Here is a 288,358-nt window from a genome sequence, read left to right on the forward strand (position 1 = left end):
ATATTGGTAAAAGCTATACATGATACCACCAGCTTAGAATGCGAGCGATATGCATTTATTTGCAAGCTAGAACATCGCTCAGGCTGAGATATAGATCTGCCGTATTCCTGGTTTAGATTAAGGGATAAGCATGGACATTATTGGTCTAATACAGATGCTGTTTTTAACCTAATGTTTCATTTGTTTATATTTTCCAATTTCAAAATATACTTTCCTTCTAAATATTCCATTAGCCAGTTAGACCTTTGTTCCGTTGTTAGCCTGTGCATACATTGTTCTCACTATGCTAAAACGTAATAGAGATTGAGAAGAAAGTAGGTATCACGTACAATGGTTGTTCTCTTCCTACGTCTTCTCACAGAGCGGTGCCTCCTTTTTCCTGAGCCGCGGCCAGGGGAGGTGAGGTCTTATCCTTGTAACAGATGGGTAAGCACACATTATACTCAATGAAGTAATGGCACAATTAATTGATTTGATTGGCCATGACATTTAATATAATTTTTGTTGTGGATCCTTGAGTCCTTTAAAGAAGTCGTACCAATCTTTACATTTCAGATCGTTGTATTTTACTCTCTTGCAGAAACTATCAACAGTCTGTCATTTACAGAGGAATTATTTTTGCACTCCTGAATACCGGTGAAGAGGTTGTATTTGTTCCAACCTTTTATACACTATATTTTATTTTATACATACTTTACTTTCTTGCAGTAGCAACAATCCTGTGGTCCTGAAGAAGGTATAGGATAATATGTCCGATCTTGCTGAAACATGTTGACCCTTCACACCCAGACAGTCATTAGTTGCAAACTGTCGTTTGCACTAGTTTTTTTTCTCTCATTGGTCAATTTTAACTCACATTTTGCACTGCACTTAGTATTCCCACATTAATCTATTACGAACATCTGTAGGTCTATAAATAGCGTGTAGTATCGCTATAAACAGTATAGCTATATATATATATATATTAAAAAAACATCCGCGAGTTCCCCCTTTCCTTTTGAAAGGGTCGCAGCCCTTAGTGCCATTAGTGTGACTCAAGGAAGAGACCCAGATGATGAAGCATGTCACCATTGGTGAGTGATGGGAATCCATCCTAATATAGGATATTTCCTTCTATAATCTGCAAGGGTTGTATAGGTTATTGGTTATAGTTTTAAGGCCTAAATGTGGTTCCATTTGCTTGTAAAGACCCGTGGATATTTTATTTGTGTATTGAGATCGTGATTGGGGAGAATATCCATGCTAGGTCTCTAAATATTCCCTAGGACCCTTCATACATGTGAATGTTTTCTCTTCCGATTTTCCCTACTACCAGATGACATGCCAGGAAGGGGCTACCAGCTAGGAAATTACCCAGCAGCCAGTTGTGGAAAAGAAAGCTTAACTTTATCAAGGAAAAGAAAGAATTTATGATTTCTGAGGTAGCACTTCAACATTTCCACTAGCTCTGCAAGTTGCTTTGCGGAGAGCAACTGTTGACAAAATGAATGCAGCGGCACCACACATAGATCTGTGAAGGAATATATGAAAAGATGGCCTGATTACAATCACAGGACAAAGAGGAAGCTGGCAAAGACCCTAGAGCTGTAATGGCTACTGGCTGGGGTTCAGACATCTATGAACTTGATACCCATGAAGGAGCAGGTAGTAGCAGTCATAGAACATGAGATGGTTTGACCGCATTGAGGACACCTACTGCCAACCTTGAGGACATCTAATATAGCAGGGTAAGTCATGTCAATTATTAAACTTTGCATATTTTATATGTCTTTTTCCAGATTTCATTGTTAACTAAATGTATTATTTACATTTTTATTTACACTATTTTATTGCATATTTTGTTAGGATTGGTATGCTAGGATTATTGTTTCTCTATGTTGTGATGATAATGTCCAAAGATTGGTTTAAATTTGTGTCCCCCGCCCGAGTGTCTAACTGCAAGTATCCAGAATCTTGATTTTTAATGTATGCCCCACTGTCATGCTAATTTATTGTGTGTGTGAAGGACTAGGCCTGTTTCTTGACACGTGTGAAGTTCAGTACCTGTTCTAGGTCAGGTGGGGCATACAAAATGTGTTCTCATTTAGGACAGTGGGCCACCATCCTTGTCAGGTATTAGTTTGTGGAGTGACGTTGGCAGTATACTGTATTTTTCTGAATCATTAATTTTGTCCAGACAATTTGACCTATGTTATGGAAGGAAGAGCCTACTGGCTCACTCATAAAATGTTATGGTGCTATGTCCTAGTGCTTACATCCTATGCATGTGTGTTTGGGTGTATTGGTGCGATCTGCACAATAAAAACATTGAAGTTACATGAGTTAACAAAAGTGAAGAAGGCCTGTGGGTTCCGTTTTGAAAGCCTTTGGCCCGTTCATGTGCATAAGATAGAAGCCAGACAGTGGAAGTTTTTTGCACGTATTTGAGAGACTGGAGAATGGAAACGTAGACCCTAAATTGGGAGAAGAGGAGACAGTGCAGCCCTTATGATCTTGATTAGGTCCTGTAGCTGTAGAGGGCTGCTAATTAGTCTTAACCGCATGCGTGCGGGCGGAATTCCGCTCGTACGCTGAGTTTTTTAAAACCGCATGTTACGTGACGAGCTGGGCTCGTCATCAGCGTGCGAGCGGGCTACGCCATGACGAGCCCAGCTCGTCATCAGCGTAGAAGGGGTTAATGAGAAATGCCGTTCGGTAGATGGTGATGATGAATTGTGTGACTCAGCTCCGTAGCACAGTGTTAAATGTAAATGTAAATGTGTGTGTCTTGTAAAGTGCACTGCTACTCGGAGGCGTCCTGGCGCTATAGACCGCTGGGGAACCCGTCCTGGCTTTCCTGTGAGATGTTCCCTCCTGGGTATCTCCAAGGTGAAACCAGGCATCCCCGGCGTTTGTGGGGGGCCGTTGTGGAGATGAGGCAAGCTAATGCCTCATCTGGACCGCTAATCTTGACGCTACGTGCCCCTACCCTGTGTTGGATCCATTAATTGCAGATGCGAACCTGGAAAATTCGCTGACCAGCTCCCTGGATGCCTTTCTCCCTAAAAAGAGAATGCTGAAGAGAGAGAAGAGAGTGGGTTCAGCCCCTTGGTACACCCAGGTATTAAGAACTCTTAGGAAAGGCTGCAAGAGGCTGGAGCGGATTTGGAGAAAGGATTGGGGAGAGGTAACCCGGAAAGAGTATCGTGCGGCAATTAGAGGATATAAAGCCGCTCTCCGGGACGCCAAAGCTAAGTTCTTCGAGGAGAGAATTGGCAATTCGGCTAACTCCTCTAGAGAGTCCTTTAAAGTTTTCAGAGATCTCCTAAAAAACCCCAAACCGCCAGTGAACCATGAGAGTCCTCGAGAGTAATGTATGGAACTGGCCAACTATTTCCACATGAAAGTAGAAAACATCGTAAGTTCCCTACCCTGACCGGCCCAGGAATTAGACACAGGTAACCAGCGGGGTGCAGTGGAAATCTAGCTTGAAGCCTTTGGACCAGTGACCACTGCGAATTTCTTAAGGTGCTAGGGGCCATAAAGAGTGGCTCGCTTAGTGATCCTGTCCTGATGAGATATCTCAAACAGATAGCAACTACCATCGCCGCCCCAGTAACTGATCTTATCAACTCATCTTTTACGCAGGGGGTGGTGCCACCCAGTTGGAAAAAAGCAGTAGTAAAGGCCCTTCTGAAAAAGCCTGGTCTGGATCCATCTGACCTGGTAAATTTCAGACGGATTTCTTTGCTGCCCGGGCTCGGTAAGATCGCGGAGAGACTGGTGAACAGGCGACTGTCACATTTCCTGGAGTCCAATGGCTTGTTGCGGAACTCCCAAACGGGATTCAGGCCGGGCCAGGGCACTGACACTGCCCTTCTGGCAGTCGTGGAAGGAGCCAGGAGCATTTTGGATTCAGGAGGATTGGTGGCAGTGATCCTCCTGGACCTCAGTGCGGCTTTTGACACCGTGAACCATCAGGTGCTGCTCCAGCGACTGTCAGATGTAGGCCTTACAGGGATGGCCCTGAAGTGGGTCACGTCTTTCCTGAACCATCAAACTTACCAAGTTTGGGAAGGTAGTGCACAGTCAGCCTCGATCCCCCTCCAGTGTGGTGTGCCTCAGGGCTCCTCCCTGAGCCCCACATTGTTTAACGTCTATATGGCCCCGCTGGAGGATGTGGTGGCACCATTCGGTATTAAAACTATCAGCTATGCTGATGATACCCAGTTGCTGGTGGCCCTTTCCCAGCTGGTGAATCAACCTGACCTACTTCACTCCTGCTTGTCCAAGGTGCACACATGGATGTGCAACTCAGCATTAAAACTGAATGGCTCCAAAACAGAGATGATGCTGCTCGGACATTCGGGGTTTTCCCTGCCGCCAGGCAGCTGGCCTAGTTGTCTTGGCGATCCCCCAAGCCCCAAAAAGGAGATCAAAAGCCTGGGGGTTTGGCTGGAACAAGACTTATCTTTCAAGACCCACGCCAAAAAAACCGCTGGAGTCTGTTTTGGTCTGCTCCGGTCAGCCCGTAAGATCTTGCCTCTTCTTCCACTGGTCTCCAGGAAACTTCTTATCCAAGGATTAATTGTATCGAGGCTGGACTATAGTAATGCGATTTTTTTGGGCGCTCCGGAAGCAACGCTCAATAAACTCCAACAAGTGCAGAACGCAGCAGCAAGGCTGCTGATGAACATTCCTAGGAGACAGTCAGCAAAACCGGCACTAAGAGCGCTGCACTGGCTTCCGGTACGGGAGAGGATACAATTTAAATCCCTCTGTACGGCTCATAAAATCCTTCCGGGGAAGGGACCTCCCATTTTGGGCAATATGGTGCTCCCCTACAAGGCTACCAGAGCCCTGCGCTCGGATCACAAATATTTGCTACAAACGGTCAGAGTGAAAAGAGCCCGGACGGGCGGTAGAAGATTCTCAGTGAACGCAGACAATTTGTGGAATGCGCTGCCTTTGAATCTACGTGCAGAGACTTGTACTATGCGGTTCCGGAAGCTACTCAAGACCCACCTGTTCCCCGCTTAATGCTTCCTTTCTATTCCTATCCCCTGGAGTCTTGAACAAGCGCTGGGTAACCGCGCACTATACAAAATTCCAAATAATAATGCCCAGAGTTGCCGAGTTTGATCTCTGGTTAGAGTAGGCACCGAGGCGAGAATTATCGAGTCTGCTGACCCTGGTTCACGATCCTGCTGCGTCGGGAATTGAACCCTGGTCCCGGGCCATCCTCTGCTTCCGAGTCTGCCGCCTCTAACCAATGAGCCACATCACTCCAGTGGTACCAGTCACAAACAAAGGGTGGTGGGGCGGTGGGGGAGCGCTGGGTAGGACGGGTTAATAATAATAATTTTTAAAACTTACCTGACACCGCCAGCAGTCTCCCGCACTGTGTCGCTCGTGCTGGCCTCTTCCTGGGTCCCAGCAGCCCCTGTGACAGACTCCCAGCCAATACCCGTGCTGCAGAGCCAAACACAGATGAGCACTTAGGAAGTGCACAAGCACTCCTCCTCCACCCTCCCATGCCCCAACCCTCCATGCACAAGCTTGCTCTGCACCAGGCGGTCGGGCAATGCTTCCTCCGCCATTGAGGAGCAGCAGCCACTGAGTGTTAAGGGTGCTCTAGAAGTCTTCATCTTTTTGTCTCTTTTCCTGATCACTGTCAATTGGGCTATGGATAGCTCATGAATGTTAAAATAATATTTATTTTATATTTTATAATTCAACCCATTAATTACATTTCATCTGAATATGTTTATGCAAGTGACAATATTAAATGCATTTAAACTTTTTGTCTGTCTAGTTGTCTAGTATAAAATATTAGCCACTATTTACATAGTTAATGAATCATAACAATTTGTATAAAAATACGAATGTCCGCTCAGAAAGGCCGGTTCCTATCATTTTAAATTCAAACTGTGCTGAATACACGCTGCCTTTAATACCCTTTACTCAATGTGAGGAGAAGGTTCTAGAAAGATCGCCCCCTTTATTCTGTTATGAAAAACCGAGCTGACCATACTGATCTGTGTCAAGACAGAAACTGGCCAGGCCCCTGCATTTGACTCTGAGACAAAGCTTAACATTCCACTAATTCCGCTGGCAACAACAATCTTTGCCCCGAAAAGTACTAAGCACGCATCCCACACAAAATGTTCCAGTTCACTCTGATCGGTGAGGAGCGAAAACAAGTGAAGAGCGAAAACATCCCCTCCCCACTTTGCAGCTACGTACTATCACAGAAAATGGAGTCTGTTACACAAGATTGAGTCAGCACAGAAAATTGAGTCAATTATGTCAAATGGAGGCACTGGTCAATATATCAATCTTAATATCACTACATGTCCAAAACCAGACATTCGTAAGTTAATTTTCCTCAGCTTTCACCATAATCCTGTGTTTGTAATCACGTCATCTCTTCCTCAAAAACAGTTCTGTTATGTTTCATAATCTCTTGAATTTGCCAATTTATTTCTCACATGAAACAGCTCTCTTGTCTGTTGTTTAAAAAAATATATATTTTCTTTTCTTGCAAATAAATACCACTATATTATTTTGCTATTTAAAAAAATGTGTACAATCATGTTTTTACACAATATTTTGGTTACTTAGTTAAGTATAGAAAAGTTTAGTTAAAAAATGTATTATGGGAATATCTCTGATTTAAATATATGTCTTAAATCGTTCAATTGAATGGAGTGCTCTGTCCTTTTTTGAGCTTCCTATGCACTATATGCCGAAGGAATTATTTAAAAAAAATTCAAATTGAAACACAAAGCCCATTTGCAAAATTGTGCAGGCTGCTTAGTATCTGGATACGTGTTTAGAAAATGAATTGGTGTCAGTTATGAATATTTAGAATTAATATTTGTGCAAGAGCAATCTGCAGGAATTATAATTGAGCTCTTCACAGTAAATACATTGAGACTGAATACATTACCAGGGATGCTGTTCAACAACATGTCCAGCTTGCTGCAGTAAAGATACATTTACCTAGAATTTCCACCATGATCAGCAGCCACCTTTTCTACAGGACTGTGATTTATTGAAAACTGTATTTCTTAGAGTTCTATACATATTTCATAGTTTTGCAGATACATGATCAATGAATGGTCAATTTTTAAACTCCTCCGCGCGATTCTGAATGATTACATTGCTTGATGAAGATTTCTAATTAGAATGCAGCATATGATGTACACTGAAAAAAATACCTCTGTTAATGAACGTTGACGAGTTAGGTGTTACTTAAAACTTTATGAGTACTATTTCCATGATCTGCATAGTGTCAAACATGTCACCCCATGTGACCTTGTACTGCAGTGGTCTGTCTTACAATGAGGCAACAGAGTGGCATCATACTCCCTCTCAAAATTAATTGAATGCTAAAATGATGCATAAAACAATTCTTCACAGAACACGTGATGCACAAATAGATGGGATTAGTGGTTGTTAAAAACAAATGCAGTATTATTATTTTGTTGAACAACTCCAGGACAAACTGCTGGTGTAAATATATAATGAGGCTGAAAAGTGAGCATTCAAACTGTGCTCTGCATGGTACCTGCAAAGAATCCAGATTGGAATACACTACCACTGTCTCAGAGCTACACAGATTGTAATTGTTAATGGACATCACAAATGCCATTGCCCTACTTTTCTAATTACTTGAAAATGAGTTGTCTTCGGAGGTAACTCCCAGAAAAGAGAAATCTGTTTCAGATTCTGATCCATTATCTAAATCCTAAAATGCAGACTATGTATCTGATCCAGCCGCAAAGCTCACCCATTCACCACAATTATGCGAATTAAGGTCAGGGCAACAGTCAGCCAATAAGATGGAACTTCAATTAATGTTTAAAATTGTATTTTCTCATAACCTCTCTGTTTGATACAATTCTCAGGTCCTCATATAAATGAGTACTATGAATGCTGATAATATTGATATATGATAATTGATTAAATTATATTTGAATGCCTGGCTGTGCAACTAAGAAGATAGAGTACAAGAATTAGGCAGACAGAAAGCAAATGTCCCTCGTTTAATATACAAAAGACTGTTAAAATATATGCAATCACCAATCAATTACCAAAATAACACACTAAAGCAAACAAAAATGTAATGAAATCAATATCTTATAATTTAAAAATGTATTATTTGAAGGGGACCATGACCCAGTTACCCCCCATTGGAATTTAATTAACAAAACATACGTATATGCTTCTTCGGGTCATCGTAACATGACCAGTTGTGGCCAATACCATTGTGAATTCCACTTGACTGTATTCTTATAGGTAATCTTTTTTCATTTTTGAGAGCCACTGATGGAAAGAGAACACTCATCCATTTCCATCGAAACTCACATGTTTATACCCTCCTGGGTGTAGGGATAAAAACAGACTAACATTACCTATTGCTTCAACATGCTTTGCCTGGTGGGTGATTAATGACATTGCGTCATATAGCATGCTGACTTCATTGATCAATGTTACAGGAAAAGATGTGAAGCAGATCATCATGGTCAACCAAAATTAATTTTCTGAGTTGAAGGAAGCCAACAGTTCAAGAACTAAGCTTTGCTTGGGGACCCTAAGAATGGTCATGTATTGATATACTCCTCGAGATAGACGCAAGGGTACACAGACAAAATATCGAGTTTTAAATATCGATATACAATAATATCAAAGTTTAAATATCGATGGGACAAAATATCGAAGGTAAGTAATATCGACAGTCTTAATATCGATATTAGTATGATATCAGTAATATCGAAGTTTTAAATATCGATGTCAATAATATCGAAATAAATAACTTCGATGTTACTAATATCAATTTCTAAATAAATTTTGTGTATATTATATTGTATTTATTATGTTTTATTATTTATTTTTAATGTAATTTAATTAAATATTGTCTTTTACTACTGTAGAGGGTTGTGGGTTTATAGGGGAATAGGGTGGGAAGTAATTTAATTATGTTAAATTAATTATTAATTAGTAGGAATTATTAATTATTAATTGAGAATACATTTTTAATTAATTTTAATTAATTGATTAATTGATAAATATGTTCTGTAGCGGGTTATGGGTTTATAGGGGAATAGGGTGGGAAGTAATTTAATAATAATTAATTAATTAATATATGTTTGTACATATTTTAATTAATAATTAAATGGTAATTAATTTATATTAATTAGTTAATTAATTAATATATTTTGTACATATTTTTAATTATTATTAGTTGGTAATTAATTAATATTAATTAGTTAATTACATTAATTATAGTAATTTTTTTATATATATTTTTTTGTTATTCTTAATTAATTAATTGGGAAAAATAATATTAATTATTAAATTAAATCAATTACAGCTAATGTGCTAATATATTTACTTTATTGTTATTGTTAATTAATAATTAATTGGTAATTAAATAATATTAATTAATTTTGGGTAAAGGAGTATTTTTAGGGTTCAGGGTCAGTTTTCAGTTTTTGGGTTAAAGGGGTATTTTTAGGGTTCAGGGTCAGTTTTCAGTTCTTGGGTAAAGGGGTATTTTTAGGGTTCCGGGTCAGTTTTCAGTTTTTGGGTAAAGGGGTATTTTTAGGGTTCAGGGTCAGTTTTCAGTTTTTGGGTAAAGGGGTATGTTTAGGGTTCAGGGTCAGTTTTCAGTTCTTGGGTAAAGGGGTATTTTTAGGGTTCAGGGTCAATTTTCAGTTTTTGGGTAAAGGGTTATTTTTAGGGTTCAGGGTCAGTTTTCAGTTTTTGGGTAAAGGGGTATTTTTAGAGATAAGGGTCAGTTTTCAGTTCTTGGGTAAAGGGGTATTTTTAGGGTTCAGGGTCAGTTTTCAGTTTTTGGGTAAAGGGGTATTTTTAGGGTTCAGGGTCAGTTTTCAGTTTTTGGGTAAAGGGGTATTTTTAGGGTTCAGGGTCAGTTTTGGGTTTTTGGGGTACAGGGATATTTTTAGGGTTCAGGGTCAGTTTTGGGTTTTTGGGGTACAGGCGTACAGGGTAAAAACAAAAAAAAATTACATTAAATCAATTTAATAACATTAAAAAAAATAAATTACAATAAATTATTAAGTGTTTTATTTATTTTAAATGTATATGTATTAGTTTTAATTTTGTTTTAATATTTTTATTTAATATTTTTAAAATTATATGTATTTTAAAATTATTTTTACATTATTATTAATACATTTAAAAAAACGATATTTTTAATTCCGATATGTTTGTACTACGATATTATTTTTTCGATATTTTTGTACTTACCTTTATGAAGATAGGATTCCGATATTTTTTATGTCGATATTTTTGTGCCGATATTTTGGTATTTCGATATTCTGTCTGTCGATATTATGTCAGACATTCAGACGCAAGATGGTGTTGTTACGATTTCTCCACAACAGAGTTGCATGTATGTAGGCTAACAACTATTATGTTATCTACTCTTTAAAAAGCAAGAAAGAAATATTTATAATGTATGAGACATGATGTTATAGTTATTCAATTAAACAATGTCCACTAATGCGAATCCACTTAAAAATAATAAAATATTTTATTATGCATGTTAATATTTTACCTAATTTAAATGAGGATCTGCATTTCAGCCTCATACATTTTTCAAAATAAAAAAAGTTTACATTCTTGCTCCATAGTATTTGAAAGAAATTGGAATGTTTTTATTTTTGCAGAAATTTATTTTCAGACTTTATTTTTTTACATATTTGTTTTTATGTGATTTAAATAGATTTTTATAAAATGTAATTATTAAATGTTTTATTACAAATCTTTAAAATAAATGTAAGTTTAAAATCATTTAGGACCCTTAGCACATTTTGAAATGTTAACAATTTTAATGCATTATTTTCTAGGCTATTTGTGTTAAGAAGCAAATTATTTGTGTCACAAATTAACACATCAGTGATTTGCATACAACAGCTTGGAAAAATTAAGCAGTACATTGCAACACACCATTACTCCACCAAAAAACACACAAATGGATGGGTCACCATTTTCTTTGGTGCATTTAGTATTACATGCGAGTGGAGGTTTGTTGGCTTTGGCTGTTGATTTTGGTGTGTTATCAGGTGTTTGTGTATTGTGCTTGTAATTGTGTTTGTACTGTTTGCTATTGTTCCTAGTTTTTTAACTGTTGTTGAAATTGTTAGTTTGTCTAGTTTTGCGAAGTGTTAGTTTGTATTAGTTTAACTTGTTCATAGTTTTTTGTGGGTGTTTGTGTTGATTGTTAGGATATAGGATGGGGTTAGGATGGCCAGAAGAAGAAGGGAAGTGTTGTGTCATGCATACTTTGATGAGATAAAAGTAGGAGCTTCATGTGGGTTATGCTTACATTATCTTCCAAAGACGTTAGGTTCAGGCGGAAGAGTAGAGCAGTGCTACTCCTTGGAAGAGCAACAGCATAAATGGGAGAGGGCCACCTGATATCTTAGTGAGGTTAGTAATTTAGAGAGGTCAGTCCAATAAATGCAACATTGTTAAGCTGACGTGGTCCCTCAGACGGGTGATCTACACTATCACAGCACTGAAATAGCTGGGTAAGTTGATGAGTATATTTTAAAATATATAAAAACAATTAAGTTTATTTTAAGCTGTCAAAAATATTTTGTAAATAAAAAATATAAACATTTAAATGTGTACCATGTTTCTTCTTTTAATTAATATATTTTACACACATTTTAAAGAATGTATTAATAATATAAAGTTATTTCTCTCATATTTAGGCTTAAGATCAATTCTTTTCTTTTAACAAGGTAGAGTTCATCCTTCCAACAAGCAAGACATAGATTTATTCAAAGAGCCAGCCTGCACCTGTAAGATTAAAAAGATCATTAATGTACATTACATATTAGCTGTACGTATCAGAGCTCATTGATGGGCCTACTGGGACACAGACATGGCAGCTGGGATTGAGTGCTTTTAATGTTGTGGGCTATATCTCAATATGGCTGTGCAAAGCAGGCCATGTAAAACCCCTTCCTTAATTGACTGTCATTGCTATAACAGCTGCATGCTTCTCAGGGAAGTAATATGTTGGACAATGAATCTCAGCACTCAATGGTCAACCAGCAGCCTATTCAAATAAATGTATGAGCCAGTACTCTTTAAACATTATTCATTTAATGAATAACATAGGAAGTATTAATAAAGTTTACAGGCACAATTCCATTGGTATAGGGCCACTGTGATTAAGATTTAGGCCCCCCTTACAAGAAGATAGTTTAACCTAATGATATGTGTGGGTAGTATGACAGGTTTGAGGCACAGCGGCAAGCTACTTCACTTGCATTCTGAGATTTTAGAGAATTTTATATTCCTAAAGACAATGTTGACAATGCTAATGCTGTCTTCGCCGGATGTCAAGGTCTAATTCCTCAGGAACAGTTCTGCCAAAATGCCCACCTTCTGGCAGCACAGATTCTGTATATATATATATATATATATATATATATATATATATATATATATATATTCACTTAAAAACCATAGGTTTCAGGCCTTATATAGTTAGGAATTAGCATTTAAAAAACCATTGAAATTGCTCCTATATAGTTATTTGTACTAACTATATTTCGCGCACCCGCAATCCACTGCTGATGATGTCACATATTACATCATTCATGACATGGTCAGTGACATCACTGATGACATCACTGATGAGAAGGGCTAGAGGGTTGGGGGGTCTCTACCCTGCCCCCTTTTCGTTTTTTCCACTCTTGTTTTGGGCTCTCTTGTGCCTCAGTTTTCCTGAAAAACAAGATGGTGGCCAACACTTCCTGGTTTGGACAGTTTGGAATGTTGACAGTCGACTGCCAGCCAATCAGAAACTTGCTCGCGCACGTAAGGGTACGCGCACGTACGCATACGGTACGCGTACCGTACGCGTACGGTGAGCGCATATAGATATATAATTTGCTCAAATTCAATTTTCTCAATAACTACTGGATGGATTTTCACCAAACATAGCAAAGGCACATCTGCATACCAGGCCCTACCATTTTGCCAAGTTTGGTGTAATTCTATTCAGCCATTCGGGCTGTAGCCGTGTCTAAAGGTCCCTATAGAAATTAACATGGGGAAAACACGTTTTGGGACCCCCCTTTCGGCCCCCGCTTGACAAATCCCCCCGAAACTTTCAGGGAAGGAGCGGAGCGAAGCAATTTTAAGGAAATTTACACGCAGATTCCTCAATCAGCGCCAAAGTTATTCCCAATAGAATGTTGGGGATTTCCTATGGTAACTAGTTCCTAACTATATATACCTACTGGCGGCCGCCCGGTAATATAGAGGCTCCGTCTCTACAAGCGGCAGGAGGGATGCTGGCACCAGCTGTCAAGGCTTTCGTCTGTTTCTCCGGCATACCGGAACTTCTCCTGCCCGCCCCTGATGCAAGGTCAGTCTCGGTGTCTACTGCCAGCGGCAGCTCGTGACATGACGAGGAGTTAAGATCACTGTATGTTTGGCTCAGGACCCGATTGCGCTGCACAGGGGTTTGGACTGTAAAGGGGACCTGAGGGAGTTTGTTGGACTCATTTCAAGCGTGAAAACCCCACTTTCATTTCTACGCTTTTGGACCCTGCACATTGTTCCTTCCCCGAGTTTGACTTCCCAGGTGTAATGGTTTCTGGGAGTTGAAGTCTCATCTAAGCCACCATGGTCGAATTTGCATGTGACTTTGGGGCGGGACTACTCACCTTCCAATGAGGGTGATCCAGGACACTTCAAAACGTGGGTGGTGTCATCACGTGGTAACAGCGGCAACCGAAGAAGGCTACAATGCCGAAATGCATCTTGCCTCGCTGTCCCTTAATAAACGGCTCCTGAAGTTCCCCTGTGTGGCCTCTTCTCCTTTCCTACAAGAAGGGCGTCTGTTTTTCTTCATTCAATTCACGCACTAGCCAGTGGTGCGTTGGAGGCTCCGTCTCTACAAGCGGCAGGAGGGATGCTGGCACCAGCTGTCAAGGCTTTCGTCTGTTTCTCCGGCATACCGGAACTTCTCCTGCCCGCCCCTGATGCAAGGTCAGTCTAGGTGTCTACTGCCAGCGGCAGCTCGTGACATGACGAGGAGTCAAGATCACTGTATGTTTGGCTCAGGACCCGATTGCGCTGCACAGGGGTTTGGACTGTAAAGGGGACCTGAGGGAGTTTGTTGGACTCATTTCAAGCGTGAAAACTCCACCTTCATTTCTACGCTTTTGGACCCTGCACATTGTTCCTTCCCCGAGTGTGACTTCCCAGGTGTAATGGTTTCTGGGAGTTGAAGTCTCATCTAAGCCACCATGGTCGAATTTACATGTGACTTTGGGGCGGGACTACTCACCTTCCAATGAGGGTGATCCAGGACACTTCAAAACGTGGGTGGTGTCATCACGTGGTAACAGCGGCAACCGAAGAAGGCTACAATGCCGAAATGCATCTTGCCTCGCTGTCCCTTAATAAACGGCTCCTGAAGTTCCCCTGTGTGGCCTCTTCTCCTTTCCTACAAGAAGGGCGTCTGTTTTTCTTCATTCAATTCACACACTAGCCAGTGGTGCGTTCGAGGCTCTGTCTCTACAAGCGGCAGGAGGGATGCTGGCACCAGCTGTCAAGGCTTTCGTCTGTTTCTCCGGCATACCAGAACTTCTCCTGCCCGCCCCTGATGCAAGGTCAGTCTAGGTGTCTACTGCCAGCGGCAGCTCGTGACATGACGAGGAGTCAAGATCACTGTATGTTTGGCTCAGGACCCGATTGCGCTGCACAGGGGTTTGGACTGTAAAGGGGACCTGAGGGAGTTTGTTGGACTCATTTCAAGCATGAAAACTCCACTTTCATTTCTACGCTTTTGGACCCTGCACATTGTTCCTTCCCCGAGTTTGACTTCCCAGGTGTAATGGTTTCTGGGAGTTGAAGTCTCATCTAAGCCACCATGGTCGAATTTGCATGTGACTTTGGGGCGGGACTACTCACCTTCCAACGAGGGTGATCCAGGACACTTCAAAACGTGGGTGGTGTCATCACGTGGTAACAGCGGCAACCGAAGAAGGCTACAATGCCGAAATGCATCTTGCCTCGCTGTCCCTTAATAAACGGCTCCTGAAGTTCCCCTGTGTGGCCTCTTCTCCTTTCCTACATGAAGGGCGTCTGTTTTTCTTCATTCAATTCACGCACTAGCCAGTGGTGCGTTGGAGGCTCCGTCTCTACAAGCGGCAGGAGGGATGCTGGCACCAGCTGTCAAGGCTTTTGTCTGTTTCTCCGGCATACCGGAACTTCTCCTGCCCGCCCCTGATGCAAGGTCAGTCTAGGTGTCTACTGCCAGCGGCAGCTCGTGACATGACGAGGAGTCAAGATCACTGTATGTTTGGCTCAGGACCCGATTGCGCTGCACAGGGGTTTGGACTGTAAAGGGGACCTGAGGGAGTTTGTTGGACTCATTTCAAGCGTGAAAACTCCACTTTCATTTCTACGCTTTTGGACCCTGCACATTGTTCCTTCCCCGAGTTTGACTTCCCAGGTGTAATGGTCTCTGGGAGTTGTAGTCTCATCTAAGCCACCATGGTGGAATTTGCATGTGACTTTGGGGCGGGACTACTCACCTTCCAACGAGGGTGATCCAGGACACTTCAAAACGTGGGTGGTGTCATCACGTGGTAACAGCGGCAACCGAAGAAGGCTACAATGCCGAAATGCATCTTGCCTCGCTGTCCCTTAATAAACGGCTCCTGAAGTTTGCCTGTGTGGCCTCTTCTCCTTTCCTACAAGAAGGGTGTCTGTTTTTCTTCATTCAATTCACGCACTAGCCAGTGGTGCGTTGGAGGCTCCGTCTCTACAAGCGGCAGGAGGGATGCTGGCACCAGCTGTCAAGGCTTTCGTCTGTTTCTCCGGCATACCAGAACTTCTCCTGCCCGCCCCTGATGCAAGGTCAGTCTAGGTGTCTACTGCCTGCGGCAGCTCGTGACATGACGAGGAGTCAAGATCACTGTATGTTTGGCTCAGGACCCGATTGCGCTGCACAGGGGTTTGGACTGTAAAGGGGACCTGAGGGAGTTTGTTGGACTCATTTCAAGCATGAAAACTCCACTTTCATTTCTACGCTTTTGGACCCTGCACATTGTTCCTTCCCCGAGTTTGACTTCCCAGGTGTAATGGTTTCTGAGGAGTTGAAGTCTCATCTAAGCCATCATGGTCGAATTTGCATGTGACTTTGGGGCGGGACTACTCACCTTCCAATGAGGGTGATTCAGGACACTTCAAAACGTGGGAGGTGTCATCACGTGGTAACAGCGGCAACCGAAGAAGGCTACAATGCCGAAATGCATCTTGCCTCGCTGTCCCTTAATAAACGGCTCCTGAAGTTCCCCTGTGTGGCCTCTTCTCCTTTCCTAGAAGAAGGGCGTCTGTTTTTCTTCATTCAATTCACGCACTAGCCAGTGGTGCGTTGGAGGCTCCGTCTCTACAAGCGGCAGGAGGGATGCTGGCACCAGCTGTCAAGGCTTTCGTCTGTTTCTCCGGCATACCGGAACCTCTCCTGCCCGCCCCTGATGCAAGGTCAGTCTAGGTGTCTACTGCCAGCGGCAGCTCGTGACATGACGAGGAGTCAAGATCACTGTATGTTTGGCTCAGGACCCGATTGCGCTGCACAGGGGTTTGGACTGTAAAGGGGACCTGAGGGAGTTTGTTGGACTCATTTCAAGCGTGAAAACTCCACTTTCATTTCTACGCTTTTGGACCCTGCACATTGTTCCTTCCCCGAGTTTGACTTCCCAGGTGTAATGGTCTCTGGGAGTTGTAGTCTCATCTAAGCCACCATGGTGGAATTTGCATGTGACTTTGGGGCGGGACTACTCACCTTCCAAGGAGGGTGATCCAGGACACTTCAAAACGTGGTGGTGTCATCACGTGGTAACAGCAGCAACCGAAGAAGGCTACAATGCAGAAATGCATCTTGCCTCGCTGTCCCTTAATAAACGGCTCCTGAAGTTTGCCTGTGTGGCCTCTTCTCCTTTCCTACAAGAAGGGCGTCTGTTTTTCTTCATTCAATTCACGCACTAGCCAGTGGTGCGTTGGAGGCTCCGTCTCTACAAGCGGCAGGAGGGATGCTGGCACCAGCTGTCAAGGCTTTCGTCTGTTTCTCCGGCATACCGGAACTTCTTCTGCCCGCCCCTGATGCAAGGTCAGTCTAGGTGTCTACTGCCAGCGGCAGCTCGTGACATGACGAGGAGTCAAGATCACTGTATGTTTGGCTCAGGACCCGATTGCGCTGCACAGGGGTTTGGACTGTAAAGGGGACCTGAGGGAGTTTGTTGGACTCATTTCAAGCGTGAAAACTCCACTTTCATTTCTACGCTTTTGGACCCTGCACATTGTTCCTTCCCCGAGTTTGACTTCCCAGGTGTAATGGTTTCTGGGAGTTGAAGTCTCATCTAAGCCACCATGGTCGAATTTGCATGTGACTTTGGGGCGGGACTACTCACCTTCCAATGAGGGTGATCCAGGACACTTCAAAACGTGGGTGGTGTCATCACGTGGTGACAGCGGCAACCGAAGAAGGCTACAATGCCGAAATGCATCTTGCCTCGCTGTCCCTTAATAAACGTCTCCTGAAGTTCCCCTGTGTGGCCTCTTCTCCTTTCCTACAAGAAGGGCGTCTGTTTTTCTTTATTCAATTCACGCACTAGCCAGTGGTGCGTTGGAGGCTCCATCTCTACAAGCGGCAGGAGGGATGCTGGCACCAGCTGTCAAGGCTTTCGTCTGTTTCTCCGGCACACCAGAACTTCTCCTGCCCGCCCCTGATGCAAGGTCAGCCTAGGTGTCTACTGCCAGCGGCAGCTCGTGACATGACGAGGAGTCAAGATCACTTTATGTTTGGCTCAGGACCCGATTGCGCTGCACAGGGGTTTGGACTGTAAAGGGGACCTGAGGGAGTTTGTTGGACTCATTTCAAGCGTGAAAACTCCACTTTCATTTCTACGCTTTTGGACCCTGCACATTGTTCCTTCCCCGAGTTTGACTTCCCAGGTGTAATGGTTTCTGGGAGTTGAAGTCTCATCTAAGCCACCATGGTCGAATTTGCATGTGACTTTGGGGCGGGACTACTCACCTTCCAATGAGGGTGATCCAGGACACTTCAAAACGTGGGTGGTGTCATCACGTGGTAACAGCGGCAACAGAAGAAGGCTACAATGCCGAAATGCATCTTGCCTCGCTGTCCCTTAATAAACGGCTCCTGAAGTTCCCCTGTGTGGCCTCTTCTCCTTTCCTACAAGAAGGGCGTCTGTTTTTCTTCATATATATATATATATATATATATATATATATATATATATATATATATATATATATATATATATATATATTACCTGGCCGCCGCCAGTAGGTATATATAGTTAGGAACTAGTTACCATAGGAAATCCCCAACATTCTATTGGGAATAACTTTGGCGCTGATTGAGGAATCTGCGTGTAATTTTCCTTATGTATATATATATATATATATGTATATATATATATATATATATATCAGGTCCGACAACACCAAAGTGGTGCACACCCAGGCGGGTGCTTCAGATGCGGGGGTACTCCCGCATATCAATTGCCGCACCGCTCTCCTTTACCAGGACTTGCATCCAAAGAAGAAAAAGCACTCACAGGGGCTGTTTGTGTCTTTATTGACAGCAAACTCACACAACAGCTATAACAGACGCGTTTCGGTAAAAACCTTTTTCCATGTTTACCGAAGCGCCGCATGGACACGTTTTTAAACACCCATTTCCTTGGTGCCAAAATAAACAAAGGACTAAAGCACATCGTAACATCCCTGTTCAAACTATCGTAAACAAGCGCCATCTTTGAATGTCCATATATATAAACAAGCAAGTGTTCGTTCAGCCACAATTAATGCTGTCAAAATTCCAAATTAGATACAATTAATCAACACATCGATCGGCTGAACCAGTTCAGCGCTGCAAACGATAAATACACTCAATCAAGCCCATGATGGGCCATAAGTACAGTGGGTGAAGTAATCTAATCCATAATGAATATTTTCATGTCTATATCCGTACCTCTAACATTTCCTACTATATACATATTTACATATTCGTCCTTGCCCTTGAGCCGATGCTCTGTAGGCTCCGCCACATGGCCCCCCGGTTTGGCATTCTGCGTCATGGGACGGCACATATAGTGTCCGCTTATGCGGATGATATTATCTTATATTTCCGGGACTTGAGGGGCGACTTGAGCCCTGTTGCCCAGGTATTTGAGGACTTTAGGTCGATCTCAGGCCTGGCCATAAGCGAATCCAAATCATATGGATTCACATTTGCAGCAACTGGTCTGACTACTCCGCTACCCTTCGCCCCCCACGAGTTCCGGAAAGCTGAAACCACCTTCAGATATCTGGGGATGCAGATTTACAGGGAAGCAGACCAGATGATCGACGGTAACCTTGGGAGGGCCATCAGAGCACTGAAGTCCCAGATACAATTTTGGCTCACACTACCACTCTCTATACCCGGCAGAGTGGCGATATCCAAGATGGTGATGCTCCCCCGCCTTCTCTACCACTTCACTAACTTGCCACACCTGATCCCGGCAGCAACCTTTAAGACCCTAGACACTCTACTCACCGAACTTGTGTGGGGGCACGGCCGCAGGCGTATAGGTCTGTCCAAGCTGCAGCTCCCCTCTGAAGCCGGTGGCATGGGTTTGCCTGATTTTAGGGCCTACAACTATGCGTGTCAACTGCAATGGCTGGCCTTCTGGGTAGCGGGTCGCAATCTTCAGGAGATCAACATGACGGATAGGGATCATGCATTGGGGAGAATACACACGTTACTTTTGCCCAACTCGGTTATACCGAGGGATGTCCCGCCTCTCCTCAAACTGGCGATAACTTACTGGCGAAAGGCGTTAAAGTACACGTCCCCTGGGTCGTCCTATGCCCCCACGATCCCGCTCTTGGGTATCCCGCTGGCCACGGGGACTCTGTCGGCAGACTCGCTGGAACAATGGCATGACGCGGGAGTGTCGCACGTAGGTGACCTGTTCGCGGAAGAGCACCTACTGTCCTTTGCAGACTTTAGAACTACCCATGGAGTCCCTGGAGGCACCTTCCTGCTACACTCTGGCCTTCGCCACTATATCACACATAAGTGGTCCCCTAGGGGCATAGAGCCAGCTACAAATCCTCTCATCACCATAGACTACCTGATGGGCACGGGCGCCCACCTTACAAGGTGGCTCACTGCTAGTATTAAGAAGGGGAGGGCTTTCGATCTGTCACCACTCCGGGCAGCATGGGAGGGGGACATTGGTAGGCCCCTGAGAGATAAGGAGTGGGAACGTATCCTTCAGTTTCCCAAAAAAGTAGCTAGGAGCCCCAAGTTTAAGTTCATTCAATGGATGCTCCTACACAGAGCCTACCTGACCCCACGCCGCATACACATGATGTTTCCTGATGCGAAAAGTAATTGCCCCCGATGTGACACCGAGGACGCAACACTAATACACATGCTTTGGCAATGCCCCAAACTAGGATACTACTGGACCACGGTCCATGAATCGCTCCAGAAAGCGGGTGCTTTGACCCGATCTCCTACACTGGAAGGCACGTTACTGGGGTTGGGGCCCTCACAGCGCACTAGAACCGTGGCGGCACGTTTCGCGGACCTGGCCCTGTTGCTGGCGAAGCGTGCCATCACGATGAGGTGGAAGTCACCCAGACCTCCCAACCCGGAATTGTGGAGGGCGGAGGTGGTGCGATGGGGTAAGGCAGAGGGAGTTGCACTGCAGAGGGAGGAATACAGAGGCCTGAGGAAAACGCCAATTTCACTGGACTGGTATACCATATTAGGTATGTTTGAAACTGGGGGAGACGGGGAAGACGAGGGTACAGGTGCCTCTTCGAATGCACGATAAATGTGTCCTTGGCCGGACTGACATGCACTGCCACTAACCGTGGTGCGTTACGGGGAGGTGCGAGGGGTCCCCAATTTACAATCTCTGTACTGGTCTCGTTCCACCTATGTGTACAGTCGAATGGAGCCATATGTTGTGATTCTGTATGTGCCCCAGTCTAATGATTGCTCAATCATATGTTTTTGTGAGAGTGTCGGGTGGGTTTGTTGAGGGTGGGGGGAGGGATAGTTTTGACCAGGGTTTGTATGAACTGTGACGGTTACTGTCACCAACAAAATGAAAAATCGAGACAACTATGCAATTATATGTTCTAAGCAACCTTATGTATGTATTACTCTGTTTCCCTCGGGACTGGAAATTTCTGTGACTGCTTTACCTACTATGCTAATAAACAGATTTTCAAAAAAAAAAATACATATTTACATAAAATCATAATTCTACTGCAATTAATCATATGAAATAAACTATCTAGAAATTTCCAAATTCACCTGAAAAAATGCAAATGAAAAGAAGAAGCAAAAGAGAGGAAAAGAAAGGAAAAGAATAATCTTAACTCACAAAAGAGATTATAAGAAGAGGAAGAGAGAGAAGTTGGAAAATAGAAGGGAATAATACAGTGGAGATCAACTGATAGTTCAATATCACTATACATACTATACATGATTCAGCTATGGGGGCGTGGCCAAGCAGCATGGCCGACAGGACGTGAGCTCTGCCAGCTCCCGTCCTGCGGACCTGTAAATCCTGTTTTATATCCTGCCCAGGCTCCGGTGAACAGCCCCGATCGACCGGAGATATCGCTGAAACTGCGGGGACCATCCTTGCAGAATTTCTGCTGGCGGGAGTAGCGGAGTGGCCGCGGAGCAGCCCCGGTGATCCGGGAGCGGCTGCCACACCTATGTGAGCCCGTGGTCTGGGCCTGGTCGGCCGGAGGAGACCATATCCTGGAGTGCCACGGTGGGCCAGCGGGGAGATCGAAGAGCTTGTCCCGGGTCTGGACCCTGACCCGGGGGACGGCGCCGTGAGCGGAGGCGAGGTAGGCGGCGCTGGACCGAGGGACGCCCCGGGAGGAGTCTCGCCCCGGTGAAACAGGCCGCGGGCACCGATTGACGGTCAGGGGGCTCCGGATCCGTGAGGGCGCCCTGGCGTGCGCTTGCCCGGCTGTGCCGCTGCCTACCTGGGGGAAGGTCTGCCGTCCTGGAGCGGGGGAGCGGCGGGAGAGCCGAGGACCAGAGCGTGCCCCTCCCCCACCGGGCCGCCATCTTGAAGTCGGCCGTCGGGCCGTGGGGACTATGAGTGACCGGCGGCGCCTGCAGGTCTGGGTCCCGGCGGAGACTGCGTGGCAGTGAGGTGAGAGCGGGCTGGGGGCCCAGAGGAGCGCAGACGAGCGGCGCGGACGGCGCAGGCACAAACACTGAGCCCCTGTCGGACTACGCGGGGCCGGCCCAGTTCTCCCGGGCCTACCTGCCTCCTGGAGCACAGGGGGGGAGGGGGCGAGATCCCCCCATTGACTCTCGGGGGGGCCCTGGGCCTCTGAAGGTAATATTGGTCGAGGGGCACAGATTGGACTCCTGATTGCGATGCCGGGGTGGAGCGCCTTGAGGGCCCCCCCCTTCCTGACTGCTGGCTGGGAGATTGGGGCATACGAACTACTCCGCCCATACAAGCCGGGTGCGGAGAATAGAGCGGCCTGCTTCCTGTGGGGCCCGGCTGGACAAAGGGACACAGCGCCGCACCCACTGGGGGCCACAGGGACCCTCGACGAGATCGCGCCGCCCGGCTGTCGAGGTGTGGTTGCCGGATTTCCCCTTGCAGGTGCACGACGCTTCCTGACGGTGCCTGCGGTGCCTGGGACTTGCCTGCGACGGGAGTGTTGGAGGAGTGGGGAAGCCCAACTGACTGTGCAAGGGTGAGAGCTCGAGCGTGACTCCACACAGAACTTTCCACCGACTGGGTGGAGGCGGAAATTGGGCTTGCTGCTCCTCTACAGGCAGGCCATCCCCGCATTGGGATCACTCCGAAGATGCGTAAAGACAGGGCGTCCCGCTCGTCGCAGGCCAATACGATCACCCAGTACACCACGCAAAGACTGCCGCCCCAACGGATTACACGCCAATCGGGCCAGGATGAGGAGCCGGGGGACCCCGGTGAACCCTCCCGTGCGGAACTCCTAAAGGCTATTCAGGGCTCCCACTCAGCGTTGGAGAAGCAAATTGAAACAGTCTCCATCGACGTCAACCTCCTGCGGACAGACCTCCGTAAGGTGGCAGACAAAGTCACAGATGCGGAGGCCAATATCGTGCAGCTGCAGGGGGAGGTGGCCTCTCTCCGGAAGACGGTCACACACCTTACAGCGATGACTGGTGCCTTGGAACGGAGAGCTGAGGACGCAGAAGGGAGGGCGCGTCGCAGCAACATTAGAGTCCTAGGGGTCCCGGAGAGACTGGAGGCTGGAGACCCTGAACGCTTTCTGGAAACATGGATTAGAGCGAAGCTGTGCCCGCAGGGTCTCTCAGAAGTGTTTGTCATCGAGAGAGCTCACCGAGCCCTGGTTCCCCCGCCACAACCGGGGGCCCCGCCGCGAGCTCTGATTGCCAAGATATTGAATTATCGGGATAGAGACTGCATCCTGCGAGCGGCGAGGGAAAAGCCGGACCTGGCCATTGAAAATAGCCGGATTTCAATATACCCAGACTATACCCATCAGGTTCAGGAGATGAGGAAATCCTTTCTGGGGATTAAGCAGAAGCTCCGGGCGATGCAGTTACAATATATGTTGCTGTATCCCGCCAAACTCAAGGTGCTGGCTCAGGGCAAGGCACACTTCTTTGAATCCCCGGAGGAAGTATGGGAATGGCTGGTAGTTAGGGGAGATGGGGTTCCACCGGAAGCCCGTGGTGGGTCCAAGGAGACATGGGGAGCCGTCCCCAGCGGCAGCGGAGGCCCCGGGGCGGACGGAGACGACGCTCCACGTCGGAGCACACAGAGGAACCTAGAATCACGGTTGGGGCTGATGGCGGAATGCTCCTGGAACCCTTGCTGCAGGGGGCCGGGGCGGAGTCTCAAAATCCACTGGAACCTGCGGAAATCCTGGTCCCGGACACGATACCAGCTGCGGTGAGAGACATGGCACCGTCGGACCTGGTGATTCAGGAGACTGGGGGAGCTGGGGCCCTGGAGGTGAATGGCCCACCCTGAGGTGATGTAGGAGCCCTATGTACTTTGTCTTTGGATGGCTGCTGTGGCTCCCGGGGTGGAGAGGGGTATAGGTGGACACTGGAGTGACATTGTACCCGGAGCCACCAGACTTTGCATAGTGGGGGGAGACGGGGGCCGGTAGATTTGCAATGTGGGAGTTGATTGATATTTGGGAGGAGGGGGTGCTACTGTCGGACCTGGTCCTGTATGGTCGACTATAGCTGGACCGGAGCCGGGCGTACTCAATGTGAGCATTGGGTCCTGTGGGGAGCTGGGGGGGGGGGGTGTATGCAGTTCATTGTTGTGTGGGTGTGTGATGTGTTGTGAGGGGTGTGTGGGGAGGCTGTGCACGTCCTGGCACCAGCGGGGGAAGGGTGGGTTGACAGGTTGGGTTGTTGTCGTTATCCTGCTCGTGGGTGGGGGGAGGGGGGAGTGTTCTGCAAATGTTGCAATGTTGGGGGGGGAGGATGGGGGGGTACTGTTTAAGAATGTTGGTATAGGCATCATGTGTATCACTGTTCAGGCCCCTAGGAGGCGGTATTTTGGCAGCAGACTGCATGGCCCGGCGGGGCACTTACAGGAAACATGGGATACAAATTCTTAATGTGGAATGTGCGTGGGTTGGGCACTTGTACCAAACGATATAGGGTCCTGTCCTTCCTTCGGAGGCATGGCATTTCGATTGCATGTTTGCAAGAAACGCATCTGAATGAGGAGGGGGTGCAAAAGCTAGCTAAAAAATGGTGGGGTCAGGTCTTTCACTCTTCCTTTTCGACGTATGCGCGTGGGGTCTTGATCTGGGTAGCACCCGGGGTCCCCCTCGCGGTACAGTATGCGGAAGCGGACATTGAGGGCAGGTACCTGCTGCTGAGGGTGAAATGACTACATATGCACCTAACGTAGACGACGCGGCCTTCTACCCACAAATGCAAGACGTCTTAGTGTCGGACGTGGACAGCCCTCTCCTGTGGTTCGGAGACTTTAACTGTGTCTTGGACCCGGTCCTAGATAGGCATCCTCCCCGAGCGGGGACGAAACCTCGCATGACGGCGAGACTGCGCGAGGTCATGGCGAACTTGGGAGCAGTAGATGTGTGGCGTCAGAGCCACCCGTCACAGAAACTGTACACCTGTTACACTCCTACACACGACACCTATAGCAGACTAGATAGGGTCCTCGCCGCGAATATGGACGCGTTGTATTCCCTAAAGGTCACCCATCTGGCCCGCTTCCTGTCTGACCACTCCCCGGTGTTGTGCGCTACGCAGGACATCGACCAGCCTTGCCGCCCCGTACATGGCGGATGCCTGCGGACCTACTGCAGGACCCATTGGGTAGAGATCATGTGCAGACTACACTCACTAATTACGTCGACCTGAACTGGGAGGGGGACGACGTGCCCCTGTCGATGAAATGGGACGCTCTGAAGGCAGTGGTGCGGGGTGAATGCATGGCTCTTACTTATGGGGTCCGCCGACAGCTGACCCACGAACTGCGGGAGGCTGAAGACACCCTGCGGACTCGCCAGGCCTCACCAAATCCTGGGGAACCGGAACTGGCCCTGGAGCGGGAAGCCCAGGAGCAAGTACACGATATACTTACGCGCCTCGACAGATACACGCTGGGTCAATTTAGACAGCGTCTCCACAGGGAGGGGGACAAATCCGGCCGATTATTGGCCTGGATTTTGAAGAAAGAATCGGCCCCGGCTCGGATACTTGCCCTGAGGGGCCCTGATGGGGTCATGGTGCATTCGGAGTCCGGTATATTGCGGGTTCTCAAAACCCACCTGCAGCAGGTGTATACGGCAGACCCGCTGGTCACGGAAGCATCCTATCAGCCTTACCTCCGAGGAGTGACTTTTCCGGCCCTTCCGAGAGAAGCAGCGGAAGAATTAGATGGGGCTTTGACCCTCCACGAAGTGCGGGTGGCTATGGCCGGCCTACCGCCGGCGAAATCCCCAGGAGGAGACGGGTTTCCTTCCGAGTTCTACCACGCATTCGGAGACGTCCTCGGGCCCCCTCCTCCTCCAGGTCTTCCTTACAGCGCTGGAGGATGGAGCTCTTCCGCCCACAATGTACCAGGGTGAGATCTGTATGCTTCTAAAGCCGGGTGGTGATGGTTATGACCCCGCGGCATACCGCCCTATTACAATGATTAACACGGATGTCAAGATCCTGACCAAACTCTTAGCCGCTCGGTTGGCGCTGCACATGGCCCAGTTGGTTCACCAGGACCAGTGTGGGTTCATCCCCGGACGCAACACCGCGATGAATCTGCGGCAATTAACCCATGTTATGCATGAGGTGCGCGGTAGAGAGGATCCCCAGGTCCTGGTTTCGATAGACTTGGCCAAGGCATTTGATACGGTTAGCTGGGGGTACCTATCAGAGGTGCTTCAACAGGTGGGATTGGGGCCCGTGTTTCGCAAGTGGATCAAGATACTGTATCGGGCGCCTCGAGCCAGAGTCAAACTTGGGGTTGCACGCTCGGAGGACTGGGCGTTGGAGAGAGGCACCCGTCAGGGATGCCCCCTCTCGCCGCTCCTGTTCGCCCTGGCAATTGAGCCTTTGGCGGTGGAGGTTCGTGCCACAATGGCCCAATGGGGAATCAAAGTGGGGAGTAATGTCCACACGGTGTCCTTGTATGCAGACGATGCTCTGTTTTACTTAACATCTCCGCAGGACGCGCTACCGGTTTTGCTACGGTTACTGGATCGTTTTGGCGCAGCTTCGGGCCTGCGTATCAATGCAGGGAAGTCCCTGATCTTCCCCCTAGCGGGATGTAATGTGAACGCGCGCGGGGACTTGCCACACCTGGGTTTGCGGTGGGAACTGGAAGCCTTCCGCTATCTGGGGATACAAGTGGCGTCGTCGGACGAACAATTGCTGGCCCGCAATGCGGATAGGGTAGTGCACTCCCTACAACAATCAGTGCCATTCTGGAATACATTGCCTCTCTCCCCGATGGGACGGCTGGCAGTGGCGAAAATGGTGATGCTGCCGCGGGTGCTGTATGTGTTGCAGAATTCTTTGTGCCCACTTCCCCCGCGGATGTTCCGCACTCTTAATACTCTCCTTACGTCCTTACTCTGGGCGGGCAGGCGTAGTAGAGTTGCCTTACACACGGTTGTCCGGAGCTGGGAGGAAGGGGGGTTGGAGGCGCCGAGATTCGACCTTTACTACTATGCAGCTCAGCTGTTGCCAGCTGCCAGGTGGTTCGTGGATGCGGACACCTAGGAACTACGGCTCCTTGCGGGGAGTGCGGATGAAAGAGCAGTACAGATGGCCCTGATGCGCGGCAGGGGCGCGGATGCGGCGCTGCCGTACATAGTGCGCCACACCGCAGCTATTTGGCAGCGCGTTGGGGAAAAAATCCTACGGAGGGCCCCCTTTCACAGGGAGCTGCCGATATGGATCATGGCCCCAGTGGTGGACATGGAGGTACACATGCCTTTCCATGACTGGAGAGCGGGAGGGTGTGAGCTGTTGGCAGATCTCTACCCGGACGACACGTTTGTATCTATCGAACGGGCGACGGAGACGTTCGGACTCGGTGAGGGACAGTTCCTACACTACAGGGGCCTCCATGCAATGGCACGGGATACTTGGCCGCAATTCCCTGATGCGCCCCCTGTGTCCCATACCCTCAATATTATCCTTTCCTGTGGTAGGGGCAGGAGGCTGATAACCCTATTGTACTCAGCCATGCGGCAGGACTCCACCCCACCGGTTCCACCGGCGTGGGCGGCCTGGGAGGCTGACCTGGGGGTTGCTTTGGGCCCGACACAGCGCAAACGCATTGGTACCCTCACCTGGAAGGTGTCGTGCAATGCACGGTTCAAACTGATACACTTTAACTTTTTACACCGAACATATGTGACTCCGGTTGCTTTGAAGCGTATTGCCCCGGACAAGCGCGATGACTGCCCTAGGTGTGGCGCGCCGGGTGCCTCCTTCCTTCATCTGGCGTGGAACTGCCCGTTGGTTTACGCCTTATGGCAGTCGGTGGTGGCGCACATTTGTAAAGTTACTGAACTCCGGATGGAACTGACCCCCCTTCACTGCTTGTTAGCCTTAGTCCCCAAGCCCAGGAAGTGTAATTTGCCCTACAAAATGTTACAACTACTTTTAGTACTGGCGAGGAGGAGGGTGGCCATCACATGGATGGGACAGAGGGCCCCAGAGATGTCACAGTGGCTTAGGGATGTGGGGGAATGGTCCCTGGCGGAGGAAACCTTCATGCAAACCGTGCGTAGAGATGTGAAGCTGCAGGACGACCTGCTTGCGTGGAGAATGATGCGAGTGGTGGGAGAGGCAGCCGAAGACTCGGATGGTACAAGTGCGGAGTTGTTCACCCCTGGGGATACAGGGTCTGAGGATGAGGGCGGTGGGGAGGGTGGGGGAGGGCAGTGAGTTGGGGGAGTGCCTGACCGCACACGCACATGTAGGTTACAACTGAGAGGTATTGTGTTTTGGTATCTCAAGGTTTCATTCCTAATTTACGTAATGATCGCTGCTCTATCTGCCGATAGGAGTGCCATAATGAGGTGAACGACCTGTATACACATGTTTTAGTCATGAATGCCGAAGTTTTTTGGGGGGGGGTCCTTTGGGGAGTTGGGGGGTACCTGTATTAAAGAAAAAGAAAAGCAGATCAGAATATCCTGCCGCGCAGTTACATGGCTAGGTTCAGGACCTGGCTTACATGCTACCTTCTACCGCCGCCCGGCCTTCGGGTTGTGGGCTGATGGGCCGTGTACACAGAAGTATGTTCTTTGCCATAACGTCGTTACTTTCTTGTAGCTGTCGGCGCAACTGTTATATGCTATCATTGTCTGCGACAAAAATAAAGTTTTTAACAAAAAAATACATGATTCAGCTATATACACCAAGGAGTACCAATGCCACTACTCTCCCAAATGTAATTACTCTCCCAAATGTATTGCTAACTCCTCACTACAGCTCAATCCTAGTGGAGTCTTAGGGGATCATTATGATCGCGGGCGGACTTGAGTCCGTCCGAGAGCATAGAGGAGGAGGGAACCTCCGCATGGCCTGCGAGTTCCCTTCTGTCCAATTAGGATGTGACCGCCACCCTGGCGGTCACTTCCTCTATTTTTACCATTGCTGCGGGTGCGGCTTCAAGCTGCACCCACCGCAATGATATAAATGCATTCATTGCATTTTTATGCAGAAAGCGGGAGGCACCGTGCAGTGCCTGCCTATTTCTGCATAGAAATGCAGGGGTGGGCACCCCTCACCCCCCCTTCACCCAGGGGGCCTGCAACGGGCCCCCGCAGTGAAGTTCCACATGCTTTTCCACGGCCGAAAAAGCCGGCGTGGAAAAGCATTTCTTTTGCATCATCCTAATATGGCTGGCGGTGTCTGATAGACACCGCCAGCCATGTTACAGCTTTTCCGCCGCGGTTGTAAGTCAACTGCGGCGGAAAAGTGGCGGACTGAAACTAGGACCCACCAGCCATCCTAATGTGGCGGTGGGTCTTTGGTGGGTCCGCAGAAGATTTTCCGCATCCACCGGGCCGGCGGTGGCTTCCGCCGGCCTGGAGGATGCGGAAAATCCTCCATCATAATCAGCCCCTTAGTCTGTAAATCGATTATATATCTTGACTCCAGCCTACGAAGCCTCAAGACTCTGTCACCACCTCTAGGGTTATTAGGTACATGATCCAGGCCAAAATAACTAAGCAAATCTCTATTGCGCTGATGTTCCTTATCAAAATGTCGAACAACAGGGTAAGCTTCATCTCCCTTTGCTATGGCCTGCATGTGTTCCAATATCCTAATTTTCATAGGGTGGATTGTGCTTCCCACATAACGTAGGCCACATGGACATGTGAGACAATACACCGTGTATGGAGTGATGCATGTTAAAAACCTACTGAAAACTATACATAAGACATTTTCTTATTCTTATATGCGCCACTGGATGCTTTCAATTCTACCCGCAGCGTTCGTTTTTTTCAATCCTGGTTGTTTCTTTACTTCAACCTGAAAAGCATAAATCGGCCTCCCTGCTCCCCTCTCGGTCGTCTCTGCCTCTGGATGTCATACGCTTGGCTGTTCGTGTTGACATCCAGAGGCAGAGACGACCGAGAGGGGAGCAGGGAGGCCGATTTACGCTTTTCAGGTTGAAGTAAAGAAACAACCAGGATTGAAAAAAACGAACGCTGCAGGTAGAATTGAAAGCATCCAGTGGCGCATATAAGAATAAGAAAATGTCTTATGTATAGTTTTTATCTATATACAATACGGTGGCCCCCCTCCGGTTTCTTATCAACACAGAACTTCTGACAGATTGAGGACTTTATACTGGAACCCATTGATACCAGATGTTCGTCCAAGTCAAATTGAATCCGACTAATATATTCCTCAAAATTGAAATAATGAGGAGTTTGATATAATATCACACAGAATTGTTTGTCCTGAAGAAGGTGTTATCTCTGATTCACCGAAACGCTGCGTCGACTACAACAACAACTGTGATACCTATGGAAATTGTTTTAATAATTTGTGATTTTTATTGTTTTTAATAAGCCACTGTGTCTTTGGGCACATTTATTGTATAAATTGTTTGATTTTATCTTCACATTGGAATAAATTGTATATTTTTATAATACACACATTTCTTATGGTTCATGATTTACTGAATATCTGTTTATGAAAATATGGTACAAATCCTTTTATAAATCTGGCATTCTACGTAATATATGATTTACACTTGGGGTCGTACAAGTCAATTGGCTTTCTGGGACCTTTCTTGTTCCTTACACTTTGACTCCTTGTCCCCTATTTTACAATAGAGGAGGCCTCCCTTTTGTCTTTTACGTCCCAGACAACTGTCTGTACAGCTGTGTCTGAAAAAGAAAAATGTTATAAGACAAACAGAATTCTGTCTTTTTCAGACACAGCTACGCAAACTTGTTCGTGGGCTAGTGGGAGGAGCAGGTGGCCTGGGGCACGACAAACAAAGAATGGACGAGAGAGTCATTGGATGGTATCTTTGAAAAACATGGAAAAAGGTTTTTACCGAAACGTGTCTGTTATCCTTGTTGTGTGAGTTTGCTGTCAATAAAGACACAAATAGCCCCCGTGAGTGCTTTTTCTTCTTTGGATGTAAGTCCTGGTAAAGGAGAGCGGAGTGGCAATATATATATATATATATATATATATATATACAGAAGATTGGAGTAGCCAAATGGGGTAAGGGTAATTAGGGAGGGTACTGCGGGGAGGGAGACCAGGAACGAGACAGCAGGCAAATGAAATCCTTCTACGATATTGATGGTAATGATTTGTGCTCTTATTTGTATTCACTCTTGTCTTTACCTGAAAATAAAATGTTAGCCTTGAATACTCTCAATGTAGCTATTAATCCACTGTAGCTTTCAGTATTGAGGGTTAAAGTCTCAAAGTCTGTAAACTGTCTTTTCTTAATCAAAAGGCTTGTTTGCTTAGATAAATGTCTTTGGATATTATATCTCTTTTCATCAACTTGCAAAAATACTTATTTGCTCGGTTGCTGTAAACAGATCATTCTTTGTTAAACCTTCAAAGACTGAAAATTATCACCTTCAGAATGTGCTTAAAACATTGTATCTCTCGAAATATCCTTAACCTTAACTAAGAACTGTTGCACTATTGCTGAGAAAATATGTGGAAAACAAGCTGCTGAATTACTTTCACAATCTTCCATGAACCACAACTTGCTGCTCATTATTTACGAGTGAGCCGTGTCTTTTCCTTAAATAAACAAATGCTGGAAAAATACATTGAAGGCAAATCCCCTACCTGATTCCTGGAGCTTTGATAAATCAAACCTGCAGTTTTCAGAGACACCGCAATTAACTCTTCTCTTCAGGAAGCCAGCATGAAGGAAAGAATAAGCGCGTAGGGAAAACAGCTGCTGTCCCAATTCAATGCACCAGCCTCGGGGAAGTGCCTCTATAACAAACACATTTTCACTACTGCAGTCTTCACTAAGACCACACCCAACAGGGTGGGGATTCTTCAGGACTCCACTGGAACTTTCCAGAATACTCTTCTGGAACTTTCCAGAATATACACAAGAAAACAAAGAGATTAAGAAGACAAAAAATAATACACTATAATACAAAATGAATTGCATGTACAAGATTACTTTTCCTGTTATATACCAGAAAATAATTTGCAAAGCATAATGTGTTTGAATAAATAATCATACAATCTTTAACATTTCAGTTATATGTAATGCATGCCAAGGAATCCATGCACAGAGTATAAAGCACGGAGGTGATGAACCATGACACCAAAGGAAACAACCTTCGCTTCAGTCACACCATGCAACCTCTATGGACGGACCACCACTGCGTCCACTTTTCCTTCTTGAAACCCACAGCACACAAGCCTATGCCACACCTTCCATGAAGAAACTGGAGCAAGATCACCAAAAAGCACCTCACCTGCTCCCTCAGCGGCTCTCCTTTCTCCACCATGACAGACGCCAACACTGCAGCCAATGACCTCGACCAATGGATCGCCGACTGCACCAACACAATTGCCCCACTCCAGAACTCCGACACATGATACAACATGAAAGCCACCTGGTTCACCACCGACCTCCGAGAATCCAAGCGCTCGAACTGACAACTGGAGAAAGAATGGGGAGACAGCAAAACCACACAAACATGCAGAGAACCGCCACTATGGCACACCTCCAACTTATCAGAGCGACGAAGCAACAAACTCAGCTTCTTCTTCAACCAAAAGATCAGGACAGTATACGACAACTTCAGTGACCAAGACCAAGGCACCGACACTACATCTTCCACCAGCAATGTCACCTAGGCCACCTTCCTCACTTGGACCCCTGTTAACACAGAAGACACCGAAAAGACTATGAAGAGCATCCACTCCAGAGCATCCACGGAACCCTGCCCACGGCATATCTTCCACAGGGCCACCTCTGCCATTGCACCTGAACTATGACAGACAATCAACTACACCCTTGAAACAGGCACGTTCCCCGATGAATGAAAATGCGCCGAAGTCAAACCCTTCCTCAAGAAGCCCTGAAGACCCATTTGACCTCAAGAACTACATGCCCATCTCTTTCCTCCCTTTCACCACCAAAGTCACAGAGAAAATCATCAACACCCAACTAACGCGCTTCATAGAAACCAACAACATCCTCGACTCATTGCAATCCGGATTCTGCAGCAACTACAGCACTGAGACCACCCCTCTAGCCGCCACTGATTACATTCGCACCCTCCTCGACCAAGGCCGCACTTCAGCCCTCATCCTACTAGACCTCTCAGCAGACTTCGACACTGTCTTCCACAGCAAACTAGCCACCTAACTCCAAGAAGAAGGCATACAGGGAATTGCCTTAGACTAGATATGCGCTTTCCTCTTCAGCAGAACGCAAAGAATAAGACTCCTGCCTTTCCTTTCCAAACCCAGATCGATCAGATGCGGAGTACCCCAAGGATCCTCCCTTAGCCCCACGCCCTTCAATAGCTACATGATTTCCTTTGCAACCATTGTCATAAATCATGGACTCAGCAAAGTATCCTACACTGACGACAACCAGCTCATCCTTTCCCTCACAAGGGAACCCAATACCACCAGGCTCAGTTTCCAGGAAGGAATGAAGGACGTAGCATCCTGGATGAGCTGGCTGAAGCTCATCTCTGAGAAAACGGAAGTCCTCATCCTCGGACCCACCTCTGCCACATGGGACGACACTTGGTGGCCACCCACCCTCGGAAGCCCTCCTACTGCCACGGATCAACCCGGCAACCTCAGCATCATACTCAACTCCACACACACCATAAACCGACACATCTACGCCATATCCTCCACATGCTTCAACACCCTCTGCATAGTCCACAAGACCTTCAAATGGATCTCCCCAAGTCCAGAAAGACCATCACCCATGCTCTCATAGCCAGCAGGCTAGACCATGGAAGTGCTCTCTACGCCAGAATCAACAAATCTCTCCTTCACAAACTCCAGACCGGCCAGGACGCTGTAGCAAGACTCGTTCTCAGCATGCCAAGACACAACCACATCACCACGCTCCTCCGAGACCCCCACTAGCTCCCTGTCAAAAAGAAAGTTACTTCAAGCTGTTCACACCTGCCTATAAAGCTGTCCATAAAGCCAGACCTAAATACCTCAATGAAAGAATCGCCTTTCACGCCCCCAAGAGAATCATCTGCTCCGCCAACCTACCCTTGTCAAAATGCCCCGCCTCCACAGAGCCAGAAGGGAGGCAGATTCTTCTGGTCCGTTGCGGCCAAGACCTGGAACGAACTCCCCCTCATCATCAGACGAGAACGAACTCCCCCTCATCATCAGACGAAGCCCTACACTGCAAGCCTTCAGAAACAACCTCAAGACCTGGCTCTTCAGATGACCTTGGAGCTTCCCGAACCCTTCCCCCGCGCCTTGAGACCCTTACGGGTGAGTAGTGCACTCTATAAATACCCTGATTGATTGATTGATTGATATTTATTCTCAAGCTCCCATATTTCCAGCATTATACACCTAGTCTCTCCTCCCTCTCATCATTGATGGCCCTTGACTTAACAGACCTCTTCCTGCCAAAGAAGGCTGGGTGGCTCAAACACCACTCTCTACAGTAACACTCTGTAATAGTCCACTTGGCTATACAATGTTTACAATCACAGTGGCAAATTCTGTTTGGTCACGATTCTGGATATTTTCACAGCACAGCCACCTGCATGAAAGAGACAAAACACTGCACAAGGACATAATCTGCCCTTTAATCTAGAGTCCATTCTGGGCAAATTGCCCACAGTTCCATGGGCCCCTGCGTCTCACTCTGGTAGTCAACACCTCCCAGAAGGTATACACACTCCTGAATACTACTTCTCAGGTAGTTCAGTTTCCAAACACTTCATAACCAGGATACAAGTCCTCATTTAGGATCACACTCCAGTCGATAGTCCATTACCATTGGGAATCAGGCAGACACCAGCACTGGTTAGCCAGCAGGGACCCTGGGTAGTTTGGAAAGCACCCCTTTCTTGGACAAGATGCACTGATTATCTAAACGTGATGCAAATCTGCACAAAGCGTTCATGTGGGATCCAATTTCAAGCATAAAGCCTGAATTGCGCTGGTAAATAGCCCAAAAGTAGCACAAAAAAAGCACTGTGTGCCACCTTGCATCAAGGGGCCTTGCAATGAATGCCAGAGTTAATGACATGGGAGCTAATACATGATAAAAATCTAGGGCCAGATGATGAGTACGGCGGTCCATAGGACCGCTGAACCCTTGGTGGTGGCCCGACTGCCACCACACTGCGGACCCAGCGGCAGTATTTTGAGTGTGGCGGTCAGATCTCCACAGGACCACTGCAACCACCGGGGATCAAGGATCTTGCGGCTGTCTCGCAGTGGTTAGAGGCAGTAAGATGCTGGCGGTGCTGCAGCGGCACTGCCAAGCATATTACGAGTTGCCTCAATGCCACTCTTTTCATGGTGGTGAGACCACCATGAAAAGGGTGGCAGTGAGTCAACAAAGCACTCTTGTATCTCTGGGCATGGGGTGCTTGCAGGGGGACGCATGTTGTCCCCCCCTGGATTTGAACAATTCCCTTCCTGCACAGTATGACACGTATGCCTGGAGAAAGGGGCAGTTGGCGTACCTCAATGGGAACGTCACAGGCAGTACCTGCACAGCATGGACTGGTGCAGGTACTGGGGTGCATGTACACAGGGGGGCACAACATGTGCCTCCTTGCATGCACCTCATGGCAACCCGCTCAGTCCACAGGCACGCCATCGACCTCTGGAATCTACTAGACACCATTTCTCCCGACGTCGCCTTCCTAACAGAAACATGGATGAACGCCTCATCAGCCCCAGACATCACCATTGCCATCCCGGAAGGCTACAAGATCATCCGTAAGGACCGTACCGACCAAACAGGAGGAGGCATTGCCATAGTCCATAAGAAATCCATCCGCATCTCTACCAGCTCAGACATCAATCTCGCCAACACTGAACACCTCCACTTCCAGATCCACATCGACCCCAAAACCACACTCAGAGGCACCCTCCTTTACAGGCCACCAGGACCCCGTGCACAATTCAGTGAGGACATCACGGACTTCATCACCCCACACGCCCTCCCCTCCGAGGATTACATTCTCTTGGGAGACCTCAACTTTCACCTTGAAAATAACGACCGCAACGCCACCACCCTTCTGGACAATCTCGCCAACCTCGGACTCAAACAACTTGTCACTACCCCCACCCACATCGCAGGTCACACACTCAACCCTATCTTCACCTCCAGCAAACATGTCTCCTTCAGCCACACCACAACTCTCCATTGGACGGACCACAGCTGCGTTCACTTTACCTACAACAAGACCCCTACCAACAACCATCCTCAACCCACTCTGCGTAGAAACTGGAACAAAATCACCATCGACCAGATCTCCTCATCGCTTCTTCAAAACCCCCCTGCCCACTCCTCAAACCCCGACCAAGCAGCCATCAACCTCACCCAATGGCTATCCAACAGCGTCAACATCCTAGCACCGTTGAAAAAACGTCAAATCAAACTAGGCAGCAAGAAGGCCTCCTGGTTCAATGATGATCTTAAGAAATCTAAGAAACTCTGTCGATCCCTTGAGAAGGCCTGGAAAAAAGACCCAAACACCAGCACCAAAGACGCCTTCAAAAACGCCACCCGCATACACCACCAACTGATCAGGAATTCCAAGAAAGCCGCCTTCAAGTACCGACTAGATAGCAACGCCCACAACAGCAAGGAATTATTCAACATCGTCAAGGAATTTACCAACCCCTCAGCCAACTCCAACGACATCACCCCCTCTCAAGCCCTCTGCGACTCCCTAGCCTCATTCTTCCACAACAAGATTGCAGACATCCACAACAGCTTCGACAACCGACCCGAAGACCTTCCCACCCAACCCTCTGCAGGACCTCCACCCCCCTTGAACATCCCCAATCTCCACTGAGGACACCATCCGCCTGATGAATTCTATCCACTCAGGATCCCCCACAGACCCATGCCCTCACCACATATTTAACAAAGCAGACTCCATTATAGCACCGCACCTCCGAGACGTCATCAACTGCTCCCTCAACTCCGCCACCTTCCCGGAAAGTTGGAAACATGCCGAACTCAGCGCCCTGCTGAAGAAACCCACAGCCGACCCCACCGAACTCAAAAACTACCGCCCCATCTCGCTCCTTCCATTCCCGGCCAAAGTCATCGAGAAAGCTGTCAACAACCAGCTCACCGCCTTCCTCGAAACCAACAAATCCCTTGACTCTTCACAGTCCGGCTTCCGAGCCAAACACAGCACTGAGACCGCACTCATCGCAGCAACAGACGACATTCGAACTCTGCTAGACAACGGAGACACAGTCGCCCTCATCCTCCTCGACCTCTCCGCAGCCTTTGACACAGTTTGTCATAGCACCTTAATACAACGCCTCAGAAACATCGGAATCCAAGGAAAAGCACTGGAATGGATCACCTCGTTCCTTGCCGGAAGAACTCAGAGAGTTCGCCTTCCACCATTCAAATCAGAAGCTACCGAAGTCATCTGCGGCGTGCCACAATGATCGTCACTCAGTCCCACCCTCTTCAACGTATACATGAGCCCCCTCGCGGCTATCGCACGCCAACACAACCTCAACATCATCTCCTACGCCGATGACACTCAACTGATACTTTCACTCACCAAAGACCCCAACTCCGCCAAAACCAACCTACATGAAGGAATGAAAGAAGTAGCCGAATGGATGAAGCACAGCCGTCTAAAATTGAACTCTGACAAAACTGAAGTCCTGATCCTTGGTACCTCCCCCTCTGCCTGGGATGACTCTTGGTGGCCAGAGGCCCTTGGAAAAGCACCCGTCCCGACAGACCACGCACGGAACTTAGGTGTCATCCTGGACTCCTCACTCTCTATGAACAGACAAGTCAACGCCGTCTCATCTTCTTGCTTCAACATTCTTCGCATGCTCAAAAAAACATTTCGCTGGATCCCCACCGAAACTAGAAAAACGGTCACCCACGCACTGGTCACGAGCCGCCTGGACTACGGAAACACCCTATACGCCGGTACCACCGCAAAACTTCAGAAAAAACTCCAACGCATCCAGAACGCCTCAGCCAGACTCATACTAGACATCCCGCGTAAAGACCACATCTCCGGACACCTGAAAGACCTCCACTGGCTCCCCATTAGCAAGAGGATTACTTTCCGCCTCCTGACCCACGCACACAAAGCACTCTACGAACTTGGACCCGACTGCCTCAACTCACGACTTTCCTTCTACTCCCCCTCCCGCCACCTACGATCCTCCAACCAAGCCCTTGCAACTGTACCTCGCATCAACAAAACCACCATGGGAGGCAGATCCTTCTCCTACCTGGCAGCTAAAACCTGGAACTCACTTCCCACTCACCTTCGCCTCACTCAGAACCACCTTACATTCAGAAAGCAACATAAAACCTGGATATTCGACAAGTAATTCCCCACCCTTCCTCAAGCGCCTTGAGACCCTCCGGGTATGTAGCGCGCTATATAAATGATTTGACTGGACTTGACTTGACTTGGCTGTTTGCTTCCTGCCACGGTTGTCATGGAGTATGAACCACCCAAAAAACTGTGGCGAAGGGGACTTGGCAGGACCCCGGCGTCCAGCCAAGCATATTGCGGCCTCAAGACCACCGTACCACTGCCAGGGATCTCTGATGGAGGATGCAAAAGTGCAATAGCGTTCTGACCGCCCTAGTTGTAATAGAGCAGTCGGAAGACTGCTACTCCTGCACCAGTGTGAGACTGGCGGTCCGTGGACCGCCAGACTCAGAATCAGGCCCTTAATGTTTTGATTACAAAATTGTTTTAGCAAATTTGGATGTGAACCTATGGCAAATTAAACTAATTGCACATGCGTGTTTCAATCGAAAAGAAGCAAAAGCGCAGGAGCTTCGAGAGGATGTCTATGATTTTTCAATGATCACTGGAACAACAAAGGGGAGCAAGAGCAATAGAGCTCAACAACCACAACCAACACCACAATTTACCCAACAATAGCAATTCACTACAAGAATAAGACACAGCTATTGAATTAAATAACACTTCAGTAGATATCTTTCAGGCTTTCGTTAAGGAGCTACAAGCTGTGTCTAATGTGTTGTATAGGGTGACCTTTGTGCATTAAGGTTGTTTTACCTACTCTCTTAGAAAAAGAGAGATAGACTATTTTTTTACAGTCTTGCATAAAAACATCCACTTCTTCTATGATCCAAAAGTTATACGTTCTGTACTGTCACAATATTTTCAGCATAGGTTAGATCTTCATTTGAACTTCTTTAGTGCCGTGAGGAAGGGAGACGTTTCCCAAAGGAGGGAGGGAACACATGGGTGTACCACTGGTGATGGGATAAAGTTCAGAAAAATGATGTCCTCCTTCTTGACCAATAGTAGTAAGATAACTCTGGAGGTTAATGCCTTTGCTGGAGATATCTGTGTTTTGCCTAGTCCCAGTTTTGAATCAAAGTAGCATAGAGGGCTAGTGTGTCACCTGCTAAGCACATCATGTAACATGCAGATGACAGGTTTTTATTTTACGTAGATTACTGCTTTTAACATAGAACTCCTTTTGTTACTTGCAGTTCATAAATTGGAATCATTCTAATATAGCACACTGGGTTATGAAGGACATACTTCACTGTCTTATATAATACATCTTGAACACTAATTTACACACTTACATTATTGCCAATTTATATTTTTTATATGTGATGTAAAGAGTGGAGCTTTAAAAGAAACAAAATAGTGGTATTCAAAATACATTTTTATTTTGTAAATACCAGGGACAGACCAACACATCTAGCATTTTTACAGTGCATGATATGCCTTATTTACAGGAACTAAACAAAGCTGTGTGCTTTTGTTTCCGCTTACATGCATTTGTATTTAAATCATTCCATGAGTCGGACGGCCCCCGGCCGCCCGACGTCATGGTGGGTTTGGGCGTATGGCAAGCGCACGCGTGGAATTCACCCGCACAGTGGGGGAATGTGCCCAGAGGCGAAGAGGTTAAGTGTGAGGCACCAGAGCGTGCCCAGTCAAGATACAGGAACAAAAGGAGGCCTGATGTTCCCTTAACTTCGGCCTTTATCTTTCACCCAATTTGGAGTCTGAAAATGACACAGGGACAAGTTCAACTTCTTGGCAGGGTGCACAGCGTCTACTCTCTGAAAATAGGTGTCTTTCCTCGTGTATCACCTAATTATACCCTGATTGGGTCCAAACAGCAATTTGGAAGCTTTTCCCAATGCATCAACCAGCAAAAGCTTCTGTACCTACGGATCCACCCGTCCGCTGCCCCACTATCAGCTGCTTTAGTGTGCACATGTACCCTAAGCACTAGCTAGGATGGCAAAAGGATCGCAGCCCCATTTGTTGATGCTTAAATTCTCCAAGTTTAAGTATATCAAAAACACACACTGGAAAAGCCAGTATGTCTGGTTTGCAAGTAAAGTGCTTTCATCTATGTTCTCATCAATCCACCCTCAATCAGTCTCCAATCATTCATGCACTTCATCATGCATTTTTGAAGTCATTAAACTATTCATCCACCCATCCATTTATTCTTGTATGTACTCATTTCTGTCCACAACATCATAAACCCAGGCTACCCAATTAATTAAGGGATACCTTCAGTTAGATGCCGAACCATAATGGAAGTTGATAGTCTGAGATGGGTGTAAAAATGTTTTTTGTAGAGTGTGGCTGCTAGTCTGTGAGAGATCTGGGAAGAAATGGCTTGTGGATAGCTATACAAGCTGAATGCAGTTTGGAAGATGGTGAAGTGGATAATATATTTATGTAGATTTATTTGTTACCACTTTACAATGCCTTAGTGGAGAGGGAATATTCATCATATAGCTTCAGCTCATGATAGTTAGCCCAGGATGTACACAGGGACTTAGTAAAGATTGTTAATTGTTAGCAGCTTAATGATAGTCGAAGAAGGCAGAAACAAGGGTGATTAGGTGATGAGTGGGACTTCTGACTTTGATTTTGTAGTACTTGTGCATCAGGCTGGGAACTGGTTTGTGCCCCCGGTGCCCTGGTGCATCTGCTGCCCCTGCCTTACTCTCCCTCTGACCCTCCATCTTGTTGTGTGTTCCCTGGCCCACCCCTCCTCCCTGCTACCGCCTCCCAGCTGCTGCCCCTCCCACGCTCCGCCCCATCCCCTCTCCATTTATGGACAGATGCACCCACGCGCAGCGTCCACGCGCTACGGACGCGCCGAAGGTGCGCCAAAGGTAAGCCCGTCTACGCCCTTTCGCGCCTGGCCCGTGCCCAGCGCCAGACCCCCTGCCCCTCGCGCTTCCCAGCCCTCCCGCATTACCTATGATGCCGCAACCCTCCTAGCCCTTAACCCCGGTCACGCCCCCAACTGCATCCAAGCCGCTCCTGGACACACCCATGGACCTTTCTCCTGCTACTCCTGCAAATTCAACGGCACCGACAACATCTCCGCTACGATCACACCACAGACTCTCGACCCCAACCACCTACAGTGCATCCTTCTCAACACCCGATCGGTCCACAGACACGCCATTGACCTATGGAATCTACTAGACACCATCTCTCCAGACGTCGCCTTCCTAACGGAAACATGGATGAACGCTTCCTCCGCCCCAGACATCACCATTGCCATCCCTGAAGACTATAAGATCACACGCAAGGACCGCACCGACCACACAGGAGGAGGAATCGCTATCGTCCATAAGAAATCAATCCGCATCTCAACCAGCTCTGACGCCAACCTCGCTAACTCCGAACACCTCCACTTCCAGATCCACATCGACCCCCAAGACCACACTCAGAGGCACCCTCCTCTACAGACCACCAGGACCCCGCGCAAAATTCAGTGAAGACATCACGGACTTCATCACCCCACACGCGCTCCCCTCCAAAGACTACATCCTTCTGGGAGACCTCAACTTTCACCTCGAAAAGATCAACGACCGCAACACCGCCACCCTCTTAGACAACCTCGCCAACCTCGGACTTAAACAACTGGTCACTTCCCCCACCCACATCGCAGGTCACACACTCGACCCCATCTTCACCTCCAGCAATCATGTCTCCTTCAGCCACACTACGGACCTCCTCTGGACTGACCACAGCTGCGTTCACTTCACCTACAACAAGCCAAAACCCACCAACCACCTCCAACCAACTCTGCAAAGAAACTGGAACAAAATCACCACGGACCAGATCTCCGCCTCGCTCCTTCTAAACGACCCAGCCCACTCTTCTAACGCAAACGAAGCCGCCGCCAACCTCACCCTATGGTTATCCAACACTGCCGACACCTTAGCACCACTGAATAAACGTCAAAGCAAACTTGGCAGCAAAAAAGCCTCATGGTTCAACGATGATCTTAAGAAGTCCAAGAAAGTCTGCCGCTCCCTTGAAAAGGCCTGGAAAAAAGACCCAACCACTAGCACCAAGGACGCCTTCAAAAACGCCACCCGCACTCACCACCAACTAATCCGAAAGGCCAAGAAAACAGCATTCAAGGATCGACTTGACAACAACGCCCACAACAGCAAGGAACTTTTCAACATCGTCAAGGAATTCTCCAATCCCTCGGCCAACTCCAACGACATCACCCCCTCTCAAGCCCTCTGCGACTCCCTAGCCTCATTCTTCCACAACAAGATTGCAGACATCCACAACAGCTTCGACAACCAACCCGGAAACCAACCCACCCTACCATTTGCTGAACATTCTCTCCCAGTGAACACCCTCAACGACTGGAACCCAATCTCCACTGAGGACACAATCCGCCTGATGAATTCCATCCACTCAGGATCCCCCACAGACCCATGTCCTCACCACATCTTCAACAAAGCAGACTCCGTCATAGCACCGCACCTCCGAGACGTCATCAACTGCTCCTTCAACTCCGCCACCTTCCCGGAAGACTGGAAACACGCTGAACTCACCGCCCTTCTGAAAAAACCCACAGCGGACCCCACCGAACTCAAAAATTACCGCCCCATTTCGCTCCTTCCATTCCCGGCCAAAGTCATCGAGAAAGCTGTCAACAACCAGCTCGCCGCCTTCCTCGAAGCCAACAAATCCCTCGACTCCTCACAATCCGGCTTCCGAGCAAAACACAGCACTGAGACCGCCCTCATCGCAGCAACAGATGACATTCGAACTCTACTGGACAATGGAGACACAGTCGCCCTCATCCTCCTCGACCTCTCTGCAGCATTCGACACAGTCTGCCACAGCACCCTTCTACAGCGCCTCAGAAACATCGGAATACAAGGAAAAGCACTTGAATGGATCACCTCCTTCCTCACCGGAAGAACTACGGGCCCGATTCACAGAATGAACTTACTACTTTTGGCATTCACAGAATGCACTAACTACTTTTGGTATTCACAGAATGAACTTACTCATTTCGGTATTCACAGAAGTTAGGACTACTAACTTTAGGACTCCTAAATGCCTTCTGTGAATACCGAAAGTCTTAAAATTAGGATTTTTCTCTATTTAGTAGTAGTAAAGTTAGACTACTAACTTTAGGATGCCTAAATGCCTTCTGTGAATACCGAAAGTCTTAAAATTAGGATTTTTCTCAATTTAGTAGTAGTAAAGTTAGTAGTCCTAACTTTACTACTACTAAATAGAGAAAAATCCGAATTTTAAGACTTTCGGTATTCACAGAAGGCATTTAGGCATCCTAAAGTTAGGAGTCCTAACTTTACTACTACTAAATTGAGAAAAATCCTAATTTTAAGACTTTCGGTATTCACAGAAGGCATTTAGGCATCCTAAAGTTAGTAGTCCTAACTTTACTACTACTAAATTGAGAAAAATCTTAATTTTAAGACTTTCGGTATTCACAGAAGGCATTTAGGAGTCCTAAAGTTAGTAGTCCTAACTTCTGTGAATACCGAAATGAGTAAGTTCATTCTGTGAATACCAAAAGTAGTAAGTGCATTCTGTGAATGCCAAAAGTAGTAAGTTCATTCTGTGAATCGGGCCCACAGAGAGTCCGCCTTCCACCATTCAAGTCCGAGGCCACTGAAGTCATCTGTGGCGTACCACAAGGATCCTCACTCAGTCCCACCCTCTTCAACGTATACATGAGCCCCCTCGCGGCCATCGCACGACAACACAACCTCAACATCATCTCCTACGCGGATGACACCCAACTGATCCTATCACTTACCAAAGACCCCAACACCGCCAAAACTAACCTACACGAAGGAATGAAAGAAGTTGCCGAATGGATGAAACAAAGCCGTCAGAAAACTGAACTCAGACAAAACAGAAGTCCTCATCTTAGGTACATCCCCCTCTGCATGGGACGACTCCTGGTGACAGGAAGCCCTCGGAAAAGCTCCCATCCCGACAGACCACGCACGGAACCTAGGCGTCATCCTGGATTCTTCACTCTCAATGAACAGACAAGTCAGCGCCGTATCCTCTTCCTGCTTCAACATTCTTCGCATGCTCAGAAAAACATTTCGCTGGATCCCCACCGAAACAAGGAAAACAGTCACCCATGCTCTGGTCACGAGCCGACTGGACTACGGAAACACCCTCTACGCAGGCACTACCGCTAAACTCCAGAAGAAGCTCCAACGAATCCAAAACGCCTCAGCCAGGATCATATTAGACATCCCACGCAACGAACACATCTCTGGTCACCTTAAAAACCTCCATTGGCTTCCCGTCGAGAAGAGGATCACTTTCCGACTGCTAACCCACGCACACAAATCACTCTACGACATCGGACCAGAATGCCTCAACTCACGATTGTCCTTCTACACCCCCTCCCGCCAACTACGCTCTTCCAGCCAAGCCCTCGCCACGGTACCTCGCATCAACAAGTCCACCATGGGAGGCAGATCCTTCTCATACCTGGCTGCTAAAACATGGAACTCACTCCCCGCTTACCTTTGCCTTACCCAGAACCACCTAGCATTCAGAAAGCAACTTAAAACGTGGATATTTGACAAATAATCCTCCTCCCCTTTCTAAGCGCCTTGAGAGCCTCTGGGTATGTAGTGCGCTATATAAATTCTCTGACTTGACTATATAAATTCTCTGACTTGACTGACTAGTTCAGATGGTAATGGGAGAATGACTTGGTGCCACATATATGTGATTCGCAACAAGTGTTTTCTTGTTTATATACTCTCAATTCTGTGATGTGTCGCGTGGCAATAAGCTGATGTCTGTGGATGTAGTTATTGTTGCATTATTTCAACAAAGATTTGCAAGAAAAGAAAATTTGGGGTGTGTTTAGCGTTGTTGGGGCGTGAATGACCCCTGCATTTTAAATGAGCATGCACCCTTCTGGCCACGACATCTCGACCCGATTGAAAGAGACAGTCATAAAAAGAAATTAGCTGAAAATAAAACTGCTATCAAAGAAGAAAAAAATATATTTTACTCTGAAAAGACAAAATCACTCAGATCCTGTAGGGAACTACTCAATGTAATTAATTCTCTCTTTTCTCCTCCGGTCTCAGCTTACATTTACAGCTCGCAGGATCTATGTGACAAGATGGCTGAATATTTCCATTAAAAAATCTCAGAAATATATTACTCCATGGACAATCTCAACTTAAAGCTATGTAATGCAGCTCCTACAACTAGCTCTGTTCTCCTTAACTCTCCCTTACTCAATGAGGAGGAAGATAAACTATCTACCTTCCCTTCCTTGTCTGATGAACATGTGGATCTTCTTCTAGGGGGAATTACATCAGGATCTCCTCTGGAACCCTGCCCCCTGAAGATTATGAAATTGGGAAGGAAGATGATTGTCCCTTAGCTAACCACCACACTCAACGTGGCCATTTCATCGGGCAGTACCCACTTACATGGGAAACAGCGGTGGTCAAAAGCTATGCTGGATCCTTCAGAACTAAAAAATGATCGGCCTATGTCTCTGCTACTAGTCCCTACTAAGATCTTGGAGAAGCATTTGCTCGATAGGAGCCATCGAGCAAATGATGTTGCTCCAAATAGGAGCTAAGATGGACCCATTCAGGAATGTAAATTAGTGTGTTAGTGCACACCTTCTACATATCAACCAATGTAACAAAAGATAAAACTAAATAAACTTGTATGCATTCACATCAGAAAGAGGGAGCTCACCCCTCAAAATTAGACGTATGTTCAAGTGACTCTTCACTTGATAACTCATTGCACAGCGTAAATAAAGTATCTCATGTTGTCAATGAGAAACATACAATATACATAAATTAAACAATAATGCATTTTTCTTTAAATTGATATTTGAGCCTTTATTTGGCTAATCGTACTTGTAGGATTTGACTATTACAAAGAATTTTTATCTATACTCGATGTCACAAAAATAAATTTAACACAAACAGCACATTACAAAACACAGTCCCTGTGCACACACAAGTAAGATATACATATAGTAAGTATAATTTCAAAACATTTTCGACTTGGTAAGAAGTAAAATGAAGGGTGAAGCCTTGTAGGTCTTGATGCTTTAATACTTGAAACAAGACGACGCCATTGCAGCAATTTTCGCCATTACACGAGAACGCTGAATCAGCCGTGGGGCAGCGGAACAGATACACAGACCATTATGGGATCGGCACCAGTTTGAACCGCAACTATACGAATTTCGTTATACCCACCATACATCGGGAAGATTCCCTTTTATTTAGTCTGCCTCTAAGAATAACACTACGGCTACATTGCATTCAGCCCGAAATATAAGGGTTAATTTCCACGCACAGAACAGACTCCGCTTGATCATCAACTATTGATTTTTCTGAAAACCATTGGGGAATTGATCAACACCCGAACCGGATTGGAATTATCACCGTTTCAGGGATTGTTCCACTTGCTTCCATGGGAAGTAAGCCCTGAGGAGTCCGAGTTTATTTGTACTCAGACAAAACACGTGTCGGCTGGCGTCGTCTTGTTTCAAGTATTAAAGCATCAAGACCTACAAGGCTTCACCCTTCATTTTACTTCTTACCAAGTCGAAAATGTTTTGAAATTATACTTACTATATGTATATCTTACTTGTGTGTGCACAGGGACTGTGTTTTGTAATTACGGTTGTTGTTCTGTACAACAGCTCTTGAGGGGTTGTTAGGGTCACCCCTCCCCTTGTAGCACCATTCAATTGTCAAACAAACTTGCCACAAAGACAGGTACTCAGCTGAGCGCAATTGATCCCTCGTACGTAGAACCCTTTTCTTTGGTAGTTACAAACATCACATTATCCATATATCAAACTCAATCGCAAGCATCCAATGTAATAACTTTGCCCAATACATTTCGGGATTATAAAATCTCTTCTTCAGGGGCTTCTGTAAGAAAGAATGAAAAATAATTGCAATGAAACAAACTAATATCTGTGTTCAACTTACAAGGATAACTGGTGTAACACCAATGATGAACATAAACATGGCAACAATGTGAATGAAGAAAGAAAGATCTATTAAAAAAATTACATGCACAAAAAGCGCCCCAATCTTGATTGAAAAAATGTGAACCAAAATTAATGACAGAAAGGCCATTGTTGTGAATGTATCTAGGACCCTAATTAAATATTCCTGATTCATGCCCTTATGCGGTTATGATAAATCATGTCCTTATGAAGGCATAAGAATCTTACCCATATTCAGTCATAGCCCACGCAGCCCAAATACGGCAAGGCTACTTCCTTAGATTCCTAGAGAGCACAACGAGTTCTTTCGACACACCAAACCTTCAGCAACCTGGGAATTCCCCATGTCTTTGTTTTGATTTGTCATTGAACTCCTGTGAGCACTAAAGGAACAGCCAGTTCTTAGTGACATCTTTTATTGGCGTCTTATGTCCAACCTTACGTCAAGCACGGCACCTTCCAGGTATAAATATACCAACACTTGCCTTAAGCAACACACCTTGGTGTGGAGCAGAGCGACTATCTACTTATCCGAAGCCCAGCTGATGCGAGAGCCGAAGGAAGCCGCCCCTCCCCTTTGACACACTGGAGAAGCTGCCTTTTTCTCACGCCGAGAAATCCAACTCCGGTGTTTCCAGTCACCCTTGAGGGTTACTGGGAGATCGAGTCCTGAGAAACGAGATACCAGACCTCCTTCATTCTATAACCAAGGTACGGAGCTGATTCAAACCTTAGAGAGAATTCTTGATACAGATTCTTGGCAAAAAAAACAACTTAACTTAACACTGCAACTTACTTACTCCTTCCCAGGTATTAGGCTAAGGTCTGGTACACCGGGGTAGGCGTATCTTAGAAGCACCAGTTGAGTTCGTTAGGCAATGTTTTTATGTATGTAAATATTTTATCCGTTTTAAAGTATCATATGGTTAAGAAACCATATCAATGCTTTTACAGTATTATTTTATAATACTCCTTTTACTGTACGCACTTTACTTCATAATAAGTATTGCAATTGTGGCAATTCATTTCTCTTGCATGAGAAAGAAGACTGCTCAATAAAATAACACCTTTTATTGAAAACGCTGTCTCTCTATTTCTCTGCACACTGGTGAAATTAAGCATGCACGATTGACTGAGTGAAATAGCTGTCTATTGTTTTCACACGACTCTGGAGATACATTCCTTATTCTGGGGGAGCAAAGTTGTCATGTTATATGGTTGTCAGAAGCTAATCCCTTCCTGTCTAAATCAGGGAAGTTAACCCCTCCCTATTCATTCGAGAAAGTTTCTAGTGACCTCTGAGCTAGCTGGCAAAACTAATTAAGTCTAACATAGTCAGTAGAGACCTAGATGACCTCAGTCCTACGTCTACACTGCTGTTTATGTTATTCCAATGCGCAGAGCCTTTTGGGAATATAGGAGCTACACTACATGGCGCCCAACGTTTGGTAAGGCAATAATCTAACTCAAGACATAGAGTAACTCAGTTGTGCTTTTCACACAGACCCCTTTCTCCCGTTAAAACTCCAAAAGACGTCTGGAGTGGGTGAAAGGTTAATATCCGCCGAAACTTAGTAGGGTGAGAATCCTATGTATTAGTTTAAGGTATAGTCAACGTTGAAGGATACAGTGTTCCAAAATATTGTGCACTTAATCTTTGTTTCCTTGAAACTTGATCTGCAACAAAAGACTCTCTGTCAGTAAAATTGTCAGACAGTGAGGACGAAAGGGAAAGAGTTAGACTAGCAGCTCAACTCTTAGCGGAGGACACAGTCATCCAAAATGCAGACACTGATGCAATACTCATCCCGGTCAATATAAGAAAAACCATAACTATAAAACTTATAGAAAATGGGGTATCACCAAGGGGTGGTACAGTTGTATTTGTGGTAGGGGCACATGAGTATCGGCAGACAGAGGTATTCTATTCCTGGATAACTTTTCCAGCAGCACATACTGTGACACGTGAGTTCCACTATTATAAAATAGCGGAATCTCCAGAGGAATACTCTCCTTTCGAGGAAATTGAAATTCCACTAACATACCAAGAGTACCTGCTCTTATTTAATGGCGCCCTAAAACATCAAAATCACATTACCAGACTCAGTCCACTAGGTAGACTAGGAGTCACGTGGCCGGTTCTAGCCAGCTACACACCACACTCAGACATTGAAACAATGTCAAACGAAGAACTCTTAGTTAAAATAAAAGAATTAACAACAGCATATAGAGATTTAGTTCAAATTACACTTGAAGGTACAACCTACCGACTAGAACAACTAATTAAAAATCCTGAAAAACCTTTATTAAAAACAACCTCAATTCTCAAAAAGAAGAAATTGGAGGGTAATAAACAATCTACTCCCAGTGAAAAACAATATCAGTCCAGAGGAAGGTCTCCCCAATGGAGAAATAAATCTCCAGGAGGAGGGGACAAGTCTCCCCAAAGGGAGCCCTCTGAAAAAAGATATAACCTTAGAGATAGGGATAGATTAAGAAAACCTGACAGATATCAAGATATTGATACACGTCCCTCTCGGTATTTTCAGAATTCCCCACAGAAATCGGAAAGAAGAGGACGGCCAGAACACAAGGAAGAGCATGTCAAGTCCAAATACAAAGAACCTGCTCATCAAAGTAAAAAATCACAATTTCCCAGAAAGAAAGGTAGCAAGTATTAAAATTAAACATGCCGAGAATCCTGAGGACACAACTGAAAAACGGAGAGTGGGCCCAGACAATGCTAGACAGCGCAGCAGAAGTGACCATAGCTCGCAAGATCCTGATGAATCTTCTGGAGACAGTGGACACAAATGAATACATTCAGGTGGAAACTGCAGACACGCGAGTTAGCGTGCCCCATAAACTATATGAAATAACTTTACGAATAGAGGGAGATAAAACTAGGAAAATAAAAGGTCTCTTTTGGGAAAATCTATCTAAAGGCTATGATATCCTGTTAGCTGAAAAAGACTGGCCACCCGATTTTGTCAGGGAGTGCCCTCATGGCGAAGAAATGATTATGCCTGCCTTCTCAAATCATATCCCAATTTATAAAAAATACACATTTGCAAGAAAATGGGCAGTGGGCCAAGCCCCTGCTCTATATAAAAATCATGAAGGATGGGATGAGGATTCTCCTCCCCACAAAATCCAGTTAAAAAATCAACCTACTGCACAGAGGCAGTACCCAGTTAAACAAGAAGCTAAAAAGCAAGTCAGGGAGATCTTAGATCAACTTGAATATCAGGGGGTGATTGAAACATGCACCTCACAAATGAACAATCCTTTGTTTCCTGTCTCCAAGCCAGACAATTCATATCGTCTAGTTTTGGACTACAGACATCTAAACTCCTGCTGTAAAACTTTTGCAGTCCAAAACTCTCACAGTGCAGCACTAATGAATAACATCGTGCGCAAAAAATATAAAAGGACACTAGATATCTCTAATGGATTCCTCTGTCAAACCATTGCACCTTAAAGCAGGTATTTGACCGCTTTCTCAATAATGGGGTCTCAAAAACAATTTTGTCGACTTCCACAGGGATTCAAGAATAGCCCAGGATTATTCTCAGCAAGGGTAACAGAATTACTACAAATGTATGATGATGAGGCATTATCCTATGTCGATGACATCTATCTTACAGACGATGACCTGGAGACTCACTTGAAAAGAGTGAACACCATAATACTTGGGTTCGCATCGGAAGGTTACAAATTCAACTTTAAAAAGTCAAGAATAGCCCATCTAACTGTCCTATTTTTAGGATATGAATTATCAAGTGAAGGCAAAAGTCTAGCAGACACTTTCTTAGAGAAATGTGCAGTACTCCAAGCACTTAAAACGCTGAAAAATTTACAATCAATACTAGGTTTCCTAAATTTCGGAAGAACATACATTCTAAATTATGCACAGAGGGTTAAACCTCTCTACGAATTAATAAAACCTGATTTCAAACCAAATAATTGGACTAAAAAACACACAGAAATTTTGATATCATTACAGACAGACATGTTAACTAAAACAAAACTGCAAACACGTGCAAACAAACGCAATCTCGTAATCCGAGTCATCCCAGGAAGATGCGGATTCACATACCTGACCTCTAATGACCTCTAATGAGGGAGAAACTGTACCAATAGCGTACAAATCACATTTGTACACACAAGCTGAAATGAAATTCAGTTCTACAGAAAAAGTTCTGACAGCGGTTCAAACTGCTGTAGCAAGAGAAAGATCCTTATCCCAAGGCAAGAGAATAACTGTTTTTACATCAGAATCATCCATTCAGGCATTAACAAGCCCACGCAATCTAAATGCTGTGGCATTGGATCCTAAATGGATACAATGGGAAAATTCTCTTGCTATAGAAGACGTGAAACATTATTTTGATCCGAAAATGAAAAAACTAGAAAATCTGGAATACGAATATGAATATCCTCCTCCGACCGAAATTCTGCCTCTCGAACAATACACCTGTGTAATCTACACAGACAGATTTGCACAACATTTTGTTGTGGAAAAGCAAATTTACAACAACGCGTGCATGATTGTTAAAGGTCGTTGGCACGAAGGAAAATTTAGACCACTGGTCACTAACACTCAATCTCTAGGAGATTGTACAGCTCAGCGAGCTGAACTACTGGATTTTAAGATGGTGCTTGAAAATACCGATCGCGAATTCCCCACACTAATAGTGTGCGATTCGTATTACTGCGTTCAGTCTTACAATGAATACTTGCTGAACTGGGTTCAAAATGGTTTCAAAGATGCAAAAGGTGGCACAATCAAGCATAAAACACTTTGGGAACAAGTAGTTCTTTTACAGAAAGAACTACAAAAGACTCACGTGATACATACACTGAGTCATCAACGTGATGGCGTTCATGTTGCGTGGAATTCATTGGCTGATGAAGCAGCGTTGGCAGCTGTGCAAACGGCTTCCGTAGCTGCTATCACCCGGTCAAAAACAAAAATAGACAGCGATATAATGCTAGCTGTCAGTGCTTCAGTAAAAGATGATAAAAAAACACTCCCGAAAGGCTTTCCAGTAAAGTACTCGTACATAACTGATGCGAAGAATGTTCCTTTTGCTCGAAGCCCTGGAGTGGGGGATAGGGCAATTCCAAACATGGAACACAGGTTAGGACTAACTTTAGCGGCGCACGAAGGGCTCGCTTCTGCACACGCTGGTGTTTCCGTCACAGTATCATTATTAAAACAGAGATACTGGTGGCCACGCATGAGAAAACAAACTAGGAATTACGTTCTAGAATGTGAAATATGCCAAAGAATGAAAGTATCAACAGTAAAATGACCAGCACAGACGCCCCTTCTAATCTCAGATAAACCATTAGCATGTGTTTACCTGGACCACTGTGGGCCCTTGCAAAGGGATGGCAACTATAAATATATCATGGTCGCAGTGGATTCCTGCACGAGATTCATTTGGATGTGGCCCCAGCACTCGGCTGACACCAGAACTATTAAAAAAGATTTGCGAGTCTTTATCGGCACATACGCAATTGGCATGCTACATTCTGACCAGGGTCCTGCGTTTAGCTCTCGAGCTTACAAAGAGGCCATGAGCAGCATCGGTATTGCATTGCGGTACTCTTCTCCCTTCCATCCTGAGGGAAATGCGGTTGTGGAAAGAAAAAAACGTGACATAAAGCAATCTATAACAGCGAGGGTATTAGGTTCGGGTGATGGGTGGGTCAAACATCTAACAAGTGTCCAACGTAGTCTTAACAATCTGCCAAGAAATTCTCTAAAGGGTTTCACTCCATACGAACTATTGTTTGGCACTAGAATGAAAATCCAGGATTTAGATCGTCAAGTGGTGGAAGAAAAAACCTTTGATATCAAAGATCGTTTGGCTGTTTTACAGGACTTGAATGAAACAAGAAAAAGTCTAAGTAACATAAAGTCTAAGCCAACAACCACTGAAGAACCACTTGTCCCAGCAAGACCTGTCTGGATTCCAAAGATTGGGGATCTGGTCAGAGAAAAGATCGCAGTGAAGAAGGAATTTGGGCATTCTTACAGAAAAGCAGTACCTGTCTTAGCTATCAGCGGAACAAGATCAGTAGTATTACCGCCACTTGCTGGTAAAAAGGAGAACAGAGTTGTATCCATCGACCTGGTGAAACCACAATCATGTGGCCAATAATAAGTAGTAGGCCCAGTGGACTCCCAAGAAGTAGCAGAAGACCAAATCTTGCTACAATCAAGAGGTTCAAACTGAAAGACTAATCACTTTCGATAAACCATCAGTGAATAAAAGAGGACTATGCAACAAAGCCATGGAACTTGTGCCTCTTGAAACCCAAATTGAACAGTTCATGAAGAAACACCAGTCTACAACGATGTAGCCTCGGACTATACAAATGTAACAAGAGAAAATGCAAAGATCAATGGAAATCCGGAAGCAATCCCACCAATTGACAGAACATCATCTGGCTACTTTATTAACTTTGATGATTTTTCCGATGATCCGAGTGAACATGGAGACGTGCCAGCAACAAAAACTTTCAAAAAGAAAATTACAGAACTTTTTCATCAACTCAAAGAAACATATCTGATTTCCCCTTGGATTGAAATATGGATTGTGTTAGGTGTACTTATCTTACTACTTTGGCTCATCTTAGTTTTAATTTTGGGCAGATTTATTACAGTACAATGGACACAGCAAGTCAGAACATCAACTTGGTCCTGAAACCACACAGATCATCTCACATAGAGAAAAGAGAACTATCATCAGTGAACATCACAACAAAGCCTTTACCTGGTGGTATAGCATGGGACAGAATTGACTATGAAATCTATGGTCCGGTAGAGCTCTTGAAGTATCCACACCAACTCAAGATTTCATTGAGTGACTTTGTGACACCAAGTTCTTTCTCTGATGATTGGGACTTTGAAAATATTAATAATATGATGTCAGATTTAGAAATGTCAGCAAAATTTACAGAACATGATTATTTACAGGGTTCATCGAATTATGAAGAAATGTACTGTTATAACCACTATGGTCATCATTATCTGCATAAGTCTGCGAATCCTAGAAATGTTTTTACTTATAATTAGTGGGAACATTGTCCAACTCCGCCAATAGGCAGTTCGAAAACGTTTTGTGAAAAATTCCCATACTTTTCAGGGTTTAATCACACTGATCCAGAAATGTTTTATTTCAAGATGTTAAATAAGACACGAATGAAAAACATGCTGACAAATACTAAATTGATTTATTCTGAAAAATGTTATGATAAAATGTCAACATTTGGTTTTGAGTTTTGGAAAAACAACATTGAAGCAAAAACCATCTGGGGAACAAAAGAATGGCAGGTACAAGGTCTAGAAGCATTATTCTGAGCCCGCATGATCCCAGAACAAATAATGTTCCTGAATGACACAATACAGCAAACAACCTGTCTTTGTTTAGCTAAGATAAGAGATTTAAATAACCAGTCTATACCAAAACCTGATAGAAACAGCACTACAGATGAGGGGTTAGATGTGTCCTATATTTTAAAACAAAACAGAACAAATCCTGATTGTAAAAAGATGGTTGATCTGGCCCATAGACACAAATAACTGTCAAAATAGAATCCTGAACAAAATACAGGGGTTCAAACAGAACAGGCCAGACCCTAGATATTCCCAGAGACAACATCCAGAGATAGTTACAACATATAGTGTAGGAAAATTATGCTTTGACTGGCTACAGACATCCACACTTCCCGAAATAAAGCAACACTTAACTTTACTTAAAGAAGGTGCTGACTTGTGAGATTTCATAATGGGACCTCGCAAACAGCGTCAAAAACGTTTCATATACACCGGTATATACGCAGCTTACAATGAAGCTTGGAAATAAAACAAATTGAAAGTGCAGAAAAAATACGGGAAATTGACCTATCAATTTGGAAAAATCACTTTCTGTAGTGGACAATGGGTTAACGACTTTGTCCTCCAGAATCTATTCACTGGACAGTATCGTATCATCTGCTATTGATATAATAGAGCAGGACATGCTAATGTTACAACATGGCCAGTCCCAATTACGTTCTATTGTACAGCTAGGCTGGACGTTGCAAAACCTGCGTTCATGCTATGTGCCATGGAGTTTAATCAACACAACGTCATTGTTTTCTATCCTTAACCTTACTGATAAACAAATCAGTTTGGCACAAAAAGGAGCAGACTATACGATACTGAGCATTGAAAAACTTGAGAGATTACCATTGACAATGTCAGAAAGACCTGTCATTGAATGGATAATACATGGCACCATTACAATCCCGATAACAACTTTTCAGTTTCAATACTGCCAAAAATATATACCAGCAGGCCTGTATGAAAGGTTGGGTAAAGGATACATCAAATCCACCTGGAATTTACCTTATACACACAAATGTTACAGTGAAGGGAAAAAATAGGTATTTCATAGTGGTAATGATTGTAAAAAATCACTAAGCAGTACACTCCTGTGTCAAGGTATTAACTTTCATGGGGCCTGTGAAGGTTCTTCGAACAACCTTTCATGTCATCTGCAGGGCACCCCTACTACAAAGATAGAGCCATTTTTCAGACAGCTATCCAACGGTAGCTACGTTCTAATAAGTGATCACAGCTGCTGTGGCATGGTGCCAGGAAAACCCTATCTCGTAACTGTAACGGCCAGGGTCATTTGCTGTATGCAAGTATTGTATCCAAACAGCAATCCAGACATGGAGGCGGCAATATGGCCTTATGTGAATATCTCTTCTATTCGAATTGATACTTTAAGCAGAATGAAGTCTATTCTTTTACAGACAACTGTGCCTTTAACCTCGTCCAAAGAGATGTATGACCTGCAAGTTGCAAGGACAGCGGCAGAGATACATACCCTATTATCGACAAATTGCCCGGTGCATTTCGTAGAAATGTCAAGTCAAATCTTAAACATGTCAGATACCAGTGGTATCGCACATGTATTTAAGACAATTTTTTCGGGACTGCTAACACCCTTCGAAGCAGTTCTTGGCATCTTCCCTAATTTTGTGCATTCGCTCTTCGGTGGCCTGCCTCTTATTTTGGGACTCGTAGCAGGAATTTTTTTTTTTATCCTTCTGCTCCGATATGGCAAGCCAAGTCACAGACAAAATTCTGGCAATTATGAAAGAAACGATCCTAGCAATACGATACCGAGAACGTATCAGTAAAGTCCTCGGATTGGCCCGGCTAAGAGATCTAAATACTACCTGGTTTCTTTCATTCAGACCAATTTGGCAAAATTGCATTTTACCTGTGCTTCGATGTTTGCTATGCGGAGAAGAATGCGTGTTAGACGTTTGTCTTAGACTACCATCAGCAGTACCAATGGATATTGATGCTTTGCTTTGTCCGGTAACGACTCATGCAACGTGTTGTCCGCAGCGGCTACCTAGTCTGATGACGGCATTCGTTGAGACTTCACCATTACGATTAAGTGGCGGTGAGGTACGAGATGAAAGCGGCACCACACAGGTACAACCTTCTATGAACATTGCTGATCCTGACATCGATGATGGCAATGCATCGTACATTTGCACTATTTCCACCTTTTCGGAGTTGGCCAAACTTTTACCTGCTGTTGTAGACAAATTTTTTACCGGCCTATCAGAAGTAATGTTCTCCCTTAACAACGAGAATAATATTTGAAAAAGCGAGCTCACAGCATTCCCTGAACTCTGAATTCGGCCTTCAGTTCTTATAAACTGAACTCCCAAAAAACAGTGAAATTATATTTTTTTTCTCCCTTCACAAGAACAAAATTATTTCCCCTAATTTCCAAAATATTTACCGTTTTTTGGCACATGGTACTCTGCTTAAAGTAGAACTATTCTTAGAGAACAGAAGTTCTATTTTTAGAGACTCTAGAGACAATATTTTAAATCAGCCTCTAGCCTATGTACAATCTTGTATAACTTTGTGATGAAATGGTCTCAACTTTTTTTTCTGTATTCAGAGTCATTTCATAAATGTAATTTTTGCAATTCAGTCAGCCAATACTCATATTTGCATTTCCTGATTGATAACACTGCTTGAAAGCGTACAGTATAATACTCATTTCGTGTATCTATACCATTCCAAATGCATTTCATTGTATTTTGGGGTGGGTTGGAAAACACATGCACGCCTATATGTTTATATATTGCTTAGTATTTAGTAATGATGGACATTATACTCGGAGTTGGTGTTGTAAATGTATCTAGGACCCCAATTAAATATTCCTGATTCATGCCCTTATGCGGTTATGATAAATCATGTCCTTATGGAGGCATAAGAATCTTACCCATATTCAGTCATAGCCCACGCAGCCCAAATACGGCAAGGCTATTTCCTTAGATTCCTAGAGAGCACAACGAGTACTTTCGACACACCAAACCTTCAGCAACCTGAGCTAGACACCACAATGTTTCAACCCGCTGCTGTGCTTCCTGTTGTGCCGTAGCCGAGGCTGGATGGAGGGGCTGACGTGATCCACGCACGCCGCCGCTGCTGTGCTTCCTGTTGTGCCGTAGCCCCGCCCTCGGAGGTAATGGTGGTGCCGAGACGCTGAGACGCTGAGAGACGCAGAGAAGTAGGCGTTTTGCACCTAATGGCAAAAAGATTGATGGCTCTGACGGAGCTCGGTGATTAACGACCCTGTTCCTGTTCCGAGCCAGCTTCGGTCTTTGAGATTGAATTCTCGGCAGACAAGACAAGACAGGTGGTGTTTGATGTACACCGGAGAGGTATCGTGGGCCGTGCCCTGTCTGATTTTTCTTGACTCTTTGTGTCTGCATCTGGCATCTGGAGGATTTCTCCGTCTTGCTTCATTCTGCAGCCCCTATTTACCAGTCTCTGCAGCTTTTCTGTGCTCGACCTCTGACCTCTGACCTCTGACCTCCAGACCTCCAACCCTCGCTGCTCTGCAGTTCTGCGTGCAGCTCACTGCTGGTTGCTGTGTGTTGCTGTGGTTATTATTTGCCCCTCTCATCTCCCTCTCTGCACTTTTCATTGATATTGAAGCTCTCCCGGGACCCAGCCTCAAGCAGGGGGTCTTTTTCACCGAGAGGTTGATTGTGATTTGAACCGACCTGTCTTGTACCTGTCTTGTCCCTGACTGCCATTTATACCCCTATTTTCGTCAACAACCATAAAAAGGGAGGAAGGGCATAGCGGCCACCGCCTGATTATGTCAGTGAGAGCGAGGGGTAAGCAGGCTAAGCAGGACTATGATCTGCTGAAATCAATCAGCAAGACCCTGCCTGCTGATAAGGGGGTAAAAAAAAACAGACGGAAAAATCAACAAAAGAACGCCCTAAGGCAGAAGACTGCTGAGATGCATTCAGACAGAAATAAATACGAAGTACTAAGAGAGGAGAATGAGACTGTGGATAGCGAGGATATCGAAGTCAATGAGGGCGACGTGGAGGTGGAGGTGGAGACAGGTGGAGATGCGGGGATCCAGGACCGCCCCGGCCATTCAAAGGAGCCAAGCCTGACAGTAGCTGCTGGGAAAAGTACAGTGAAAGGCAAAAAGGACGATCTGGAGACGGAGGAGAAAACCGTATGTGCTAAGATGACCTTGAGGGGCGCTGCAGTCAACAAACCATCCACATCACAAGGCACTGGGAGTCAGTTAAAACAATATCCCCTTTTCTCAAAACCCCTTCTCCAACAGGGGCAACAGGGGCAGCTCTCAAGTACCCCGATGCGGGGTGGGCCAAAGTGGGAGGGGAAAAAAGATGCCCCAGGACAAAAGGTTCATAGCACTGAAGGGGTACTAAACAACTCCACAACGCCTGAGACAACTCCATCAAAGGGGGTAGATAAGGAGTTGGAGCATTCCGTGCACTCCGAGGAAATCATATCTGCGGCTCCCCTAGCACTTATAACATCGGCTCTGGATACCAGCCAAAGCCCCGAGCTGATCATGAAAACCGCTAGCCAAGAGTTAAGTCAAGAGCTAAGCCTGCGGTCATCGCAAATATCAAAAGAGGATGACCTACTCTCCCTTTCTAACACCACAAAAACGAATTCCATTGAATTTCTGCTTGGAACTATCCTTCAGGAACTAAGAGATTTTAAAGAATCTCAGGCACAGGAGATTGCGCAATTACACACTAGGCTCACAAAAATGGAAGAGTGCTTTGGGAATCTTCCTTCGAAGATCATTGAGGCTGAGACTCGGATCTCATCCCTGGAGGATTCAATGCCAACAATGCAGAAAGATCTATCAGCGGCCAATAGGGAAAGAGCCCAGTTAGTGGAAAAAATGCAGGACCTCGAAAACTACAATCGGAGATCAAATTTACGTCTGGTAGGTATACCAGAGGGGGTGGAAGACAAGGACGTAGTCAAGTGGTCGGAGTCTCTCCTGAAAACAGCCATACCGGAGCTCCAAGGCGACTTGACTATCACTAGGGCACACAGAGTCCCGGCATATAAACCCAATAACTTGAAATATCCGCGTACAATTCTACTTAACTTTTCAGATTTTAGGGTGAAGGAGAGAATTCTAAACACAGCATATTCCAAGAAATCATTCAATGCAGAAGGAATAAACAATTTTCGAATTTTTTCGGATATGTCAGCGGCTTCTGCCCACGACCTCGAGACTTTGTCAAAATGATAGACTCTTTCAAAAGCAAGGGAGCCCAGGCTCTGATTGTGCAACAGTCAAAACTCAAGGTCCTGGCTAAAGGGAGGTTCTTTATTTTTACAATTGTCCACGAAGCCCAGTCCTTCCTGGAAGGATTAGGAGGATAACCCAGCAGATCTCCAGCTGTATCATGCTCCTAATAGATTCAAGAGTTTAGTGTATAACAGCTCTGATCGTCATGGGGGGGGGGGCTGCCCATAACAGAAAGCACAAAAAGGATGCAATGCAATGGCATCCAACAAGAAGAAACAGAAGGAAAGGACGGACGTGGAACACGGGGGGATCCGTCCAACTGAGGGGGGGAGGAGGGGGGTCCGGGGTGGTGAAGGGAGGTGTTGCAAGGGGAAAAACGAGAGTTCAAATGCAATGTGTTTCTCTACATTTCCATGACTACAGTACGAGCAATGTTATTCTTTTTCATTTGTTATTTTTATTTTTATTTTTTATTTTTTTTTATTTTGCACAAATAATTCTTTGCACTTGCCATTTTTGCCCGTATGGATTATAATAAGTTGTCAAGTTTCTTCGAGTATATTTGCTTATTTTGCACTAGAGGGCTCTTAATCCTTCAATTCTGTTCTGCTATTTGTATCAGCCTGCTGATTAATTGCATATTTGCACAGTTGCTGCGCGTTTGCACATTTGTACATTGCAATTTAGATTTTTATAATTGTTTCTATCAATATCTGCTGCTGCTATTACATTATTATGTATCACCTATCGGTTATATACGTCGTTGTTGCTGTTTATATATTTATAGATTTGCACATTTGCACACTTCCTGAGGGCCTCGCCCATTATCTCGAGTATGCCCGTTTGCAGATTTGCACATCTAATCTCAGATTCTCTGGGAATATTTCTGTGAATATTTGCTGCTATTATGCTACCAGCCTATATTGTTATATACATTTATATTACCTATTGATTATATTTGTTGCTGCTGTAGTTTTTTGTTTATTTGCAGATTTGCACACTTGCACATTGGCTGAGGGCCACGTTCAACATCTCGTATATGTTTGCTTGCATATTTCCACATTTAAATCCAGTCTCTTTACGAATACTTCTGTGAATATCCGCTCCTATTATGTTATGGGTCTAGACTGCTATATATATATATATTATTTATTGATTATATGTGTTGTTGCAGTTGACTCTTTTTTTGTAAATTTGCACACTAGCGTATTAGTTGAGGGTCAAGCCCAACATCTCGAACATGAAATAACATGGTGAAATGTATTTCTTTAAACGTTAACGGATTGAATAACGCTCGGAAAAGGAATGCTATTGAGTGCTGGCTGAAAAACCTTTCACCAGATGTCATCTATTTACAAGAAACCCATCATAAAGACCATGCAGAGTCAGCTAAACTCTTCAAAAGCTGGGTGAGCTATAACATATCTGCCCCTGCTGGGATGGCTCAGAGAGGAGTTTCCATACTAATAGGGAGACATGTAGGGTTTAATCTTGAAGGGTCTTGCACGGACATTAGAGGTAGATGGGCAGTTGCACACGGTAAATTAAATAACGTCAGTGTTATTCTTGCTACGGTTTATGCACCAATTCTTGACGACCCTCAAGCTATTCTACAAGTAAAACAGGCAATAACTGGTCTGCCCGGGCCAATAATCTGGGGGGGAGATTTTAATCTATTGCAAAACCCGCGATTGGACTCGACTAAGAAAGATCGTCGTCAGAATAAACCCCAAGTTGCTTTAGCAGTCCAAAGTTGTAAAATAGATCTTGATCTTATTGACCATTGGCAAAAGTTAAATCCTATCAAGCGTGAGTACTCATGCCACTCAGCAAAATACAATTCAGCGTCAAGGTTAGATATTTTTCTGTCATCCCATGATTTAGTATTATACAATTATGCCCATCTACCTAATGCTTTCTCAGACCATGCAGCTCTTTGTATGGAGGTCAATCTGGGGAATCATGAAATTAGATCTAAAAGTAGATGGTTTTTTAATAAACTCAATCTTCTTGACCAACAATGGTGCACAGATATTAATGAAAGGATTGAGCAATTTATTATACAGAAAAGAGGTTCAGCCCCATTAAATATAATCCTGGATGCTTTTAAAGCAACTCTTCGTGGAATAATTACATCTAAAGAAATCCCTAAGCTGAGGGCAAAAAGGGAGTAGAAAATCAAACTCCAAACTGAACTCTCACAGGCAGCCCAAGAGCATTTCAGGGTCAGATCTAAGATCTCTGGTCACAAACTTAACGTGGCAAAATGCAAAATGAAGAACTTTTATTATGAATTAGGCGAGACAAATAGCAACCTATATGCACAAAAAATATATGAAGAGAGTGAATATACAGGAAAGCTTCTGGCCTGGCAATCTAAAGAAAAGCAGGTTCACAATAGAATAGATCAGCTATCAGATCCTATTACTAAAATACAAGTTAAGACCACCACCTCTATTGGCGATCTGTTTTTAAAATACTATGAGGGAATTTATCAAGTATCTGAAGGGGCTACATTTGACTCTACCTTGGAATTTTTTTTAGAACAACTTGAAATACCTAAATTAGATCCTGAGGGCATTAATTATCTTACTCAAGACTTCACATTATTGGAATTAGAGGAAGTGATAGAGTCTTTCCCCAATGGTAAGGCCAACGGTGAGGATGGCCTTCCCATCGAATTTTTTAAAAGATTTGAGGGAACACTACGCAAAGAACTTCTGAAATTAGTTAATAACTTACTCCAAGGTGGTCCCCCACCGGATTCCTTCCATATAGCGGTGGTGGTCAGTATTTAAAAAAAGGGAAAGAACAAGGAAAATATAAATTCATACCGCCCGATTAGCCTTCTGAATACAGATTATAACATTTTTACAAAACTTTTAGCAAACCGATTAAACAAAATAATAGGATCCCTGGTAGCTCACGATCAGTGCGGTTTCATCGCAGGCAGACACCTTCATTCCAACACTACATTTTTATTGGAGGCACTAGATTATTTTAAAACTAATAAGGTGAAGGCTCAAATTTGGTTTTTAGATGCGGAGAAAGCCTTTGATCTAGTCTCTTGGGATTGCCTGTTTGCAATTTTACGTAGTTTTAATTTCCCGAATGTTTTCATTTTTCTCTTACGACAATTGTATGTGAATTCTAGGGCACAAATTATCATTAATAATACAAATATTGGGTCCTGTAACGTCACTAGAGGTACGCGACAGGGATGTCCCCTGTCGCCAATTTTATTTGCATTATTTATCGAACGTCTTGCAATCGCCATCAGGAATATTAAAGCTGACACAGCCCCAATATTAGGAATGACAAATATAAAACTGTATGCAGATGATATTGCCCTTTTTATAGATTCTAAACCCTCTAGTCAACGGAGGATTTTAAAAAATCTTCTCTGATTTTCAAAAGCTGGGGGGTTATAAAATTAATGTAAACAAAACGGAAATTATTCTGGTGAACTGCACCATAGACACTTTAGCTCCGGAATTCAGGCGGATGTATAACACAAATCCCAAAAGATATCTTGGAATATTTGTATCAGATAGCCTAGACGACCTTTTTGCACTAAATTTCTTACCTTTATTAAAAAAGGTGGGCTCACTTTTAGACCGGTGGAATTTGTTACCCCTGTCTATTATAGGACGGGCATCGCTAATTCGTATGTCGGTATTACCCCTCTTTAATTTCCTTTTTTGTGCAATTCCCTGCGCAATCCAGGCCTCTTATTTTAAAAAAGTAGAAGCGCTGATTTCTTCTTTCCTATGGGCAAAAAAATCTCCCAGACTTGCACTGAGCACTTTGTATTTAACATCTACACAAGGAGGGTTGTCCCTCCCAAATATTAGAGAATATTATTTTGCGTCTTTTGCACATTATAGCCACAGGTTTTCTGTTTTAGATTTTCACGAGACGGATGATTTTTTTATCAAAAGGATGCTGCTGGAATTGAAAATTTATGACCCAGTAAGAATCACTAAAGATCCAAAAAAAGTACGCTATAAATCCCTGCAGTGGATCTTTAAGGTGAAAACTCAGTTTTTTAAGTTCTATGGATTACCTAATTTTAGCAGCAAGACAAATTTAATGAATTTTAGCTTGGGAGACGCTGGATGTATGGACAAATATATATTAACTATTTGGAAGGAGAATGGCTTCGAGAAAATCGAAGACTTCCTCTTGGGTAACAGATGGAAATCCTGGGATGAAATCAATAGTCAGTTAATCCATTCGCACTGCATGCTGAACTGGTCCTTCTTCAAGATAAATCCAAAATTGAGAGAACTCACTATAGGAAATCTATTCATGAAAGAAAATATTTCCACTATCCTTAACAACAAAACACAAAAGAAAATGAGTATTTCGATTAAAACACTAAGAGAAGGTAAAGATCAGGACCTCTACAGCAAGATTACTGAAAGATGGAAAAAGAAGGAAGATATTACAATTAATCAACAGGTATGGGACAAAATAAATAAGTTTAATAAAACCATTTTTCGAGGAGCAAATTTTAAACGCATGCAATTCTTTAACAAATGGTTGATATATAGAACTCCGTCCTTTTTGCATAATATCTTCCCCCAAATAGCTGACAAATGTTTCCAATGTGAAGGAAAAGGCACGTGGAAACACATTGTTTGGGAATGCCCCAAAATCCAGGTATTATGGAAGGAAATAGAAAAATATCTCTCAATTGTCCTTAAAACTAATATTGTCCTGGATGAATTGACTTCCGTCCTAGGTTGCTCTTCTATTCACACCCAACACGATGAGTCCCTTTTTATAGCTTCTCTAATAGCTAAATCCCTTATATTACAGTCCTGGAAAACAGACCTTGTCCCATCTTTCCAAGCATGGAAGATAAAATGACTCCGAATCCAGGATAGGGAAAGAAAATACGCTTTAAGATCAGGGGCTCTGAAAAAATATGATAAATGTTGGAGTGGTTTTGATCCTTAAATTTGCCTTACTGCTATTTAATCGGATTTAAAATTGGTTTATTGAGTTCGCTATGCATATGCACGTTGCACTTTACAAATCTAGCTATGAAAAACTAATGGAGAAATCTTACAGGGAGTTTAAAGTTCCTATATTATTTGAATTCTAACAAAATCTTTTGATTATTAGTGAAAGTCTGTTGCCTGTTTGCTTTTACACAATTTTGCACTCTATAATTTAAATGTTATAACTAAAAAACTGTATGGTTGTTTTCAATATTCTTTTCTTCTAGACTGTATTAATTGGATTTCAAATATGTTATGTCTCTTGTACTGTACTGTATTGTTATATATGAACTCTCAATAAAAAAAAAATAATAAAAAAAAAAAACCTTCAGCAACCTGGGAATTCTCCATGTCTTTGTTTTGATTTGTCATTGAACTCCTGCGAGCACTAAAGGAACAGTCAGTTCTTAGTGACATCTTTTATTGACGTCTTATGCCCAACCTTACGTCAAACACGGCACCTTCCAGGTATAAATATACCAACACTTGCCTTAAGCAACACACGGTGGTGTGGAACAGAGCGGCTATCTACTTATCCGAAGCCCAGCTGATGCGAGAGCCGAAGGAAGCCGCCCCTCCCCTTTGACACACTGGAGAAGCTGCCTTTTCTCACGCCGAGAAATCCAGCTCCGGTGTTTCCAGTCACCCTTGCGGGTTACTGGGAGATCGAGTCCTGAGAAACGAGATAAAAGACCTCCTTCCTTCTATAACCAAGGTACGGAGCTGATTCAAACTTTAGAGAGAATTCTTGATACAGATTCTTGGCAAAAAACAAAAACTTAACTTAGCACTGCAACTTACTTACTCCTTCCCAGGTATTAGGCTTAGGTCAGGTACACCGGAGTAGGCGTATCTTAGAAGCACCAGTTGAGTTTGTTAGTCAATGTTTTTATGTATGTAAATATTTTATCCGTTTTAAAGTATCATATGGCTAAGAAACCATATCAATGCTTTTACAGTATTATTTTATAATACTACTTTTACTGTACAAACTTTACTTCATAAAAAGTATTGCAATTGTGGTAATTCATTTCTCTTGTATGAGAAAGAAGACGGCTCAATAAAATAACACCTTTTATTGAAAACGCCTGTCTCTCTATTTCTCTGCACCCTGGTGAAATTAAGCATGCACGATTGACTGAGTGAAATAGCAGTCTATTGTTTTCACACGACTCTGGAGATACACTCCTTATTCTGGTGGAGCAAAGTTGTCATGTTATATGGTTGTCAGAAGCTAATCCCTTCTTGTCTAAATCAGGGAAGTTAACCCCTCCCTATTCATTCGAGAAAGTTTCTAGTGACCTCTGAGCTATCTGGCAAAACTAATTAAGTCTAACATAGTCAGTAGAGACCTAGATGAACTCAGTCCTACGTCTACACTGCTGTTTATGTTATTCCAATGCGCAGAGCCTATTGGGAATATAGGAACTACACTACACTATCAAACAAGCGAAACCCAGTCTCGGTGGTGGTGGCACAACTCATTATCGATAGTACAGGTTGTCTTGTTTTCTTAAAAAGGTCAATTGCTGCCATATAACTGTGTAATGTGATACTGCAGTGGACTCTGGAGTGCAAAGCCATTCGCTTTTTGTGCAACTTGATGAATAAAATTTGTTTTTAAAAAGAAAAACAAGCGAAACCCAAGAACCTTCTACCAAATGCATAGAAAAGTAGTGTATCCGAAGGGTTCACACATCTACTAATGGTAGAAAAACTCAGAACTGGATTACTAGACTCATATAACAAGCAAGTGTTAGAATGTCCTGAAATAGCAATCCTGCAGAGTGTAGACAAGATACCGTAAGTGTCAACTGATAGAATATTATGTAAACCATACAATGAATAAGAACCTCAATGCAGTATATGCCCCTACCTCTCTGTACGAGGACGCAAGAAAATGTACTGAAATATGTGTGGTCACTTGCTCTTCAGACCGTATCCCTTGCAAGTTACTGCCACCCTCAGGGTAGTGTGATGGGTATTCCTACATTAAAACAATGATTTAAGATCACTTCACTCTGTGGATTTCCATAACACACTGAAAACGACATTTCGTCCCATTCAGGAATGGCCATAGCCCGGAGACTGCTTTAACTTCTGCACTAAATAACATATGTATTCAAGTAGGTGATAGGTTCACTTCTCTAATAATTCTCCTAGACCTAATGGCAGCCATTGTTACCATCTCGCCTACAAGGTTGGTCGGTCATCTTAAAGAAATCGCGGTCCCAGGCTCTGCTTTGGAGCTTCTGTCTTCATTTCTTACTGATAGGTCACAAAAAGTAAAACTGGACCAATTCTACGCTGACGCCACTCACACCATCTGCGAGGTGCCACATGGTTCCTCATTTAGTCCAACCTTATTCAACATCTATGTCGCCCCATTGGCCAAAGTTGTTGGATCTTTTGGGCTGGAGGCCCTGTCCTATGCAGCTGATACACAAATAATTGTGTCAATCACCAACAGCATTGAGGCGTCCGGTGCAAATTTTAAAAGCTGCATGCGGGCTATGGCTGCTTGGATGGTAGACAATTACCTACAACTCAATTGAGACAAGACAGAAGTCTTGATTTTTGGCAGTCAATAATCCATATGGTCCCACTCTTGGTGGCCTGAAATGCTCGGACTATGCCCCTGTCCAGCTATATCAGCAAAGAATCTTGGTGTCATAGTTGATAGCTTTCTCTCTTTTGACCCACAGATCAACAGAACAATTTCCACCTGTTTTGGTATTATCAGGATCCTCAGGAAGATCTTTCCATGTCTTTCCCTCTCCTCTCAAAAGCAGGCAGCTGTTGCCCTTGTTCTGTCCAGATTGGATTATTGTAATGCTCGTTACGTGGACATTAATAAGGGATCCATCAATAAACTGCAGCTTGAGGGGGGCGCTAGAGGGCGCACTGCGGAATGGCCGCACTGTCGTGAGGCTCCCGCTGCCCGGAGCTATTATCCGCCTAGGGATCCTGATTATCATCGCTGCGCCCTGAACTGACCCCACAGATCTATTGGGATATCGACTGACTACCCACGGTCCAACTCCTGGGCCATTTGGAGGTTGCTGGCCGAAGTTACGAGGATCCCAAGCTTCCCCGACTTGCGCCCTGGAAGTCTGATGCCCTCTGGCCCGGCGTCATCGTTCATGCCAGTCCGGGGCTCTGCACGTGGGGTGTAGGCCTTGCTCCTCCCCTCTCCACCAGGCCCGCTCGCTGTCCGGGCAAGCTGCTTGGCCCTTCCTTGCTGTCGGACTTATCTCTCGGCCTTTACATCTGCCTGCCTAGATACCATTGCTCACGGAGACGCAACGGACCTTCTTCTTGGACTCTGAGGGCTTGTCCCCTTGAGCTGGAAGCGGAGACGGCCATTTCTCGTCGTTGGGAGTGGTGGGGCGCACTGGCCTGCTCGTGCCCCCACGACTCGAGTTTTTTTCTTCTTGGCCGTATCCCTTGTTCGACCTATATCCTAACTCCCATTTGCCTTGGTCCCCCACTGCATCACTAGCGCTCCGCTATGGGGAAGCCGGACACTAAACAATCCAAACTGTCCTTTGACTCTGGAGGGGCTAGGCGGGGGACGCGTTTGCTCCAGGAAGCCGGGACTTCGCGGTCCCCCCCCCCCGAATGTCGCTGAGAGCGTCCCGCATCCACCACCACCGGATCTCACCCAAATGATGCAGGAGATGAGGCAGGGGTTTGCCACTATAGTGGACAAAGTGGACAAGATATCGTCGCGCATGGATGCGGTCGTCCAGAAATTGGACGTGCATGAGGAGCGATTGACGGCGGCGGAACAGCGCATTTCGGACCACGATGACACGGCGGCCACCCATACCACCCAACTGGCGAGAATGGACAATATCTTGCGTGTTATTGCCGCTAAGAATGAAGAGTTGGAAGCGAGGAGTAGGCGCAATAACGTGCGCATTGTAGGTGTGCCGGAGTCCACGAATGTGGGCAAAATGGAGATTTATGTGGAGAGGCTACTGGTGGGCGCCATTGGGGCGGAAGTGTTCTCATCCCAGTTCATCGTTGAGAGAGCACATCGGACACTGGGACCTCGGCTGGCTTCTGGGGCTGCACCGCGCCCCATCATTGCGCGCCTTTTGAACTATCGTGACCGGGACGCCGCCCTCCAGGCCGCCCGCACTAATAGGGCCCTTTCCTTCGAAGGGGTGACTTTCACCATGTACCCCGACTTTACGCCGATGGTGCAGGTCCATATTTACAAAAAGGGGTGGTGAGGGACAGAGTCTCTGAATTAAACAGAAAGCTCTCACCCAGTCAAAAGATCAGGGCTAGATCCAACACCGTTTTTTAGCTCACTGCACCATCCCAGTTTCAGAACCTGACTGTATGCAAATTAGTCTGTTCCTGTCCCAGTGCATGATGGGAACAGGACAAACCAAACTACAGAAGCCAATTCTTACACTGGGAAGGAAACAAGCTCCCGGGGACCGGTTTCTGGCATTACAGCCGTCTTCGGCCCGGTTTGCTTGAATCCTGATGGTGCAATGAGCAAGGGTCTCACATCTGAGAATACCCTTCCACGCTTAGGGTGGACAAAAATATTTACAAAAAGGGGTGGTGAGGGACAGAGTCTCTGAATTAAACAGAAAGCTCTCACCCAGTCAAAAGATCAGGGCTAGATCCAACACCGTTTTTTAGCTCACTGCACCATCCCAGTTTCAGAACCTGACTGTATGCAAATTAGTCTGTTCCTGTCCCAGTGCATGATGGGAACAGGACAAACCAAACTACAGAAGCCAATTCTTACACTGGGAAGGAAACAAGCTCCCGGGGACCGGTTTCTGGCATTACAGCCGTCTTCGGCCCGGTTTGCTTGAATCCTGATGGTGCAATGAGCAAGGGTCTCACATCTGAGAATACCCTTCCACGCTTAGGGTGGACAAAAATATTTACAAAAAGGGGGTGGTGAGGGACAGAGTCTCTGAATTAAACAGAAAGCTCTCACCCAGTCAAAAGATCAGGGCTAGATCCAACACCGTTTTTTAGCTCACTGCACCATCCCAGTTTCAGAACCTGACTGTATGCAAATTAGTCTGTTCCTGTCCCAGTGCATGATGGGAACAGGACAAACCAAACTACAGAAGCCAATTCTTACACTGGGAAGGAAACAAGCTCCCGGGGACCGGTTTCTGGCATTACAGCCGTCTTCGGCCCGGTTTGCTTGAATCCTGATGGTGCAATGAGCAAGGGTCTCACATCTGAGAATACCCTTCCACGCTTAGGGTGGACAAAAATATTTACAAAAAGGGGTGGTGAGGGACAGAGTCTCTGAATTAAACAGAAAGCTCTCACCCAGTCAAAAGATCAGGGCTAGATCCAACACCGTTTTTTAGCTCACTGCACCATCCCAGTTTCAGAACCTGACTGTATGCAAATTAGTCTGTTCCTGTCCCAGTGCATGATGGGAACAGGACAAACCAAACTACAGAAGCCAATTCTTACACTGGGAAGGAAACAAGCTCCCGGGGACCGGTTTCTGGCATTACAGCCGTCTTCGGCCCGGTTTGCTTGAATCCTGATGGTGCAATGAGCAAGGGTCTCACATCTGAGAATACCCTTCCACGCTTAGGGTGGACAAAAATATTTACAAAAAGGGGTGGTGAGGGACAGAGTCTCTGAATTAAACAGAAAGCTCTCACCCAGTCAAAAGATCAGGGCTAGATCCAACACCGTTTTTTAGCTCACTGCACCATCCCAGTTTCAGAACCTGACTGTATGCAAATTAGTCTGTTCCTGTCCCAGTGCATGATGGGAACAGGACAAACCAAACTACAGAAGCCAATTCTTACACTGGGAAGGAAACAAGCTCCCGGGGACCGGTTTCTGGCATTACAGCCGTCTTCGGCCCGGTTTGCTTGAATCCTGATGGTGCAATGAGCAAGGGTCTCACATCTGAGAATACCCTTCCACGCTTAGGGTGGACAAAAATATTTACAAAAAGGGGTGGTGAGGGACAGAGTCTTTGAATTAAACAGAAAGCTCTCACCCAGTCAAAAGATCAGGGCTAGATCCAACACCGTTTTTTAGCTCACTGCACCATCCCAGTTTCAGAACCTGACTGTATGCAAATTAGTCTGTTCCTGTCCCAGTGCATGATGGGAACAGGACAAACCAAACTACAGAAGCCAATTCTTACACTGGGAAGGAAACAAGCTCCCGGGGACCGGTTTCTGGCATTACAGCCGTCTTCGGCCCGGTTTGCTTGAATCCTGATGGTGCAATGAGCAAGGGTCTCACATCTGAGAATACCCTTCCACGCTTAGGGTGGACAAAAATATTTACAAAAAGGGGTGGTGAGGGACAGAGTCTCTGAATTAAACAGAAAGCTCTCACCCAGTCAAAAGATCAGGGCTAGATCCAACACCGTTTTTTAGCTCACTGCACCATCCCAGTTTCAGAACCTGACTGTATGCAAATTAGTCTGTTCCTGTCCCAGTGCATGATGGGAACAGGACAAACCAAACTACAGAAGCCAATTCTTACACTGGGAAGGAAACAAGCTCCCGGGGACCGGTTTCTGGCATTACAGCCGTCTTCGGCCCGGTTTGCTTGAATCCTGATGGTGCAATGAGCAAGGGTCTCACATCTGAGAATACCCTTCCACGCTTAGGGTGGACAAAAATATTTACAAAAAGGGGTGGTGAGGGACAGAGTCTCTGAATTAAACAGAAAGCTCTCACCCAGTCAAAAGATCAGGGCTAGATCCAACACCGTTTTTTAGCTCACTGCACCATCCCAGTTTCAGAACCTGACTGTATGCAAATTAGTCTGTTCCTGTCCCAGTGCATGATGGGAACAGGACAAACCAAACTACAGAAGCCAATTCTTACACTGGGAAGGAAACAAGCTCCCGGGGACCGGTTTCTGGCATTACAGCCGTCTTCGGCCCGGTTTGCTTGAATCCTGATGGTGCAATGAGCAAGGGTCTCACATCTGAGAATACCCTTCCACGCTTAGGGTGGACAAAAATATTTACAAAAAGGGGTGGTGAGGGACAGAGTCTCTGAATTAAACAGAAAGCTCTCACCCAGTCAAAAGATCAGGGCTAGATCCAACACCGTTTTTTAGCTCACTGCACCATCCCAGTTTCAGAACCTGACTGTATGCAAATTAGTCTGTTCCTGTCCCAGTGCATGATGGGAACAGGACAAACCAAACTACAGAAGCCAATTCTTACACTGGGAAGGAAACAAGCTCCCGGGGACCGGTTTCTGGCATTACAGCCGTCTTCGGCCCGGTTTGCTTGAATCCTGATGGTGCAATGAGCAAGGGTCTCACATCTGAGAATACCCTTCCACGCTTAGGGTGGACAAAAATATTTACAAAAAGGGGTGGTGAGGGACAGAGTCTCTGAATTAAACAGAAAGCTCTCACCCAGTCAAAAGATCAGGGCTAGATCCAACACCGTTTTTTAGCTCACTGCACCATCCCAGTTTCAGAACCTGACTGTATGCAAATTAGTCTGTTCCTGTCCCAGTGCATGATGGGAAGAGGACAAACTAAACTACAGAAGCCAATTCTTACACTGGGAAGGAAACAAGCTCCCGGGGACCGGTTTCTGGCATTACAGCCGTCTTCGGCCCGGTTTGCTTGAATCCTGATGGTGCAATGAGCAAGGGTCTCACATCTGAGAATACCCTTCCACGCTTAGGGTGGACAAAAATATTTACAAAAAGGGGTGGTGAGGGACAGAGTCTCTGAATTAAACAGAAAGCTCTCACCCAGTCAAAAGATCAGGGCTAGATCCAACACCGTTTTTTAGCTCACTGCACCATCCCAGTTTCAGAACCTGACTGTATGCAAATTAGTCTGTTCCTGTCCCAGTGCATGATGGGAACAGGACAAACCAAACTACAGAAGCCAATTCTTACACTGGGAAGGAAACAAGCTCCCGGGGACCGGTTTCTGGCATTACAGCCGTCTTCGGCCCGGTTTGCTTGAATCCTGATGGTGCAATGAGCAAGGGTCTCACATCTGAGAATACCCTTCCACGCTTAGGGTGGACAAAAATATTTACAAAAAGGGGTGGTGAGGGACAGAGTCTCTGAATTAAACAGAAAGCTCTCACCCAGTCAAAAGATCAGGGCTAGATCCAACACCGTTTTTTAGCTCACTGCACCATCCCAGTTTCAGAACCTGACTGTATGCAAATTAGTCTGTTCCTGTCCCAGTGCATGATGGGAACAGGACAAACCAAACTACAGAAGCCAATTCTTACACTGGGAAGGAAACAAGCTCCCGGGGACCGGTTTCTGGCATTACAGCCGTCTTCGGCCCGGTTTGCTTGAATCCTGATGGTGCAATGAGCAAGGGTCTCACATCTGAGAATACCCTTCCACGCTTAGGGTGGACAAAAATATTTACAAAAAGGGGTGGTGAGGGACAGAGTCTCTGAATTAAACAGAAAGCTCTCACCCAGTCAAAAGATCAGGGCTAGATCCAACACTGTTTTTTAGCTCACTGCACCATCCCAGTTTCAGAACCTGACTGTATGCAAATTAGTCTGTTCCTGTCCCAGTGCATGATGGGAACAGGACAAACCAAACTACAGAAGCCAATTCTTACACTGGGAAGGAAACAAGCTCCCGGGGACCGGTTTCTGGCATTACAGCCGTCTTCGGCCCGGTTTGCTTGAATCCTGATGGTGCAATGAGCAAGGGTCTCACATCTGAGAATACCCTTCCACGCTTAGGGTGGACAAAAATATTTACAAAAAGGGGTGGTGAGGGACAGAGTCTCTGAATTAAACAGAAAGCTCTCACCCAGTCAAAAGATCAGGGCTAGATCCAACACCGTTTTTTAGCTCACTGCACCATCCCAGTTTCAGAACCTGACTGTATGCAAATTAGTCTGTTCCTGTCCCAGTGCATGATGGGAACAGGACAAACCAAACTACAGAAGCCAATTCTTACACTGGGAAGGAAACAAGCTCCCGGGGACCGGTTTCTGGCATTACAGCCGTCTTCGGCCCGGTTTGCTTGAATCCTGATGGTGCAATGAGCAAGGGTCTCACATCTGAGAATACCCTTCCACGCTTAGGGTGGACAAAAATATTTACAAAAAGGGGTGGTGAGGGACAGAGTCTCTGAATTAAACAGAAAGCTCTCACCCAGTCAAAAGATCAGGGCTAGATCCAACACCGTTTTTTAGCTCACTGCACCATCCCAGTTTCAGAACCTGACTGTATGCAAATTAGTCTGTTCCTGTCCCAGTGCATGATGGGAACAGGACAAACCAAACTACAGAAGCCAATTCTTACACTGGGAAGGAAACAAGCTCCCGGGGACCGGTTTCTGGCATTACAGCCGTCTTCGGCCCGGTTTGCTTGAATCCTGATGGTGCAATGAGCAAGGGTCTCACATCTGAGAATACCCTTCCACGCTTAGGGTGGACAAAAATATTTACAAAAAGGGGTGGTGAGGGACAGAGTCTCTGAATTAAACAGAAAGCTCTCACCCAGTCAAAAGATCAGGGCTAGATCCAACACCGTTTTTTAGCTCACTGCACCATCCCAGTTTCAGAACCTGACTGTATGCAAATTAGTCTCCATCAGGATTCAAGCAAGCCGGGCCGAAGAGGCTGAAATGCCAGAAACCGGTCCCCGGTAGCTTGTCTCCTTTCTGGTAAAGAATTGGCTTGGTAGTTTAGTCTGCCCTGTTCCCATGATGCACTGGGCCAGGGACAGACTGATTTTCATATAGCCAAGTTCTGAGCTGGGATGGGGCAGTGAGATAAATAACGGTGATGGATCAAGCCCTGATCTTTGGACTGGGTAAGAGTGGTCTGCTCAATTCAGACACTCTGTTCATCACCACCCCCTTTTGTAAATCGATTTTGGCCACTATAGGTGTGGCAGGGCATACTCAGACATGAGTCCCTTTCTCACTGCTCCATCAGGATTCAAGCAAGCCGGGCCGAAGAGGCTGAAATGCCAGAAACCGGTCCCCGGTAGCTTGTCTCCTTTCTGGTAAAGAATTGGCTTGGTAGTTTAGTCTGCCCTGTTCCCATGATGCACTGGGCCAGGGACAGACTGATTTGCATATAGCCAAGTTCTGAGCTGGGATGGGGCAGTGAGATAAATAACGGTGATGGATCAAGCCCTGATCTTTGGACTGGGTAAGAGTGGTCTGCTCAATTCAGACACTCTGTTCATCACCACCCCCTTTTGTAAATCGATGGTGCAGGACCAGCGTCGTAGGTTCCTGGGGGTGAAAAAGAAGCTTCGGGACCTCCAAGTGGACTACGCCTTGCTTTACCCGGCTAAACTCAGGGTGACGCATCAGGCTAAACAACATTTTTTCACCAACCCACAGCATGCTGAGGACTTTGCGAAGCGCCTCCAGCGTGAGCGGGCTGCTGCGGATCGGGGAGGCGTTCGAGACCCGGAGGGTGAACATTCGGCGGCTGAGGAGGAGGTCGCCTGATCCTGGTGACTTTGGACTTTGTCTCTCTCTTTCCTGTTTTTTGGAGTACTGTGGACGTGTATCTTTTTATATTGAGTTCTACTGTCTTCCTTCTCCGCATTTGTGGCCTAACTATCGCCCGCTTTGATTTTTTGCTGATGCGGGGGTCATGTCTTTATTGTGATGAATGAGTGTGTTTTTGGTTTTTTATATCTTATGGGGGTCGGTATGGTACCGCAGGATGGTACTATTTGGTGTCGCGCTCTGGGCACCCACCCCCCCGCGCTGCGCCTGGGGCCGCCTGATACTTGTTGGCGCGGACACTGGCATGGCGTGAGGGAGTGGCGTCGTGCACCTCTGGAAGGTTCCCCGGAGGGAGTGCCCCATGTGTACCTTTGATTTGGATTCTAGTCCTTTGTTGTTTGACTGGATGTGTGTTGGGGAGCGGGGGGTGGGGTGGGGGTGTGTATGGCCTGATAGTTGGGACGGTGTCAGGTGGGTGGATGGGGCGGGAATGATGCTGTCCATGTTTGATTGCCCGGGACCCCTGGATCGCTATGAGAGGTGCTGCTGGTGTTTGAGTGCACAGATGTGGTGTTGCGCCAGCTGTCTAGGCTGGTCCACTTTTCTATCTGGCGGAACTGATCCTGGGGTCCGTGCTCCCGTCCTTTCTGGGCCCGAGTGCGTCGGCCGCCATTTTAGGCTGCCACGTGACGGGGAGTGCTCTACAAGCGTAACACGTGTGCGAGTTGTGGGCCGTGTGAGAGGGATTGGCGGCGCGCGGCGTGCAGTCTGTCCTGAGTGCTTGTTGCATGGATGGTTTGGTTGGGGGGGAGTTGTTGTGTTTTTGTTTGATTGGTTCGGAGATGGCTGGGGACTGAGTGGAGTGTATGTGGGTGGTTGTCCGTGCCCTAGGGCGTGGACCTGTCACTGGCTGTGGCTGGTAGTTGGATGCCCTGTATTTGCTTATTGGGTCCCGCGGGGCCCTGAACCTGGGTGATGTCGACTGCTGTTGTAGATCAGATATCGATTCTGTCCTGGAATGTACGGGGACTTAATGATGCCAGGAAGTGTCGTAGTGTGATCCAGTACTTGGACAGGCATGCTATTCATGTTGCTCTCCTCCAGGAGACGCATCTGCGTCCCGCTCCCTCCCCCACCTTTGGCGGGAGGTGGGCTGCGGCCAGGAGGTTTGCTTCCTATTCTTCTTATGCTCGTGGGGTTGTCATCCTTGTTAAAAGATCGCTTGCATTTCAGGAACTTGGATCTGTGGGGGACCCTGAGGGGCGGTATGTGCTACTGTGGGGGCGGCTCGGGCAGAACACTGTGCTGTTTGTTAATTGCTATGCTCCTAATGTCGATACGCCAATCTTTTTTGTCACTTTGTGGGGTCATGTCCTTGCTGTGGATGCCACTTACATTGTGTGGGGGGGTGATTTTAATTTTGCTTTTTAGGCCCAGTCGGACAGATCGGAGGGGAGCCCTCAGTATAATGTACAGGCTAGAGAAGTGTTGCGGGGGATTGTGGAGGAGGCTGGGTTGGTCGACAGCTGGAGGTACGCCCACCCTGCCACCAAGGAGGGCACTCACTACACCACACATGCTCGTTCATGGGCGAGACTGGATTATGTGTTTCTCTCTAGAGGGTTGGTAGCTGGCCTAAGGGAGGCTACACATCTGGCTCGGACGTATTCTGATCACTGTCCGGTGAAGGTTGTTCTATCCGTCCCCGGGCTTCATAGACCGCGCCCACCTTGGCGTCTGTTTCCGACTGCTTTGCTTGACCCGGTGTTCAAGGAGGAACTTGGTGTGGAGGTGGAGGCGTTCTTCCCTAGAAACAAGGGCTCTGTGGATAGCATTGAGGTCATCTGGGAAGCGTTCAAGGTTACGATCCGGGGTGTCACTATTTCTAAAAGTTGTGGAGTACTTCGTCTGATTGTTCGGACCCTCGAGAGCTTGGAAGCTGACTTGCGAGATTTAGAGCGCAGGATGCAGGCTGACTCGGATCCCGATCTTCTGGCACAGTTCCGTACTAAGCTCTCCGAGTACGAGGAGGAGGCTGCTAGAGAGGCTAAGCATAGGGGGAAATACTGGACGTCGAGGCGATACTGCGAAGGGGAGCGACCCGGTAAGGTCCTCGCTGCCCTTACTAGACATCCAAGACATGGGTCGGACGTGTTGGAACTGGTGTCGCCGGATGGTGCTCGCTGTCGAGACACTTCGGAGATTCAGCGTACTTTTATTGATCACTATGCACACCTCTACACGACACAGCAGACGGGTGAGACTCGGTACGGCGGCTTCCTCGATGAGTTGGCACTTTGTTGGTTATCGGATGGTCATCCGGAGTTCTTAGGCAGGCCCCTAGAGGTGGAGGAGGTCAGGAATGCCATCATGTCTCTCTCTAATGGGAAGGCCGCGGGTCTGGATGGCCTTCCTGCTGAATTTTATAAGTGTTATGTGGACACCATGGCCCCTGTGCTCCGTGAGGTTTTTGAGGAGTCCCTGGAGGAGGGACGTCTGCCGGGCTCCATGCGAGAGGTCGCCATCACGTCGCTGCTTAAGCCGGGTAAGGATCCGCTGGATGTGGGCTCCTATAGGCCCCTCTCATTGCTCAACTGCGATGTCAAAATTCTCGCGAAGGTCTTGGCAGTGCGACTAGCCGAGCTCATGCCCGTTATTGTATTGCCTGACCAGTCGGGATTTGTGCCCGGCCGTGCTACTTCCCACAATCTTCGCACCTTGTTTTCGCTTGTATCGACCATTGATCCCACTGTCCCGGTTGCCGCTATCTTTCTTGATGCCACTAAGGCGTTTGACTCTGTTGAATGGGGCTATCTTATTGATGTTCTTTGTCGGATGGGTTTCCCCAGGATCTTCAGCTCATGGGTTAAGCTCTTATATACTGATCCGATGGCGAGGGTAGTAGTGAATGGGGTGCTATCCCCCTCGTTCCCTCTTACGAGAGGGACCCGACAGGGATGCCCCCTCTCGCCCCTCTTGTTTGCTATTGCCATTGAGCCGCTGGCCTGTAGGATTCGTCATTTTCATCAGCAGAGCGCCTTTAATTGTCTTCAGCGGCAGGTCGGTATTTCCTTATACGCCGATGATGTTACACTCTATGTCAAGGACCCTGAGAACAACCTGAATTCGCTCTTACGAGAGCTGGTCGCTTTTGGAGGTGTCTCCGGTGTCCATATCAACTGGCGGAAATCTCAATTTTTCCCCCTCACTGCTGCGGTGGCCAGGTTTCCCCTTGACTACCCTCTGGAATGGTGTGATACGGAGTTGCGATATCTCGGCATTGTCGTGTCCTTGGACAGAGAAGATGCGGTTCGGCTTAATTATGGTGTGGCCATTACTAAACTTGCGGATGATGTCACCAGGTGGATGTCTTTGCCTCTCTCCATGGCCGGTAGGGCGTCTCTTATCAAGATGGTGGTTCTGCCCCGCTTTCTTTATCTCTTTCAAAACCTCCCATATCATCCTGGTGCTTATTTCTTTCGCAGACTTCGTTCCGAGCTCCTGCGGTTGTTCTGGGGGGGCAAGCAGCCACGGGTGGCTTGGGCCACCCTTACGTTGCCTTATGCTGATGGCGGTTTCGACGTCCCTGACTTTGAACTATATTATCTCAGCGCTCAGGCGCATTATGCTTATCACTGGATGCGCCCCATGCCGTTCATGCCCCAGATTGCTGCTGAACATTGGGTCGCCCACCCGCTCCCACTTGAGGGGATGGTTTTGGGCAAGGTGTCAGATGTGGAAACGCCTCGCACAACGGTGACGTGCACGGTGGATGCCTGGAAACGGGTGGCTCAATTGCTGGGCGTTTCCTTTCTTTATTCGCCGGCCTTGCCTCTGTCTTATCATCCGGATTTGTCGCTGTTGTTGGAAACGGGGTTTCAGCGAATGTGCAGGCGGCTGGGTGTCCTCACGTGGGGCGACTTGTTTCATGAAGGTGCCTTCCAGACGCAGGCTCATTTCTTCGGTGCGGCTGCTTGCTCTCCTCTGGAACTGTTCTACTTTATCCGACTGCGGCAGGGCATGCGTGCTCTGCTACCAGACTACCCTTCGGAGCCTGGGGTTACCCTCCCCCTCCACGTGCTGTTGGTTTCAGATGTGCGACACCTGGTGTCGAAATTATACGGGGCTATTCGCAGACAGCGTTCGGTCCCGGCCAATGGGGTGCGCGAGCAGTGGGTTGCCGAGTTGGGTACTCCTATTACAGACGAGCAGTGGAAGTACTGTTGTGGGCTTACGGCCAATGTTTCTTCTAGTTGTCGCCTTAAAATTATCCACTACAAGTTTGTTCAGAGGTACTATTATACCCCGGCGAGAAAATTACGGTTTCATTTAGCGGAGGATGACAGGTGTGCTAGATGTCGGGCGGAAGGCGCTGACTTCCTGCATTTGGCTTGGAGCTGTGCGGGGGTGTTAGTATACTGGACTCAGGTTCATGAAGCCCTGCAGATTATGGCGGAGGATGGGGTGGCGTTTGACCCCTTAGTGATGTTACTGGGCTACTCTAAGGACGTACCTGCCTCTCACCGTAGATTTGTCGACGTGGCCCTGCTGCTGGCTAAGCGTAGGGTTGCTTGTTGCTGGGGTCGTGGTAGGGTGCCGCGCTTTCAGGATTGGGTGACTGACCTCATATACTGTCAGGATCAATACAATATCTATTCTGACCTCATGCCTGTCCGATGCAGACCAAAGGACTTTTGGAGTCCGCTCCAGGTGTACCTCCTAACCAGAGCTGTGCAGGACTCTGATTCTGAACCTGGGGACCGCGAAGGGATAGGTTGATGACAACATGATGGGCTGGGATTTTACACTACACCTGCTGATCTTCCAGTATCGGGGGGGGGCTGAGCTGTCTCCTTTCCCTGCGAGCTATTGGGGGCTGCAGTCTCCCTTACGACTGGTGTATTACTGGGAATTGAGATCGTATCCCTGGGCGGCACCTTTATTTCATGTGTCCCTTATATTTGAGTCCCCTCTGCCTCATGTGCTCTCCGCTAACGGAATGTGTTTATACTGTATTGTCTTATTGGCTTGCCTGCCCATGCTGGATCATTGCTTCCTGATTTCTACTGTACAATTCGCTGTTGATCCTTGTATTGACTGATGTCCTGCCCTGTACTTCCTTGTTTCTCCTTTTTTTTTTTTGGCTCTAACGTACCATTGTAATGGCCATATGTGACTGTATGTTTTGTGTGTACACTTCCCTTGAACCTGCTTGTCTCCAAATAAAGGTTTAAAAAAAATAAAAAAATAAACTGCAGCTTGTACAGAATGCTGTAGCAAGACTTGTGATGAATCTTACTAAATTCCACCAAGTTTGAGCATCTATTAGCAAGATGTACTGGCTTCCTCTAGAAAAGAGAATTCTGTTCAAGGCTCTATACCGTGTCCATAGGTCTCTTCATAATTCTGGTTCTGAAGGTATTAAAATACTCTTCCAACAGTATGTCCCTACTAAACAACTGCAGTCTGCCAGGAAAAACTGGTTGGTAGTTCCCTGGTTCAGGAGTGCCAAATGGGAGGGAAGAGCATTTTCTGTTGCTGCCACTAAGCTCTGGAATTCTCTCCCTCTGGCGATCTCTGGTCAAGACCCTCACCTTCTGTTTTGTAAGGCCTTAACAACATGGTTCTTCACACTTTAACATCTAAATTCCTTTTTGTATTTCCTACAAACGCCTGTTCTATCCATAGCGCCTTGACGCCTTGGGGCAAAGTTTGCGCTCTATTAGACCAACATTCATTCATTCATTCATTCAGCCTTGCCCTGAGTTATCTGACTGTAACTGAATATAGTATCCTTTCTTTTCAAGCAACATACACAAAAGCCTGTATGCATGCTGAGGCCTAGGCCCGACATGACAATGAGACCCCGAGCCAGGACCTGAGGTCAAGAAGAGTCATCACAAGAATACTCTCTAGTTGACAAGAGACTATAGTCTGTGTTTTCTGGACATTTACATTAAGTGGTGAAATCAGCAAACAATGTTTTAATACGTAGACCCCGTGATGTTACCTATTCTTTATGGACTGTGTTTTGTTTTGGTGTGGTTAAAGACCCTTTCAATTTTCCTTTCTTTTCGATTTCACAGATTCTTGCTTTGGCTCCAATATTTTCAGTCCTGATGCTGAGCCCACACTAATGATGTGTAAAAACGTGTCGACGTTGCGGCAATTGGACTTCTTAGGATTTAGGGCCAGATGTATGAAGCTCAAATGGGTTCGCAAACGCCGAAATTCGCGAACTCATTCGAGCAAAATGGTATGCATGTAGCAAATTTCAGTGCAAAATACGGAATCGCAAATTTGCGATTCCTTATTTTGCAATTGCATTTAAGGAATCTCAAAATGTGCGATTCCTTAAATGCAATGTAAGATGCAAAAAAAATTAGGTAATTGTCCCTAAGGAATCGCAAATTACCAGCAACTTCAAGTTGGTGGTAATTTGCGAATTTCTTGAAAAATGCCCATTTTTGCATTTTTCAAATTGCCATGTGATGCACATACATGCCCTTAGGGCATGTATGTGCATCACATGTGCACCCATGCTTATTTCAGGGGTGCAACAGGGTGTCCTTTGGACACCCCTGCACCCTTGAAATTATTCTCAATTTGCGATACGCAAATTGCGAATCGCAAATTGAGAATAATTTCACATTCATTCCTATGGGCCTCCTGGCCCATAGAAATGAATGGGAAATTATTCCTTAATTGCGATTAGCAATTTGCTAATCGCAATCACGGAATTTTAAGAAATCGCTAAAAAATAGCGAATTTCTACATACATACCATTTTGCAATTCTCAAATAGCGATTCCTTAAAAATCGCTATTTGAGAATCGCAAAAGTGTATCTTGATACATGTGGCCCTTAATCACTCCACCTATATCAATGATCAGAATTCCTGCACAGAGTGCATTTTCTCTGTCTATTGCTTGCTTGGTATTTGCATTACACATTTGCAAAACTTATGTTCTATATTTACACCGTGTGGTCATTGGAGAATTGGGCATTTTCACAAAATAAATATTGTTTTTTCGGGGCTGGCATACTCGTCTCTCTTTTCGTACAATTAATTTGAAATGTGATTTTTTTGATAGTCATTGATGACCATTGCAAGCAAGAGATTATGGTTACCAAACATTGGTTGGCTATGTGATTACCCAATTCCACTTGGAACCATTTTTTTGTGTACTGGAGTTTAATGTCACATGCATGCAGGCATGCAGGCAACACAAGAACTTAATGGAGGCAGTCATATGGATGTGCGTAAGCAAGCAGAAGAAATTCCCTAAAGCATGCAGCAAACGAAAAACGCTGGCCAAGTCACAGAATATATGGAAATATAAGCATCGTTCAACCTTAAGGATCAGAATTTGCTGCCACAAGATGGCTACTGATTATTGTCTAGGGGCTGAGCTTGTATGACCAAATACTGTTGGTATAGTGAATATTTCTATAACTATGGTAAGTGTCTGGCACCTCTCTACAACAGTTGTATGTCACAGCATCGATAACAAAAATATTGTCTGACATAAATATCATGGTCTAACAATGTTTTACAAAAATATTGCTTCATTTAATGTACATTTTGTATTATTAACTCCAAAGGGGTGATATTTATGAAAAGCAAACACAAGGAGATGATGGACGCTGTAACTTTTCAGACACTCAGCCCTAGTCACAGATCTGGATTGAATCCATCATCGATCTTTAGCTCACTTCGCCACTCCTGTTCAGACACAGCTATATGCAAATCAGTCTTGACCCTGTGCCTCTTTGGAACAGTCCAGCCCAAACTGTTAAGTCATGTCTTCCCTGGACCGGAAACAAGTATCCTGGGATTGGTTTTCGGGTAACACCACTAATCAGCCAGGCTAGCTTGAATCTAGTGGCAAAGTGAGCAAGAGACCCACATCTGGGGATACCCTGCCAACTTAGGGCTTATAAAGCAAGCACAAGGAGATGATGGATGGAGCGCTGAAACTTTTTGAACTCACCCCCAGTCACAGATCGGGGTAGAATCCGTCATCATTCTTTAGCTCACTTCACTACCCCAGTTCAGACACAGCTCTATACAAATCAGTATTGACCCTGTGCCTCCTGGGAACAGTCCAGCCCAAGCTGCCAAGCCATGACTTCCCTGTACCGGAAACAAACATCCTGGGACCGGTTACGGGGTAACACCCCTCATCAGCCAGGTTAGCTTGAATCCAGCGGCAAAGTGAGCAAGGGACCCATGTCTGGGAAATACCCTGCCAACTTAGGGCAAACAAAGCAAACACAAGGAGATGATGAACGGGGGGCTAAAACTTTCACAAAGGGGTCCCTCTCTTCAATTTTTGCTTTCTGTGTACAGCCCTTTTGAGTTGGAGAGGCAGTTTCTGGTCATTGACCTATTGCTTTTGTAGTTGAAGTTCCATTAATGGCCCCATGGATAATTTAAAGACATTTAGTTTTACAGAAGAACAGTTTAATAGATTGATCAACCAAAACCCAAAATGTTGAACGTAAAGAAAAAACATTTTCGCATTGAATTACATGCTGAATTCATGATTGAGTATCTTAAAACAGGGGTGATTCCCATTGGGCTCCAGAAAAGGAATGAGCTCCGGCTATTTACCGAGAATAAAAAAATTCTCGAAACATAGACCCTTATAGCCTACCGCTGTAGCAGAGATTGGATACTTTTAAATATTGAAACAGCCCAGGAAATTATGATTATTGTAAGAAAACAGATAGAGGAATTAGAAACTTTAATTAAAGAAAATAGAGCACTTGAAGAGGCAAATATAAAAATTGAAGAACTAGAATCAGAGACAAATGAATATAGAGACTATCTTATAAACAAGAAAGCAAACAAATTAAGAAAAGATATTGAGAAATTTTGTGTATCCTTACATAGGCAAAGAATACTATAATGTCAGGAAAGATCAAAGATGGGAAAAGCCCTTTTACCAAAAACCAGTTTACTCTAAGGGTGTTAAAAAACACATTACATTCTTTTAAACATTAGGCTCAAGTAGCAAAGAGGATGAGCAGATGAATGAACAGCCAGGTAGATCATTCCAAAATACTGACTGAGAGTCTTTTTTTAGGCTCGTGGCAGAAGAGAGGCCAAAGGAATTACTGAAACCTTGGGAGAGAGGAAGAAGATAAGGTCATATCCACCGCAGGATTTTTTTTAAACCAGGAACCAATGGTATTGGAGGTAGAGCAACTTCCTATTATTAACCTCTCACATAAAAGTCTTTCTAAAGAAGAGGAAGAGGTTTTACAAAAAGATCTCAATTTTCCCTCTACTGCTCCAATTAATAAATTTGAATTTGAGAAGAACTTACGTTCATTTTTTAGAAAGGTGAGGCTCAGTACATTTTTCGAAGATAGAATATCTGGCCCCTCCTAATGTTTCTGGTTTCAAGCCCAAATCAACCTTTACTCCAACATTAAGCCAAGTGAATAAAAATATCGAAATCTTTGAAAGAATTGTAGAAATAGATATTATCTAAGGTGGATTGTCCACTCACCTAAGTATTTTTGTAGTTCTTTACTAATGCATTGCACAGATTTTTATTACTTCTAAACGCCGAGAGAGGTTTCTCTAACTGATTTTCCTGGCCATCGTTCACAATTTTCCAGTTCTTGTTGAATATATGTTTTATTTGGTTGCTAACTCCAGAAAACTGACTCATAAACACTAACCTATGGGGGCGTGGCTTGGGCGCCGATGGCGATGGTCGCCTGAGAGCTCGGCTCCGGGACTGAGCCCGGGATTATCCTGTTAATCGGAGGCCGCGGGGCACCCTAGCCCCCGCAAATCGTAGCTCGGCCCAACTGGACCCCACTGAGACGACCGGCGCGGCCTGGACGGGTGGTGATCTGCCCGAAACACGAAGTTCGAGGTCCCGGGGAGAGCGACCCAATATGGCGCCCGGACCCCTTTGTCCCCTTGGACGGGGCCATTAGCCTGGATGAACGCCGCTGAGCATAACGTGCCCTCCTCTCATGTGTGTTCCAGGAGAGTGAGGAGTTGACTCTGCCCTGCTGAGACCCTAGTATTGATGAAGGCGCCTGGGCGATCGGAAGCTCCTACCACGGTAAACCCGGACGCCTGGAGGTCCCGGCGGTGGTGACGACCCCCGACGCGGCGCCTGGTTGCATCCCCCGATCGGCCCGATCCCATGGGAAGCATAACCCCCTGGTGCCACAAAGTCTCTGGAGGAGTGGGTGGCCCTCGTTCCGGATCCTCGTCAACCAGACGGCCCTACCCGGCCTGGCGCCGAGTGTCTCCGCCTCCTCCTCAGCGCTCTCAGACGACACGGTGGTGGCGTGAGCCGAACCTGTGGAGATCCACCTGGCCCTGGAGAAGAGGATCACCGGCCTTCATCCCGAGGGCCTCCATTCGGGAGAGTTATAGTCGGAGCCCGCACTCGGGGGCACCTTTATCTGAGCCCACATTGTGCGCTTCCCACGATATGGGGAAGCCGAGAGGGGCCAAGGGGCCCACCCCGGCCGCCTCTGACTCGGAGACCCCAGACAAGGAAGGCAGCGGCAACCCGGGGGACGCTGGTGGCACACCGCTGCAGCAACAATTTGATCGCGTCCTGGAAGCGATTGCGACCACACGCTCGGCCCTTCAGCAGGACATTGCCCAGGTGGTGACGAGTCTGGGCCTTCTCAGGGCGGATCATGGCAAGCTATCGGACAGGGTCAAAGAAGTAGAAGGCTCGGTGAAAACCTTGGAGCCGGCACAGCGCACCTTGGCCGCGGCAATGAAAGATGCTCTAACCCGGATTTCTGCCCTGGAACAGCGAGCGGAGGATGCGGAAGGCCGTAACAGGCGCAACAACATCCGAGTGGTAGGCCTGCCGGAGAAGATCGAGGATGACGACATGGTGGCCTACTTGGAGGCCTGGCTCCGAGACACGGTAGCCCCGGAAGGCCTATCCTCTTTCTACACACTTGAACGGGCTCATAGAGTCCCAGCACGGCCACCGCAACTGGGCCGGGCGCCGCGCCCGGTGGTGGCGCGCCTCCTGCATTTTCGCGACAGAGACCTCATCCTCAATGCCGCTAGACATAATGGCCCTTTCAAGGTGGAGAACAGCCAGGTGAACATTTTCCCGGACTACACCTATGAAACCCAACGTAGGCGGTACTCATTCTTGGCGATCAAGCGCGAGCTCCGGAGCGAGGGCATTCAATACTCGCTCCTATTTCCTGCAAGGCTCCGCGTCATTGTGGATGACAAGACTCAATTTTTTGATACCCCGGAGGATGCCTGTAACTGGCTTGAACTGTATAGAGCTGGGAAAGATGGCTTCGCCCCCACATCTCAGACAACGGCGGAGCCGGGACAGCGACGGCGGTCCACGAGGGTGCGGAGTCGCCGGGGCCGTTCAAGCGGCCCTACTACTGCAGAGACATCGACGGAGCGGAAAGGTGTATTGGAGGTGTTGTCTGCCCTTTCTGGGTCAAGAGAGGATGCCATCGCAGAAGAAGAGAACCCTGGTGACGAGGGAGCATCGACGGACTCAGAGAACTCGGTGACGGATAGTACCGGCACACCTGTGATCACACCAAAATCGGTTGAGGACCTTCTTGATGGACAGGGTTGACGGGGTGAGCTGTATCCTTTTGGGTGGGGGCCCGTACCGGGGGTGGAGGGAGCCGATGGTTCAACATGACCACAGGTGAAGCGGGGGTTAGGGGGCCCTGCCTTTGCCCCGAGGGTTTCCATTACTGTTTAGGGCTTGCTTTAGTCCTGGCAGCCTGAGCATCGAGGGCCCACTGCCACCGCCCAGCCCGCACCTGGCCCCTAAGGCCTTCCTACGGTGGCGACTGTAGGATTAGTTGGGGATGAGGGGAATTTTGGAGGGCATGGTTTGGATGGGAACTAGATGGAGTTATTTGGGTCCTGTTCTGGGGAGGGTGGGCAGGGGTTTGGGTAACGTAAATTTTGTTGAGTTTTGGTTGAGGGAAATGGCCGCCATCAGTGTTGGGGGGATTGTTGTTTGCCTATTGCTGGGACCCGGATGGGGTGACTTTGCATGCACAGTATGGGACAATGGCTGACGTTGCTAATGTGAAGTGTATTACTTGGAACGTGCGGGGGCTTCATACCATGTCTAGGCGGCACAAAGTCCACGCTTATTTAGTGCGTAGGGGAATACAAATGGCGCTACTGCAGGAAACCCATCTGAACAAAGCGGAAGGGGCGGCGCTACAGCGTAGATGGAGGGGACAGGTCTTCTACACGTCGTACTCAGCGTATGCCAGGGGGGCGCTAATCTGGATCCGGGCTGGGGTTCCCTTCCAGGTCACAAACTCAGTGGTAGACCCCGAGGGGCGTTACGTGGCCATCTCTGGCACTCTGGGGGGGAGGGACCTGAACGTTTGCTGTGTTTACGCACCTAACATGGACCAGATTGCCTTCCTTTCTAGGTTGTCGGGCTCGTTAGCCCACTTTTTCACGGGGCCCCTCCTGCTCGGTGGGGACTTCAATTCAGTGGTGGATGTGGAGACTGATCGCTCGCACCCGCCCCTCCCTGATTCTCCGGTCCGCCGCGTGGCCAAGGGCCGTGGCGACTGGCAGACACGGTGGGGGTTGACGGATATTTGGAGAGCGCAACACCCCGACACTAGAGATTACTCCTATTTTTCGGGCCTCCACGAGTTGCACGTTCGGCTGGACGGGTTTCTTGGCTCGACTGAACTGGTTTCAGCGGCCGTCCGTTCCGAATACTTGACTAGGACCATCTCGGACCATAACCCCCTCCTGCTGGCCCTTCGCTGGTTTCCGGGGGCGCCGGCGGTGCCCACCTGGAAGTTACGCCCTGAGATGCTCGAGGATATTGTCTTCAGAGCGGACTTAGGTGATAAGATCGAGGAGTATTTCGCGTCCAACGGGGGCTCTGCGAGCTCGAGAGCGCTGGAATGGGACGCTTTTAAGGTGGTGATGAGGGGTTATTGCATCACCAAGAAGGTAGGTATGAGGCGGGTTATCCTCGATGACTTGGAGGTGGCCGATCGGAAGCTTCGGGAGTTGGAACTCCGCCGCCCCGGGCACCCTGACCTCCAGGGACGCACGGCGGAGGCGAAGGAAGCGGTGGCAGCTGAGGTCGAGCGGCTGCGCTGCTTCGACTACAAGGCCTATACGGTTCGGTCCCTTGCAGAAGGGGATAAAACGAGCGCATTGCTGGCTTGGCTGGCTAACCCTACGCGCCAGACCTCACTGACGACGTCCATGCGTATGATAGACGGGACCCTAGTGCATACTCAACCGGAGATTCTAGGTTGCTACCGGCACTACTACGATCAGTTGTACCGCAGTTGCGCTGTCAAAGACCCTGACCTTCTTGAGGACTATTTGGGATCCCTGGAGCTCCCGATGGTGGAGCCTGACGTGGCGAAAGCCCTGGGTTCCGATATCGAACTGGGGGAGATCCGCAGCGCCATCAAAAGGATGGCGCGGAACAAGACCCCGGGACTAGATGGTCTTCCGGTGGAATTTTATGCGACCTATGCCGACCTCCTGGCTCCGAGACTGGTGATTGTTTATAGAGAGGCGAGGAGGCTTGGCCGACTGCCTGGCTCGATGCGGGAGGCCCTGGTGGTTCCCCTCCTCAAGCCGGGGCGAGACTCGACCGATCCGGCATCCTACCGGCCCTTATCGATGCTGACGGTCGATTATAAGATTCTGAGCAGCATCCTGGCCTCGAGACTGATTGGCCACATGGCCTCCCTAGTGCATGAGGACCAGGCCGGGTTCATCCCCAAGCGCAATACGACAATGAACATCCGCAGGTTGTTCCGCTTGCTGGGGGAACCGCTGACGGATGCTCCATGCCCAGTGGTCCTGTCGGTGGACCTAGAGAAGGCGTTTGATAGCCTGGAATGGGACTACCTACACACGGTGTTGCGACGGTTTGGCCTCGGGGAAGGCTTCATCAAATGGACCGCGGTCTTATACGCCTCTGTGTCGGCCAGGGTTCGGGCGGGCCCATTAATTTCCTCACAGTACCCGGTAGAAAGGGGCACGAGACAGGGCTGTTCGTTATCCCCACTTCTCTTTGCGCTGGCGGTGGAGCCCCTCGCAGTGCTACTCCGGTCGGGGGCGCATTACAGTGGCTTCTGGACCCCTTCGGGCACGCACCAGGTTTCGTTATATGCTGACGACTTGTTACTCTTTCTGGAGGACCCAGTCGAGGCCCTACAGGGAGCTAAGACGGCGCTCTCGGCGTTCGGGGCGGTCTCGGGCCTACGGGTAAATTGGACCAAGACGTGCCTCTTCCCGGTCCGTAGAGGCACCCCTAGTCCAGTCCTTAATGGGGGACTTAGATGGGAACCTGACTGTTTCAGATACCTGGGGGTGTACATTTATCATAATCCATCTGACCTCCTGGACGGAAACATCGCCAGGTGCAGTCGAGCTCTACGGGGGAATATGGACTTCTGGGCTACACTGCCGCTTTCGTTGGCGGGGCGGGTCGCCCTCCTCAAAATGGTGGCTCTCCCCCGACTGCTATACTATTTCCGGGCGCTGCCAGTTTGGATCCCACCGGCCACGTTTAGGCTTCTACGGTCGACGGTGACCGGATTCCTTTGGGGCTCGGGCCGCCGTAGAGTGGCCCTTAAGACCCTGATGAGGCCGAAAGCCGAGGGTGGACTTGCGGTGCCGGATTTCGAGAAATATTATCTGGCGGCGCAGCTCCAGACCCTCACCCAGGAGGTTGCCAGGGAATTCCGAGGCCCGGAGGACAGGAGAGGTACAGGGATGGCTAGGCATGTCCTGTCTTTCATAGCTCTACGCCAACGTTTGACCTTACAGGACCTAACGTTGGAGGAAAAGACCATCCGACTGTGCTGGAACCGGGCTCACGCCAGGGGCCAACTCCGGATACCGTATGCGCCGGAAATACCATTGGGGATGCTGACGGCGTTGCCCCATGGCGGGGATTGGTCACGATTGGCGGTATGGGAGGACGCGGGGTTGCAGTTGGTGGGTGATCTTTATGAGGCCGGGGTACTTTTGCCTTTCCAGGAGCTCATTGATCGTTTCGAGATTCCCCCAGGGGACTTCCTGTTGCACTCGGCCCTGGTCCGTGCGATCCAGGCGCATTGGAAAGGCGGACAGGAGGAACCTCCTACGTCTCCGGTGTGCCAATACGTTATGATGTCTGCGGGCACGGTGAAGGCGGTCACCTGCCTCTACGGCAGATTGGTCAATGAAGGGTTGACCCCCCTTACGACCCTCAAGGGCCGTTGGGAGGCAGACATAGGCAAGGAAATCCCGGAAGCGACCTGGTCTCAGCTCGTGCGGCGAGCGTGGAAGGGGACGCGTCATGCCCGTTTTCAGTTGGTCCACTATTATGTACTCCATCGAGCATACCTGACCCCGGCAAAAATCCAACAGTATTTCGCTACGGACTCGGCAGCTTGCCCCAGATGCCCGGCGCCAGAGGCAGACCTCCTCCACATGCTGTGGACCTGCCCGGGTCTGTCCTCCTACTGGGCGGAGGTGGAGAAGACCCTGACGGAGGTGACAGGGAGACCCCTATCGCTTGATGCGGCGGTGGGGTTGTTGCATTGGTTTCCACATACCCCCAAAAACAAAATTTCCAGTAAATTTATTGATTTAGGACTTCTCTTGGCCAAACGAGAGGTGACCAGGAACTGGAAGGCACGCGCTGGTCCGACTGGGGGCAGATGGCATAGCGAACTATTGAAGTGGGCGGCGGGGGAAAGTACGCTGAGGTATCAACTGGCTGGGAGACAACGTAGCGAGCGAGCACAGGAGACAGCGCTGGAATGGGAGACACTAGTGCAGGCCCTCAGAGACTATTGCGCCCCCAGCGACTCTGATAGTAAGATGGAAGCGCGCCCTGAGTCCCGATAGGCGATGGTGTTTTCTGTTACTGATACGCTCATCTTGGGTCCTCTCACGAATCCTATTGCGGTTGCTACCATACACTGATGGCGGAGTTGGGTGGGGGAGGGATTTCTTTGCAAGTTAGTGTTTTGTGGGTGGGACTTTCTTTTGGGTTTGGGGGCTTGTTTAGAAAAGCAGATGACGGACGGTGGATTATCCGGACCAGCCTTTCGCTCCTGCTGAACCCCCACTGGATTTTATCGCCCTACTGTTGAACTGTGGGCTGGACGATAATGTGTAAAAACGTGCTGCGGGGGGTGGACGGGAGGCAGTCGATTGATTTCAGTGTATTTTGGATACTGGTCATATTTGTAACAGTTTACTGATTCCTGCAATAAAAATATATTTCAAAAAAAAAAAAAAAAAAAATAAACACTAACCTATCTGTTTTTTTCTTTTCTGTTTCTCTTGACATATCAAGAAGATAGTCATGATCATAAAACCTTGCTCTTTTGAACAAGTGTTTATCAGTTTGTTAGGGTAGCCCCTATCTTTTTTTCTCAAGAGTCTCTGAAAGTAAATAGAAATCATCAAGAGTTGTACAATTCCGTTAAAGACGCAAAAATTCCCCGAAGGGAATATTATCTTTTTGAGATCTAGGATGATTACTGCCATAGTGTCAGAGTGTATTTTTATCTGTCGATTTTGTGAACAGTTCAACTTGTAATGTGCCTTCCTGATTTTTAATACAAATATCTTGGAAGTTGACTTTGGTATCACTCCATTGGGCTGTAAATTTAAGCCACTGAAAATGATGATGAGGGGGCATGGCTATGGCCGACCAGCAGCACTAACCAGCGGCTTCTCACCAGCGTCGGATTGGTAACGTGGGCACTCGGGCAATGCCTGAGGGGCGGGTATCTGAATTCCTGCTGTGGGCTGCTTTTTCAGCAGCCTGGGACGCCGATTTGGGCAGTTTCTGCCTTGTTCAATGCCATCAGCGGCCCAGTGGGTACCTGAGTGGCCTTTCTGCAGGTATATGGACGTCCCTTACCTCCCTTTTATCAACAAGCAGAGGTGTCACTCTATTTCTCTTGCTGTGCCGGGCCCATTAATATATGCATAGAGAGCGGGGGCCGGGGGCCTGGGGCCTGAGCAAATGTGTCCTCATTTGTTTTCAGGTGTGTTTCACCTGTGTAAACTAATCTGTGCATTTTTGTAACCTTCCCCCCCCCTCCCCCATTTTGTATAAAATTTCGCTGAAGCAGTGTTTTGCGGAAAGGCAGTATGCAAATGTGGGCAACTTTTTTTTAGCATGCCCGGGCCGATTTTTAATCCCAATCCAACCCTGCTTTTCACCCACATAACGTATCCTGAACCATACGGCAGCCCAGGGGTACCCACATTGGTTGCAACACATGTAACTGAGTGGTGACTGTCATAAGAAGCATATATAACGTCAGCTCCATGGCCATCCATGAGGCCAGGGAGCCTGAGATTTGTGGGACGCTCGATGTGAGCCCTGTGCTGCGATTTCGGTCTGAGCAGTTGGAGGAGCCTCATGCTTAGTCCGGAGCCCTCGTGACAGTGAGGCAGCAGACGAGGTAAGAGGAGGCGACAGTGAAGGGTGGGCTGATGCTCAAATGCTCTGCCCCTGCTGCAGAAAACTCAGCCATGCTGGCTGGCGGGAACAGTAGATACCAAATGGAAGTTGATGTATCGGGTTCATGATAGTAACATTTTCTTTTACGAATGTGTACCTTTGAATGACCAAGAGCATTGTATTTTCTTCTCTCCTTTAGGATTTGTAGTAATAGTATTAACTTTTCCCTTAGTAGTATAAGTACAATTGTGTATGTTTTGCTTTTTCTATATTTGAATGAATAATACTATTGGAAATTTTGCATTGTTTTTAACAGTTTTTCTTTTTTTATAAAACAAGAGAACAGACATATCAAATCAACAATAAATCACTGTTTTTAATATTCCATTTGTACTAATTTCTACTAATGACATAATGTGGGTTTATTGTTTCGGTTTGAAATGATTTTGAGTTCAACTGAAAGGATGATTAATTGTGTGAGTGATTAGATGTGTGTTACTGTGAGTGAGCAGGAACCAAAGGATAACTTTGTTTTCTACTTGATAGTACCCTATTTCTTCAGTTAGGCAAAGGGGTCCCTCTCTTCAATTGTTGCACAATATTTTGGTAAACTGAATCAATCGTCTCCTGATTTGGTCCTGCTTTGTTACAGGATGGTACTGATGTACACTTGTTTCATTATTCTTTCCAAAACGTATTTTATTGTTTCTCTGATATTCAGTTGGTTCTGGTCCTAATACATGATTACTGTTTTTTATTATTATGACTAAGTTAAAATATGTATGTATTGTGTCTTTCAGGAAATGTCGAAGAGAATGTAGGTCTCAAGCTCAACGCCGAGAAGACAGAAGTCCTCGTACTTGGAACCAACCCTTCAGCGTGGGACAACACCCGTTGTCCAACCGCCCTCGGGAGCCCTCCCACCCCCTCTCACCACACCAAAAACCTCAGAATAGTGCTTGACTCATCACTCACCATGGAACCAGTAGGTCAATGCCGTCACCTCCACCTGCTTCATCACCCACCGCAAGACCTTCAAATTGATCCCCCCCCCCCCGAGTCAAGGAAGACAGTCACCCACACACTCATCACCAGCAGATTGGACTATGAAATCGCACTCTATGCCAGCATCAACAAGTCCCTACGCTGTAAACTCCAGACAATACAGAACACTTGCGCCACTCGTCCTCAGCATCCCCCAGCACAAACCCATCAGCCAACACCTACGAAGACTCCACTGCCTCCCCGTGGATAAAAGAGTGACCTTCAAGATCCTCATGCACTCCTACAAATATGTACACAACAACGGACCCAAATACCTCAACCACAGAATCAACTACAATGGGCCCAAAAGAAACCTCACATTGGCCGAAACCCCGAGCATCCACAGAGCCAGAGCAGGCGGAAGATCCTTCTTCCTTCTCTCACATTGCAGCCAAGAACTAGAACAAGCTACCGGCAGACATTTGACTCGCCCCCTCCCGGAATACCATCAGGAAGTCACTCAAGACCAGGCTCTTCGGCTAGACAGATCTGCGTATCCCCTCCATTAGCACCTTGAAACCCTCACGGGTGATTAGTGCTCTAACAATTCCCCTGATTGATTGATTGATTGAGGCCTTATCACCCCAAGCAGTCACTTCGGTGTTCTAATGTCTGATTCAGTGGGTCTGCATCGGCTTCGCTTCGCTCTCCAAATAGAGATGCAAATTCAGCATTGAGTAGGGGTAAGTTTCCAAAAGGAAAAGGATTTCAGGTCTTTACTGAAGAGCAAGAGAGAAGGGGATATTCTAATGGAGAGAGAGAACGAGAAAATCATATGCATAAGGAGACGGTAAAGAAATCCTGTGGAGGGTTTAGCATTGAGGAATTTGAGACCTTCCAAGCACAGTAAGGGTTTGCTCCTAGTAACTCTGGGCCCCCTGTAGGCCTATTGCTTATTTACCTAATAGGACAGTAGTCTCAGCACAAATGCTTTGTACGTCATAAAGGAGATTTTAGAAACAATCCTGTAGTGCTGTTGCAACAAAACTGATGAAAAGAAAGAAGGTGATACATGATCAAGTCTGACACTGAAGCAGTGCTTTTAGAGGAGCCATAATTGATGTTGGAAGCACTGATAGACTAGTGATATCTCTATCAAGTCTTGAAAAAACAAATATTTGTTACTTGAGTTTGTTTCCAGGTTTTTGGAGGGAACCAAATACATGCAAACAAAAATACAAATAGTATCAATAATCCCTTTTCCTCCAAAAACATTCACAGCCTAGACTTTCAATAGCCTTCAGCATTTTGATTCTTTCTAAAAGCTGAAATGAGCATGCTGGAGTGGAACCAGTTTCCTAATGTGGAGTCTAAAGTTCAGATAAGAATCTGGAGAGAAACGTAAAGACTAAACCCAAAAGTGATGAGTGAGGGTGACACCAAGAGCGGCTAGCGAAGAGAGAGAGTGAAGCTGGCAAGAGCTGGATGGACAAGAGATGAGAAGTCATTCCATTTTAGAGGAGTTGTGGATGCAGTAAATGCAGTGTTGAATGGTAGCTCCAGGGTCCCTCAATGAATGTCAGTAGGCTCGGTCAGTTGCAGACATAGCTGGCTATCATCCACATAGCAGTGGATGGGGATGCTCGTGCCAAGCATTGCCTTACCCTGTGGTTCAATGCAAATGTTAAACATTAAGGATGCCAGAATAGAGGGCCCGATTCACAGAATGAACTTAAGACTCAATCCTAAACTTACTACTATTTTGGTATTCACAGAATGCCCTTACTACTTTTGGCATTCACAAAATGAACTTACTACTTTTGGTATTCACAGCAGTTAGGATTTTGTCTTAAGTGTCTTAAGTCTGTCTTAAGTTTGTCTTAAGTCTGTCTTAAGACTAACTTAAGACAAAATCCTAACTTCTGTGAATACCAAAAGTAGTAAGTTCATTCTGTGAATGCCAAAAGTAGTAAGTGCATTCTGTGAATACCAAAATAGTAGTAAGTTTAGGATTGAGTCTTAAGTTCATTCTGTGAATCGGGCCCACCATCTCTAAGGGCACGGGGACGGTCAGGGACATTGATTTTCTTCTATTTCGGAAACAAACACCCCTTTTTCGGCTTGTATCCAAACTACAGAAACAAATGTCAACTGGCTGTCATGAAATGGCTGGAACTGGAGTTTTGACGAAAATACGCCTGTTGTGTTTGTGGAAGAAAGAACTTTCGCCAAAATGATTCCTGTCTTACTGTGACCCCCATAAACAGACCGTACACCTGCATTGGGAACCAGTGCAAACCCCTCAAACTCTTATGTATAAAATCCAAAATCGAAACTCCTCATAAATGTGAATCAGCCAACACTATTTTTCCTATGCAATGCAGGAAATGCCTGCGGGACAGTCTGCACGTGGGACCATACAGCTATTATACATCAGGACGAACCTACACTGTTTCCTCATTTTGGGCCCTGGTAAACTTTCATCAGTGGGTTAATTCTTCAAAGACCAGGGATATCCACTGCAAAAACACTGCATTTGTATGGCGAAAGGTAATTTTAGGATTGTAACATTTTATTGATTTCATGAAAGGAGAGAATAGGGAACATCAGCTGTCGCCTACATCCATTGGCCTGCGAGAAATAAGCATTAAAGTAGTAATTCAATTTACATCAGCTTGCGCCTACATCCATTGAGCGGCGCAATAGTTAGGAGAACAGGAGGAGAGGAGGAGAAGAGAGAGTAGAGGGAAAGGGGGAAATATAATCTAAATCTACATCAAACATTGGATAAAGAAACAATACGTGCTCATAGACATCACTCATTCTTTTCCCCTGGATCCACTGAGGGTGTTGTGGGCGTGATCTGCAGTATGTGTAAATATATCGGGCATGTGAGTTGTTGAAATTCTCCCGAGAGGTGTGTAATGCATGTTACCCATCTTTTTTCGAATTTGGGTAAAGTGTGGCTAATGATGGCTGTCAATTTCTCCATTCCCAGTAAATCACAAAGTTTGAGCCAGTCCGTATGGGTCGGGACTACATCTGTACCCCACTTTGATAGCAGGACCTGCTTCACTGCACACATCGCTAATGTGATGGCTTTACCCCGTTCAGAGTGTAGTGGATAAGTTAGAACGTTGGGCAACCCCAACAATACATAGCTAGGAAAGCGGGGTATTTCGGTGTTGAACATCTTATCAATGTCGGCCAGGACTTCTTTCCAATACCTATGAAGTTTGGGGCAGTGCCACAGCGAATGGGGGAGTGTGCCCGAGTGAGCGCAGTGTCTGCACTCACTTTAATAGAGTTTCTGCGTGCGTACTCGGTGCAATATATCTAATTATTCCTTATCTGTGAAGCAGCGTTTGCATTCCCGCTCCCATCTCTTCCTAGCTTGGGTCTTTAGCGATGAGGTCTGAGTGTTTAAAAATGAGTATATGTCAGACAAAATGTGGGATTCGTCTTTCCGAGATAAGAGCCAGCATTCAAACAACGTTAGTCGTCTACTTGCATATTGCTTAATTGCAGGAAGAGACACCTAATGTTGAACCGCAAGATAATGCCAGAACTCCGAGTCTGGGAGTCCAAAGTCCTGTTGGAGAGCATCAAAGTCCAACAATCCTCATATGTCAAATAAGTCCCCAATCTCTTGCACTGTGCCTCCTGCCAACATGCGAAAGCCTTCTCCTGTTTTGCACCGCATGCCTACTGCACACCAATCTCAGCAACAACATCATACTGCTCAGAGCACCACTACTTCCTACTCCCCAACACAAACCCAGTCTCCAAACTGAAACATGCGAAAGCCTTCTCTGGAATAGCCTGAGGTAAATCCGGATTTCCTATGATGGGTGTAAGCGGAGATATACACGTGGACAGCTGATGAATGGAGCATACCTTGTCTCAAACCCCAACAGTTGCTCTGACCACTGGCGAGATGTATACTCCCGGCGTGCGATACTTACGCTGTAACCACGGGATCAACCAAATATGGATTCCAGTGATCGCTTGATCCAGGAAGAACCAGTGTTTTCAGTCATCAGACGCTGCCATTCAACTATATGTTGCAACTGAGCCGCCTGATAATATTTTGTCAGATTTAGTATTCCCAAACCCCCCTTGGCAATTGGCAGCTATAAGGGCTCTTTTGCCATCCGAACCCATTTGCCCGCCCATATGAAGGCTTCAAGAGCAACCTGTAGCTTCTTCAGGATGAGTGTGGGGGCGGCAACGGCATCACCTGCATAAGGTAGAGAATATTTGGCAGCAGGGTAATTTTTACCGCCGCGATGCAGCCCACCCAGGAAAGAGGACCCCCCGCCATGATTCAATAAGCGATCTAATGCACCTTTCAAGTCTATCTCTGAGTCATCCACCAGTGCCATGCGACTTTCTGTGATATGTGCGCTTAACAAATACTCTATGATGATTCAATAAGCTATCTCACGGTGTGCAACAGCTCCATATAATTATGTGTGATCACGCTTTCTATTGTGGGAAAGATCTGAATGCCCAGGTAATGGGTACCCTGCTACATCCATTGAAAGGGAAATTCTGACCCCAAGTGACTTTGTTCCTCCTGAGGAATGGTGATGGTCAGGGTTTGTGCCTTGGTGGAATTTACTTTAAAACCGGAGACCTCCCAAACCGTGCAAGTTCCTCTAAAAAGGAAAGGCAGTGAGTGACGCAGGTTGGTAATGGTCAGTAAGACATCATGCACATATAACGCTATTTTGTTGGATTGGCCTCCCATCCAGATGCCCTCTATCTGTGGATGGTGTCAGATGCGCTCCGCCAACAGCTCCATATAGAGGGCAAATTAAAGTGGTGAACAAGGACAACCTTGATGGGTCCTTCTTGCCACCGGAAAGATTAGAGACTGGGTGTTTTATTCACCTGGACCCATGCTTTGGGAGCCGTATAACCAGCCCCAACCCAATGCTGGAACCGGGGTACAAGCCCACCACCTCCAATACCCAATGCAGGAAAGGCCAAGACGCCCTGTCAAATACCTTTTTGGCGTCAGGGGTGTGGCTAGTTGCCTAAGATGGCGGACACAACTTGGTGAAGCTCTGGACCCTGGGGGGACTATCCTGGAGAATCGCTGAGCCGGGTGCCTCCTATGCCGCCTAAAAGACGTTAGGCACTGCTGACTGGGAACAGGGAGGAATACTGGCGCATTCACTGAGGAGGAGATGCGGACTACAACGATCGGCGGTGATTAGTTCGGAGAGCGGCCTACCTACAACAATCGACTGGAGCTGGCGTGCTGCAATCCCGGACTACTCGTGGTGATCGGAGCTCTTGGAGAGCCTGATGAGGACGGTGGTTGTCCCTGAACAGGCTGGGGGCCGAACCGGGGCATGAACCTGTTGAGTGAAGATCTACGGAGCCTGAGTAGCATCGGCAAACTGTGCGATCCATGGAACGTCGCGCCACACAAAGACGGTGAGAGCGGGCGCATCGCGGTGGACGTTGGGCGGAATGCGGACCTTCCCCCTCCCTCACACTCAACAACATGGCTGGGATTAACAGGAGTCTTAGGACATTGGACCGGCGGTAGTGCCCATGTAGACTAACGGACCCTGTCTGGGTGGAGCGCTGCTGACCCTCGCTGTTCCCAAAGAGTAGTAGAGACGCTGTACGGGGTATTGTAATGAGCCTAGGCACATGAGGCCGACGGAGGATGGTGGGGGACCCTACACATGTGAATGCAGCAGGCATCTGGTGGACGGAGCCCCTAGGAAGTGGTGAAGGCCGATACACTGTGGTAACGGGGGAGATTAGCTGGGGGTAGTACTGTATGCAAGAGTACAGCACACTACACAGTATACCTGGTACAGTGAGACGCACAGAACTGGAACCTGCCAGTGCTCTGGGAGAAGGTACCGGCTGGGGGATACAGTGAGGATCAGCACGGTGGGGAGGGATCCCACTGTGAGGGACACGGAGCAGCAGTAATAATATTCTCCCCTACCCTCCAGCTTCCCTTAAATCAACCCTCCCCCCATTACGCAATTCCTACTTGGAACAGTGATTAGAGTCCTCATCGTCCTGTGAGGCATCTTGACCCACTAATACACTCGCTAGGGTAAGAGTGTAGAGATGACATTTCAGAGCCATCTGCGGCGATTTGACGGGAAGGCTTTCCCCGCATATTGAGTTGGATTTGCTGAGCCTGCACGGCATTGGGGTGATGACAGAGTCCCTATATATAACCGTCTGGTACACTACAACAGCGAAAGCTTGACAAACAAGATGGGTAGACTTAAAGGAAAAGTGTTGGACAACGGCCTGAATACGGGTTGCCCCCCTGGCATGGCTGGAACCAGTGTTAGAGACTCATTGTTGAATGCTTCGGGCCCTGGGACAAAAGAGACCCCCTCAGGCAAATTGGACCTGATACCCAAGGAAGTCAGAGACTCTAGGAAAAGGATGGAACAACATGATTGGAGCCCTTACAAGCGGTCTTACCCTCCTGAGAGCAGATCATGGGAAACTAGCTGACAGTCGAGAGCACAAGAAGGCCCTGACTAGCATAGACCCCCAGCTCTCTGAGCATGCAACGTAAATAAAACTGCAACAGCAAGTCATTGGTCTTCAAGACTGTTTTGAAGATGCGGATGGCCGAAATCGTCGGAACAACATATGAGTCATTGGGCTTCCAGAACACAGAGAAGGAGCTAAACCTGCGGACTTCATGGAAGCTTGGTTTCACGAACATGTAGCTCCAGACGGTTTATCCCCATATTTCTGCGTGGAGACATCGCACCGGATCCAGACTAGGGAGCAGAGGCCAGGAGCGCCATCCCGTCCCCTGATCATCAAAATACTAAACTACAGAGACTGTGACGTGTTCTTACAAAAAGCAAGAGAAAAAGCGCAAATCCAGTTTGAGAATCAACAGATCTCTCTCTACCTGGATTAAACCATAATGGTTCAACAACACCGGACCTCTTTTCAAGTCGTCAAGAAAAAGTTACGGGCAGCTCAGCTTAAATATGCTCTACTGTTCACGGCCAGACTGAAAATTATACATGACAGGAAAACCTACTTCTTCGACAGCCCCAATGATGTGGAAGAATGGTTAGAAGTGATGGATGTGGAACAGAGTCAAGACAAAACATCAGGCTCAGGAAGACATAGTCCGGTTAAGACTCAACAACAGAGAATCCGTGGTTCTGGACGGGGCCTGAGGAACCTTACGAAAACTGGCCCGACTCAAGCACAAAAGATGGAGGGCAGAGCAGAGGCGCTGTCGACTGTTGGTTCTATCTGTGAGGGGAAAATTCCAATATGGCGACGGACTCAGAGGACAGCACCATTCAATCCGACTCGTACCACAGCATAACTCTGTTTCCATCAGTCACGCCTCGGTCTGTAGATGATCTAATTGATAATTGAAAGTAAAGAATTGCTTTCTCACACTGTATAAACGCACCAGCAGGGACACTTTAGCTGCCTGAGAGATGTACTACGTCAACCAGTATCCTTTTTCAATTGCAAATGGTACACTTAAAACTATGTTGCATTTCTACTTGTGATAATATGTTATATAATGTTATACCTTACATTTAGCGATGTATATAGGTGGGACATTGCACATAACACCTATTACGAAATCCTAGACATTCTTAGATGTTCCCGTTGTCTCCGGGGTGCGGCCCTCTAATACTGCTAGGGCGATTCGCTTCATGACCAGTATGGCTACATATGCAAAAACCTCCCCCTGGACTCTCTGTAGAGCTACCAGAGTGCTGCAGTCAAGCAGAATGTAGTATGGTTGGCAGCTATAACCCCCACAAAGCACAGTTTTATGGAATTTGTACGTTATGTTTATTTGTTGGGCACAGCACCGTTTAATGGCTGAGTTGAGTATGTTTAGTCTTCATGGGGAAGGGAATTCCTGGTCTGCATTCAAATATTGACTCAGATTGGAAAGGAGCATAGTTCATACTACCACCCTATGCTTTGCAATAGAACCACCGTAGGATCCTATAACTTGCTGACCTGGAACATGCGAGGACTTGGAGCGGTACACAAGCGGCACCACGTTCATACTTATCTCCTTAGGCGGAAGGCACACATTATTTTTCTCCAGGAGTCACATCTGATGGAGTAGGCGGTGAAGACCCGTAAGAAATGGAGGGGCCAAGTATTTACTACTAACTATTCGGCTTTTGCTAGAGGGGCGACAATATGGATTTGTCATGGGGTCCCGTTTACGGAATTAGAGCGTCGTACAGCTGACCGGGCCAGTATATTTTATTAAGGGGCACCTTAGATGGCCTGCCTGTAGTCTTAGCAAGTATCTACGCTCCAGATTTTGATCAGGACAAATTCTTCCAAAACCTAGGCAGAGCCCTGGCAGGGTGGGACTCTATCCCATGGATTCTGGGTGGGGACTGCAATACTGTCCTTGATGTAGTCCTTGATAGATCCCATCCTCCATTGCATGGCGCCGGAACCTGCAAACAGGTCAAGCTACTAAACTCAGGGACACAGGGCTGGAGGCTTCAAGATGTATGGCGCAGGCTTTACCCCACACATAGGGAATATTCTTTTTTTCCACCGGTTCACCAGTTTCATACCAGAATTGATAGGTTCCTCTGCTCCCACATTGCCACACAGATACAGGCCACCTATCTGGCTAAAACCTTCTCGGATCATAACCCTGTAGAACTTGCGCTTACATGGGGTAGATTCCCAACCCCAGTCCAGACCTGGAAATTATGGCCCCAACTCTTGGAGGATGCCCCGTTCAGGGCCGCTATCGCTACCACCAGTAGCAATTAGTTAACTGAAAACAGGCACACAGTTTCCTCCAACCTTGTGGATTGGGATGCGCTGAATGTGGTGTTATGGGGGTCGGCAATAGGTGCCACAGTAGGGGCTAATTGTAAGAAGAAAGGCCAGCAAGGGATTTCATTCCAAACCTATTTGTCAGCGTTATTAGGACCTGTTGTAAAAATCAGGGTTCCTAGAATTGTTCTCAATCAATCGCTGTAGTAAATCAATAACTTCAGTCAAACAAGTTATATTAGAACAATAAATACAGTGTTACCACACTAACACAGTAAATAAATACAAAAAAACAGGATTTTATATTGTCTGAAGATTATTATTTGTTTTCAAGACAAAGAGAATTTATAAAAAAGAAGAAAACATTTTCATAAAATAGGGTACATAAACAGATATTGGTTAGATAATCAAGGTATAGGTTATCTCCTCCTTTGGTATATCTAAACAAAGAGAGTCCAGACTGCTAATACAAAATAACACAATGATTTCAACTAAAATCAGCAGAAAATCAAAGATGGTACAATGGATCACGTTCAGAGTTGGACAAAGTAGTCGACGTTTCGGTCTTTTCGGGAATTTATCATAAGACCCTTGCTGGCCTTTCTTCTTACAATAAGTATTGCCCGAGCCCGCAAGGGTATTTTGGGTTGCTCACCTACATATCTTGTCTACAGTAGGGGCTAGGCAAGAGACAGACAGAAGCCTTACTGATGTAGAAAATCTACTGACAGATCTAGAGCAAGCCGCGGTGACAGACCCGGCCAAACGGGACTCCCTACGTGAGGCTCGCATTAGACATGCGGAGACCCTAGAAACCTTCCGACTTATAGACCATCAGGCTTATACGCAGCGGAAACACACTGAGGTGGACAAATCTGGTACACTGCTAGCCCGTTTACTGAAGGTCAGCCCAGAAACGCCTATTATCACTAGTGTTCGCTCACCTCAAAAGGGCTTAGTTCACACTCAATTGGAAAATAAAGAGGTGTTCAGCACTTATCTTAGCGATCTATACGCAACACCCGCACACACTAATGATGGACTAATGGACGATTTCTTTAAAGATCTGGTAATTAGGAGTGGGCAGAATTTGCGAAATTGCCTTTAGCAAAATGTCGCAAAACGATATTCCGCGTGTTCGCAGAAATTTCAGGGGCGAGGCTACTTTGCGAGTTCACATGCCTCTCTTGTTTTTATGAAAGGTCAGAGACCGATCAGAGCAGCAGAGGATGAGAAAGAAGCTCCTGGTCACAGGAACTGCACGGGGTTTGCACTCGTGAAAGTCAAGGATGCAAAGGCCTCCATCAAGCATCACAGCTAATTTTCGGCGGTAGATATGGGGAGAAAGCACAACTGCCCAGCCTCGACAAAGCTCACAATTTTTTTGGGCTGATTAATGAGTTACTGAATTTGAACCTAAATCCGGGCACCTGCTTTATTTATATCTGTAAGTGCTTCCTGTTGAGCTTTAATTTTTGTGATAGGAGCATTGTGCCAGAATGAATCCTGCCCTGCAAATTTATCCAAGAAGACGCCACCGTTTTGTGCGATACCTCTACTCAACTGGAGTACTTTCTACTGGCTAATCAGTAAGTGTTACCTCGTTGGTTCATTTTTAGTGCTTTACTGCTTTTCCCACACTACAGCTGCGTAAAGGGCCAGAAGAGTTGTCTCCAGTGACCATGTGTGTGTAACTTTACCATTGTGCCAAGGGCGCCAGGGTTCCTTGAGTGAGCTGTCCATCATAGTGGGTGAAGGGCGGGAAGATGGTGCACACTGCTAGTGTGTGGGGCGGGGCCAAACGGGTGGGCTTCTATGCGAGTTCACATGCCTCTCGTGTTTATAAAAGGTCAGAGAGTCTGATCAGAGCAGCAGATGAGGCGAAAGAAGCTCCTGGTCACAGGAACTGCACGGGGATTGCGCTTGTGAAAGTCAAGGATGCAAAGGCCTCCATCAAGCATCACAGCTAATTTTCGAGGGTAGATATGGGGAGTAAGCACACCTGCCCAGCCTCGACAAAGCTCACAATTTCTTTGGGCTGATTAATGAGTTACTGAATTTGAGCTTAAACTCGGGCACCTGTTTTATTTACATCGGGACTGTAAGTGCTTCCTGTTGAGCTTTAATTTTTGTGACAGGAGCATTGTGCCAGAATGAATCCTGCCCTGCATATTTATCCAAGAAGGCATCACCATTTTGTTCAATACTTCTACTCAACTGGAGTACTTTCTACTGGCTAATCAATAAGTGCTACCTCGCTGGGTAAATGTATAGTGCTTTTCGTTTTCCCACACTACAGCTGCATAAAGGGCCAGAAGAGTTGTCTCCAGTGGCCATGTATGTGTAACTTTGCCATTGTGCCAAAGGGCGCCAGGGTCCCTTGAGTGAGCTGTCCATCATAGTGGATAAAGGGCGGGAAGATGGTGCACACTGCTAGTGTGTGGGACATGGCCAAACAGGTGGGCTTCTATGCAAGTTCACCTGCCTCTCGTGTTTATAAAAGGTCAGAGACAGATCAGAGGAGCAGATGAGGAGAAAGAAGCTCCTGGTCATAGGAACTGCACGGGGATTTCGCTCTTGAAAGTCAAGGATGCAAAGGCCTCCATCAAGCATCACAGCTAATTTTCGAGGGTAGATATGGGGATAAAGCACACCTGCTGTGCCCAGCCTCGACAAAGCTCACAATTGTTTTGGGCTGATAAGTGAGTTACTGAATTTGAGCTTAAACTCGGGCACCTGCTTTATATATATCTGTAAGTGCTTCCTGTTGAGCTTTAATTTTTGTGACAGGAGCATCGTGTCAGAATGAATCCTGCCCTGCATATTTATCCAAGAAGACATCACTGTTTTGTTTGATGCCTCTACTCGACTGGAGTACTTTCTACTGGCTAATCAGTAAGTGCTACCTCGTTGGGTAAATGTGCTTTTCCCACACTACAGCTGTGTAAAGGGCCAGAAGAGTTGTCTCCAGTGACCATGTATGTGTAACTTTGCTATTGCGCCAAAGGGCCCCATGGTCCCTTGAGTGAGCTGTCCATCATAGTGGGTAAAGGGCGGGAAGATGATGCACACTGCTAGTGTGTGGGTCGGGGCCAAACGGACGGGCTTCAATGCGAGTTCAAATGCCTCTCGTTTTTTATAAAAGTTCAGAGACCGATCAGAGCAGCAGATGAGGAGAAAGAAGCTCCTGGTCACAGGAACTGCACGGGGATTGCACTCATGAAAGTCAAGGATGCAAAGGCCTCCATCAAGCATCACAGCTAACTTTCGAGGGTAGATAGGGGGAGAAAGCACACCTGCCCAGCCTCGGGACCAGGGTTCGATTCCCGGCGCGGCAGGTTTCTGGACCAGGGTCAGCGGACTCGCTAATTCTCTCGCCTCGGTGCCCACTCTGATCAGCGATCACACTCGGCAACTCTGGGCATTAGCTTGCCTCATCTTCACTAACGGCCCCACCAGACCGCCGGGGATGCCTGGTCTCACCCTGGAGATACCCATTAAGGGACCATCTCTCAGGGAAGCCAGGAAGGGTTTCGCAGCGGTCGAAGCGCCTTGGGACCCTACGGGTAAGTAGTGCGCTATATAAATGCCAATACACACAATTTGAGTTAAAACTTGGGCACCTGCTTTATTTATATCTGGACTGTAAGTGCTTCCTGTTGAGCTTTAATTTTTGTGACAGGAGTATCGTGCCAGAATTAATCCTGCCCTACATATTTATCCAAAAAGATGCCAACGTTTTGTTCGATACCTCGACTCAACTGGAGTACTTTCTACTGGCTAATCAGTAAGTGCTACCTCGTTGGGTAAATGTATAGTGCTTTTCATTTTCCCACACTACAGCTGCGTAAAGGGCCAGAAGAGTTATCTCCAGTGACTATGTGTGTGTAACTTCGCCATCGTGCCGAAGGGCGCCAGGGTTCCTTCCTTGAGTGAGCTGTCCATCATAGTGGGTAAAGGGCAGGAAGGAGGTGCACACTGCTAGTGTGTGGGGCGGGCCAAATGGGAGGGCCTCTAGGCGAGTTCACATGCCTCTCATGTTTATAAAAGGACAGAGACCGATCAGAGCAGCAGATGAGGAGAAAGAAGCTCCTGGTCACAGGAACTGTACGGGGATTGCGCTTGTAAAGCCAAGGATGCAAAGGCCCCCATCAAGCATGACAGCTAAATTTCGAGGGTAGCTATGGGGAGAAAGCACACCTGTCCAGCCTCAACAAAGCTCACAATTTTTTGGGGCTGATTAATGAGTTACTGAATTTGAGCTTAACCTCTGGCAGCTGCTTTATTTATATCTGGCTTGTAGGTGCTTCCTGTTGAGCTTTAATTTTTGTGACAGGAGCATCGTGCCAGAATGAATCCTGCCCTGCATATTTATCCAAGAAGACCCAACCGTTTTGTTTGATACCTCTACTGGACTGGAGTACTTTCTACTGGCTAATCAGTAAGTGCTACCCCGTTGGGTAAACGTATAGTGCTTTTCTCACACTACAGCTGCGTAAAGGGCCCTAAGAGTTGTCTCCGGTGACCGTGTGTGTGTAACTTTGCCATCATGCCGAAGGGCGCCAGGGTCCCTTCAGTGAGCGGGGCCAAACGGGCGGGATTCTATGCAAGTTCACATGCCTCTCGTGCTTATAATAGGTCACAGACCAATCAGAGCAGCAGATGAGGAGAAAGAAGCTCCTGGTCACAGGAACTGCACGGGGATTGCGCTTGTGAAAGTCAAGGATGCAAAGGCCTCCATCAAGCATCACAGCAAATTTTTGAGGGTAGATATGGGGAGAAAGCACAACTGCTGTGCCCAGCTTCGACAAAGTTCACAATTTTTTTGGGCTGATTAATAAGTTACTGAATTTGAGCTTAAACTCAGGCACCTGCTTTATTTATATTTGTAAGTGCTCCCTGTTGAGCTTTAATTTTTGTGACAGGAACATTGTGCCAGAAAGAATCCTGCCCTCCATATTATCAACGAAGATGCTTCCATTCCAGCGCGGATCGCGGAAGTTTTGACATTTTCGTGTTCCGCGCGGAAAGCGAAATTGCCGAATTTTCGCACGTTCCGCGAGTTGAACGGAATTTCCCGCCCACCCCGACTGGTAATCCCAGAAATCACGGAGGATACATGAAAAGGTCTGTCAGGACCCATCATCCAACAGGAAATAAGAATTGCAATTAAAGGGCTAAATCGTAATAAACCCCCTGGTCCAGAAGGCCTGCCCATTGAATTCTATGCAACATATTCAGATATTCTAGTCCCGAAATTGGAGGAACTTTATAAGGTGGCCTGGGACACTGGCTGCCTACCTAGATCTACTATGGAGTTGCAAGTAGTGTCACTCCTAAAGCTGTGGTGAGATGGCACTGATTTATCCAATTACAGACCCATGTCATTATTAGCAACTGAATATAAAATCCTAAATAAAGCCCTCGCTAATTGATTATTACTTACACTCACCACCCTCATACATCAAGACCAATTTAGGTTCCTCCCTGAGCGCAGCACTTCCCTAAACACTAGGAGACTTCATAATTTTATAAAGGGCCACCACGCAGAATGTGAATTTGCCGGATGCTCGGCACTGGATTTGCGTCAGGCCTTCGACTCAATAACATGGGGATACATGTTTGCAGTGTTGCAGTGATTTGGCCTCCCCCCAGACTATCTCCAATGGGTACGTTTACTATACACTAATCCCACTGCTAGGGCACATACTGGGAGATATATCTCCCGCAAATATATTATAAACAGGGGTACCAGGCAGGGGTGCCCACTTTCCCCCCTTCTATTTGTTTTAGCATTGGAGCCGCTTGCCATAGCCATAAGACAGGCATCCGAACTCCTAGGGATAATAATAGATGACACCGCACACTTAATCTCCATATACGTGGATGACATCTTAATATACCTGCGAGACCTGACGGTTAGGGAGGACTCCCTCCCTGATGTTTTCTCCTCCTTCGAGAGAATATCGGATTTAGCTATCAACGCAGAGAAATCTAATGCCTTTTATTTTCGGGAAGGACCGCACTCTGATGCTTTCCAATTCGGCACATATCAGCTACCCGTAGCACATAATACATTTAAATATTTAGGAATTCATATTTATAGGACACAGGTGGATCAACTGGGGGGTGATCTAATGAAGACCATCTCGAATATATGATCCAGCATTTGTTTCTGGACATCTTTATCCTGACATTTACATTTACATTTACATCTTTGCCATTATCAATAATGGGGCAGATCGCCATCTCTAAAATGGTAATGTTACCTCGCCTACTATACTTCTTTGTGAATCTGCCCCTGCTGGTGCCACAATCAACTTTTTGTACTATTGACACATGAGGGTCAATCCCGCAGAATGTGAAAATGCTGAATGCTTGACGCTGGATTTGCGTCAGGCCTTCGACTCACTAACATGTGGATACATGTTTGCAGCGTTGCTGCGATTTGGCCTGATGACGCACATTTTCATGATACTTAATGCCTTTGCTTTAAGGCCTGTAGTTTTCTTTACTCTACTTAAAATGGACACCAGCGAGAATGCACAAAATGGTCACACATTCCATTTTGTGTCAGCCAGCTGCAAACGTGCAAAACAACGCAAGGCTTTCTGAGAGTAAGCATGCCAGCTTTCAGCTAGCTATTGCAAAACCTCACATTTCACAATAATGTCGACATGACCTGGCCGGTCACGTCCGTGCCATGTCCACGTATACCAGAGGCACATATTTCACCTTTATGGAAAACCCAAATCTGCTCTTGTAGATGATACGTGGGCAGCAACGCCAGGTTATAGACATATTTCGAGCCTTAAAAGGGTATCACGCCAGAATTGTCCTTCACTGATTGGTCCAGCAGGACATAGTCTGATCTATGTTACGTATGTTGTGATGCCCATCCTGTAGGGCTTGTATCTATAAAATGCCTCTGCACTGTCATTCCAATCGGGCACTCAGTAAGCTTTGCTGAGGTCTCCGTGCCGCACGTTTATTTGCATTCTGATTGCATTCTGATTGGGTTCCCAATAAATCTTGCAAACTTGTGTGCTGAGAGAGAATTGTTTATTTCAGTCTTGTCATTTATCCTTTATTCTTCAGCTTCAACATTTGGTGATGAATGCAGTCCCACCACACCTGACAGGCTCCATTGACGGACACTGGTGCTTGGACTCTTCGCGCCCTCTGAGGTTGGGGATTTAAGGTGATAACGTTCCTGTTTGTTTATCTCTCCCCGATCTCTCTGGTTGCTGGAAGGGTCAGACCCAGTGGATGGTCTGATTGTTGCCTCTCTATTGTCTTTGTGATGATCCTGCTCTTTTCACTCTCAGCACACTTGTGTTGTTTCTGCCTCTTCTGCCTCTTGTTCTTGGCTTTCTATGTCTGGGTCAGTGGATTTGACAGGACGTCAAGGAATAATGATTGGAGAGGCCGAGCAGGCTGGGATGACATAGGGACAGAGTAGACAAGCAACATGAAAGTGCCAAGATTCAGGGTAGAGGAAGTGTCTGCCCCCTCTTGCATCCTCAATGATCAGAGGATAGCACCCAAATGAATTCCAGCTTTGCCGAAAAAAGGCAGAGCATGTAGTTTTTCAGAATTACTGGACAAAGACATCTGGAAAGAATGCATTACATTTACATGCACCTTAGCAGAACTGGCTCAGGGTCCGCAGGGATTGTTAGACTGTGAAGACAGGATAAACAGAATTAAAGGCATACAACCAGCAAAACCAGTCCAGCATTTGCTCACAGTTAGCCAGAGTAACCGTATTTTATGGGCCTCAGAGGCCACTTTTGGAACTATCATAGAAACAAACATAAATTCATGTAAATGTTGGTAATGAAACCCCTTCTGTTTACCTTCCACCGTATTAATGTTTCCCTATTAGTTATTACCTAGCAGGTAAGCCACATAAATGCATTTCATACTTACATATCCGACGACTTTTAGCACCATAACGTGTACCATAAGCACATTCGCATTGTGTTTACTTATCCTTGAGCTCTGCATTAGTTCAACACAAATTAGTTAATTACTTTGTTCATGCATGCAAAATTAGCATTCCCCAAATGTTTGTGTACTGTGCATCTTGTACTATGGTTGGTTATTTTACCACAACATCGTTAGTAAATATTAACGTTATGGAACATTGATTTCACAAGGGGTACACAACATTTTGTTTTGCCACCTTGCTCCATCAATTCCCTCATCTGGTGACTTTATCACCAAACATCTCTCAACATTTTGGAAAATTTAGCAGAACATGTTTTGAATTCTTCAGTTTAGTATCATCTATACTCTAGTATCTTTCTCCTTTGAATCTTTGAAAATCTTCTCTCTTATTTCTTCCATTTCTATTTCATTCTTTTCTCTTTCCCTTGCTTTTCGTTCTTGATTTTTTCTCTTTATCGCTTTTCTAAAATGATTTCTCCCTTTATACAACATAATCTTATCAGGAAAATCACTATCAATAAATTGTTATCGGTATTAATGTTTTACCTATAATTGAACTACCTATTTCTTGGAACCAATGCTTAATTACTGAGAAACTTTTGCCTAGCTTTTCAAGGACACCTTCAACCTCCAGTGGTTCAATTTCTTTATGCAAATCTGTAATATTTATAATATACTTTTCAATATTCTGACTTTTATCTGGGATATAAGTACAACAATGTTGCACTTTTAAAATCCCACAGACTCCTCCCTCTTTTGCTAAAATTATATCAAGGGCAAGTCGATTTTGCATAACCATAGCTCTCATAGCAACCATTTCAGTATTATATTTATTCATTTGTAGAGCGCATGGTTATACCAACGGTGTGTCCCCGCATGTAGTGACCGGGTTTTTGGTTCTATTTCTGAGTGATGGTGACTTTAGCTTGCTACCATCCTAGATCCCTATTCTTAGCTTGTTTTGGTCCTTTTCACGCCTCTTTTCAGACCTAGAAGCATAAACTAGAGGATAGCCGCTTTATATGATGATAGATCCCTTATTTCTGACTCTAATCCATCTATTGCCTATTGGCTTTGACATAATTATGTGTCCTTTCATCATTCTCAGGCCTGAAGACCTATAGTAGAGGGTGGATCCTGTAGTTCTGACTTTATATTACCTATTGGTAGGGTTTGTGTATGTACTCTGACAGAGCTATGTGTCTATTTAATCCTTTTCGGGCCTACAAGGCCCAGAACCAGAGAGACTCAATTTGCTTTCTGCCTCTGCAGACTGAGATGCTTGTAGGTAAAAGTGTGATGTTTTAGTTATGAGGTGTTGTTCGCTCTTTGCAAACTAGAGAGAACCGGCCGGAGCTGAATCTTATCAAGAAATGTCCCTGGGGCTCAAGTCGCTAGACGAAACAAGCAGCTGATCACTGTGAGAGTGTCTGGAGCAGGGAGCCTGGTACATGGATTTGGTGGGAGGCGGCTACTGGCTGGAACTTCCCACTAGGGGAGAGCATTCCATATTAGCGAAGTGCAGAGAGGTGGAGTTGTCAGAAGCAGTTGTGTTCAATGGATCTTGGAGCGGTCAGATGAATCTTGGAATGGTAGAAGGCAGTTGGTCTTTGGAGCTGAAGAGAGCAGTCAGAGATGCTCCTTGGAGCTGGAACTGTCAGCTGGAGCTGCCAGTTTGTCAGAATGTATTGAATCAGTTGCCGGTCAGATGGAAGAGCTTTTGGAGCAGTTGGAGCCAGTGGAGTGAAGCCGTGGTGACAGAGGGAGAGAGCCCTGATTCCACCAGAGAGAGAGAGAAACATTCCTTTCTTAGTGGGTGAGGTATTCTAAACTAGTTTGCTTTACACTTAATCATTCACTTTCCTTTATCTCCTAGGCTATATTCCCTACTGTATTGTTACACTGATTAATCCCTTTTCTTTCACCGGTGTGCAGTCCTGTTATAAATAATTAATCAGTTATATGTGGATGTGTTAGTAATAAAGCTTTCTTGTTTTCATTTTAATAAAGAGACCCCGCAGATCTGTGTATTCCTTAGATGTGTCTATTCCCCTTTACTTTTCAGGCTATGTCCAGATTGCTAGTTATTGTGATGTTATAATTTGCTATTGTGAATTAAAGGGACCCCAGTTCTTAGTGAACCATTGTGTAACTGTTGTTTTTATGATAAAGTTAACCTTTCTTCTAGTCAGATGCTGTTATGTGGACGGATGCGTTCCCGTCCGGGTAAGTGGTAACTGAGCAAGGGAGCAGGGAGCACTTATATCAGAGAATATCCTTTGCATATTGTAATTTGGCCATTTTTGTGTGAGAGGATTGAACTGTCCATCTATCACATAACCTATAATATTGTATATGAGATATTCCCAGTGGTATATAGTGAAACTTCCCCAGAGAGAGAGAGAGAATTAAAGGTATCAATAGGACAGTGATCGCCGTTGTGTAGCGGCGTTAGTGAGAGCACCGGGAGGACACGGTGTGTATACCCACAAGATTGTGGCTTGAGAGAGAGAGAGAGAGCACTGGGAGGACACGATGTGTATACCCACAGGATTGTGGCTTGAGAGAGAGAGAGAGAGCACCGGGAGGATACGGTGTATATACCCACAGGATTGTGGCTTGCGTGAGCACAGATTGAGGTCAGTGTGTAATGGTAAATGATCAGAGCTGCCCCCCTTCACTATGAGGAGGAGGGTAGCATAGTCTGGGCCTGAGTTGCCGCGAGACTATAAGGTATGAGTGTGGTGTGGAATATGGAATTCCTTAGTAAATAGTGAGTATTCCTAGTAATCCTATAGATTTATTGGTGTTTTTGATGATATGAGCTTGTATATTGCTAATTCCCCATCTGCAGGAAGGTACCTAGGTACTGTGGTAAGTAGGCTCTGGGGAGGGAGATGGTTACGTTTCGGCTGGATTGGTGGTGTCTTGGTGAGCTGGTGATATCTGGTCTGAAAATCCGGTTGTTACACCGCGCTAAGGCATGGACATAGAAGAGGTTTTTAGGAGGTGGGTACTCTTGTATTTTATTCTATACGCTGGAGAATAGCCAGGCCATTAGCTGTTTGCGGAACACTTTCTCGTTAGGTTCCATTCTTAAGGTTCTTGGCAGGGAGTTCCAGGTTTTTGCTGCCAGGAACCTGAAGGAGCGTGCTCCGGAGCGGGCTTTGAAGATTCTAGGTATTTTTACCAGTGCCTGGTCAGTAGATCTTAGGGTACGTCCCGGGGCATATTTTGTCAGCAAAGGTTGCAGGTAATTAGGGCTTTTTTTGCACTAATATGCGGTGGCAGTAGCACATTGCTTTGAATTTGGCTCTTTTCTCTACCGGCAGCCGGTGGAGTGTTTCCAGGGCCCTCATGGTGTTCGTTTTCCTTGGGAGGCTAAGCACCAGACATGCAGCCGCATTCTGCAGGCGTTGTAGTTTGGCTAAGCCTGTTTTAGAGGCCCCAAGGTATAGAGCGTTTCCGTAGTCCAGTTGTGAAGTAACAACTGCATGGACTATGGTTTTTCTAGTTTGAGCTGGAAGTAGGTCTATGACTTTCTTAAGGGTTTTTATGATGCCACAGCATTTCCCTGTTACCTTCTGTATTTGGTTATCGAAGGATAATTTATGGTCCAGCCACATGCCTAAGTTCTTTACCTCCTGTTTGGGGTTTGGGACTTGTCCTAGTGCTTCCGGCCACCACGCAGAGGAAGATGGTAGGTGCCTTTCCTACAATTAATACCTCCGTTTTATCCCCATTTAATCGGAGGCAGTGGTTTGACATCCAGTCAGCTACTTCCTTAAGACAGTTACCAAAGCAGGCAGCTGCCTGACTTTCGGTTTGAGATAGTTTAACAATGAGTTGCGTGTCATCCGCATAGGATACTATCGCCACTTCATGCTTTTCCACACATTCCGCCAGTGGTCCCACATACAGGTTGAAAAGTGTGGGGCTCAGGACAGATCCCTGAGGGACTCCTTGGGGCAAGGGGTAGCTATTTGACAGGTTTGTTTTCTGGGCCACTTGGAAATCCTCCTGCTGTGTCTGTTGATAATCGATCAACTATTGTGGACAATTTTCTGATTCTATTTGCATTAAACAAAATTTCCACTGCTGGTATCAGTGCTCCAAATACTTCACCTATTATTTCTAACACACTCTCTCTTCTTTTTCGGCTTAGAACTTTACCTATCTCATGCTTTCCATTAGTACCTCTATTTCCAGGAATTTTTTTAGGAAAAACCAAACCCACATAACATGTCCCACACCAATAGTCTGGTAACCTATAGTAAGCTGTATTCCCACAAATAAAATAAATTCCCGGAAAAACAGGATCATCTCTTCCTTTAAATCCACAACCCCCTATAATTCTATAGGTGTCTTTGCATTGACTTGCACCAACAAAATAATTGTCATACATTGAATTGTCTCTTCTAATACAAAATTTCCCTAACATTGGAGCATCTATATTAATTGCTATATTCACATTTTTATCCTCAATATTCTCATCATCAAATGTAAAGTATTTAGATTTCGCATGTTTCATTTTCTCATTTTGTTTGTAAGCAATTCTTCTTTCCTCAACCATATTTAAAAATGCCTTCTCTTCAATTCTCATTTTCCATGTCAAGTTATTGTTAAAAGCATACTCACGTGTCAACTCATCTAATTCTAAGAAATATTCTCCCATTTCTTTTGCAGGTTTTCTTTTATTCAACGTACCATCAATTTTTAATTTTGCAAATATTTCATCTACATTGGAATACTGATATTCCAATTTCCCTGTCTGATAAAACAAACTTGCAATTACAATACAAGTTACTCCATATGTAAGAGGAAGGTGGTGATAGGTCACCGCTTCTGACACTGATGCTGGCAATTTTACACAAACATAACAATCATCAACATTCATAGTTTTAATGTACTTAAGTAACAACTTTGAAAAAGTGTTTTTTGTAAAGTCACTAATTGACTTATGCAACTCTGGTTTGTACACATGGGTCTCATGAACTTTTTCTTTCTCACTTGGCTTATTTGAACTCACATTTGGTTTTCATTTCATTTCATAAATCTTTATTTCTGTAATTTTATCACCATAAAAGATATACAGAATACATTTCATAATTATTAAGACAATAAAACGTTAAAAACATCACAATCCATCAGGGTACATAAAAGTTTTTCAATGCAACAGAGTTTCAGATTTATGCTACAGTGAAAATCAATAATCAATAACCAGCCTTAAGGTACTGACTTCTCAGAAACCACATTGCACCTAGATATTTAGCCACAGCAAAGACAATGTGATCAGTCAAGTCTGTTTTCAGTACTCTAAACGCGGCCAAGCACTCCGCAAACCCCAGGCTCCTGCATATAGGGACGATCCATTTCTTGCGTGAAACATTATAGGCCGGACAGAAAAAGATTATGTGGAGCTCAGATTCATTGGCCACTCTACAAGCCGGGCATAAACTAGTTGCTGATTCAGTCCACTTGCTAGTTAGAGCTCGAAGTGGAAGGGTCCCATGCCTCCATTGCAAGTAGAGTTTCCTGAGTAAAGCAGGATATAGTTTGTCCAGGGCTGGTTCAAAACTGTAATTGTCCTTGATGCGTAGAAATGACTCCGTAAATGTCCCCAGGGTTTGCTGACGACAGAGTGCCGCTAGTTTACTGTCGTAGTAGACCTTTGCCAGTCTCTTTTTGGGAATTAGTGGACATGCGGTTGAAGGATAAGACCAGAGTGTCGATAGGCCTAGACCCTCCAGCTTAGTTTTAATAAATTTAAGCCATTTAATTTTCCCAGCGTTAGGCATGGCTAGCACCTCCTGTAGACCGTGCCTATAACTAATCAGTACTGGGACTGCCAACAGCCTACGCCAATAAACCAAGGGACGCAGTACCAGTTCTTCGCTTAGAGGTCGCAGCCCTAGATCTAACCTTAGTGGAACAAGGGGCGTGCTGGGCGGAAGTCGTACCACCTGCCTAATAAACTTGTTCTCCTCTCTCACCAGTTCTGGAGAAGCTACGTGACCCCATAGCTCACAGCCATACATGGCAGCCCCCCTTGCCTGTGCACTATAAATCTGGAGGGGTGGGCCGACGGGTTTGATGGATGACCTGTTATTTCCCATGAGCCTCATAACCCCTCCCGAGTACTGGGCCAATTTAAGTAGTGCTTTCTGTTGATGTGTGCACCAGGTCATATTCTCATTTAGCATGAATCCAAGGTACTCAAAGGTACGCACCCTTTCAAGTCTGCTCTGGCCGATGGTAGGGGTAGATCGTAGTTTTGGTGGGGGATCAAAGACCATAAATTTGGTCTTTAGGGTGTTGATTTCTAAACCGTGTTCCCCACAAAAATCCACAAAACCATTTAGGACGCGCTGTATCCCCATTGGGGACTTTGAGAGCAGCAGGGTGTCGTCGGCGAACATAATCGCCGGCACCCTGCTGCCTGCCAACTTGGGAGCATCAGAGTTGGCAACCCCATTGAGGTGGGAGAATACCCCGTTGACGTAGAGGCAAAACAGGGTCGGTGCGAGCACACAACCCTGCCTTACCCCCTGTCAACGGGGAACCGGTTCGACAGCGCCCCCTCCTTACCACACCTCACCTGAGCAAAGTTGGCAGTATGGAGATGGATAATCATCTCCAGCAAGCCCCTAGGCACCCCCAGTTTGGCCAGCACCTCCCAGAGTTTTCTGCGGGGGACCAGGTCGAAGGCCGCCCTCAGGTCCACGAATACAGTGTAGAGGCTGCCACCCTGCAGCTGTACTGTTTTCCAAAAAATGAGGGCGAGCCGGAAGACTTGGTCTGTGGTGGAGATCTTCCTTCTGAATCCCACCTGGAATGGACTCAGAATATCGTAATCCAACATCCATTCCGACAGACGATCCAGGAGTAGCCTAGTGAAGAGTTTCTGGGAAACGTCTATCAGGATTATAGGCCTATAGTTGGCTGGGAGCAGAGGCGAGACCTTCTTAAATATAGGGACTATCTCTGCCCCCAGCCAAGTTGGGGGGATCATCATGCCGTTCAGAATTGCGTTGAACAGCACCCTCAAATACGGGGCCCAGATCTTAACTTCCTGCCTATAAAGGTCACCTGGAAGCTTGTCCAGGCCTGGCGCCTTTTCAGGCGTGAGGCCCAAAATTGCCATGTAAAGTTCTTCCAAGGTGAACCCATCCATCTGGGATGCGCTTTCGAGGGGTTGAGCCATTGCTGGTTCGGGTGGGTTCCCTGATTGACCCTGGTCGGGCGCTCTGTACAAAGATTTAAAGTGGTCCTCCCACACAGTGGCAGCAATATTTGCATCCACTGCCGCTATAGGTTCGGCTGAACCGTGCTTGACGATCTGCCAGAATTTACGAGCATCTTGAAGTGCTAGGGCAGCCATCATTTCAGACCAGTTGTCCTGGTCCCATTCTATTTTGGCATTGCGGATGATAGACTTGTAGTCCATCCGCTTATCCCTAATCTTGCTAGGAGTTTCCCGGATTTTAAGAGACTCCAGGAGGTCGGCCTTTGCTCTCCTACAAGAAGCATTGAGCCATGAGGCTCTTCTCCCCTTGTCCTTTTTCGTCCTGGCCACCGGGTTCAGTACTTCTGCTAAGTTGGTACAAAGCTCGGAATGAATATCCCCAAGCACACTGAACTTATCGGGAGTGGGTGACTGAGGGAAGAGATCCCCAACTTTTTCAAGGGCAGGGACCACTGCCTCATATAGCCTCTGGATATTTTTTGGGTTCTGCACTAGTCTTGGCCATCTAATTCTACGTCTGTTGGTAGTTGCAACTAGACCATCCGGAAATGCTAGATTTTTATCTGTGATTGCGGTAGGCATACCCTGGACAGCGAACCTCAATGACAATACATTATGGTCACTGTCAGTCCTTTTGAGTATCGTAAAGTCCCTCACTTTAGCCCAATCCTTCATCGAAACCAGTGATTCGTGCCCTGGTCTATTGAAGGTGGGCTGGGGTGGGATGTCTCCCTTGACCCGCCCATTACAAGCCCTCAATGAGTGGGATAAAGTGAAAGATATTATTTGAGTGGCTAGGGGTGACCATGATTTTACTGGTGGGCCCGGCAAGGTGGGTATCTCCCAGAGATCATCCTCTTCATTAATTACCCCTTCCAAAAGATCCGGGAGGGGCTCATACTGAATGTTAAAGTCCCCCCCGATTATAAGTGATGGGCAGAGGGTGGCAGAGTCGAGGAACACAGCTAAGTCCTCAATTGTCCCCGAAGTGCCCGTAATGCCAACCGGTCTAGAGTATACATTTATTAATGCTACTCTCACACCGGATGCCCACTCCAAAACGACACACTGAAAGTCCGGTGAGTTGGTTTCGAGGTTTCTCGCCCTGCATCCAAGGTGGGAACCTACCCAAATCAACAAACCACCGGACGGTCGACCCTTCCCACCCCATTTTGCCACAATCTCAAAGGTAGCGTACCCTGTGCGGGAGTGTTGTTCTCTAGCCCACGTTTCCTGGAACAGACATATGACATATTCCTCAATGAATTCCACCCACTCTGAGGAATCTAATTTATTAGCCAACCCGGCAACGTTCCAAGAAAGTATCGAAAGTGTTCTGGGTGCCCCCCCCCTCCTCGATAGAATTAGAAACCAAGGGGCATCTGCTTATCCTACACTGGCTGTAGTTGGAACGGGACAAACCCTCTATTACCAGTGAGCATGCTGCATTAAGCACCTCAGGGAGGGCATTATCCTTGTTAATATGACCAGCTAGGCCTGGGTTGGTGGTATCATCTTCTTCTTTTGTGTGCTCAGTGAGTGTGCCCCCCGCGGGATGGTCAACGGCGTGCTCCTCTATGTGCCTAATCTCACCCGTGATTTGATTGCAGTATCCAGGGAGATATGGTGATGGTGGTGGGGCAGGGCGCGATAAAGAGTGAGACGGGGAACAGTGTGAATATGCCAGGGACAGTGTGTCAGTAATCCTGTGAGGTATTGGGGGAACAGAACACGGTGAAGGGTGAGACAGAGAGCAGTGTGAGTCTGCCAGGGGTGATGTATCGATAGCCCTATGGGAAAGTCAGTCCACATCCTCAAGACATCCAAATCTGTGTGGGAACCCCATTCCACCCTCCATGTGTGTCTTGCCAGTAGTTGGATGGCCCACCCTGCACACAGTTTCGTACCGGAATCGTATTCCAATTCCAGTTTCCTCCCGTGTGGGAGTGAAAGCGCGGGGGGATAAAAGTAAGTTAATGGTCTAGTTGCTATGGGCGAATTAGCTCCGTGATTACTCCATGAATGAATAAAGTGTGCAGTGTTGGGATCTTCGAATGAGACAATAACACAATCACCTGAGATGGATTTGTCTGAGGATGACCTTATTTTTTAATGACCCAAAGTCCTCCTGCTGTTGGTATGGAATTTCTGGCACCCCCGTGAGGACTACTACATATGGTCTTACGTCTGGGGGAAGATCAACATAGCCCCTATAGTGGTTTTTGAAATATTTTTGTCTCTGTGGGGTGGAGTAGTAAGTATTGCGGTCTTTAGCCCTCGGGGCAGCCATTACTTTCGGAGCTGGAACAGATGGAGCCTGCAACTCGTTTGCGCTTCCCGCTACTCTATTGACGGTGGTACTTGCAGGGACCTTATGCCGAGGTTTTGGAACGGGTTTGATCACCGGAGGTGCTGGTGGAATGGCAACAGCTACTGATGGGGTGTGGGTTGCAGCTGGTGGGCTAGTTGGTTTATTGCTAGGTATAGTCAGGGTGGCAAGATTTAGAATACTTTTTTCTGTCTCGAGGAGCTGGGTTTCTATTCGAGAGAGTCTAACTTCCAGGGGGGGTAGGAGTTTTTTTAACGTTTCCCATACAATCGTTAAAAAACCCACATCCTTTCCTTCAATCGTACAGAGTGGTACCCCAACATTCTCACTTTCAATTACGAGATTCTCATATTCTCCCATCGACTTCACTGGACTAGGTTCTGATACTGAGGGGCAACTATTTACCACGGGAAGTAGTGAGTGGGATGGCTGAGCTAGTACTTGAGAGGGTAACTGAGCCTTTGCAACCTTAGCCTTTTTCCTAAAATAGGCGGTGGTGATGTTACGCTTTCGTTTCTGGTTGGAACCCTTTAGGGGGGTAGGGGAGATCCTCACACTCGTGACCTTACGGTTGGCGGTTGGTAGCGTCTCCAAGGGGGGCCCCTCTACCCCTCCCACCCTGCACAATGATGAACTAGGGATGGGGGGGCTGCGCATGGAGACCCAACCTTCGCTACTGGGGCTAGAAGAGGTGAGGCTGATGGATGATGGATGACTGCCTGCGTTAGAATCGATGCTGGTCCCATTGTGCGGTCCGGTGTTTTAGCAAGGGCAAAGTGACCCAAAGAGGATTTTTTGGCGATGGCCAGCTCCTGGGATAGCCTTCTAGCTGCATCAAGTTCAATGGAGACCCTATGCTGCATCTTACTGATCTCCATATCTATGGCAGTATTGGTTCTAGTAATGAAGTCATCAAGTGTTCCATTTTGCAACTTCCCCTTTGCTGCCCTGCTTCTGTACTCACGTGTAGACATTGCGCCTTGTCCTCGGCGTGCGCCACTAACAGGTGTATTTCCAACAACAAGAATGGGGCCAGGGGGTATAGCCCGGACCGGACTCTGCCGTACTCGAACGGCCTCAAACGGCCCGCTCTTTGCCCGGTCTTCGCCCCGAGCTCCGTCCCGCGCGCGTCCCGCGTCGCTGTGGAGATTGCTTCAATAATGTACGTGGAGGCGGTGGGCGTGGCCGCCGGGGGAAGAGCCACCAGCTGCACTAACTGAGGAATGCTGGTCCTCGCAGTCCCCCGGTCGGTAACCTTCTCTTTAACTCCCCGCTGCCCTCAACCCACACGGCTTCCAGCTGGGAGCGATGTCAAGTTCTGCCGATTGCAGAACGCGCTCACACCAACAGAAACGCTTTGGTGGGGAGGCGTGCTGTTCCTCAAGGCAGCTGTGCAAAAGTGCAATCCAATAGCAACAGGAGCAGTCTGTGAGCGGCACCCACGAAGCGGGTGTCGCGAAAGGTTAAGAAACAGGAGGCGGTGGGCGTGGCCGCTGGGGGAAGAGGCACCAGCTGCGCTAACTGAGGAATGCTGGTCCTCTCAGTCCCCCGGTCGGTAACCTTCTCTTTAAATCCCTGCTGCCCTCAACCCACACGGCTTCCAGCTGGGAGCGATGTCAAGTTCTGCCGATTGCAGAATGCGCTCACACCAACAGAAACGCTTCGGTGGGGAGGTGTGCTGTTCCTCAAGGCGGCTGTGCAAAAGTGCCTTGGTTTTAATTTCGTTAAATTGTCTTGGAAAGAAATTACAATAGCTAAAGTTACCCACAATACTATCAACAATCCCATACATATTGAACAACATTTGCACCATTTTCTAAAAATAGAACATTTCGTTTTATGGTTATTCATTGCCATTTTTCTCTAACACAGTTTTCTTAGACCCTATGTCACTTACAAGTTGCACACTACTCAGTTTACTAACAAGTTTTCTTCGACCTTGTGTCAATCCTATTCTAAAATATACTATAGCTAAGTTTTTCTAACAAGTTTTCTTCGACCTTATGTCAACTCCGACCTCTTCTGTATTTACAATATCCGTCTCACAGGACTTCAGACTTTTTACTTTAATATCATATACTTTGAGCACCTATCTCTTTTCTCTAAAGTTGACTTCTTTACTCACTTTTCCCAATCGTCTTTGGGTTGTACAGGTTTTCTTGACTGCTATTAACCTCAACAATTGGTGATAGGACAATATACATCCACTCAGGCGATTTATACCTCTGATTCGGACGTCTTACTCTTTTTGGCCTTTGAATAGTCTCTATTTTCTTTCCCAGTGTTTCTTTATGGCTAGTAATCTCATTCACTTGCTCTTCTGGTTCTTTTGTTTTGTTCACTATTTTAAATCTCAATCCACCGGTTTCCTTAGGCCAGTTGTCTCCTCTGCAGAATTTCATAGTCTTTGGCTCTACTGTGTTATGCTCCACTCTCCAAGCTCTTTTTCTTGGGCTTTTTCTTAATGTAGTTTCGTCTGCACTGTCATCAGTTTCACTTTCAGTATCTTCAACTGTATCATTGATTATTATTTTCACAATGTCTTAGTCTTCATCAGACTTAGCTTTCTCTTCTGCTACTCTGTTAGAAACACCTTCATAACTGGTACTTGGAATCTCATCCTTTTCGTGAGTTACTTCCTTTTCCCCAGTCTCAGGATTTCCGTTCCTGCTTTCAGAGTTTTCAGCTTCCTTTTTAGTTATCTCCTTTTCAACAGCTTTCTCTTCCCTTTCTTTTGCGTCTTTACTGGTGTCTGTCTTTATCGATTCTCGATCTTCAGATTGATCTTCTGAATCTGGTATTTCCACAATCTCCCTTTCACCTTCACCTTCAGACGCAGAACAGGCTTCTGATACCTCCAGATGTTGACGTTCCTGTTGATCTTCAGTATCTGGAGTTTTTTCTGGTTCAGCTTCAGAATCAGAGTCAGTTGTACTTTCACCGTCGTATGGATATTCAGGTTCAGTCACACGAATGGTGTGACTAGCATGAACCCACCTTTTCAGTCCAGCACACTTAACTGCAGTAGTACTGACCAAGATAACTTGACGTGGCCTCTGCCACCTAGGTACCAAGCAATGTCTCCTGCGATACACTTTTACTCGAACCCAGTCTACAGGGACTAGATCATGAGCTGGATTTTTCTCTTTGGAATTTGACTCAGTTCCCATCTGGTGGAGCACAGAAGTTACCACATCAGACAGATTTTTGCAGTAATCCAGTATGATGTCATCATTAATTGTTAACAACTTATCAACTGGTACATAGGCCTGTCTGATCACCCTGCCCATTAAAATCTCATGTGGACTTAATCCAGTTTTCCTGTCAGGTATGCTTCTTAGTGTCATTAAAACAAGTGGCAAGGCATCGGGCCACTTAAGTCCCATTGCCAAACACATCTTTGAAATTCTATTTTTAATTTTTCCATTCACCTGTTCAACTACTCCTGAAGCCTCAGGTCTGTAAGCAAAATGCAGCTTCTGGCGAATGTCCAGACCTTCACAGATCATCTGCATAAGCTCATTTTGGAAATGAGGGCCTCGGTCTGACTCAATCGTCACCGGGAACCCGAAACGTGTTATTATCTCACGCAAGAACAGTTTAGCAACAGTCAACCCATTGTTTCTTCGCGTGGGGAAAGCTTCCACCCATCAGGAGAACAAACATATTATCACAAGAATATATCTAAGTCTGTTGCATGGAGGCACTTCAACAAAATCCATCTGAACCCTTGTAAATGGACCACCCTCCCATCCTATGGTTCCCAAACTTACAACGGTTCTCCTGTTAGGATTAAATTGCTGACATACCAAACACCTTTTGCACAAGCTTTCAGCAATCATCCTGAACTTGGGATTATACCAAGTCTGTCTGAAGAGACAAATCATAGCATCTCTGCCAATGTGGGCCTGGCCATGGTACATTCGGGCCATGTCTGAGATCATGCTATCGGGCATTACTGGTCTTTCATCTTTGTAAACTCAAATTTCATCTTCCTCTCTTTGTCTGCATCCTGATTTTACCCAAATATCATTTTCCTCTGCTTCTGCCTCTTCCTGCATCTGTTTCACTTACTGCCAAGTCTCAACTACAGTGGTTAGCATTAAAGGACTCGGAACATGTTCTTTTAACTTTTCTCTATTGAATGAAATTTGACTTTTAGCACAATGCTTTGCAATTGCATCTGCATAATTGTTTCCACGAGTAATATAATCCTCACTCTTTTTGTGAGCTGAACACTTTACCACTGCTTCTCAGGTAGTTGTATCACATCTAATAGTGTCTTCACAAATTCAGCATTTCAAATAGGAGTTCCTGCAGGGGTCCTCCGCAAGAGCGCCTGTCCCGGCAACTCTTCAACGGAGGGCACTGTGCTAAGAAGTGGCCGACAATGCCACTCGAATTCCACCCTGCTGGGTTAGCATAACGGTGCCTGTAGAAGATTTCCAGGACTCACCGTCCTCCGCATGAGTGCCGGGCCCGGCAACTCTCCAACGGAGGGCACTGTGCTAAGAAGTGGCCGACAATGCCACTCGAGTTCAGCCCACACTTGGTAGCCCGCGAGGACAAAGCCTCGTACCAAAATCCAAGGTAAGGTTGTTGGGCGTTTGACAGACTACAAACGCCCCTGGCTCACCAAACACGTGAACCTATCAGAACGAATAGCAAAGGAGCGGCCACACTCCTTGGCCGCCAGTTTCCTTATCCCAATGTCAGGCAAACGGGTGCTTACTCTGGAACTCGTGTCTCACCTCCACAATCCTCGAACCAGACCCAGAAGAATCTCAATATCCAATGCAGGTCACTGCGGGCTTCCTCCTTCTACGTGTACTGCGGTCCGCGTATGCTCAGCACTAGGCGCTCTGGGATTTGTAGATTTGTGGGCAGGCGACTCGGGATTTGTAGTTTTGCGAGTGGCCGGCTCGCGCCCTCAGCGAACCTGACAGTACATCCCACCCCTCTCAGGGGTCCCCAGTTGGGGCCGCCTTCGCGGGATCCTTCCTGTGGAATGAAGACAACAAACGGGGCGCTTGTACCCCGGAAGTGGGTTCCCACGACTGCTCCTCAGGGCCGTACCCCTTCCAAGCAACCAGGTACCACAGCTTGCCTCGCCTCCACTTGGAATCGCGTATGCCCTCAATCTTGTATACCTGTTCAGCATCCACCAGGACAGGCAAAGGGGAAGGATGTCTCTGAGAGGCAGATGGCTTCAACAGAGAGATGTGAAAAACAGGATGGACACGCATAGTCGTTGGCAGGGCCAGCTTCATGTTCACAGGGCTGACACACTTCGCTATGCGATAAGGCCCTATGTATCTCGGATGAAACACGCTGTGTTTGCGGAAGTGTAAATTCCTGGAAGATACCCATACGTAGTCCCCTTCTTTGTACAAAGGACCAGGCCTTTGGCGCTTATCCGCATAGGCCTTGTATGTGGCCTTGGCAGCCGCCAAACATCGTTGTGTGTGCAACACGGTCTCTTTGATGTGGGCCACTCTCCGGGTCGTTTCCGGCAGACCTGAGTTCCCGGCTGGATGCACAAACGGGAGAAACCTGGGGTGGTGACCGTAGTTGCAATAAAACGGGGATTCTTTAGTGGAGCTATGTGTGGCGTTATTGTAAGCAATCTCCGCGAGCCACAATTGATCGATCCATTCTTCCTTGCCCTGATCGATGAAACAACGCAGATACTGCTTTAGGGTCTGATTGAGGCATTCTGTCTGGCCGTCCATTTGGGGGTGTAGCTGGTGGATAACGCCGAAGTGACATACAGTGAGGAGCACCAGGTTTTCCAGAATCGGGCCGTGAACTGCGAACCCCTATCGGACACAATCATGCTGGGCAGGCCGTGTATCCGTATCACCTCTTTCATCAACAGACAGGCCAGCTGTCCCGCCGAAGGCTCCCTCTTACAGGCTATAAAATGCCCCATCTTGGTAAGGCAGTCAACTACTACCAAAATAACAGTGCACCCTTGGTCCACAGGCAACCCCACTATGAAGTCCAACGAGATGTTTTCCCAAGGTCAGGAAGGGGTTGTAGCAGTCCCTGCGGATGGCGATGGCCCGATTTCATAGCGGAGCAGATGCTGCATGCCGCGACCCATTCCTTCACGTCTGCTCTCTTAGATGGCCACCAGAATTGCTGAGATATGTACTCTGCCGTTTTCTCTGTTCCCAGATGGCCTGCACTGGGTGATTCGTGACACCAATGAAACGCTTGTTTCTGAAGCCTCTGTGTGGGCAGCAAGATGCAACGGCCTTTCATCGGAATCCCATCCCTGACCAGCCACTCCTTGCGGCACTGGATCCAGGACTTCCATGCAAAGGAAAGGACACCGGGTTGAACCCCTCTGAGAAATTCCCCTGGTTGTATCACCCCCACCACTGCGCTTGGTGGGATGATGGGTCTAACAGGTGCGGGGAAAAGCGACATGACCGTTGACTGGCAAGAAAGAGCATCCGCTTTCCTATTTTCAATTCCTGGCCTGTATGTGATAGTAAAATGAAAGCCGGAGAAGAAAAGTATCCACCTCAGCTGACGGAGGAGAGCTGTCTGGCGGCAGTCATGAACTGGAGGTTACTGTGGTCAGTGAACACTGAGACCACATGTCTGGCCCCCATCAGGAGGTGTCTCCACTTAGTGAATGCGTCCTTGATGGCAAACAGCTCCTTTTCGGCGATGTGATAATTCCTCTTGGCCTCATTTAGTTTTTCGAGACATGAAGGCCACTGGATAGAGGAGACCCGAACCTGGATGCCTCTGTGATAGTATGGCCCCCAGGGCCACTTCCGACGCGTCCGCCTCAACGATGTATGGCTGATCAGGATCCGAGTGAGCAAGAACAGGAGCCGTCACAAACGCTCGCTTCAGGGCAAGAAATGCTTCCTGCGCCTCGGGGGTCCATATGAAAGACTGCGACTTCCTCAACAGCTGGGTAACGGGAGCCACCAGCCCCGAGAACCCGTCGATGAACCGCCTGTAAAAGTTGGCGAAGCCTATGAAGCTTTGCACATCCTTGACATTCCGAGGAGGTGGCCACTCCATTATGGGCTTGACCTTTTGTTCCGCCATCTCCTGCCCTTCTGGACTCAACATGACTCCTAAAAATTCCACTGATGTTACATGGAAATCGCACTTGCGGAGCTTGCAGAACAACCGGTTCTCCCGGAGGATGTGGAGGATGGATAAGACACGATGGATGTGTTCTGACACGTTATTTGAGTACACCAGAATATCATCGATGTACACTACGACGTAGACGTTCAAGATCTCTCGCAGCACATCGTTCAGGAAGTACTGAAACGCCGCAGGGGCCTTGCAGAGCCCAAACGGCATTACCAGGTACTCGAACAACCCGTACCTGGTCTTGAATGCCGTCTTTCACTCGTCCCCGCGCCGCATACGCACAAGATGGTATGCCCCTTTGAGGTCGAGCTTGGTGTAGACCTTAGCCGTCTTAACTTGTTCCAATAGTACGTTGATGAGTGGCAAATGGTACCGGTTCTTCACCGTGATAGCGTTAAGAGCCCTAAAGTCCACACAGGCACGCAGTTCCCCATTGGCCTTCGGAATAAAAAAAAGAGGCGATGCCGCGCAGATTTCGATGGTCTGATAAAACCAAGACCAAGCCTCTTCTCCAAATAAGAGCGCAAATGGAGGTTTTCAGGTTCTTTTAGCGCATACAGCCGTCCACTAGGTACACTAGCCGTGGAGAAGTGTGGCTCAATGATTAGAGCAACAGACCCTGATGCAGAGGTCTAGCCCGGGACCCGGGCCTCAATTGCCCGCCTCGGCGGATCTTGGGCTCAAAATTCCACAGACCTGATAATTCTCGCCTCGGTGCCTATTCCAATCATGGAGTCCCACTCTGCAACTCTGGGCAATAGCTTGCTTAATCTCCACAATGGCCCCCACAATGCTAAGGATGCCTGGCCTCCACCTTGGGGGTGCCCAGGAGTGGACGCCTCACAGAAAAAGCCAGGATGGGTTCCACAGCTGTATTCGTACAAGCGCCTTGAGACCCTTGCGGGTGAGTAGTGCGCTATACAAGTATCAATTTACATTTACTAGCCCCAGGGACCAGGTCGATCTGGCAGTCATAGATCCTGTGTGGAGGGAGCACCTCAGCTTGCATGTCATCAAACACGTCTCTGTAGTCTTGATACTCCGTAGGGAGTTTGACTTTTTTCTCAGCCGCAGTGGCCACCATTTGTAGTGTGTCTTGTTCCTGTATGGGCTGATCAATTGATATACCACAATGTTGTAGGCAATACGGGGAGTCCATGCGTATCTCCTGTGATACCCAATCGATAGAGGGGTTGTGCTTTTGAAGCCAGGGCAACCCCAGTATGACTCCATACTGGGGAGCACGGATGATGCTAAAATCGATAACTTCCCTATGCTGTGCTCCATATCCTACGGGAACGTCTCCTGTGTGGTGACCTATGGGCCCTGTGACCAACTTTCGCCCATCCACAGCATATATGTCCTCAGGGAACGCCTTAGGGAGAAGATCGATGCCTATGCGACGTGCCTCCTCCGCATCCATAAACAGCCCAGTGGCCCCTGAGTCAATCATTGCAACCACCGATACCCATGCTGCTTGAACCAGAAGCTGGATAGTGACAAACAGGTGCCTACGACTCATTGGTGTTATGCGTAGCAGGGAAGGGATATAACTGCGACTCCGGGAATCCCCTTCATTGTTCCGGGAGTCCGTCAGTTTTCCGCCCCGGTGTCCACTGCCGCTGTTGCCATCCGTTTGGGACGGAAACGACCCGTCTTTGGTTTGGCAGGAAACTCCCTTACGAAAATGCCCTTCTTGCCGCAGTATAAACTTTGGCCCTGATTGCGGCGTGACTCCTTTTCTGTGGACTTAAGGCTAGCTCTAATAGCCCCTATGTACATCGGTTCCGATCGAGGGGCAGGAGTCCTGGGGATCCCTGTTGAACGCAAGAAGGTTTTCTCTTTTTTCTTGTGGTCGTCTCGGCGTTCACTCAACCTATGGTCTAGGCGAAGGACCAGATTGATCAGATCCTCACAAGTCGTGGGTTGGGGGTCTATCTGGGCTATTACGTCTTTCAACTCTTCACTCAACCACTGATGGAAGAGCACGGCTTGTTTCGACGCAGGCCACTTGGTTTCAGCTACCAAGAGCTGAAAGGAGTTCAAGTACTGAACAAGACTGCTGACGCGCTGACGTAGTTCCAGCAGTTCTCTGTCGGCTGTGTATGAGTCAGCCCTTCGGTCAAACACCTTCACGAATTCCTCCTGAAAGGCTTCCCAGTCGTGAAGTAGAGGGTCATCACGACTTACCAAAGGCACTGCCCATTGTGCGGCGTTTCCTGCCAGGTAGGAGATCAAGAAAGTGACTCTCGCCTGGTTGGTAGGAAAGGACTTTGGCTTGCACGAGAAATGCAAGGCCACTTGCGTTCAGAACACCTGAACTGTGCTGGAATCCCCACTATATCTCTTAGGCGTGGCCAGCGGTATGGATACGGGCATCTCCACCACCACCGCAGCCGGCTGGATGGCTGTAGCAGCCGCAGTACTGAAGGGGTTCCGCTGCATAGTGTCCATCCTGGCCCTTAATTTGGCAGTCTCCTGCCTAGACGCCGCTAGTTCATTCTGTACATCAATCAAGGCTGCCAACGAAATCTTTCAGCATGGCCATGGTACCGTCAACCTGACCAGGAGGATGATTAGGATGGAAGGTCAGATAATATGTAATCCCTGACAGATCTCAGGATCGGATGACAGTCAAGGGAAGACACCAGTGTACCACTCAGCTCATGTATACATTAGAAAGTACCCTGAACCACATAAGTATGCTATCAAGTCTTTATTGATGGCACAATAAAGAATGAGGAAATTGTCATGAATAAGGCAGTGCAACGTATAAGCTGTTACCGGGTTAACATCACCCTATGTAAAATAAGAAAGTGAAACAAGTAACAATACCAATTCCCAGGCCACTAACCACGATGGAATTTCTTTCAGCCGACAATGCTGAACGATGGTACAAGCCTCACCGTCCTCTGCATGAGCGCCGGTCCCGGCAACTCTCCAACGGAGGGCACTGTGCTAAGAAGTGGCCGACAATGGCACTCGAGTTCAGCTCACACTTGGTAGCCCGCGAGGACAAAGCCTCGTACCAAAATCCAAGGTAAGATCGTTGGACGTCTGACGGACTAGAAAAGGCCCCTGGCTCACCAAACACGTGAACCTATCAGAACGAATAGCAAAGGAGCGGCCGCACTCCTTGGCCGCCAGTTTCCGTATCCCAATGTCAGGCAAATGGGTGCTTACTCTGGAACTCGCGCCTCACCTCCACAATCCTCGAACCAGACCCGGAAGAATCTCAATATCCGATGCAGGTCGCTGAGGGCTTCCTCCTTTTACATGTACTGCGGTCCGCGCATGTTCAGCGCTAGGCGCTCTGGGATTTGTAGTTTTGCGGGCGGCCGACTCTAGATTTGTAGTTTTGCGAGCGGCCGGCTCGCGCCCTCAGCGAACCTGACAGTGACACTTTTGACGTCACCAGCGCTCCGGCTCCGGCAGTGCCGACTGACCCATTCTTTACAGGTTTTTTTTTCAAGAAGCCGTATTTACAAAGTACTTTACAAAATCCGTTAGTAATTTACACTAAACAATACCATTTGCCTGTTTCGCTAATAAAGTGATAGAATCTCTCAATCACTCAAGTATTCTGTAACCGGAGTAGACAACGTTTATCTCCTCAGAATTTTCTAGACTCGTTGATAAAGTAGCACTACCCTACCTTACCCTTCTATCGGGCAATAACAAACTTGTTTCTCAAGGAAAGCACATACAGAGATCTTTTTCACCTCCTTAGAGACAATCCCAGAGTTTCACCAGAACGCGTATTGCAATTTCATTTACACACGTTCATACAGAAATCCCTATTCATATACACATGAACTCTGTATCACTAGTAGGCAACACTTACCTCTAGCCCACCGCCGAATTCCTCTGTCGTTAGTAAAGTAGACGCCGCTCCTTTACCCTTCTTTAAAGCTCGGGTTAGGTCCTACTACTCTCCCAGCAGTAAGTTTTAATCAGGATACGCAATGATCCCTGTGCTTGAAGGATAAGATTTCATAGACTGTCCTCACTATACATTTATCCTTTCACACCTAATGTCCCTAAACGGTGATATGCGACAATACCACCGCAGTATACTACGATATTCCTTTTTTGAAACAGACCAAATGCACTGTGCGACTTTACTTGCCACACTTCCCCTGCATGCAGACAGAGGCATTAGCTTCACACAACACTTGGAAGCCTTTTCAGAACTACATATAACGTAATATGAACTCAACAGATGTTAGTCATAATTCTATACATCAAATTGTATATAACACTTTATACATAACCCTAGCTAATTTCCTTAGCAACCACTACTCTGCTACCAAGATATAACTGCTACAGCGGAACTCCAAAAATCATTTCTAATCAGCACTCACCATTTCCCAGAAACCTTCGAATACACAATCATTCGTCAGTGGGGCCCATAACACTGCACTTTTACTCTATTCACTTTCAGCTTGGCTTCAAGGAATTTGGTGAAAAGCAATGGAGAAATGCTGTAACATTTGGTGGAGTGTGTAAACCTATTTAATCAGTTATTATTTACAGTTTTATACACTTTACCATGGTTTTATTCAAACGTTTCAATTTTATTCAGACGCACCACCATAGTGGCAATGGATCTGCTAGAAAGAAAATTAGGCATAAGAAATTCACAAGACCAGCTTTAATATTCATTTTCCTAATTTTATTAAAAGCAAAACTTTAATATGTCTGTCATTTAGGCATTAATAAATTCTTTATTAAGTAAAAATCTTAGGGCCAGATGTAGGTAAATGTCATTTACCGATTTTTAAATACCGAATTTTACTGATTCGGTATTCAAAAATCGGTAAATGACATGTAGGGAAAAATTCAGTATTTTTTACCGAATCGGTAAGATTCGGTATTTACCGATTCGGTAAATACTGAATCGGTATTTGCTATTGAATCCTATGGGCCTTGAAGCCCATAGGATTCAATAGCAAATACTGATTCGGTATTTACCGAATCGTTAAAAATACCGAATTGCTTAGGGGGACAGGGTGTCACTTTGACACCCTGCTGCACCCCTGTAACTGGCTTTTGGGCCATGTGGCACACAGACATGCCCTTAGGGCATGTCTGTGTGCCACATGGCACATCTGTACATGCACAGATGTGCATGTACACATGAATTCGTAATTTACCATGCAATTGTATTGCATGGTAAATACCGAATTCTTAAAGCCCTGTAGCACTGTTAGACATGCTACCTACATCTCAATTTACATATTCGGTATTTTTACCGAATGGTAAATTTACCGAATCGGTAAAATTTACAGAATCGGTAAATTTACCGATTCTGTAATTTTACCGATTCGGTAAAAATACTGATTCAGTAAAATTACCGAATATGTCCGTTTTTTGTGCCCCTACATCTCCATAGCCCTTTACCGGTCGGAAACGGCCGAAAATCGGTATTTTCGGCCGATTCCGATCGGTAAAGGGCTACCTACATCTGGCCCTTAATCTTTATTTAAAAAAATTATCATTTTATTTAGAGCTCAGAAAAAGTCGTTTATTTAGAAATCAGTTAAAAGTTTAATAAAGAACAGATAGTTCCAAATTCATTCTCTCCTAACATCCCTAACTAACGCCATTATCTTATCCTTATATCCTAAAAAAAGAAAACAATGGGAAAAAGTTAAAAGTCTCTTACATCCAGGAATTGATCTTCAGTCCAGCAGCACTCCGAGAGGATATCGAAAGAGCGACCCCTCTATGTAAAACCAGGGGTTTTATACACTAATTTCCTAATTAATCTATCCAAACAGTATCTAACATCACCAATTCGGGTTCTGATTGGACAATTTGGGGTGGGTGAGCATCTTCTCACCATTACAACATCGAATTCACAGTGAATCAGCAGAATCATAATAGTCTTTTGTTTTAAGCAGTCTCTGACCTGGTCACTTCATTGACTCGCATCGTCGAGCAATGTTCTCACATTAAGAACACTTGACCGTCCATATTTTGGCAATCATCCTAACTTCAGGGCAATGCAGCCTTGAACTTCCCATCCGAGTACAGGCAGCTCACTCTTGCTGGCAGGCTTTAGGCACGCATGCGCAGTCCAGCATTTGCTCACAGTTAGCCAGAGTAACCAGATTTTATAGGCCTCAGAGGCCACTTTTGGAACTATCATAGAAACAAACACAAATTCATGTTAATTTTGGTAATGAAAACCCTTCTGTTTACTTCCCACCGTACTAATGTTTCCCTATTAGTTATTACCTAGCAGGTAAGCCACATAAATGCATTTCATACTTACATATCCGCCGACTTTTAGCACAATAACGTGTACCATAAGCACATTCACATTGCGTTTACTTATCTTTAAGCTGTGCATTAGTTCACAACACAATAACAACACAAATTAGTTAATTATTTTGTTCATGCATGCAAAATTAGTATTCCCCAAATGTTTGTGTACTGTGCATCTTGTACTATGGTTGGTTATTTTACCACAGCACACCGTTAGTAAATATTAACGTTATGGAACATTGATTTCACAAGCGGTACACAAAATATTGTTTTGCCACCTTGTTCCATCACGTCCAGACCTCCCTTTCAGTTATGTCTTTCTCCAACTGCTCAGCGTGAGGGGTCGAAAGAATAATTCTTATGGGGTAACCCAGTATCCCTAAGAACCTGGGCAATACAGTAATAGTTTCAACAATGGTTCTTTCGGGTATGAAAACAATTGCTTTAAATCATATATGTATCTTCAACAGTGGTCAAAACATAACTTCATTACTTATTATGCTACCTTGATTAAATCATTAAAGTGCAAAACCAAACGCAAGAAAGGGTCAGAGTGATTTTAATTATTGAATTATTTTTTCATTCATATTTTTGTTCTTTTGTTTTTGACTGACACCTTAGGTATATGCATAAAAATTACAAAATACAAAATACGAAATACGGCACAACAATTCAAATCAGTGTACAAAGTGACATAACGTGAAAATATTGTGACACTGTGACATATAAGTGGTGTTCTATTTACATGTGAATAAAGGAGTATTGAAAAAGAGGAAAAAGTTAGAAAGGCCGATTCCTGTTTTATTGGTACTCAAGTCCAACACGCTATATTAATTAGCTGTGGTGTGTTGGGCACGGTAAACTGGTCCTTTTAGTGGTTCTGTCGACGTATTATAAAATAACAAAAATATGAATGAAAAAATAATTCAATAATTAAAATCACTCTGACCCTTTCTTGCGTTTGGTTTTGCACTTTAATGATTTAATCAAGGTAGCATAATAAGTAATGAAGTTATGTTTTGACCACTGTTGAAGATACATATATGATTTAAAGCAATTTTTTTCATACCCGAAAGAACCATTGTTGAAACTATTACAGCGTGAGGGGTCAGCAGCTTTGTTATTGAGGCCTGCGCGATGTACGGTGAACAAATGTCTTGGAGTCTCTCTTCCGCTGTGTATAATTGTGCACAGAAGGGGCCGAATTCTGCCGCTAGATACTCATCCCTCGCAAGATGGTGTTCGCTGCCACCTATGATGCCCTGTACACGCCTAGCATGCACCTGTGCCCTCAGTCTGTGTGCCAGCAGCTTTCCTGCCTTGTTTCCCCCTGCATAATACTTCTTACTCGTTCGCATCAAAGCATACGCAGCCATGTCCTTATCTAGCGCTCTAAGCTGTTTCAGCGCTATATTTAGTTGCCGTCGATTTTTATGTGAGCCTACCCATCAATGCTAGTCTTCCAGCTCTCTCACACTAGCTTCGAGCGCAGCGCACTTCGAGGCTCGTTCCTTATTAAGTTTGGCTGCTATCACGATATATGTGCCTCTAACAACTGCCTTGAGAGCCTCCCAAAGCATCGTAACCACGGTCTCCGGTGTATCGTTGACAGATAGGTAGTCTACTAGACCTTCTTCATTTCCTTTACCCTGGCATCATAAGTCAACAGTTTAGGATTAAGGCGCCACATTTTGTAGTCTGATGTGTTGTCAGGAGGCGTATGTCTAAATGAATCGGGGCATGGTCAGATATGGCTGCAACCTCAATCGTGGCCTGGACTACTCTTATGCATAGAAGGGCTGATACCAAGAAATAATCAATTCTAGCATGAGACAGGTGGGCAGCGGAAAAGAAGGAATAGGACCAGGAACTCGGATGTAGTGCCCGCCAAATATCGGTAAGCCCTGCCTCTGCAAGCCAGCTTGCCCTTGTGGAGAGAACATCCCTGTGGGCCCTGGACATGAAGAGGACCTATCTATGGTGGCATCCATAACCAGATTAAAATCACCCCTTATTACCAAGTTGGAGTCTGGGGAAGCTAATACCTCACCTAGCGCCTGACAGATGAAAGGTTCCTGCTGTTCAATAATTGCATAGAAGGAAGCAATATTAAGTTAATGTTGAGCAAGAGACAGCCTCAGGGACAACAACCGCACCGGAATCTCAGCTTGTACTCGTTCAACTTTCCCTTGGAAGTGTGTGGCCACCAGGATTGTGACCACCCCTTTTTCCCTTGGCCAGAGGACCAGTACTTACGATCAAACCATCTCGACTGCATTCTGTGGCAATCAGAAGGTGTGTCTCCTGTAGGAGACATAGATCATATTGGGCCGCCTAAGTTGATTAAGGATTGTTGGAATGGATGGCCCCATCTGTACTGCACTCCTTTGTCCCTTAGAAAAGCCGTCACAGGTCTCATTTCCCGTCGTCTCTGGAGTGTAATGACCGACAAGTCTTGGTACAAGCGAACTTCAGTGCCCTCATAGAAGACATGTGGTTGGTCTGGCAACGCTGTCATAATTAACTTGTTTAGTTTATAGTTGTGAAGACATATCAGGATGTCTTGTGGCGCACCTGGTGAGGTAGAGGGGCAACCCACCCTACATGTCCGGTCCAGATGGGTACCTTCCCATCCAAGGCCGTGACGATGTGTCGGAAGAGGTGCAGAACTTAGTCCTCTAGACGACCTGCATCCGATTGCAAAGGCACCCCTTTAATTCAGATATGTGATCTGCATGACCTGTTTTCCAAGTCCTCCAGATGCAGGTTGAGGTCAGCATTATGATCCTTAAGTTCCAAGATCTCTCTTTGGCATTCCTCCATCTCTTCTTCTCTGGCGTCTGCAGCAAGCTCCACCTAGTCCACCCACTGCTCTAATCCCCCCATGTCATGATGCAGATCTTTAATTTTGGTGGCCACTTCTGCTCGGAGGGCTGCTAGATCGTTCCACAGCGTGCCAAAGAGTGCTTCCATGAAACCCTTTGTACTTGGGGCTCGGTCAGCCCGGTCAGCTCGCTCCACTAGCATTTTAGGAGGTTGTGGCGGTTCCAGCTTTTTTGGCAGAGCACTTAACCAGGAGATCTTTGATGGTAGCAACATCCTTCTTCGACCTGGAGTTGGTCATGGTGGACCAAGGGTGGTACCTTGGGGACCATGCTCTAAGCAATCCGAGCTCAGGGAATGTCAGGTGGCAGTGCCCAATAACCTCCCAAATATGAAGGTCCGGTCCCTCAATGTCAGTCCTCCCGTGTGAAATATTAAAACGCTGTTGCAGGTGCTCGAAGGCCCTCATGCGACACCTACCATCCATGATTCGGGGAGGCCCGTAGGACAATTCTCAGGTAGGCCCTCAGTGGCTCTGCAGGCCCTGAGCTCTCTCTGCTCCAGCTCAACTTTATGATAGGCTGCAAATTCCGGTGCCCTGGTCCGTCTGAACCTCTTTTTGCAGGGCCCCCTGTGTGACCCCCACTGCGTATCTCCACAGGACCCAGGGGAGCAGTCTTATATCCCTCCTGGTCAGAGTGGCCTCGGGCAGCAAACGGCCACCATCTTAGGCCTTTCCGATTGGCTGACCATCTTTCCCCACACCGTCTAGAGGCCCCAGTAGAGTTCCCCAGTGCCCCCCGAGGCGCCTCCGCTCATCTGGTATCAGAGCATACGCCGCTTTGCTGGGTTAAAATACCAGTGGAGAGAGGTCAGCTCACTGCCCACCGTTGCAAGGTCCGTCAGAGTATCTCCCTCGTCTGTAGCAGCCGGCCTTGAGGAGCCCTTTGCACTCTGCCTCGTCGCAGTTGTGTTCTTCCCCAGAGGCAGGTCTGCTATCTGGCCTCTGCTGTGAACATAACGTTCACTCTCACAGCATCAGGCACCAACGCGGGCCCCGTCCGGCCGCCCGAGCTGCTGTTCCCCTGTGGGATCTCTCCTGCGTGCCTCGGGTCTGGAGCTTATGCAGCTGCCATTTCGCGCAATAATCAGGCCACACTGTTGTTAAGCGTAAAAGCCCATTTATTAGGACCAGGCTGCACAACATAAACCACAACAATAATCAACAACAACTAAATCTCCCCTCAACGCCAAAGCTCCATCCTCATACTCTCCTTTCATCCACCTTCCGCTCTTCAACCTTACTTCCAATCTCTCTTCGCATCCTGGCACTACTCTCCTGCCAATAGATAAAGGACTTGCACAGCGGTAATTCGAATTCTAATCAACAATAAACTTATGTAGCGTGCGAGCAGGGTTGGACGCTGTCTGTGCCTCCCAGCGAGACTATAAACTAATACAAAGCTCCTCCCTTTGGAAGGAGACACCCTGTTGCACAGCTTTGTAATTCAGACAGGTAAGTCTTTCCAATTAATCATCAAAATTAATTCGTCCTCATATTGGGGTTCCAAGAAGTATTTAATATTTCATCAAAGTTTCCACAAAGCATAAATTTCTGGTTGTGTATCCAACATCAACATAATCCAGTATCATTCATTCCCCAATGCATTTCGGGCTAATTGGGAAGCCCTTCCTCAGGGGACAACTCTACAAAAAAAGGAACAAATCCACATATCACTCTGTGTGTCAAAGATAATTGCTATACAAACATCATTTCACATCACTAAGTTTATGACCGTCACTTCATGTCAATCAGAAAGTGTCAAGATGTTTATCTAAACGGTAAAGAGCCATGCGTGTGTTATGAATTTCACAACCTATTCCTAGATCACCCGGTGAACTGGTGCGTTCGTGAAAATGAATCTAGCAAAAAAACGAAGAAACGCGTGTTAAAACAACCACATGCCCCGATTACCAAATCGTGTATTGAAAAAGATCCAGGCTTTCTAAAAGGCGTTAGCGTGAGCAGCATACTCACTGGCTGTTTCAAAGAGCTGTGACGCTGTCTCTGCAACAGAACAGCGCGTGTTACCATTAAAACATCCAGCTCGTGTGTGCACTTAGTAACGCAGTCTCGTGGATAGAGTACTTACTAGGTGATGCAGTTGGAAGCGCGCATAGCCGTCAATGTGTCGGGAACCCCAGTGGTGTTCTCACTCGGTGCTGTTTTTACCGGCTCGTGATTGCATGCAAAAAGTAAAAACGGACTACAAAACGGGCTCAAACAAAAACGCGGCGGCCATATGGAGTGAGGCATTTGAAATGTAAATAAAGAATATAGGTGTGAAGAGCATGGTAACATCAAATAGAATTCAGGTACATTCATATGAAATGAACTGCATGTAAAACTGAACATTGTAAATTACAAGTAACACAAAAACTCCATCCGATCATTCAGACCGTGTGGCTGCATCGATGCCATATAGCGAATCCAAAAGTTCTCTCTTTTGAGCAATGTCTGTTTGTTATTGTGAGTGGGGGTAACTTGTTCCAGTATGACAAATTTGAGTTGGGCTACAGAGTGTTTTTGTTCAACAAAATGTGCAGCAACTGTGGATTTTAAGTTTCCAGTTCGTATATTGCTTTTATGCTCAAGTAGACGGATCCTGATCTTCCTCTCCGTGTGTCCAATGTAACACTTGCCGCATGGGCACTTGAGCATGTAAATGAAATTGGCTGAATTACAGGTGGCATTCACTCTTAATTTCACAGGGTGACCCTTCATAGGGTGACTGATGGTGTTCCCTGGGATGCGATTGTTGCAATTGCTGCAATTGTAACAAGGACGTAAGCCTCTAAATGTGGTTGATTCACTTTCTTTGATGGGTTTCTTCAAGATTTCCTTCAAATTGCGACCCCTAGTATATGCAAACATGGGTGGTTGAACAAAGATACCTCGGAAGTCCGGTTCGAAACTCAATAGTGCCCAGTGCTTGCGAATGATGTTCTTGTAACAGTCACTCAGAATGCTATATTTAGAGACCACCACCATCCTGGTGTTCACTGGCTTGACCGTAGTTTGTAACAAATCTTCACGTTTCATGTCTCCAACTCGGCTGACTGCTGTGTCTAAGATTTGTTGTGGATACCCTCGATTTTTAAATCTTTCCACCATGTTGGTGACTTCCTGTTGACAAGTGTTTTCCGAGGATACTATTCTTTTCACTCGCATCAGTTGGGATAAAGGTAGATTGCGTTTCAGCCCGGGTCTGTGAAAACTCTGATGGTGCAAGAGTGAGTTCCTATCTGTAGGTTTCCGAAAGATCGTGGTATTCCAGTTTCTGTTGTCGCATTGTATCTCCACATCCAAAAAGTGTATGCATGCTCTGTGCATGTTCCAAGTGAATTGTATTCGCTCGTTAATGCCATTCCATGTATTTAGAAATTCTGTTAACTCCAACTCTGTTCCTTTCCAAAGAATAAAAATGTTGTCAATAAATCTCAAGAAAATTTTACCATGTCTTAGCCAGGTGTTATGGTTGAGGATGTGCGTTTCTTCAAACGCTTTCATCACAATGTTCGCGTAGGACGGCGCGGCACAATTTCCCATGGCAGTCCCGTTTAATTGGTGAAACCATTGGTTAAACACCGTAAAGTAACTGTGAAAGAGTGTAAAAATCATCAATTCCATGATCAATGTTTTCATATCTGGGTCCAGATCAGAATTTGCCAATTCTTGTTCAATGGCCGTTATGCCCATGTCGTGCGGTATTGATGTGTAGAGTGAACAGACGTCCACTGTACACATTAGTAAATCTTCATCCTGGGATGCTTTGATCACTTCTTCCAATTTCACAAGGAAATCTGTTGTATCCCTTATATGTGACCTGGTGTTCAATACAAACGGTTGGAGGTATCTGTCCAAAAACTTACCGATATGTTCATGTATGGATCCCTTGGTGGACACTATCGGTCTAAACGGTGATCTAGTTGGATGCTTGTGCATCTTAGGCAACATATACAAAGTCGGTGGTTTGGGATTCTCCGGTGTGAGATAACGTCGTGTCCGGTCATTGATGGTTCCCTTATCAAACGCTTTGTTAATGATATCAAGTAATGTCATCAAGAATTCATTAGTGGGATCAGCCCTCAAGGGAGCGTAAGTGTTAGTATCACTTGTGTGAGCCAATACTTCATCTTGATAAAATTTGGCGTCCATGATGACTAGCGCGCCACCTTTATCAGCTGTCTGACACACTATGGTTGGATTGTTGGCAATCTTCCGTAACGTGTTTCTTTCAGAGATCGTCAAATTTTCACGCTTGGCTTTGGTTTGAAAAGGCAGTTTCAATAAGTCATTTTTCACCATACTTTCGAATACATCAATGATTTTGTGACTCACTGGAGCCATAAATGTACTGCGTGGTCGAAGCCCTCGTAGCATGTCATCATCAGTGTCTGATGTGGTAACTATGTTTTCAAAGTAATGACGGAGTCTGATGTTTCTGACCAATTTGAACGGGCTCACCTCAAGCTCTAACGTGTTGGTTTTAGTTGTTGGTACGAAAGTTTGTCCTTTCTGTAATACTTGTAGTTCTTCCTGTGATAGTACCGTGGAAGAAATGTTTATCACCAGATTGTCATTGGTATTTACCTCCGACGGTAAAGTTTCTTGACTTTTGGCTGTTCTTTTACCACCTCTGCGGGTTTTTCCCCTCCTGGGTCTGTGGTTTGATTTAGACCCTCCTCTAAAAAATGAACCGTGGATGTGGAAGTGCCTGGTTGTTGCTCACTGGGTGTCACCTCAGTTGTAGCCCTCGTTGTCTTTGTTGTTCTGTTATCCCCATCTGAGGAGGATGTCTCATTCTCCGAGTAGGGATTATACGCACGGTTGGGGCGTCGGCGGGCGTACACTTCTGCCCAAGTGTACACCTCGCCGAGCTTATAATCAATGGTGTCCCTCTTATATTTGCGTAGCTTCCGCTCCTGGGTTTCACGTGTATGTTTCTCCAGTTGAGTGTTCACATCTTCCAACAAAGTTGCCAATTCAGTGGGGTCCATGGCCTCGTCCAGTTCCGCCCTAATAGTTTTTATGTCTTTGGTCAATTCTTCCAGAGATTTCGATAGTTCCTCCACTATCAGAAGTATTAGATCTAGCGAACATTTGTTGAGGATAGCGAACCACCGCTCAACAAATTTCGCATTATTTTTGCACAAAAGAGGTTTTAAGGGAACCCGTAGGCCCCTGGGGATCCGCTGGGCGCGATGGTACCGCACCAACGTAGATGCATGTAATTTCTGGTTGCATTCCTTTTTTAATAAGTAGAGTAATTGTTTCAGGTTAATTTCAGGGCTGCGAGTGCTGGCAGCTGCTGTAACCTCTTCCTGAGTCATGTCGTAGATTTTATCTGCATCCCCCGCCGAGAAGGCGAAGGTGTCTGCTTTTAAATCCGTCATGTTGGTTATGCTTTCGTAATTCATGTTTGAACCAAATGGCGTGCCAAGTCCTTGGACAGAAAAGGGTTTGATCAAACAATAGATAAAGGACTTGCACAGCGGTAATTCGAATTCTAATCAACAATAAACTTATGTAGCGTGCGAGCAGGGTTGGACGCTGTCTGTGCCTCCCAGCGAGACTATAAACTAATACAAAGCTCCTCCTTTGGAAGGAGACACCCTGTTGCACAGCTTTGTAATTCAGACAGGTAAGTCTTTCCAATTAATCATCAAAATTAATTCCTCCTCATATTGGGGTTCCAAGAAGTATTTAATATTTCATCAAAGTTTCCACAAAGCATAAATTTCTGGTTGTGTATCCAACATCAACATAATCCAGTGTCATTCATTCCCCAATGCATTTCGGGCTAATTGGGAAGCCCTTCCTCAGGGGACAACTCTACAAAAAAAGGAACAAATCCACATATCACTCTGTGTGTCAAAGATAATTGCTATACAAACATCATTTCACATCACTAAGTTTATGACCGTCACTTCATGTCAATCAGAAAGTGTCAAGATGTTTATCTAAACTCTAAAGAGCCATGCGTGTGTTATGAATTTCACAACCTATTCCTAGGTCACCCGGTGAACTGGTGCGTTCGTGAAAATGAATCTAGCAAAAAAACGAAGAAACGCGTGTTAAAACAACCACATGCCCCGATCACCAAATCGTGTATTGAAAAAGATCCAGGCTTCCAATCTCTCTTCGCATCCTGGCACTACTCTCCTGCCACCAGTCGCCCCTTCCATCATTCACTCCTCCCCCCCACGAGAGGTGGGTGCACGCGCTAGTGACTCCCCCACCCCTCCCAAATACCACCAACCAGGGAACCCCCTTTAGGGCCGTTACCTGCCCCCCCAGGCGCCACTGTACATCTTTTGCCACCACTCACTCACACATCACCAGATCGCTTCATTCCACAACTTGCTCACTACGTCATTCACTTCCATCATATAATACGCATTCCCAAGCGTCGAAAGATGCACTCCGTCTTCCCTAAAAAGCAACCTTTCTTCAAGTCGTAGTCCTGGATGGGAGATCACCTTAATGTCCTTTGCCTCACAGAAAACCCTCATCGCACTGTTCAATTTCCTCCGAGCCTTCTCAATTGCCCCATGCTTATTTGCACCCCTCCAAACTCTCCTGGGGATGAATTCAGTCCAAGTAATGCAAGCCCAAAATAACCTCAGTTTCATGACCTCCAGATCCTGCTGCATCAGCTGCAAGAGCACCAAACTCGACAGCTGAATCAAGTCCTTTTCCCCCAAGTGAATGATCAACAAGTCTGGGCATCCCCTTTGTGGGACCATCTTCGCGAGCCAGGGCAAAAGTGCCCCCATCGCATCCCCCTCTTTCCCCACCAGTGCATCTCATGTTGGAGTCCATTGAGTCCTAGGTTACGGCCGTACACCTGCTGCTCCGCATATCTTGATGCCCAGTGCACAAAGGAATGCCCCACGATCCATGTGACCGTCTTGGCCCCCGGTCCGCCCACGAAACCTACGAAAATAAAAGGTATTAATGCACAGCCTGGTAATATTGATGCTCCAGCATCCTACCACTCCACCCCTAGTCCTGCTACCTATTTTCTGACCTACCGCTCACAACATCGTGACTTCCATCTACCATTCCGGTGTATCCGATCCCAAGACCACCCCAAACGTGCTGCCGCAGTTGCCGCCCCTATTCTTAAGGAGTGTGGCCCAAACCCCACCGGATTCAGCCCCAACCTGCCGTGACCCTGGTTCCAGACCCATGGCAAGATATCTCACCTCCCGACAAACGCACCTGTTCCACAAACGACCTCCACTCATTCACAGGGCACACCCCGTCCCATCCACTCTCACACAGCCAACCCCATTTTTTTCTACCCAACTGGTCCGTCTTAGACTGGGTCAGCCAAATACCCAAACATCCAGTTTCCACACAGACTTCTTCAAACCCCCTACCACCACCAGATCTTGTCCCTAACAACTCCGTAACCCTAAAGGCCCCAAAAAACATCCACACCGTGCACAATCTGAACAGTCGAACCTCAATTCCATTGTAACAACATAATGGTAACACATCAACAATGCGAACCAGCAACTCCAATGTCACCGCCTCCCTCAACACCCCTCCCCCCCATTCTCTCTGTCCCAACCCCAAACCATCCTACCAATGACTACATCTTTTGTGGGCTCAAAGCCAAAAAACAAAGTAGCCTAAAAAGACACTCCCGCCAATTTTCCCTGAAATCGTTGCAGTCGACAAACCTTTTTCAATACAGTGCAGAACAAACTGCAAGACTCCCCGCTCAATCAACGCACGAACTCCCCCAGCCACCTCCAGATGCCACCCCATAAAAGAAACAAACTCATACCATGCCAGCCTGTACGTCCTTCTTGTTGATTCCGCCACAGAGCTCTCCACCAGTCCTAACACTCTCACTCCCCCAAGGCCCTGACGCCGGCCGGCAGTCCGGTCTTGTGCTGGTCCGCTCCAGGCGCCAACCTCCGGAAACGCTGCCACTGCGAACGAGACAAAGCATCCACAATGTCGTTATTCGCCCCAGGGACATGCTTGGCTTGGAAAATCACATTCAACTTCAAGCAACGCAGCATAAACCCCCTCAACAGCCGCAACACTCTCAAGTCTCTTGCCCTCTGTCGATTGACCAACTCGACCATCGTCATGTTGTCCACATGAAACAACACCGACCTGTTCTGAAACTCTGCACCCCACACCCACAGAGGAAAAAAACTCCAAGAAAGCGATGCTCCGCCCCTGCTGTAATCAGTGTGCAGGCCACTCTTCTGCGCACCACCTGCCGTCCCAGAGAAAGCCAAAACCTGCCGCTCCCGCTGCATCTGAGAAAATCTGGATCTGCCACACCGTCCGCTCCTCCACAAAGTCCAGAGACACACCATTGAAGTCAGAAAGAAAAGTCCACCAAGTCCGCAGGTCAGCCCGAACCCCCATGAATATCCGGACCTTGTGATGTGGCAAGACTGCTCCCGACATGGCCATGCAGAGTCTCCTGCAAAACGTCCTCCCTGCTCGCACTACACGACATGCAAAGTTCAAGAAGCTGTTGTATGGCGCGCAGCGCAATCCTCTTTTCTCCAATGACCCATAGCAGACAGGCCTGGATCTCAGAGACCTTCGCCCGGGGAAGGCAAGCCCTCCACAAAACGGAGTCCAGCTCAATCCCCAAGAACGTCAAGCAAGAGCTAGGCCCAGCCATCTTCTCGGGCACCAAAGGGACCCCAAAGCTCTGCTCCTTGTCCTGGAAATGTGACAGGGCCCTGCCACAATCCCCTGACTGCTCTCTCCCAATGAAAAGGAAATCATCCAAGTAGTGTGTCACAGCCCGGTGTCCGCTAATCTGAGTAACACTTCAAAAATGTACTGAATACTTCAAAAAGCGCACAGGATATGGCACACAGAAATACCTAGATGATCTCCCTTTAATTGCACTCGATACCTTAGAAACAGACCTTTTGTCTGAAAATATTACAGGGCAAGAATTACGCCAAGCCATTGCTGTCTTACCTGCAGGAAAAGCCGCAGGGGAAGACACCATTCCCCTAGAGATCTATAAAATCTGTTTAGAGGAACTAATACCCATATTACTACAGGTTATACAATCCATTGGGGTGACTGGAAGGGCCCCCAAATCATGGAACAGATCCAAAATAATATTTTTTCTTAAAAAGGGTAAACCAAAAGAAGGGAGGGGGTCATACAGACCCATCTCCCTGATCAACACCGATGCAAAAATATTTGCGAAAATCTTAGCTACTAGGCTGTCTCCTCTCATGCCCAAAATAGTTAATCCGCAATAACATGGGTTTGTTGCTGGTAGAGACACTACTACTCATGTCAATACGGCCATAACATCGTTTGACGTGGCTGAGATAGAGTCCACCCCACTCGGCATGATATTGCTGGATGCCGAGAAGGCTTTTGACCGAGTGGGGTGGGACTGTCTTTGGCGCGTTATGACCAAAATGGGGTTTAATGGATATTTTTTAAAGTGGATACAGACAGGCACTATATGACAACCCTCTAGCCCGTATCAGTTATGGGGGACAGACCTCTACAGATTTTGTGATCTCCCAGGGTACTCGCCAAGGCTGCCCCCTATCACCTTTAATATTTGCCCTCTCACTCGAACCATTCCTACATTCTCTTCAGACACAACTCGAAATTGTTCCTTTTAAGTCTAATGAACAGGTATTGAAAATTACGGCATATGCCGACGATATTGCTATCTACTCTTCTGACATCATTAAAACATTACAGGGGATTAACACCGAGGCTCGAAAATTTGGCAAAGTATCAGGTTACAAACTAAACATAAACAAAACACAAATTATAGCCAATTATACACCAGCGGTAAACGTTCCTGAGATCTGCAAGACCGCTACCTACTTTGGTGTTAAAATCACATCCAAAATACGAGAAATAAATAATCTTAACTATAATGAATTAATCAAATCCACTACCGTTCTGTTGAAAAAGTGGCATAGATTACCTTTGAACCTAATCAGCAGAATTAACCTTATCAAAATGAAGATACTACCTAAATTTCTATACCTCTTTCGCTCCATTCCATTAGTACTAAACAATTCGTTTTTTAAACAGCTAGACGGAATATTCAGCAGTTTTATTTGGGGATATAAAAAAGCTAGAAGATCGCTGAAGCTCCTTAAAAATAGCACAGACAAGGGTGGCTTAAACTTCCCTGATTTTAAGTTATATTTTTGGTCCTCATTCATTAGGCGCCTCCGGTCTTTGTTACATAACAAAGATACTTTTTTCTTTCATTCTTTTATGTTAAAATCTGAATCAAACTTGTTTTTATTGCGAGCTAATGACCCTAACTACTACAAGAGGTTGAAATTTAAGACCGCCAAAGATATTGTTAGGATATGGGTTAACATTATGGCCTACTGCAAAACCTATCTTTACCATCCGAAATTGCCGCTATGGGGCAATCCGGGTCTTCCGGGAATTTTCAACGATGGAATGGCCCTCAGATGGTCTGCTCATGGTATTAACACTCTGGGAGACCTATATGGCGCACAAGGGTTTTTAGATTTTCACACTCTCCAAACTCTTCATAATATAACGGAAACAATGATATTCAAATATTTACAAATACACGATTTTTTAATTAGAAAGAATCAACCACATAATATTCTAGATTGTGAAATTTGGAACTGTTTATATTCTACTAAAAATAAATCAGTGATAAGTGAGGCTTACAAATGCTTTTGCACTGTTAAAACTGACGACTGTACAAAATTAGGTGAAAAATGGAGTAATAAAACTGGCCTAAATGTAACTTCCAAACAAATTACATGTTCTTTAGCTAACATTAACAATGCTGTACGATCATCTAGCCTAAGATTACAACAGTTTCGCACAACATGTATGCCATACTATACACTGGAAAAGATTTCTAAGTGGTCCCGCAATAACATCCAAGGGGATCGCACTAAATGTCCCAAATGCTCCGCTTACGCAGCAGACTTGGGACACGTGTTGTTCTCTTGCCCAACTCTAAAGTATTTTTGGGGGGAAGTACTTAAAGTTTTGGAAATCAAATAAAAAAATTTACCCGTCCTTACTGCATTGTTTGTACTACTTGATATACATCCTGTTTCCCACCCCCAGTCTGCTTTGATAACGATTCTCATATCTTGTGCTAAAGTTATATTGGCTAGAGCTTGGATCTGTCCCAAACCTCCCAATATCTGGGAATGGTGGTCATTAATTAACGAAATTCATTCTATGGAGTTTGGATTAGCTAAACTCAGAGGAGCTCGCTCACTAAAAAAATTCGAGAAAATTTGGGGAAACTTTATTGATGGCCCTGTGTCTACTTAACTCTTTTTTTTTCTTTTGTCAGATAGTAACTTACTCTGTTGGACAGATTTTTTGTTCTTGTACACGCTTATACTATTTTTTCTGTTGCTCCTGTCTTATGTATGAATGAATTGAATTACGTTGTACTGTGTTCCAAGTGGAAAATGAAATTAGCTTCTGTTAGGGAGCGTGCTACATATATTCTGTAAACAATGATTTTCTTATTATATGTACAATGATTTGTCTTCCCTATCAGTTTGTTAATAAACAATTTTAAAAAGAAAAAAGGATATGGCACACCCCTTGGGCAAGACCTTGTCCACATAGATGGCCCCTGCAAACTGCATGCCCAACAAAGAAAAATCAGCCGGATGAATCGGCAGAAGGCGAAAGGCTGATTTGATATCACATTTAGCCATCTCCGCCCCCCGCCCGCTCCTTCGCATCAGGCGAATAGCATCATCCACCGACGCATAAAGGATTCAGGAGTCTACTTCCGCTATGAAATCGTTAACGGACTGACCTTCCGGCCAGGACAAGTGATGTATCATCCTGAACTCCCCTTCCTTCTTCTTGGGCACCACACCCAATGGTGAAATGATCAGGTGCTCCAAGGGCCATTCTGCAAAGGGGCCCGCCACTCTGCCTTCTGACACCTCTTTCTGTAGTTTAGCCGCCACTACCTCCGGCAATTCTTTCGCTGACTTAAGGTTGTCAGCCCATCCACGCACTCTCGGTCCTTGGTAGCCCACTCTAAAACCCTCCGTGAACCCCCACTGCAATTTCAACGCAGCCTCCCTGTCAGGGTAACACGCCAGCCAGTGGGCCATTGCCTCCACCCTAACCGGAGTAGGCGCCCTTCTCGCTAGGCTGTCCCCTACCTTTTGCATTGGAGATCTGCCACTGCTCGGAAGGCGTGGCCAGGGTGAGACATTGAGTGACCGCGTGACGGCCGCCACACTTGGAGCACTCATGCTTAAACTTACAAGGGTATCGGGAACAATAACCCTTGTTGTAACTCCAGCAGTCACCAGTCGTGGCAGTGCCTAGTTTAGCCCCTGGGGCTGTGTGTCCTGCTGGGGTAACCACCCCTCCCGCCCCAGACTGGGCGGGCCACGCTGAAAAAGACCGATAAGGTACTGGCAGACCACTAGCCGTGTGCGTCGAGGTGGACGAATGCGTCGATACCATCCACTGCATCCAAAACTCCTGATCAATCTCCCCCCATGGCTTGTCTGGATTCACACTAACCCGGGCCCTAAATTATTCGTCATAGCTCAGCCATGCGAAACCTCCAAACTGTAACTGCGCCTTCCTGATAATGTCCATGTACTTGAAAAGGGTGATAGCCCTATCCACATGCTTCTCGCAATAGATGCTGGCGTATATCATAAACGCTGACGTCTAGTTTTGCATAATGACAGGAACCCGTGGCCTCCTAGTCGATTCCCACTCTTCTTCCTTGGAGCCCTCCTTAGCCTGTACCTCCCTGTGAAACAGCTTGAAAACATCAACATATTTGTGTTTCCAAATCCTACTCTTAATCTTTTCAGACAAGTGAGACCCCAAAGGCATGGCAAACCTATATAGGGCAGCTTCTTCTGGTGCTTGTCCACCCCCTTCTCTTCCTTGTCCTCCTTCCCTTCCGACCGGTCCTCCAACCCCGGCTTGTCAGTCTGCACCCCTGCCGTCACCGCCTGCTTACCTGTCAACGCAAGCGCCCCCACCTTAGCCCCTTTTGTCCCCTTGTCCAGCACAGACTCCTCCCCCACACGAACTGACCTGCATGCCTTCTTTATGGCCCCTTTCAGGCCCTCCTCCCAAGCAGCCCACCAAGCACCCTCACCTGTCAGTGTGGCTTGCGACGGTCCCGGCCAACGGTCCGTGCTGCTGGGCTTCACCACAGACCCTCTCGCCTTTCCGGTCTTCTTCTTAGGGGCCTGCAAGACACCAAAACCACTGTTGCCCTGCACCTCTTCCACTGTCCTGTCCGCGTCATCACGCACTTCACCATCCTCCAGCTCCTCGCTCTCAGCACCATAATCCAACTCCAACTCCCACTCATCCTCCAGCGGCTTCCACTCCACCTCACGTATTGCACGTTTCACACCCTTCTGAACTGGCACACCACTCCCCGACCACTTATCCACACCATAAACCGAGGCCCAATCCCGCGATGGAGGGAAAGCCGCTGCCGACTCCCCTACTGCTTCATGGCGGCGTCCAGTAGGCGTCTTGCACTCTGCCGAGCCGCCCATCCCTTTGCTGACCTCCGCCAGCTGGGATCCCCCCTTATCCCCGGGCTGCTCCAACCCGGACGTGCTCTGGCATTGCTGGGCCTCGCCGCCATCCTGGCCTTCCCAAACCGCCTCTGCCTGTCACCCACTCCCCCCTTTTGGCCCCCCAAACCCCGCCTTTCCTCTCAGCCTCCTCCTGTCCTGCCCAAAACTCCTCCTCCGACGTGGGCATGGGTGGGCCCTCCAATTCACCCCCACCAGGCAGCCCCCGCCCTCATGCCCTCCAATTCCAACCACCTGGCATCTGCATCCTGAACCAACAGCCACTGCTCCCTGTTTTTTGCCTCCATATCTATGGCATCCCACCTACCCAGAAACGGGGGGCAGTAGCCCCTGTGCCCCACCCCCTGCATAGACCTCCAAGGCAGAACCTCCCCAGGGCACCCAGCCCCTCCAGGCCTCACCTCCTCCATCACCTGCCCAGATGTCAACCCACTAACTCCCCGCGGTACCGGGGTGCTGGCCCTGAAACCCACAGACAGGTCCAGAGGCCCACAATCTACAGGATCCCCCATCCCAGCACCTCACACGCAGCCTCCTCACCCTCGCTACCCCCCTCCCTCTCCAGAACTGCCTCCACAGGCCCCCCTTGCCCAGTGCCACCCCGGTCCCCTGTCCTAGGTCCACTAGCAGGCAGCACAGGAGCAAGGCTCACCGCATGCCCCCCGGGCCCTCCACCCATGCCTGCAACCATTCCGGGTCCCGAGGGGGCACCATGCACCCCCCGGGGGGCCCGGCCACTCGTCCTCATCTGCCGCCTCAATTCCATGGCCCTGGGCCCCCACCACCGTGCCCCCGCTCCCCGCCGACTCCGCGTGCGGAGGGAGGCTCTTACGCCGGCCTCCGCGCTGTGCTCCTCTCCCTCCCGCGCCCCTCCCCCGACCCGACATAGTCTTGCCTGCCGGAGCCGTGTCCTCCTGGCAGGCAAGCACCGCCGCACTGACCCCCGCAGCAGCCGCCCGAGTGGGGTGTACAAAACCCACCCAGGCCTGCTCAAGCACGCCCGGCCGCAACAGGTCTGCCCTCCCGGCCCTCCCCAACACCCGTAAGGCCTCCCGCACTGCCTCCGCATCCCCCGCCATACCTCTGATACAGAAAAATACTACCACTAGCAAGACCCGGCCAACGACAGATGGCCCACCACAATGCCCGGTACCTCCACCAACACAACCGCCTTCCCCAGGAAACCGCCGCCTTTCCAAAGCACCAGCACGCCCCTGAACACTAAACTCCCACAGAAAAAACTACTACCAACCAGCGATGCCAGAATGCAGGAAGAGGAAGTTGCCTTCCTCCCCCTGCATTCTTATACCCACCCCCCAACCACGCCCCCCAACCCCTGCCTGGCCCTTCCCCGCACGAAAGACCCCGGGGGAAGACTAGACTGCGTTTCCGCTTCCCCCGGGGCCCTCCATTGTCGCCGTCCTGCTAGGAGCCCTGGCCACTGTAATAGCTCAGGGCGGCCCCAGCAGCCACCACCAATACCGCTGATAGCCTGAGCCTGCTCTGCTCTCTTTTCGCCCGCTCTGCCATGAGTTTGGGGTATGCGCTTCCCCGGGGATCGCTGAAAAGCAATCCAGCACTGTGGAGCTCCGTAGCTTTGCTACTGCAGGGGCCTCATCTTGGACACGCCCCGCGAAAGGTAATTTTAAATACAATAAACAAGGACAGATTGTGTGCGAACTGCGAAGGTAGATATTTGAAATCACTAAACTATCAGAACATCGGCTTTATGATGTAATATGTGGCTCTCTAAATTTCATATCACTGTGACCTTTTAGCAACAAGTACCATGTATCAGTCCCAGAATGCACAGAGGTGTGTGATCTAAATATCGAAGACTACTGCATTCTAGGAACATAGGTCCAAACTGTGAAAGAATGATTATATTTCACCCTGTATACCATTTTAAATCGTACCACTGACACGATTTACCTTTAGAAGCTCTTGCATTTATTGACATGCTATCATTAACTATTGAGGGAGGGGGTGCCTCACACACTAAGCTATCACCTCTGACATCAGAAAAAAAAATCCTCGTGAAACAGAAGTTTGCAGGGCTGGATACTTTAATTCTTTGCCCGGGAATTTCCGCTGTAGTTCCATAACTACAGGACACTGTTAAGAGTGTAACCACGTTTTCAAGTCCTACGTTTTACTAGCACTTTTTGTAAATTGTATATCTGCACCTAAATTTAATATTCTGTTAACAACACTCATATTTAAAATATTACTGTGTTTTTGTTTTAAATTTCAAGGCTTCAATAATTATTCTCAAATGTTGTAATTGTACCTAATTTTATTCTGCAATTGCAGAAATAGGATATTATATTTGTCTTGTTTTCTTTTAATCAAAATAAAAAATTGAAACTCAAAAATGTGTTATATTTGACGAATGGAACACTGTGGCCTTGAAAGCGTATGTACTATTCCATTTTTGTTTTTATTACGTCTAGCATATAAAAGCTCACTGACTACCACATAGGGACATTCTGTCTGAAATATATTTAACTCGTTTTCCTGATATTAAATCGCGGAACAAGTATTTGGCTATTCAGTAGTTTGTTTTCTGGGAAGGAAATTAAAACTCTAAATAGGTTTCGGACTAAAACATGATTTCCAGGTTGATCTTCCAAGTATTTTACATTTAAATGGAGTGGTAGCATGCCTTCATAATTGTAAGAGTGCCTACCTTTGTGTTCAGTAGGAAACATACTTTAATTTCCCACATGCTATGGAAATAAGCTCCGCCCACCCTCCCAATAAGATGCCTGTGGCTCTCAAAGAAGGAAGAGCTTTGAGAAGAGTGTTGTGCCAATAATATGCTCCTACAGTCCTGCTTGGTTCGGGTGTAGAGTATATATTTTTTATGTTGTTCTTGACTGCATGTTAAAGTTTATTTCTGAAAAAGGACTTAATAAAATGTTCCTTTGAAAAAGTGGTCTATAAGGTTATTGTCAACTAATCTAGTACAAAACAGATAAATCCCTTTTAAGAAGGGTACCCTGGTTTGCCTTTGGTAGCATGGCCTAAGCCAAAAGGCAATCCTCAGAGAATGCCCGTGTTCATGTTGTGCCTTACAAACCAACCATTGCAACAAAAATAGAAAAAAGGCAAGGCAAGGTTATGCACCCAGGATGTTATGTTATGTTTATTAGTATAGCACACTAATCACCCTAGAGGTGCAAGGTGTTGAGGTGTGTGGTCCCAATGTGTTTGTATGAAGAGCTAGGTCTTCAGCTTTTGCAGTTCTCAGTAAGTGAGGAGGAGGCTCTGATGTGTAGAGGGAGGTCTTTCCATGTCTTGGGTGCAATGTAGGAGAATGTTGGAGAATTACCTACCTCCAGGTTTCCTTTTGCGGATACAACGCATGTGTGCAAGTGAGGCAAGAGCGTAGGTGTCTGGTGGGTTGGTAAACGTGTGTGCGGCTGTTCAGGTGTTGTGTAGGGCTTTATATGTATGCATGAGAAGTTTCAATTGCCTGTACTTCTGAATGGTGAGCCAAAGAAGCTTCCTGAGGTTGGTGTGATTGGGTGCGGTGTGGGAGGTCGAGTATGAGTCTTGTGGCTGGATTCTGGATGGTCTAGGGTCTGCTTAGGAGTTGTTTGAGTATTCCGGTGTAGAGAGTGTGCTGTAGTCCTGTCAAGCGCTGATGAGTGCTTGTGTGATGGTCCGTCTTGTGTGGAGAGGCAACAATTTGAAGGTCTTATACAGCTTGCATAGGATGTGAAAGCAGGAGGTGCGCACTGCATTGATGTGAGCCATAATTTTGAGCTTGTCATCTAGGATGATCCCTAGATTTCTTGTGTGGTCTGTGGGTGTTGTTCCTTGTTCCCATGGCCACCAGGTAGAATATCATGGGGAGGTTGTGTTGCCGAAGACCAGTACTTCCATCTTGGCAGAGTTGAGCTTCAGGCAGTTAGTTCGCATCCAGTCGGCCACCATAGTCATGGAGTTGGTGTAGTTGGTTCCGGTAGTATTTGTCTTGTCCATCAGGGAGAGAGTTGGGTGTTATCACGTAGGAGTTCATGGTAATGTCTTGTGATCGGATGATAATGGTGAGTGGAATCATATATATGTTGAAAAGAGTGGGCCTGACCGCATATCAATTTCTTGGTCTCTGATGTGAAGGGTGGCAGCCTGACCCTTTGATCCTTCCAGTGAGGAAGAACAGATCAATTCAAGAGTGGATCCTTGTATGTCAATCTCACTGAGTCTTTTGATGAGGATGTTGTGGGGGACACTGTAAAAGGTTGCAGAGAATTCAAGCAGGATGTCCAGGATGTTTCAAATTTCGATGGTGGCCGCGATGAGTGCTGTTTTGGGGCTGTGGTTCTTTCTGAATCCTGATTGTGTGTTGTCTAAAAGATGGTGAAGTTAGAGGTGGGTTGTGAGTTGCTTGTTAATGGCCTTCTCAATCACTTTGGCTGGAAAGGGGAGCAGGGTTAGCAGGGATATGGGTCGGAGGTTGCTCAGTTCAACCAGGTCGACTGTGGATTTCTTGAGGAGGGCGTTGATTTCTGAAAGTTTCCATTCATCTGGAACAGTAGTGGGAATGATGGAGGTGCTATTGAATGGTCCTGGTGGTGCAGATTGGTAATGTTCCTAGGTTGTAGATGTCCTGGTGGCATGGTCCCATTGAAACAACTAAGTCGATGGTTGACATGATTGCTGCCATGTGGTTGCTGATGAGGGGTTTCCATTTGGTCAGTCTGCTGTCTTGGTTGGTGGTGGGTAGGTTAGCAATGAGTACTCTAGGGTTGGGTTGATGTGCAAAGTTGCTATAGATGTTTGTGATTTTGCTGTGACTGAAGTTGGATAGGTGTTGAAGGGTTGTTGGGAGGCAGCAATGTTGTTGACAGTGGCTGAGGATGAGGTGAAATCCTTGACGATCAAGAAGATCTCATTGCAGCTTCCTTAGATGCGGTCAACTAGTGCTTTTTTCTTGGTGTCTCTAATTGGCTGGCAATAGTGTCTGAGTGCAGTCTTGTGGGTAGGTCTGTTGGTGGTGTTGTGGCTGTCTCTCCATTTGCTTTCTAGCTGTTTACTGTGTCTTTTGTTGTCTCAGAGGTCTTCTGTGTACCAGCTGGCCTGCTTGTTTGATCAACTATGCTTGTTGGGTTTGATGGGTGTGAGGGAGTCCATACAGTTCTTGATCCAATTGTGGAAGTAATTGATGTCCTTGTTGAGGCTGTCTGTGGGGCTAGGCTGATCTGTTCTGGGGGAGATGAGCCTGTCTGTTTCAGTGATTTTGCTCCAGCTGCGCTTGGAGTACTGAACCTGGCAGAAGTGTTGACTTGAAGTGTGTTGATTTGGAAGAGGATGATAGAGTGGGTGGTCCATGTGAGCTGTGTGGTGGAGTTGTATTTGATGCTGTCATTTGTAGTGAAGGTGGTGTCCAGTGTGTGTCCTGAGTAGGAGTGGGCAGAGTTCACTGAGTTTCACTACGCAGAATTCTGCAGAATTACCAAAAGAACGCAAAATTCTGCAGACATCCGCACTGGGCGTAGTATTGCTCGGCCACCCTAGTAACATGGACTTCCCTTGCTTGGTGCAACGTGCATGGACAGTAATACTAATAGAGCAAAAAAAGTTAATAAAGACGAAAAACACAGACAAACTCAGCCTTTTAGTGCTGTGTTTTTGGCGGCAAGTGCTAGGCAGAGGACTCAGCCCGGATAATGAAACCTGACAGGGTGGAGGACAGAGTGTCATGTCGGCCCAATGGCTGTTGCATGCCTGCCTTACTGAATACACAGGGAATAGGGATATTGTAGATGAATGGGGTCATTTACCCCACACAAAAGGGTGAATATCCAATGATAGAGGGGGCGGGAAGTAGAGATTGCCCACTTAGAGAAAGATGAATCATGGAGAAGGAACCCCTCACTTCCCTAAACGCCCAGAGACATGCAGAGCCTGACAGAGAAAAAGAAACACTTGTCCACTTCCATAAAATTAAAGATAAGCAAAAACTGTTGTCCACAGCAGTTTATGGTGAGCACTCACCAACTTCTTATCAGCAGAATTGGGTGTGCATTTTCTTGATACCGGGTTCACAGGAGCCTGGCGGTCGGGATGGCTCGTAGTTCAGCGTTCAAGTTCTCAGCTCGCTCCAGAGAAGGATAACAGGTTCTCATACCAGGGCCATCCGAGGAACCTCGGATGGCCCTGGTATGAGAAGCTGTTATGGGCTTAGCTCCCTCCCAGAAGGAGGCAGAAGGGGCTGTAGACTGCGATGATGCTCAATGACAAACTATTCATGCGCTGGGCACTGGATTCTCGCTGTCACCAGGATATGCCTACAGCCATTCCCACTATCACCACACTGTTATTGGTATGATGACGACTGATATTATTAATAACATTTTAATAAATATTCTGCAGTACACAAAGGGTGATTTGTAGGAGAAACAACATGCCGGGAATTAGTTTCACCCAAGAGAAAGAGAATACTCACCCTCCTTTCGCCCCAAGAGAAAGGAACAGGGGCAAAAGACACACTCTCCGCAGGAAGCCTAGCACTCACGCTCACAGTACAGGTCGTCCTCTGGAGTATAGCAATCTGGATCAAAGCATCCTCCGGGGTACTGCCCTCACGCACTTTAGCGTTTCCCGCTTTTTGTCAAGGTGGGAGACTTCCTGTGTCTTACCTGTAGTGACCCTCTGTGGATGTCTGAGAGCACTCAGATTTAGGATAAAAAGGTATGGGTGGCAAATAGGCAGAGGCGTGGACACAAATGTGTGGCCTTCGATAACATAACATCCCAGTGTTGAAGTGACTGTGGCCAGAAGAAAACCATGGGCATAGTCGAAGCAAAGGAAAGGGGCAGTGTTTTCTACCAAAGTATTAGGGTGCATCATGGAATGAGGACGCACAGTTAAATTTAGTGGTCATTGTGGGATCACTGCATACTACGGGATCAGGGACTTTCGATGAAATCAGGCAAATTAGTGTCACATTCCTTCCAAAATACCAAATACTGTGAAACACATAATACAAATATACACATCTACAGCAAGTCATTCACCACCCCCAAAGCAGTTCAAAGTCATGAGCGTACTGATAAACTCTGCTCCGCCAGCGGTTGCGGAGTTTTTGCCGAACTCCACGCTTTGTTTGGAGCACGAAGTGGGCAAAACTATGCCAACTCTTTATGCGAGCAGAATTTACCACTCATTGCTAGTCTTGCAGTATTTGTTGGATATGTAACAAGCTAGCTGAGTCTGAGGTTGCTCAAGCTTTTGAGGAGTGCTGTGGACAGGGGTCATTTGGTCTTCCCGGTGAAAGTTGAGGTCAATGAGTAGAATGTAGGCTCTGGAGTTGATGGTGAGCAGAGCAACAAATTCAGTGATGAAGTTTTTAAAGGTGGCTAGGGTCCAGGTGGTGGTAAAAAGAGGTTTCAGTTCAGGGTGAATTTTTCAGAAATTGGCAGCCTAAAGTGCAGGTGTTCCATGAATAGGGTGGCATTCCCGGTGAATGTTGTGCATTTGACAGATTCACTGTAGATGATTCGAGGCACGGACGGGCACAGAAGGGCTTTCCTTTGGGTACGTGATGCAGCTGTCATTAATTAGGTCCTGGGGTCCAGGGTGCCATGATGTAATTTCCTGTGCATTTCCTGTGCTGATGAGTGATGGGAAATGAAATCCTATTTTTTAGCTTCTTCTTTTAAAGAAACGTTTGGTGAGAAAACTAGTAATGTCACTTCCTGTACAGATTAATGATGGGAAATTCAGTGATGTCACTTCCTGTGCTGATGGGTGATGGAGATGAAATCCTCTTGCTTGACTTCTTTTAAAGATGGTTGTGGTAAGAAAACCAGTAATGTCACTTCCTGTCAAGATGGATGGATCTGGAACAATATCCCTGTATCCATCAGGGGTGCCCCAATTCTGCTCCAATTTAGGAAAAAGTTTAAGACTTATCTCTTTAAAGAAGGCTATATCACAATGTATCAACTATCCACAACTCAACCTTCTCTCTTGTTACTTGCCAACTTTAAGCCTGCCTTTGATCATGTACAGTGCTTCCTTTTGTCTAGGTTTGCACTATAGTAATACCATATAGAGGTTTTAATAGAAAGATAAGAATATAATAAAGAAAATTAAGCAAAACTTAAGGAAAACAAGTATGTGATTCAAAGGTTGAGGGGTAAGGAAAAAGAAAACATCTTACGTTTGGCAGTCCATAGTGAAAAAGCAATATGCTAAAAATCAACAGAAAACCAAAACCAATGAAATGATGATGAGGGGGCGTGCTGGCAAGATGGCTGACCAACAGCACTAACCAGTTGATCCTTGCCCACATAACCGATCCTGACCCATCATGCCGCCTGGGATGACGCATTGCCTGCAGCACACATAACTGAGTGGTGACTGTCATAAGAAGCATATACATCAGCTCCATGACCGTCCATGGGGCCGGTGAGCTGGAGATTTGTGCAGGCCCAGTTGTGAGCCCTTAGGTCTGAGCAGTTAAAGGAGCCTCGCGCTTGCCCCGGAGTTCACATGGCAGTGAGGCAACAGACGAAGTAAGCAGAGGCGACGGAGGAGGGTTGGCTAATGCTCAACTGCTCTGCTCCTGCTGGAGAAAAATCAGTGACGTAGGCCGGGGCTGCAGCTGTGAGTGTCCGAGAACTTGCAGAGATGGTGCCGGAGGACTGAGGGAGGAGCCTCCCCCCAGGCCTGGCTCTCCTACCGAGCAGAGCCAGCAATGGAGCTCGCGAGACGTGGTAGAAGCCCAAAGAAATCCTTTCCACACTTGAACAGTCAGGTAGCGGAGAACCCGGGCTTGGTGGACATGCCATCGCCCTGGGGATCCAGAGTGCTAAGAACAGAGGTGCCTGCCAGGCAGCCCAGCAAAGTCCTAGTGCGGAGTCCGGGTGGGGGTATACTGTCTGTGGTGTCGGTAGAGAGCCCAGGGAGATGAGCTCATCGAACCTGTGGCTGGGGTGGTTGCAATAGTAGACGAGGGCCTAATAAAGAACCCGACACGTGGCCGATCCGCCTCCACAAACTATGTGAATGTAGTGCTTCAGGCTCGCCCTTGACTGCAGGTAACAGTGGGGGAGCTGCAGACGCGACCAGAAAGCACATGGCTAATCAGAGACCGTACTGGGGATGAGTTGAGGCCTAAATACATCCCCTCAAACTTTGTTGAGGACACACTGCGGACCAGGGGGCAGCAGCAGAAGGGCTTCACACAGGAGAGTCGGAAGAGCAGCCCTGGTGAGCACAGCCAAAGGAATAAGAGGAGAATCACCGAGGAGAGACGCAGAGCCTCCACCGGACCACCCCTTAATTTGTGAGCGGACCCTGCGAGCATAGCCCATAGAAATGGGGTCCAGCTACCATGAAACTAGAGACTGGCCACTTAAGGGAGGACATTATGCACCCTATGGGCCCATGCTCCACACTGGGTGTGCTGGGAACAAGTAGGCAACAATGTTACTCACTGACCATACAAACACTCATAAAAGAAAGACACGGCGGTGACAGCGCCCACACAGATAATAGGCAAGGACAGAGCACGAAGGGGTACACAGCAAACAAAGATAAACCATTGTACAGCCCTGGAGCTCGAGGTGGCCCACTGACAGTTGGAACTGGGGGCAAGCAAATACTCAATCCATCGCTCTGAACATCAACTTGCTGGGGGTGGATGTACATAAGGCGGTTTAAAGATCTGTAGTAAAGGAACATCTGGTATCTAAATTACAGGGGTAGGTGTTGACACTCAAAACCATGGTGGCCAACACTCACAGCCCAGTTGTAGAAGCTAGATATGCAGGCAGAGGATGCAAGGGGCCGATCTTAAAGATCTAATCTACAATTTGTGGGCTTCCCCAAAAAGGCTTGCACTGGAGCTGCTCCTGGAGGGCTGGCTGAGAGAGATAATCCCAGTTGCGAGCCTGTTGCAGATGTTTGTGGTGGAGCTGGCTCCCAGGTCTCTGGCGCTGTCGCCACCACCCGATAAGAGGGGGGGTCCCCTGAGGACTATTATCACAAAGATCCTCAATTATAGGGATGCCATCTTGCAGTAGCTACGCCGGAGGGGTGACCCCACTTTCGAGAACCTTGCAATTCACATATTCCAGACTATACACAAAAAACTGACAGCAATGTGCCATAAATATATGTTGCTTTACCCTGCAAAATTAAAGGTAATATATGAGGTCAGTTCACACTTCTTTACTAAGCTGGAAGTCATCTGGGACTATTCCTTTTTCTATTTTTCCTGAACGCGCTGTGTAACATACGCGCCGGAAGAGAAGTCCCGGAGGAAGAGCGCCGTTGGACTGATTAGCCACAAGCTCCACACTACCGGGGGACGGCATAACTGAAAACACCATTAAGGTTTTAAAGAAGCTATTGAAGCAACATTAAGAAGGGGATGGCAACTATAGGGCGGGCATGGGCTATTTCCAGGATCCCACCATCTTCTCCTTCTTCTCTAATACTTACCTTAATTATTTATTTGGCTATTGTTTTTACCCCCTTTCTTATAGCCATTTCCTCACCCATGCCGGGGACTCCCAGAGTCTTCTTACCTTCCTTCTTTACACCCCTAGTTTTTTATGGGTGGCGCCTGGGGTCCCGTTTCTGCTATTTAGCTACACAGCGCACATAGACAGGAGATAAGTGCTGCTACATGACAGCTCAGGAATTCTCTTGTTAATCACCTAAGCATCAACAACATAATCAATTAGACCGGTTACTATTATCTGATGATGGTGTGCTGACTGTTCATGGGTGTGCCTCCTGTCAGACTATGGCTCCCTCTTATTGGAGTGCAGTTTGGGGGATCACCGGCCAGCATGCCCCTATGGTGGCTACGGCCCGAAGCTCTGGGGGGACCTGAAGTACCAAGCAGATATGCAAGCAGTGCTGCAGGGCTTCTTTGACAACACTACGGAGAGGCGTGGAATAGAGTGGGGGCCTTAAAAGTGGTCATGAGGGGTGAGAGCCTCAGTAAGACCTATAGCACCAGGCGGAAGCTAGAACAGGAGCTGCGGGAGGGTGAGGTCCTTCTAACCTGTCTACAGAGACAAGAGATAAGACAAACGGCGGAAGAGGTGGTACTAACCGAGGTGCACCAAACAGTCGCAATTGTATGGGACAGACTGGACTGCCATGTACGACAAGACTACTGACAGAGGTTGCACAGGAAGGGAGATAGGTCTGGGCACTTACTAGCCTAGCTGCTTACATGGGAGTGCCCCCCACTGACGATTCGCTTCCTGACTCAGGCGGACAGTGGGACAGTGGTGGGACACACCACAATAAATCTGGTACTGTAGGATCACCTAGCGAGAGTATATGCCGCCTCTTCAGGAGACACGGAGGGGAGAAATTCTTGAACAGGGTAAAAGTCTCCAGACTAATAGTGGCTTAGAGGGAAAGCCAAAAGGAGGATATAAAACTGGAGAAACTCCAGGAAGCCCTTCAGGACACGGCTCGAGGGAAGTGCCTGGAACTGGATGGCCTCGAAGTAGAGTATTATAAGACATATTCAACCAAATTGCTCCCCAGGCTACTGGAGACTCTCCATGAAGCCAAGTCGAGAGCTACATTACCAATGCACATGCAGGAGGCCTTAATCCTTATGCTTCTAAAGCCAGGCAAGGAGCCGAGGGATCCCGGGTCCTACTGACCACAATCCATGCTCAATGTCGATGCTTAAACTGTTCGAAAAAGTTCTCGTAATGTGCACAGGCCGGGTAGTCACACACTTGGTGAATGATGACCAGAATTATGCTGAGGCGGTGTAACCATATGAAACTCAGATACCTCTCACAGGTAATGTTACCCTTCAGGGAACAGCTGAGGAGGCAGTGTTGGTGGCCCTATACATCAAAAAAGCTTTTGAGACTCTGTCGTTGGGATATCTGTGGGTGATACTGCAGAGGAGGGGGATGGGCCCAGGGTTCATGTCATGGGTGTGCCTAATATATAGAGAACCCAGTACGAGGGTGCAGACTGGACAGGTGGTATGGGATGCCCATTATCCCCGCTCTTCTTCTCTTTGGCAATGGAGCCCTTGAACTTCGGGACTTGGAGATATGAGTGGGTGGCACCACACATATTTTATTTATGTACGCAGATGATTCCCTTGTGAACAGACCGGGATGCTTGGTGCTGCTCCTCCTACGACTCATGTCCGACTTAGGGAAGTTGCCAGGACTACATTTAAACAGGCACAAAACAGTGCTCTTTCCCCTGGGATCCTTAGCTCAAAGACAAGCAGCTGATCTCTCGGCGGTAGGACTACACTGGGAGATGGTGCAATTTTGCTACCGGTGGCTACAGATAGCGCATGACCCGATGCAGAAGTATGAGTTCCGTATGGGCCGGGTGGAAGACGGCTTGGCCGCATCCGCAAAATTCTGAAACACCCTGCCATTATCTGTCATGGGCAGAGTAGCCTTAAGGAGAAGCTTTTTCCTGCCAAGTGTCTCTACGCTATGCAGACCTTGTTCTGTATCCTGGCAGGCTTCCCATTCCAGCAGTTCAAAGGGCTGTTGGTGGAACAGGCCTGGGCAGGCAAGTACACCAGAGTTAGACTAAACATCTTAAAACTAGTCATGGCGAAAGGCGGATTGGGGCTCCTGGACCAACAATTATACTATCTAGCAGGGCTCCTACAATATGCAGTGCTGTGGTGCGATGATGGCCACAACTGGGAAAAGAAACTCCTGGAGGGACTGGTAACAGAGGGATACCTCCTCATGCTGCTCCTGGGGAGTCGCAGGGAACCGGAAGGCACATACATTATAGTGAAATAGGTTGCACAGGCATGGGAACTGATGTGCACGCCTTATGCCAGGCTTCTCCCATATGGTGGCTGCAACCTTTCATACTCATACATACATCCATGGATAGCTCTCAGTGGTTGAGTGGCAGCTGTCCAAGGGCGGGAAACCAGTTTCTGAACGGCTCTTCCATAACACTTATGAAATATGCCGATTGCTCACTCAATCAAAATTATAATCAAGAATCCCAAACAGAAGTGCTGGGGCAGCACAAATTGGAATTTGAATACTCCGTAAGTTTGCAGCGGAATTGATCCGTCATTTCCTAATATTACCTTCATGATTGATGCTATAGACCACGCATTTCATGTTTACTGGGTTTAGTACTAGGGGACTAAAGTTCTATTTGGCATATACAGCCAGTCATAGTTCAGAGCACCACTTGCCTGGATAACTTAAAATCACAATATTGTTGTGGCATGCTTTGTGAGCACTTGAGATACGTTGTCATCGTTGATTCGATTATGGATAAGAGTGTAGCCGGATTGCACAACTCGCCCCCACTCAACATTACCATGAAACTTCCCCACTCTGTTTATTTCTATGCATTTCTTTTCACATAGGGTTAACTCCACCCTCTCTGAAACCTACCTCACATATAACACATACTAATCACTTGAAAATTTGCGTGTATTTTTTCACATTTGTACATTTGAGTTTGTTTGATTTATGTCTTTTTCAGAGGCCCCTGACGAAGGGACAGTGTGTACCGAAATGCATTTGGCATCCGTCACTTGCCTTTGATTGATCTCTACTATGTTATTTAATTTTGAGCTCATTGTCAAGATGCTTATATGTCTTCCATAACACTAGCAGAGGCTGGAAAACTCTTTGGAGTAGGACCAGGACAGTTTCAGCAGTATCCAAGCATATCTCAGACCTCAATACCTCAGCGAGAGAATCTCCTTCCACGTACCCAAGAGAAACCTCTGATCCGCCGACCTCGCCATCACCGAAACACCGTGCATCAGCAGAGCCAGAAAGGGTGGAAGAGTCTTCTCCGACATCGCGGCCAGACCTGGAACCAGCTCCTGATTGACATCAGGTGTGCCCCCTCTCTAAACATCTTCAGGATGACCCTCAAGACATGGCTCTTCGACTGAGCGGAGCGGCTTATCCCCCCCTCAAGCACCTTGAGACTTCACAGGTGAGCAGTGCGCTTGATAATTCCCCTGATTGATTGATTGATTGTTCTCGTTTGTACAAGAGATATGGACAAATTTCCCAGAGAAACCCAGTGAATCTCATGTCCTCACAGTAATATTGGATCTGGGCTCGAGCAGTGCCTTGTTTCCAGGCTGTAAGCTGCCCTAAAGGAGGACTGACAGGCTCATACGTAACGGTCACCTGCGATAACTGGAATAGGGACATTGAAGACTCCCTTACAGATGGAGAGTGGAAGCAGGCTAGAGCACAAGTGAAGGAAACTGCCAATAATGCCCAGTTTAAATTAGAACAATTCTACTACCTCCATGTGGCCTATCTTCTCCCACAGTGGCTTCAAAGGATTTTCCGAGCCCGACCAGTGAGCTGTGCATGCTGTGACGAGATTCTGGCTGATTTTGTACTCGTCGCTTGAGTATGCCACAGGTTGCACTCTTACTGGATAGGAGTGGTATAGGGGGTGAAACAGATAAGAGAGTGGATCAAATGATATGCCACTGTATACTGGGCGTCTTAATGCACCCCAGGGAAGGTAGGAAGATGGGATATAAATTTGCCCAGCTAAGTGTTAGCCAGGTGTCAAATTGCTATTCATTGGGCTAGCCCGGTACCGCCAACACAATGTTAGTGGAGAGCAGACCTACAAGAATGGGCAGTGGGTGAAGAGTATAGGATAAAAAAGGTACGCACAGACAAAAATGCGGAGAGAGATTTTGAGATGTGGGGCGTGATGGTAGACCACATGGGAGACGATAGGGGAGAGGTGAATGATAGCTCAGCTTTGATTTTTTGTTCACGGCTCACACAGCACATCGATTGGTTGGTGTCTGCTACCTCCCCACTTTCATCTAGGATGATAGATCAACAGTTTGCCCTATGTGAAAATTGCACATACACCCACAACCCTAAACCGGACTTGGGATGGGGCACACTTGACCGCTTCGAGATGCTTTGGGGATTGGAGACAAACTATGTTGCAGGATTGTTCTTGTTTTTTGGTATGGGCCAAACGTTCTGCAATGTAATGCAGTGTTTTGCATTGCATCAATGCACATAAAGAAATTTGGAAGATATAAAGAAAATGAAAATGATGATGACCTCCATAAAGTTGCTCAGACCTCAAGCACCCTCTGTGAGTGAACTACAAGTGCACTTGGTTAGATAACGTTTGGAGATTTGACCCAGTAAAATATATAAATATATCAAGTGGGACCACCCTAGAGGCTTTATCTTGGCAGGGCTCCAGGGTGGTCAGTTATATTTTGAAGAGCACAAAGATGCCGACCTCTTCTCTGAAAACTCCCAGGTGATCAAGGCAGACGTGAAAATACATCTGATTGGCTTGAAGATGTAACTTTCCCTCAGTCAAAAGTTACTGTGTGCAGCTAAAATCACTTCAGCGTGGTAATTCAGAAGATAATGTCAAGCATAGTGGACTCAAAGCTGGATACCGTTAATATACCATCAATTTGACAACTCAAAGCTGCATACCTTTGATGCACCTTCAATTTGAAATCCGGCTGAAAATCCTCGAGAAATGTTCAGAAGCTTTTATAGACAGAAGTCGCATCCGGCAGCAATGGTTCAAACCAGCCTTAATAGCTTTGATTTTGGGCTATTTCTTGATTCATAAATAGAGATTCCTGTTTCAAAACATAAAAATAATAAAGGCGATTTTTACCTTCAACAGAAATTGCACCATTTCTTCAGAACAGGTATCTGCCCTCAAACAAACACAAACACCCCTCTCCCATCCTAATAATGTCCTGTGAACATCTTTTCATGATAAATATATATAGTTACATGAATATTATATCGATTTGTATGCAAAGGTGGATCAAAAAAGAATACGTAATTGATACCAGCAAAATGTTCCATGGTTGCACATCAAATATAATAATTCCATTATTGCCATTTAAAGAGACATGACATGTTTCAAACAAATAGGTTTTGATCACATGATCAAAACCTATTCATTGTACCACTCCATACCATACCTATTTCCCACAGTAAAACATATCCTCTCCTCCATAGACATTGGTAAAAGTACCTTATTCAATATAGTCATACTTCATATTACATCATTACATAATATTGAATGATTTATGAAGGTCAATTTACATCAATATAACATTTGAATGGTATAGTATCCATATATCCCATATACATTATTTCATACCTTTAAAGAGACATTGATTCAAATTTGCATACAAAATTGATAACTCAATAATATCAATAATATAATTAACATAAATATATTACATAATCTCCATAGGCACATCAATATTTTTTCATAATTAACAAACTCCATCAAATGTAATCAAACCTCTGTGTGGCATTAATAACCTCATAACCTTTCTCTACACTCAACTTCCTAAATATGAGTGGCAGTACTTACGTAATTTCAAACGTGTTCCATCATCTATGGTGTCCCGGACCAATTCTTAGTCACTTTTAGAATGTATTAAAAAAGAGTTCCTAAATCATGCTTAGTTAAAGTTGAGAAAAGGGGGTGGTGATGAACAGAGTATCTGAATTAAGCAGACCACTCTTACCCAGTCCAAAGATCAGGGCTTGATCCATCACCGTTAAGCTTGTCTCCTTCCCAGTGTAAGAATTGGCTTGGTAGTTTGGTTTGCCCGGTTCCCATCATGCACTGGGACAGGAACAGACTAATTTGCATATAGCCAGGTTCTGAGCTGGGATGGTGCAGTGAGCTAAAAAAAACGGTGTTGGATCTAGCTCTGATCTCTTGACTGGGTGAGAGTATTCTGCTTAGTTCAGAAACTCTGTCCATCACCACCCCTTGTTGTTAAATATTTTGTCCACCATAAGCGTGGAAGGGTATACTCAGATGTGAGTCCCTTGCTCATTGCACCATCAGGATTCAAGCAAGCCGGGCCGACGACGGCTGAAATGCCAGAAACCGGTCCCCGGAAGCTTGTTTCCTTCCCAGTGTAAGAATTGGCTTGATAGTTTGGTTTGCCCTGTTCCCATCATGCACTGGGACAGGAACAGACTAATTTGCATATAGCCAGGTTCTGAGCTGGGATGGTGCAGTGAGCTAAAAAACGGTGTTGGATCTAGCCCTGATCTCTTGACTGGGTGAGAGTATTCTGCTTAGTTCAGAAACTCTGTCCATCACCACCCCTTGTTGTTAAATATTTTGTCCACCATAAGCGTGGAAGGGTATACTCAGATGTGAGTCCCTTGCTCATTGCACCATCAGGATTCAAGCAAGCCGGGCCGACGATGGCTGAAATGCCAGAAACCGGTCCCCGGAAGCTTGTCTCCTTCCCAGTGTAAGAATTGGCTTGGTAGTTTGGTTTGCCCTGTTTCCATCATGCACTGGGGCAGGAACAGACTAATTTGCATATAGCCAGGTTCTGAGCTGGGATGGTGCAGTGAGCTAAAAAACGGTGTTGGATCTAGCCCTGATCTCTTGACTGGGTGAGAGTATTCTGCTTAGTTCAGAAACTCTGTCCATCACCACCCCTTGTTGTTAAATATTTTGTCCACCATAAGCGTGGAAGGGTATACTCAGATGTGAGTCCCTTGCTCATTGCACCATCAGGATTCAAGCAAGCCGGGCCGACGACGGCTGAAATGCCAGAAACCGGTCCCCGGAAGCTTGTCTCCTTCCCAGTGTAAGAACTGGCTTGGTAGTTTGGTTTGCCCTGTTCCCATCATTCACTGGGACAGGAACAGACTAATTTGCATATAGCCAGGTTCTGAGCTGGGATGGTGCAGTGAGCTAAAAAACGGTGTTGGATCTAGCCCTGATCTCTTGACTGGGTGAGAGTATTCTGCTTAGTTCAGAAACTCTGTCCATCACCACCCCTTGTTGTTAAATATTTTGTCCACCATAAGCGTGGAAGGGTATACTCAGATGTGAGTCCCTTGCTCATTGCACCATCAGGATTCAAGCAAGCCGGGCCGACGACGGCTGAAATGCCAGAAACCGGTCCCCGGAAGCTTGTCTCCTTCCCAGTGTAAGAATTGGCTTGGTAGTTTGGTTTGCCCTGTTCCCATCATGCACTGGGACAGGAACAGACTAATTTGCATATAGCCAGGTTCTGAGCTGGGATGGTGCAGTGAGCTAAAAAACGGTGTTGGATCTAGCCCTGATCTCTTGACTGGGTGAGAGTATTCTGCTTAGTTCAGAAACTCTGTCCATCACCACCCCTTGTTGTTAAATATTTTGTCCACCATAAGCGTGGAAGGGTATACTCAGATGTGAGTCCCTTGCTCATTGCACCATCAGGATTCAAGCAAGCCGGGCCGACGACGGCTGAAATGTCAGAAACCGGTCCCCGGAAGCTTGTCTCCTTCCCAGTGTAAGAATTGGCTTGGTAGTTTGGTTTGCCCTGTTCCCATCATGCACTGGGACAGGAACAGACTAATTTGCATATAGCCAGGTTCTGAGCTGGGATGGTGCAGTGAGCTAAAAAACGGTGTTGGATCTAGCCCTGATCTCTTGACTGGGTGAGAGTATTCTGCTTAGTTCAGAAACTCTGTCCATCACCACCCCTTGTTGTTAAATATTTTGTCCACCATAAGCGTGGAAGGGTATACTCAGATGTGAGTCCCTTGCTCATTGCACCATCAGGATTCAAGCAAGCCGGGCCGACGACGGCTGAAATGCCAGAAACCGGTCCCCGGAAGCTTGTCTCCTTCCCAGTGTAAGAATTGGCTTGGTAGTTTGGTTTGCCCTGTTCCCATCATGCACTGGGACAGGAACAGACTAATTTGCATATAGCCAGGTTCTGAGCTGGGATGGTGCAGTGAGCTAAAAAACGGTGTTGGATCTAGCCTTGATCTCTTGACTGGGTGAGAGTATTCTGCTTAGTTCAGAAACTCTGTCCATCACCACCCCTTGTTGTTAAATATTTTGTCCACCATAAGCGTGGAAGGGTATACTCAGATGTGAGTCCCTTGCTCATTGCACCATCAGGATTCAAGCAAGCCGGGCCGACGACGGCTGAAATGCCAGAAACCGGTCCCCGGAAGCTTGTCTCCTTCCCAGTGTAAGAATTGGCTGGGTAGTTTGGTTTGCCCTGTTCCCATCATGCACTGGGACAGGAACAGACTAATTTGCATATAGCCAGGTTCTGAGCTGGGATGGTGCAGTGAGCTAAAAAATGGTGTTGGATCTAGCCCTGATATCTTGACTGGCTGAGAGTATTCTGCTTAGTTCAGAAACTCTGTCCATCACCACCCCTTGTTGTTAAATATTTTGTCCACCATAAGCGTGGAAGGGTATACTCAGATGTGAGTCCCTTGCTCATTGCACCATCAAGATTCAAGCAAGCCGGGCCGACGACGGCTGAAATGCCAGAAACCGGTCCCCGGAAGCTTGTCTCCTTCCCAGTGTAAGAATTGGCTGGGTAGTTTGGTTTGCCCTGTTCCCATCATGCACTGGGACAGGAACAGACTAATTTGCATATAGCCAGGTTCTGAGCTGGGATGGTGCAGTGAGCTAAAAAACGGTGTTGGATCTAGCCCTGATCTCTTGACTGGGTGAGAGTATTCTGCTTAGTTCAGAAACTCTGTCCATCACCACCCCTTGTTGTTAAATATTTTGTCCACCATAAGCGTGGAAGGGTATACTCAGATGTGAGTCCCTTGCTCATTGCACCATCAGGATTCAAGCAAGCCGGGCCGACGACGGCTGAAATACCAGAAACCGGTCCCCGGAAGCTTGTCTCCTTCCCAGTGTAAGAATTGGCTTGGTAGTTTGGTTTGCCCTGTTCCCATCATGCACTGGGACAGGAACAGACTAATTTGCATATAGCCAGGTTCTGAGCTGGGATGGTGCAGTGAGCTAAAAAACGGTTTTGGATCTAGCCCTGATCTCTTGACTGGGTGAGAGTATTCTGCTTAGCTCAGAAACTCTGTCCATCACCACCCCTTGTTGTTAAATATTTTGTCCACCATAAGCGTGGAAGGGTATACTCAGATGTGAGTCCCTTGCTCATTGCACCATCAGGATTCAAGCAAGCCGGGCCGACGACGGCTGAAATGCCAGAAACCGGTCCCCGGAAGCTTGTCTCCTTCCCAGTGTAAGAATTGGCTTGGTAGTTTGGTTTGCCCTGTTCCCATCATGCACTGGGACAGGAACAGACTAATTTGCATATAGCCAGGTTCTGAGCTGGGATGGTGCAGTGAGCTAAAAAATGGTGTTTGGATCTAGCCCTGATCTCTTGACTGGGTGAGAGTATTCTGCTTAGTTCAGAAACTCTGTCCATCACCACCCCTTGTTGTTAAATATTTTGTCCACCATAAGCGTGGAAGGGTATACTCAGATGTGAGTCCCTTGCTCATTGCACCATCAGGATTCAAGCAAGCCGGGCCGACGACGGCTGAAATGCCAGAAACCGGTCCCCGGAAGCTTGTCTCCTTCCCAGTGTAAGAATTGGCTTGGTAGTTTGGTTTGCCCTGTTCCCATCATGCACTGGGACAGGAACAGACTAATTTGCATATAGCCAGGTTCTGAGCTGGGATGGTGCAGTGAGCTAAAAAACGGTGTTGGATCTAGCCCTGATCTCTTGACCGGGTGAGAGTATTCTGCTTAGCTCAGAAACTCTGTCCATCACCACCCCTTGTTGTTAAATATTTTGTCCACCATAAGCGTGGAAGGGTATACTCAGATGTGAGTCCCTTGCTCATTGCACCATCAGGATTCAAGCAAGCCGGGCCGACGACGGCTGAAATGCCAGAAACCGGTCCCCGGAAGCTTGTCTCCTTCCCAGTGTAAGAATTGGCTTGGTAGTTTGGTTTGCCCTGTTCCCATCATGCACTGGGACAGGAACAGACTAATTTGCATATAGCCTGGTTCTGAGCTGGGATGGTGCAGTGAGCTAAAAAACGGTGTTTGGATCTAGCCCTGATCTCTTGACTGGGTGAGAGTATTCTGCTTAGTTCAGAAACTCTGTCCATCACCACCCCTTGTTGTTAAATATTTTGTCCACCATAAGCGTGGAAGGGTATACTCAGATGTGAGTCCCTTGCTCATTGCACCATCAGGATTCAAGCAAGCCGGGCCGACGACGGCTGAAATGCCAGAAACCGGTCCCCGGAAGCTTGTCTCCTTCCCAGTGTAAGAATTGGCTTGGTAGTTTGGTTTGCCCTGTTCCCATCATGCACTGGGACAGGAACAGACTAATTTGCATATAGCCAGGTTCTGAGCTGGGATGGTGCAGTGAGCTAAAAAACGGTGTTGGATCTAGCCCTGATCTCTTGACTGGGTGAGAGTATTCTGCTTAGCTCAGAAACTCTGTCCATCACCACCCCTTGTTGTTAAATATTTTGTCCACCATAAGCGTGGAAGGGTATACTCAGATGTGAGTCCCTTGCTCATTGCACCATCAGGATTCAAGCAAGCCGGGCCGACGACGGCTGAAATGCCAGAAACCGGTCCCCGGAAGCTTGTCTCCTTCCCAGTGTAAGAATTGGCTTGGTAGTTTGGTTTGCCCTGTTCCCATCATGCACTGGGACAGGAACAGACTAATTTGCATATAGCCAGGTTCTGAGCTGGGATGGTGCAGTGAGCTACAAAACGGTGTTGGATCTAGCCCTGATCTCTTGACTGGGTGAGAGTATTCTGCTTAGTTCAGAAACTCTGTCCATCACCACCCCTTGTTGTTAAATATTTTGTCCACCATAAGCGTGGAAGGGTATACTCAGATGTGAGTCCCTTGCTCATTGCACCATCAGGATTCAAGCAAGCCGGGCCGACGACAGCTGAAATGCCAGAAACCGGTCCCCGGAAGCTTGTCTCCTTCCCAGTGTAAGAATTGGCTTGGTAGTTTGGTTTGCCCTGTTCCCATCATGCACTGGGACAGGAACAGACTAATTTGCATATAGCCAGGTTCTGAGCTGGGATGGTGCAGTGAGCTAAAAAACGGTGTTGGATCTAGCCCTGATCTCTTGACTGGGTGAGAGTATTCTGCTTAGTTCAGAAACTCTGTCCATCACCACCCCTTGTTGTTAAATAGTTAATATTGAGGGCAAGCTTAATATCCCTAAATGAATACATACAATCTACAACTTGCATGCTAACTTTGATCGTAAATAAGTTCACTTGTATATTAAAACCATATTATATAATAAAACACTGCGTAATTTCCCTATTAAAACCGCCATCTCCCATACTTTATCTCATTCCTCCCAAATCTCATTGGGGTACATTGTGGCTCACTGGTTAGAGGCGGCAGACCCGAGAGCAGAGGACGGCCCGGGACCAGGGTTCGATTCCTGATGCAGCAGGGTCGTGGACCAGGGTCAGCGGACTCGATAATTCTCTCGCCTCGGTGCCCACTCTGATCAGCGATCACACTCGGCAACTCTGGGCATTAGCTTGCCTCATCTTCACTAACGGCCCCACCAGACCGCCGGGGATGCCTGGTCTCACCCTGGAGATACCCATTAAGGGACCATCTCTCAGGGAAGCCAGGAAGGGTTTCGCAGCGGTCGAAGCGCCTTGGGACCCTACGGGTAGGGTAAGTAGTGCGCTATATAAATGCCAATACATACATACATACATACATACATACATACAATACGTCTACCGCATGTTATTAATAAGGGGGTATTGCTATTTTCAAATCTCCCTTGAATTCGCAAATGCCACAGAAACAATGAAAAGTACTATCAAGAGAACAAACATGGTGGGTGATGCAACTTTGTAGCGTAGTTCCTATATTCCCAATAGGCTCTGCGCATTGGAATAGTATATCCTATAGATTAGACGTAGAAATGAGGTCGACTAGGTCTCTATCGAATATACTAGACTTAATTGTGTGTGTGCCAGCTAGCTCAGAGGTCACTAGAAACTTTCTCGAATTCACAAGAAGGGATTAGTCTCTGAAAACCGCATAAACATGACAACTTTGTTTCCCAAGAATAAGAAATGTATGTCTAGAGTCGCGGAAACAATAGATAGTTATTTTACTCAGTCAATCATGCATGCTTCGTTTCACCAGAGGTGCAGAGAAATAGAGAGACGGGCGTTTTCAATAAAAGTATTTATGGAAAAAGTTTTCTTTCTCATGCAGAAGAAATGAACTGCTACAATCGTAATACTGGTTGCAAAGTACAATGCATACAGTACGAAGAGTATTATAAAATAATACTGTAAAAGAATGATATAGTTTCTAAGCCATAAAACACATAGAATACATACATTAATAAATAAAGACTAAAAAAGTACTCAACTGGTGCTTCTAAAATACGTCTACCCCGGTGACCCTCACCTAGGTCTAGTACAAGTGAAGAAGTAAGTGAGGTGTAGCTTAGTTTCAGTATTCTTTGCCAAGAATCTATCCAAGAATTCTCTAAGGGTCTAATCAGCTCCGTACCTTGGTTTTAGAATGAAGGAGGTCTGGTCTCTCTCTCTCTCTCTCTCTCTCAGGTCTCGATTTCCCAACAACCTGCAAGGGTAGCTTGGAAACACTGGAGCTGGATTTCTCGGCAGGAGAAAAGACAGCGTCTCAGTGCGTCTGCTGGAGGGTCGGCTTCCTTCGGCACTTGCTGCAGAGAGATGCGTCGGGCAGGTAGATAGTCGAACTGCTTCAAACCACTGTGTGTTTGCTTGGGCAAGTGTGGGCATATTTATACCTTGAAGGTGCCGCGTTTGACGTAAGGTTGGACATAATAACGTCATCAAAGGGTCTCAGTTCTTTGAACACTTCATGAGTTCTTGGATAAATCAATATTCAAGCAGTCCCTGACTGCTGATGGCGGGTTTTTCCAATCAATCGTTGTAGATTTTCGGAACTAGTGGATGTAGCCATGCCGTATTAAGACTGCATGAGCTATGTCTTAATATGGTTATGATTTCTATGCCTACATGAGGATACAGTACTTTATACATATATAAGAGCAAGAATCGGTAAACTACACTAGGATCCTAAAATGCTATACAAAAACTTATTGCATGTTTTGTGTGCGATGGTATTCATAGATGGCAAATTTCAGTGGCCTGCCGCATCTATGACAGGACATAAATTAGTATTTAAATGTGCATTTGCAGAGAAAAAAATTATCTATCTATCCATCCATCCATCCATCCATCCATCCATCCATCCATCCATCCATCCATCCATCCATCCATCCATCCATCCATCCATCCATCTATCTATCTATCTATCTTTCTATATATATTCCGACAACAGCAGGGACAGCAGCTTGCAGGCACAATTACCCACAAACCTCACGCCAGGAGAAGAAGAATTGTTTTTTTTATTAGAAGACTGTTGCCAAACATTGAGACAGTATATTCTAGAAATGGTCCTCGTAGTACTTATTTTAAAAACATATACAACAGAAAAAACATTCACCTCTCAGGGCCTCAATGTGATTCAAGGAACTGGAATTTAATTCCATGAGTTTAAACAGGCATTAAATGTGATATCAAGTCAAAGCATTCATGGTTTACAACACAATTGCTCCAATCAGGTAGCAGAGCATTCATTATTTACAGTGCTCTCGTTGTGAAGAAAAGGAAGGGTAGGGTCAATGGTAGGGAGTCAGTTGGTGAGGGACCCGGTAAAAGTATTGTGACATATATACATTAATTACATAGAGATGGACCTTTCCAGTCTAACATTGGTCAGTTGTTCCCATATAAACGCATAGTTCAAAGGTACATAATGTTTCAATGATTCAGTTCTTTGAGCTTGCGAACAGGTGGTAGATCGTCTACGTTTCAACCCCGTGGATATAGAGAGTGGATTGTTCCTCACGTTGGGGTTTTCATCAGGGCAGGGGAGGGCAGAGCACCTAGGAGTAATTGAAATAGGTGGGGTCAGTCTAGTGATGGTGTGTGCATGCACGGTGAATGCTAATGGAGGTGAAGTGACTGTCACCTACTTGTAGAGGGAAGGCCGGATACTTTGCGTTCCCTTGTGGGCTATTAAGTTGCTCCTGAAAACGTAAGAAATAATCAGTGTCATTGTGCAAGAGTGGTGTGATCACACTGTATGTAATGCCAAACATTGAGGCCACGCAATCCTGCAAAGAAAACAGGCGAAGGAGAAACAAACGCAGGCAACAGAGGCGCAAACTCAGGAGACAGCAACAGAGACAGCGGGGGGGAGAGCCAAGAAGTGGCCCCAACAATGAAAAATCCGGATAATACTGTCATCAGTCTCTCAGATATCGAGCTTATAATAGCAGAAGTACAACTGCTCACACTTGGACTGTCTTTTTTCACCACAAACACTTTCAAATATGTGCAATCCAGAGTGGATGTTTCAAATGTATCCGCAAAATCAAACTCCTCAAATATTTTAAATTGAATAAAACAAAAGAGGCTGCTTCCCTTATCACACAACCTGGCATGTCTTGCTCCACCCTTAAGGTATCTGACATCAGTGTATTCAGTTCTATGCACTCTTTAGACACAATGAGGACAACACAATAGGCAGCACACAAGAGGAGTTACAAGAACTTGGTATCAGGTGCAATAGTCCATCAACTAGCCCCTTTCATCAGCCTTCTACTTTTAATCCGATCATGCCTAAAGACGCAATCGACATATTTAGTGACTGCGTCATTGAGGACCTTAAGAAACTAAATAGAACTGTCTTGCGCAAACAGAAGCAAAGAAGGCATGTGGATGTGCAGTATTCAAATCTTAGGCGCAAGCTACAAGTCAACTGTAATGTGATAATCAATAAGGCGGACAAGGGGGGCAAAATAGTGTTGTGGCCATAAGTCCTTTATATGGAGGAGGCATCACTTCACCTAAACGATGCTGCTTGCTATTGAAAAGCTACATTCAATGATCTCAAGCAAGTCAAAGATACTTTGTTCAAAGATCTTGCCCAATGGAAACGTATGGGCCTTTTAAGCAAACATGAATACTGCTTTATAAAATGTGAATATCCGATAACACCTGTACTGTATTTTATTCCAAAAGTCCATAAAAAGAGTACACCAGTACCAGGGAGACCTATAATATTGGCTCAGAAAAGTCTCCTAGAGCCCATTGTTATTGTTATTGTTATGTGTACTTCTAAAGCGCAACATTCATCCAACCAGGATATCACAGCGCTGCAATTTGAGCAGTAAACCATGGGCAATTACCAGAGACCACTGTTTATTCTGATATAGGGAATAATGCAGTTTTTAATTTTTTCTTAAAGGTAGGGTAACAGTCCGTAAGTCGGAGGTCGATGGGCAGATCATTCCAACATTTGGAGGCAATGTGCGAAAAGGCGCGTCCACCCATCCTGGATAGCTTGATCCGTGTGGTGACTGCTTTGGCTGAGGCTTGTGAACGTAAGTTTCGCGCTGGAGCATAGAGCTTAATCCTATTCCGCAGAATGTAAGGGCCAGTATTATGTAAAGTTTTGTGAGCAATGCATAGCATTTTGAAAGATGCTCTTTGTCTCATAGGCAGCCAGTGTAACGCTCTCAAGCAGTTGGTAGCTGAATCATACTTTCTTTTATTGCAGACAGCTTTAGCTGCCGCATTCTGGACCAATTGTAGTTTTGAAAATAAATAATCCGCCATACCAACAAATAGCGAATTACCATAGTCCAGCCTACTAACTAGTAGAGACTGGACTAGGATCTGTCTGCATTCCAGTGGAATCCAGGGAAAGACCCGTTTCAACATTTTTAATATAGCAAATCCTTTGCCACATATTGTGGTAACATGATGTTTCATAGATAGAGTAGTGTCCATCTGGATTCCCAAGTTTCTAGCGGACGAAGTTGGATTTGGTGGAGTGCCTAAGGTATTTGGCCACCAAGAATTATCCCAAAGCTGTTTAGCTCCGCCAAAAAGGAGGATTTCTGACTTGTCAGCATTTAGTTTCAAGTAGTGACCATGCATCCAATTGGATAGCTCTGACAAGCAGTTATGCAGTCTATTTTTGGCGTCTTTTACACCATTTAGGGTTACCATCAGCTGAGTATCGTCAGCGTAAGAGCAGATATTGATACCCAATTTCTTGCCTATCGACGCTAATGAGGAAACATAGACATTGAACAATGTTGGGCTCAATGTTGCTCCTTGAGGCACCCCATATTTGATCTTCCGAGGAGTAGAGGTAAAGTTACCTAAACAGATGGACTGGGATCTGTTCGATAAAAAAGACTCCAGCCAATTCAGGGCTTTACCTTGTATTCCTTTAGCAGCTAGCATATGTATTAGCAGTTTGTGAGAAACGGTATCAAACGCCGCTGATAAATCAAGTAATATCAGGGCGACCGCTTTGCCTTTATCAACCTGCATTCGAATATCCTCCATCACAGCCAAGAGCGTTGTCTCAGTACTGTTATTTGATCTAAAACCAGTTTGGGAGATGTCCAGAAGGTTATTAATTTCCAGAAAGCTGTTTTGTTACCAATCTTTCTAAAACCTTAGATAGGTATGGAAGCTGTGAAATGGGACGGTAATTGGCTGGATCGTTTATATCCGCGCCAGCTTTTTTTAGTAATGGAATTACAGCTGAATTTTTCCAGACTTCTGGGAATACAGCTTGCTCCAGGGACAGATTAAGAACGCTTGTAACTGCTGGGCAAATTATAGGTGTTAATTGGGAAAAAATATAGTGTGGACAAACATCCCATGGCGAGCCTGATTTGATTACTGATATGGCTTTGCTAACCTCGTCTTCAGAAAAAGGGCCAAAAGTAGAGCAGCTGGTCTGCAGAGTAGAATCAACATGATACTCTACATAGGCCTGGCTGTTATTTGTAAAGGAAGCATATATTTTATCAATTTTTTCACTGAAAAAATCACAAATTTTTGAGCAATTTCCGTGTGAAGGAGTCAAGTTAGAGGTGAGACTAAGGGGATTGCAGAGTTCTTTTACTATTTTAAAAAGTTCCTTGGACGAATTTTTATTCTCTAGTATTTTTTGGGAAAAATAGTCTTTCTTTGCTTTACGTATGGCTGTATGGTATCTTTTCAGTTGATGTTTATAAGTGGCTATGTCTTCTGGTGTTTTACTAACTCTCCATTTGTGTTCTAATGTAGTACATTTTCTTTTTTCAATTTTTAGGTCTAGACCATACCATTTCTCAGAGATTTTCCGTCTAGATCGATCTATAGCGCGGGTCCGTGAGCAATGATCCAGCGCTTTCTCTATGTTGCCAAGCAATTGACAAATTTCTTCCTCACATGCAGTTTCAACGTTGGGATTATAAAAAAACTCTTCTTCAAATTTTTCCACAGAGAACTTACTCCAACATTTTGTAGAGTTAATCGACTGAACTAACAGTCTTTTATTTTTTATAGGTAGGTTTAAGGTAAATTCTATCCTATAGTGATCCGTCCATGTCAAAGGTGTTATATTTGTAATGGTAGTATTTGTTATGTTAATAAATATAAGATCTAACATGTACCCCGCTCTGTGTGTGGGGTGAGCTATTTTCAGCGTCAATTGCATAATTTCCATATCTGTAGCAAGGCGTTTAGTTAGAGGGTTATCAGGTAGATCAAAATGAACATTAAAGTCACCAAGGACTATAATGTTTTTATGATTGAGACAAACTGGAAGAATTTGTTCCAGGAGTTGGGTGCTAAAGTCAATTGTACTACTGGGAGGATTATAAATGATCGCACCTCCGAGGATTACCTGAGTATTAATAGAAATGGAGATAATCAGAACTTCATGTTTACCTAGTTGTGTAACTGTTTCTTGACGACATGAAAAGATGTCTTTAAATATCATGGCCACCCCACCACCCCTCTTAATTGATCGATTTAATTAATAATTTTGTACCCATTAGGCAGAGCTGCAGTAATATCAGGGGTATTGTGCTCACCAAGCCAAGTCTCCGTGATAAAAGCAAAATCAGGTTTAATATCCTGTAGCATATCCCATATTTCAATAGAGTGTGGAGGGACCTTGCATTGACATAAATGCATGAGAAATCCTGAGTGGGAATTTCTTCAGATATGGAAGACTCCGTGTAGTTACTATTCCATCTACAATTCCGGCAGCTAAAGGAGCCCAAGGTATTTGAGGGTCCTACTATAGCACAATGGGAATGATAGGATGGTATGGAAGTATTAAGATTGAGCAACTCTCCACGAGAGTATACCAGCGCAGATTTGCCTGGTCTATTAGTAGTTGGGGAGACAGGGATTGTGGCCCCTGGTCCCGGCCTGTCGTGGATGGGCGCTGACGGGCTCGCCTTTTGCGAGCCTTCGGCGCGCATTCATCGCGCCCGCTGCGCTCGTCCGCTGCGCTTCCTGTAAGGACACATCTTTTGTAGGAAAAGAAAGTGAAAGGGGCGTAGCTATTGGCAGGGGGGCGTGCCCTTCAATCTGGCCAATGGCGTTCTAGTTTTCCAAGAGTCACCCGCCCGCGTCAGCTGTCAGAGCGCTGTGCGAGGAGAAGTGCAAAAGGTCGTTTTAAAAATCTAAACACACACAAATTATCACAGGCTAAAAGTGAACAGAGGTCCCTTCTCCCGGCTGAGCCTCAGGAGATACTGCTTCCAAAGCGCTGCGCTCGTATTCAGCGCGCGCTTTGTACTAGAAAGGGACGTGGCTATTGGCAGGGGGGCGTGCCCTTCAATCTGGCCAATGGCGTTCTAGTTTTCCAAGAGTCACCCGCCCGCGTCAGCTGTCAGAGCGCTGTGCGAGGAGAAGAGCAAAAGGTCGTTTTTAAAATTCAAACACACACAAATTATCACAGGCTAAAGGTGAGCAGAGGTCCCTTCTGCCGGCTGAGCCTCAGGAGATACTGCTTCCAAAGCGCTGCGCTCGTATTCAGCGCGCGCTTTGTACTAGAAAGGGGCGTGGCTATTGGCAGGGGGGCGTGCCATTCAATCTGGCCATTGGCGTTCTAGTTTTCCAAGAGTCACCCGCCCGCGTCAGCTGTCAGAGCGCTGTGCGAGGAGAAGAGCAAAAGGTCGTTTTTAAAATCTAAACACACACAAATTATCACAGGCTAAAAGTGAACAGAGGTCCCTTCTCCCGACTGAGCCTCAGGAGATACTGCTTCCAAAGCACTGCGCTCGTATTCAGCGCGCGCTTTGTACTAGAAAGGGGCGTGGCTATTGGCAGGGGGGCGTGCCCTTCAATCTGGCCAATGACGTTCTAGTTTTCCAAGAGTCACCCGCCCGCGTCAGCTGTCAGAGCGCTGTGCGAGGAGAAGTGCAAAAGGTCGTTTTTAAAATCTAAACACACACAAATTATCACAGGCTAAAAGTGAACAGAGGTCCCTTCTCCCGGCTGAGCCTCAGGAGATACTGCTTCCAAAGCGCTGCGCTCGTATTCAGCGCGCGCTTTGTACTAGAAAGGGGCGTGGCTATTGGCAGGGGGGCGTGCCCTTCAATCTGGCCAATGGCGTTCTAGTTTTCCAAGAGTCACCCGCCCGCGTCAGCTGTCAGAGCGCTGAGCGAGGAGAGGAGCAAAAGGTTGTTTTTAAAATCTAAACACACACAAATTATCACAGGCTAAAAGTGAACAGAGGTCCCTTCTCCCGGCTGAGCCTCAGGAGATACTGCTTCCAAAGCGCTGCGCTCGTATTCAGCGCACGCTTTGTACTAGAAAGGGGCGTGGCTATTGGCAGGGGGCGTGCCCTTCAATCTGGCCAATGGCGTTCTAGTTTTCCAAGAGTCACCCGCCCGCGTCAGCTGTCAGAGCGCTGTGCGAGGAGAAGAGCAAAAGTTCGTTTTTAAAATCTAAACACACACAAATTATCACAGGCTAAAAGTGAACAGAGGTCCCTTCTCCCGGCTGAGCCTCAAGAGATACTGCTTCCAATGCCCATGTCTAAATAGGTTGACTATTTTTTACATGACTTTGTTGAAAATCTCCCATCTTTTATTAGAGACACTTTCCATTTCCTTGCTAAACTTCAAACCATCAAATGGGGTGAGGAGGATTGTGTGTTTATTTTAATGGACATTTGCTCTTTATATACAAGTATTCACCACTCAGATGGTCTTCAAGCGGTCAAGTATTTCCTAGCTAAACGCAGTATTCATTTGTATCAACACAATTCCATGATTTTAAAAATGATTGAGACATACCTTATGACCAACTATTTTATGTTTAACAAAGGGATCCATCAGCTACGGGGGTATGCTTCTCTCCCAGCTATGTGTGTTTACACGTTGGCTGGTGGGAGGAGCATGTCCTCAGACAAGGCACTATTTGACATACATGTGCTCCATTGGTGGAGATACATAGACGATATTTGCGTGATTTGGAAAGGATCCATAAACTCCACCAACCACTTTGTTGAAACCATCAACAACAATATGTTAAATCGGAACTTCACTGCCTACATTAGCAACAAATGTGTACAGTTCTTGGATGTGCAATACTATACATACTAAGCTCCACAGAAAGACCATGTCTGGAAACTCTGTACTTCATGCCAGTAGCTCCGACCCCAACCATTTGATCAGGAGCATTCCATATGGCGAGTTTCTGAGAATAAAGAGAATTTGCAGCTCTGACGCAGATCTAAAAGTTTGTCATCTGGAAGCTCTCCAACGTTTCAGTACACGTGCTAGAAAACCAAAGATTTAGAAGCATCTATGTTAAGGGCCAATAGCCATAGCAGAGAAGTACATTTACAGAACACCACCCCTAATACCATCTCCACTCGTTTTGAGACTTCTCACAATTCATCTGAACCTATTGACACAGTTAGACTGATAACCACTTACAGTTGCCAGGAGAAGCAAATAAGGAAGATTATTTACAAACACTGGCCTATGGTGTTGACAGACTTAACTTTGTCACAAATTGTGCCTGAACTTCCTTCCCTAACCTTTAGACGTGCACCCTCTGTGAGGGATGCGCTTGACAAAGCAAGCCCAGAGGTTAGTGCCTCCACCACCTGGTTATCTACTAAATTTGGTACAAATACTACTGAGTATAACACTGCAGTTGAGTCTACACCCTCCAAGATTCATGGACATTTCACTTGTAGAACAGATTTTGCAGTTTATATACTAGAATGTACATGCAATCTTCAATATATTGGCAGCACTATATTGCAGGTGCTTAATCGGATACTACAGCATCTTCGAGCAATTGTTAATTCAGATCCAAGTTATCTTGTCGCTTGTCATTTTAAATGAGATCATAACAATAATCTCAATGATTTGAGCTATTTTGTAATTCGTTCAGTGTCCAAGTCAATTAGAGGTGGTAATAGAGAGAAGTAACTCCGTCAGTTAGAATCCCAGTTTATGCTGTTATTAGATACTAAGATGCCTTGATGTGTTTTATCTAGGACCCTGATCAATATTGTGACCTCATGCCCCTATACGGCTATAATCAATACATATCCCTATAATGGCATAAGAATCCGAGCCATATTTCAGTAACTTGCCTCTGCACTCCATGACAGTCCATGACACAGCAGAAGCCACTTCCTTAGATTCGTAGATAGCACACCGAGTTCTTTCGACATTCCAAACCCCGAGCAACCTGGGAAAGCACTGCTTGCTTTGTTTTGATTAGTAATAGAACTCCTGCGAGCACTGTAAGAACGACCAGTTCTTAGTGACATCTTTATTGACGTCTTATGTCCAAAAACTTACATCAAACTCGGCACCTTTCAGGTATAAATATACCAACGTTGCCTTAAGCAAGCACACGGTGGTGGTGAATACTGGAGACGAACAGCTGTCCCCTTGCAGAGAGTCCAGCAGATGCGAGAAGCCCACGGACGCTGCCCCTCCTCCTTGACGCGCTGAGAAAGACGCTGTCTTTTCTCCTGCCGAGAAAATCCAGCTCCGGCGTTTCCAACCTACCCTTGCGGGTGACTGGGATATCGGGTCTTAAGAAGGAGATACCAGACCTTCTACATTCTATTCCAAAGGTACGGTGCTGACTAAACCCTTAGAAAGAATTCTTGAAACAAACTCTTGGCAAAACCAACTTAACTTAACTTGCTACTTACTTACTTCCTCCCATGTATTAGGCTTAGGTCAGGTACACCGGGGTAAGCGTAGTTAGAAGCACCAGTTGAGGTCGTTAGCCAATGTATATATGAATGTATATATTTTAACTATCTTATGGCTAAGAAACCATATCAATGCTTTTACAGTATTATTTCGTAATACTCCTTTTACTGTACGCACTTTTCATAATAACAAGTCTTGCAATTGTGGCAATTCATTTCTCTTGCATGAGAAGGAAGACTGCTCAATAAACAATATCCTTTATTGAAAACGCCTGTCTCTCCATTCTCTGCACTCTGGTGAAAGTAAATCTGCACAACTGACTGAATGAAATAGCTGTCTATTGTTTCACATGACTCTAGAGATTGACTCTTAATCTAAGGAGCAAAGTTGTCATGTTTATGCGGTTGTCGGAAGCTGAATCCCTTCTTGTCTGAGCCAGGGAAGCTGATCACTTCCTATTCAGTCAAGAAAGTTTCCAGTGACCACTGAGCTAACTGGCGAAAATCTAAATTAAGTCTAACATAGTCAGTAGAGACCTAGAAGACCTCAGTCCTACGTCTACACTGCTGTTTATGTTATTCCAATGCGCAGGGCCTATAGGGAAAATAGGAACTACACTACATGGCATCCAACGTTTGGTAAGGCGATAAAACTAACGCAAGACGTTAGAGCAACTCAGTCGTGCTTTTTCACACAGACCCTTTCTCCCGTAAATACTCCAATAGATGTCTGGAGTGGGTGAAAGGTTAAAATCTGCCGGAACTTAGTAGGAAAATATTCCTATGTAGAGTTTCTGGTTTAGTCAACGTTGAAGGATACAGTGTTCCAAAATATTGTGCACCTAATCTTTGTTTCCTTGAAAACCTGATCTGCAACAAGAAAAACCTTTCTGACAGTAAAATGGGTGATGAAGAAAGGGATGCTACTATATTAGCAAATCAACTAATGGAGGACGACACGAGTCTCCTACAGAATGACCGGGATGCAATCCTCATTCCGGTCAACATAAGAAAAACTATAACTTTAAAACTTATAGAAAACGGACTGACATCACGAGGTGGTACAGTCATTTTCGTGATAGAGGCACACGAATATCGGCAGACAGAGGTATTCTATTCTTGGATAAACTTTCCAGCCGCAAACGCTACAACACATGAGTTCCACTATTACAAAATAGAGGAACCACAGGAAGAGTACGCTCCTTTCGAGGAGATTGGAATCCCATTAAAATACCAAGAGCACCTGCTCTGGTTTAAAGGCACCCTAAAACATAATGATCACATCACCAGGCTCGGTCCACTAGGTAGACCAGGAGCAAAGTGGCCGGTTCTAGCCAGCTACACACCACATCCAGACATTGAAAAAATGTCAAAAGAAGAACTTTTACCACAGCTAAAATTATTAATTAAAATACACAGACAGTTAGTCCAATATGTAATGCGGACTGCAACAGTCCAAACAGCTGTTAATATTCCACAGCTAACCCCCGATCAGGGGAACACAAATAAAATTACACCACAAAACATACAATCATGTCTTGGAAAAACTCACGCAAAACGGGAACAAATTCCTTTCTGGTTAGCACAGAAAATTACTCAAATAGAGGCAGTATTCCCGAATACTACCCCTATTGAGAAACACAGAATTCTGACTATCTGCCTTCCAATGGGGGTCGCACCACATGTGGAGGACTGTGACACTTGGGGTACAGTCTTTGCTTCCATTTACACAAAAGCACATGGTGTTTCGTCCATGGCGGTAATACCAGATGTGCTAAAACAAATTCAGAATGAATACGGTCCAGAACCTGCTTTAACTCTTGGTATGAAATTACTGAAAGACTTCAAGCAGGTCTCGGCTATATTACTAGCCAACATAAAAGGAGAAGCAGCATCTGAGGCGATCCGCCAGAAATTGAGAGAAACAGATATAACAAATCAACCAATTGAGCTTGCCAGAATAGTAGAAAAATGCTATGAAGAATTAGGTAGAGATAGTTTGGGTGGGAAACCAGTAAAACCCCAACTACTTGAAAATCCTGAAAAATTATTTATTAAAAATAATCTGAACACTCCTAAAAAGAGATGGATGGAAATAAACAATCCACTCCCAAAGAAAAAGTTTTCCAGTCCAGAGGAAGGTCTCCTCGATGGAGGGAAAGAACTCCGAATCAAGAACACCAGTTTCCCCAGAGGGAGCACTCTGAGAAAAGATATAACCTTAGAAATAGGGATAACTTGAAAAAGCCTGATAGATATCAAAGTATTGATACACGTCCCTGTACCGACCAGATTTTTGGACCAGATGGAATCCGCTCCTAGGAGCCCCTCTACTCCAGCCGGAACGTAAACAGCTCCCTCCTTAGAACGTATTTACAATGAGCAATAAACAAGCATTGGTTTTATAACATCCTATTCACACCTATTAGTCTCGCGGCCACATAAGCCCAGACTAGTCTACCCTAGGGCAGGTCTGATAATGTACCATTTATCCACTTGACACGCAATCCGGCGCGTCTACACACGTGGGCCTGCAGTCCCAGTGCTCTCCTTTATACCCGATCTGCAATCCGGCAGATCTACACACCCCTCAATCTTGGGTGCTCTCATTTACACACGACCTACAATCCGGCAGGTCTATACACCGTATCCCCCCGGTGCTCTCATTTACACACAGTCTACAATCCGGCAGACTTACACACCTACTCGTAGGTGCTCTCATTAACGCCGTATACCAACGACGATCACTTTCCTATGAATCCTCAGGGATGAAATCTGCAATTATCTACTCAGGGTAAAACTACGGCAATGGAAATCAGTGTAGTGTTCAAATTAAGTGTGCCTTCTGCTCTTGACATCAACTGTTTTCTGCCTCCCTACTTGTTCAGTCATTCCTTACCTGACCGGGATCCACATCCGTTCATGCAAACAACATCCGACTAGAAGTATCAGACCACAACGATTGAACAAGAATACAAGGCACATGTCGGGTCACCAATAAATGGGAGCATTTATTACAATATAAAGAATAAACACAATACTAAATGATATATATTTATGTATCTATACATATATAGGCTGCAAAGAAAAGATAGAGGTTAAGGTGCGCGCTTCGCAAGGGAAGGGGCAGAGATCACCTGGTTAATATGAAGTTTGGACTCGGCAGTCATCTAGGTTCTCGTCTCGTCTCTCTCTGTGTCTTGGCTCGTCTCGGGGGTCCACCTCAGCCGTCACAAGTACACGTCTGCACCGCTAGGCTCAACCTCCTCTGCTTCCCTCCAAGGCACTGGAACCTGGTTCTTTATTAACTACCGTCTCTCTCTCTCTCTCTCTCTCTCTCTCTCTAGCCCTCAGAGAGTCTCGTTTTTTTCTCAGACTTCAAAATGGCGATTGTCTGCCGCAGAAATAATTAATGATAGAGATGCTAACGGCTAGCTGCCGCCTACGGACTGACTGACTCAGTGCCTAACACTTTCACTAATATCAAAGCTGTCCCTTCATGGAAAGTTACGGCCAGTAACCTGCCGCCCACCAAATTCTTGTACCTCCCCGTACCAAGGACACGTTCCCAGCCGGCCGGCCTGAAGTTGTGTCTTCGGAGTGGAGAAAAATACAGTCTTTCGATAAGGGCCAGCCTGAACCGGTTCTCTCCAAGCGAACAACACCTTGAAACTAAAACATTACATTTAACCTAGAAAGCCTCTCCAGCTACTGGGCAGATGACAAGATGGAGTCTGTCCCGTTTAAGGCCTGCAAGGCCCAAAATATGTGTGACTCCATAGAAAATGCACTAATACTCTTACAAAAGGACGGATCATCCCTAATACTTATATATCTATCCCCTAGCTTTAGCTTATAAGCCCTGATCTAAAGAAAAGGGTACGAAAATGCACTACTGTGCCTTATGGATAGGTCCTACTTATAGTCCTAATCCCCATACCATAGCGGATAATAGGCTGGAGTCACCATTCATCATCCTCCTTCTAAACAGGGTCGGAAAAGTCGGTTATTACAGTCCCTCTCGATCTTTTTCGCAGAAATCGGAAAGAAGAGGACGGTCAGATCCAAGGGAAGAGCACACCAAGTCCAAAGACAAGGAAGCTTCTCAAAGTAAAAAATTACAATTTCCAAGAAAGAAGGTAGCCAGCATTAGAGTAATCGAACATGCCGAGAATACTGAGGACACAGCTGAAAAACGGAGAGTGGGCACAGACAATGCTAGACAGTGCAGCAGAAATCAGCATAGCTCGCAAGATCCTGATGAGTCATCTGGAGACAGTGGACACGAATGAATACATTCAAGTAGAAACTGCAGACACCAGAGTTAGCGAACCTCATAAGATATACGAAATAACACTGCGTATAGAGGGAGATAAGACTAGAAATATAAGGGGTCTATTTTGGAATAACCTCTCAAAAGGCTATGACATCCTGTTAGCCGAGAAAGATTGGCCCCCAGAGTTTGTCAGGGAGTGCCCTCATGGCGAAGAAATGATTAATCCTGCCTTCTCAAATCACATTCCAATTCACTCTAAATATATATATGCAAGGAAATAGGCAGTAGCCCAGGCACCAGCATTATATAAGAATCATGTAGGATGGGATGAGGACTCTCCTCCTCACAAAATCCAGTTAAAAATGTCAACCAACTGCACAAAGGCAGTACCGAATTAAGCAAGAAGCTAAAAAACAGGTCAGAGAGATTTTAGATCAACTTGAATACCAAGTGAACAATCCTTTGTTTCCTGTCTCCAAACCGGACGATTCGTATCGTCTAGTCTTGGACTACAGACACCTTAACTCATATTGCAAAACATTTGCAGTACAAAATTCGCATAGTGCTGCGCTAATGAATAACATAGTTCGCAAAAAATACAAAACAACATTAGACATATCTAATGGGTTCTTTTGTTAAAATATTGCACTAGAAAGCAGGTACTTGACCGCTTTCTCAATAATGGGGTCACAGAAAAATTTCTGTAGGCTCCCACAGGGATTCAAGAACAGCCCAGGACTATTCTCAGCCAGAGTAACAGAGTTACTACAAATGTATGATGATGAGGCATTATCTTATGTCGATGACATCTATCTCACAGACGACGACTTGGATACTCACTTGAAAAGAGTGAACACCATAATACTTGGGTTCGCAGCAGAGGGTTACAAATCCAACTTAAAAAAATTAAGAAATGCCCATCTAACAGTCTTATTTTTAGGATACGAATTATCAAGTGAAGGAAAAAGCCTAGCGGACAACTTCTTAGAGAAGTGCGCTGTACTCCAAGCACCAAAAATGCTGAAGAACTTACAATCGATTCTAGGCTTCCTGAATTTTGGAAGAATTTACATTGTAAACTACGCAGAGAGGATTAAACCTCTCTACGAATTAATAAAACCTGATTTTAAACCAATCAACTGGACTCAAAAACACACAGAAATGTTGAGATCACTGCAAACAGACATGTTAGCTAAAACAAAATTAGAAACACGCGACAATACACGCAACCTTGTAATCCGGGTCATCCCAGGAAGATGCGGATTCACGTACCTGACCCCTAATGAGGGAGAAAAGGTACCAATAGCTTACAAATCACATTTGTATTCAAAAGCTGAAATAAAATTCAGTTCAACGGAAAAAATTCTAACTGCGGTTCAGACTGCCGTAGCAAAAGAAAGGGCCCTAGCACAAGGTAAACGAATAATAATTGTTACACCAATACCTGCTCTAGAAGCGGTAACTAAAGCGAGCATTCCGAATGCTAAAGCTCTGCATCCAAGATGGATCCAATGGGTTAATTCTCTTGCTGCAACAGACGTAGTATATGAATTTGATCCTAATCTAAAGACACAGGAATTTTTACAGTATGAATATGAGTGCCCTCTACCAACTGAAATCCTGCCTCTAGAACAATATGAATGTATTATATATACAGACGGATCAGCACAACCCGCTGTTGGGGGTAAACAAGCTTACAGTGCTGCCTGCGCGATTGTTAAAGGTCGTTGACACAAAGGAAAATTTAGACCAATGGTCACTAAAACGCAATCTCTGGGAGATTGTACAGCTCAGCAAGCTGAACTACTAGCATTTAAGATGGCGCTTGAAAATACCGATCGCGAATTCCCCACACTTATAGTGTGCGATTCATATTATTGCGTTCAATCTTATAATGAATGCTTGCAGAATTGGGTTGAAAATGGGTTCAAAGATGCAAAAGGTGGCACAATCAAGCATAAAATGCTTTGGGAACAAGTAGTTATTTTACAGAAGGAACTACAAAAGACTCACGTGATACACACTCTGAGTCATCAACGTGATGGCGTTCATGTTGCAGGGAATTCATTGGCTGATGAAGCCGCAAAGGCAGCTGTGCAAACGGCTTCCGTAGCTGCCATCACCCGGTCAAACACAAAAATAGACAGCGATATACTACTAGGCCCGGGCGTAGTGGGCTTAGTGGGGCTCCGCGGAGCTACGCGGAGTGGGCGAGAAGCTACGCCCACTCCCGCACTCCGCGTAGCCCCACTACGCACCTCCCTCCCGCTCTCCTCTACATACATTATTTAAGCAAAATACCCTTAATAAAGCAAGTTTAAAACACTTACCGTGTCCGGGGCTCGTCCGGGGCTCCTTCTAAGAATCGCGTCGTCATGGATACCAATGCGCATGCGCGGTCGGCCGCACATGCGCATTTCTCCAGAGAAATGCGCATGCGCGGGCGGCCGCGCATGCGCATTGGTATCTGTGAAGGGACGCTATTCCAAAAGGGAGCCCCGGACGAGCCCCGGACACGGTAACTGCTTTAAACTTGTTTTATTTAGGGTATTTTGCTTAAATAATGTATGTAGGGGAGGGCGGGAGGGAGGCGGGTGGTGGCCGACTCGGCTACACACACGGAGTGGGCGTAGTGTTGCCGGCTACGCTGTCTACGCAAAATGCATAGGAGGCAACACCACGCCTACTCCGTGGGCGTAGCTGATTCGGACGCCAAGGGCTATATACTACAAACTGTCAGTGCGTCAGTAAAAAAGTATAGTAAAACACTCCCAAAAGGCTTTCCAGAAAAGTACTCATATTTAACAGATACGAATAATGTTAATTTTGCTCGAATCCCTGGAGTGGGGGATAGAGTAATTCCAAACATGGAACACAGGTTAGGACTAATTACGGCGGCACACGAAGGGCTTGCTTCTGCACACGCTGGCGTTTCCGCCACAATATCATTATTAAAACCGAGATATTGGTGGCCGCGCATGAGAATACAAATTAAGAAATATGTGCTGGAATGCGAAATATGCCAAAAAATGAAAGTATCAACAGTGAAACGACTAGTGCAGACACCCCTTCTCATCTTAGATAATCCATTAGCATGTGTTTACCTGGACCACTGTGGTCCCTTACAAAGGGATGGCAACTATAAATATATCATGGTCGCAGTGGACCCCTGTACGAGATTCATATGGATGTGGCCCCAGCGCTCGGCTGACGCCAGAACTGTTATAAAAGATTTGCGAGTCTTTATCGGCACATACGCAATTGCCATGCTTCATTCTGACCAGGGTCCTGCTTTTAGCTCTCGAGCTTATAAGGAGGCAATGACCAGTATGGGCATTGGATTGCGATTCTCTTGTCCCTTCCATCCTGAGGGAAACGGGGTAGTGGAAAGAAAAAAACGAGACATAAAGCAATCTATAACGGCAAAGGTATTATGTTCGGATGATGGATGGGTCCAACATTTAACAAGTGTCTAACGTAGTCTTAACAAGTTGCCAAGAAATTCTCTACAAGGTTTCAGCCCGTACGAACTATTGTTCGGAACTAGAATGTATGTTCAGGACTTAGATAGTCTTGCTTCAGTGGTAGAAGATAAGAAAAAAGACTTTGACATCAAAGATCGTTTGGCTGTTTTACAGGACTTAAATGAAACAAGAAAAGCCCTGAGCAACATAAAGTTAAAGCAACAGCCAACCACCACTGAAGACACACCACCTGTCCCAGCAAGACCTGTCTGGATTCCAAAGATTGGGGATCTGGTCAGAGAGAAAATAGCAGTGAAGAAGGAATTTGGGCCTCCTTACAGAAAAGCAGTACCTGTCTTAGCAATCAACGGAACAAGATCAGTAGTACTACCGCCCCTTGCTGGTAAAAAGGAGAACAGAGTTGTATCAATCGACCTGGTAAAACCACAATCATGTGGCCTATAATCAATAGCAGGCCCAGTGGACTCCCAAGAAGTAACAGAATACCCAAATTTGCTAGTATCCAAGAGGTTCAAACTGAAAGACTAATCACCTTTGATAAACCAGCAGTGAATAAATAAGGACTATGCAGAAATGCCATGGAACTTGTGCCTCTTGAAACCCAAATTGAAACAGTTCATCATGAAACACCAGTCTACAATGATGTGGCATCAGAATGTGCTAATGAAAGCCAAATGGGAAAAACAATTCCAACAATCGACAGAACTGCATCTGGCTACTTCATCAATTTCGATAACTTTTCTGAAGATCAAAGCGACCCTGAAGTGATGCCAGAAACAAAGACTTTTAAAGAAAAAGCAACAGAACTCTTTCATCAAGTCAAAGAAGCATATCTAAATACACCATTGATTGAGCATTGGATTGTATCTGGGGTACTTATACTCCTACTATGCCTAATTTTAGTTTTAATTTTAGGAAAATGTATTACAGTTCAATGGACACATCAAGTCAGAACATCAACTTAGTTCTGAAGCCTCACAAATCATCTCACATCAAGAAAAGAGAACTATCATCAGTAAATGTCACAGGCATTCCAATACCCGGCCGGGTAGTTTGGGACAAGACAGACTATGAAATATATGGCCCGGTCGAGCTCTTGAAATATCCTCACCAGCTTAAGGTTTCATTAAGTGACTTTGTAAAACCAAGTACATTCTCTGATGATTGGGACTTTAAAAGTATAAATGATATGATGTCGGATTTAGTTTTATCAGCAAAAATTACAGAACATGATTATTTGCAAGGTTCATCTAATTATGAACAGATGTACTGTTTTACACATTATGCAGACCACTATTTACATAAATCTGCTCAACCTAGGAATGTTTTTAATTATAACCAATGGGAACATTGTGCTACTCCACCTAAAAGCAGTTCAAAAACATTCTATGAGAAATTCCAATACTTCTCAGGGTTTAACACAAGTAATGCAGAAACATTTTATTATAAACTGTTGGATAAAACAGGGACAAAAACCATGCTGACAAATACTAAATTGATATATTCAGAAGCATTTTATGAAAAAATGATTACATTTGGTTTTGATTTCTGGAAAAATAACAATGAAATAAAAACCATCTGGGGTACAAAAGATTGGCAGGTACAAGGCCTAGAAGCATTATTTCGAGCCTGCATGATCCCAGAACAAATAATGTTCTTGAATGACACAATTCAACAAACAACCTGTCTTGGCCTAGCCAAGATTAACCCCTTCGATGCTCATGACGAGCTCAGCTCGTCATGAGGCACAGTTGAGCTGTGCTTATGACGAGCTGAGCTCGTCATGAAAAGAGAAATTCATAAAATGTTAGCACAGGAGGGGAAAACCATTAGCAGCCAAGGTGTTAAAGACCTTAACAAACCGTCTATTCCAAAGCCAATACCTGATAATGCAACCACAGATATTGAAGTAGAAGTATCCCAAATTTTAAACGAAAACAGAACACATCCTGATTGGAAAAAGTGGTTAATCTGGACTACAGACACGAATAACTGTCAAGACAGATTCCTGAACAAATTACAGGGGTTAAAAATGACCAGACCAGACCCTAGATACTCCCAGAGACAACATCCAGGGATAGTAACAACTTACAGTGGAGGGAAACTATGCCTTGAATGGCCACAAACTTCCACACTGGCACAAATTAAGCAACACTTGTCTTTACTTAAAGATGGTGCTGATTTACGCTATTTCATTATGGGACCACGCAAACAGCGTCAAAAACTTTTCATAGCGGCAAGCATATATGCTGCATACAACGAGGCATGGAAAGAAACTCAAATTGAAACAGCCGAGAAAATACGAGAAATTGATCATATTAATTTGAAAAATCACTTTCTGTTGTGGACAATGGGTTAATGACTCTGTCCTCCAGTATTGTATCATCTGCAATTGATATAATAGACCAGGACTTGCTAATGTTACAACATGGCCAGTCCCAATTACGTTCTATTGTACAGCTAGGCTGGACGTTGCAAAATCTCCGTTCGGGCTATGTGCCATGGCGTTTAATCAACACAACGTCATTGTTTTCTATCTTTAATCTTACTGATAAACAAATCAGTTTGGCACAGAAAGGAGCAGACTATACAATCCTGAGCATCAAAAAACTTGAGAGATTACCATTGACAATGCAAGAAAGACCTGTCATTGAATGGATAATACACGGGATTATCACAATTCCGATAACAACTTTCCAGTTTAAAAATTGCCTTGAGTATATACCGGCAGGCCAGTATGAAAAGTTGGGTAAAGGATACATTAAGTCATCATGGAAATTACCTTATACACACACATGTTATAGTGACAACAACAACAATGTATTTCTTAGTGGTAATGAGTGTCAACAATCACTAAGCGGTATACTTTTGTGCAAAGGTATTAACTTACATGGGGCCTGTGAGGGTACTTCAAATAACCTTTCATGCCACCAACACGGCACACCTGCAGCACAAATAGAGCCATTCTTTGGGCAACATTCTAACGGGAGTTGCGTTCTAATAACGGATCACAGCTGTTGTGGCTTGGTGCCAGGGAAAACATATCTCTTAAGCGTGAGTTCCATGGTCACTTGCTGTATGCAAGCATTGTATCCAAATGGCCCTGGAGACTCAGTGGCTCTGATTTGGCCTCTTTTGAATATCTCTTCTATACGAATTGATACTTTAAGCAGAATGAAGTCTGTGCTTTTGCAGACAACAGTGCCCATCACGTCATCAAAAGAGACGTATGATCTCCAAGTTGCAAGGACAACTGCAGAGATACATACACTTTTATCAACAAATTGCCCCGTGCATTTCACTGAAATGCTCAGCCAAATCCTAAATATGTCGAATGCCAGTGGTATCTCGAATGTATTTAAGACAATTTTTTCGGGACTGTTAACATCATTTGAAGCAGTCCTGGGCATCTTTCCCAATTTTGTCCATTTGATCTTTGGCGGCCTACCACTACTTTTGGGACTCGTAGCAGGTATTTTATTTTGACCCTCCTGCTCCGATATGGCAAACAAAAACGCAGACATGACTCCGGCAAGGATGGAAGAACGATCCTAGCAATACGCTACCGGGACTGCATAACTAAAGTCCTTGGGATAGCCCGGCTAAGAGATTTGAATATGACCTGGTTTCTTTCATTCAGACCTATATGGCAGACCTGCATCTTACCTGTGCTTCGATGTATGCTATGCGGAGAGGAATGCGTGTTAGACACCTGTCTTGCACTACAATCAGCAGTACCTATGGACGTCGATACTTTGCTAAGTCCAGTAACGGCTCACGCATCGTGTTGTCCCCAGCGGTTACCAATCCTGATGACTGCATTCGTTGAGACTCCTGCGCTACGACTAGGTGGTGGCAGTGAAGCTAGAAATGAAAGCAACATCACCCAGTTACGACCTTCTGTGAGCATTGCTGATCCTGAAATCGATGATAGCAATCATTCTCACAACTGCCAAGTTACAGCATTATCGAACTTGGTCGAACTGTCACCTGAATATGTAGACCAATTCTTTGCGAGCCTGTCTGAAATTATGTTCTCTCCTGAACAGAAACAATAACTTTTGGAAAACAATCCGGCACACATCGTTCCCATGAACTCTGAATTCGGCCTTCAGCTTTGATAAACAAAAGCTACTGAAAAGCGTTTTGAACTATTTTTTTTCCCCGCTCATCATGAAATTATTTTTTTTTCCCAAAATTTCCAAAATATTTTCCTTTTTTCTGGCACACGTACTTTGCTTAAAGTAGAACTATTCATAAAGAACAGAGCTTCTATTTTTAGTAGATCTAGACCGTCCTATTAAAATGGGCGGAGGAATCGCCATTTTATATAAACAAGACATTTCAGTCAAAATCTTAGAGGAACTGATGACCACTGACATCGAATTGCTAGTCTTTAAAATTACATACTCGTCTAAAGACTGTCAGACAGGTGCCTTAGTGTATCGCCCTCCTGGCTCCTGTACAGGCTTTTCGAATCTTCTGATTGAGTTGCTAGCTCCTTATGTCAACAGTGATAGTAACTTTGTATTATTAGGGGACTTTAATGTTCACAGTGAGAAGTACGACTGCAGCGAAGCGCAAACCTTGCTGACAGATCTGGCACTATTGGGTCTAAGTAAACGAAACTTTGGACCCACCCATATAGCTGGCCACACGCTAGATCTGATTTTATCTAATTCTCCATTGGTCTCCTGCCGGCCGGCGGAGCAGGTCAACTGGACCGACCATTTTGTCCTGGAATTTTACACTCCATTTCCTGGGCTTGTCAAGCCGCAGCAGATTTCACTACCCGCTGTCCGTAGACAATGGCATAAAGTCACAGAGAGCTCCTTTGAAGAGAAGTTTATTATGCCCATTATCCTTCCCAGTGATAATATTGACATGGCATTAATTAAATTCAACAAGGCGACTAAAATAGCCATTGATAAAATAGCCCCATTGAGACATTTTAAACCTCGACCAGCTGCTAAACAGGAAGTGTGGTTTTCTGATCACTTAAGAACCTTAAAACTTTCTGCGAGGAAGCTAGAGAAGAGATGGAGAACCACCCATTTGGTAGAAGATAAAAAAAGATACTGGGATTCACTGTTTATCTACCATAAGGCAATTCGGACAGCTCGAAAGTCACACATAACAGCGCAAATTGCCGAGGCTGGAAACTCCCCCAGAGTTCTCTATCAGATTCTGCAATCTTTTGTTAAACCTACAGCTTGCGAATCTGTAGAAATAGCATCCCAGCAGTTGTGTGATGAGATATCCAATTTCTTCACCACAAAAATTGATAAGATCTATGAAAAAATAATTAATGCTGGTAATGATAAGGTTTCCTCAATAACAACACTCTCTCAGGCTGATACAGAGTGGAAGCAGGATATATATTCTCTGGAATCTTTTCCCCCCATTTCTGGGGAAGAAATTTTGACATTGATGACCAGTATAAAAAGTGGGAGCCCGGAGGATATTATCCCAGCCAGGATTATACCTGCTTTAGCAGGGCAGCTTTGCCCTGTTTTTGAGCAACTTGTGAATTTTTCTCTCACCTCCGGCCATGTCCCTAAAAATTGGAAACGAGCCCTTGTCAGACCCATTAGGAAGAACACCGCCATTCCTTGGACGGAATTGACCAATTTAAGGCCAATCTCACTGCTACCTTTTCTTGGGAAAATATCTGAAAAGCATGTTAATTTCCATCTATCCAGATATATCGAACTGGCAGACGTTCTTGACTATTCCCAGTCTGGGTTTAGGCCAAGGCATAGTACGGAATCCACCTTGGTATCCGTGACTGACGACCTGCACATGTACCAAGACAGGGGCTTTTCAGTGATCCTGGTTTTGTTAGATCTATCAGCTGCGTTCGACACCGTGTCACATTCCATCTTGACAGAACGGTTGTCGAACGCCGGGATCAAAAACAAAGCCCTTGCTTGGCTGAAAAGCTTCCTATCCGACCGCACCCAGAGTGTCACCTTGGGTGTATATCGGTCAGCGGAGGTAGAGATTTCCAAAGGGGTGCCACAAGGGCTCTTGTTTGAGCCCTACTCTTTTTAACATCTATGTGGCACCCCTGGCAAGAGTGATGCGTAAGTACGGTTTCATCCCCGTGTCATATGCTGATGACACGCAGCTCCTCTTCCCGTTCAAAACCATCTCCGCTGAAGTGAAGAGCTCCTTTTCAGCTGGTATGAAGGCAGTGGCACAATGGATGTCGGCCAACTGCCTTCAGTGCAACGTCAGTAAAACTGAGGTTATGTTGTTTGGGGAAGCTAAACTGCTTTGGTCTCCAGACTGGTGGCCCAGCGACTTGGGTGTTGTTCCCGAACCCAAGTCGATTGTAAAGAACCTAGGGGTCCGTCTGGATCAAGATCTGACTCTCAAGCAACATGTGAATTATATCTCAGGTATATGCTTTCATACCATCAGCCTACTGCGCAAGGTCTTTCCTCTTCTGCCTGATTCGGTGAGGAGAACTTTAGTCCAGGCACTTGTTCTAAGCAGGATTGACTATTGTAATGGTCTACTGCTTGCCGCCAATGAAGGGGTATTGGATAGACTACAAGTCATCCAGAATACGGCGACACGCTTGGTTCTTAATGCCCCTCCTAGAACTGCCTCCAAACCCCTTCTTGACCAATTACACTGGCTTTCTGTCCGGCAGAGAACGAAATTTAAAACATGTTGTTTGATTCACAAGTGCCTAAATGGCCAAGGACCTGCCTATTTGAAAAATAAATTTGTCCCTTACACCCCCACTCGATCTCTTAGGTCCAGCAATGATTTTCTTTTGCAGGTACCACGGGCTAAGAAAGCCAGACACGGGAGTAAGGCACTTTCCATAGCAGGACCTACTCTCTGGAACAAACTTCCTCTATCACTCAAACAATGTACAGATCATCTAAAATTCCGGAAACAATTGAAAACAATACTGTTTAAAAATGAAATTTAATTTCCTCCCACAGTTATTTCTTGGTGTTCTACAGGTGTCAAAGCGCAGAGATACTCCACTGAGAGTTGATTCCAGCGCTATACAAACCAATAAATAAATAAAATAAAATAAAATAGAGACGTAATAATACCGCAGCCTCTAGCGCATTTTACAGCAATTGTATTTACATGTGATGAAATAGTCTCGCCCTTCTTTTCTGTATTGAGAGACATTTCATGTGTAATTTTTCGCAAAATCGCTCAACTGAATATATATGCAAAACATTTTTGAATGATTACTATGCTTGATAACGTACATTACCTATTCATTTTCATGTATTTCATATACACCATTTCAAATGCAAAATGTATTTTGGGGTGGGTAGGAATACACGTGCTTCTTATTGCTTTAGTTTTTAGTAATTTGATGGACATAAATTCGTGGAGTGGGTGATGTGTTTTATCTAGGACCCCGATCAATATTGTGACCTCATGCCCCTATATGGCTATAATCAATACATATCCCTATAATGGCATAAGAATCAGAGCCATATTTCAGTAACTTGCCTCTGCAGTCCATGACAGTCCATGAAACAGCAGAAGCCACTTCCTTGGATTCCTAGATAGCACACCGAGTTCTTTCGACATACCAAACCCCAAGCAACCTGGGAAAGCCCCGCTGGCTTTGTTTTGATTAGTAATAGAACTCCTGCGAGCACTATAAGAACGACCAGTTCTTAGTGACATCTTTATTGACGTCTAATGTCCAAAAACTTACGTCAAACTCAGCACCTTTCATGGTATAAATATACCAACGTTGCCTTAAGCAAGCACACGGTGGTGGTGAATACTGGAGACGAACAACTGTCCCCTTGCTTAAAGCCCAGCAGATGCGAGAAGCCCACGGACGCTGCCCCTCCTCCTTGACGCGCTGAGAAAGACCTCATGACCCTATACGGCTATAATCAATACATATCCCTATATTGGCATAAGAATCAGAGCCATATTTCAGTAACTTGCCTCTGCACTCCATGACAGTCCATGACACAGCAGAAGCCACTTCCTTAGATTTGTAGATAGCACACCGAGTTCTTTCGACATTCCAAACCCCCAGGAACCTGGGAAAGCACTGCTTGCTTTGTTTTGATTAGTAATAGAACTCCTGCGAGCACTGTAAGAACGACCAGTTCTTAGTGACATCTTTATTGACGTCTTATGTCCAAAAACTTACGTCAAACTCCGCACCTTTCAGGTATAAATATACCAACGTTGCCTTAAGCAAGCACACGGTGGTGGTGAATACTGGAGACGAACAGCTGTCCCCTTGCAGAGAGCCCAGCAGATGCGAGAAGCCCACGGACGCTGCCCCTCCTCCTTGACGCGCTGAGAAAGACGCTGTCTTTTCTCCTGCCGAGAAAATCAAGCTCCGGCGTTTCCAGCCTACCCTTGCGGGTGACTGGGGATATCGGGTCCTACGAAGGAGATACCAGACCTTCTACATTCTATTCCAAAGGTACGGTGCTGACTAAACCCTTAGAGAGAATTCTTGAAACAAACTCTTGGCAAAACCAACTTAACTTAACTTGCTACTTACTCCCTCCCATGTATTAGGCTTAGGTCAGGTACACTGGGGTAGGCGTAGTTAGAAGCACCAGTTGAGGTCGTTAGCCAATGTATATATGAATGTATATATATTATACATTCATATATACATTGGCTAATGTCATTTTAACTATCTTATGGCTAAGAAACCATATCAATGCTTTTACAGTATTATTTTGTAATACTCCTTTTACTGCACGCACTTTTCATAATAACAAGTCTTGCAATTGTGGCAATTCATTTCTATTGCATGAGAAGGAAGACTGCTCAATAAATAATATGAAAAGGCCGTCTCTCAATTCTCTGCACTCTGGTGAAAGTAAATCTGCACAACTGACTGAGTGAAATAGCTGTCTATTGTTTCACACGACTCTAGAGATTGACTCTTATTCTGAGGAGCAAAGTTGTCATGTTTATGCGGTTGTCGGAAGCTGAATCCCTTCTTGTCTGAGCCAGGGAAGCTGATCACTTCCTATTCAGTCAAGAAAGTTTCCAGTGGGGAGGAGCTACGACACCAACCAAGATGGCCGCATAGTCTCCCGGCTCCGCCGACCTCCGTCTTTCGGTCTGATATCCTGTTGACTATCCTGGTTTCCCGCACCGGATCCGTGTGTGTGATCTGACCTGCTTTCCAGTGGTGCAGTCCCGGAGTTTCTCCGCAGTTGTGGGGCGGTGATACGTCGTTGGTTGCGTGAGGCCTAATCCAGCGGGGACGCCGGGGTCTCAAGTGCAGGCTCTGCCGGGTCCGAGTCGAACAACACCGGACTGCTGTATGTGGTAGGGTCCGCTCTCCGGAACAATCGGACTTTTGAATGGTATGCTACCGCCAACTGCCTGGTGTTTCAATAGTAGGTGAGGAGACGAGTGACGCATGCCGATGTGTCGCGGGGGTCCCTGACCGGGGGTTCGGCGATCGCTTCGTCGTTCCCCCCGGGTCGGCGCCTCGCTGCGTATTATTGACTGCTAAACTTCAGTCCCTCACGGCTTACTCCGGCTCTGTCTAATTTCGCCCCGGAGAAGGCGCCACTCCGTGGGGACCACCATGCTGAAGGACGAAATGCAGCTAGCGGAGCAGGCACGAACTGGCCAGTCCTTGCGAACGGTGCTGGAGGCACTTATGGCACTCAGGGGAACCATTGCAGTCCGGACTTGCAGTTTGTTGTCTGCGACTGATGGCCTCGCAGTTCTGAGAGCGGACCCTGACTCGACACCCACACCTCGGCAATCAGCCGGCATTTTAACATCTTTCTCGGAGACTTGCTTTGACCCGGCGCTGGAAGCGGTGTTTGCTCCTACTATACTGGATCTGCCTGATTGTACTGTGTCCAATCGCCCTATGGAGCCGTTGAAACCCCCGATTGTGTATCCCCTGGAACATTTACAAGATATTCCCATTCTGCAATTGTCTACTTTCTGTCCTTTGCTGTTTTGGACCTTGTTGACTCTCCTCCCCTGTCGGCCCCTCAAGATGGCGGATGGGCTACAACTTGGCTTCGGAGACGGGGAGGGGCACCATTGTCACCAATCATCCATATTGAGAACTGCTACACTTCTTTTAGCTTTGTGGACATGGCTTTCTTTAACCAATAACTTTAGTGCATTTGATAGACGGGGCCAGGGTTGAGATTGTTATTTGGGTTTCTCACTGTCGCATAGGTTTAACGGGATTGTGTCTTTTCTGATCTAACGGAGTCCGGGGCAGGGTCGGTCATGACGGGGCAAGGAGACCGGAAGTCCGTACAAACATGCCCTCCTCCGATTTCCCTCACAAGTAGGGTCTTTTGCCTTTTCTTTCTTTCTCTCTTCTATATTTCGGGTTCAATTATTGGGCGACAGGCACGCTGCGAGGGGGGTGGCCGTAGTCATCAGCAGGGGTGCAGGGTGGGGGGGTGTGGGGATGGGTGTTCGTTTTTGTTTTTGTTCTATGGCCTCTTCTCTTCCTTCTCTCTTCTTGTCCTTTTTTCTTTTCCTTTTCGGGTTAGTGTAGTGGGTTTGGCTTTCTTGCATCCTGATTTCTATACCTGTACCTTGATTCTTCGGGGTTTTGGTGCTCTGGGGCGGTCAGTAATGATGGAGTCGACGAACAAAATGCGCTAGTTTATCCTGATGACTCATGTCTTACTCCGTTGACTCAGTGGATAGCGATTTTCCTTCGGACACGTTGTTTTTTGGCTCGCCCTTTTCTGTGATCCGAGACACTGTGCGATACCCGATTCTTCTACTTAATTTTTAAAATTGAAAACCTCCTCTCCTGTGTTTAAATCGAATTACTTTTGCAACCGGTACGATTTGTGGGTTGAGATCCTGTGATTAGCGGCCAGCCCTGGGGGTTGTAGGCCCTTGTCTGTATTTGATTGCAAATGTTCAATAAAGGTTTTAAAAAAAAAGAAAGTTTCCAGTGACCTCTGAGCTAGCTGGCGCAAACCTAAATTAAGTCTAACATAGTCAGTAGAGACCTAGAAGACCTCAGTCCTACGTCTACACTGCTGTTTATGTTATTCCAATGCGCAGGGCCTGTAGGGAAAATAGGAACTACACTACAGCCTAATGGCCTCAATATAGGAGAAGACCTGCATAATATTTTATAGACTGATGTTACTATGATTTTATGGCACCTTATGGCGTTCTGTATTGTTCTGATCTAGGCTGGTTTTTTAATTTCAGTTTTTTAGCTCAGTTTTTAACTTGGATTTAACCTGGTTTTAGATGGATTTTAAACTGTTTTTTAAGCCCTTTCTAATTCTTGTACTGTATCCTGTTATTATTTCCCACGATGAGCATCATTTGACATCTATTGATTTGCACTAGTAATATGTTTCAATATTGTACTTGCACTTTACTTGTACATATATTATACTAGTTGTATTATTCAGTTGGGTTTAATTATTATGTATTATTTTTTAGTTTTAATTTGTCATGAATTTGCACTTTGTCGTATGTCTATAGTGCACTTGCACTTTATTTACATATGGAATAGGCATGCCTCTGGCTTAGCTGCTATTTTCTTGTTGGCAACTGTGATGGACAATAGTCGGCAATACTTTACTTTTTGCACTATTTTTGCACTTGCATTTCATTTTTTAGCACTTCCCTTACGAGCTATTATCATCAGCATTGACATGGGCTCGTTATGTTTGGTGTTGGATCATTTTACCGCTAAGCTACTGCATAGTCATTTCAGGAAGGAACCGTACTTACCACTGGGTTTTATATCACTTATATTGTTTGTACATGTATAAATATAACTGTTTGTTAGTTTTATCCTAATATTATAACTTTGTTGAAATGTTTCATCAATTTTAATAATGTTTTACAGTAATATGGAGGAAGAGATACTTTCTTTCAGTGTATAAGATTGTGTCAACGAAATACTTGCCGAGTATGTCTTTTAGCTCCATGGTTTTTTTAAGGGGGTGTCTGAACCACTTTCACTGTCGTCACTATTTAAGGGTTGCAATAGGTCCAGCATGTCATGTGATCAAGACCGTGGTAACACGTTCGAAAGGCGTCATGCTGGACACTTGCCGGTACATTTTGATTGATGCTGATTTAATTCTGCAATAAAGCACTGCACTTTGGAAAAAACCTGCGTTGTGCTCCGTACCTGTGTATCGCTGTGATGTTGGTCATTGAGGATTGTGGCTTCCTCATATGTGTGTGTGTGGGTGTGTATTGAAAAGGGGTTCCCAGGATGTCCTAATTTATCCATTTATTTATTTATTATTTTTATGTTCCCCCTAATAGAGGACAACATTATATGGTTCTTAGAGTGATTTGACGGAATTTATCAGTACCCAACCCTACTGAGCACCAGCAAACTCAAACACCAGGTAAACCATGCTCACTGCGAGGCAGCTCATTAAAATACATATGACTTCAAGAGTGACATCAGACACATAACTTAAGGGCCTGGTAAGGATTGCCTATATTCTTGTAGGCACTTCCCAGGATTTAGCTAGTAGGTGGGGCTATGTGAACTGCAACAGGCAGCTATCACTGCCCCATTGGATCCACAGCAGCCCACTGGCCCAATCCACTTTTTTCCGGAGGTGGAGAATGAGGGTGAGGGTGAGTGTGAGTAAGAGGATCAGCTTTTATTATTATTCTTTAGTATAAGTGGCTTGTCACACATCTTTAGCCTATGCAACTGCCTACATTCCTTGACCCCCCCAGTAAAACCACAAATATATGCTGGCTGGGTGCCATACTCACAATGCAGCAGAGCAAAATGTAGGAAAAACAACCACACCTATTTGGTAAATTAGATATGAAGATTCACTGAAAGGTAACACAAACACACGGGGACCTATTCACAAAGGTAAATTTACATTCAGCAAATATACACATGTAAATTTACTCCTACACTTTGGAGTGAATTTACTATGTTTAGCTATTCACCATTTCCGTGTATAAATTTACTCCAAAGTGTAGATTTATATGTCTCCACGCCCTGAAACCTGGGGTTGGAGGCAAATTTACAAGTGTAACATTAATTTTCACACATTGCAGTGGTGATGACCCTATGGAAAGAATAGCAAAAAGTATTGACATTTATCAATGTTTTAAACAATATTTTTCTGTAAAGTTAATGAGCGGAGGCAACCACGAGCTAAAATTGCAAAAAGCTGAGTAAAGAAGGATCATAAGAATCGGCCTAGAGGAACCTTGGGGCCATAATAAGGATGCAGTCCTCTTTGTACATATTTAAAAAGGAACTATTGTTTGGGAATAATGGGCAGGAAATTCTGACCACAGCAAGGAAACACTGTATATGATTTGTGAAAAACATGGATCCTGGATGAGAGAAGGTATATGAAGTCATGGTGATGTGTTATAAGGGGCAAGGCAGGATTAATTTGATGAGTTGCACATGGCGCTTTGAGGAAGTTCAAGAAGAATTATTTAATTAAATTAAAAGTTAGACACAAAAAATTGAGTGCTTTACATAAAACAATGATAAGTCCTAGGAAATAAATGGACATATCTGACATGTAAGGCAAGATAAGACATAGTTGAGCAGAATAATATTAATAAATTGCACGTGGCACTTTGATGAGGTTCAGGAGTAAACGGTTGAATTAAATGTAAAATAGGTACAACTGAGTACTTTATATGGAAGTATGATAAGTCCTAAGAATTGCATTGCAATGAGAAAGTGTACAATAGGAACAGAAAGTTATCATGGTGCCAAAATACAAGTATCAACATGCATAAGAATGTACATGAAACTATGTGGAATAGCTTTGCATTGGTTAAAAGTTAACTCCTGATGCACAAAATGGCAGTCACATTGTTTCCTCATAAAACTGCAAAATGAGCTGTCTAGATGTTTTTAAATAGGTGGGTGGGAGGTTTGCAGGAGCACAAGAAATTAAATGCACTATCAACAGCGCGGGGACTCTATGGTCCAGTAGAAGACAGAGAAGCCGAAACGTGTTGGCCATATCTCCTTTTTGCACTGGATTAATTGTAAAAAATAAAGATAGTCTATTCTCACTACAGCTGTGATGTGCCACCTGTCTTCTAGTACGGAAAGTGGGGAGTGAAAAGCTGTGCTGTCAACGTGGGTATGGCCCGTGGTGTCGGGCGTGGCCCATGGCCAGTAAATTCAAATGAACTCTGTCACGTGCACTCAAAATGAATTTCCAGATTTTTAATATTAGTCCTCCAGCCCCTGCTACCTGTTTCAGCCCTTCGGCCTTGCTTGTGCACGGGGTGGTTGTGAAACAATACACCATACCATATGTTGATACAACGTGAATTACTGGCTCCATCATGGTGAGACAAATAATATACTACCATATTGGACTGTTGACAAGCATGTAGAGAATACATGGGTCTCATATAGAGAAATGTGATATTCCATATGCAGTTTTTTTTATAACTTTGCGCATTGAGGCATGCCATTGTCGTTTATTCTGTGCCAATGACAAGTTGACTTATTTGTTTATCTGAACTTAATTTTAACTTTCAAGTGTATATTTCATGTATTTTCATTTTGTAAATAACATCTTCCTCTCTCCTCAGAGGCCGTGTCAGCGGAGGTGATAGGAGAGAGGAAGTTTCCTCTTTCCGAAGCTGCAGGGCCCCTTTAATGAAGCCGGCTGAGTCTCATCCAAGGCTCAATGGAGGGCCAAGAAAAATTATCCATAATTAGCTGCAGCGTAGGTAACCCTCTAGAGGGCGTTAATTGGCAAATTGAGACCTCAAATCCCAGCGTGCATTTAAAAATGAACTGCCACCAAAGGAGGAGCACTGAAGCTCCCTATTACGCAAACACGCAGGGGAGATGCGGTAGCCACAAATCACCTCCGCTGACACGGCCTCTGTAGAGATGCAAACAGCGGCATCGAAATGCATTAGGCCATAGACTTCAAAGGGATGTTAAGCTGCCTGCTTGGTTTAAATAGAGTTGTTAATCACCTGCAGTGCTGTGCGGCCTCAAGCTTCTGGGCGTTTTTGGTTACATATATATATATATATATAATTTTTTTTTGCCCTGTTTGAAGACACCACACGCAGCAGGGCACTCGCACAGATCACCGCAGGCAGCCACGCTGACAACAGGCTCCAGGCATGTCAAAGGCCATACGCGTTTCGAGCTCCCATGAGCTCTTGATCACTGGCAGGAACGGAGGTATGGGCGGGGCTCTTCATTACGAATAAATAAGGTTGTTCTTATATCCGCGCTTCCTGCCTCCGTTCCTGCCAGTAATCAAGAGCTCATGGGAGCTCGAAACGCATATGGCCTTTGGCATGCCTGGAGCCTGTTGTCAGCGTGGCTGCCTGCGGTGATCTGTGCGACTGCCCTGCTGCATGTGGTGTCTTCAAACAGGGCAACCTTTGTGAAAAAATTAAAAGCGGCCAGTCCTGGTCGCGAAGATACCCCGGCGCTGGTTAGGCGTTTCCGGAGTGCTGAATGCAAGAGTGCTCTGTGAACAGCGGGGAGCCTCAGCTGCAGAAGATATTGGCTACGGCCCAGCAGTGCTGTCATGTTTGTCACCTTACATGGATGAATATTGTTTGTGGAGACTGAGAAGGGGGAATCCACCTGGATAAAAAACATTTTGAGTCTGAGAGGGCAGTATTACGGACTGCCAGGACCAGCATTACCTCAGCAACACCCACATGGGCAGAGCTCTTCATTACGAATAAATAAGGTTGTTCTTATATCCCCGCTTCCTGCCTCCGTTGCTGCCAGTGATCAAGAGCTCATGGGAGCCCGAAACGCGTATGGCCTTTGACATGCCTGGAGCCTGTTGTCAGCGTGGCTGCCTGTGGTGATCTGTGTGAGTGCCCTGCTGCGTGTGGTGTCTTCAAACAGGGCAACCTTTGTGAAAAAAATGTATATATATATACATATATATATATATCCACACGAAAAACCTCCAGTATGGAGCCCCCGACTGTTAAGGGGGGCTTCTTACAACGGGCACGGAGAAGCCCGTCAAAACATCACACCAATGCAGCAAGCAGAGAGGCCCAATATGGAGGAAAGAGGCTTTATTGAGAGTCATGCGGCATCATGAAAGCTTCCCAAACTCCAACATGTTTTGGCGGGTGGGCCTTGATCACGGAAGGAAGCCAACCACCAAGTGCATCAATGCACACATTTTAAATGTTTTAATCACGTGACTCTTGGTAAGCATACATATACCATAGTGCACTTGGAGCGTTACTATAATGCTGGTTAAATGTCAGATAATTCTTATTCTTGTGGCACAGCCAGTGCCGGGCTCATTACAAGTTTTCGGTGCACTTAATCTTAAAATATTATGCTGTCACGTAAATGTCCATTATAGTCAATGCTTAATGTAATCAGACTATGTCCAAAGCCTCTAGTCCCTAGCACGATCAGTGTGGATGTTCTCCACACCGAATCCCTTCCAGCGCTGCGCTGCGATTTGCTTGTTAGCTTTACCTTCGTAGGTCCTTGTGCAGCGAGTGAATCATGCTCCATTATTAAACATCCACACGAAAAACTCCAGAATGGAACCCCCGACCCTTCAGGACGGCCTCTTACAACAGGCACGGAGAAGCCCGTCAAAACATCACACCAATGCAGCAAGCAGAGAGGCCCAATACTGAGGAAAGAGGCTTTATTGAAAGTGATGCGGCATCATGAAAGTCATATATATATATATATATATATATATATATATATATATATATATATATATATATATATATATATATACATATCACGCTCGGTGGGGGTGGTCCTAGGAATGAGTCTCACTCGAGCACAAGATAGCTTTCCCCAGAAGCTTTATTTTCGGTAAAACAGTCCTTTCTGTCAGTGATTCAAGGCATCTGACCACAGCCCTGACGCGTTTCGAGTTCACCTCTTTTTCAAAGGGATTGCAGCCAAGGAGCGCTTGATTGGACCACACCTTTTATATACGCCTCTGAATGAGTTCTGTGCGTTGCTTGTCGAAACGCGTCAGGGCTGTGGTCAGATGCCTTGAATCACTGACAGAAAGGACTGTTTTACCGAAAATAAAGCTTCTGGGGAAAGCTATCTTGTGCTCGAATGAGACTCATTCCTAGGACCACCCCCACCGAGCGTGATGTTTGTGCGGCTGTCCTGCCGCAGAGTCTGCACCACTTGACATCAAGGAGGCCACGGAGCTCGTGATCCACGGGGCTCTACATGTGGGGCACAAGATACGGATTAATACAGTCGTGACTGCCAGGTGCATTTTAATTTGGAACGCTTCCATTGAGGAAACATTGGGACTGCATCTCCCGACAAGCAACGCACAGAACTCATTCAGAGGCGTATATAAAAGGTGTGGTCCAATCAAGCGCTCCTTGGCTGCAATCCCTTTGAAAAAGAGGTGAACTAGAAACGCGTCAGGGCTGTGGCCAGATGCCTTGAATCAATGACATAAAGGACTGTTTCACCGAAAATAAAGCTTCTGGGGAAAGCTATCTTGTGCTCGAGTGAGACTCATTCCTAGGACCACCCCCACCGAGCGTGATATATATATATATTCACTGAAAAAACCATAGGTTTCACACCAGTTATAGTTAGAAATTAGCATATATATATATAGTAATATGTGACATCATCAGCAGTGCATTACAAGCGCAAGTTATAGTGAGTCCAACTAACTATAACGTGTAATTTCAATGGTTTTATGTCAGTAAAATTTGCAGCTAACTATAACTGGTGTGAAACCTATGGATTTTTCAGTGAATTTAATAGGTTTTTTATATGTTAATTCCTAACTATAACTGGTGTGAAACCTATGGTTTTTTCAGTGAATTTTATAGGTTTTTTAAATGCTAATTCCTAACTATAAGTCTCACTTTATAAGTAAGACTGTTAACGCTCTAGTTGTTCTTTAGAACACTCTGGTACATTCAATCATTTGGCTATAGTTGGGCTACATATGGCTGATATTTGGGCTACATTTGTATTTTTTTGTCTCTGGTGGCCATCTTTGGGCTACATTGGGCTACATTTGGGCTACATTTGGGCTCTAACATATATATAGCCCAATGTAGCACAATATATATTTTTTTCAAAGTTAATTTTCGTAAAAACCACTTGAGTATAGCAAAGGCACATCGGGCTACCAGTACCCTACAATTTTTCCCATTTTTATTTTTTATTTTTTTTTTGCCTTGGAGCGCTCCCGGTGCGCGCCCCGGTAAGCGCCCCGGAGAGCGTACTCGTTTGAAGTGCCCCGGTAAGCGAACCAGGAAGCGTCCCGTTAGCGCCAATGTCGCGAACGAAAACATGATCGTAACGTATCGCGCAGCCGCGTCCGCGTGATACGCACGGCGTAAACGCACCCGGAAGCTTTCGACGCGCTTACGCGACGCGCCCCGAGACGCGCCCCGGGGCGCGTAGCGTAAGCGCGTCGGGTCATATGACCTGAAAATAACACTTTTGATTGGTTCACAACAGTTTTGTTTTCCAAATGATGAAAGACCCCACCTTTTTTCCTCATTTTCACTTTGCTGTTTGAGTGAAGAAGACCTGCATTGTGTAAGAAATGGCTTCACTGGTAGCAGCTGCAGGTGCATCTGCACCACCACCACCTCCACCACCACCACAAGGACCACCACAAGACCACATTGGTGGTCATGAAGAAGAGGAGGACGAAGAGGAGCAGGAGGAGAGGCAATATCTGCCTGAGGACACTCCCCCATACAAACCCAAAGAACATTTTATTTGGGAGTTTTTCAAAATGCCAAGGGGTGCCAAAAAAGTAAATGCAGCAAAGGTGACTTGCCTCATCTGTGACCAAGAACTGTCAAGAGGGAACCCAAACAGGAAATATTCGTTTGGGAACCACACGATGATAAGGCATATGCAGAGGAAGCACCCAAACAATTATTCAAGAGCAGAAGTCAGGCAACTGACCAAGAACCCTCCCCATCCTTCAACTTCAGGCACCTCCAACCAACCCACTCCATCGGGTGCAGAGGCTAGGGAGATGGTCCCTATTGTTCAAACCAAGTTTTCAAAATTTAAATTTGCAACAAAACTATATCTTATGGTGAGCAGAGCATCAGCTGCAGACAACCATCACTGCAGCAAGCAACCTTAATTTTTTTCTATTTTTTTGCTCCAGTTGAGCTGTTTGCAATTCCCTGTCTTTTGTTTCACCCCAGAAAAACTACAAAAAAATATAAAATTGTTCTGAAAATCCCCCCAAAAAAAAAATGTTCCAAAAAACAAAAAAAATATATAAAACAACAAAAAGAAAAAAAAACAGTTCTTTTCAGAACTACCTCCCATTTATATAAAATGACTTACATTTTTGAACTCTGCCATTCTCTTTTCTCCCCGGTGCGCTCCCCGGTGCGCTCCCAGGTGCGCGTACCGGGCGCTCCCCCGCGCAAATCGATTTTTTTTTTTATTTTTTTTGCCCAACGGGACCCTTCTTTAGCCCCCACATCAAACCTAGGGGGTCAGGGGGGATCTACCCTGCCCCCTTATGGTCAATTCCCCCTTTTTGTTTTGGCCACCTCTTGTGTCTCGATCCTACCGAGACACAAGATGGCGGCCGCTCCGGACTGTTTCGAATGTTTACAGACACCCAAGAACCAATCAGCTTTCTGCGCGCAAGTCGCGTGTCGCGCCCGGAGCGCTTCCCGAAGCGCGTACCGTGGCGCGCTTATAGATATATATATTTTTTTAACCTAAATTACTCAAAATCCACTGTAGCACATATCTTGAGACATAGCAAAGGCACATCGGGCTACCAGTCCCTACAATTTTACCAAATTTGGTGTAAATCCATTCAGCCGTTTCGGCTAAAAGGGAGGTCGACCGCCCTATGGAAATTAACATGGGGAAAACGCGTTTTGGGACCCCCCTTTTATCTCGGCCCCTATCTTGACGCATCCCCCCCAAACTTTCAGAGAAGGACCGGAGCTCAACGAGGCCATTTTGAGGAAATTTTCAGGCAGATTCGTCAACCGGCGCCAAAGTTATTCCAAATAGAATTTTGAAATTTAACATTGAAAAAAATCCTAACTATAACTACCTACTGGCGACCGCCAGTAGGTAATATATATATATATATATATTCACTGAAAAAACCATAGGTTATAGACCATATATAGTTAGGAATTAGCATTTACAAAACCTTATTTTACTCACACAAAACCATTGAAATTCGCATATATAGTTAGTTGCACTAACTATATATCGCGCACCCGCAATCCACTGCTGATCATGTCACATATTACATCATTCATGACATGGTCAGTGACATCACTGATGACATCACTGATGGCATCTCAAATGACATCACTGATGACATCACTGATGACATCTCATTTGACATTACTGATCACATCACTGATGACATCATTCATGTGATAATACGATGAACCTCTTCAGACTCTAATATAACCTTAGATACACTCAGTGTAAACAGACACTCACAGACTGTCACTCATCCATGGAGTTACTCACACACCTAGTCAGTCATGCAAAGAATCAATCACACCTCCATTTCCTCAACTATACAGTTATACACACCTTACTTATTCAAACATATACATATTTACTCTCTTATACAATCCCTGATACAAGTTCACAATGATCCATACAGCCTCTCACACATTCACTGGCTCAGTTATTTATATATGTCAACTCTCACATGTACTGTGTTTTACATATGTACTTACTTTGACATGTAGCACTGAGATATCCATTCACTCACCAATACACTCATGCACACAGTCAACCGCCCATACAGCTGTTTCCACATGCACTTTTGAACCCATACATCTAGTGAATCAACTGCTCACACATCTATGCACAGAGTCATACACCTCCCAGCCATCCACACACACACTCAGTCTCCCATACAAATACTTGGGCAACCAATCAATAACCCATATAGTTACTCATATAGCTACTGATCAACACATGTAGCAGTTTACAGAACAACAGACATAATGATGCACAAATTAAGACAATTATGGGGCATATTATCAAGCCTGTGCGCTAAAATTATCGCCGCTTTATCGGCCGAAAACGGCCGATAAAGCGGCGATAATGGGCTTGATAATATGCTCTGTGGAATTCCAATCGAAGCCCATGTTAGATGTCTTCACATCTAACATGTGCTTCGATTGGAATTCCATAGAGCATATTATCAAGCCCATTATCGCCGCTTTATCGGCCGTTTTCGGCCGATAAAGCGGCGATAATTTTAGCGCACAGGCTTGATAATATGCCCCTTAGTCACTAACCCATGCACTCAGTGAGACACATTTAATCACTCACTCATACAGTCAGTCATGCACCTACTAAATCCTTCATCCAGACACTTATACATCCACTCATTCTTCAATATGTAAGACATATTTTAACTTTACAGAAACATACAGTCACTGGATGTTGTCATCAGTGATGTCATTTGAGATGTCATCAGTGATGTCATCAGTGATGTCACTGACCATGTCATGAATGATGTAATATGTGACATGATCAGCAGTGGATTGCGGGTGCGCGATATATAGTTAGTGCAACTAACTATATATGCGAATTTCAATGGTTTTGTGTGAGTAAAATAAGGTTTTGTAAATGCTAATTCCTAACTATATATGGTCTATAACCTATGGTTTTTTCAGTGAATTTTCAAGGTTTTGTAAATGCTAATTCCTAACTATATATGGTCTATAACCTATGGTTAAGCATGGGCAAATTTTGCGAATCTGGCGTTCGCGAATTTTGCGAATTTGCGAACTCGCAATCCGCAAAATCCGCGAACTTGCGGATTTTTTTTTGTGTTCGCAAGGATTTCTGCCAGTTCGCAAGGATTTCTGCCAGTTCGCGAGGGTTTTGTACCAGTTCGCAATTGCGAACTTACATGTCGGCTCGCAACGGTCGCGATTATGTTGTTTCTACGTCTGGTTCATCATCACGGGTTCCCAGCACCCTCTGTTTCACCCCTGCCACCCTCTGTTTCACCCATGCCACCCTCTGGTACATCAATGCCACCCTCTGGTTCATCATCACTGTAGATTATGGGGGGAAAAAGCAAACACACCTGCCTGCTTCAACTGACATGAATTAATTTGGAGTTGATTTATTAATGTGTCACTGTTTTTAAATTCCAGTCTGGCACCTGCTTCCTTATCTGTAATTTGCTTTCTGTTGCAGTGCAATTTTTTTTTCCAGGACCTTTGTGGCCTACTTGTAGCTATTCTATGAGCCTGCTGTGAGGGTCAGAGCAGGGTCATACAATTGTTGCAACTAGCAACTGAACTCTGGAGGGGCCCTTGTCAGGAAGCACTACAGGGAATGGTTACTAATGATGAGTTTGAACTTTTGAACCTGCTGAATGCTTTCACTTTTGCAAAACTCGTTTTTCTGCAGAACAGCATTACTGCAACTGTAATGCCCCAAACAAGCTTATATGAGAAAGTTGATTTCTAATCCAAAAGTTATCCAAAGAAAATCAAAAAGCCTCAAATCCGAAAAAGTGCAAGCAAATGTCACCCTGAGGAGTTATTCTGATAAAAATCATCATTTTCAGAAGGTCTATGCTGCTTGCTAGTAGATTTCTTGTGCAGAATTGCAATTTTTGTAATTTCACGAGTTGTGAGATTGTTGCTGCCCGCCGCACCTACATGTTCACAATTGCGAACTTACACCGCACGCCGCAAAATTGTATCACCAAGAAAAAAAAATCCGCTGCGTGCGAATTTGCGGATTTTCGGTAAATTCGCGAGCGTTCGCGGATTGCGAATTTACCGAAAATCCGCAAAATCCGCGAGCGGAACGGATTTTTCGCCCATGCTTACCTATGGTTTTTTCAGTGAATTTCAATGGTTTTTTAATAGCAAATATCAAAAGCTGTAAAATGTATTCTTCTTTTAAAGGAAAAATATATTTTATATGTATTTAATATAATTTTTTTATGTACATACATTTTTTGAGGGAACGAATTTATCAACTATCATGCTGAAGAAGATTGTGCGGGGAAAAAAACAAAGAGGAGGACTAAGAGGAAAGGACAATCAGTTCAAAAATACAATTGCTTTAAAGCATGAAGTGCTTTTCCACACATTTACATTTAAATAACCCATATTAGAACATACAAAATATCTACAGAGGAGACGGTGTACATTGAATTTTAGACTCTTCATTGGTACCTACATGTTGGTACTTACATCACCCACACAACACAACAGCTCTATTCAGAGCTACCCTACCTCAAAGCACTCTAAAATATTATTTTACTATTTCCCTTGGGTTTCCCCTTGTTACGCTTTCCGGAACGCTACCAGGTGCGCGGACCGGGCGCTAACCGTGCGAAAATTTGAAAAAAAAAGGTTTATTTTTTTTACATATATGGGCCTCCTCAGCCACCCTCAGAAAACCTAGGGGGTCAGGATATGTCTCCTGTGCCCCTTTATACCCATTCCCACCATTGTTTATCCTCCATCTTGTGACTAAATTCGTCCGAAACACAAGATGGCGGACTCCCGTTACGCTACCGGTGAGCTACCCGGTTCGCGTACCGGGTAGCGCTTCCACCGCAAAAAAAAAAAAAAAAATGTCTTTTATTTTTTTGCCCCGCAGGGCCCTTTATTATATATATATATATATATATATATATATATATATATATATATATATATATATATATATATATATATATATATATATATCAAAATGAAACCCCTCATTTTGTTCCTTTTCAAATTAAAATGTATTAAGTGTTACCACTTTATTCCAATCAAGATGACTTCAGGTGTGCCATACTTTTGTCATAAGTAAGACTGTTAGCGTTCTAGTTGTTCTTTAGAACACTCTGGGACATTCTGTCATTGGGCTATAGTTGGGCTACATCTGGCTGATATTTGGGCTACATTTGGGCTCTTTTGTCTCTGGTGGCCATCTTGGGAGACTGCATATCAGAATTTTTTTAATGAAATATAAGAGGATTTGAGAAGTCACTCAAAATGTGCCCTAATCTTTCTTTCTTCAGCACTAATCATAATTTCTATGGCAAAATGAACCCCCTCATTTTGTTCCTTTGCAAATTAAATGTTTTAAGTGTTAACACTTTATTCCAATCAAGATGACTTCAGGTGTGCCATACTTTTTGTCATAAGTAAGACTGTTAGCGCTCTAGTTGTTCTTTAGAACACTCTGGGACATTCTGTCTCTGGGCTATAGTTGGTCTAAATCTGGCTGATATTTGGGCTACATTTGTTTTTTTTTGTCTCTGGTGGCCATCTTTGGGCTACAATGGGCTACATTGGGCTACATTTGGGCTCTAACATATATATAGCCCAATGTAGCCCAATATATATTTTTCAAAGTTAATTTTCGTAAAAACCACTGGAGCATATATCTTGAGACATAGCAAAGGCACATCGGGCTACCAGTCCCTACAATTTTGCCAAGTTTTGTGGAAATCCATTCAGCCGTTCGAGCTAAAAGTGAGTCCAACCGCCCTATGTAAAACTCAATGTTAAAAACACGTTTTGGGTCCCCCTTTTTTCTCGGCCCCCGCTTGACGAAACCCCCCCCAAACTTTCAGGGGACGCTCTGAAACAAAATGTGCCATGTTCCTGAAACTTTCAGCCAATTCCGTCCATCAACGCCAAAGTTATTCAACATAGAATTTTCAGAAATCCCTATTCAAAAAAATCCTAACTATATATACCTACTGGCAAGCGCCAGTAGGTAATGTAGACATATAAATATATATATATATATATATATATATATATAAATATATATATATATATATATATATATATATATATATATATATATATATATATATATATATATATATATATATAGCATACAACTTGTCCTGTCGCAGCGGGAGCGCTGTTACAGCCGGTGCTTGCGATGGGACCAGGGCAGTGTCCCAAATTTGTGTATAAACCAAATAATCGCCGCACTCGCCTTGGGTTTCAATGTGCAGTTTTATTATTCAAAACGTGACAACACCTACGCGTTTCGAACCGTAGTTCGTGTTCACGGTAGCCAGTTTGTGAAGTCCCCTTGTTAGTTTTAACACAATAATGCCTGTAAGGCACGCCCCTACATTTCGAGGCCTGCTGGGACATGTAGTTCTACTATGTTTAAGCCAACACAATTTACAGTGTAGGTCATGGGGATGCGCTTCATTGGGGCGACTTTTAACGCTACATCAACTGAAAGCGGGCCCTCTGTTAACCAGGGCAGGTAGCGCTTTGTGACGCACATATTGAAATGTGCGTGTTGAGTCAGTCCGTAGAGTAAAGATGGGCTGGCTCACGTGTTGTGTAGCTGCTTATGGAGATACTCCATTTAGAATAAAGGGCTGAGTGCCCTACGTCCCCAATGTTAGCGTCTACCCATGACTATCTTAATTAATAGTTAATTTGGCAACATGTAAAGTGCAAATAAATGCTTAACGAATAACAAAATGCAGCTCTGTTTTAGTGTCAGTGGCAAATCTCAATAAACATATTAAGAAAGAAGAGTCTCAAAAAAAGATCATTGATGGTGTCCTTCATATGTGTACATAAAGTTCCTCATCGCCATTGAGGCCTCCAGGTTGTTTAGTTTTGAACCTCATGATCAACTTGGATTCGAGTCTTCGCAGTTGTTGAATGCGGTTGCCACCTCTATCATTTGGTGCGATCATGGCTAAGCCAAAGTATTTCACATCCTGCCAAGTTTTATTGTCATGCTGAGCAAGGTGTTTCGCGATGGCATATGAGTTGTCATGATTCTGGATTGCGCGGATGTGTTGTAAGATCCGTGTTTTAAGGGAACAAGTGGTGCTGCCAATGTAGGATTTTCCACAAAAACATTGGATCATGTACACTACGAAGGATGAGTCACAGTTGATGTTGCCTTTGATTATGAAGTTCTTACTGCATGCATCTTTGAGGCTTTTCATGTTTCGGCCTATTTTGCATGCTTTGCAATTTGGGCATTTATTGAAGCCTTGTTTTCTCATTTCCAGCCATGATGGTTCTTGTTTATATTCAAAATGACTTTGGGTCAGTTGATCTGCTAAATTGCGTGCCCTTCTGTAGGAGACCAATGGATAGTTTCCTATTGATGTCCCAATGTCTGGGTCTTTCCTAAGTACTGGCCAGTACTTTTTCATTATGTTTTGAATTTTATGACTCTCTTTACTGAATGTCATTATCATCCTTGGCTGGTTAGATCTGTCATCTTCAACAAGTTGCGAAGGCGCAGGATGTTCCTTGGGTATCAGTGTTTCAGCTCTGGTTTTGCTTCTTGCTCTGATTTCGCAATTTCTTAGGTCCACCTGTTTGTATCCTCTTTGTCTGAAACGTTCTTTTGTTTCTTTGAACTTAGATTCCATCTCCTTCTCTTCCGAACAGTTTCTTTTCATCCGTAACAGTTCTCCGTACGGAATGCTTTTCACAAGTTTCTGAGGGTGGAAACTTAATCCGTGCAGGATGCTGTTTGTGGCTGTCTCTTTTCTATGAACAGTAGTTTGAATTTTGTTTCCTGCAATATACACTTTGGTGTCAAGAAATACTGTTTCTTCAGAGTTGATGGTATAGGTAAATTTCAGTCCTTCTGAGTTCTGGTTGAGGATATTGAAGAAGGTGACGAATTCATTTTCACTCCCCTTCCACAGGAGGAATAAATCGTCAATGAACCGTAGCCAAACCACTGGAGCATATATCTTGAGACATAGCAAAGGCACATCGGGCTACCAGTCCCTACAATTTTGCCAAGTTTTGTGGAAATCCATTCAGCCGTTCGAGCTAAAAGTGAGTCCAACCGCCCTATGTAAAACTCAATGTTAAAAACACGTTTTGGGTCCCCCTTTTTTCTCGGCCCCCGCTTGACGAAACCCCCCCCAAACTTTCAGGGGACGCTCTGAAACAAAATGTGCCATGTTCCTGAAACTTTCAGCCAATTCCGTCCATCAACGCCAAAGTTATTCAACATAGAATTTTCAGAAATCCCTATTCAAAAAAATCCTAACTATATATACCTACTGGCAAGCGCCAGTAGGTAATGTAGACATATAAATATATATATATATATATATATATATATATAAATATATATATATATATATATATATATATATATATATATATATATATATATATATATATATATATATATATATATATATTCCTCACAGCTGTTCCCGTCACAGAGGGAACACTTTCTGTTGGTGCCCGCGTTTGAGACCGGGAGCGTGTCTCCTGTGAATTTCGGAAACAAGAAACCACGCAGCACACTTCTTGGCAGTAGTTATTTTCGTTTATTTCAGGTCTAGCGCTAGACCTGAAATAAACGAAAATATTACTGCCAAGAAGTGTGCCGCGTGGTTTCTTGTTTCCAAACTATATATATATAAATATACTCAGCCTCAACATGGGATACGAAGAGGAGACGACATCAAATGTGGTGAAAACTTTTTTATTTTCCTTTATCGCCGCTTTTCAACGCGTTTCGCCTGACCCAGCAGGCTTGTTCACGAATAAAGTTTCTAAATGACATACAACATTTAAAGTGCAATGGTGTCATGTGACTTATCACATGGGCCGTAAAAACCATAGAACTGAACAACAGACTCATTAGCAATGTTCGTGATGTTAAATTCCACAGTACAAACAAAATTAATTTGCATTGAGAACGCTAATTTGGTAAATGATTGCAAAACCATTTTTAGTTGAATAAAGAATATTATTAAATTCCAACAGAGATTATTATATGTTGAACGCAAATAGTCGCGTTCATCATTAAGGCACAATGTTCTGGGAAAAAGGTTAATTGTAATCCATTCATGAAAACAATCGAGCCCAAGTGGGCTATGATGGCATCTAACCCTTTTCGTGTACTGATCATTTTATCATATACATGTGCAATTACAAGCTTAAATAGCATAAATGTTTTTATCTTCTCAAGGAATAAATTTTGTTCTCCCATTCCACTCAATGCTGAATTATATTCTCAGTACTATAGTGTGGAATAACAACAACAAAAAGAGTTTAGCAGACATATCGGTATTGCTCCAGTGGGCGAGACATTCAGTTCATCATAAAGTGAAAAAGCAAAATTATAATTGTGATATAACAAAAAACTTTAAAATTAAGAGATGGCTAAAACCCTCTAGGAAGCAGAGGTACAGAAATTAATTATCACTTCAATATTAATTCATAATCATAGGTGCGTATATAGATCCTCTTCAATATTTAATCCATATGGGCTTTTAGAATTTTATTCTACAATGTACAGTGATTCAAGCTTGCGTAGCTTCTTGATCCTGTCCCCCCCTCTCTCATTAACAGGTATTGAATCAATCCCATAGTAGGACAGACTGCTTGCATCTTTGTCATGAAATCTTTCAAAATGCCGGGCGACCGGGTATGATCGATCTGCATTTTTTATCGCCCTCAGATGTTGTAATACCCGTTGAAGGACGGGTTTAATCGTGCTCCCCACGTATTGCAGGTTACATTTACATTTCAAAACATAGATAGCATAATCTGTCTTGCAGTCATATTGTCCCTTTATCTTTTTAATCCTATTGGAGAGACCTGGTTTGTATGTACTCACATTCTTCCCATGCTCACACGCTTTGCATTTACTGCATTTAAGGAATCTATCTTTTCTTGCCATCCAATTACTCTTCTTGCTCTTTTTCTTTATTTTGGTCAACGTGGTTTTTACTAACATTTGCTTAAATGACTTCGCTTTGCGGAATGTTATAAGGGGTCTACTGGTTAACGACGGGCCTAAAATTGGGTCATTTTTGATGACATGCCAATGTCGTGTCAGTATTTTCCTTACCGAACCATGCAGTTTATTATAGTTGGTAATCAGCCTGCATTCATTCTCAGCCATACTTTTCATCTTCTCTCTATGTTTGAAAAGGACATCTTCTCTAGTTTTTGTTTGACTTTTACAAAAGAGGTGTTTAAACAGTTATCACTATACCCACGCTGTTTAAATCTAGATTTAAGGGTATCCAGTGCACAGTCTCTTTCTGTAGGATCACTACAGTTTCTTAGTACTCTCAGACCCTCCCCATAGGGGATACTGTTCACCAAATTCGTGGGATGGAAACTACTGGCATGTAGCACAGTGTTTCCAGATGTTTCTTTTCTATAAAGTTGTGTCTGTAATTTGTTATCTTTTATGTAGACTGTTAGGTCAAGAAAGTTCACAGACTCTGTACTCACGGTGCTAGTAAACTTTAAATTCAAACTGTTTTTCTGTATTTTAGCCAAAAATACATTCAAGTCAGACATTGTGCCCTTCCAGACAACAAACAAGTTGTCAATAAAACGACTCCTATGGAGGATGTTGTTGTCCCATTCCTCCTGACACTGCTTTCGGACCACCTGCTCCTCCCACCAGCCCATATGCAAATTAGCATAGCTGGGGGCGAAGCAGGTGCCCATCGCAGTGCCACACGTTTGATGGAATAGTTTGTCATTGAAGATGAAATAATTGTTTTTCAAGCAAGTTAAAACCATTGACAAGAGCATTTGAGTATGGGCCCAAAGTTTGATTGGTCTATTCCCCAGGAATTGTCTTACTGCATTAAGACCATCGCTGTGTTTGATGCTGTTAAACAGGGTGGTGACGTCAATTGTCACCAAAACCATATCATCTTCCCAGGGGATATCATAGATGGATTTCAAAAATGCCCCAGTGTCCAATATGTATGAAGGAAGCAGTGCAACTAGTGGATTAAGTAAAGAATCAATGAACTTTGAAGTGTTTTCTAGCCCACTACCTATCGCAGAGATAATAGGTCTGCCTGGGGGGTTACAGAGGTCCTTGTGGACCTTGGGTAGCAAATAGAAAACCGGGGTAACCGGATTAACTATTTTAAGAAATTTATACTCATCATGCGTGATCAATTGTTGGCCAAACCAATTATCAAGTTCAGAGTTGTACTGTGTGTGACTATTCATCATAATTTCTGGTTTGATCCTTGAATAACATGATCTGTTGTTAAGCTGTTTATAGGCTTCAGAAAGGTATTTTTGCCGATCCCAGAGAACTACGTTACCGCCCTTATCTGCATCACGTACAATGCACATATCTTCCTGTTTGATTTTATTAATAAGGGCAGCCTGGTCTTTTTCCTGCTTGTTAAATCGTTTATTACACACACTTGTACATTTCTCTAAGTTTTTCAAGTCATTGACTACTAGATCATTGAATACATCAATAGTGTCTCGTGCGGTATATGGAATATACCGAGATCTAGGTCTGAAGCTTGTAGGATCACTTGCATTAATGACCAGACCTTCAGTTCTTACCACCTCATCTGCTTGGTTCATCAATTCTGATGGCTCATCGCTTATGTGTCTTTCAAAGCTCTCACTGCTTTCATTAGTTTCATACACAACGCCAGATGGTTGGATATCGAGCATGAGATCCATGTCCTGTACATTCAATTCGCCCAGTGAAGCCTCACTGGTTCCTTGATTAGAAGCCTCGTTTGCTGAACATTGGTTCATAGAGAAATGTTTTTTCAATTTCAAGAGTCTTGTAAATTTCGAAAATGTCTATCCTAGTCTGGACGTAGTTAAATTCCGCAGTCGGGCAAAATGATAATCCTAGATTTAGGATTTCCTCTTCTTCTGTCGACAATTTCATGCTGGTCAAATTAATCACCGATGTTTTGGGTTTTGTCAAATCCGGGACAATGTCAGATTGTACTTGTGCATTGTTTATTGCTTTTTGTTTTGCACCTTTGCGCCTTTTACTACTTTGCCTTTTCCTCTTGGCAGTTTGGCGTAGTTTACTTTTGTTCTGGGGCGTAGGTTGAACCGTCGGTCCTCTTGAAAAAAAACGAACTCATCAATAACTGTAGGGATTCGTTCTCCACCTTCCCCACTGTGCCCCTCCTCTGCTGATGTTACCACGTCTGAACTTGGAACACTACTTGCGCCTGACTGGGCCACTTGCTGTTTTTGTACGGCACCACTCATTTTTATTCGCCTAACATTCTCTAATTTTTTAGCAAAGGTGTAGATCTGCCCACGATCATAATCCTTTTTGTCTCTTATAAACTTCTGGGCTTTTCGCTCTTTAATTGAAATCCCCAACTTCTTCAATCGTTCTACCATATCTTTTTTATACTGAACAATTGGTTCTTGATTTTCTTCTTTTGCCAGCTTATCATTTATCTGTCCGATCTCCTCCATCATTTTAGCCTGATCTTTATCTGCATATGTTATTAATATTCTTAGCATTCGACATGATGACTCTTGATTATTATCCCCCCACTCCGGCAGCATCAGAGGGTCGGGGTCCTCATAAGTCTGGGCTACAAGTATTCTAAGCCCTCTGGGGATTCTTCCCACTTCTAGATATCGCTGAAGGGATCTCGATTCCCACCATTTTGAGAGCTCTCCCCGGGATAGTTTCTCTAGGCGCTTCAGTCGCACCATCACGTCCGGCATTTTCTCTTTACTTGCCCTCGAAGTATTTTGTTTAGCCGCAGCACCTATTTTTGCCTCATCAAATATTTGTAATGCTTCCTGTTCGCGCTCGTCCATTTCTTCAAGCGACATATTAATCAATTTCAATGTTTGCGTTTCACCAACCGCTAGTGTGGGGCCGACTTAATCTCAGACCCTCCCACACGCAAGCTTTCCCTCTTCCTCAGTATCGCAGACACTCGTATTCCGAGATTCAAAGACGCCTACCTTCCCGCCAAGAAGTCGTCCGGTGATGGATTCCACACACCCAAGTCCAGACACGGGCTCTGTACGGCGAATGTCTCGGAATATTGCGGTGCTCTTTTCCGAAATCTCCAACTCGGTCTGCGTGAGAGGGATGGCAGCAAACAATCACCTCCAGTGCTCACGAAACTCTGCCATCACCAGATCAGAGGGCGCGTCGTCTTCCGGCCTCACAAGCAAAAGCACGGATTCGTATTCCAAACTCAGCCTCAACACGGGATACGAAGAGGAGACGACATCAAATGTGGTGAAAACTTTTTTATTTTCCTTTATCGCCGCTTTTCAACGCGTTTCGCCTGACCCAGCAGGCTTGTTCACGAATAAAGTTTCTAAATGGCATACAACATTTAAAGTGCAATGGTGTCATGTGACTCATCACATGGCCCGTAAAAACCATAGAACTGAACAACAGACTCATTAGTAATGTTCGTGATGTTAAATTCCACAGTACAAACAAAATTCATTTGCATTGAGAACGCTAATTTGGTAAATGATTGCAAAACCATTTCTAGTTGAATAAAGAATATTATTAAATTCCAACAGAGATTATTATATGTTGAATGCAAATATATATATTCGAACACTTTTCCACTTCCAATCCGGGCTGAAAGATGGCAAGCACACAGGTATCCGTTTTCCAAGTTGTTTTATTACAAACCCCTCACCCCTAACAGACGCGTCAGTGTCAGTTTGTGTGCACATAGTGATGTCATTTAAAGCCACGATATGTTGTACATTCATCAACATAGAAAATGGTGCTCAGTGCCTAGATTACATTTGCAGCGCCCATCTTATAGTGTGGTATTACTAATACAATTCATGTGGTTAATAAGGCGTGTTTCAAATAAAGTGCTCTAGTGCTGACCATTTAAAAACATGTGACAACAGACTAAAAATGTTCACAGTAAATACTGGCTTTGAACAAAACAAGGGATAACTAGCAAAAACATAATGCATAGTACTAGTATATATCTGATGGATTATTCCCATTTATTTTCTCCCATAATATGATTTAGTACATTACTTATCCCTTTCTCTTTTCCTGATGCTTTTGTGGCCCTGAATGGGCTTATCCCTTTTGTTTTTGAGTTAGTTTTGTAGCCCTAAATGGGCCTAATCCTTCATCAGTCTCTGTGGTTACAGGCTGTCATTCGCTTTCAAGCGTTCATTTATGAGTGTTCAGGGTGTCTATTCCTCTTATTTGAATTCTTCTCTCAGTAGCCTATCAGTCGGGTTCTTTCATGATCAGAAGGTTCAAAATTTCCAAATGGACCCACATTTCTTCATTATTATTGAGCCCCGGTGGTGCCATGGTTTTGAGATCCATTATATATTTGGATTCCAGAGTACGTAAAGCCTTCCCCCTGTCCCCCCCTCTCTCTGAGCGGTCCTCTTGATCAATGCAGTAAAAGCTCAACAGATCCCTGTTGCTTTGATGTAATTCTGCAAAGTGGCGTGCCACTGGATAAGATTCATCATTTTTTGCTATGGCATGCATGTGTTCTAGAATTCTTAACTTTGTGGGATTGATGGTACTCCCTATATAGCGTTTTCCGCAGGGACATTCTAGGCAATAAATAGTGTACTCTGAGTTACAGTTCAACAACTTTTTGATCTCCCTTTTGGTTTATCTTCATTAGTTCTTCCTGGGTAGTCTAAAACCTTTTGCTACCTTTACAGGCCTTGCACCGCAGACATGGGAAGAACCCTTTGGCTTTAGGGAGTTTAGATGACGGAGGTTTGGAGGAGAAGTGGCTGTGGACGAGGTGGTCTGCCAGAGATTGACTGCGTCAGTAAGTAATCAACGGTCTTTCTGGAAGAACTCTTTTAAGCACATGATCAGTGGTCAGGATGTGCCAATTTTTCTTTAAAATTTGCACTGTATTTCCTGCTTTTATACTGAAGTTGGTGATCATTCTTGTTGGTTCTTCCAACTTCAGTATTGGTTTGATTACTAAAAGATCTCTTCTATTTATTTTGGAAGATTTTTCTTCAGCTTGTTTTAATGTGCTATTCGCATACCCCCTGACTTGGAATCTTTTTTTGGCCTCATTTTTAGCTAGTGTGAATATGGCCGGGATGCCTGTCACCCCCTCCCAACACAATCTCCAAGGATGGGAGACGGACGCAGTTCCGAACTTTTGGAAGGCGGGAGGGAGTTACCCTCCCGGCCGTATTTATTAAAATATGAAACAAAATTAAAACATTAAATAAAAGTTTCATATCATGTACAATTTTCATTTATTACATTTCGATGAAGACATGTTCATTGGCTAACCTTAACAAATCTCTAATACAAAGGTTTTCCTAGCCGAGTCTAACATCCTGCAAATGCATACTTTCTAAATTAAAATTGTACATCCTAGCATTACGGGCCAACGGCAAGGTCGCAACCGGTGTCAGATCCCTACTACCAAAACTCTCGCCCTCACGGTGTGAGTGGCGCATGCGCAGAGGACTGTACCCTCTGTGCCAACTCCAATTTCCCTTGTCTTGTTGGGGGCCCCCCATTTAAACTCGACGCCATCTTAAAGGTCGTCCGAGGACCCGTGTGAGGTGTCTGTAAGAAGGCAGCGTGGACTCCCCGCCCCACCCCACACTGTCTATCACATCCGCCGTCGCGGATATCCGGGCCCCGGGAAATTCGTAGGAGGGGCATATAGCCGCCTCCTCCCCTGGAAGGGGCCTATGGCCGTCTTCCCCTAGGCGACCCATACTTAGTGGGTGCCGCCTCCCTGTGGGAGGGGCCAATGGCTGCCTCCCCCCGGGCGCTCCCATCCATAGTGGGTGGCGCCCCCCTCTAGGGACCTTGAAATTACTGCTCACCGATCAAGACCTTGCCGCCCGACCAAAAAATAAATACGACATTGATTACCTACTAAGGGAAAAAACATCATCTTGTCTACTTGCATCTTTGTCTATGCTACAAGAAAAACAGTACCTTCAGACAGAAATCATATCATTAAACTAGACCTTCATACATCGCACCCCCGAGGGAAGAAGATGTTTATCAGAGAAAAAAGACTTTATTGCAGAACTAACATTGCCATAAGGGGCTGGTGGGTGGGTAAAAATTGCTCCTTGTTCCGTCGAGGGTTCACGTGCAACGAGTGGGTGCAGCTTCCAAGCACAGGAACAAGAGGATGCTTCTTTGGATTCCCGCTCTCTTTATTCCTCGTCGGGAGGGCGTGAACCCTCCGCTGGTACGCCTACTGGGCGTGGCCATCGGTGTAGGTGTCTAGGACAACCCCTCTTGGGCGGGAAAAGGCGCGCCCCGGCTACGCCGCTTTGGGCATACCAGCCGTGACACGCCCCCCGCCCAAAACGGTTTCCTCGGAGGATCCGGGCCCCCCGAGCAGTTACATTTCAGGCGTAAGAATTCACCATAGGGAACGCTCTGTATTAGACTCTTTGGGTGGTGGCTTGCTGCATGAAGCACGGCGTTTCCCGCCGTTGGTTTCCTATAGAGTCTCGTTTGAATCCTGTCGTTCTCTATGTAGACCTCCAAGTCCAAGTAACAAACACTAATATCACTGATTGTGCTTGTGAATCTTAGATTCAGCGCAGAGATGTATTACTCAGCTGAGGCCCGATCCCCGCACCAAATCACAAAGAGGTCATCTATATACCTCGTCCATAAGAGAATTTTCTCAGTCCAGTGGTCGTTGGCCTCGCCCCGTGCCTTGTGCCTCTCCCACCAGCCCACGAACAAGTTTGCATAGCTAGGGGAGAAGCACGAGCCCAGCGAGGTGCCCCTCGTCTGTTTGTAAAGTTGCCCCGAGAAAAGAAAGATATTATGGTACAAACAAAATTCCATCATCCCCAGCAGCATAGAGTTATGTTGACAATACTTTTCTGGTTTCTTATCTAGAAACCATTTTACTGCTGCTAGGCCGTTCTCATGGGCAATACAAGTGTAAAGATTTACAACGTCCAGTGTGATCAAGAGCAAAAAAAAATATATATATATATATATATATATATATATATATATATATATATATATATACATCTATACTACTATTATAAAGAGAGAACTGGTAACCTTTGAGGCGGGTAAACTCAATAAGTACAGCACCAATCACAACACCCAATACACCATTGTAAAGGGTAGGTTCAGCAGATGGACATAGGCTATACAGCTGGCCACCATATACATTAGAAAGGTCAACGAACATAGGAGGGTAAAGTAGTCCCTTGTGGGTGTGTTAAACTCCAGTGGGCATGTCGTGGGTGTGATCGTGGGTCGAGGGGCGTGGCCTGTGGCGTCTCATCAAGCTCCTAGTTCACTACCTTCACTACAGTGGGCGTGTCATGGGCGTGGTTGTGGGGCATTATGCTGTGGCGTGTGGCATCTCATCAAGCTACAACTTCGCCACCTTAACTCCGGTGGGCGTGGGCGTGTTGTGGGCGTGGTTGTGTGGCGTTATGCTATAGTGAATTTGTAGCGTTATTCCAGCTGGGAATCACGTCCTCAAAATCACTCAGAAAAACAATTTCCTTTAAAGTTTGTGCATCTTTCAAATAAAGTTTTATTCAACATTTTTTCAATTCATTGAATTATTCGTTTCTTTCACGGTCAATGTTAATTGTTCATCATTATAACTTATAATACATAGCCCAATGCATTTCGGGCAATTTGCCCTTCTTCAGGGGCGTGGTTATTCTGTAGAAGGAAAATATACACAACTGTAATAGCTTATTTAACATCTTTAAAGAAGAATTTTTACTCCATTGAGAACCTTATATTCCCTTTGAATGTCCGCTAAAAGCGTCAAAAAGTGAAATCACAACCATTTATAGTTACCCAAGTACAAATGATATAGGTGGCAATTCAACTCAAACAAACAGTGAACGTGCGTACATGATGAAATAATGGAAACACTGTAATCCCCCATTTTTATGAAATCACGAAAAAAGCAGTTTGGTAATAGGAGCAAATTCGTACCTTTGCTATTAGGAGATGCATGCTACAGAGGCAAATTTAGGAGTGTCGGTGATCAGGCGGGCGGCTGCGTTTTGCAGTAGCTAGAGTTTGTTAAGTACGCCCTGCTGGGCGTTTAACATCAAGCTGTTACAATAGTCCAAACGTGAAAGGACTAGACCAGTAACGACAGTTTTCCTATGCTCCCTCTCTAAATAAGGAAGAACTTTCCTGATTGTTTTGAGGATGTAGTGCATAGAGGAGGACAGTGAATTGATCTGAGGTTTAAAGGACAAAGAGTCGTCCATCAGTATACCAAGATTTTTAACTTTTGCCACTGGGGAGGAGAGGGGTCCCATTTCATCTGGCCACCATCTAGGGGACCAAAAGTTGTCCCTAGAAAAGAGCAACACTTCTGTCTTTGTGGAGTTAAGTTTAAGACAATTTTGAGCCATCCAGCAGCCCACCTCACGCATGCATCCCCTAAACCTATCTGCTGTACTATCTGTGTTTCCGGGTAGCAGTGACACCACTATTTGTGTGTCATCTGCGTATGCTGTGAGGTGAAAACCAAACGATCGAATCACCGGGGCTAGGGTGGCAACATAAACATTAAAAAGGGTGGGACTGAGTGAGGACCCCTGGGGAACTCCACAAGGGAGCACAAACGGATGTGATTCAAAGTCTCCCAGGGCCACTGACTGAGTTCTGTTGGAGAGGAAGGACTGTAGGATTTTTAAGGCCTTTCCTTGAATTCCACTGGCCCTCAACCGGTCCACCAACAACTTGTGATGGACCGTGTCGACGGCCGCAGAAAGGTCCAACAGGATCAGGGCGGCTCTGCCTCCTGCGTCCATCACCTTTCTAATGTCTTCCACGGATTTGATCAGGGCGGATTCCGTGCTGTGTTCGGCACGAAAACCGTGTTGAGAAGGCTCAAGATGTTCTCCTGTCTTTAAAAAGGCACTTAATTGTACATTTAAGTTGCCTTCCATAATTTTGGCGGGGAGGGGTAATCGTGCAATCGGCCGGTAATTGTTCATCTCGGTGATGTCTAGGTTGGGTTTTTTAAGAAGGGGCAGGATGGAGGCTCGTTTCCATCTTGCGGGGTATTCCCCTTTATCCAACATCTGGTTGAGAAGGGGAGTAAGTCCGGTTGCAATGCTGGCGGGAGCTAATTTGGCTATTGCAGTAGGGCATGGATCGTGTGGGGAGCCAGATTTTATCTTCAATAGACGGCCCACTACTTCCTTTTCACTGATGGGCTGGAAATGTAGGAGTTTTTCCTGGTTACTGTCTGGTTCCGGACCATCCCTAAGTGGAGATTTCCTGACCAGACTGTCTAGGGAAAAAAAGATATTTTCTACTTTTTCCCGAAAGAAGGTGGCGAGATTCTCACAGAGTGGGAGACTGGGGGGAATTTCTATGGTTTTAGGGGTTGCCAGAGATGAAACAGTTTGGAATAATTCCTTTGGGGTGTTGCTGGCTTCTTTAATCCGTTTCGTGAGGAAGGCCCTTTTTGCCTGTAAAATTCTTTCTTTGTAGGCTCTTTGCTCAGTATTGAGAATTTTTTTATCTGTCTCACTGTAGTTTGTCCGCCAAATTCTCTCAAGTTTTTTACACCGAGTTTTATGGTCCCTGATTGAACATTGACCATGAAAGAAATGATTAATTCAATGAATTGAACATTTTTTGAATAAAACTTTATTTGAAAGATGCACAAACTTTAAAGGAAATTGTTTTTCTGAGTGCTTTTGAGGACGTCGTTCCCAGCTGGAATAACGCTACAAATTCACTATTTCACTTCTTCCAAGACCTAGAAGGAAGATCTCAAATAGCACCAACATACACTAACTACCTTTTTTCACTTTGTATAAACCACGATTGCGACGGTTCTGTAAAAAATTCTGTTGCGTTATGCTATAGTAAATGTCCGCGGCATGCCGTTGGCCACGTACTACAATTTATCAATGTGGGCGTATCGTGGGCAACCATCATATGGGCGGGTACATGGGCGCGTACTACAAATGAAGCCCAATCGGCGCATACTACAAATGAAGCTCCGCCGCTTCAAGCACAACTTTCGACATAGGCACAAGTAAATATCCAAGTAGTAACAACAATATGCAAGCCCCAAATCATGCACAACGTTAATCACATGGCCCTGTTAATCACCGCGTACTATTCATTAGCATAAAAAGGGGCGCGACTACCAACCCCAATCACTCATTCAAAATAGCTTTCTCATGATTGGACGCGTCACCGAATAGACCTGTTAATCGTCGTGTACTATTAATCAGCATAAAAAGGGGCATGGCTAACAACACCATTCACGCACCGACATACCTATCTCATGATTGGACGCGTCACCGAATACAAGGAAGTAAGGAAAAAAACACGCGCCTTCCAGAAACATTGACAAACCGCCATAACGTTAAACTTTCACTCTGTTTTGGGCACTTGGCGCTTTACTCTAAACGCCTCCATCGCAGGGCTACACCGACCAAAGCTAATATTCAACATCATCATGCATGCACATTCACGGCAAGAAAACATTCACAATCAGCACACACACACAACGAACAAACGAAAGATACGGGCAACGCATACGCACTCAAAGAAGCCCTCCGCCAGAACGTCAAACTTTCACTCTGTTTTGGGCACTTTGCAATTCACTCTAAACGATCCAGGCAAAAATTAAAAAACATCACCCACGCACATTCACGCCGGAAAAACATTCACAATCAGCACACACACACAACGAAGGAAATAAAGATACGGCCAACACGCACGCACTCAAAGAAACCCTCGCTAATACATTGCCTTTGCTTCTAACATTAACAAATCTCAAGGTCAAACTTACAAAGTCATAGGCATACACTTACGAGAAGACTGCTTCACTCATGGACAGTTATATGTAGCACTCTCTAGGACCGGCAATGTACTAAATTAATTTATTCTACGGCCACATTCCAATGAAACCAAAAATGTTATATATACCGTGAAATCTTAAAATACTAGTATATATATACCTTGGGCATAATTTATTTGAAGTGATTGAACTCGAAGAAACGCACTCACTGGGGAAACAAAAAACATGAACTACAGCGCCCAGAATGCCGTTAGGCCACGCCCACTGAGGCAGGTGCAATGAATGTACTTAAAGACTGAGGCGTCTCTTCCTGTTTTCCATTATGCCACTGAAGAAAGGATTTACTTCCTGAAACCCATCTGGCAAGGTTTACTCTGATGCGTGGTTTTTAATGTGCTCCTGCTGGCAAGCTGTCATTAAAGAAACAAGCATATTTCATCTCTGTGTGGCCTCATTCCAAAATTGGTTTCTGCAAGGGTTGGATGTTTAACGGCTTTCCAGGTCATTGGAATGAAGCCCACTGCGTACCTAGCAGGTCTCTCACAGCACCACTGAGAGCTGTGAACTTGGAACAGAGACAAGCTATGACCTCGAGCAGGGGGGTGCCAGTTTGAGACTCATTGGCAGTTACAAAGAAAGGCAGGTGCCTTTTGGAAACTTAGGCATCATTTATTTGAAGTGATTGAACTCGAAGAAACGCACTCACTGGGAAAAAAAAAACATGAACTACAGCTCCCAGAATGCCGTTAGGCCATGCCCACTGAGGCAGGTGCGATGAATGTACTTAGAGACTGAGGCGTTTCTTCCTGTTTTCCATTATGCCACTGAAGAAAGGATTTGCTTCCTGAAACGCGTCTGGCAAGGTTTACTCTGATGCGTGGTTTTTAATGTGCTCCTGCTGGCTAGCTGTCATTAAAGAAACAAACGTATTTCATCTGTGTGTGGCCTCATTCCGAAATTGGTTTCTGCAAGGGTTGGATGTTTAACGGCTTTCCAGGTCGTTGGAATGAAGCCCACTGCGAACCTAGCAGGTCTGTCACAGCACCACTGAGAGCTGTGAACTTGGAACAGAGACAAGCTGTGACCTCGAGCAGGGGGGTGCCAGTTTGAGGCTCATTAGCAGTTACAAACCAAGGCAGGTGCCTTTTGGAACCTTGGGCATCATTTATTTGAAGTGATTGAACTCGAAGAAGCGCAGCCACTGAGGAAACAAAAAACATGAACTACAGCACCCAGAATGCCGTTAGGCCACGCCCACTGAGGCAGGTGCGATGAATGTACTTAAAGACTGAGGCATTTCTTACTGTTTTCCATTATGCCACTGAAGAAAGGATTTGCTTCCTGAAACGCGTCTGGAAAGGTTTACTCTGGTGCGTGGTTTTTAATGTATATATATATATATATATATATATATATATATATATATATATATATATATATATATATATATATATATATATACACACACATATACATATACATATATATATACATATATATATATATATATATATATATATATATATATATATATATATATATATATATTACCTACTGGCGATAGCCAGTAGGTATATATAGTTAGGATTTTTTCTCTATGGAACTTTTGAAAATTCTATGTCTAATAACTTTGGCGTTTGTGGACGGAATCGGCTGAAATTTTCAGGAAAATGGCACATTTTGTTTCTGAGCAGCCCCTGAAAATTTGGGGGGGGGTCGTCAAGGGGGGGTCGAGAAAAAAGGGGGGTCCCAAAACGCGTTTTTCCCATGTTAATTTCCATAGGGCGGTTGGCCTCACTTTTAGCCCGAACGGCTGAATGGATTTCCACCAAACTTGGCAAAATTGTAGGGACTGTTAGCCCGATGTGCCTTTGCTGGGTCTCAATATATGTGCTCCAGTGGTTTTTGAGAAATTAACGTTTAAAACAAGATATATATCTGTAACAGCGCTCCGGGCAGCGCTCCGGTTCGCGTACTTTTCGCGTACTTTTCGCGTACTTTTCGCGTAACGGAACTTTGCGATGCGAAGCTGATTGGCTCTCCGGTGTCTGTCAACATTCTAAACAGTCCGGAGCGGCCGCCATCTTGTCTCTCGGTAGGATCGAGAGACAAGAGGAGGCCAAAACAAAGGGGGAAATGAAGGAAAGGGGGCAAGGTAGACCCCTTCTGACCCCCTAGGATTGATGAGGGGGATATTATAGAGCCACGCGGGGCCCAAAAAAAAAAAAAAAAAGAATCCGATTTTTTCGCCGTAGAGGCGCGCCCCGGTACGCGAACCGGGCAGCTAACCGGGCAGCTAACCGGGCAGCTAACCGGGAAGCTAACCGGCAGTGTAACGGGAGTCTGAGGAGTAGCTGATTGGCTGTCAACATTGTAAACAGTCCGGAGCGGCCGCCATCTTGTCTCTATATAGTTAGGATTTTTTCTCTATGGAACTTTTGAAAATTCTATGTCTAATAACTTTGGCGTTTGTGGACGGAATTGGCTGAAATTTTCAGGAAAATGGCACATTTTGTTTCTGAGCAGCCCCTGAAAATTTGGGGGGGGGGGTCGTCAAGGGGGGGCCGAGAAAAAAGGGGGGTCCCAAAACGCGTTTTTAACATTGAGTTTTCCATAGGGCGGTTGGCCTCACTTTTAGCTCGAACGGCTGAATGGATTTGCACGAAACTTGGCAAAATTGTAGGGACTGTTAGCCCGATGTGCCTTTGCTAGGTCTCAATATATGTGCTTCAGTGGATTTTGAGAAATTAACGTTTCAAATAAGATATATATCTGTAACAGCGCTCCGGGCAGCGCTCCGGTTCGCGTACTTTTCGCGTAACGGAACTTTGCGATACGAAGCTGATTGGCTCTCCGATGTCTGTAAACATTCTAAACAGTCCGGAGCGGCCGCCATCTTGTCTCTCGGTAGGATCGAGAGACAAGAGGATGCCAAAACAAAGGGGGAAATGAAGGAAAGGGGGCAAGGTAGACCCCTTCTGACCCCCTAGGATTGATGAGGGGGATATTATAGAGCCACGCGGGGCCCCAATAAAAAAAAAATCAGATTTTTTCGCCGTAGAGGCGCGCCCCGGTACGCAAACCGGGCAGCTAACCGGGCAGCTAACCGGGCAGCTAACCGGGAAGCTAACCGGCAGTGTAACGGGAGTCTGAGGAGTAGCTGATTGGCTGTTATCATTGTAAACAGTCTGGAGCGGCCGCCATCTTGTCTCTCTGTGGGATCGAGAGACAAGAGGTGGAAAAAAAAAAAGGTGTAAATGAATGAAAGGGGTAAGGCAGACCCCTCCTGAACTCCTAGGATTGATGAGGGGGCTATTAAAGTTCCCTGCGGGGCAAAAGAAAAAAAAATTGCGATTTTTCGTGGTAAAGGTGCTTCCTGGTACGTTAACTGGGCAGCTAACCGGCAGCGTAACGGGAGTCCGACATATTGTGTTTTTTGAATGTTTGTGATATGTGCACGTGTGGATTTTGTCTAATTAAGGTTAAAAAAATATATATATATCTTTAAGCGTGTTCTGGCGCGCTTACGTTTTGGGTTTGGTTTGCGCTGCAGAGACGATACGTCACTGTTATGCGATGCATCATGAGGCGTCTCACGGGCTACGTGATACGTCACTTAATAAAGAATATATTTTACAGCTATAGATATTAGCTTTTAAAAAACCAATGAAATTCACAGAAAAAACCATAGGTTATAGACCATATATAGTTAGGAATTTGCATTTACAAAACCTTGAAAATTCACTGAAAAAACCATAGGTTATAGACCATATATAGTTAGGGATTAGCATTTAAAAAACCTTATTTTATTTGCACAAAACCATTGAAATTCCATATATAGTTAGTTGCACTAACTATATATCGCGGACCCGCAATCCACTGCTAATGATGTCACATATTACATCATTCATGACATGGTCAGTGACATCACTGATAACATCACTGATGACATCTCAAATGACATCACTGATGACATCACTGATGACATCTCAAATGACATCACTGATGACATCACTGACATCTCATTTGACATTACTGATTACATCACTGATGATATCATTTATGTGATAATACATCTTCAGACTCTAATATAACCTTAGATACACTCAGTGTAAACAGGCACTCACAGACTGTCACACATCCATGGAGTTACTCACACACCTAGTCAGTCATGCAAAGAATCAATCACATCTCCATTTCCTCAACTATACAGTTATACACACCTTACTTATTCAAATATATACTAACACATATTTACTCTCTTATACAATCCTTGATACAAGTTCACAATGATTCATACAGCCACTCTCACATTCACTGGCTCTTATGTTCAGTTATTTATATATGTCAACTCTCACATGGAGTGTGTTTTACATATGTACTTACTTTGACATGTAGCACTGAGATATCCATTCACTCACCAATATACTCATGCACACAGTCAACTGTCCATACAGCTGTTTCTACATGCACTTTTGAACCCATACACCTAGGGAATCAACTGCTCACACATCTATGCACAGATTTATACACCTCCCAGCCACCCACACACATACTCAGTCTCCCATACAAATACTTGGGCAACCATTCAATAATTCATATAGTTTCTGATATAGCTACTGATTTAAACATGCAGCAGTTTACAGAACAACATAAATAAGAATTGCCAAATTAAGACACTTTAATCACTAACCCATGCACTCAGTGAGACACATTTAATCATTCTCTCATACAGTCAGTCATGCACCTACTAAATCCTTCATCCAGACACTTATACATCCACTCATTCTTCAATATGTAAGACATATTTTAACTTTACAGAAACATACAGTCACTGGGTGTTGTCATCAGTGATGTCATCAGTGATGTCATTTGAGATGTCATCAGTGATGTTATCAGTGATGTCACTGACCATGTCATGAATGATGTAATATGTGACATCATTAGCAGTGGATTGCGGGTCCGCGATATATAGTTAGTGCAACTAACTATATATGGAATTTCAATGGTTTTGTGCAAATAAAATAAGGTTTTTTAAATGCTAATCCCTAACTATATATGGTCTATAACCTATGGTTTTTTCAGTGAATATATATATATATTGCTCAAATCTTCCGGAAAAACTGGAAAGTGCTAAAGTTAGATACCATCCTAGGACAGCAATTACCAAAAGTACCTCTAATTACATACAGGAGAGGGCCAGTACTGAGTACCCATTTGGTGAGGAGTCACTTTTCTAAGAATTCGAGAAGGAAAGACGCAGTAACCGGGTACTTTCCGTGCATGAATTGCAAAGCACGCAGTAATGGGCAAAAAGTAAAGGAGTTCACTGTCCCAGGCAGGAAAACTAAAAGAAAAATAAATAAACTCATGAACTGCAACACAGAGTTTGCAGTATACTGCCTGACGTGCCCCTGCAGATTAAACTACGTAGGGAGCACGATTCACCCGGCAATGAAAAGAGTGCTCGAACACATGCGTGCTACTAAAAAACAGGATATTGCTTATCCTGTAGCACGCCATTTTCAAGAGCACCATAAGTCTAATTCAAATTTACTCAGGTACTTCTGCATGGATCACATCCCTAAAGATGAGAGAGGTGGGGATAGAATTAAGAAATTACGTAAACTGGAGTCCAAATATATAATAGAGATGCAGTCTAAGAGTCCCACAGGACTGAACAACGAGGAGGAGCTATGGGTACGCGTATGAAAGAAAGTTCATCTGCTGTTGTTTAAGTAGGGCGCTCCGCCCTCATTGATGCCGAGTTTGGACCATTCACAGCGTCTATGGTGTCCCAAGCACTTCATTTCCCAGCATACTGCACAACCTTTGTCTCTAGGGATATATATATATATATATATATATATATATATATATATATATATATATATATATATATATATATATATATATATATATATATAGATATATATATATATATCATTCCACAAAAATGCCCTGTAGCATTCTGAGGGCACACAACAACGTTCCGCTATCCAGCATCCATTTACATCCTGCCTTCATGATCTGCATTTATTCATTCTGCCGAAGCGTTTCAGGGCCACCATGCCCCTTCATCATGGGCTGCTCAAACTACACTGGAAAGGCGCACTAATTGGCATATCTGGTTTATTAATCAAATCCCTCAGTGGGCGTTCACTATTCGCCAGCCTCCTGAGACATTGTGGGATTTGAAGTCCTTAGAGCGCTGCAGCTTATTTCCTTTTAGTAAATTCAAGTGTTTGTTTGTAAATTATGCTGTCCTATTAAATAGGTGGCCCTGAAACGATACTCCTTCTTTTGAGTTCCTCAATAAAGAATGGAACGGACTCCACTTTATACGTGCTGCAATTGTTTATTTTGTGCTTCTTGCCGCCATGACGATACATATATATATCTCCCTTTGGTGTTCCTCCTCTAGGCACCCAATCAGGCGGCACTCGTCCAACAAAATCAGACTCCACCTCATCCAGATCCGTTTTTGTTTTAATTTCAAGCTCATTTAGCTTCCATGTGGCACAAATACACAGTCCTTATCTCCACAATCTCGGAATATATATACTCTCCGTGTTGGTGGATCCACTTAGATGAACCAACACAGAGAGAGTATTGACAATTGAAGTCGAGTGAAGTAATCCAGAATTGGGTGCCCAGCAGGGTCGGATTGGGATCACAATTCGGCCCGGGCACTGACGAAAAAAGTGGCCCACATTCAAGAGGTGTGGCCCATATTTAAGGGGCGTGGCCCACATTCAAGGGGCGTGCCCTTTCATGAAAAACCATTTGCACAGACAAGGAATGAAAGTGGGCTGATACTGTTCTTGCACAGGACACAGGGCCAAGGTGATAATGGCCTACATGCTGAGCAACTAAAAAAAATAGCAAGGCCCCTTTTTGTCACAAAATTATTCCAGCCCTCCAGCACAGGAGCACCTGAAAAGCAGCAAAGCCCCTGCTATTACTAACCTACTTAGCCCTCCCCAGACCGTCAGCTCAGGAGCACATGAACAGAGGTAAGGCCCCTGCAATTAGTAAATTAATCAACCCTCCAGGCCTTGGGGAAATGTCCTGGCAGGGGAGCACAATACACAGCTTGCTGGGTCATCCAAGGTAGCCAGATAGCCAGGGGGGAGGCTGGGGTGAAGCTGGTGCATGGGAAGTGCCTCCCCAGTGTGTTCTGGCAGTTTGAGTGTTTACCATTTACTGTAGTATTACCCTTTTACCTGTGTTTGGTACTCTTTTGTAACTTGCACACGTCACTTTTCTCTTGTAACACACTGTATGCTACCTCTCACTTTTGTTTGCTTTTGAAACTTGCACAAGTGCCACCATTGCCTACGTAACGTTTGTTCTTGTGCTGGAGTGTCTGCCATTAATTGCAGTATTATTCCTCTACTTGTACTTTGTACGCTTTTGTAACCTGCACACATATCACTTTTTCCTCCTGTAATGTATCGTTTGCTCCTCTTGTATTTTGGTTGCTCCCTATTGTCACTTTTGATTCATGTAACTTAACGTTTGCTTTTGTAATTTGTCCACTTATAATTTTCTCCTCATGTATTATTGCTGTTCCTAGTGTGAAGCGCTCTGACACCTTCGGGTAAAGTCCGCGCTATATGAAATCGCATAAATAAATAAATAAAACAAAAAAAATCCAAACATCACCAGGCCCCCACAGCAAGACCCATTCTTCCTCGCCCACTATGCCCTGAATGTGAAGGGCTGTGGGCGAGGTGTTAAGACTAACACCGTTTCTGGGCTGCATGGGCGCTAGGGGGCCGAGGTGCAAATGGCTCAAAGGCCTGAGAAACACCTGGCCCCCAGGGAGGCCGATTATTGCAAACAATCACCCCTCTCCAGCCCAGCCTCAGCTTGATTGCTTGGCAGGGTAGGGGTGAAGGAGAGCCCACAGCTGACAATCGCTGTCTGGCCGCACAGCGAGGCTGCTTTCATTTTCTCAGTCTCCGTGGACTCTGTGGGCCGTTTTTTTTCCTCCCCTTTCCTAGTCCACTCTCTGTGGACTGGGACAGGGGAGGAAAAAAACGGCCCACAGAGGGCACTGAGGCACCGGCCCTTCGGCCCATTCCCGAATGCCCGCCTTGCCAATCCGCCCCTGGTGCCCAGGAAACAGAACAGCTGAGAACGTGGTCGCTAAAACAGGAGGGGGGGCGCCACCGCGTTCAAACCCAAGTAAGTTTCACAAAGGGCGGGGATCGGTGAAGCTGAGAGACCGGTGTTGTGTAATATCTGGTATCCCCTTGGGATCGTGTATCCCCTTCCCTTCAGCCGTCTTGGCATTGGCGGTTATTGGGAGTCCAAAGAAATTGTGCATTTTCCAAAATGATATGGAATGCTTTGAGAGCGCAATTTGAACTAGCGAAGGAAGCTCTTTTACACCTTAAAGAACTTGCATAATTAAGTATATTTATCAAATAATACAGTGCCATTTAAATTGGACTTAGCGTGTACAACAAGTAAATAGTGCAACTCAAATTGTGCTGAGCACATGGACTGGGAGCAAAAGTGAAATTGCTAAGAATGCTGTAAAAAAAGAATGTGAGGTAAAGAACCCGTTATATCATACATGCTACCATACCAGATAAAAGAAACAGACAAACTGAGTTTGGTATGAAAAGATGAAAAGGTGGGACTGTTTACAACAATAGTTGAGGAATAGTCATAAAAACAAAGGATTAAGAATTTAGAGGAGTGATTCTTTCAACAAAGAGTGATAATGTAAAGTCATCGAGCAAGAGAACCAGGAGTACTGGGACTCATATGAAGGAAGCCCAAAGAGCGAACAAACCAATTATTGAAAAGACGTATCGAATAATTGGGAAACATAAAGTTTAATTGGAGCAAACAGCAAAATGGAGAAAAGGGAGGCAAAAAGAAATGTGGAGATGGCCACTCCATTTGAAAATAAAAATTATGGTGAAAAACTGGAAACTAGTGGTCAAAAAGGATTTAAGAAGCCTACTATGACAATGGGAACCTCTCTCAAAAAATTATTTTTTTTGAACATGGTGGGAGCTAATGACCCTAAGAAAATATGCAGAGGTGAAAGAACCAAGGGGCCTACGTATTTCTCTAATGCCAAGCCATCAGGATACCAGCAGTGAGCTGATACATGAATGGGGTGAACACATCTGAGAGAGCGCAGAACAGAGTTAAAAATTGTAGGGGTGCATCATATTCACGAGTAGTCAGCACCCACATATATAGAGGACTTACTAATTGTGTTCAAATATAATGTAGGGTTGAGAACTAATGTAGTTGGTATTAGAGTTACACTAAGAGCTAATGTAATGTGTTTTAAAAATCAATAATGCTGTTTTAACATAGAGATGCCGTTTGCTGTGGAGTATTTCACTAATAAGAGAGGTGTTTAATAAATCACCATTGTGCCTTTAGATTCGCTTTATTAAACTCACAGTTGTAACTTTAAATGCGATTGAATAGCTTAAGTAGAGAATTGTATTTTGCATTAAAGATTGATGTTAACCTCTTAAGCGCTGCTGACGGCCAACGGTCGTCACGAGCGCTACCTCCCCAGTGCTGCGCACGACCATTGGACGTCCATTCAGCACTAGTTCCAATGGACAGCGCAGCACTGGGGAGGGATATTTGCGCCGCAGCTAAGGTGTTAAAGAACGTAAATGTATTGCTTATGTTAGGATGTTGGTGCACATAAACGTGCAAGAGGCCCATTTCATGAGAATCGTGTAGGCCTAATTTGAAATGCCTTGAAATGTTTTGGAGAAAGCTGCTTCAGCTAAAATCAATTGCAACATTTAGAATTTGTGAGCTGATTCACATGCGTTCCTTTGCAGGTGCAGGACAAAGTAGATAGTGGAGTAGAAGGGCCCATTGTGTATGAGAGTTAGGATGCTAGGCTCAGACGTGGAGGAGTAACAGAGGAATTCAAGGAAGCAACTTGAAGCGAAGAAGAGCCTGGGACCCAAGGAAGTTTTAACGGACAAGGATGGAGAGGTGCCATAATGGAAAATTCTGGAAACCAACACCTTCTAGAGGGGCGTACCTGAAGGCGTGTTGTTCGCATTATGTGGTTTTGTATTAGAGACAGCACCCCGAGGGTGGATGTAGAGCAGATGGGCTGAGCAGTCAGAGAGAGAGGTTGGTTAGGCAGAGAGCTTAGCTAGGACTGAGTAGCCTGAAGATTGAGATTGAAGGAAAGTGAGTGAACTCTTTTGAGAGTCACCACTGCTGAAACCTTTTTCTGAATGGGATATTGTTGTGTAGGGATGTCACCAAGAATAGTGTAGGGACAGACTAACCTGGATTTTATTCCTTTTATAAATGCTTACTAAAACTCAGGTTATAGCAATTCTTGTTAGCCTGATGATTCTTGAACTGATTCTTGTATTATTTCTGAGTCGTCTGAGATTATGTTCGTATTAGTGCCTGTTTATCTTTTGAATCTTTTGCTGAGATGTTTATACATTCAGTTGTTTTTGGCTTTGTAATAAATCTTTGAACTTAGTTCCTAGTCAGTGGTTCTTTGGGGGTACAAAGGGGAATTTGTTGAGATTTTCTAACCATTGTTTAAATAGATTTCCTAATTCACTCTATGACAGGTAAAAAGGTCTAGTCGACCTGTGTCCGGGATTCTGGAGTATGGTAAGCAGACTCTAGAAGTAAAATCCCGCCTTTCTAGTTGGTAGCAGTGTAGGATGGTTTCCTTCTAGAGTGAGGGTAATCTAGATTAGGTTAAGATTTCCCCAAGGCCCATAGAGATCTAGTGATGAGTGTCCAGAGAACCGCGGACGGAGGATGGCGTTCCATGGAAACTGACGGAGAGTGACGGTGCGGCGGAAAGCAGCAGGTCGTAAGAGAGTGAGTATGAAAAGGGTCATGCGTTGCTAGATTGCGGTTACGTTGAATTGTTGTGTTGTGTTGTATTGTCTTGCGGAGTTGAGTGCCTGCAGTGTGAAAGGAGATCAGGTTGTGAGCGCGCGCAACCAGTGAAAATCTTAGGCTCAAGGAGAGTTTAAGTGGTTCGGGTGTATCGAACACCCATAGTAATTATCAACCATTGTAAGGGGGTCATGAGGTACCATTGATCGCCCACGGGACCGAGATAGGTGGAACGAATGTGTGAGTGCGTGGGTAACGGACGCTGGTCGGAAGTTGCCGTGTGTTTGTAACCTATCAGTTGAGGCGATTGTCCGGTCGTTTCGTGGACAGATATTTGCCAGTTCAGTGACAATTACAGTCAGACTGTGGACGTACAGTCAAGGATGTGGTTGCTTGGTCGGAAGTGATCATTTCCAGTGTATGATTGGGACGCATGCGTGACCGGGAGACGAGCTGAGAGAGGAGGGGAACTGCTGCGAAGCGGAGGCGAGTGACGTCTGAAAGAGCCGCGCTGGGATAGGACGGTTAGTGTGGAGCCGCGTTGGGATAGGGCAGTTAGTGTGAAGCTGATCTGGGATTGGTGGATTGTCATCGGGAAGTAAAAGAGCGCTGTAAACAAAGAAACGTATAAGTGTTGCGAAATTGTTTCCAAGGCGAAAAGAAGTTAGAACCTCGAGTGGGGCGGAGGCTCCACCCGAGGATACTCCAGCCCATTACATGGCTACGAATGTTGGGTTGCATACCATATTGTGGCTTGAGAACTGGTGTAAGATGACTGACGGAAGCGAGGAATTGACCTTTCCTAGATACGGAGCGTTTAAATTGGAAGTGCTGTATCAGTCGAAAGCGACTACGGCTTCTTTGCGGCCTTTGCCCAGACCAACACAGTTTGAAGCATTGAATGCGTGGATCAGGGCAGCCCATGAAAAGAACAGAGATAAGAGACAAGAAAGAGTGAAAAGATCAGTTAGGGCGGTCCAAGATGCGAGATGGGATGCACTGGCTAAGAGGTGGAGAGTGCAGACCATCGAAGGGGACAGGTTGTACCCGTTGGTCAATACAGGGGATGTGCAGAGAAAGAGTACCGAGGATGAGGACAGTGAGACAGACGATAGCCTGATAGAGAGACTGTTGTCGGAGAGACCACCTCCATATAATCCTGAGATAGAGGGAAGACCAGCATCAGCAATGGACAGGGAAGCTTCTGTCGTGGACGGTGGCGTCCCACTGGCGAGCGGTTTGGGCCCCTTAGGGAACAGGTCCAGTTCTGTGGAGGGAGAAAGGGCACCTCAAATTTCTCCAGAGGCGAGAGTAGTGGGAAGATTTACAGTACAAAATGTACAAAACGAAGAGGGTGTTGATTCTCAGAGATTGCCAGACGCTCTTGCGGTACCGGTTACTATAGGTCCCATAGTATCAGTGTACAATCCAGAACAGAGACAAGGCGAGGGTCTGCCACAGACAGACAGGGAGAGAAGTGTCAGCGAAGGGAGGAGTAATGTGGCGGACGAATGGACCAATTGCCAAGGTCTGTGGAAAGTAACACCCCTTTGGCAGCATCGGCAGACTCATCTAGGGAGCAGGGGGGTTTGAGAGGACCGATGGATCTGAGAGGACCACGGCCAAGGTTGCTTAGGGAATTAAGGCCAGATTTGAGAACTTGGGAAACGGTTGTGGATACCCAGAGCGACAGGTCGAGGGATGATTTTGGTCATGCCTAGCGGAAGCAGGCAGGAATGGGATCGCAGAAGTGTAGAAAGTAGGGGGGTGTCTCACCACGCACCTAGCGGTAACAGATCGGAGTGGGACCGCGAAGGTTGGGAAAACCGAAGGGTTCCCCATAACACACCTGAAGAAGAGAGACGAGCGAGTCAGGACTGTGGCAGAGGGGACTCTAATGGAACATCGAGTCAGGGTACATTGAGGGCAGCAATAAAGGCAAGAAGGATTGATGTGCTGAGACTCAAATCGGAAGTGGAGGAAATAGTGGAACGCACATTACCACTAGAAAGGATCGAACTCTACGAACCAGATGAACTGTTGTTTGTGGCAAAGATGTTACTCGAAGGGCTAGGACAGCTCATGAGAAATTGTCTGAATTAGCTAACAAGTATTCTGTGGATTTGACAAGGACAAAAGCATTACAGGGTGGCCATAGGTTGCAGTACTCGGACCAAGATCTAGAATAAAAGAGGGTGATCGGATTAAAAACCCACATCAGGGAACTGGTTGTGGGACTCCGAACATGGGTCCAATTGGACAAGTGGGAGGACAGGTGGTCAAAGAAAAAGAGTGTTAGTCGAAGCGCTGTTGAGACGTCTCCGGGAGGAGGGTTGATGCATGTAGAGGCGTATCCATTGCGGGAGGTGGCTCACGGGGGATATGTGCACGTACCCTGGAGTAGGGGAGATTTGGCTGCCTTTACAAACTCATTTCCGAAGTTGCGTGAGAGTCCAGTGGAATGGTACAAACAGGTAGAGAGGTTTGTTAAGATCTCAAAGGTGTTGTGGATTGATCTGAATACTCTGTTTGACATTGTGGTTCCAGGAGATCTGTGGATAGCATGTAAGGTCAGTGTTGAATGGCCCACAGTGGAGCCTGAAAGAGATACTGCCACAAATGGACCCTCACCCAGGGTGATGATAAAGTATGAGCAGGTGATCGCGTGGTTGAAAACTAAGGTACCACCACAGGACATCGACTGGGTGAAGATAGATCGGACCAGGCAGGAACCTAAGGAGACAGTTCATGAGTACTACGAGCGATTATTGCAGATATTTAAGCAGTACAGCGGATTGGATGTGATGGATCCAAAGGACATGGGACAGCTTGTGTCTAAGTTTGTCCTAGGAATGAGGCCCAATATTTGTCTCATGATACAACAACATTTGATTTGTTGGCAGAACAAGCCCCTAGATGTGATCTTGAGATACGCCAGGTACTGCAGTGACGAGATAGACTCTAAGTCCAAGAAGCTTAAAGATAAGCTAATGCTAGTTCAAATGCGATCGGGAGGACAGGGTCAGTCAGGAGGTGGAACATTAGGGAGAAAATCAGGTGGTCAGAAAAGGGATAATGAGGACAGTACGAGACCGAGGATAGATCTGGCGACTCTGAAGAAGACGACTAAGTGTCATCAGTGTCACAAGATCGGACATTGGAGGCACGAGTGTCCCCTTAACCCAGAAAATCAAGGGTAAGAAGAGGAAGAGGAGGAGGTTCAGGTCCCTCCGGTGCGGAAGGCAGCAATAGCGAAGGTTAAGACAGCCAAAGGGGGGACTTCAGCTCATAGGGCTCCGGTACCCCAGCCACCGAAGATTTCGGCAGGGAACAAGGTTTACAAGCAGATGCCTTTCATAGGTGAAGGAGACGAGTATTATTATTTCGATCCAGTGACAGGAAGACGCCTGAGTGGGGGAGGACTGTACCCTCGGGGCAGTTCTGGAGGTAGATCAGAGAGGACCATTCGTAGAGGCTGATGTGGATGGCCATCCCACCACCTTTCTGGTTGATACTGGTTCTACCCGTTCTACTGTACGATCTGCAGTAGTCCCTATCCTACCCCTTTCAGGACAGACTATCCAAGTTGTAGGCGTTGCAAACAGGAGAATGACGAACCCACTGACTAAGCCAGTCCCAGTGAAGGTAGGAAGTTTCAGGGACAAACACCAATTTGTAGTGTGTGATTCCAGTCCTGTGTGTCTGTTGGGGAGAGATCTCCTGTGTAAACTCAATTGCACTATCTACTGTACCCCCAAGGGAGTGGAGTTGCAGACAAACGATGATGATGCTGCCTTTAAGGTTGCAAATGCGCATGTGTGCATAGAACTGTATCCTGCTTTGACTGTGGAGGAACTCCCTTGGGATTTGCGAGATACAGTCGCACGGGAAGTGTGGGACTTTACAGGAGAAGAGATTGGTTTGATTAAAGGAGTAGAGCCAGTTAAGATTCAAGTAAAACCGAATGCTGAGTTCCCAAGAACACCCCAATACAATTTGACTCCGGAAACTATTGCAGGGATAAAACCTGTGATCGAATCCATGATTAGACAGGGAATTCTGAAGGAAGTCATGGGCAGTCCATGCAACTCCCCGATCATGGGTTTGCAGAAGCCTAGCGGGAAGTTCAGGATTGTGCAGGATTTAAGAAAAGTGAACAACATAGTTGTTCCATGCTGTCCAGTGGTACAGAATCCATCAGTGATACTGTTTCAGATACCGCTCCAAGCTGAGTGGTTTACTGTGATTGACCTTTGTCAGGCTTTCTTCTCGATTCCATTGCATGAGGAGAGCCAATTTCTTTTTGCGTTTAAGCTGGAAAATCGTGTATTAACGTGGTGTCGTATCCCTCAAGGGTATACAGAGAGCCCATCGATCTTTAATCAGTTGCTGAAAAAGAATCTTGAGAATCTAGTACTGCTGCAGAACTCTGTTCTCGTACAGTACATAGACGATCTCCTTGTTGCGTCAGAGACAGAAGATGCTTGTAGAATTGACACCATTGCCTTGTTGAACCATTTGGCAGAAAATGGACACAAGGTATCCCCCAGCAAGTTACAGTACTGTTTGCCTGAAGTACAGTATCTGGGTCACAGGATAGAGAAGGGAAAGAGGAAAGTGTCGCCTGACAGGATTGAGGCGATCATAAAAATGATGGTGCCTTCGACCCAGAGAGAGGTTAGGATGTTCTTGGGGATGGTTGGCTACTGTCGCCAGTGGATTGCCAACTTTTCCCTGAAAGCGAAACCATTGCAGAAACTGACGCACAAGGATGTAAGTGATCCGGTACCATGGGACAAGGACTGTATGATGGCTTTTCTTGAGCTGCGAGAGGACTTGTGTCGCGCTCCGGCTCTGGGAATGCCTGATTACACCAAATCATTTTCACTGTTCTGTTGTGAGCGAGAGGGATGTGCTTTGGCAGTTTTAGCACAAGATCATGGAGGTGTCCGTAGACCAGTTGCTTACTTCTCGGCTACCTTAGAACCAGTAGCCGCAGCGTTGCCCAGATGTCTCAAACCTGTTGCCGCAACAGGTGTCAGCATTGAAAGGTGTGAAAGCATTGTGATGGGTCATCCACTGATGTTACATGTTCCTCACTCACTAGAATTGTTGATGACCAGGACCAAGACACAGCACTTGACAAATAATAGGCTCACACGCTACGAGCAGGTTATACTTGCTGCGGAGAATGTGACCCTTAAGAGGTGCTCGGTCTTGATCCTGCTACCTTGATGCCTTTACCAAATGCCTTGGACGATGATTGTGAAGACCATGATTGCCTTGATGTAACTGAATTGTGTACCAAACCCAAACCGGATATTGTTGATGAGCCATTGGTAGACCCCGATGACATTTTCTTTGTTGATGGTTCATGTGTAAGAGACAATACTGGTCAGTTGAGAGCAGCTTTCGCTGTTTGTACGATTTCTGGAATTGTGGAAGCGGCTTGCCTGGAAGGAGTACACTCTGCTCAAGTGGCTGAGATAATTGCGTTGACGCGTGCCTGTTTGGCAGCCAACAAGATTCGAATTACCATATACACTGACAGCCAATATGGGTTCGGTGTGGTTCATGACCTCGTGCAGTTATGGTCTCAAAAGGGTTACATGACATCATCAGGTTCCCCTATCAGGAATGGAGAATTTGTCAGATTACTGCTGGAGGCTTTGCAGGGTCCAGCAGAGATAGCCGTTGTGAAATGTACTGCACATAGTAAGGGTACTGACTTTGTGTCCCTGGGAAATCGTTATGCTGATGAAGTTGCACTTCACTGTGCCGAGCAGGGATACTCGTTTACTGAACAAACTGTTGGAGGGATGCAGGGGAGGACCGAGTTAAACATGATACTGAAAGTGGCTGATACTTGGGATGAGTTGAGGTGCATGCAAGCGAAGGCGTCCGACTATGAGAAAAAGGTGTGCGGGACAGCTGGTTGTGTCAAAGGAGAGTTGGGTTTGTGGGTTTCGGCTGATGTGAGAGCTGTGTTGCCGAATGAGCTGGTAAGTCCGATGGCACGACAGATACATGGTCCTGCACATCTGGGAAGAGATGCAATGATGCGTGTGTTCAGACAAACGTGGTATAACCCAAAATTCCGAGCGGCTGCGGAAGCGGTATGTCAGAGGTGTGTTACATGTCAACAAATGAACATTGGGAAAAGAACACCAGTCACACTGAGTCACATTGGGAGGTCTGGTGGACCCTTCAATAGGATGCAATTGGACTTCATTGAGATGCCGAGGTGTAATCGCCTCAGGTATGTCTTGGTGATCGTGTGTGTGTTTTCCAGGTGGGTTGAGGCATACCCAACACGTAGGTGCGATACACTAACAGTAGCAAAGTTATTGCTGAGGGAGCTAGTGCCACGTTTCAGGGTTCCGACCTCTTTGGAATCAGACAGAGGGACGCATTTTAATAGCGAGATCGTGAAAATGCTCTGCTCTGCACTGAACATTGACCAGAGACTACGTTGTAGCTATCGACCAGAGGCTTCTGGCATAGTGGAGCAAGTAAATGCAACACTCAAGGCCCGAATGGCGAAAGTGTGCTCATCTACGTCCCAGAAATGGCCAGATGCATTGCCGTTGGTGCTAATGAGTATGCGCAGTACACCAGACAGGAGAACAGGTCTCTCACCTCACAAAGTACTGATGGGGAGGGCTATGAGGCTACCCTCTGTTCCTTCAACAGCCTTGCTGAATATCACAGATGATCTGATTCTTGACTATTGCAAAGGACTTTCTGATGTCATCCATTCTGTGTCTCTTCAGGTGCAGACTGCTGTACTTCCGGTTTCTACAGACCTTTGTCACGACCTGTGTCCAGGTGACTGGGTCCTGGTGCGGAAACACGTAAGGAAAAGCTGCCTGGATGTGCGCTGGAGAGAACCGTTTCAGATTATCCTGGTGACAAGCACTGCTGTGAAGTGTGGAGGATTGCCGAACTGGGTCCATGCTGCTCACACCCAACGAGTTCCAGCACCTCTGGAAGAAACAGCTCCTCTCGTAGATGAAAATCCAGCTGTGGAGGAAGATCCACTAGAGGGGACAAGTCAAGCTGTGGGGGTGTCTGAAGAAGCTGGTGGCTCATCTGATCGAGCTGAAGGAAATCATGACAACAGCGACTCTGAGTCTACCTCTGAATGGGGAAGTTGCTGTGAAGGTGATTCGAACACAGAGCAAACTGAAAGTAGTGATGAGCAGGGTGTGCGAACGAGAAGCAGAAGAGTGAAAAGCGTAGAGACACGTTGGCCTGAGAGGCAGAAGCGATTGAACCTAAGACTGGCTTCCGAAAGAGATCTTGCCCCTGTTTCTGAAGATTCTGACCAAGAGGAAGGTGAACAAGAAATAGAGCAAGGAGGTCCAAGAAGATCAAGTAGGGTGAGAGTACCTTGTCGAAGATACGCCACTCCTGAGTGGACCTACCCTGTGACCGATGCTCGGTGTACTGAGATCAGGGAGGGTAAGGGCTGTGACAGTGACCAGTACGAACCCAAATGTTAAGTTGGATGTGGTGTTGTTGGTACCAGGACTTGAGATCGAAGGCATATTGACACTCCCCATTCCTAATCCACCTTATCTAAGCAAGATACGTGATTTAATCCTGAATAGACTGATTTTTCCTACATTTGGCCCATGAATACCAACTCACGAATCGATTGTGCTTCGCATGGAACTTTTAGAATACATGCTAAGTGCAGTTGGAGCAAGTGTGATCATCGATTATTGGAGACTTTTGTAAATAGCTGTTGAACTAACCTAGAGCCGAGTGGAAGAAGAAGAAATTTAGGGACTTTCCACAGAGGACGGAGAAGGGTTAGGGTTGTCTGATGTTGATGTAAATAAAGAACTAAAAACTACAAGGGGATTTCTGCTTCCAGGTGTGGTTCGAGAACTTTCAAAAGCCAAGAAAGAGACTTTGTGTTGTTGCTGAGAACGAACTACACTGTTCTGAGACCATGGAGGCTGGAAACCCGACTCGTAGAGCTAAGTGCATTGTAGGCACACTTGTAGGAGGAGTGATACTTTTTATTTTCTTAGTAGTTATAGTTTCATATTTAGTGCCACACGAGCAGGCAGTGGAGGTTGAGGGAACACCGACACCTACCACTCCTAGCAAGAAAGAGGTCAACGTAGGAGCTGAGAAAGCTTTGCTATTAGAAGAGAGTCGTAGGTTACATGCAGATCTGTCCAAAGGCAATTTTAAGCAGAATGCGTATGCAAAGTTGTTGTATGAGTACATTGATGCGATGGATGCGAAAGACTGTTATGTGTGTATGCAATTGCCGGCTTCAGTAGATGAGGGTATTAAATACCATCACCTTCCATTGACATATGGAATTTCATGTAGTTTGCTGCTTAGCATATTTTATGGGCGAAATCATTTTGAGTATTTCTTTTCGAATTATGACGCTGTGCTTCCAGAAGTCCCTGCTTATAAGCACCTGAATAATTTTCATTATTATAAGTCAGAGAACAGACTTGGATATTTTTTCATTCCAACACAAGAGTTAGACACCACATATGCTCACCGACACAATTTGACATGTTTGCTATCAGAGACAGAGAAAAGGTTCATAGAACAAGTAGAGGACAGGTACAAAAAGCAAAAACAGTTGCGAGATTCAGGGCAAGGTAAAGTTGATTGGACGGATGAGGAGAAGCAGCACAGGTCCAGAGGGAGCTATGGCCCGATAGCTCTAGATGAGGTACAGAAGGGGAAGTTGTGCCTTCACAGACCACAGAGGTATTATGAGAATGTGTATGTAGGTCATACTACATGTGAGCACACTTTCACATTGGAGTATTACACAAAGGATTTCTTGCAGAGCGTGGTGCAGGTGATTCCTACTGTGTATTTTGTCTGCACGAGGAATGCGTATGTGCGATTGCCGGAGAAATGGTATGGGACGTGTCATCTAGCGATTATTTTTCCCAAGATATACCATACTGAGGATTTTGCTCTCTTTGAGGGAGGACACCAGATGAGAGTAAAGCGAGGTGAAAGTGCTGGTGCAATAGTTGGAGATGTGTTTGGAGCAGTGATACCCATGTTGGGAGTGATTCTGAATGACGTGAAGATACGACGGTTGGCAACTGTGGTGGATGAACTGTCAATGAATACAGCTAAGTCATTAGTGCTGGTTGAGGGTGAGATGTTGTCGATAAGGACGATGGTTTTACAAAACCGTCTTGCCTTAGATGTCCTTCTAGCAAAAGAGGGAGGAGTCTGTAAACTTTTGAAGGTCCAGGAATGTTGCACGTATATTCCAGACAATTCCAAGGATCTGGAGAAATATATAAGTAACATTACTGCTGTTCATTATGAAATTAAGGATTTGACACAAGAGAACGTGTGGGAGAAGGTTGGCAAAGGATTTGGAAAAGTTGGAAACTGGTTTGCAAACTTGGGAAGGAGTTTCCTTGGATTTGTACTGAAACCTCTCATCATAGTTGTGGCATGTGTGATTGGGTTGTGGGGTTTGGTAAGAGTGTGCAAGTGGTATAGATCAACTAGGTTGGAGAGATCGATGAGAGCGCAAGAGCAAAGAATGGAGAGACTGCAGGACAGTCAATATCAGAGCTTGAGAGCGATGGAGATGTTCAAGCGAGGAAAAGTGGCGACAGGCTCTGTTTAACTCGGTTCTTACCTTGGGGATGGTGTGGTGATGGTGATGACACAGGTCATCAAAGGGGGGAACTGAGAGAGCGCAGAACAGAGTTAAAAATTGTAGGGGTGCATCATATTCACGAGTAGTCAGCACCCACATATATAGAGGACTTACTAATTGTGTTCAAATATAATGTAGGGTTGAGAACTAATGTAGTTGGTATTAGAGTTACACTAAGAGCTAATGTAATGTGCTTTAAAAATCAATAATGCTGTTTTAACATAGAGATGCCGTTTGCTGTGGAGTATTTCACTAATAAGAGAGGTGTTTAATAAATCACCATTGCCTTTAGATTCGCTTTATTAAACTCACAGTTGTAACTTTAAATGCGACTGAATAGCTTAAGTAGAGAATTGTATTTTGCATTGAAGATTGATGTTAAAGAATGTATTGCTTCTGTTAAGATGTTGGTGCACATAAACGTGCAAGAGGCCCATTTCATGAGAATCGTGTAGGCCTGATTTGAAATGGCTTGAAATGTTTTGGAGAAAGCTCCTTCAGCTAAAGTCAATTGCAACATTTAGAATTTGTGAGCCGATTCACATGCGTTCCTTTGCAGGTGCAGAACAAAGTAGATAGTGGAGTAGAAGGGCCCATTGTGTATGAGAGTTAGGATGCTAGGCTCAGACGTGGAGGAGTAACCGAGGAATTCAAGGAAGCAACTTGAAGCGAAGAAGAGCCTGGGACCCAAGGACATTTTAACGGACAAGGATGGAGAGGTGCCATAATGGAAAATTCTGGAAACCAACACCTTCTAGAGGGGCGTACCTGAAGGCGTGTCGTTCGCATTATGGGGTTTTGTATTAGGGACAGCACCCCGAGGGTGGAGGTAGAGCAGATGGGCTGAGCAGTCAGAGAGAGAGGTTGGTTAGGCAGAGAGCTTAGCTAGGAATGAGTAGCCTGAAGATTGAGATTGAAGGAAAGTGAGTGAACTCTTTTGAGAGTCACCACTGCTGACACCTTTTTCTAAATGGGATATTGTTGAGTAGGGATGTCACCAAGAATAGTGTAGGGACAGACTAACCTGGATTTTATTCCTTTTATAAATGCTTACTAAAACTCAGGTTATAGCAATTCTTGTTAGCCTGATGATTCTTGAACTGATTCTTGTATTATTTCTGAGTTGTCTGAGATTCTTCCGTAGGATTATGTTTGTATTAGTGCCTGTTTATCTTTTGAATCTTTTACTGAGATGTTTATACATTCAGTTGTTTTTGGCTTTGTAATAAGTCCTTGAACTTAGTTCCTAGTCAGTGGTTCTTTGGGGGTACAAAGGGGAATTTGTTGAGATTTTCTAACTATTGTTTAAATAGATTTAATAATTCACTCTATGACAGGTAAAAAGGTCTAGTCGACCTGTGTCCGGGATTCTGGAGTATGGTAAGCAGACTCTAGAAGTAAAATCCCGTCTTTCCACATCTTAGAAGCATTTATGGGTCCAGTAATAATATTAATCAAGCATATTGAGGAAGCGGTAAATGACATCCGAAAACAGCTAAAATAATTAGAAGAAAATTTGGAAAGCATTGAATTGTCAATGGATGTAAAACAATCAAAAGAAGAAATAATATCTAAAATAAAGACACAAGAAGAACAGGTAAAACAGCAAAACTATTTAAATTTCAAAGGGATAAATTCGATTATGAGGAAGAAAGAATCTTTACCTTTGCTAGGAGATTTGATAATTCAAGGAAAAATGATAGACTGCATGCAACAACTAGGGAGTACTCCAGTTATGAATCTTTAACAGACACAGATTTAAGTGAAGCTGAAAACAGGAACAACGATAAAAAAAACGTGAGAATAATCTTTTTTTAAGTGATCTGTTTCTAACGAGAACAAGACAAAGATAATCACTGACCGGTATTAGGCATCTGAGATGTAGGGGCCATATGAAAGGATTCGGTAATTTACCGAATCGGTAATTTAAGGAATCGGTAAATTACCGAATTCTTAAAATACAGATTCGGTAAATTACCAAATCCTTAATGTAGGGAGCACTCAAGTGAGTGCATTTGTCATTTGAGGATTCGTTATTTATAACCAACTACAAGTTGGTGGTACATCCGAATACCTGCAAAAAAGAAAATATTTTGAAAGTGCCATGTGGCAGAAATGCATGCCCTTAGGGCATGTATGCGTGCCACATGTGCACCCATGCTCTATTCAGGGGTGCAACAGAGTGTCAATGTGACACCCTGCCACCCTTGTAAATGTTCCCCCTATTACCGGTATTTACCGATTCGGTATGGGAATGGGAATTACTGATTCGGTAAATACCGATTCGATAAATATAAATTTGGTATTTACCGAATCGGTAATACTGAATATTACCGGTTTGGTAAAATGTACCAAATCTTTATCTACATCCCATTTACCGATTCTGAAATACCGAATCGGTAAAATTCGGTATTTTAGAATCAGTAAATGGGAATTACCTGCATCTGGCCCTTAGTGACATAGCATATTCTGATTTGCCATATTATAAAATCTGAACCTCCCCTTCTTTGGCACAAAATTTGGACCACCCCCGAGACTGATTTTAATAGAGAGGTGATTCAAGACATTTTAAATCTGGAAAGGGCTAAACACTCTCTATCAAACTGGTTGGTCTACGTGAAAAAGTTCTTTTTTGAAATTGGGCACCCAGAATGGTTCACAGATCCTTTGACATTAGAAAATATCACACGAAAATGTTTAAGAAAGACTCTTATGGCCCACCTGGAAACAACCAGATGGAATAAACAAAAGCACTGTGTCACTATTCTGGCATATCAAAGGGTGACACCACACAAGGGCCTTCAACTATACCTTTCAACAGATTTTTCGTGCTATTCAAGGATGCTGCTCACCAGATTCAGACTGGGTTCTTTCTTCCGATATGTAACATTTCCAACATGTAACGATTGGTCTCGGACTCTCTGCCCCTGCCCCTGTGATAATATATCTCAACAAACTAACATTCATACCATTCTTTTTTGTAAATATTATGGGTTATTGAGAAAAGCTCTATCATCTCCCCTACTTAAGAGATGGAATCTCAGGTCGTGTAAACTTGCCTTCGAGCGTTTACAGGAACTCGAAGACAGGGAGGTGATAACAAAAATGGAGCAGTTTTTAAAATTACTGATAAAATTTAGGAATACTTTAGACTGATACCAGAGAAAACAACCATCTCTGTTTTTAACCGTCGTTTGTTGTTTATGGCTCTTTTTAATAGTCCTTTCACCAATGTTTTTAATACGTTACCGAGCACTGGATGACTTTTTTAATTGAAATCTTTCTTGCCTTTTAATTATCATGTTTTACAAATTCTGTATAATAATGTATGCTTATATGATATTTCTCTGAATATCGAATAAAGCTTATTTTGAACCTTTGATTTGCCTAGAAAGTTGTTACTTGTGATCATGCCACGATGAATGTACTCTTCTTCTAATCTGTTAGGCAAAAATTGTGTATAAGAAGCCCTTGAATTAGGGAGTGAATCAGAGATTTTCGAAAGACTCTTCTTTTTTGTTAGGGATGTTGTTTGATTTTTGTATGATTTTGCTGCTCATTTGGGACTTCGAAATTTCAGATTTTGACAGCTCTGTATAACTCTGCATTTGAGCATTCATGGCATTTATTCTGTACCGCTTGATTTTTGAGAATTTTCAGTAAGTAAACCCTGTAGCATTTCCCCCAATCTTGAACTCAGTTATTGAGTGGTCTTTATGATTTAATATAAAACTCTGCTAAATTGATGTTGGGGAGGGTGCCATTAGCGCAAGATCAGCTCGGTGTGGAGCTGACTGAGGTAAATTATGGTAATCTGAAATTTTGGGGTGCCATGATTATTGATGAACGGTCCTGAGTAGTGGGGTATGGTTTCCACTTCCAAAAATTGGTAGCAGAGAATGGTTGCATTTTAGGAGCACATCCTCCGTCTAAGGCATCCCCAAAAGGTTTGTCAGTCCCTAATGACCAGTCCAAGGGAATTATAGATTTTCATGTAACTCTGCCAGTGGTTCAGCGTGGTTACACTTCAGGTTACTTACAAAACTTCCAGAGTACTTTTTTGTTTGGCCTGTCTCTGCTTGTGTTAAATGTTTTGTTTGCTTTAATTCCTGTATGAAACCTTCCCAGACTTATTTTTCAGCTTCACCTGTGACTCGATCTCCCGTTCCATGCCCCACACTATCTCACCCCTCCCACAACAGTGCTGGCCTACTCCCACTGCCCCTACGAGGTTGCTGCTCATGTCGGTGCATTCAGAGCCCTCTTTCCGCTGAGTCCTGATTTCGCCTCTCCCTTTTTTTCAGTTTTATACAGCGCAATCTTGAGCCATAGGTATTGGAGCGCTTTACACAAGCAACGTGTTCATTGCACAAGGACACACTAATTTTAGGAAGGCTGGGGGAGATTAAGTGATCACTGATTTGCCCAGAATCACAGGAGGTTGAGCTGCTGCCGAGACTCAAACCTGGTTACCCAGCTCCTGAGTCAGCTGCTCTGGCCATTATGCCACATCCTTCCCCTTTCGAGTCTGTTTCTTCCCCACCCTCTTGACAAAAGCAGTGTCTATATTATTAATGTGCTAGCGCTCATTTGAGGTTTTTTTTTCTCCTTTGAGCTTTTTTCTCTCTGCCTAAAACTCTTTTCCAGAAAACTTTGTCCAACATATCCACAAAATATTAGACTGCCATTGACCAATCCGAAGGTATGAACAGTTGACCAATTACAGCAAGGATCATCACCCTTGCCTCCCATACCCAGTCACGGAATAGCTTTCCTCGCATGCATCCATTCACAACTACAGCGTCCTCTTCTTCTCTACATCGGGTAGTAGGCTGGTTTATGAGTCTGGTGGTTCGAGGACCTGCAGATTAGTAGTGGCGCAGCTGTGGCAGTCCAGCTACTGCTGCATCAGCGGTCCGGCCGCCTGATTACGACTTGGCGGTCAGTTTGCCCTGGGATCACTGATGTTGCCAGGGAATTGCTGTTCCCTGGAGGTGGCTTCGTGGTCCTGAGGCGCAATATGCTTTTAGTTTCCTCTGCTCCAGGGTTTTCATGGCAGTTCCACCTCCATGAAAACCCTGGCAGAGAGGAAACAAAGGGGGCACTACAGGGCTCCCTGTGCCTCCACTGCATGCGGACGCACACAGGGGGGCATAACATGTGCCCCCCTGTGTTCATACACATAGCTTCCTGCACGACATGGACTTTCAAAGTCACCATCACCATCGCCTTGGAAAAGGGCACTGCCCTGGGACTGCCACACCGCCTGTCTGTCAGACTACTTAAAAGTTGTAATCTGATGGGCGGCAGCGACCTTTGGCGGAAAGGTGGTGTGCTGGTTTTTGAGTGTGTGTGCGTGTGCGTGCATTGCATTATCTTAACGATCACTGTTAAAGGGGTGGGGGGAGATTCGATGGACCAGGGAGATTGATGTCTTCAATTCTTGGTGGTTGAGGTTAGAGCATGGATTTTCTGGCAGAAGACACTCCAAGGCTCGTCTCTGTCCCAGGTTTTCATAGGCCCCGGCCACCTCTACTTGCTCCTAAACCACAGGGAAGAGGCTTGAGTGGCTTTCATAAAAACAAGGACAGAGTCTTCCTTAAACTCTTTATGAGTGTGTTCGAAAACCAGTATAATTTTGCCAATGTGTTTGGAAAATGTACATTGAAATGGGATTTCTAAAATCAGTACTTAAAATGTTAAATAAAAGGTAAGTTTGATCTTAACTTATTTATAGCATTTCTTTGGTGACGTAGACCGGACGTCTGCCACCAAAGCCTTTTAGGTGATTTGACCACTTCTACAATTTAGTTTTTATATAGGTTGTGGCAGGGAAAACAACTCAAGGCGTAGTTTTGGTCATTTGAGATCCCCTCCAACTCCTTGAATTGCTTGTTGGCATGCATCTTTTGTTGAATACTCTCAAAACTGAATTCCTGTTGATTGCTCCCACAACCACTGGACTGGCTAAATCAACTCACAGCCCTTAACTACATCCCTCACGTGGTTGATTCCGCTAAATCGTTAGGCATTACCTTGGACAAATACCTTAATATGCATGCTCATATCAGTGCCACTATTAGGGGTGCCAACTTTCATCTTAACACCCTTAAGAAAGTCAAGCCTTTCCTTCCGACCGAAGACATTCAGCCTGCAGTACAATCCCTGATGATCTCATCACTTGAAGATGGTCTGGTGACCCTTGCGGGGCTTCCTAAAGTGAGCTTAGCCCTTATCAGAGCCACTCTCAACGCATCGGCCAGGCTCATCAGAGGCGGCTCCAAAAAACATGATCACATTTCACCAGACCTTTTGAAGCTTACCTTGCTGTCTATTAAAGCGTGGATTCGTTTAAAATAGCTTGCCTCACACATAAAGCCTTGCATTACAACACTACGGCCTATCTGGCGAACAAGCTTGTTCTTTCTGGCTCAGGTTGGAACTTAAGAAGTACATCTACACTACTCTTAAAAACCTCCCAAATTAAAAAAGAAATGTACTTACAAACGTGCTTTCTCTAGTCTTGCTCCTAGAATTTGGAACGCTCTGACTACTGAGATTAGAGCCAATCCTTCCACTGCCTATTTCAAGGAACAGGCCAAATGGATTTTCCTAAGTGATCATTAACTGCATCATCTTGTACTCTTTTGCAAGTCCCCTTGTTGACAGATTTGACATTTATCCCAACATGTTGTTCTCCATTTATTTTATGAATGTTTGATAATTGTTATTTTACACTAGGGCCCTCACCCTACAGATTTGTCACTTACTTTATTATGTTGTGTCGAGCCACTTTTGATTGTTTCTCTGAATGTTAAAGGAAATATTTTGCACTCTAGGAGAATTCGATCTAGTGTTGCCCACTACCCAGTGCCTGATCTTGATTGTGTACTCCTTGTTATTTCACAGTGTTTTTTTTAAACTGTTTTTATTAATATCCATTGGTACATATCTTACAGTTGAGTTCTTGTCAAACAATAAGGTCTTATACATAATTGATTATAGCATTACAGCATTACAACCATCATTATCGATTTATCACATTTACATTGTTATTGATCACGTTTTTTGCCACTTTTTTCCTCGTTAACTGTCTTCTGCTGAGGAGTCAATGTAGGTAGACAGTTCTTTTTGCCATCATGGCCCTATCTCGATCATTGCACCATTCTGCCACAGTTGGAGTGTTGCATGCCCCCAGTGTCTGGCTATATTTCTTTTGGCTAGCATCATACCCAGTGTCGTCCATGTCTGCGCCTCTAAATTAAGGTCTGTTGGTTCCCATATATTCAGCAGGCAACGCTTGGGTTCCGGTGGTACAGGAGTCCTGCTCACTCTTGTGATAGTGGACATCACTGACTCCCTGTATGTCACTATTTCTAGGCATTCCCATATCATGTGGATAAATGTACCTATGGCCCCGTATTTTCGCAGACATAGGTGGCTTTCAATTTTACCCATCTTATGTAGCATGACTCTAGTTTAATAGATCCTGTGAAGTATCTTAAGTTGGACGAGGTGCAGCCTACATGGTATCGCTACCTCCCTCAGTGATGCCAATGCCTCCTGCCAGTCCGATTCATCTAACTCACCTACATCTTTCTGTCATTTGTCTATGAGAAGTTGTGTGAGGCGTTGACCTCTATTGTTCGGAGTTTATTCAATCTTTTGCCTCTGTGTACAGCGCTCTGATACCCGCAAGGGTCATGTTAGTGCTTTATAAACCTTTCCAAATAAATAAATAAATAAATAAATAAATAAATAAATAAATAAATAAATAAATAAATAAAATGCATTGTTATGTCTGCTGCTCAACGTGTTGTATCTATTGACAAGTACTACTCAGTGTCCCTTTTCCCTACACAATGGCTTATGGCCGCATCTTCATTTGTTTTTGCTTTACTCTTCCTGGCAATAATTCATAATTTAAGTAAAAGAAAGTGTCATTTTGGATGTCCTCGCCGAAGTAGTATAGAGGAAGACCAAGAGTGGGGAGTTTGCAGATGTGGGTCTTATAGCCGGTGGTAGAGAAGAGGCACGGGAGAAGTCGTTTTGTGGATGAGACATCACCACTTAAGTAAACAACAAGCCAGATATTCTACATCATAGGCCTTCAAACTGTGGGGCGCGCCCCCCTGGGGGGGCGCCGCATCCCTTCAGGGGGGGTGCACACTGCACACCACACTGTTGCTTCCAGGTGCAAGACATGCCTCTCAGCCCGGGCTGCTGCAGCTGCTGGGGGCTCGGCTGAGAGTGTCAAGAGTCACAGGTCTTTAAAGGCCAGAGGCAGGCTCGACGATTTCGGAGAGGGAGGAGGGGCTAATTCTCATGGTCATGGAGATGGAGGGTCTCTAAAGGCTGGAAAACAACAAAGCCTCATTAACGCAAATGGTCTTTTAAAGACCTGTGAAGTACTCGGTGCAGCTGGCAGTTCCAAAACTGTCTGTGTGGGTGCCCGGGAAGCTGCCTCACACAACAAGTAATGGGGGTTGGGGGAGAAGAGGAATGCTGAAGCCTTTTGAGCCCATGGGCGTTGTGCGCCTGGTAAAGACCATGAGGCTTATTTACAAGCCCCTTGCGCCACTTTTGCGTCACTTTCAACATGGAGAAAGTGACGCAAAAATGGCGCAAGGGGCTTGTAAATCTGCCCCATGTGCATATTTACATACCTTTGTAAACTGTTTAAAGAGGCTGTTTGTTTTCTGGTTCCAGTACCCCCTGTGCCCCTACTCTGCCTATTCCTTACATTTTAATTTTTACTGCCTTAATGTGAGAATGCATTTCATGAAAAGGAATATAAAATAGGGTTACCAAAATAAAAATGTCAGCCATGTGCTGTTTAAAGAGCCTGCAAAGGCCTTGTCTTGACACTAAATAGGGTTATAAATAAAATAGTATATATTCCTTTGTAATGTGACGTTTCAATCTTTGTTCCCTTTAATTATAAATCATAGCTCATTCAGGCAGCCTTAGAACACAATTTAAAATGCTTTCTATGTATTTTTGCTGTTCCAAGTGTGCACCGATCAGTGCTGAAAATAGGCTTTAGGGGACTGCTTACTTTTGTACCTTCTGAGACATCAATGTAATGAGCTGGCAACCCTAATCGCAAGACTGGAAGTTTATTGCAGGATGAGCACAATATTTATTTCCCCCACCCTCGATCCCTGGACCTAGCAATAGTTTAACTTATATCTGAAACCCTATGCCAAGCCTCAATAACATGCTGAGTAACTTCAACTGTGTCTGGGGATGCACCCTGCATTCAGACAACTCACTCCTCATTCTCGTCCTTCACTTTCACACTCACCCTGCACTCACTGGGATCACAATGTACTCACACTGATGCGCTGAACCCACCCTCTCACCCTGTACTCACAGTGACCACACTGCACTTATGCCACCTCACCATGAACTTATTCCGTTTTCCCTCCACCTACCCTGCGGTCACATGAGCACACCGCACACTCTGCACTCACAGTGATCACTCTGCACTCACAATACTCTTGCGCTGTTTACCCTGTACCTCACCCTGCAGTCACACAAGTTGACCCTGTACCTCACCCTGCAGACACACAAGCACACTACTAAGTGCACTTCAGTGGCTAGTTAACGCTTTACCGTTTGGGTAATACATAATAGTCTGGTTACCGATTCTTAATTAATCTTTGTTACTTATTTCTTGTAGCGTTTCAACTTATCATGGTTGTCGTTTTTACTTCTGCCACAACTCCGGTCTACATTCGTGTGTTCGCTTATTAGAACCTGACATTTATACAATAATCTGCCATCAATGACTTAATTGTGCAGCTAGGTGAGTTTTGCTTATACTATTATTGAGTTTCCCCCTATAAGGTAGCTACACTATTTTTCTTGTGTGCTGTTTTCCATTAGACCTTATGTGTCTCCGTTTACCTCTATCCACCGAGGTTGTCTACTATCCGACACTGTTTTTGAAATGTTACATTTCCTGCTGGTCCCGGTGTGGTCACTATGCATTGCTCAGTTCCATCTATAGTTCGTGTACTAGCGCTTAGTTGCTATCTATTTTTGCGGGACCATGTGTGACTTACTCGTTTTCTCTTGTTAACAGCGTACTAGCTGGGTCATATTTGACCACGGTGACTGATACTTTGGACCGGAAGATTGTCAATTGTTACTTTATGAACCCTTACTCCTCACCGTTTATTTACAAATCGGGTGAGTTATATTGATAATGCTACTTTTAGACATATGGGTGCTTCTATAATAGGTTTCCTATAGATGAATGTACTATATTGGTGCTGTGGCATACCCATTATTACGGTTCCTGCGTTAGCCCTTTACATCTCAGCCACGCTCTTTCTGACTCTATACGGTTGTGTTTTTCAGATTATTATCCTACAGGTGCATTTCCATTCTAGTTATCAAGCTTATTTTGACTAAACCTCGGTAGTGACTGTCTACTTTGTGAAATTGTAATACAGGTTACGTGTTTTGGACACAAGCACTAGTCATTTGAATTCCCTAACTCAGACCTTTATTGTGCCTTTTCTCCTCAGACATATTATTCCTTACTACAATTTCGGTCTACTTTTTCCACATTTGATGCCCATCTTACATTCCAGTTCGCCTTCTTTATGGTGGGTGCATCTGTATATTACATAGTTTTAAAAGTTCAAAATGTTCAAATTTCAAATGTGTCATTTGCTCAGCCCCATAGGGATTCCTTTTCATTACTAAAGATATCCCGCTTTTGGTACTGGGAATGTCCTATGTAATTTTATGTATATGTTGGTGACACCTTGTTGACCTGCCGACACTTGAGGTCATGTTTTATCAGATCCAGGTCTACATGTCAGATTACATTAAGTTGTATATAGCTGAGGCAAGGTCAGTTTGTACATAACACCAATGTATATATGTCTTTTTTAACTTGTCGTTACTTTGTATATTTATGTATTTTAAATGGATTATTATATTGTATATTGTTTGTAATTTTTTCCAGCCTTGAAAAAGTCCTTGTGTAGGACGAAACACGTGTTGGTGATGTCTAATTTTGCTGGGAATACCTGTGTTTTGGAATTATAAGAATAAAGATTGAAGAAAACAAATAACAAGTGGACTATATCTTGGAACTCTATATCTGAATCATTGCCTTTGAATGTCACCTTATTAAGTGCTTTTGTGTTTACTCTATAACTACTAGAGTCTTTTGTATTAGGGGCCTTTTACTTTTGCCCTAACTGTTATAATTACTGACCTACAGGAGTGCTGTTATCTCTATCTTGTTTGGACACGAGCACACTACTCACCCTGCTCATGCGACACTTAACTCACCTGTCCCTCTCACGTGTGTGATCAGTGTTAGAGCCAGCCCTGGCTGGGAATCTTAGTCCCCCCCCAAATGTTCTGTCTAGTTGCGCTCCATGTTGCTTCACACGTCAGAAGTACGTTTCACTGCAAGGAGTTTACAACGGTTACATCCTTCCTGTAGATTCCATTCTCTGGCAGGTAAGAGTGAAGAGCTTTTTGTATTATTATTTTTTAAGCCTCGCTCCTTTCCCTTTCGTCCCAATACTAGTGGGAACATTGGATATTTCAAGGAGGAGTGGATTTGGCATTAATGCCATAGGTGTTGCCTTGGGTTCTAGGGACCCAGGTTTGAGTCCTGGGTTCGGCTCAACATTGTGTGATCCTGGGTAAAATCACTTAATTTACCAGTGACTTACGAAAAATGAATTTGACCTTGATTAAAGTCGCTGGTGCTTGTTTAACATGTTTCAATCCCTACAGCTGAGTCCACTAGTCAAATATAACAAAAATTGTGAAGTGTGACTACCATCTGTCCTCGCTTCTTTCGTACACCAAATGTAATTTTTTTCTTGTGCAACTATTTCTGAAGCTTTGGAAGGCGATCTATGCTAACAAATTGACTCTTGATGCTACTAGAAAATAAAGATGTATATATCCTCTTGAATCACTTATATCACATGTGTAGTATGATGTAAATTTCCCCTAGGCTTCTTGGAAAACTGTGGCTGGCCTCCTACTGACATGGCAACACCTGGCCATACTCCACATAATCATGAATTTTTCAATTGTGTCAGAAAGCATGTTTTGTGGAACTTCTTTTTCTGATATCTTGTGTAGGGGCAAGGATGTGGCACAACAGTTGGAGCTGATGACTGCAGAGCTGGGAAACCAGGTTCAATTCTTGATGTCTGCTCAACATCCTGTGATTCTGGGCAAATCACTTAATCTCCCTGTACTAACAACAAATGAATGTGTGCTTCTGTAATATAAAAGATGCTTCTGTAAAGCGCTCTAATACCTTTAGGGCATGTTCGCCCTATATGAAACTACAAGAAATATACTGCAAAATGTTGTGAGCACTCCCGTTTCCAGGCACTGCTCAAGACTGGAAGTGGAGCACAACCTAAGAATGGCAGAATCAAGAATACATCCATACATTGTCTCTGTGGAGAAAAACAAGCACTCACACACCTGTGTTTTGGGAGTGTTTTTGCTAATCTATCCTAAATTGTGTGTTTTATGTGAAAAATAAAGCACCAATGTAATTTTTTGTGATAATTTGTTTCTTGGAAACTTTTCTTTTTAACTTTAGAATAAGCACATGCACTACAAAAACTTCAGTTTACTAAACACTCTTACTTTATTTTTTATTATTTGCCCTATACAACCTGGGCTCTGCAGGAGGAAATGGCCATCAATGATGCAGAGTACCAGCTTCCAGAACTTTTTTGTAAAGTGGTAGTGGCGGCGGGGGGGGCTCGACGTGTAAAAAGGTTTAGAATGGGGGGCTAGGCCAACTAAAGTTTGAAGACCTCTGCTCTACATGCAACTAGTTAGGGACTTGAGCAGCCTTCTGGTGGAGCGACGTAGGTAGCTCAGTACTTTTTCATGCCAAACACCCATAGACATGCCCAACATTTCAAATGAGATCGTGGCTCGGAGGGCATGCTAAATGAAAGTCCTAAACCTGTAGCCTGTTTTGCTCTTTTAAAAAAAAACAGAATGGGAAAATAAAACCTTTAATGCAAACAAAGGAAGCCAAAACTTCTACAGGACGGCTTGTACAAATTGTTCCAAAAAAGTATTACAAAGTTTACGTTTCTTTTGTTTGCTCTCATCGGTGTGCTAAACATTTCATTGACATTCCTGCTGTTCAAATGAGCTGCACAGGATGTTCCACTCTTAACAGAGTTCTTATAAACTGGCGCCTATGACAGCGCAGGCTTGCAGCAGCGATAAAGCACCTTATTTACAGAGTAACTCTAATAAGTGATAGCGCACAATGTTCCACGTCTAATGTTTCTCTCTCTGACAATTGTCTGATGTTGAGTCTCACTTACCTTTACCTATAAACGACCCCTATGGTCCTAGGTTCACCCCTTTGTCTGATGTCACATACCCTAAAGCCCCTCATGGTCCAAAATGACACCCTCTCTAATATGTCAGTTTTAATTTCTCATGACGTAATTTATAAATGGCCACTGATGCCTCTTGCTTACACACTGTGATAACTGTCTGGTGACAAGTATTCACGCCACTCCTTTCAAATAGTACCTGACGTCTTATGCTTACCCGAATGCGAGAAAAACAAGGACCCCCTGGGTATCAATACAGACTCCTAGGGCAGGGTGAAACACATATGTGGGTAAAAATCCTAGGACATCAGCAAAGTAAATGACCAATTTCTCCAGAACCAGTAGTGTGAAGAAAGAACGACGATTATCTGTATGCAAATATATATTTAATGAGTATAATTAAAAATCATATAGAAACACAAACTATATGATGGGGTAAAAGTCTAATTCATTAAAAACAGACATAAGTGTTGTAAATCAGTAAATATCCTATAAATCATACACTTTACAGAAAACAATACAATCACATAAATGAATGGCATAAAAAATACTAGACATGTAATCATAACAAAAACTCGACGCGCGTTTCGGCAGAAAACCGCCTTCTTCAGGAGTCTCTGCTGATAATCTGGAAATACATATACAGAAAAAAATATGTATCAGATCATGGTTTTATTTTTAAGTAACTGACATCATTATTTAGCAATATCTGAGAAAATTAAAAACAGAAGAGAACATATAAAACACAGGTTCATATTATATCTAACAAATTCGTCAATCTTCACAGCCTAACAGGTTTAAGACATTAAATTTGGTCATTTCTTGTCATATGATTGACAAATATTTTCAACTGTATTGTGCAGTACTTAGTCTTACACAGATCTCATTGTTCTATATCTAAGATATCTTGCGTATTATATTGAGCTATGTAAACATGACCTTCATAACAAGAGGATGAAATCAGTAGGTTTTCTTTTAATCTAAGACAAAGAATCTAAGACAAAAAATCCCCTATGATATAGACAAACACTTACATGGATATATTTTTTAGAAGCTGTTGATATCTTCGTACATATGGGTAGTCAGAGCCACTTGATAAAGGCTAATACCTGATCAAAAAATAATAAAGTCAAAAACGAATTAAATGCGAATGGTATAAAAACATAGGGGCATAAGGGAAATAATGAGTCACTTTTGAACACATGGTGCCGCCTGGATGGTAAGTCTAACGCATTTTTCATATTTCTCTAGGAGGATCGAGTCAACTAGCGGGGGATAAACGAAAATATAGGGGAGATGATTATAATACACATTCGTCTCGGTCTATCTAGTGTGGAATACCAGCCTTATAAAAACCGATGTATCTATGTCACCGACCGATACTAAACAGGATGTACCAAATGACAATAGAAAAACCTAAATAGTTGCGAAGTTAGGTCCTCACATTGTTTTAATATGGAGGCTATTATTATGACTGCTGACTAAGCATGGACGAATTTTGCGGATCTCGCGTTCGCGAATTTTGCGGATTTGCGAACTCGCAATCCGCAAAATCCGAGAAATTCCCGCGAATTTGCGGATTTTTTTGTTTTTTTGTGTTCGCAAGGGTTTCTGCCAGTTCGCGGGGATTTAGTACTAGTTCGCAATTGCGAACTGACTTGTCGGCTCGCAACGGTCGCGACTATGTTGTTTCTACGTCTGGTTCATCATCACAGCCTCCCAGCACCCTCTGTTTCACCACTGGCACCCTCTCTTTGACCCATGCCACCCTCTGTTACATCAATGCCACCCTCTGGTTCATCATCACTGTAGAAGATGGGGGGGAAAAGCAAGCCCACCTGCCCTGCCCCAACTGACAATAATGAATTAGGGGCTAATTAATGTGTCACTGAAAGAATTTCAAGTTCCAGCCTGGCACCTGCTTGTCTGCTCCTTTAGCTGTAAATCAGGACCTTTGTGGCATACAGTTAAGGTCAGAGCAGGGTCACACAATAGTTGCAAGCAGGCAACCGACTTCTGGAGGGCCCCCTCAGGAAGCACTACAGAGAATCGTTACAAATCATGAGGTTGACCTTTTGCACCTGCTCATTGCTTTTGCTTTTGCTAAAATCGTTTTTCGGTTTTTTCGCGCTATTCGCGGGGCGCGGCGTCGTGCGAAAGCGACCGCGGGAGCCGCCAATTTGTGCGAATGAGCATTTTATTTTTTTGCGGCTTGTTGTTTCGCGAGTTTTTTTGCAGTATTCGCGAGCCGCTTGCAGCGCAACACGCAAATTTACCCCAAGGTCGAGTACGGGCGCGGCCATTTTGTTTGCGTGACGTATTTCCGTTTCCGCCCGCTATGTATAATCTCGCGCAGTAAGCGCATTGCGAGTAGAGGTTCGCACGAGATCGCGCGGGAAATCTAGAGGTTCGCACGAGATCGCGAGGAAAATCTCGCGCGAACTTACTTTCGCGCTCGTGAACGGGCGCCGGCCATCTTGTTTTTCATTCATTTCCTGTGTCTGTGCATGGTGTTTAATCCTCTTGGTATCTTTGCCATCCTTTGCTTGTTTTCAGTTTTTTTTTTACGATTTTGCTTCTTATCTATCCCTCTCTTTTCCTAGCTGTATATTTTTGTCTTTTCTGCTATTTTTCTTTACTTTTAAACTACTTTTTTAAACTCTTTTCTTTTCTTCTTCCCTATCCTATTCTTTCTTAATTTTCTACTTCTTCCTACCTTACCTGCCCAGACCATGGTCAAGCCAGGCGCCGTGAAGATGCCCAGGCACTTGAGGGCCGCAGCGGCGGCGGGGAGTAGTGCTGGACCCAGTGCCAGGACAGCATGCGGGAGATTGAGGGGGGAGCAGGTGACGCGACGGGAGATATTCAGCCCGGAGGAAGTGGGCGCGCTGGTCTACTTCGTCCAGCGCCGCCTGCCCAGGACCATCGCGGGAGGCGGCAGGATCGCGGCCGGCGGCTACAACATGCGGGAGCGCCGGAAGCGGTGGGAGAAGGTGTGCTGGGCCATATCCCACCTCTACGGGGTCCAGCGCACCTACAGCCAGGTCACCCATCGCTGGACGGACCTCCTGGACCGCGAGCGCGACCTGCTGGACCAGCTCGGCTTGGAGATCCCAGGGCTTGGTGAGTAGTAGTAGCCATTTAATCACTCACTACTATGATGTTTTCTCCTGCTCTGTGTTGTTGTATTGCAAATATTTGTTTTTTACATGGAGCAAGCCAATAATGCCGCTGATGACGATTACATTGTAGTTAAATTATATTTCAAAATCTTCTGTGCATTTCAGGTGCACTGCTCTCCTTCTCAGTGGCGTTGCTACTATGCTTATTTGTTTTCTATTTCGTGGTCTCATTGGCCTGAATAACTATTGTGTATGAGTGTACTTTACAGAACTGCGTAATGCTAGACACTAGGGGGCAGATTACATTTACAAGCCCCATGCGCCACGTTTACGTTGCCTTACGTGACGCAACAGCGGCGTAAACGTGCCGCATCCCTGCGAGTCATTTACAGCATGACGCATCTAGGGAGATGCATCACGTTATAAAGCCATGGGCCTGCACCACAATGGGTGCGTTCCTAGTACGCAGGGTGGGCGGTCCGGCAGCTGTGCGCCTCGCAAAATTGCCTGCGTGAAATCTACAAGATTTAACGCAGGCACTTCTGCGACGCTGCTACGTCAATTCAATTCCTTATGTCTGCTCGAAGCAGGCGAAAGGACTGACACAGCATGTTAAGTATTGAGTGGCCCTGAGCATTACTGGAGTTGCATTGCGTTGGCGACGTGACTCCAGGATTGCGCCGCTCTTACGTGACGAGATGCGTCACGCAAGTGCCTACCCTTGCGCCAGGGCGCGCCGCATTGTAAATGAGGCGCATCTGCCGTGTCGCAAGGGTAGTTTTGCGTGACGCATTTGATCTGGCGCATCTCTGGAGATGCGCCAGAACGCGTAAGTAAGTATGCCCCTAAGGGGCAGAATTGCAATTACCGTCGCATCCCTGCAAAGTAGCAGGGATGCGCCATTAATTGTGCGGCCCGCTACCACCACCAAACATGGTGCGCCGTATTTGCAATGCGGCGCACCATGGGCCCAAAACGTCACCGAAGCTTTACTGCTGGAGTTGCGTCGCAACAATGGCGCAGCTCCAGCAATGCTCTGGGGTACCCTATCTCCCCAATGCTGGGTCAAGCCGTACGTCTGCTTCAAGCAGGTGCAGGGTTTGTGTGACGCATCATTGTCCTAAAGGTGACTGATTGAAATTTTGTAGATTTCCCTCAGCCACTTTTAGGATGTGTTCCAGCGCAGGAATGCCCTCCCTTGCGCCGGAACGCCCCCTGATGGCGCAGGGCTTTATAACGGGATGCATCTCCCAAATGCGTCACGTTGTTATAATATTATACGCCGCACCATGGCGCCCTTTTTTGTTTAGCTGCTGCGTCACAAAAGTCACGCAAGAACGGCGCAAAAGAGCCGCAAGGGGCTTAAATCTGCCCCTTCCTTTGTACCCCTGACAATAAGAAAAATAGTGGCGGTGGATTGATAGTTTGACTATTTAAATGACTGGTAATGTAGCAGGCAACTGTTAGTGTTGTCACTGATCTGACTGAAATCACAATGGAGTTTGTCTGTCACTTTGCGTCTTGCCTGCGGACTGCTGCCTGCCAGTCCTAGGTGAACGTTTCAGTACTTTGTTTAGTGAGTTACGTGACTTTCGAAGTCACAGGTCCGCAAATAAATGAAAACTAACCCTAATCAATATAATTTCGCGGAACTATTTTGTTATTGTTCTTTTGAAATGTTTGATTTGGTTGACATTGACAAGCAACAATCATCCATGTTTTCTGTTCTTTCTTTCATGTTGTACGTCAGCTCCCCCCAGGGGCGAGAGGAGGACACAGGAGCAGCAGGCGGCGGATGCTGTTCAACAGGGCCAGGATCGGGCAGGCGAGGGCTCCTCTGCTGGCCCCAGTAAGTTTTCATTTTAGACTAGTACCTATTTTTCCTAGCGTTCCTCATTTGACTTTTTTCAAAATTGTCTTTGCTCTTCTTGTAGACTGTATCTAAATTCTTATCCTGCCTCTACTATGACTCCCTGTGGTATTACTAGATTATTCTTATTAGTCTGTCTGTGTAGCTAACTAAGATTGCACGGTTGGCGAAACTCCCATGATTCTAGTCAGCAATAGCTCTATCAACTTAGTGCAGTCCTCTGGGATTGTCCATAATGTCTTTTGAAGTGTTCTATCTGGACTCATGCTTGCAAAAATTGCAAAACCTTTCGCTCAGTCACTCTAGTCTGGACCAAAAAACACAGATTGTATTTAAGTTTAAAAGCTTTATTAAAAGTAAACACATTTATTAAAATGAAGTCATAATAAAACTAAACGTTTAACTGATAATGGAAAAGTGGTTAGTGCTGACGATTAATTGAAGACATTTCTTGTGGTCGAGCCGAGCTCTCACCTGGTTTCAACTTGATCTTGTTGTTAGAAGTCCATCTTCTGTCTGTGTGGAGAAAAATGGTGCGTGTTAAAAAAACAGCCTTCATCAGTTGTGCCAAAAAGTGCAGCAAGACAACCTTCCCTGGAAAAAGGGACATTTTTTTTAACTTTAAAGTAGACAGTCACAAATTACATTGTTTTCACATGTCTTCATTCCTAGACCAAAGACTAGTGAGTGCTTTATTCTAACATTCTTAAATGTACTTTGTAGGTGGAACATCTGGTGGCGGGGCCAGTGTGGAGGTGGTGGTGCTCGACACGGAGGCGGAGGGCGATTCTTCAGGGGAGGAGGCGGCGGCTGTGAGAGTTGAGACGGTGGTGGTGGCGGCCAGAGGTAAGCTCTTATATATTCCTTACTTATTGAGATTGAAGACTAGCTGGGAAGGCAAGAATATGAGATGCATGGCTGGGTGAATGATGAAGCAATGATGGGTGGAAGGACAACAGCCTGGGTGGGTGACACAGAAACTGTATGTGTCCATATACCTGGATCATGCTACTATCTGACTCTTAGATAGCATATGTGTATCTAGAGCAGGGGTACTCATAGTACGGCCCGCGGGCCGGTGGTGGCCCGGCAAGCCTTCCTTGGCGGTGCGCAGACCTTGCAGACAATCACTGCTCCCCCGGCCCCCACAGAGCAGAGGCTTTTTTGTATTTCACCTGTTAGCGCCCCTGCATCTCCACTCTGACAATCACTGCTCCCCCGGCCCCCACAGAGCAGAGTGGAGATGCAAGGCCACAAAGAGGTGAAATAGAACAAAGCCTCTGCTCTGTGGGGCCGGGCAAGCAGTGATTGTCAGGGTGGAGAAGCAGGGGCGCTACAACAAACAAAGCCTCAATAATATGTTAATGGTCTTTTAAAGACCTGTTAAGTACTTTGGTGTTGTTGTCTGTGTGTGCGCGTTGAGGAAGCGGTCTCAACCCGGGCTGAAGGCTGACACAGATAGACACACACACAGTGAGATGACAGAGGTGGAGGGAGAGGGAGGGCAGGAGGGAGAGAGAGATGGAGAGGGAGGGCAGGAGGGAGAGCAGGAGGGAGAGAGATGTATGTAAATGCTGGGTCTGGTGGCTCAGTGGATGAGGGCATCTGCTGCAGGGACCTGTGTGCAACCTCATGGTCACAAGTTATCGTTTTGCTTTAGCCCCGCCCCCTCTGACTCCGCCCTCACCAGTGCGGCCCTCGGCCACAAACTACACTGTAAATTTAGCCCCTGAGAGAAAGTTTGTGAGTACCCATGATCTAGAGAGAGTAGACGGTCAGTGGATGAACTAAGTGTAACTTTGAAGAGCATGTAACACTGCACCCGCACGTCTGTTCCAGTGTAGGAAAGGCAAGGAAAAGAAGTTTTAATTTTGTCCAAATACTACCATCAATAGTAGCAGTAGTTTGTATTGCAAGCACAGCATAGATCCGGTTATTACGGTGGCCACTCCCTACCTCTCTTAATAAGTTTAGTACTACTCAGTCATTCATGTGTGGATGTATCACTGGTCACTCAATAAAAAGCAAAGCACCTAAAGTCATCCCATATATAAGCAAAAACATCCCATGTGAAGTGATAGATAATCAGATTATTTATCTTCTTCAATTTTCCATTTCTAGTACTCATTTCCACTGTAGGGTGAAAGTTAAATTAATTAAGCAGTAGCCCTTGAGTTGTAACAGAGTATTCTCAGTGCCACCCGTAATAGAAAAGTAAGAGCTTCACCACCTGCATGTACTGGACGGGTACAGTAACGCAACGCAAGTCTAGGTCACTCCTCATGGCGTGCGTCTCTTTTTCTCGGGTGCAAGTTTACTGCGCTGGCATTATGCCGGCTTGCAGAAGATAACGTACCAATTTTCCTAAACAAGAGACAAGAAGAAGAATAAGACTGGTGTACTTTCATAGTCGACTCCAATGGAAGTCCATAGTGCTCGTAGAATTTGTTCCTTAAACTCCCACTAATGTTAGAGCAAGGATGCAGAAGTGTGAGGTTAGATAGATACTGGCCTCAATAGTTATGTAATGCGCTTGCAAGTTGCTAGTTGTAGTGCAACACAAATTTCTGCTGAATGATTGAGTTAATCTTAAAGAGCATTGGTTACAGACTATGTCTTTCTTTCTTCATATAGGTTCTCCTTCCAAACGAACAAGGAGGAAGGAGCTGGCTAGAGCGGCCCGGCAACGGAGGATCGATGCCACTGTGGCCGAATATCGGCGGCTGGTGGCCCTGGAGGACGAAGAAAGTGTGCAGTCGACCACAACAACTACGTCGTCTGCATCGGCCTCCGTTCCCCCACGGGCTGCCAGTGCCACCCAGCACAGTGGTCCACCCAGACTGAGCCGGGCTGCCAAAGCCAAACGCCACCGCCGAGTAGCAAGGACAACAGCTTCCTCCTCTCACAGCCGTTGCACCTACAAGGCATTGAAGGCACGCCTGCGCCGCAGTACCCTGATGGTGTCCCGCATCCAGCAGGAGCTCCACCACTTTTCAAAGGAGTTGGAGGGGCTCCGCGTAGAGCACGCCTTGCTCCGCCAGGAGCATGATGCCCTGGCCCAAAAAGTTGACAGCATCCACCCATAGTGTCCCTTGCCCCTTTTTTAGAGACTTTTGGGGGGTGGGAATTGGGAGTTGGGTTTTTGGGGACTTTTGAAGGACAATCGTTGGGGTTAGGGAGGGTCTTGCGGGAGATTATTTTGTTAGGGATATAAATATACTTTTTCAAACTTTATCTGAGCATACCCGTTTCTTACTGCTTGCCTGGTGGGTGGGGGTTTAACAGTGACTTTGTTTTCCTGAAAGTTTAGTTACATTTTCTTCCTTTAAGTGTAAATGCCCAAATGTTTTCAACACTAAGTGCCTCTCACAGACTAAGTGAAGTGAATCCAAGAGTCCTAGGACTTTAGTAGTACTACCTTCAGTCTCTCGTCTCTCCTACTAATACTCCATTATACCCCCAAACCACCAAACGCTTATCTTACCTGTAATTTGTGTTTGAAAGTAGGGCTAGACCCAGGGCTGGCTCCACGGGAAACAGCGAATAAGGTTGGCAATCTTGGTCGGATAAAATTTCCTCATAGCGGTGGTACTAGTGGTGTGACACAGTGGCAGTTGCATGCCTATGAAAAAAAAGAAAATGAAATCTGGTTTGTCCTCCTGAGCAATTCAACGGTACAACTGAGAATATAGCAGGTGACAGAAGTACAGTAGAACAGTGCCACATTGTAGCCTAACAAATGGTAAAGTATAACTACTAATTCGGTTGAAGTTCTTTCACATTAGCAATGGTTCTTTGTCAAGCAGAGTAAGAATATATCCTCGGATTTCTTCACCAGCCTGTTGCTATCACCTTATCCTCCCCAGCAGGTGTGTGGATTTATTGCTGTAATTTAGTCACACATCAATCAAAACCACACAGCCCGGGGGAAGAGGGTTAGGGTTTGAAAAATAGATGGGTACGGGGATTTTTGGGAAAGGTTTTGGGAGACAAGAAAAAATAGCACAGCATAGACAAACAATTGTGAACATAAACAAATCTTTGGGTACAAACCTATCCATCAATCTTTGAAAGTGCATGCACTACTGCATGCATGTCAGTGAAAAGTAAGTAGTACATTCGACAACTGTGGAAGAAAGAATGCGACAGTACAGGGCCTGTGTGGAATTATTGATAACGATATTCAACATAAGGTCTCTGTAGCCAGATACCCGAGAGCCTTGCTGGTCACTATAAATCCATTCACAACAACACTCAATGGGGTTGGTCTGGAAGGTATAGTAGATAGAAAAGGAGAAATTGTTTTTTTTCTAGGTGTCCCCTCACTCACCAGGGTTGCCCCTTGGTGACATGCTTCATCATTGGGGCCATCCCAGTCCTCTACGGCCTGGGGCGTGCTGCGACTTGCGAATTACGTAGGAGCACTTACAAATGACTATGTGTGGTGCAGATGTGATAGTGGAGTGGACTAAGTGATGTGTTAAGGGATCAATTTAGAAGCAGAGAGAGATCCAAGAAATGCAGTCACAGTCAGAGAAAAAGGCAAGGGATACTGTATCTATGTGGTTGTAGTGGTCCTGTTGGAAGTGGTAAGTAAGTTGCCTGCAGAAAAAAAATCCTCCTATTAGCGGCACTCCTCCATTGCAGCCGACGCTTCGTCCATCGATGTTGGTCACCAGAAGACACCCTGTAAAAAAAAGCACAGCATAGACAAACAATTGAACATAAACAATTCTTTGGGTACAAACCTATCCATCAATCTTTGAAAGTGCATGCACTACTGCATGCATGTCAGTGAAAAGTAAGTAGTACATTCGACAACTGTGGAAGAAAGAATGCGACAGTACAGGGCCTGTGTGGAATTATTGATAACGATATTCAACATAAGGTCTCTGTAGCCAGATACCCGAGAGCCTTGCTGGTCACTATAAATCCATTCACAACAACACTCAATGGGGTTGGTCTGGAAGGTATAGTAGATAGAAAAGGAGAAATTGGTTTTTTTCTAGGTGTCCCCTCACTCACCAGGGTTGCCCCTTGGTGACATGCTTCATCATTGGGGCCATCCCAGTCCTCTACGGCCTGTGGCGTGCTGCGACTTGCGAATTACGTAGGAGCACTTACAAATGACTATGTGTGGTGCAGATGTGATAGTGGAGTGGACTAAGTGATGTGTTAAGGGATCAATTTAGAAGCAGAGAGAGATCCAAGAAATGCAGTCACAGTCAGAGAAAAAGGCAAGGGATACTGTATCTATGTGGTTGTAGTGGTCCTGTTGGAAGTGGTAAGTAAGTTGCCTGTAGAAAAAAAATCCTCTTATTAGCGGCACTCCTCCATTGCAGCCGACGCTTCGTCCATCGATGTTGGTCACCAGAAGACACCCTGTCCACTGCCTGCCTGATGCTGAATTGTGGCTCGCTACTGTGAAGCCTGACTCCATCCTTTTTTCCCCATTGCAGAGACTGAAACCCGGCCTGTAATTATTCAACGAAAAACAGGAAGTGATATAATATTACAACACCACTGATAAATTAATATAAGGTATGTAGGCTGTGGAGTGCAAAAAGTCACAATTTGATTTTCCTAGTAGACAGTACAATATTTTTGAAAGTGCGTACTCTGTCTGAGTCACCTTTTGAAGGATAAATAAGTATGGGCAAATTAATATAGCGGATCTTTCCCCTCAAGCTAGGTGTACTGTAAACTGTGTTTTAGAACAAAATTAGATCTTCCTAGCAGTGCTCCCACCCAGACCCTTACTAAAGCCAGTCGCAAAAATGTAGAAGACCCCCAATCAAATCTCAAAAAACGAGGCCTAGCAGAAAACTGGTGACAAAACTTACTTTGAAAGTAAAAGTAGGCCGAAGTACCCCCTTCCTAATTACCCCTTACCCACCGTGGATTGCATTCAAACCACTTGCAAGCAACCAAGCAAAATTAGCCATAGCCAGCATCGCTCCAAGACTCGAAATCCCCCCCACTCAAACACATGCAATAGAAATACTGCTAACCCTAACGAACCCTAAGTTAAGAATAGTGGCAAAGGCTTTCTTTAACTATGCCAAATCCCCCCTTTCCCACCATGGATTTTCTTCAAATGACTTGCAACCAAAATTACACATTCTCACGAGTGCTCTAAGACCCCAGAACTCAGTTGCAAAAATCTAGAAGACCCCGAAACACATGCAATCCTGCTGCTAGGGCTAACCCTAACGAACCCTAAGTTACAAAAAGTGCCAAAAGGCTTTTCCGCGAGGATTTTGTCCCAACCACTTCTACCCGGCATTAGACCTTCCCAGGAATGCCCCAAGACCCGCCAACCCACCCGCCAAGAAGCATAACACCCCCAAACAGGCCAAAAGCAAAATCGCATACTTGCAATATTTCTCGGCCTTCGGTCCAAACGCGCTGCGTAGCTAGGCCATAAGTCGGGGTTGCCACGACGGATTTACTGAAAAGCAAATGCAATCAAGATTAGAGTGTCCCAGCAGTGCTCCCAGACCACGAAACTCACCCACAAACACCAGGAAGCCCCCCAAACAGGCCCCCGAAAACGCTACATTGAGCAAAATGTCAGAAATAGCAACAAAAAAAAATCGGCCTGGATTTTGTCCCAACCACTTCTACCCGGTATTAGACCTTCCCAGGAATGCCCCAAGACCCGCCAACCCACCCGCCAAGAAGCATAACACCCCCAAACAGGCCAAAAGCAAAATCTCATACTTGCAATATTTCTCGGCCTTCGGTCCAAACGCGCTGCGTAGCTAGGCCATAAGTCGGGGTTGCCACTACGGATTTCCTGAAAAGCAAATGCATTCAAGATTAGAGTGTCCCAGCAGTGCTCCCAGACCACGAAACTCACCCACAATCAGACGGAACCCCCCCTAAGAGCACCTCAAAGGCAAGCAAGTCATCAAAAACACAAAAAAAATCCCGCCTGGGATTTGGTCCAAAACACTTTTATCCGGTATTAGAGCTTCCCAGCAATGGCCCCAGAGCCGTCAACCCAGGAGAAAACGAGTAGAAGACCCCCAAACAGCCAAAGAGCAAAAGTACAAAAATGGGGACTTAGTCAATTTTTCACAAATTTCCCAAATCACTCCGCGCGTGCTCTGCAGCTAGGCCCTAACTCCCCTCTGCCACCATGGATTTGCTTCAAACCTCTTGCAAAGTAAAGTATATATAGCCAGCAGTGCGGCCAGACCCCGAAACCCACCCACAAACACCAGGAAGCCCCCCAAACAGGCCCCCGAAAACGCTACATTGAGCAAAATGTCAGAAATAGCCAAAAAAAAATCGGCCTGGATTTTGTCCCAACCACTTCTACCCGGTATTAGACCTTCCCAGGAATGCCCCAAGAACCGCCAACCCACCCACCAAGAAGCATAACACCCCCAAACAGGCCAAAAGCAAAATCTCATACTTGCAATATTTCTCGGCCTTCGGTCCAAACGCGCTGCGTAGCTAGGCCATAAGTCGGGGTTGCCACGACGGATTTCCTGAAAAGCAAATGCAATCAAGATTAGAGTGTCCCAGCAGTGCTCCCAGACCACGAAACTCACCCACAAACACCAGGAAGCCCCCCAAACAGGCCCCCGAAAACGCTACATTGAGCAAAATGTCAGAAATAGCCAAAAAAAATCGGCCTGGATTTTGTCCCAACCACTTCTACCCGGTATTAGACCTTCCCAGGAATGCCCCAAGACACGCCAACCCACCCGCCAAGAAGCATAACACCCCCAAACAGGCCAAAAGCAAAATCTCATACTTGCAATATTTCTCGGCCTTCGGTCCAAACGCGCTGCGTAGCTAGGCCATAAGTCGGGGTTGCCACGACGGATTTCCTGAAAAGCAAATGCAATCAAGATTAGAGTGTCCCAGCAGTGCTCCCAGACCACGAAACTCACCCACAATCAGACGGAACCCCCCCTAAGAGCACCTCAAAGGCAAGCAAGTCATCAAAAACACAAAAAAAATTCCGCCTGGGATTTGGTCCAAAACACTTTTATCCGGTATTAGAGCTTCCCAGCAATGGCCCCAGAGCCGTCAACCCAGGAGAAAACGAGTAGAAGACCCCCAAACAGCCAAAGAGCAAAAGTACAAAAATGGGGACTTAGTCAATTTTTCACAAATTTCCCAAATCACTCCGCGCGCGCTCTGCAGCTAGGCCCTAACTCCCCTCTGCCACCATGAATTTGCTTCAAACCTCTTGCAAAGTAAAGTATATGTAGCCAGCAGTGCGCCCAGACCCCGAAACCCACCCACAAACACCAGGAAGCCCCCCAAACAGGCCCCCGAAAACGCTACATTGAGCAAAATGTCAGAAATAGCCAAAAAAAAATCGGCCTGGATTTTGTCCCAACCACTTCTACCCGGTATTAGACCTTCCCAGGAATGCCCCAAGACCCGCCAACCCACCCGCCAAGAAGCATAACACCCCCAAACAGGCCAAAAGCAAAATCTCATACTTGCAATATTTCTCGGCCTTCGGTCCAAACGCGCTGCGTAGCTAGGCCATAAGTCGGGGTTGCCACGACGGATTTCCTGAAAAGCAAATGCAATCAAGATTAGAGTGTCCCAGCAGTGCTCCCAGACCACGAAACTCACCCACAAACACCAGGAAGCCCCCCAAACAGGCCCCCGAAAACGCTACATTGAGCAAAATGTCAGAAATAGCCAAAAAAAAATCGGCCTGGATTTTGTCCCAACCACTTCTACCCGGTATTAGACCTTCCCAGGAATGCCCCAAGACACGCCAACCCACCCGCCAAGAAGCATAAAGCCAGGTTGGTGAGCTGTGGCCACAATTCTTTTTTCCCATGCCAATACGCCAATGGGTCAGAATTAACATAGACCTCTGTTGAGTCATTCAGATAGTCCTTCACCATCGACTCAAGTTCCTCATCCAAGGTTCCTCCACTTTGCTTAGCTCTTGCTGTGCCTCTGACCTTTTGAGAACCAAACCCACGCAGAGCTAGCCAATCCTCTTCAGCCTCCAATGTTTCTGTTGTGTTTCGTGCAGATGATCCGGTTGCCGGTGTCTTTAACGGCTGAGAGGTCACTTGTGCCACAGCCATAGGTGCAGAAGTGGATTGTTTTGACTGGGGATGGCCTGCTGATGTACTGCCATTTCCTTCAATTTCCAGCCGTTCTGTTTCAAACCTCTTGGCTGACAAGGCTAGCCAACGTTTGTACTTTGAAACATGTTCATCATCAAAAGGAAAGAATGCTTGGCCTGCCAGCGCCTTTTTGTAGCGTGGATCCAGAATAGTAGCACAAATGTAATGCTGTTCTGAGTGGATCTTTTTAAGACGTTCATCACCTTGTAGGAGCTCTAATAATTGCTCAGCCAGAAGCAAAGAGTCTTGGTTTTTGTCATCTTTTTCAAACACAGAACACACCTCCTTCAGTTGGTCCTCCAGCATGTACAACAATGGGATAGCTTTTCCCAAATTAGAGTCCTCCTTGCTGACTGCACGCGTGAAGAACTCAAAAGGACGAAGCATGCGTGTCAGGCTTTGAACTATGTTCCATTGCGGCCCACCCATCCTCAGCTCCTCTGTACCCTCTGTAAGGAAATATTGATCGAGTTCCGTATACTGCTCATACAGACGCTCAAGCATGTAGAAGGTTGAGTTCCAACGTGTTACCACCTCCTGGATGAGTGCTTTCACTGGCATTTTACGTTGATATAGCAGGCTCCTCAGCTGCTTCCGGGCCTTAAAAGAATGGCTGAAATGCTTGCACATTTTTCGGCAGGTGTCCAATACACTGTACGCTGCACTGGCTTTATTAGCCAAGAATTTTTGGACAACCAGGTTTATACAGTGCGCCAAACACGGCACTCTGAAATAGTAACCGTCCCTCATGGCCTTAACTATATTGGCGCCATTGTCCGTGGAAACATAACCAACCCGGCGTTTTAGTGGGGACAGCCAGTTAAGGACCTTTGTGTTAAAGACATCCAAAATGTTTTCTGCTGTGTGACGTTTCTCCAAACCAAACATGGCTAGTGTTGCATGTTTCCGAGCAGCTTTAAAAACAATGCCCGTGTCAACACCTGTGTTTAGCTTTGCTTTAGCCCCTGAAAAAGAGACCCAGTGTGCAGTGATGCACATGTAATCAGCGCCTGCGCCACTGGTCCACATGTCTGTTGTCAGATGTATAGTGTGAACAGCACTCTTCTGCAAAGCTGCCCCAATCACCTTCAGAACATCTTCATGTAGTGCTGGAACCGCAACTCGGGCAAAATAGAACCGGCTAGGAACCTTCCATTTAGGGCAGAGCGCTGCCACTAATTCTAGAAAACCAACCCCTTCTACAAAAGAAAAAGGGAGAAGGTCCAGAGCTAGCATTTTAGCCAGCTTAGTGTTATACAGACGCGTCATTGGGTGGTTGCGTTCATATTGCGCTTCTGTAAACAACATCTTTTTAATGTTGCCCTGGACCAAGGATTTACGGGATGATGATATCTTCGACCCAGTTACGCTCGCTGATGAACTTTTCCGCATTGATGTCTCACTCTCTCCCACACTCTTAGTGTGGCTCACATGGGGTGTGCTGCTGACAGGGGTACTGGGTGTAAGTGAAGTGTTTGAATCGTCTTCTTCCTCCTCGTCATCATCAGATGAAAAATCAACGTTTTGATTACGTGCAATTCTGGCTTGCATAAACGCCTCTAGGTGCGGAAGCCATTGGACAGGGTGCGCTCTCTTAAGATGACCTCTCTGGCGTCCGGTACCATAGTTAGAACCAAGCTTACCACGACCAACTCGAACCTTACAAAGGCTACAAATGGCTACGTTTTCCATTTTTGGGCAAACACTAAAGAAGTCCCAAACTGGAGACTTGAAATGTCTTTGGGGGCCGGAGGAGGCGGCGATACTGGTGGTGGTGGTCCTGCTGCTAATGCCAGATGAAGTGGAGGATGTGGATTGCCGAACTTCAGTACGTTTTGCACTTTCACCACCACGAATTGAGGTCGAGGTGGGTACCTTCTTGCGAGGAAGAAATATGGAAGCGGTAGGTTTTGGTGTACTACTTAACTCCAAATCTAATGATTCCATTTCCATTGCCTCCTCGTCGACATCATCATCACGCTCAGCAGCTTCTCGGGATAGGGTCAAAATGTCTCTTTGCTGCATGCCCGGTGGGGCTGCAGTGACCTTTGTGATGACTGGCTCGTCGTCATCGTGAGAGGCTTCATCACCAGCAGTATCTGTCACTTCTTGTTGAGCCTCATCACACTCCATAGGTATGAGTTTTGCGACGACCTTCCTTTTACGCTTAGGTACCTTTGTCAGATCATGGTGTGCCTCATCCTCAGACCGCAGTGGTGGTTCCCAAGCTGGATCCATATCATCAGAAGGAGGTGGGCTTGAAGAAGATGTAGACACCCCCCTTGATCTTTTCCTTGCTAGGGATGTGGAAGACAATGAATGATCATCAGGAGGAGTGGCTTCCAATGATACCTCGGCTTCATTGTCGATTTCCTGATGTGCCCCAACTTCGGGAGGAACAACTATTTTGGGCACTTGTGAACCTCCATGCACCTTTGCTTGCGCATCTCCTTTTGCTGCCTCTCCTTCCACATGTACTTGGGCGTGTACTTGCACATGGTGTTGTTGTTGCGGCTGTGGTTGTTCAACACTTGTCAGATGAGTTACAACAACCTGTGTTGATTCAGGGACATTGCTGCTACTTTCTTGCGAGGAGCCAACATCACTGGTCGATGGTGATTGGAGAAGTACACTGACTGCCTCTGAAGCACTCAAGGGCTTTGACTTAAGTTGGCGTGGTGGTGGAGGCACTGAACCCAATGGAGCAGGGGTGCTGCTCCCAGCTTGGTCCCCAGCAGATCCTGCTGCTGCAGGCGTACTTTTTTTTTTGCTCCCAAAAAACGTGGCGGGTGGCACACCAGCCTCCTTGGTAACTTACTTCTTCTGCTCCTTACTAGCAACTTTCTTGCTAGAGGAGCTACGGAGAAATTTTTTGGGGGCCATCTTCTTCAGAGCAGGTCAGACAGCAGGCCGCAGTTGCACGAATTGTAGAGTTGTCTGAGGCCAGACGTGACGTCGCGTGACGTTATGCTGCACACACACACCGCTGCAGGACTTCTTCCTGGCACTGGTGGTTCTCTTGAGTCTTGTGCACCTAAAAACAATGGAAGACAGAGGAACATCAGTTCAGTTATACACCACAAAAAAAAATCGAAAAACACTGCAAAATCAGCACAATCCCATTCCATCCATGGCCTCCATGATGTTTAAATTCAAGACAACCCACAGAAAGACTAGGCCCATGCAAGACTCACTACCCCTGGGCATAAATAAAGGTTGAAAAGTAGGCAAAATGGTTGCAGGCCTAACAACAAAGCCTGCATTCAAAATGGCCACTTGCCTGCCAGCACATGGCCAGTGCCTGTAGCTGCACTCAAAATGGCCACCAGCCACATGGCCTGTCCCTCCCCATGAACACCCCCAAAAATCGAAAAACACTGCAAAATCAGCACAATCCCATTCCATCCATGGCCTCCATGATGTTTAAGTTCAAGACAGCCCACAGAAAGACTAGGCCCATGCTAGACTCAAATACCCCTGGTGAAAAGGCCACAAGTACAGGCCCAAAAAATGAAAATCACTGAAAAATCAGCACAATCCCATTCCATCCATGGCCTCCATGATGTTTAAATTCAAGACAACCCACAGAAAGACTAGGCCCATGCAAGACTCACTACCCCTGGGCATAAATAAAGGTTGAAAAGTAGGCAAAATGGTTGCAGGCCTAACAACAAAGCCTGCATTCAAAATGACCACTTGCCTGCCAGCACATGGCCAGTGCCTGTAGCTGCACTCAAAATGGCCACCAGCCACATGGCCTGTCCCTCCCCATGAACACCCCCAAAAATCGAAAAACACTGCAAAATCAGCACAATCCCATTCCATCCATGGCCTCCATGATGTTTAAGTTCAAGACAGCCCACAGAAAGACTAGGCCCATGCTAGACTCAAATACCCCTGGTGAAAAGGCCACAAGTACAGGCCCAAAAAACGAAAATCACTGAAAAATCAGCACAATCCCATTCCATCCATGGCCTCCATGACGTTTACATTCAAGACAACCCACAGAAAGACTAGGCCCATGCAAGACTCACTACCCCTGGGCATAAATAAAGGTTGAAAAGTAGGCAAAATGGTTGCAGGCCTAACAACAAAGCCTGCATTCAAAATGGCCACTTGCCTGCCAGCACATGGCCAGTGCCTGTAGCTGCACTCAAAATGGCCACCAGCCACATGGCCTGTCCCTCCCCATGAACACCCCCAAAAATCGAAAAACACTGCAAAATCAGCACAATCCCATTCCATCCATGGCCTCCATGATGTTTAAGTTCAAGACAGCCCACAGAATGACTAGGCCCATGCTAGACTCAAATACCCCTGGTGAAAAGGCCACAAGTACAGGCCCAAAAAAAGAAAATCACTGAAAAATCAGCACAATCCCATTCCATCCATGGCCTCCATGATGTTTAAATTCAAGACAACCCACAGAAAGACTAGGCACATGCAAGAGACTCACTACCCCTGGGCATAAATAAAGGTTGAAAAGTAGGCAAAATGGTTGCAGGCCTAACAACAAAGCCTGCATTCAAAATGGCCACTTGCCTGCCAGCACATGGCCAGTGCATGTAGCTGCACTCAAAATGGCCACCAGCCACATGGCCTGTCCCTCCCCATGAACACCCCCAAAAATCGAAAAACACTGCAAAATCAGCACAATCCCATTCCATCCATGGCCTCCATGATGTTTAAGTTCAAGACAGCCCACAGAAAGACTAGGCCCATGCTAGACTCAAATACCCCTGGTGAAAAGGCCACAAGTACAGGCCCAAAAAACGAAAATCACTGAAAAATCAGCACAATCCCATTCCATCCATGGCCTCCATGATGTTTAAATTCAAGACAACCCACAGAAAGACTAGGCCCATGCAAGACTCACTACCCCTGGGCATAAATAAAGGTTGAAAAGTAGGCAAAATGGTTGCAGGCCTAACAACAAAGCCTGCATTCAAAATGGCCACTTGCCTGCCAGCACATGGCCAGTGCCTGTAGCTGCACTCAAAATGGCCACCAGCCACATGGCCTGTCCCTCCCCATGAACACCCCCAAAAATCGAAAAACACTGCAAAATCAGCACAATCCCATTCCATCCATGGCCTCCATGATGTTTAAGTTCAAGACAGCCCACAGAAAGACTAGGCCCATGCTAGACTCAAATACCCCTGGTGAAAAGGCGACAAGTACAGGCCCAAAAAACGAAAATCACTGAAAAATCAGCACAATCCCATTCCATCCATGGCCTCCATGATGTTTAAATTCAAGACAACCCACAGAAAGACTAGGCCCATGCAAGACTCACTACCCCTGGGCATAAATAAAGGTTGAAAAGTAGGCAAAATGGTTGCAGGCCTAACAACAAAGCCTGCATTCAAAATGGCCACTTGCCTGCCAGCACATGGCCAGTGCCTGTAGCTGCACTCAAAATGGCCACCAGCCACATGGCCTGTCCCTCCCCATGAACACCCCCAAAAATCGAAAAACACTGCAAAATCAGCACAATCCCATTCCATCCATGGCCTCCATGATGTTTAAGTTCAAGACAGCCCACAGAAAGACTAGGCCCATGCTAGACTCAAATACCCCTGGTGAAAAGGCGACAAGTACAGGCCCAAAAAACGAAAATCACTGAAAAATCAGCACAATCCCATTCCATCCATGGCCTCCATGATGTTTAAATTCAAGACAACCCACAGAAAGACTAGGCCCATGCAAGACTCACTACCCCTGGGCATAAATAAAGGTTGAAAAGTAGGCAAAATGGTTGCAGGCCTAACAACAAAGCCTGCATTCAAAATGGCCACTTGCCTGCCAGCACATGGCCAGTGCCTGTAGCTGCACTCAAAATGGCCACCAGCCACATGGCCTGTCCCTCCCCATGAACACCCCCAAAAATCGAAAAACACTGCAAAATCAGCACAATCCCATTCCATCCATGCCATCCATGATGTTTAAGTTCAAACTAGCCCACAGAAAGACTAGGCCCATGCTAGACTCAAATACCCCTGGTGAAAAGGCCACAAGTACAGCCCCAAAAAACGAAAATGACTGAAAAATCAGATCCATCCATGCCCTCCATGATGTTTAAATTCAAGACAACCTACAGAAAGACTAGGCCCATGCTAGACTCAAATACCCCTGGTGAAAAGGCCACAAGTACAGCCCCAAAAAACGAAAATCACTGAAAAATCAGCACAATCCCAATCCATCCATGGCCTCCATGATGTTTAAGTTCAAGACAACCCACAGAAAGACTCGGTCCACCCACCACTGAGTACCCCTGGGCAAAAGGCCCCAAAACAGCCCAAAAATCGAAAATTCCAAAATTTTAGTTGCAGCAACTGTAATGCCCCAAACAAACTTACTTGTAAAATTTCTAATCCAACAGTGATCCAAAGAAAGTCAAAAAGGCCTCAATCCAAATATCCAGCAGCATCCACAAAAAGTAATCCTTCCAGCTCCAGATCCAAATGAAAAGTGACCAGGAGATGGACAAAGCACTGGGAGGAGCCTGCTGAACAGGAAGTTGAAGACTGTGGGGCACTTCCTTCCTCCCACCCCCCTCCCCCCCTCCCCAAAATGGACTCCTCGCTAAAAAAGTGCAGGCAAATGTCAACCTAAGGAGTTATTCAGATAAAAATCATCATTTCTAGAAGGTTTATGCTGCTTGCTGGTGGATTTCTTGTGCAGAATTGCAAATTTTATATTTTCGCTCGCCGCATCTCAAATCTCGCAATTGCGAAGTACCGCGAGACGTGATCTCGCCGTACTCGCATTGACAAACTCTCGCTGGCAATCCGCGATGACGTTGCGCGCTCGCCAATTCCCGCGGGATCACACAGCAAGATCCAAAATGGCGCAGCACTCGCAAACTATCGAGAAAAACAACCCGGCAAACGATGATAAACGCCGCGCGCCGCAAAAATTGTATCACCAACGCCGCGCGCCGCAAAAAAAATCCGCTGCGTGCGAATTTGCGGATTTTGCGGGAAATTCGCAAATCTCGCGGATTGCGAATTTCCCAAAAATCCGCAAAATCCGCGAGCGAAACGGATTTTCCGCCCATGCTTACTGCTGATGCCTAACTCCTACAAAAAGACGGAATATGGAAACTATATAATGTTGTTACATATACCTGAAATAACACTGATATCGTCATAGTTTCAAACACGATGTTCATGAAAAACCATCCGGAGGAAAAAGCCGAGGTTGTGGGACGATCACTAGGTCAGCTTAACAAAAGGTACTGTATTGGTAAAAAACGGAACATGTAGGGAAAGAATTAGAACATAACCACGTAGATCTCATGTGAAAATAGACTTATTTCAGTTAACACGTTTACTGGAAGGCATCCGTAGTTAACTGGTCGGTATAAAAATAAGGGAGGAATACCTATTGAATTCTGATGTAGGTATATAAATTCATACATAGGATATGGACATCCGCAATTGGCCAAATCGGTTCGTGGCTGTAGTTTAAAAAAAGAGAAAAACACATAATGGATATCGATCAGTAGGGAGACTGCTAATGAACCTTCACTTGCTTGAAGTCATACTGAAAGCAAGCTTGGGCGGCTAGTGTCGAGCATAAGGTCTCGCATACAGTATGTAGTGAACACGTACCTTGTATATTCAAGAAGATACATGAAATATGTTTCTTAATCTGTACTCTGTTTGATGGTACCAGATAGTATATAACTGCAAAAACAAAAATAACAGGAGGTATGCTAAATAATTGAAAGACAGATGATATGGGCTAAGCTCACAAGTCATTTGTCTAATGACAGCTAAGGTGTAAAAATTATCGCTAGTTCTTACCTTGCATCAAAAGGGATCCTATGGACAGCAAGATGGTGCTGCTCCAAAAGGACGGGATGCCACGTCACGTAGGTACCTCCAGCCGGGAAAGTGAACACTGCAAATACGGGCTGATATTTAAAGCCCCGATAATGGCGCGTAAAATACGAGTTCGAGCAAAAGAGTGGTGGAAAGCGGTAAAGGACTACTGACTACATATCGTGAAGTCGGCCTGTTCCAAAATGGCGCTCGATATTTCAAGAAGCGCATACTGAGTGAATTATTATGCTGTATAAAGGGGAACATAATGGAATTGTTTATGTAAGACGGGATTTGCTTACATAGATAGAATTATAGGTGTCAAAGGTCTCTTTATATCTGGGACTGAAATTTTACCTAGGATTGTGATGTTAGTATAAAATAATGAAAGAAAATATACATTATTGCAGGACTTACAGGATGAGCATCTAACAGTGCCTCTGACTGGGAAATTGTCTGTAAGTGATCTTTGAACAAATTCTGAACAGTCTTTTTTAGCAGTAAAGCGAGAATGTACAATCAGATCTTTAAGATGTCTGTTTCTCCTATGGGCAAACATGGGTTTGTCTAATTTGCAATTAGTTGGGTTGGAGTTTAAGATGTGCCAATTTGAATTTACAATATGTCGAACAGTGTTGTCGAGGGTGGAGTGTTTTGTAATGCAAACTAATTGCTTGTTTGTCGTAGGTGGCTTAGATCTAAGTAGTGAATCTCTGTCGTAGAATCGTGCACGCTTATATGAATCTCTGACTAACCTATGTGGGTAGCCTCTGCTTAAAAATTTCTGTCTCATAATACTCGCTTGTATGTCAAAGTCAGCTAGACTGGAACAATTTCTTCTGACTCGAAGGAACTGGGAGAAAGGTATACTTTCTTTTTGGCACCGAGGATGGAAACTCTTGAAATGGAGAAGAGTGTTCCTCGCAGTGGATTTAACAAAAAGATCGACAATTAATTTGTTGTTCAAGTGTTTTATGACTATATCTAGGAATTCAACCTGATTATTGTTATATTGGGCCGTGAATCTAAGATTTCCATCTGCCTTGTTGATCCATTCTAGAAATTCACGGAGTGTGTTTTCCCCATTGGTCCAGATAAAGAAGATGTCATCAATGTATCTGGACCAATGGGAAATGGACTCAAAAAATGGTGCTATTTCGTTATAGATGACTTTGGTTTCAAAGGCTGCCATATAGATGTTGGCAATAGAGGGGGCAACCGAAGCCCCCATACTGACCCCTTTAATCTGACGATAAAGGGTATTGCCAAATTCTACAATATTCTCAGTGAGAACTATATGCAGGAGATCTAGTATGAAATCTTTCGGACAATTAATGTCAAAAGTATCAATGAACCAACTTGTTGCAAGCATGGCTTCTTTTTGGGGGATGTTGCTATACAGCGCTTCAATATCCATGGTAACTAATAGATCTTTATTGGGGTCAAAAGGTAGGTTTTCAACTCTGGATATCATAGAGCCTGTATCTTTAATATATGAAGTGATCTTAGGAATATGGGGACGTAAAAATGAGTCAATGAATTTGGAGAGAGGCTCCGTATTAGTGCCTATCGTGGACACAATGGGTCTGTAGGGTGGATCAGTTATGCTCTTATGAATTTTTGGCATGCCATAAATGCATGCTGTTTTGAATTGATGGTGGTTCAAGAAATCGAATTCCTTTTGACTGATGTCACCATTGGTGAGCGCTGTGGCTGTCAAGTTACGGATTTTATTAGAGATAGATGTTATAGGGTTAGTTCTTACTGGGGAGTAGGTGGCTGTGTCAGAGAGCATGGACTTCATTTTTTGTTCATACTTATCCGTATCTATCAGAACAATACCACCTCCTTTGTCACAACTCTTGATAATTAAGGTGTTATCTTGTCTGAGATTTTTGAGAGAATCAGATTCTTCTCTGCTGAGGTTGTATATAGGTTTGGGTATATACCGGAGA

This window comes from Lissotriton vulgaris, chromosome 2_1 (genome assembly GCF_964263255.1).
Source record: "Lissotriton vulgaris chromosome 2_1, aLisVul1.2, whole genome shotgun sequence".
Lineage (NCBI taxonomy): Eukaryota > Metazoa > Chordata > Amphibia > Caudata > Salamandridae > Lissotriton > Lissotriton vulgaris.